We start from the raw sequence: 283,157 nt of genomic DNA, 5'->3' as shown, positions 1-283,157 counted from the left end.
TGCACACATATAGTTTGGAGTTATTTGATCATGAGCTGTTCCAAATGCAACACATTTTGTCATTTCAATATGTCATTTCAATATGTCCTTACGGGAATAGTCAATTTACTTTTTGATTCTTTGAATTCGAAAAACCTTAAAATTTACTCATTCCTCTCATGCTTGTCCACGTTTGCATTAGTGATGTTATAGAGGTAAAAATGACATGTGTTGTCTTATCTTAATGATGTGTAGGTGTCTTATTCATTTCAGCCCTAAACAAAATTGAAATCATTATTCATTGCAGCTGTTCTTATACTCGGATTAAAGACTGCACACGTGATTGTTTGTTGTGTATAGTTTACACTTGAGTTGCTGTTAATGTGTAGCTTATTTCATATACGTGACAGAGATACGGATAAGAAAAACAAAAGAAACTTGACGTCCTGGACAAAGAAAACGTCGATCTGCATGATCGACACGACGTTGCTCTTTACATGTGGAGATTTTAATTAGTGCTGGAAAAGTACTTATTCATGCAATTATTTGTTCAGTCACATTGATATTGTTGAGAATGCGTTGGAATGTTTTTGATGCTGTATGTCACAAAAAATGATCGACAGAGGAAAGTGATTGGCTTCCAGTTTGTCAGAAACCTGTTGGTATTTTGATGATATGGGTTTCCTGATTGTATTTAGTGATGGAAGCTTCCATATGGCATCCATGTCTCAGTTACACCAGAAACCAATTAAACACTATGTATCCCTAAACCTACACAATACTACTGGTCTGGTTACAAGCATGGAAAACATGGTGTGTAGGTGTCTTATTCATTTCAACCTTAAACAAAACTGAAAACATAATTCACTGTAGCTTTTCTTAATCTTTGATTAGAGACTAAACACGTCGCTGTTTGTTGAACACAGTTATCTACCGTAGATCGGGCAGCATATTATACGTTGTGTGTTGGGTGAATCTGTTCACAATGCTTGTTTGTTGATTTACGCCACACTCAACAATATTCCAGTTATTTGACGACGGTCTGTAAACAATCGAGTATTGACCACACAATCTGTGATTGAAATCATAAACATCGGTCTACGCAATTGAGAGACAATGATGTGTATATAACCAAGTCTGACAACCCGATCCCATGCGTCGCGTCTTACGACAAGCACCGGGTAACGACATTCTCTTAATCATGTTTATCATCCAAGACTGGCTCCCACAGGAGAAATCGCTTGAGTGTGATCAAGCGATATCTACATTTTATTACTTTCCCGTGAAGAGATCACCCGTTTAATAAACATACAGCTTTATTACACATTGTGTAATACCAAAACGCGTGCTTATGTACTCTCGGAACACGTTTCACGAACAAATATTGAAAGCTCTCAACATCCCTTGGCTTATTCAACGACATTGCGTGTGGAGTTGATAGATCACTGAGAGGAGCTTATGCACACTCGATGTCCCCAGCAACCTTGTTGCTAGGCTGACGTCACATGGCATTGTTTCGCCGATGGATCTTGCATCAAAATTTCTAAAATTACGTCATCGGGTATTGTGACGTTATTGAAAACTTTGAGGTGCAAGGCCCGTTCCACAAGGCGATCGTATATGTAGCGCAACGACAGTCGTTGGTCTAAGTTAAAGTATGTGAGATGCGAAAGTCTTAGCGCTAGCCCTACGATAATTTTGTGAATTCTAAAGGTAGACCCGTTTCAACTTTTGACGTGTTTGAAGTATTATTCTGTTAAACTCAATTGGACTATGTCGTGCATCATGTAGGTGTCAGCCTATTCATACTCAACAGTATAATTTAAAAAACGTTATAAATTGCAAGTAATAAATAAAATACTAAACTCGCTCCCGTGTTAAACCAGTTTTATGAAACTCGTGAATAGTTGTGGTATCTGACTCGCTTTCGCTCGTCAGATACCACAACTATTCACTCGTTTCATAAAATTGGTATTACACGGGAGCTCGTTTAGTATTCTATATGTAGATATCGCTGCAATAAAATTGCACCACAATGCTATGACGACCATTGTGACGTCATTGGTAACCATGACGTCACAATCAAATGACATCACTAATGGCTCTGCTACTGAAGCTGTTAGCAGTACCTTTTACACTTAATACACTGCTTATTACTGTCTACAAACTGAAAAGGTTGGTCGAATGAGGTTGGATGAGAAATAAAATCTCACCCTCGTGTCTCAAATATACTGAGCCGCAAAGCTATCGTCACCCAAAGTAACATTGCTTGAAAAGTTGTCATTGAAATATCCGGGCAGTTTTTGTCTTTCTAAAATTCCTTGTCCGGAAAAATGAAAAATGAAAAGATGACAATGAAACCGCTTCACGGCAACGGCCATGGTTACCCGATGCACGTGAGTTCCGTGCAAACTGAAATGAAAATGCTTTCCCCATTTCTTGCCCTATAAAAATCCACCCAGATCGGATAACATTCATTCGTTATTGAATTGCTACCACATGCCAAGATTGACAAGAAATCAGCGACGCCAAGTCCTTCGACGATTGCAAGCTTGACAAACCGCCCGGCAAGTAGCCACGTAAGGACCATATACAGGCTCCAGCAACGGTACCAGACCACCAACATTACAGATGACCGACCACATAGTGGAAGACCAAGGGTCACCACCCGACGTCAGGATCGTCAGATTGTGCGACAGCATCTTCAAGATCGCTTTGTGACTGCTGCGGAAACTGCTCGACAAACCATGGGGACACAACAGCGACACATTTGTGTGGGCACCGTGCGTCGATGATTGACGAGCAGACACATCCAGGACCCATTCTGACAGCACGTCATAGCCGGGACCGTCTTCAGTGGGCAATAGAGCACCAGCATTTGCGCCACCAGCAGTGGAGAAGAGTCATCTTCTCAGACGAGAGCCGTTACTTATCTTAACAGCAGATGGCAGAGAGTCTGGAGACGCCGCGGGGGACGTTATTTGGATGCTTATGTTGTTGAGATAGACTCGTTGGGTGGTCCGAGTATCATGGTGTGGGGTGGAATTGGTCTTGCACAGAGGGTCGGCCCTGTGGTCTTCCAGAACATCAGTCCAGGGAGAGGAAATGGTGTCACAGCAGCTCGGTACATTGATCAAGTCTTGAAATCACACGCCATACCTCATTTGGCACGTCGCCGCAACCACGAGTTTCAGCATGATAACGCCCATGCCCACACTGCGAGAGCAACAAGAGACTTCCTCCAGCAGAATGGCATCAGAACCATGCAGTGGCCTGCCCTCAGTCCCGATTTAAGTCCCACTGAGTACCTGTGGGGCGAGATTCAAAGACGGCTGAACGACGTCCGACAAAGGCTGACAACTGCGTCAGGCGTTCCTCAGCGTGTGGGCTCAAGTGCCTATGGCCTTCATCAACCGCTTCATCCATTCCATGTATCGACGTTGTACGGCAGTCATCAATGCACATGGCGGACACACGAGATACTGACTTGTGATGCCAGAGACTAGTGATGTGTTTTACTTTAAGAACATTTGACACTTTAATTTCAACCTTGATGATCAGTTTTGCCTCGACAAGCCCCGGAATTTTTCCACTTTTATCAACTCGAGTTTGATATATTTGATATCAAACGACACTAGGCTGAGATTCTCTATATACAAACAAGGCAAATTTAGAAAGAGCCTGATGTTTAAACAAAGGAATTAAAGATGATGTTATTAAAAAATGAACTTGTAGTTGATAATAATTTTTCTCTGTCATAATTGATACCTGATGATAGAAGACACATTGAGATGGAACAATATGGTTATGACAATTTCACTTATTTCTTGACTCAAATTGTTCCATGTCAAAACAAAAATTGGCTTTTTCTGATATTTTATTAGTTATTACAGAAAATTAAACATATTATAAGTTACATTTTACAACCAGACAATAGTTCTTTTTATAATCAATAGCAAAATATAAGTAATAAACTAGATATCGACATGACATTGTTCAAATGGCAATATCTCGAAACTGTGTTTTGAGGTCTTAGGACACTCTGGTTTTCAGGTGACGACCAAGGTTTGACCTGTCAGCGAAACTCACATACGGGCCACACCTTAATAAATGAAAGCACCATGAACATTCTGGAATTTCTGTGACTTTGTAGCTCAAATTTTTTTTCAACACGTGACAGTGACACGTGTATGAATATCTTTAATCTACTGCTAAAGAAAACACAAGAAACATGACGACATAACCAAAATAGATCTGCATAACCCAGTTACGAATACACTTAGAGCCCTAAACTTGTCCCACTCCACCGTTGTCCCCTGTTCACGGGAATGGATTCTTCTGATGTACTGCTGTCATACAACGCTGTGTTCAACCTTTCTTATGTTCCACGGTATCTACATAGTGCATGTAATCCGGGAGCCTGTACACTTCAGCCACATGTTCATAGTATTACAACTGTACGGTATGTATCAAATCATAGACAGACTGACCCACCCACCCACTCATTTTGTTCATGGACATGATATATAAATTGAAAAGCGTCCAAAAAGAAATCCCAAATGGTGTCGGAACTAGTAACACAAGTTAGGACAGTTAAGCAGCACATAACTAAGGGTTTTTTTCAAACATAAATCATTGCATGCACAAAAAGATCTGTTACTGATCTCTAATCTAATATTTACAAATGCCACTCAAAATGGTTGACATAAAGTCACCTAACAAGTTGATTAAATATTAACATACTCACAAGTATCTGAAAACAACATTCAGTTTACGACGTCAAATAAAACTGTTGATATGCATGTTATGTCATCAACGTGTACATAATTGCGTTTGAAAGCCAAACATGTTAAGGATTTAAACATTTGTAGAATCTAAACGTGATTGGAATCAAATATTTGTAGGGATGCCTCCAAATCCCTGCCCCTCTTATGTTCATATCATACACGTGATTTTTAAAAAGGCAGGAAAAATATGTGTTCCTTTAGAACGTGGGGGAAAAAAGTTCATTAATGAGATACAGTCTGACCCAACATCTGAATAATGTCGATGTAATAATACCAATCATTCCAACCAAGCACTTCCAGTCTGCAGCCATCGGGGAAATAGTTACCAGTCGTCAGCGTCTGTGGTTACATAACATTGTGTTGTTAATATATGACATTGTATTTATAACCATTTAGCTCTATAAATAAATTCTATGCATCAAAATAGAGATTAAGATATTGCTTCCTGAGTTCATATGTAGGCGATGTTGTCGTATATATTTCCACATATAACTTTCTCAGCTGATACTGTTTGGAGATCTAGACCTCCCACTTGAACAATTGATATCGAACAATAAATAACACAAGCTTTAAATAAATGAAAGGTACATGGCATTTAATTAAACGACACCAAGTTTCCATCACATATATATTTTTGCATGCCAACTGCAATTCCTTGTGCGTATATCATCACTCAGACACACAAAGTCATATAAATGCTGACTATATTTATCTTCATGACTATGCGTGCTAATCCCACCGTGGTTAAACATAAAGTATTTCGTTGCAATCAGTATACACAGAAACATTGTAGTATTGAGCCTAACATCGACAATGTATGCTATTGACATCACTGGGACACGTGTTACTGCGATCAAAGTATACGTATAAACACCAACGTGTGTTATTGTAATCAAAGGATGAAAGTATACTTGTCCAGTTGTAAATCAGATATACAGACAGAACATGCTATTGTCATCAAAGAATGCACGTAGGCCAGTGTTATTGTGATAAAGGCTGAGTATTCACATGGTGTCGTGTTCTTTTGTTTTAAAGTGTACACGTATATGCTTGGTTTATGCATCAATTTACCTATATCAGCTGTATAACAGATCCATGTAAAAGTGCATATGTGTGTGAGTATGGTTAAATAAACGTATTATCCTTGTGAGTGCCATATATACATGAATACGGGGTTAACAGTGTATGTGTGGTCTGGCGTATTTGTGTACTCTGAGGGGGATGGCGATATTAACCGAACGAAAACACACACACACACACACACACACACACACACACACACACACACACACACACACGCACGCACGCACGCACGCACGCACGCACGCACGCACGCACGCACGCACGCACACACACACACACTAACACTAACACGCACGCACGCACGCACGCACGCACGCACGCACACACACACGCACACACGCACGCACGCATACGCACACTAACACACCACAGGCCATCATGGTCAATTTACAAGATCATAACTGAAGGTTTCAAGCCTTTGTCTCCTCATTTAAAATTTGCGTCACTTAGTTTGGAAGATATTCAAGCACGAATACTTCTAAGGCTTGGACATAATGTTCTACAACTGATTTCTAATCAGCTGTTCGGGCAGGGTTTGAATTATTCAAGATGATTTGTCTCCGCCTCAAGTTCAAACAATATTGTATCTACAATCACGGCACCATTCCAAATACCCCGTGAAGATCCGAATGAGAATTAGTTTTCACCATCCAATGTTTGTCGTAAGAGGCGACGAGCAGGATCAGGTGGATCGCCTCCTTGGGCACGCCAGAAAGCTATGACTGTGGGCTTGAATACTGGTTCGCCCCGAATATGTTTCGAGGTTTATCTGCACCATACCCGTCCTCGTGACTTTCACCAAAGTGGTAAATGTCTGGGTCCCGCATCACTTCGCACTTTTTTCCCACATTAACCTGCCACGCTGTCATATAACTGGAATACTGTTTAAAGAGGCGTAAAAATCCAACGTACATTCATACATGAAACTATTAATCTTCAATGAATTCTAACGTTTTGTCCATTTGAATGTTCCGATTTGAGTAAACACCGCAAGCATAATAACTATGTGCTACCTTTGACAGTTGCATGTGCACTTGGCTGAAAAAGCATTCGCAGTCTGGATATAACACGTGAGGCTCAAGAATTTTTAAACAAAGTCGCCTTTAGAGAGTAACAAGTACAGTTTACATTACAAATGCGTAGATACTTGTATCTTAAGGTTCTAACAGGTCTGTTAATAGAACGTATTATAATATCTGGAAAATGCCTCAACTGATGACAAGACGAAACGAATTAAGAAGCGTTAGACCATCACTTAAAAGGGATACCTGTAATATAATCAAGACAGTTTAGTCTACTGTTTTTCACATCTTACATAACGTTGTTCTAATTGGATCTTGTCTTACATTGTGGGGGTTCTACTATTTTATATATGTATACCAACAGTCATTCCTAAACGGAGGGCTTTCTCAAAGTCCCATTGCAAGAACGTATATACTCGTCAAAAACACTGGGTAATCGCAAAATTGGTTAGAATGCCTTGCCCAACCGATAGCGGTAATGCCAATAAATGTAAACTGTAAAGTGCCAATTGCTCAGAACCACCGACTTACTTAGGAACACTTCAGTCATGAATGAGTGCAGGATAGAATTTAATCGTAGATAACCCCACATGTTTCTATAACCACTCCTTTGAAATGTCCCTCAAACGAGACATATTTGAAAGAGAACGCTTCTTCCAGGGATAGACGTAGGTGATGACGCACACCGTCACATTTGTCATAGTTGAATGTGCAGATTGCAGTTGCCGTAAAGTGTTCACCATAAAAGATTTGTAACCTTTTTTATTAGTCCCACGGTGTTGCAGTCTTGATAAAATACTGATCTAACCAGCACCATGCGACGTTTGCTTACGACAACATTAAACGAATTAGTTCTCAAGTACCTCGATAATTTAATGCACAACTAATGCTAGGATATAGGGTATGCTTGACGTGAAGCGAAAAAACGAATTGAAAAAGACAATCATAAATCTTTATTCCTATTGTTCATCCCACTTTCTTCTTTTTCCATGCATAGATCAAGGTCTGACATTGATGAGCTAGGTTCATTTGTGTCTTTATGTTCACTTCTGGTGAATAAATCATTCTTATTTCGCTAATTTATTGTCACCTATTTTGGTATGTGATATTTAGTACTGTGTGCATGAGTGCATATTGTTGCACATCAGTATTATTCAAGCAATATTACTTTTGTAAATAATCGATTCTGGACCAGGAACAGCAGTAACAGTGAGTGAGTGAGTTAAATATGTTCCATACGTCACCATATGATCCCGTGTTGTTGTTTTTTCATGTTACACTTGAATTATTGCCTTTTACGGCAAGCATGGGTTGCTGAAGAGCTATTCTACCCCGGGTCTTCACGGGTCCCAAACCTAATAAAGCCGGTGGGGCAGGATACGCTCACCTTTTCGCGAACACCTGCTGTCATCACTATTTGATAAAGATTCATAAACGCATGCTCGTGATATAGTCGGAATCGAACATTCAACTCTGTTTTTGGCAGATATTTCTTATGAATATGGAAACGGTCATGTCGCTTTTATTTATTGACAACCAATCGAAACAATAATCGAATATGGACTAGGGAAAGCAGAGAGCGTTGTCAACAAATCCTGACAATTGGGCACGATGACATGCAGTCGGAAAGGGCACAGAGCTTGTCCATTCCACCCCTATCAAACTCCTCACCTATTCTAAGATTGATTGCCTTATAGTATAAATAACAGAGTATATGTTCATATGTTGACGGTAACGTGAAGGTATAAGTGGAATTAATACCATGTTGATTCTAAAAAACTCAAAAGATTTTCTTGACTTTTTGCAATCTCAGAAAAGAACCAAGTTCCATTCTGTTAAAACATTTGATTTTTCAACTTTGTACACCACTTTCCCACATGACAAACTTAAGGGAAAACTTCATTCCTTGATCCATGGGGCGTTTGTTACAAAACGTGGTTTACACAGATACAGTTGTGTATCTAAATTTAGACATTCAGGACAATTTCGGAAATTGAAATACCATCTGAAGTTTATTGAGAAAAAATGTGAAATCCTGGACTTCCTCATTGATAACATCTACGTACCATTTGGGCGTAAGACATTTAGGCAAGAAGTAGACATCCCCATGGGCACTCATTGTGTCCCCCTTCTCGCGGATCTGTTGCTTTATTCACATGAATAGGAATTTCTGCTCGGATTGGCAAAGTCGAAACACGAAGTTTGGCCAAGAAGTTTAACTTATGCTTCAGGTATATCGATCACCATATGTCGTTCAATAACAATCAAATAGCCATTTCCCTTCCACTGAACCGGTGGGGCAGGATACGCTCATCCTTTTGCGAACACCTGGTATCATTACTATTTGATAAACCCATGCTAATGATATGGTCGGAATTGCACAATGGACTCTATTGGCTATGGAAAGGGTGTTGTCGCTTTATTTTCATATTTATTATTATTCCTTCAGTATTCACGGGTTAATACGTGTATGAGGTGTATGCATGGCAGTATTTATTTTCAATTCGAAAGTTATGGTTAAGTGTCTCCCTGCTCATAACGAGATGCCGCTGTTCAACTACGTGAAGGGTGGGGGGGTAATCCATGTTCCCGACAGAGCAACAAATATATCAAGACGTTTTTATCCTTTCTGCCTGTCAACATGGATACGTTTTCTGTTTCTATCATTACTAAATGTATTTTTATGTTTTATGTGTATGTGCGTTAACTATTGATTTACCTACCTGTAGACATACCATAACAAAATAGCTCTTGTTGTGTAAGTGGAGTTTAGAGCAGTGCATAGAATTGAGAGGAAGAAATACATTCATGTGAACATTGAACGTTAGAACTTCTTAATTACATAATTTATGGATTTTCTTCCACAACGTAACTATTGATTTACCTACCTGTCGACATGCCATAACAAAATTAACTTAAGTGTTGTCTCTTGATGTGAAAGTGGAGTTTTGAGCAGCGTGCGGGATTTAGAGGATGAGATATTCTCCCTTGAACTCGGAGCGTTTGAACGTTTTAATTATATACTTTATTGGGCTTTCTTCCAAAACGTTACTGTTCAATTCAAAAGGAAATTAAAGAAACACTAATAAACTCTCTTCTCCTTCAACACTTCATCACTTTCTACATGTAATTACAACACGTGAAGGTATTGTTTGTTTGTGTTGGTTTGTTTGTTTGTTGTTTAACGTCTCACTTCGCAATAGTTTAGCTATATGACGACGGTCTGGAAATAATCGAATCTGGACCGAACAATGCAGTGATTAATATCGTTAGCATCGATCAACGGGATATGATGGCATGCATCAACCAAGTCAGCTAAGCTGACCACCCAATCCCGATAGTCACCGCATATGACAAGCATACTGATACCCTTGATACCGCAGTGGTTGCATGCCTGCACTGTTTACTCATACACTACCATTGTATCTCAAAGCAATGTCGGGGTGATGGGGAGGCCGTGCCATCGGTACATAAACACATTCCAGACAATGTCAATGCTAACCTACTAAAATGTATTCTTGGGTACGTTGGAGATGATGTAATTGACAGTAGTGAACATGTAACTGGAATAAAAGAACTTGTTTAATGAAACTGCGGGAACACTGTTGGTTATAAATTCGCGTGTTGCTTTCTGTTCTTGATACGCACGATATTCTTACATGTCACAAGCGGGGTTTCTGTAAAGGTTATAGCACCACTGACTGTCTATTTGTCCAAACTGTCCTTATTCCTACACTTAAATCACGCAAGATAAAACTGTACTGTTTTTTATATTGATCTTTGGAAAGTAGATGTTGTCTTGGTCTGCGGCAAGCAACGGACTTGGTGCCTTGGTTATGTTCATTGTAGAACAGCAGAGGCCTGGCAACGAAAACAATTTGCATTACCATGGAGGTGTTCCTCCCAGAGTTAGTGTCGCATACATTGTTCTTCGCGTTTTGAAGACGGCGCTGTTCTTTTCACGGGCTGTCTTTCTGAAAACACTGGCTACTTGAAATGTTTTAATAGTGTGTTTATTCATGTATGGGAGGCCATAGGCCCATGTACATTTCAGTTATATATAGTAATATACAATTATACAATTGAGACAATTTACATTGCAAACAATCTTAAGGGTATAATATTAGGACTTGGTACGTAATAATAGGGCTTCCTTCACATACTTAGCTACATTTCTGAGTATACAGTCATTTTTGCTATTTAAGAGATTACTAAAAGTCTTAATACATGGATTATTATAGAATCTTACAGGAATATACTTTTGTCTTATTGTTGCGTAAAACGGGCAGACAAACACAAAATGGACTTCGTCCTCAATACAACCATTGTTACATAGCCTACAAAAGCGTTGTGAAGAATCAATATCCTCTCTTCTGCCCAGATTACTCCGTATAGGCAATTCACTTAATCGCAACAGGCACATCATACGTCTATGGTCTCTATTTCTGAAAGCTGTAACATAATATTCCATATCCAAAATATCTTGACGTGTGAATAATACCTTAATTTACGAGACTCATAAATTTTCATCTGTATACTCTGTTTGTTGCAATCCAACAAACGTTGTCTAAATAGCTGCAAGAAACACTTAACATCACCAATATTCTGTTCGTACCACACATTACCAAATCCATATATGTCGAGTAAATATTTAACATGAGTTGCCCAAGTAATTCTACCACATTCATCCAGCTTCTTCATTAACAAATAACACTGTCGGGGATATCTTTCATCATTCATTCTAATCAGTTTACACCAGTAATTAACACACTTCATATGATAATCCACATGCAAACAATTTCTTCCACATTCAGCTAATATTGCCGTAATTGATACATATTTACCAACTCCTAAAACAAATTTACAAAACTTAGTATGAAAAGTTTCGACAATTTGACTACCTTTGCAGCCCCAGATCTCAGCACCATAAAGAAGAATGGGCTTTATCTTAATATCAAACAATTTAAATAAAATGTTAACTGGCATATTTACAAAGTGAAATTGCAATTGTTTAATGGCAAACAAAGCCTTATTGGCTTTTATCTTGAGAGTATCAATGCATTTAGTCCAAGACAATCTATTTTAAAACAGAACACCCAGATAACTATAGTAAGTACTTACATTTATACGTTTATCATTCAAAAACCATCGTTCATCATACCTTAAAGTACCACCTCTTCTGAAAACCAAAATTTTGGTTTTAGACATGTTAATTTCAAGTCCCCACTTTTTACAAAAATTGGATAAAATATCAATTTTTCTTTGCAGACCTATTACTGTGTCATCAAAAATACACAAATCATCTGCATATAGTAAAAGTAATATGTCCATAAACTCCTCTCCAATAAAAATCCCTCGCATATCACTACTTTTTATCATTGACTGTAAATCATGGATAAACATCGTGAACAGAAAAGGACTCAACACGCAGCCCTGTCTTACACCACTCAGTGATTCGAAATAATCTAAAAGAGAGTTATTTGATGACCTGACAGCACACTTGATCTTAGAGTATAGATCCTTCAAAACCACCAATAAACGACCATGTATTCCATTTTTCATTAATGAATACCACAAGAGATTTCGGTTAATCGAATCGAATGCTTTACGGAAATCAACAAACAAACAATAAAATCTACCCCGACGTTTAGAGAGATATTTTTGTGCTAAACATTGTAATGTAAATATATTATCAATTGTACTGTATCCGCTTCGGAATCCTGCCTGAGATTCACGGATTGTATCATAAACGTCGGCAAAGGTCTTGAGTCTATTATTTAATACTGTTGTCATCAACTTTCCAAATACATCCATCAGCGTTATTCCTCTATAATAATTGACATCATTTATATTATCTTTCTTATGCAGGGGAAACTTGAAATTATTACCTTAAATGTGCACAAATATAGTTTGGAGTTATTTGATCGTGCTCTCTTCCAAATGTAACACATTTTGTTAATTCAAAATGTCATTACGGGAAGAGTCAATTTACGTTTTGTTTCTTTGAATTCGCAAAACCTTAAAATTTGCTTCATGCTTCTCATGCTTGTCCAAGTCTGCATTAGTTATGTGATAGAGTTTAAAATGTGATGTGTTTTATTTAAATGATATGTAGGTGTCTTATTCATTTCAACCTTAAACAAAATTGAAAACATAATTCATTGTAGCTTTTCTTATACTCTGATTAAAGACTGAACACGTGGTTGTTTGTTGAACATAGTGTTATACAGTAATCTACCGTATTTCGGGTAGTATATCATACGTTTCGTATTGCGAATGGCGATGAGAATCTGTTCATAATGCTTGTTCGTTGTTTAACGCCGCACCCAGCAATCGTCTAGCTATTTGACGGCGATCTGTAAGCAATCGAGTATTGACCATACAGTGCTGTGATTGACATCTTGAGCTTCGATCTACGCAATACGATGACATGCATCAACCGCTTCGGGTAACTAATTTCGCTAAATCTTGTATACAAACCAGGCATATCGAGAAAGTGCCTGATGTTTAAATCAAGGAATGAAAGATGAGGTTATTAAAAATGAACTTGCAGTATCTACATAGTGCATATAATCCGGTAGCCTATATATTTCAGCCACATGTTCAAAGTATGACAAGTGGCGGTCGGGTAGCCTAGTGGTAAAAGCGTTCACTCGTCACGTCGAAGAACCGGATTCGATTCCCGACATGGGTACAATGTGTGAAGCCCATTTCTGGTTGGTTGGTTGGTTTGTTGTTTAACGCCGCACTCAGCAATATTCCATCTATACGACGGCGGTCTGTAAATAATCGAGTCTGGACCAGACAATCCAGGGATTATAAGCATCGATCCACGCAATTGAATTCGCAAAGCCTTAAAATTTGCTTTATGCTTCTCGTGATTGTCCAAGTTTACATTAGTGACGTTATAGAAGTAAAATGTCATGCGTTGTCTTTTTTAAATCATGCATAGGTGTCGTATTCATTTCAACCTTAAACAAAATTGAAATTATTATTCATTGCAGCTGTTCTTATCCTCTGATTAAAGACTGCACACGTGATTCTTTGTTGAAAATAGTTCATACTTGAGTTGCTGTTAATGTGTAGCTTATTTCATATACGTGACAGAGATACGATTATGAATAAGAAAAACAAAAGAAACTTGACGACCTGGACAAGAAAACGTGGATCTGCATGATCGACCTGACGTTGCTCTTTACATATGGAGATTTTAATTGGTGCTGGAAAAGTACTTATTCATGCAATTATTTGTTCAGAGTCACATTGATATTGTTGAGAATGCGTTGGAATGTTTTTGATGCTGTATGTCACAAAAACGGTCGACAAAGGAAAATGATTGGTTTCCGGTTTGGCAGAAACCTGTTAGTAATTTGATGATATGGGTTTCCTGATTGTATTTAATGAAGGAAGCTTCCATATGGCATCCATGACTCAGTTACACCAGAAACCAATTAAACACTTTGTATCCCTAAACCTACACAAAACTACTGGTCTGGTTTCAAGCATGGAAAACAAATGAAACATTGTGCCGGGAACCAAATAAACTGATTAAGACTCGATGTAGTTCTAATGTTGTTATTTTACATTTTATCATTTTTTCAACATTTAACAGTTTCATGTTATTCTTTACCTCGTTGTATTGTAACACTTATTTCACTTTTCAAAAATAATTGTTTGAATTTAATCAATATTAAGATATTGCAGTGTGCGTTAAGGTTCTAACAGTTCTGTTAATAGAACGTATTGGCTGTTAATAGAACGTATCATAACATCAGGAAAATACCTCAACTGATGACAAGATAATAAGAAATAAGAAGCGTTAGACCATCACTTCAAAGGGATACCTGTAATATAATTAAGACCGTTTAGTCTACCGCTTTTCACATCTTACATAACATTGTTCTAATTGGATCTCGTCTTAAATTTAGCAGGTCCTACTATTGTATATATGTATACTACAGGCATACCTAAGCGGAGGGCTTTCCTAAGGTCTCATTGCAAGACCGTAGGCTCGGAAAGTGTTGTCAAAAACACTGGGTAACAACTGGTTAGAATGCCTTGCCCAACCGATAGCGACAATGTCAATAAAATGTTAACTGTAGAGTGTTATTTGCTCAGAACCACCAACTTACTTAGGAACACTTCAGGCTCGAATAAGTGCAAGGTAGGATTTAAAAGTAGATAACCCCACATGTTTCTATAACATGCCTTTGAAATGTCCCTCAAACGAGACATGTTTGAAAGAGAACGCTTCTTAGGGGTAGACGTAGGTGACAGCACCAAACGTGAGTGAATGTAAAGGTCACGATACACTTCACCCACGGATTGTAGTGTGTCAAATACTATCACGAAGGCGGCAATGGCAATAATTGTATACTGTCAAGTGTCAGTGTTCAGAACCACCAACATACGTAAGAATACTTTGGTACGAATGAGTGCAGCATGGGATTTAGTAGTAGATAACCCCACGTTTAAATCACAATTCCTTTGAAACGTCCCTCAGACTAATATATTTGGAAGAGAACGAGTCTTCCCGAAGTCAAAGTAGGTTATGACGCACACCATCACATTTTTCATAGTTGAAATTGCCTTAGAGTGTTCGCCATAAATATTTTTGGTGCCTTTTTTATTAGTCCCAGAATGTTGCAATTTTAATCAAATATTTTTCTAATACACACCATGTGACGTTTGCATACGTCAGCATAAAACGAATTTGTTCTCAAGTAGCTCGATAATTCAATGCTAGGGTATGCTTGACGTGAATATGAAAATAACTAATTGAAAGAGACAGTCATCTCGTATTGGCATAACTCTTTATCCCTATTGTTCACTTTCATCATTTTCCATGCATAGATCAAGATCTGACATTGACCAGCTGGGTTCATTTGTCTTTATGTTCCATATGTGATGGAGCGGTCGGGTAGCCTAGTGGTTAAAACGTTCGCTCGTCGACCCGGGTTCGATTCCCGACATGGGTACAATGTGTGATGCCCATTTCAGGTGTCCACCGCCGAGATATTGCTGGAATATTGCTGAAAGCGGCGTAAAACCATACTCACTCACTCCATATGTGACCATATGTTCCTGTGTTTTTATTTTCAGGTGAATACTTGAACTTGCATGTGTTTGTGACGGGTAGGCCCGGTGCGGCAGGATACGCTCACCTTTTCGCTGTTCACTACTTGATAAAGATTCATAAAGAAATGCTCATGATATAGTCGGAATCGTACACTCCTCTTTGTTTTGGGCAGATATTTCTTATGACTATGGAGAGGGTATTGTCGCTTTAATTGAAACCATTCCGCGATCACCAGGGGTTTTGTCACTTTTATGTATTGGCAACCAATCCAAAAATAATCAAATCTGGACTTGTCAAATCAGAGAAAGGGCATTGCCAACAATTTCTGACAAAGGGGCACGATGACATTCAATCGGAAAGGGCACAGAGCTCGTCTTTTCGATACCATTTAGCATCTTCGCCTGACAATGCTACTTTGGGGATCTATTCTAGGATTGACTGCCTTAAAGTATAAATAATAGAGTGTTACTATATGTTGACTGTAACGTGAAAGTATAATATTTTGATGTAAATATAATAACACTTATTATCTATACAATAAAAGGTCAATTTTTACTTTGGAAGTCCTGGTCTTCCTGTTCTTGAAGAGGAAATAATCCATGTTCCCGACAGAGCAACAGATGTATCCAAAACAAATTATCCTGTCTGAAGAAGAGTGTTCTGCCTGGTAACATGGAGGCGTTTTCTGTTTCTGTCATTAGTAAATGTATTTTTATGATTTATGTTTATGTGCGTTAACTATTGATTTACCTACCTGTCAACATACAATAACAAAATGTCTCTTGTTATGTAAGTGGAGTTTAGAGCAGTGCACAGAATTGAGTGGAAGAAATACATTCATGTGAACATTGAACGTTAGAACTTCTTAATTACATAGTTTATGGATTTTCTTCTAAAACGTAACTGTACAAAATCAAAAGGACATATAAGAAACACCTTTAAACCCCCTTCCCCTATTAATCTAATTACAACGGAATTTAGTTGTTACATTCGACACAAGCAAAATTAAAAGACAAAACAAGTTATTCAAAAGGACGAAGTATGATCAGAACTATTTTGATCTGCAAAACATACGAAATCATTATGAAAGTATTCATACGTGTCAATATGCATAACAATAAGAATATGTTTTTTTCAACACTTCAACACTTTACTAACTACAACACTAAAATGAAGATATTGTTTGCGTTGGTTTGTCTGTTTGACGTTTCACTCAGGAACAGTCTAGCTATATCTCAACGGTATGTAAATCTGGAGAAAATAATCCAGTGATTGACATCATTAGCATCGATAAACGGGATACGAAGACATGCATCAACCAAGAGACCGAGGCTGACCACCCAATCCCGTGAGTCACCTCATATGACAAGCATTGGCTGCAGATCAATTCTAACCGGGATGTCCACGGGTCCAAAAAGAAGATGTACAGTTACAGGTTGTCCAAAAGGATGATATAAGAGTAAAGAGACCTTTAAACCAATCTGATTTTCTCAGCAGTAGAAGACAATGAAAACATATGTACCACTTACCCGCTGGTGACATCGGACATCATTTTGTCACTTGTCGATCAAATTTTGAAATATCCGCCACATATCTTCCATAAAAGCTTAACTAAGGCCTTGAATGATGTAACTCTGATCAAACAAATGTTGCAATTCATTCATTAGTTTATTCCTAATAGAATAGGGTTTGACGTTGACCCATTGACGTTGGGTTTTATTCGGTACTCCATGATACCCCCGTGGTTGCATGCCTACACTGTTTACTCACCACACTGTCATTGTATCTCAAAGCAAAGTCATGGCGATGAGGAGGCCGTGCGATCGGTACCTAAACACTTTCCAGACAATGTTAATGCTGGCCTACTTAAATTCAGGGACATTTGAGATAATTTGTTTTATGAAGCTGCGGGAAAACCGATGGTTATAAATTCGCGTGTAGCTTTCTGTTATTCACACGCACGATATTCTTACGTGTTTTGTTTGTTGTTTAACGCCACACTCAGCAATATCACAAGCGTCTAATTATCCCATCTTATTCCTTATTCCACTACTTAAATAACGCAAGAAGAAACTATACTGTTTTGTTATTTGGTGTGTAGGTGTCTTGTTTATATAAACCTTAAACAGAGCTCAAAACATAATTCATCGTCATATATTCTTATCCTTTGATTAGAGACTAAATACTTCATTGTTGGTTGAACATAGTGTTATGCAGTAATCTACCGTAGTTTTGGTAGCATATTATACGTGAGATGGTGGGTAAATCTGTTCATAATGCTTGTTAGTTGTTTAACACCGCACCAGCAATATTCCAGCCTTTTTACGACGGTCAGTAAACAATCCAGTATTGACCACACATTCCTGTGATTGACATTTGGAACATCGATCTACGCAACTAAGATACGCTGACATGCATCAATCACGTCTCAAAGCCAGACCACCCGATCCCATGCGTCGCCTCTTACGACAAGAATCGGGTAACTGCTTTCTCTAAATCATGTATACAGACCAAGTATATTACGAATGTGATCGATGTTTAAACCAAGGAATTAAAGATAAGGTTATACAAAACTTGTAGTTGATAATGCTGGTGCTTTTGTCTCTTTCAGAACTGATACCAAGGTTGTCCTGTTAATTAAGCTTAAATACGGGCCACAACATCAACGACATTCGTGAGATTCTATGACTTTGTAGCTCCAGTTTTGTTTCAACGCGAGACAGAGACTCGTGTACGAATATCCATAATCTACTGATAAAGAAAACACAAGAAACATGACGATACAACCAATATATCCCGTAGATCTGCATAGCCCATGTGTCGTGTCGTGTAACGAATACACCTAGAGCACTAATGAGTCACACTCCACCATTGTCCCCTGTTCAAGGGAATGGTTTCTTCTGTTGCACTACTGTCATAAAACGCTGTGTTCACGCCCGATCTGTCTTATGTTCCGCAGTATCTAAACAATGCATATAATCCGGGAGCCTATACACTTCAGCCACATGTTCACCGTGTTATAACTACATGGTATACATCAAATCCTTGACAAACTGCCACACCCTTCATGTTGTTCATGGATATGATATGTAAATTTAAAAGCGTCCAAAATGAAATCCCAAATGTATCACAAGTAAGAACAGCACTGAACTAAGTTGTATTTTTTCAAACATTAAAACATTACATGTACACAAACATATCTGTTACTGATCTCTCATCTGATATTTATCCAATCATACGGTGGGTGACAAGGAGTCAAACCTAAACTGAACATCTTACTTTAATTATCAAGTTAGTTGATTATATACGAGCATGATACTGTTGAAAAAGCATGTCATGTGACAATCATGTACATAATTGTTTTTGAAAGCCAATCATGTTTAGGATTTACCCATTTATGAATGATATCATTTTGGGGATAGTTCGGATTTTTTGTCAAATTCATTACATTATATCCATTTAGCTCGATGATATAAATCCATGATAGACTGCGGCATGGTATCTCAGTGAGCTAGCACTATAAATCGGCATCAGTCCGGACTAGTACAAGCAGCCACACAAACACACACACGTACATGCACGTAGCTATATAAGTGCAATAATCTTGGACGCGAAGTTAAACCCCATCACCTCACCATGATATAAATCCGATACTCCAAAATAAGCATTAAGACATTGCTTCGTGAACCCATTTGTAGGGGATGTTGTCATATATATCTCCACATTAACGTTTCTGAGCTGATACTGTTTGGAACTCTGGATCTCCCACAATAGTGAACAATAAATATAAAAATAAAATCACCATAGTAATGAAAGGTTACATGGCATTTATTTAAACGACACCTTAAGTCTCAATCAGAGATCCATTTCTCCATTGCACCTGCAAATGATCATGTTGTGTATCTATATCATCACTCAGCCATGACTCAGCTGCATTCAAAGAACATTGTATTAAGATTGAACATTGTATTAACGTCTGCCTTTTGTAATCTTAATTGCATAGTCGTATGATGACAAACTCATATCACTGCTGGCTATTTTTATCGTCATGACTATCCGTACTGATACCAGTATGGTTAAAAACTGTATTTTGTTGCAACAGTACACACAGATACATTGTATTATTAGCTTAACATAGACATGTATGTTACTGTCATCACTGGGACACCTGTCAAAGCAATCAAAGTATAAACACCAACACGTGTTGATAGAATCAAAGGTCGAAAGTAAACTTGTCCAGTTCTTAATCAGATATACAGACAGAGCAGGCTATTGTCATCAAAGATTGCACGTTGGCCAGTGTTGTTGTTATAAAGGCTTAGTGTATTTGTGTTTTTGTGTACTGTGCTTGGTTCATGCATCAATTTACCTTTATAAGCTTTATAACAGACGCATGTAAAAGTGCATATGTGTGTGAATATGGTTCAATAAACGTATTATCCATGTGAGTGCCATATATACATGCCATATGAACACGGAGTCAATACAGTGTACGTGTGGTCCTGCGTATTTGTGCACTCTACATGGCTATATTTACCCACCGAATACAAACACAAACACACTTACAAACACAACACAAACACACATACAAACACACTCACAAGACACACTCACAAGACACACACACATACAAACACAAACACACTCACAAACACACATACATACACACGTCTATATCGTGCTCACCGTGTACCAAAATGGTAAATTTAAATGATCATGATTGAAGGTTTCAAAGCGTTTGTTGCTTCAATTAAATTTCGTCTCATTTAGTTTGGAAGAAACTCATGCACGAATACTTCTAAGGCATGGACTGAATGTTTTTACAACTGAATTCTAATCAGCTGTTCGAGCAGGGTTTTAATTATTCAAGATGATTTGTCTCCGCCTCAAGTTCAGACAATATTGTATCTACAATCACGACAGGATCGAGTGGTCAGGTTCGCTGAGTTGGTTGCGTAGATCGATGCTCATGATGTCACTGACTTGTCTGGGCCTGATTCGAGTATTTGCAGACCGCCTTCAGTTGGCTGGAGTAATGAGTGACGTGAAGCATATTTTGCCCAACAGGAGGCACTCGTCACAAATACATGCAATCAAAACACATCTTACAAAACGTGATCGTACATTTGTCTCTATTTTGGAAGAGATTTCTTATCAATATGGAAAGGGCTTCGTCGAAATGTTACAGGTTTAGGAATGAAAAATTATTAGATGTTATGTTCATAAATGACATGAGATCCTCCCCCCACGCTAAACATTTGTTCCGTTCAGATTCACCCATATTTCTACGTTTGAATAAGCACACCTTCTCTGAAATGTTAATGACATGAACAGTGTGGCAACAATGAACACCATTCTATGTCAAATTATCACTGTGTAACATATCAAAGCACCTTATTCCATGATAAATGACTGCCGCGAGCTTACACACGCCCACACAAGCCTCGTTTTGCATTCTCCCACGCAGAATGTGTTGTTTTTTAATAACAAACCAGTCATCACTTTTTGCTTGTGATTACTGGGGATAAGTGATCTCCATTTCAAGATTTGGCTATGTTACTTTTCGAATACGCAAAGACAAACTGGCAAATGCTATTAGGTACAAAATACAGAATGCGTACTGTGGCTGTTAACCTTGTTGCTTGAAATTATAGCATTATTTACGTTGGTGTTCATATTATTTGGAAAGCAAATAAATGTATTTTGCAAGGGAATTGGAAAGTTATTTTTAGCTGAAACTCATCATGCGATGTACATGTCAGCAGTCGTTCCTGTAATTCTATATAGTCAGAATTTGTAAATACAGTATATCTCAACGGTTAATGGGGATGAAAACTATTGTGATTGGGGTCAATTTGAGACTGAAATTCAGTGTTATTTGTGACAGGTACTCCCCGCAAAGACAATTACACATAATTCAATTGCACAATTGGCATATGTATCAAACAATTTTCCAGTTAATAACTAAATGTACTATTTTCGACATTATCGTGAAAGAGTAATGATGATGAAAATATATGATACGAAACTATTGTGTTTGGTGTCAATGTGAGACTGATATTCATTTATTCTTTGTGACAGGTTCTCCACGGAAAGAAAATCACACATAATTGAGTTACATAGTTGGCATACGTTAATAACAAAATGCACAAATTTCGACATTATCGTTTTTGTATAATACCCAATGCCTTCTCTTGTAGAGATAAACGTTGAAGGCATATGTCCATATTTGCTGAATAAACGGTCTACCAAAAGTAGCCCAAGTATGATTACAATGACTGGCAACAATAACTTTTGATTAATATATTATTTGTGTGCTTACATACTTAATTACGCAGATTTCCGAGTACGAAATGGTTTGGATTACGACATTCATAAAGGCGACTGAGCCCCCTACCATGATATTAAATGAATGTCATTACAGCGATACAAAACCTTACAGTTTTAACTGGGCATTGATAAACGCTATGTTTATCATGACACACACACACACACACACACACACACACACACACACACACAGATGTGTGTGAGTGTTTGTACGTTTGTAAAGTGGCAATCTTAAAATCATTGTAGGTATACCAGCGTGCATTCAACCACGCAAAGGACAAATTATACTGGTTTTATAAACATTGAACATGCAATAATTACTTGAAAAGCTCGTATTCATGCAATTATTTGTTCAGATCCCATTGATAATGTTGAACATGTGTTGGGATGTTGGTATTCTTGTATCTCACAGCAAGGTGCGTGATCCACAGAGGAAAAAGATTGGTTGGTTCCCACTTTGTTTCCGAAACTTAATTGTAATTTGATGATAAAGGTTTCCACCTTATATTCAGTGATGGAAGCTTCCATGTGGCATTCATGTCTCAGTAACACCAGACACCAATTAGACAGTATGTATCCTTAAACCTACACGAAACAAGTTGTCTGGTTTCAAGCATTGAAACCAGCTGAAACCAAAGTTATTTTTGTCTATCGTGAAATCTCGCAGGAGCCTGATTAAGGCTCGATGTAGTTGTAACGTTGTTGTGTTTGTTGTGATCACTTTTTGAACATTTTACGGTCATATTTTATTTTTTCCCACGTCGTTTTTTTAACACTGACTTTACTCATCTGAAAGTACTGTATGAATAAAGAAATACGCCGATTTAGTCCCGATCGATAAGCCCTGCCCACAAGCTGTAGTCCTCGTTTTAGGCGTTAGGGGGGACAACCACTGGCTATTCCCTATGGCGTCACAGCCTGCGAAACTTGATTGCACGGGCGATGAATTTGGATCATAATATTTTGATACCAGTCGTGTCAAAAATATCTAAGAGGAGGGTTATATATAATCTGTTTGGGGTTATATCTTTGTTGTAAAATTTTATATTGGGAGTGAAAATGAATCATATGTCCGATATACTGATATATCAGTCAATGAGGAAGTCACCATGGCTCAAAGTTAGAACCGTGCACTACTTCGGAAGCACTCCTATCAGGCAGAGTATATTATATTGTCAATACATAGCATGCCAAGAATCTATTATCCATCTAAGGGCAGGGTAGCTAAATTTTGTTTTTACTCTCCATTGTAATTGTATGGAAGGTATTGGAAACCGTAAACATATGCACAAGTTGCAAATCATGTGGACATCTATAAATAGATTGTCAACAGTTACATTGCCCACGTTTCATATCTGTGCTCTAAGTAAAACAAATATAACTTGAAAGGCATACAGTTAGTGGGTCATTTTAATGAATAAAAATAAAAGAATAGTTGATAAAATCAAAGCAGTACGTTATTTCCCCTCAGAGCTACATTGTTTTTTTATTATATAATAAATGAATCATAACATATATTTTATTTGGGCGTCTGGAACCTTGTTGGGCATGTCACCAGGGAGAATTTAGACCTGCTCAGAGGCTGATATTCAGCCCCAAATCTGCATCAGATGTCAGTAAACTTTCCCTCTTCAATAGTTTTAACATAGCTATGCCTAAAATAACGCAGAATTTATGGAAATTACAAGTTATATTCTTTTCCCCAATCTGTTTGCCAAGGTCATTTAGTTTGGAATTCTAAATTTAGATACATATCTCTTGTCACATTTCCAGAATATTGGACTTAATGAACTGCCAGTATTCAGGTACATGTATGGGACAACAGTGGAAAACATTGAGAGGATCCAAGATGAAATGAGCACCTGTAATTGCCATGGTTATAGCTAATCAATCGGATCCATATTCCATAACCTGTAGTGGCAGAACTATCTGAGAGAGGGTCTGCAGTACTTCCCATCAATTAACTTGCATTGATAAAATATACAACAAAAATTAAAATTAATATATGGTCTTTTATTCAAAACAATTGTCTTGAATCCAAGAATTATTACTGTTAACAACTAAACATGTAAATTAAGTAAAACAACTATCTGATAAGGAAGAGAATTTATGGATGTTAACTAATTGTGTTCCTCATAATAAAGACGTTGACATCAATCTATTCTCTTCCTTATGCGTATCACTCCATTCATGTACCATTCAAAGACTTAAAATTTAATATCTCATGTAATCTTGAATCAACAAAATTACCTGTTGACATCATGACTGTCACTGATAAAAAAGAAAAAACATTCATTGCACCAGAAACCACATGCCTATAGGACATAACACTAAATAATATACATTTCACTTTACAAATCACATGTGAAGTGATAGGTATTACATATGCATGACACAACCTCCATTTAAATGCAAGTATCAGGTAGCTGGACACTGGAATACATTAGATATTTAAACAAACATCCCAATTATGCTTCACAATTACTAGTGACTTTTCTTTAAATCATAAAAATACACACAACCAGGGATTCAGACCAGTTCTAAAATTGGGAAAGTCCTATCTAAATTTTAAAAACCCAGATGAAAATGTCCTGAAGCCAACAAAATCACTGTAAAGGAAATATGCAGCTCATTTTCAACATAATTATTACCAAATCTTGAACAATATGTAAATGACCAATAAACACAAACTCTTGATCAATTATCAAATATTGACAATCTCCTCAAATCATGGTGAAGAATTACTTTATGGGTTAAATACATTGTAATATTCATCACAGTTATATATAAAATGTATCAAGAATTATATAATTCATTCTGTATCTGATTTGATCAGGCATTCAGGATAATGCCTTATCAGGGTGTGACAAAGAGATACTGCCGTTGTTTTTACAAATTCCTTGTATCTTGAAATAGGTTTTATGCATTATGATATTGGCAATCACCTTAAACACTTTCTTTTTAAAATATATATCATTTAGGAATAAATAATATGATGTCATTTTGAAAGAGCCAACAAGCTAAGTTTTATACCAGGTGGATGTTGTACCACGAATCATTTATTGTTTGTTAGTTGCGCAATTAAATCATATTTATCTGACTTTGATAAGGCATCAATTAAATAATTGGTTGGAATAGTTATGAATTACTTGATTAGATTGTAATTTGTATCGTTACTTGACCATGTTACTCTGAGTTCATAAAAATCTTGCTATCATTTCCAGTAAATAAATTTAAATGACTTATAATCGTTGTAATATTTCACTAAAATGTATGCCAGTAAGCTTCCACTATCAGTGAATAACTTATGTTGTAAACAATTCTAAACCAATAAGTTTCTTTTATTAACTGAGATTTTTTTCAATCAATTAATTCAAAATACTTCAGTAATTCACTTCCTTCTCAAGAAATTTTCCCCTTCTTTCTAACCTTGAAGGGATGATTCCATTTCACAAGAATAGGATCAGGTAATTCATTACTGCATAGAAGTGCTGAAATATTCAAAGCATGATTTAATGGGAATTGAATTGAAAGATTTTGCGGGAACGAAAACCATTGACAACGATGATAGTTCTATGTTTAAAGAATTGTTACTACAAGAGAAATTATTATACTCGAGTATTTTGCAATATTAATAGATATAGACTTATTTCGATTTTTGTGATTTAACTAAAATCTTTTCTAAAAATCTGTAACAAAATAATTAATATCTAAGAGAGAGGACAAGAATTTCGACCAGATTCTACTTCAATGTAAATAATGGTAGATTTCGGTCTGCAATAACCGAAATCAGACCACTGTCATATTTGTTTACAGTGTGTCACGGCCGTTTCGCGTGTCTCATTTCAGCAATACGACCTGCTGACTCAATACCCGATGTTGCCAAAATACATAATTCAAAAATGATTTTGTAGTTACAAGCATTATCCTTGTTTCTAACATGCGTAAAATATTAACTTGCTACGTGTTGCTGAGTATGCATATGTGCAAAAGTGCGGAAATTCGAGGAAATTCTCACCTTCGAACAGACATAGGCCCTGTGGAAAATGGTGGCGACATTTAACTGATGGTAAGGCCAACCGCACACGTTGATCAGCCTCAAACATTGTTCTACCGATGCTGTGGGTTTTGGTAAGGTATGCATCTAATCCCAGCGATACGTTATGGATATCGCGAGTGAAAATAGCACAAACCGGAGGCACGTCCCTTCTCGGGCATCGTTTGACCCCGGAAGTAAGCCTGACAAATCCGCAAAGCGCGCCCGGCCTTCTGATTGGATCAAACTCACGCATGCGCTAGTTTTGATTGACAGACTGGATCGGTCCATTGCAGTGTACGTCTCAAACTGATTTTACGAAACGGGTGTCGAGTATTTCTCGAGCGGCCGATAGTTCAAGGGAGAAACAGTCTCTTCAGAAAAACACTAGCACAGTAATGAGGGACTCTTAGTATCCTCATGTCGTCAACAACAATGAGGCCGACCGTTTGTAATTCCGGGTGACGGGATTGAGGGATACCGGGAAATGTTTTGAGAAAATTGATTTTCCTCTAAATGTAGTATAAACTGGAAACGGTGGGTTCTCGTTGGTCTCACCAAAGTGGTAAACGCCCGAGTCCTGCACAACTTCGGGCTTTCTTCCCACATTAGGCCGACAGGCCGTCATATAACTTGAATACTGTTCAGAGCGGTGTTGAACCTAACTCTACTTATTCTACGGTGTTTCATCCTACATAACCTTCTTTTAATTGGATCGTGTCTTAAATTGTGCAGTTCATATTATTTTTTACATGTATACTAACAATCATCCTAAACGGAGGACATTCCTAAAGTCCCATTGTTTGTGATGCGTGTTGTCAAAAACACTAGGTGATCGCGAAACTGGTTAGAATGCCTTGCCCAACTGATAGCACCTAACGTGAGTGAAGGTAAAGGCCACGATACACTTCACCCATGGATTCGATAAGAGAATATTATCGCAACTGAAAGAGAACGCTTCTTAGGGGTAGACGTAGGTGACAGCACCAAACGTGAGTGAATGTAAAGATCACGATACACTTCACCCATGGATTGTAGTGTGTCAATTACTATCACGATGGCGGCAATGTCAATAAGTGTAAACTGCAAACGAGTCAGTGCTCAAAACCACCAAATTTCTTAGGAATACTTTAGGTACGAATGAGTTCAGCATGGGATTTAATTGTAGAGAAACCCATACGTTTCCATTAGTATTCATTTGAAATGTCCCTCAAAACAATATATTTGAAAAGAAGTCTTCTTCGAAAGGTAGAAGTAGATTATGACGCACACTATCACGTTTCCATAGTTGCAATTGTCTTAAAGTGTTCACCATAACAGAGTTTGAAGTTATTTATTAGTTCCACAATGTTTCTTGTTTAACGCCGCACTCAGCAATAGTCCAGCTATATGACGGTGGTCAGTAAATAATCGACTCTTGACAAGACGATCCAGCGATTGACGTCCACGCAATTGGGACATGCATCAACAAAGTCAGCGAGCCTGACCACCCGATCCCGTTGGTCGCCTCTTACGACAAGCAAAGTCGCTTTTTACAGCAACCATGGGTTGCTGAAGACCTATTCTACCCCGGATCTTCACGGGTCAGTCCCACATGTGCAGATTGCAATTGTCTTAAAGTGTTCACCGTAAAAGATTTGGAACCTTTTTATTTGTCCCACAATGTTGCAGTCTTGATCAAATACTGATCTAACCAGCCGAATTTGTTCTCAAGTACCTCGATAATTTAATGCACAACTAATGCAAAGACACAGGGTATGCTTGACGTAAAGATGAAAATAACTAATTGAAAGAGACTGTCATCTCGTATTCTACCATGAATTTGGAATTTACTCGATTCTGATTGGTCAATCAGAGGCTATTTAATCACAATAAACCCGCTCTGATTGAAACAGCTGGTTTGACGGCCGCATCACCGCGGAAGCTAATATTCATAGAATAGTACTATTTTCAGTCATTGTCGGTAGGCATATTTAAATAACTATATCTACAATTACAGGTTACAAAATGTACAGATGCGGTTACTACAATATTCAAAGGATGTGTGGCAATACATTTCGTGCAGACAAACACGACAGAAATCAACAAAGGGAATGTATTTACGTTTTGGAGACAACAGAGAGCTTGAAATTTTGGCGCTTTTCTATATACGACTGTGACGTCATATCTTTTGCGTCACAATGAGCGTTATGACGTCATAATGGTGACGTACGAGGTAGAGCGAAAGCCTTGCAAAGCTTGCTCTGTTTACTTTAGGGATGCCCAACTCATGTTAGCTTACCAAGTTGCCGTTACTTGATTAGATTGCAATTTGTATCGTTACTTGACCATGTTACTCTGAGTTCATAAAAATCTTGCTATCATTTCCAGTAAATAAATTTAAATGACTTATAATCGTTTTTAACAGTTGTAATATTTCACTAAAATGTATGCCAGTAAGCTTCCACTATCAGTGAATAACTTACGTTGTAAACAATTCTAAACCAATAAGTTTCTTATATTAACTGAGATTTTTTCAATCAATTAATTCAAAATATTTCAGTAATTCACTTCCTTCTCACGAAATTTTCCTCTTCTTTCTAACCTTGAAGGGATGATTCCATTTCACAAGAATAGGATCAGGTAATTCATTACTGCATAGAAGTGCTGAAATATTCAAAGTATGATTTAATGGGAATTGAATTGAAAGATTTTGCGGGAACGAAAACCATTGACAATGATGATAGTTCTATGTTTAAAGAATTATTACTACAAGAGAAATTATTATACTGTATTTTGCAATATTAATAGATATTGACTTATTGCGATGTTTGTGATTTAACTAAAATCATATCTAAAAATCTGTAACAAAATAAATAATATCTAAGAGAGAGGACAAGAATTTCGACCAGATTCTACTTCAATGTAAAAATAGATTTCGGTCTGCACTAACCGAAATCAGACCACTGTCATATTTGTTTACAGTGTGTCACGGCCGTTTCGCGTGTCTCATTTCAGCATTACGACCTGCTGACTCAATGCCCGATGTTGCCAAAATACATCATTCAAAAATGATTTTGTAGTTACAAGCATTATACTTGTTTATAACATGCGTAAAATCTTAACTTGCTACGTGTTGCTGAGTATGCATATGTGCAAAAGTGCGTAAATTCGTGCAAATTCTCACCTTCGAACAGACGTAGGTCCCGTGGAAAATGGTAGCGACATTTAACTAATGGTGAGGCCAACCGCACACGTTGATCGGCCTCAAACATTGTTCTACCGATGCTGTGGGTTTGGGTAAGGTATGCATCTAATCCCAGCGATACGTTATGGATATCGCGAGTGAAAATAGCACAAACCGGAGGCACGTCCCTTCTCGGGCATCGTTTGACCCCGGAAGTAAGCCTGACAAATCCGCAAAGCGCGCCCGGCCTTCTGATTGGATCAAACTCACGCATGCGCTAGTTTTGATTGACAGACTGGATCGGTCCATTGCAGTGTACGTCTCAAACTGATTTTACGAAACGGGTGTCGAGTAATTCTCGAGCGGCCGATAGTTCGAGGGAGAAACAGTCTCTTCAGAAAAACACTAGCACAGTAATCAGAGACTCTGAGTATCCTCATGTCGTCAACAACAATGAGGCCGACCGTTTGGAATTCAGGGTGACGGGATTGAGGGATGCCGGGAAAAGTTTTGAGAAAATTGATTTTCCTCAAAATGTAGTATAAACTGGAAACGGTGGGTTCTCGTTGGTCTCACCAAAGTGGTAAACGCCCGAGTCCTGCACAACTTCGGGCTTTCTTCCCACATTAGGCCGACAGGCCGTCATATAACTCGAATACTGTTCAGAGCGGTGTTGAACCTACCTCTACCTATTCTACGGTTTTTCATCCTACATAACCTTCTTTTAATTGGATCGTGTCTTAAATTGTGCAGTTCATATTATTTTTTACATGTATACTAACAATCATTCCTAAACGGAGGACATTCCTAAAGTCCCATTGTTTGTGATGCGTGTTGTCAAAAACACTAGGTGATCGCGAAACTGGTTAGAATGCCTTGCCCAACTGATAGCACCTAACGTGAGTGAAGGTAAAGGCCACGATACACTTCACCCATGGATTCGATAAGAGAATATTATCGCAACTGAAAGAGAACGCTTCTTAGGGGTAGACGTAGGTGACAGCACCAAACGTGAGTGAATGTAAAGATCACGATACATTTCACCCATGGATTGTAGTGTGTCAATTACTATCACGATGGCGGCAATGTCAATAAGTGTAAACTGCAAACGAGTCAGTGCTCAAAACCACCAAATTTCTTAGGAATACTTTAGGTACGAATGAGTTCAGCATGGGATTTAATTGTAGATAAACCCATATGTTTCCATTAATATTCATTTGAAATGTCCCTCAAACTAATATATTTGAAAAGAAGTCTTCTTCGAAAGGTAGAAGTAGATTATGACGCACACTATCACGTTTTCCATAGTTGCAATTGTCTTAAAGTGTTCACCATAAAAGATTTGGAAGTTATTTATTAGTCCCACAATGTTTGTTTCTTGTTTAACGTTGCACTCAGCAATAGTCCAGCTATATGACGGTGGTCGGTAAATAATCGACTCTTGACAAGACGATCCAGCGATTGACGTCATGAGCATCGGTCCACGCAATTGGGACATGCATCAACAAAGTCAGCGAGCCTGACCACCCGATCCCGTAGGTCGCCTCTTACGACAAGCAAAGTCGCTTTTTACAGCAACCATGGGTTGCTGAAGACCTATTCTACCCCGGATCTTCACGGGTCAGTCCCACATGTGCAGATTGCAATTGTCTTAAAGTGTTCACCGTAAAAGATTTGGAACCTTTTTATTAGTCCCACAATGTTGCAGTCTTGATCAAATACTGATCTAACCAGCCGAATTTGTTCTCAAGTACCTCGATAATTTAATGCACAACTAATGCAAAGACACAGGGTATGCTTGACGTAAAGATGAAAATAACTAATTGAAAGAGACTGTCATCTCGTATTCTACCATGAATTTGGAATTTACTCGATTCTGATTGGTCAATCAGAGGCTATTAAATCACAATAAACCCGCTCTGATTGAAACAGCTGGTTTGACGGCCGCATCACCGCGGAAGATAATATTCATAGAATAGTACTATTTTCAGTCATTGTCGGTAGGCATATTTAAATAACTATATCTACAATTACAGGTTACAAAATGTACAGATGCGGTTACTACAATATTCAAAGGATGTGTGGCAATACATTTCGTGCAGAAAAACACGACAGAAATCAACAAAGGGAATGTATTTACGTTTTGGAGACAACAGAGAGCTTGAAATTTTGGCGCTTTTCTATATACGACTGTGACGTCATATCTTTTGCGTCACAATGAGCGTTATGACGTCATAATGGTGACGCGCGAGGTAGAGCGAAAGCCTTGCAAAGCTTGCTCTGTTTACTTTAGGGATGCCCACCTCATGTTAGCTTACCAAGTTGCCGTGCTTATATGCTTTCAATGCCTGTCATATGTTCGAGTGAAGTATTACGGTGTAAACAAACTGCTTGAGTATATACAGCACCATATTTTGTTCGGTGATTCCGTAATTCAGATCGATAACCCACTCAAAACACTGCACTCAACCCATGCCGCTTCACTCAGTATATTTGCTAACACCAAAGAGTTCGCGTTTTATATAGTCATGGTAGAATGGAGATAAACATACTGTGTTTTCAATGTAGAGCTAGGTTACCCGCGCTAAATTTAACATTTGAAAACCTCACGCTGCGCGTTCGGTTCAAAATTCAATTTAGCGGGGTTAAATCTTCAGGTAACCTAGCTCTACATTGAAAACACAGTATGTTTATCTCCTAATTGTCCTGAATCTTTGTCCCTACTTTCTTCTTTTTCCATGAATAGATCAAGGTCTGAATTTGATGAGCAAGAATCATTGGCTTCTTTGTGTTCTGGTGAATGTATCATTGATATTTCTCTGCTTTACTGTTAACTATGACAATATGTGACATTTAGTAATGCGTTCCATATGTTCCATACGTGACATATATTCCCGTGTTGTTAATTTTCAGATTAACACTTGACTGCATGTGTTTGTGATGCGTACCACAGGTGTGGCAGGATACGCTCACCTTTTCGCGAACATCTGTTATGACCACTATTTGATCAAGATTCATAAGCGCATGCTCATTGTATACTCGGAATCGTACACTCCACTCTGTTATTGGCAAATATTTCTCATGAATATGGAAATGGTTATGTCGCTCGTATTTATTGAAAACCAATCCAAACAATAATCGAATCTGGACCAGGTAAACCAGTGACAGAGCCTTGCCAACAACTCCTGACAATGACAGGCAGTGGGAAAGGGCACAGAGCTTGTCCATTCCACCCTATCAGCCTCCTAATTGTGCGCTATTCTAAGATTGGACCTCTTCTAAGATTGATTGCCTTATAGTATTAATAATAGAGTATATGTTTATATGTTGACGATACCGTTAAAGAATAATATTATGATTTATCATATAATAGGTAGGTTTCTCTGCAGGATAAAGCCAACGGATGAAAACGATATCCGTTGGGGTCATATGCGGATAGAGATGCAAATATCAAAGGTCAAGTAGGGACCTCTTTCACTGTTTACAAACAAACATGGCGTCGCCCTTGTCATTCGGCGATCGAGTCAGAATTAACCATCGGGAGTCTGGAGAAACTACTGGGATAATTGATATCTTTATTAACAGAATAGTCTGAAAGAATATAATACTGAAAACCAGTGTCTGACTGTGATGTAACTAAGGCATTTTACAAGTTTGGGCAACTTTGGAGACATAAATTGCGAAACAGTTTTGAGGGGGCACTAGTCCTAGCCAAGCGGGATCAGTAGCCACATCTGTGCTTGTGGGCCTCTGCGGCTTGGAACCTTTTCCACAAATTAAAATAGTTGTATTTGGCCGAAATATGTTTGAATTGTTACCTTGTTTCGTGTTGTCGCTGTGTGAACATATGACTGCACTTCGTAACGTTATGACAGGACAGGCCGACTGTCAACATCGTCTCATAGACTCGGGTTAGAGTTGCTTCTCTTTGACAAAGGACAGACCGATGGATTGCCGCGGGTGGCAAGTAAAAGCAATTGTTGTTTTGCGTATATGTTGCTTCGCCACTGTATAAGAAACAGATTTCAGTTGGAACTATATTGGCCACTGTCCGACTGACACTTCACTTACTCTGTGACTTCATTAATAAATATTAATGTGCGTAATCCAGAAAAACTTGCAATGTTTCGGTAATGCTTGTGAGAGATGGAAAGCGATTTTGTGGGTGAGAAACCCATTTGATATAACTGGTATCAAACATATGTGTGAGATCGAATTCTAGGCCAGTGATTGGCTACTCCATGGTGATGACCTGAGGTCAGATGATGACGGACTACCTTTCTGATTGATAAGTTGCTTGTTCTTCAGTCGAATGTTCACCTACGTCTGTGTTGAACCACAGGACCGTGTAATTATTATTAATAATAATAAACAAACTCCTCCTCTTCTGTGAGTTTGTTCGTTATTATTATTCAGTTACGCAATCTGTTAATATGTCAACTTTAACGGGGTTTTTATAGTATGAACCCCCTGAATGCCACAACGACACATATGTCCCTCCACTTTAACCCTCACTTCGAAATCGAATAAAATTCAACATACATCACACAAACTAATACACATCACAGTTTTAAATCCCCCCTTCTGTCTATCATTTACTGGCATTTTAGGCAACGCAAAATTAATGAAAATGACTTCTGAGAATTAGGTACATCGTAAATCTCGCCAAATCACAATTCACGGCGTTATTAACTGTGTGTTTTGAAATCTAAATACCGGATATTTACTTGAATAATTAAAGTATTAAAAAAATGCATATTAGTGATCACGGGTATCAAATCACTAATGATAATTCTGAAACGTCGCTGATAAGCCTAGAATCCTTTTGGAATGTTTTGGAAAATACGCATACATACGCCGAAGTGTACGTTCCGCCATATTGGATTATGTTTAAAAAATGCCGGTTATGAGACGCCTATTCGATCAGGTATATTTCAAACTCAGCTGCTATACATGCTATACATGTCTTTGTCATTAATGCAAATTATCTAGATGAAATCATGCGAAATAATTTGGGTGAGGAAACGAACACTTTGCTCGGAAAACTGTACTTGCTGAAATGTAAACAAAGCAAAATTCAGATTTTACACTGTGTAACATTTTAGAGGTACTTTCGTCTAATTGTTGCATACACTGGATCGATCACGCGTTTGAAAATATTCCTGAGAAGAGTATCGTTGCACTAATTATGGAATTTCAAATATACACATTACAATGATGTGGTTAATTCAACAGAAACCGTAAAAGTTTCCGTCCTGTGTGACGCCATGACTGACGCTAAATCACGCACAACGACGACGGTAGTTATCTGTATTTCTGACTAATTCTCTTTGTTACATTGGAAAACATGGTAAACAAAATTTAATAACAGTACGCAGATTGTCAGAATGTTTCTGATTACTTACGTGACACATTTATGTATATACGATCCCTCAAGTAACGAAAATCCTCATCTGGAAATCCCGCGTACTGTTGTCATTGAACACGACATTTCGTAAACGTCGGTCACCGGTAGTGATGTCATACGGAAGCAAACATTGTTGTACATATATGGTTATTTCTTTGAGGTGTAAACTTTTAACTCGGCATTCAGCGTGTTCTTTCTTTTCGTCTAGTTTCCATTATCATCATCGCCGTGATAATCCTCAGATATGGCGGAAACCTTTTTGTGTAGGGTCATATTATTTATAAGTAGTAAGCAGTACATAGGATGACGTCACTTATGAGAGTGGTGTTATGTATTAATGCGCTACTGCGATCATCAGAATAGACAAAACGCATTGATTCGATGCTAAAAAGGTGCGATTTTAGGGTGTGTAAGAAACAGATTACTGCACTCGTGCCTGTCAGATACCATTGATCTTACAACGAGTTGTTTCAAAACGTATCTAACGAGACTCGTGTAGTATTCTCTATTTATCATCCAAAACTGGCTCCAACCGGAGATATCGCTTGGATTAGATCAAGCGATATCTACACTGTAGATATCGCTGCAATGAAATTACATCACAATGCTTTGCAGACCATTGTGACGTCACTGGTTACCATGACGTCACAATGAAATGACATCACTAATGGCTCTGCTACTGAAGCTGTTAGCAGTACTTTTTACACTGAAGACACTGCTAATTACTGTCTACAACTTGAAAAAGTTGGAAAAATGATGTTGGATGATAAATAAAATCTCACCCGAGTGTCTTTTGATATCAAATATATCAACACTCGTTGATAAAAGTGGCAAAAATCCTCGGCAAGCCTCGGAATGTTTCCACTTTTATCAACTCGTGTTGATATATTTGATATCAAAAGACATGACGTCACAATGAAATGACATCACTAATGGCTCTGCTACTGAAGCTGTTAGCTGTACGTTTTACACTTCAGACACTGCTTATTTCTGTCTACAAACTGAAAAGTTTGGAAGAATGATACATAAAATCTCACCCGAGTGTCTTTTGATATCAAATATATGAACACGAGTTGTGGAAACCAGTGGAAAAACTCCGAGGCTTGCCGAGTGTTTCTGTCAAATATATCAACGAGTGAGTTTCTTGTGATTTTCTATATAAATATAGTGATACCTATTATCAACACATTCTTTCTATCATCTCAGTTATCAACTATATGTGTATGTGAAACACCGCAACATAACGATCTGTGTGTCATTCAGGAGTAATTGTAGTTTCCTACTTTGAACGACTTGAAGGTATGTTCGTAACTTTATGTCATGTTCCCAGTGTCTTGTCAGGTATCACGTTCCTGGTTCCATTGTGGAGTATATATTCAGTTACGTAGTCTGCTACTATATATAACATTTACAAGGCTGGATGCATTTCCTCTCATATTTCTCATTATTTGTTCAGTAAACACGGGTAAAAAAGCTTCATAATAAATAATTGACCGACATGACATGAATTCATGCCAGTATTTATTTTCACTTTCGAAGTTATGGTTAAGTGTCTCCCTGCTTGTACCTTAAGGGTGATACAATCTTATTCAATTATCATAACAAGATGCCGCTGTTCAACTACTTGTAGAGGAGGTAATCCATGTTCCCGACAGAGCAACAAATTTATCCAGATGTTTTTTATCCTTTCTGAAGAAGAGTGTTCTACGTGGTAACATTGATGCGTTTTCCGTTTCTGTCATTAGCAAATGTATTTTACGTTTTATGTGTATGTGCGTTAACCATTGATTTACCTACATGTCGACATACCACACAAAATGAACTCAAGTGTTGTCTCTAGTGTAAGTGGAGTTTAGAGCAGTGCGCAGAATTGAGAGAAAGAAATACACTCATGTGATCATTGAAAGTTAGAACTTCTTAATTACATAGTTTATGGATTTTCTTCTAAAAAGAAACTGTAAAAATCAAAAGGACATATTAGAAACACCATTAAACTCCCTTCCCCTATTAATCTATTTACAACGGAATTAAGTTACATTCGACACAAGCAAAATTAAAAGACAAAACAAGTTATTCCAAAGGACGAAGTATGATCAAGACCGATTTTGATCTGCAAAGTATAGACTCAAAATATTTAACGTTAGAACTTTTTAAATACATACTTTATGGATTTTTCTTCCAAAAAATTACTGTAATAAGCCAAAAGGAAATTTTAGAAACACCAATAACTCCCTTCCCCTGTTACTCTAGATCATAAATGTTTTACAACGGAATTAAGTTACATACGACACAAGTAAACAAAAGATAAAAAATGTTGTAAGTATGATCATGAATCATTTTATTGTGCACAATATAAGAAATCATTACGTAAGTATTCATACATGTCCATATGCATAAGGATTAGAATGTGTTCTTTTCAACACTGTCAACTTACAACAACACCAACATGAAGATATTGTTTGTTTGTGTTGGTTTGTTTGTTGTTAAACATCACACTCAGCAATAGTCTGGCTATTTGGCGACGGTCTGTAAATAATCGAAGCTAGGCCAAACAAGCAGGTGATTGACATCATTGAAAACATTCATTGTAGCTTTTCTTATTCTTTGATTAAAGACTGAACATGTTATTGTTTGTTGAAAATAGTTTATAATTGAGTTGCTGTGAATGTATAGCTAATTCCATATACGTAACAGAGATACGGGTATGAATATCCCTAATCTACTGCTAAAAAAACAAAAGAAACTTGACGACCAGAACAAATACAACCGTGGATCTTCATCGGTGGATCCACGTTGTTCAATACACGTGGAGCAGCAATGATGTAACACTCCACCGTTGTCCCCTTTTCAAGGGAATGGATTCTTCTGTTATACTACTGTCATACAACGGTTTGTCCAATCTTATGTTCTGAGGCATCTGCATAGTGCATGAAATCCGGGAGCCTATACACTGCAGCCATATGTTCATAGCATTATAGGGGCGGTCGGGTAGCCTAGTGGTTAAAGCGTTCGCTCGTCACGCCGAAGACCCGGGTTCGAATCCCGACATGGGTACAATGTGTGAAGCCAATTTCTGGTGTCCCCCGTGATATTGCTGGAATATTGCTAAAAGCGGCGTAAAACCAAACTCACTCACTCACTCACTCATAGTATTATAACTACACGGTATACATCAAATCCTAGACACTAGACATTGTATGCACACAAACATATTTTCCACTAATCTCTGATCCAAACACGCATATATTGACAATATAAAGACCATATAAAAGAGGGCCAATTGAAGTTAAAGAACTAAACGTGTTTAGAGTTAGATCATTTTGGTGGTATTGCGGGTATGACGAGAGACTCGACTCTCATATGTTTTTATGCCTCACTTATGATGACAAAGTCATATCATTGCTGATGATGTGTGTCTTTATGGGTATGCAGACTAATTCTGGTGTGGTTAAATATAACGTATTTTGTTGCAATCAGTATAAACAAAATTGAATTATTAAAAAATATTTTGTCTCCGCCTCAAGTTCACACAATATTGTTTCTGCAATCACGGCACCATTCCAAGTACCACGTGAAGATCAGGATTAACATTTGTCTTCAGCAACCAATGTTTGTCGTAAGAGGCGACAAGCGGGATCAAGTGGTGAGACTAACTGACTTGATTGCGTAGGTCGATGCTCATGATGTCACTGAATTGTCTTATTCAGATTCGATTATTAACAAACCGTCGTCATATTGCTGAATTTTCGCTGAGTGCAGCGTTAAACAACAAACAAAATCATTCCAGATTGAAAACGAGAATGTCAAGTCTATATTTCAAACCTTTCACAAAACACAATAATTAACTTCTCGCACCAGCAAATTTATACGACAACATATCATTCTGTCTACTGACAGGATTAAACGTGTCAAGATACAATTACAAAGTAATAGCATACTGTACAAAACACAAACCTAAACACCTTCTATTCTAAAGGTATTCATAATCGAAACATGTTAAGAATCAACACATTTTGGAGATGGTTATGAAGTGATGTCATAGCCCCACGCTAAAGTTTTGTTCCGTTTAGTATTTAGGCAAGGCCAAACATGTCTTGAATATCTTTTATACCATTACATACTTCTTCAAATCAGACTAATATTTCTATAGTTGACTTCATATCCTCTCTGATATGTTCTTGACAAGACGAGTGTGTCCATTCTACAAGGAACACCAATCTAGGTCGTATTGTCACTATTTAAATCTTATTGGAAGACTGGCAAATATCATCTCGTACATTACAGAATACAGAATGTGTACATTGGCTGCTGACCGAAGTGCTTGGAATTATAATGTTATTTACGTAGGTGTTTATATTCTTTGGAAAGCAATAAATGTATTTTGCAAGGGCATTGGAAAGTCATTCTTGGTGGAAATTGATAAAACGATATTTATATCAGCGAAGACGGGCTGTCCTGATCAGTAGCTCACAACAAAATTCCGGTAATTCTAAGTAGTCAGTATACAACAACAATATGTAAATATAGTATATCTCTGCATCATTTGAAAGAGTAATGATGATGAAAATATATGATACGAAACTATTGTGCTTGGTGTCAATGTGAGACTGATATTCATTTATTCTTTGTGACAGGTACTCAACGGAAAGAAAATCACACATAATTGAGTTACATAGTTGGCATACGTTAATAACAAAATGCACAAATTTCGACATTATCGTTTTTGTATAATACCCAATGCCTTCTCTTGTAGAGATAAACATTGAAGGCATACGTCCAAATTTACTGATTGAATCGGTCTACTAAAAGTAGCCCAAGTATGATTACAATAATTGGCAACGATAACGTTTGATTAATGTATTATTTGTGTGCGTACGTAAATTAGGTGCTAAATGCGGCACTAATTTGCACGAAAATTACGCAGATTTCCGAGTACGAAATGGTTTGGATTACGACATTACGACTGAGACTCCTACCATGTTATAAAATTAATGTCTTAACAGCGATGCCAAACCTTACAGTTTTAACTGGGTATTGATAAACGCTATATTTATCATGCTACACACACACACACACACACACACACACACACACACACACACACACACACACACACACACACACGCACAATAAAATAATGGAACATCTCTGTGGCGTTATTTTAACCCTACACCGTGGATGACGATCATGCATTATCAGGGTTTTTGCAGACATCAACGGTTTGCATACGAATACAGCTACCAAAGTCAACAAAACTTTTTGATAAAACGTGCGATTAAGTTATTGCCTGTCAAGATAGCTAACTTAAAATGAAGCCTTTCCAACTGCTGTGCAAACACATTGTGGATAACATTTGCAAGATGTGTGCGAGTGTTTGTACGATTGAAAAGTGGGAATCTTGAAGTCAATGTGGGTATACCAGCGTGTATTCAAGAAAATGACAAATTGTATTGGTTTTATAAACAATTAATTATTACTTGAAAAGCTCGTGTTTATGCAATTATTTGTTTAGATCCAATTGATAATGTTGAATGTGTCGGGATGTTGGTATTCTTGTATCTCACAGCAAGGTGCATGATCCACAGAGGAAAAGGATTGGTTCCCACTTTGTCTGAAACCTAAAGGCAATTTGATGGTAAAGATTATACAGTATGTATCCCTAAACTTACACGAAACTACTAGTCTTGTGTCAAGCATGGAAACCAACTGAAACCAACATTTTGTCTTTCGTGAAATCTTGCAGGGAACCAAAGAAGCTGATTAAGATTTGATGTAGTTCTAACGTTGTTATGTTTTATTTTGATCACTTTTTGAACATTTTATAGTTTCATTTTATCCTTCCCGACGTTGTATTTTTAACACTGACTTCACCCATCAGAAAGAACCTCATGAAGAAATCAAAACTAACCTATTGCAGTGTGCGTCTCAAACTGATTTTACGAAACGGGTGCCGAGCGGGCGATAGTTCGAGAGAAGAAACAGTCTCTTCAGCAGAAAAACCTAGCACAGTAATGAGAGACTCTTAGTATCCTCATGTCATCAACAACAATATATACTGTGGTGTTACTTTCAAGAGGCTGAAGGTTTGAAAATTCTGTGTGACGGGATTGAGAGATGCCGGAAAATGATTCGAAAAAATTGATTTGCTCTGCAGGCCTACTATTTTACATATGTATACTAACAATCATTCTTAAGTGGGGGCATTCCTAAAGTCCCATTGCAAGAACGTACGCTCACAAAGTGTTGTCAAAAACACTGGGTGATCGCGAAACTGGTTAGAGTGCCTTCCCCTACTGATAGCACCTGACGTGAGCGAAGGTAAAGGCCACGATACACTTCACCCAAAGATTATATTATCTCAATTGATATCACGATGGCGGCAATGTCAGTAAGTGTAAACTGTAAGGTGTCTGTGCTCAGAACCACCAACTTACTTAGGAATGCTTTAGGTAGAATGAGCATAGGACTTAATTGTAGATAAACCCACATGTTTCTATAAATATTCCTTTAATGTCACTCTATTTGAAAGAGCTGCTTCTTCGAAAGGTAGAAGCAGGTTATGACGCACACCATCACATTTTTCATAGTTGAATGTGCAGATTGCAATTGTCTTAAAGTGTTCACCATAAAAGATTTGGAACCTTTAGTCCAACAATGTTGAAGTATTGATAAACTACTGATCTAACCAGCACCATGCGACGTTTCCTTTCGTCAGCATTAACCGAATTTGTTCTCAAGTACCTCGATAATTTAATGCACAATAAATGCTAGGACACAGAGTATGCTTGACGTCAAGATGAAAAAAACTAATTGAAAGAGACAGTCATCTTGTATTCTCATAAATCTTTATCCCCATTGTTCACTTTCTTCTTTTTCCATGCATAGATCAAGGTCTGACATTGACGGCGTTCATTTGTGTCTTTATGTCCACTTCTGGTAAATGTATCATTGATATTTCGCTGCTTTACTGTTAACGTCATCTATGTCGATATGTGATATTTAGCAGCGTGTGCATGAGTAATGTTGTTTAACGTCAGTAATATTCAAGCAATATCACCTTTGTAAATAATCGAATCACGACCAGGAAAACCAGTGAGAGAGTACTGTGTTAATTATGTTCCAAAGTGACAATATGTTCCCGTGTGTTTTTTCCCGAGTTGATATTCAATAACGAAGTCTGTAGGTGCTAATATATATAATATTTACACAGCTAGATGCATTTCCTTCCATATTTGTTATTATTTGTTCAATAAACACGGATTAATAAGCATCAAAATTAATATTTGACCGACATGACATGTATTCATGGCAGTATTTATTTTCACTTTCGAAGTTATGGTTAAGTGTCTCCCTGCCTGTACCTCAAGGGTGATACGATCTTATTCAATTATCATAACAAGATGCCGCTGTTCAACTACGTGAAGGGGAGGTAATCCATGTTCCCGACAGAGCAACAAATGTATCCAGAAGTTTTTATCCTTTCTGAAGAAGAGTTATCAGACTGGTAACATGGAGACGTATTCCGTTTCTGTCATTAGGAAAATATATTTTATGTTTTATGTGTGTGCGTTAACCAACCATTCACCTACCTGTCGACATACCATAGCAAAATGAACTTAAGTGTTATCTTAAGTGGAGTTTAGAGCAGTGCACAGAATTTAGAGGAAGAGATACACTCGCTTAAATATTGAACGTTAGAACTTTTTAAATACATGGTTTAAGGGTTTTTCGTCCAAAACGTTACTATACAAAATCAAAAGGAAATTTTAGAAACACTAATAAACTCTTCCCCTATTAATCTAATTGACGATTTTTTATAAGTTAATTCGACACAAGCAAAATTAAAAGACAAAAAAATGTTGTTCTCAAGGACTAAGTATGATTATGACTCATGTTATATTTGGAAAACACTTTCTTAGTAGAGCACAAATGTTCGTGCTTTTGGGGGTTGTGTCCCGTCCGGGGAGGGTAGATGTTGTGTTGGTCTGCGGCAAGCAAAGGACTTGGTGCCTTGGTTATGTTCATTGTAGAACAGCAGAGGCCTGGCAACGAAAACAATTTGCATTACCACGGAGGTGTTCCTCCCAGGGTTAGTGTCGCATACATTGTTCTTCGCGTTTTGAAGACGCCATTTTTCTTTCGAGAGGTATTTTTTTAAACGAAAAAACACCGAGAACCTAAAATTATCACATTCAATGGTGCACACATATAGTTTTGAGTTTATTGATCGTGATCTCTTCTAAATGTAACACATTTTGTTAATTCAAAATGTCATTACGGGAAGAGTCAATTTACGTTTTGTTTCTTTGAATTCGCAAAACCTTAAAATTTGCTTCATGCTTCTCATGCTTGTCCAAGTTTGCATTAGTTATGTGATAGAGTTTAAAATGTGATGTGTTGTTTTATTTAAATGAAATGTAGGTGTCTTATTCATTTCAACCTCAAACAAAATTGAGAATTCATTGTAGTTTTTCTTATCCTCTGATTAAAGACTTAAACACGTGATTGTTTGTTGAACATAGTGTTAAACAGTTATCAACCGCAGTTCGGATAGCATATCATACGTTTTGTTTTTGAATTGCGAATGACGATGAGAATCTGTTCATTATGCTTGTTTGTTGTTTAACGCCGCACCCAGCAAGAGTCTAGCTATTTGACGGCACAATCGAGTATTGACCACACAATTCTGTGATTGACATCATGAACTTCGATGCATCAACCGCGTCGGAAAGCCTGACCACCCGATCCCATGCGTCGCCTCTTACAACAAGCATTGGGTAACTAATTTCGCTAAATCTTGTACATAAACCAGGCGTATCTAGAAGGTTTAGATCAAGGAATTAGAGATGAGGTTATTAAATAATGAATTTGCAGTATCTACACTCCACCATTGTCCCTTGTTCAATGGAATGGATTCTTCCCAATCTTTCTTATGTTCCGCAGAATCTATACAATGCATATAATCCGGGAGCCTATACATTTCAGCCACATGTTCATGGTATGACAAGGGGCGGTCGGGTAGCCTGGTGGTTATAGTAATGAAAGGTTACATAACATTTAATTAAACGACACCTGTAAGTTTCCAACACAGATCCATTTCTCCATGGCACCTGCAAGTCATTGTGTAGTATATGTATGATATGGCTTAGGTGCATTCAAATAATGAGGGGGGCACGGGTGGCCCAGTCGTCTAAGGCGCCGCAATTCGCTGTGCAGAGTTGCGTCCCTTGGGCACGCCACAAACCTATGATTGTGGGTTCGAATCCCGGTTCGCCCCGATTATGTTTCTAGGTTTGTCAGCACCATACCCGTGCTCGTGGGTTTCACCGAAGTGGTAAACGTCTGAGACCTGCATCACTTCGGGCTTTCCTCCCACATTAAGCTGACACTCCGCGATATAACTGGAATACTGTTAAAAGCGGCGTTAAACCCAACTCACTCACTCACTCAAATAATGAACGTTGTATTAACGTCTTCCTTTTGTAATATTAATTGCATAGTCGTATGATAACAAAGTCATATCAATGCCGGCTATTTTCATCTTCTTGGATATCCATACTAATCCCATTATGGTTAAGCATAAAGTATTTTGTTGCAATCAGTCTACACAGATGCATTGTGTTATTTAGCCCAACATAGACATCACTGCGACACCTGTTACAGGAATCAAAGAATGCGTAAAAACACCAAAACCTGTTATTCTAATCAAAGGATGAAAGTAAACTTGTCCAGTCGAAATCAGATATACAGACAGAACATGCTATTGTCATCAAAGAATACACGTAGGCCAGTGTTTTGTGACAAAGGCTGAGACATTGGTTTTCACCAACCCATGCTTGTAAGAGGCGACCAACAGGATCGGGTGGTCAGGTTCGCTGACTTGGTTGCGTAGCTTGATGCTCATAATGTCACTGAATTGTCTGGTCCACATTCGATTATTTGCAGATCGACGCCATATGTCTGGAGTAGGGCGAGGTCATTCCAGATTGAAAACGAGAATGTCGTTTGTTACAAAACTTTCAAAGATCACAACAATCAACTTCTCGCACTTTCAAACCTATACGCCAACATATTATCTGTTTCCCAACGCGACCAAATATGTCAAGATACAATTACAGTAGCACATTGTAAATAACACAAACCTAAACACCTTCTTTTCCCAAAATGTTAACGTCTTCAGATCATGCTATATTCTAATGAAAAAAGGGCGATAAAACCCTGTCTTTATTCATAAGAGCAGAGTCGATTGTACGATTCCGACTATGTCATGAGCATGTGTTTTGGAATAACTATCAAACTGTGATTACACCAGGTCTTCGCAAAACGTTGAACATATCCTGTCCCACAGGTGGCATCTGTCACAAATGCATGCAATCTTACAATCATACAATCTTACAAAAGACAATCGTACAATATTCTGTTTTTGGCAGAGATTTCTTATCAATAATGGAAAGGGTTTTGCCGCTTTGATTTATTACATATGTATCTCAAAGTTTTACAGGTTTAGGAATTAAACATTTTTAGATGTTATGTTCAATCTACACGTGTATGCCTATGACGTGAAATCCTCCCCCTTTCGTTCCGTTCAGATTTCTATTTTTGAATAAGCACACCCCCCTCTGATATGTTCATGACATGAACAGTGTGGCTACAATGAACACCAATCTGGGTCAGATTGTCACTGTGTAACATATCAAAGCACCTCTCTCTTCCTCTTCTAAACCATGTTTATTCTATGATATATGGCTTCGCGGGCTTACTCGCGCCCACACAAGTCACGTTGTACATTAACCCACACAGAATGTGTTGGTTCTTTTAAAAACAAAGAAGCCATCACTTTTTGGTTGTAATTACTGAGGAAAAGATATCTCACTTTCAAGTTTTTCAACACGACATTTTGATTAGAGGTGTATTATTCAATCTAAAATAAGATAAATAAAGATACATACGTTTCGAATACACAAAAACAAACTGACAAATGCTTTTCAGTACATTACACACAGAGATTGCGTAATGTGGCTGTTAATCTTGGTGCTTGAAATTATAATATTATTTACGTAGGTGTTCATATTCCTAGGAAAGCAAATAAATGTTTTAGAAATGGAATTGTCATTCTTGGCTGAAACTCGTTATCCGAAGTGCATGTCAGAGAGGACCAGCTGTCGTGATCAGTAACTCATAACAAAAAGCAGTCATTCCTGTAATTCTAAATAGTCAGTACACAAGAGCAATATGTAAACATACTATATCACAATGGTTAATGGTGATGAAAACTATTGTGATTTTTCATTGTTATTTGTGACAGGTACTCCCCGCAAAGACAATTACACATAATTCAATTGCATTGTTGGCATATGTATCAAACATATCTTCAAATTAATACCTAAATGTACTATTTTCGACATTATCGTTTTTGTCTAATGCCCAATGCCTTCTCTTGCAGAGATAAAGGTTGAAGGCATACGTCCATAACTGATTGAATCGGCTACTAAAAGTGGCCAAAATATTACTATAACGATTGGCAACGATAACGTTGGAGTAATGTATTTTTTGTGTGCGTACGTAAATTAGGTGCGGAATGCGGCACTAACTTGCACGAACATTACGCGTATTTCCGAGTAGAAATGGTTTAAATTACGACGTTCATAAAGGCGAATGAGCCTCCTACCATGCTATTAAATGAATGTCTTAACAGTGATGCCAAACCTTTCAGTTTTAACTGGACATTGATGAAGCGCTATCTTATTCATGCTGCAAACATGCACACACAAAATACGTTATGAAACATCTTTGACTAAAATGATAGAGCATCTCTGTGGCGTTATTACATTATTTTAACCCTACACGGTGGATGACGTGTATCCATGATGATGGTTTTTAAAGGCATTAACAGTCTGCATACGATTACAGTTATCCATGTCAACACAACTTTTGGATAAAACGTGCGGATAAAAAGTTATTGGCTGTCAAGATAGCTAGATTAACATGAAGCTTCTTCGGCGGCTGTACAAACACATCATAGATAACGTGTGTGAGTGTTTGTTCGTTTGTAAAGTGGGAAATCTCTAAATCATTGTAGGTATATCAGTGTGTCTTCAACTAAGCATTATTTCAGATATTTTAAACAAATGACAAATGATATTGGTTTTATACACATTGAAAATAGTGCTGGAAAAGTACTTATTCTTGAAATTATTTGTTCAGAGTCGCATTCATGATGATGGGAATGCGTTGGAATGTTTTCAATGCTGTATATAAAGCGACAAAACCCTTTCCATATCCAATAGTAATCTCCGCATAAAAGCAAAGTCGATTGTGCGATTCCGACTGTATCATGAGCATGTGTTATATGAATCCCTATCAAATAGTGATGATACCAGGTGTTCGCGAAAAGGTGCGCGTATCCTTCCCTACCGATGGCAACCGTTACAACCACATGCAAAGGCAAGTCAATTGTTCTAAAATCAATTGTTCACGTAAACATATGGTACAAGTCAAAATAGGGAATTGCATCGGACATCATGTTTGTCACTGATGCGTCAAATTGTGAAATGCCCTCCACATATCTGCCATAAAACCTTTTGAAAGCTTTTCTGAGACCTTGAATGTTGTAACCTTGATCAAACAACTTCTCGTATAGCGCTCTTTGAAATCTTGGTAGAAAGAGCATGCTCAATGTATCTCAAAAGTTGTGAAATGTAAACACCAAAGGCTGTCACAAAAATGTTCCACAGATGATAAGAATTGGTTCCTAGCTTGTCAGAAACCTATTGGTAATTTTATTATATAGACTTCCTGTCTGTATTCAGTGATGGAAGCTTCCATATGTCATTCATGTCTCAGTTACACCAGAAACCAATTAGACCATATGTATCCCTAAACCTACACGAAACAAGTTGTCTGGTTTCACGCATGGAAACCAACTGACACCAAAGTTATTTTTGTCTTGAAATCTCGCAGGAAACCAAAGATGCTGATGAAGGCCCGATGTAGTTCTAACGTTGTTATGTTTGATTTTGATTTTTTTTTTTAACATTTTATAGAAATGTTTTATTCTTTTCGATCATGAGTTCAACAACAATAATATAGTGTGGTGTCAATAAGGGGTCGAAAGTTTGGAATTATGGGTGGAGGGTAGGGAGACGCCAGGAAATGTTTCGAGAAAAATTATTTACTCTAAAATATACAGAAACCGATGACCAAAATTACCCCGTGTCTAAATTATGTAAAAAATGCTGTCATGTATAAGACGTGATTTGTATGTGCATTGTATGAATGTTATTAACCCACTTTCAGCCATGTTGAGAATAACTTTATTGCACACATACGCCCACATGCACATACACACACACACACACGCACGCACGCACGCACGCACGCACGCACGCACACACACACACACACAAATACACACAGCTGCAGAGTTGCGTCACCTTGGACACGCCTGAACGCTATGATTGTGGATTCGAATCCCGGTTCGCCCAGATTATGTTTCTACGTTTATGTGCATCATACACGTCCTTAAGGGGTTCACCAAAGTGGTAGATGTCTGACACATGCACCACTTCGGGCTTTACTCCCAATTAACCTGACACGCCGTCATAAAACTAGAATAATGTTCAAAGCGGCGTCAAACCCAACTCAGTCACACTAACATATATACATAAAACTTATAATGTTCAATAAATGTTCATTCTTACGTTTTGTCCATTTAAATGTGACAATTCGAGAAAACACTGGAAGCATAATAACTGTGTGCCATCTCTGGCGGTTTCATGTGCACTTGGCTGAAAAAGCATTCGCAGTCTGGATATTACACGTGAGGCTCAAGAATCTAAAAAAAAAGTCGCCTTCGGAGAGGAAAAGTACACTTTACTTTACAAATGGGGAGATACCTCTATCTAATAGGTCTGTTAACTAAACACATTATGATATAAGAGAAAAACCTCAGCTGATTAAGACAGTTTATTCTACCGTTTTTCACATCTTACATAACGTTCTTCGAATTGGATCTTGTCTTAAATTGTGCATTAAATTATACATGTGTACCAACACTCATTACTTAACGAAGGACATTCCTAAGGCCCCATTGCAAGAACCTATACTCGCGAAGCATCGTCCAAACACTGGGTGATCGCAAAACAGGTTAGAACGCCTTGCCCTACCGATAGAACCTAACGTGAGTGAAGGTAAAGGCCACGATCCATTTCACCCATGGATTAGAAAAGATTATATTATCTCAACTGATATCACGATGGCGGCAATTTCAATACGTGTAAACTGTCAGGTGGCAGTGCTGAGAACGACCAACTTCCTTTGGAATCATTCAGGTACGAATGAGTGCAACCTGAGCTTGAAAAGTAGATAACCCCACATGTTCCTATAATATTCCTTAGAATGTCCCCAAGACGAGCAATGCTAATATATTTCAAAAGAGAATGCTTCTTCCAGTGGTCGAAGTAGGTTATGACGCACACCATCACATTTTTCATAATACAGATTGCAATTGCCTTAAAGTGTTCACCATATAAAAATGGAACCTTTTTATTAGTCTCATAATGCTGCAGTCTTGATCACATACTTTCTTACCAGTACCAAGTGACGTTTGCTTACGTCAGCACAAGACGAACTTGTTCTCAAGTACCTCGATAATGTAATGCACAATCATCTTGGACGTTATGATGAAAACAAAGAGTTGAAAGAAACGGTCATCTCGTATTGCCATAAATCCTTATCCCTTTGGTCCACTTGCTTGGTTTTCCATGCATAGATCAAGGCCTGACATTGATGTTTAGATTCATTTGCTTCTCTATGTTCACTTCTGGTGAATGTATCATTGATATTTCACTACTTTACTGGGGGCACGGGTGGCCCAGTCGTCTAAGGCGCCGCGATTCGCTGTGCAGAGTTGCGTCCCTTAGGCACGCCAGAAACCTATGATTGTGTGTTCGAATCCCGGTTCGCCCCGATTATGTTTCTAGGTCTGTCAGCACCATACCCGTGCTCGTGGGTTTCACCGAAATGGTAAACGTCTGAGACCTCACACATTAAGCTGACACGCCGTGATGTAACTGGAATACTGTTAAAAGCGGCGTTAAACCCAACTCACTCACTCACTCACTCACTACTTTACTGTTAAGGTCATATGATGTGTAGTGGAGTGTGCATGAGGGCATGTTGTGTAACGTCAGTACTATTCCAGCAATATCCCGTTCACGAATTATCGGATTTGGCCTATTCAAACAAGTGACAGAGCATCATGACAATGGGGCATGAGGACAGGCAGTCGGAAGAGGCACAGAGCTCGTCCATTCGATCCCATTCAGCCTCCTCTTCGCATGACGATGGTGTGCTGGGTACCTATTCTAAGACTGATTGCCTTATAGTATAAATAATAGAGTTTATTATTTTATGTTGATAGTTACGTGAAAGTATAATACTATGATATAGATACAGTTATACCTATTGTCTACACTAGAATCTTATCGTCTTAGGTTATGAAATATAGATGAGCATGAAATATCGCAACATGTATATCATTCAGGAGTAATTGTAGTTACCTACTTTGAACGACTTTGGAGTTTTCATGTACTGTTCCCACTGTCTTGTCAGGTATCACGTTCCGGGTTCAGAGGATGAGTTGACGTTCAGTTACGTAGGCTGCAGGTGCTGCTATATATAATATTGACACAGCTGGATGCATTTCCTTTCGTCAGGTTTCATGTTTGTTTTTATAATTTGTTCAGTATTCACGGTTATTATTACTTTTAATATCTGACCATTCTGAAGTGTATGCATGGCAGTACCTATTTACACACTGGAAGTGTCTCTCATTAAGCGTTTCCCTTCTTGAGGGTGATGCACTCTTACTCAATGAGATGCCCCTGTTCAACTACTTCAACAGGAGGTAATCCATGTTCCCGACAGACCAACAAATGTATCCAGAAGTGCTTTATGCTTTCTGAAGAAGAGTGTTCTGCCTGTTAACACGGGGGCGTTTTCTGTTTCTGACATTAGCAAATGTATTTTGATGATTTATGTGTATGTGCGTTAACTATTGATTTACCTACCTGTCGACATATCATAACAAAATGAACTTAATCTGCTGCTCTTCTTATGTAATTGGAGTTTAGAGCAATGCGCAGAATTTAATGGAAGAGATAGACTTACTTGAATATTGATCATCAGAAGTTTTAATTACATAGTTTATGGATTTTTTTCCAGCACTTTACTGTACATGTACAAAATCAAAAGGAAGAAACACAATTACTCCCTTCCCCTTACTCTAATTCTAATTGATGAGTATTTGTATTATAGTGATTCATAAACACATGCTCAGTAGTAGTAGTAGTAGTAGTAGTAGTGAGTGAGTATGGTTTTACGCCGCTTTTAGCAATATTCCAGCAATATCACGGCGGGGGACACCAGAAATGGGCTTCACACATTGTACCCATGTCGGGACTCGAACCCGGGTCTTCGGCGTGACGACCGAACGCTTTAACAACTAGGCTACCCGACCGCCCCAGTAGTAGTAGTAGTAGTAGTAGTATATACAGATTTAAATTTATAAAAATGCAGCACAGAGTGATCCTGATGCAAAATCACACATTGACGGTTTCGAGTGTAAAGGGACTGGTCCTGAGCAGCACACAGAACGCCTTCTGTTTCACTCTTCAGACCAGACGACTTAATACAAGCAAAGGACCATCAGATGTATTAACACTACAAGTGTCACCATACAGCATAAAAGAACGACTATGACACAGGTAGTGACCACACATCTTGTAGCTGTTAATAAGTGCGTTACAAGCCCCTATGTTCTGTCGGGCATATGAAAGTATACACTTGAAACTTTGAATCAAACCAAAGTATCACAAACGTTATCAAAACGTTTCCTGGCTGAACTAACTTCAAACTCGAGGTCCAAAACACATACTATAGCTGGAATATTGCTGAGTGCGGCCTTAAACAACAAACAAACAACATCACCATCCAATAACCATTTCTTGTCGGGTTGTTTTCAGTCTATACTTTACTTTGCCGGGCTCCTTAGGTTATTTAGTTCAAGGAATTCCGGAAGTGGAACATTGCTACATGATTTCCATGCAACGAAACGAATAATGAACATGCTGACAAAAGTCATGCGTTCTTTAACACTAAAATCGCATTATTTACTGGAGTAAAGAGCGAATAGTGATGTTGATTCAAGCTTAATATTTTAGAACTCTATACTTGATTCACAGGTATTTAAGTCAGTCGAGAACATTTTTTTACACGAAAGAGGAGGTATTTTCAGGCACTTCATTTAGTCTTTTCCGTCAATCAATGACTTTCTTCATTGCAGAATTATCATTTTAAGACATTATGATTAATCTTAGACAGTGTTCTGTGAATATCGTTCTTAAAAACAATTACGATATTTATTCAATAAATTTTAATAACGTATTTCATGGTGATTTCTATATTTGCCATTGCGATCGCTGTATCTAATAAAATATCCATTCACAATATCACAGCTTGTTATAGCCATCTGAACCCAGTAGCCAACAAAGCGGCCACAGATGCTGTAAATGTGGGAACTTTATCATTATATTCAGTTTATGTGCAGTGCGTTGAGAAGATCAGCAATCCTGCAGAGTCCTTCGCTTGGATGAAGTCGTCTGGCCTGAAAAGTGAAACTGAAGGCTTTCTGTTTGCTGCTCAGGACCAGTCACTTCCCACTCGAAACCGTCAGTGTGTGATTTTGCATAAAATGTAAATATGAAATATAGATTATGTAATGATTGAATAAGACTGTCCAACACATTGTCAGTGGATGCCCAGCTTTGGCACAAACACAGTATCTTAAACGATATGATGGTGTAGCTCGATCATTTTATTACCGTCTTCGTCATGCTTGTGGTTTTGACACAGAGGTCCACCCATAGTTCGACCCGGAATATGTAGAGGGCGTCATGGAAAATGATAAATACAAAATCCTTTGGAATAGGCCCGTATACAGCCTCAGACATATCCAGGCCAACGAATCTGATCTTGTCCTTTTTGATAAATCCAATGAAATCATTTATATCATTGAATTTTCTGTCAATTTTGGGAGTTGTGTGATTGACAAGATTGAGGAAAAACATGGCAAATATGCAGACCTCGCTTTCAGAATGTCACGCTTGCATCCCAGGTACCAAGCTGTCCGACTCCCCATTGTTCTCGGTGCCTTAGGTTTGGTACCTCCAAATCTGTTGACTGACATCGGGGGAGTACCCGGGTTTGCTGCCGGGAATACTGCCCTTCTGACAATCTGGGTAATACAGAAGGCTGCAGTGTTGAGGAGTCTTCACTTTCTCCGAAAAGTTCTGGGTGGGTTTGACTAGGCAGCTCTTCCTGGGAGAAGTCCCATTCGCTGTATGGGCTGCGTGTAGAGGGGTGAAGGGCCCTGAGCTGAGGATGAGCCTTACCAGCCTGACTGTCCCAGGAACACTCGTGATTCCCGACTAATGGTTTGCATGATCCGGACAATGTGTCACTGACACTACAACACATTAAACCTCTTCATTTTGCACCTCTTGGTCCGCTAATTTTGTTTTTATAGTCAAATATATGCGTTTCTTTTATTTGAAGAGTATAGATCAGTTGTTACAAAATGTTACAAACAAAAACAACAGGATCAATTGAAATGGAAGCAACTAACTGCTTCCCTCCTGCTTTCCTTGCTTCCTTCCCCGTTCTGTCCACAATCATGATAACAAGTGAAGCATTCATAAAATATATTATCTATGTACGTTTCAGCCAGATTGTGAAGCTTTCAGTCGTTTCATGAAATGACTGAAAATTAAAGGCAGACATTTGACGAAATAACTAAACTGTTATCTAGATCTTATATGTGAAAAAATACGAAGATAAGTAAGTTCCACATCTTTTATTGGAGCAATTCAAGCAATGAGTTATCAATGAGTTATGGTGACAGCGGCTGTTGCATTTAAGGTTTGCTTTCTAACACTTGCATTGGCTTGTTCGACACTTCTCGGGCCAACTGCAGTCACACACTCGACAAAGCCTTCTCCACCACAAATGGATGTATATGTCGCACTGCTTCTCCGAGTGAGACAAGTGTTGTTCTGTTGATGTCAGTGTCAGTGAGGAGCTTCTGAGGACAAATGTCAAATTGATTTCTTGAGTAGGTGCCATTCAGGATACCGCTTTTTGTTGCAACAGTGTACTGATCATTTACTTTCCTAACACCAAGGGTATTTCTAGGTTACCCTCTGCCACGATCGACATCTTGTATATGTACAGCAACACTGTCCCCTGTTTCACCTGCAATTATATAATGCGACTTCTCATCACTATGCGTTCTGCTTGCAACACCTTAGAAGCTCTGGCACCGGAGCACACACTTTTTGTCTCTGGTCAAGCTCAGTTGTCACAGAAACAAATGAATCAGTTGTTTCAGATGAAGGTGCTTGCTCTGGTGTTTCCTTATGGGCCGACCGCCTCCGTGGTCTAGTGGTAGAGCGTCCGCCCGGAGAGCGGAAGGTCCGGGGTTCGATCCCCGGCTGCGTCATACCAAAAGACGTTAAACGATGGTACTTGTTGTTACCCTGTCTGGCGCTCGGCATTAAGGGGCTAAAACAAGGACTGGTCGGCTCGGAGTCAGTATACTGTGTATGAGTGGGGTATTCATGTTAAACTGCGGCATGGTATCTCAGTGAGCTAGCACTATAAATCGGCATCAGTCCGGACTAGTACAAGCAGCCAAACACACACACACACACACACACGCGCGCGCATGCACGTCGCTATATAAGTGCAATAATCTTGGACGCGACGTTAAACCCCATTTCACCTCACCTCATTATGGGCCAAAACTCACTGGAGGTCTGTTCTGTCTGAAGATGGACTGCATGGACATGAGATTGACTTGTCCCCGAGAAATGAACTCACTAGTCAAGATAGGCTTCACTACGTCATGGGTCGTTTTCGCATGCTTTGGAGCTGTTCAATAAAGATTTGAACAGTTCTACAGTGTCTCAAGATGTTGGCATATTTGCTTTGCAGATCATGTATCATTCTGTTGCGACCACCATGTGCAGTGTCAATGTTCACGATTTTAATAATGTCGAAGGTATCTTCTATTGTGACGAAGTAGAGTTTAGGTTCATTTGGTGATTGGTGCTTCTTGATTAACTTCTCAACATTAGCACACTGGAGTACTTCTTACTTGGACAGAAGATAGTACTCATGTTGACGCTTCGTGAGTGTAGACTGAAAGTCTTAAACGTTTCACAAAATGACTGGTTTCACAATCTGGCTGTAACGTACATAAATCTGGTTCACTGTCTACTTCAAACGTATACAAGACTTCCAAGCCCAAAACATGAACTTTGAACATGGAATAAAATCAATTCTGAAAACATATTTTGTGCTTTCAGACTTGCGGGTGTTATTGTGTATTCAATGCGCAGATATTTCATTAGAATCCGTCGGGTTTACTCAATAACATCCGAAAATCTGAAAACACTTATTGTGTATCCACACAGTAACATGCAAACTTTACCAATTGGAACTCGAGTGGTAGTCGAACCCTCTTGGTTGGCAGAATGAGAAAAAATACAATGAAATCGAAGTTGTTCTGATACATGAATTAAAGTGATAACCATTTCGCACGAAATGGCACGTTTTAAATTTTGGAATTGAGAAAAATTACATACTTATCAAGAAAATTGTTCATTTCGGGATACAAACCAATCGAATAACGTTTTTCAACCAGCATAGATTGCAGGACACGGACAAGCAAAACTCTGTTGAGTTTTTTAGTATTCATATGTTATTGACCCGTGAAGATTCCGGGGTAGAACAGGTCTTCAGCAACCCATGCTTGTCGTAAAAGGTGACTATGCTTGTCGTAAAAGGCGACTTACGGTATCGGGTGGTCAGGCTCGCGGACTTGGTTGATGCATGTCATCGATCCCAATTGCGTGGATCGATGCTCATGATATTAATCACTGGATTGTCTAGTCCAGACTCGATTATTTACAGACCGCCGTCATAAAGCTGGAATATTGCTGAGTGCGGCGTAAAACAACAAATCAACCAACCAAATCATATGGTATTAATTCGACCTGTCTCAAATACTTTCTGTGACTATTAAGAAAGTCCTTCCTTGAAGGTATTAAGGATAATGGTTAATCGTTGAGACAGGGATTTGGTGGTACAGTTGCTTGGAGTTGCTTTGGAGTCAAGCCAAAAGTTGATGGCACTGATGTTTGGGCAGATTTCTTCCTCAGTTAACATACTAACTTTATATGTGGCATTATTTGATCTATCACTTATACCAAGTTTTTTTTATCAAACAATTAATGAAGTGATAGTATAAGAGGTCTTGTCAGTAGGAACAACTACAAACTTTTCATGTTGAACAGCCAGAAGGTTTCCCCTTTTTCAGTTTGTGCATTCTACCAATGACAACACCACGCACTGACTTAAACCCACTCTGAAAGAAAATCAACAGGTTCCTCTTCTCTTTTGGGCCATTTGTTTGGCATATGCTTCGACAGCTTCCATAATAATAAAACAATTGTTGTCCCATTTGGTTGGAGGCTGCACGCAATATTTTGGTCCCTATTTGAATAATTGACGAAGGTTGGGTTGTCAACAATAGAGAAGCCACCTGTGATTATTTTATCTTCAAGTTGGTAGCAAAATGATGAGCCTTGGCAGCCATAAGTAGAGGAACTTACATTGTCAGCTGCCAAGTCAACGTTCTGCAGTACGTTCTAATAATTGAACAACCTGGATGAAACGTTTTCGTATAGGAAAATGAAATCGTTGGTTCCTGAAATTTGAAATATTGTGGGACATTTGGGGAAACTGATTTTTGTATGAGAATGTTACATTAATTTGAAAGTGATGAATTTCACTTTCTGGTTGTATGTATCAGATTGTTTTCTATCAGAAGTACTTTCCTTTCAAATATTGGCCATATCCTAATCTACAAAACTTGAGCCTGTTGATGGCTTCTGAAAATAATTATTTCATGTATAAACTTGCCGTGTATGTCCACATTGCATTCAACTATAGAATGTCTTTTTTATTGTAAATGTGTGATGAGACTGTAAAATACTTGAAGTGTGCAGCGTGTATGAAGCACACCTTAAAGAGTAACCTGCTGTTACCTGCTGCCAGCAGCACGTGTTTCGTGGACATATATTTTTTATTTTATTTTTTTGGTTATAAGCCAGACGTCTACATCAATAAACTTGATTGCTTGATGTGCAGATTATGCAGCGTCAACATTAAAAGGAAGATTAGTGACAAACACGTTGATCAAGACATTAAACCAAACTTGGCTAATAACACTTCCTTGTAGACTACCACCAACATGTAAACATTACAAAGAGTATAAGTCCTTATTTACCCCTGAATTATATCTCTCTTATGACTTACCGATCCACTTAATAAAACTATTTACAAATTTCAGATGCAATCATTTTAGAATCATTACAGTTGAAACAGGTAGACATATCAATGTTCTGTATCTTCTTCAATTCCCTTCATAAATCCTTAATTGAAAATGAATATCATGTTCTCATTATATGCCCAAGATATGCTCAAATTATCTAACATTCTTATCATTAATGTCATCAACAGATAAAAATATTATAATATCTATTGGAAAATGTTTGCTGAAAATTAGGTGTATAAGAGAAGAACCTTTGGTTGTTTAAGCATAAGTATTTGACTATTTATTTATACACATTACATGTGTCATAATCATGGCTACATACATAGCATACCTGCATGCATGCAGGTTCTATAACATGTATATATTTTTGTATTATGGGCTTGAGGCCTAATTACTGAATAAATCTTGTCTTGTCTTGTGGACTTCCATTATCTATGATGTGCAAGCCAGTAAGTTCTGTCTCAATACCCACATGAATCACCCTGTTATCTGTTATACCAATTGTTTGCAATTTGAAAGGCCTACCCTTTTTCTATTTCAATGAATACTTACAGCATGTAATTCTGATTGCAAACTATTTTCTGAGATTCTGCTGTCTGAAGTCTTATATGCTTATCGGTGCACGAGCGACCTTTTCAAAACCCAGAATGAGTACTGGATAAGAGCTGATAGTTTCAAAGGGTTGGTGATTATTCTTTGCATAATTTTACATCCACAACACTTAAGGGAAACCGCTGTGTACTGTGCTGGAAGTGGGGAGGGGTGGGGGGGGGGGGGGTGTTGGGGGGTCCTGGGTTTGGTAGGTATAATTTTGACATATCTCTTAGCCTTACGAATAAAACGAGAATCCCAGTACATATTCAAAAGATCGCGAATAACGCGAATAATTTTTAAACATCTCACAACACAAGTTATCTGCTCCTGGATATGTTAGCTGTAGAACTTGCCCCTTTAACCTCATCATGTGTAAACGGTGTATTTATATCTGAATTAACATCAGCCAAAGCCCATGAATCAGTAACATCTAGAAATCATAAGGTTTTCAGAACTGCTTACATTCTCAATTGCCATAACAACCACTTAGTGTTCATCAGTTATGCCCACATAAGAAATAGAAAATCTGTTATGAGTGCCACAGTAATTACAAGTGACAAAATCTTCAAAAGTCGATTATTTTGTTCGTTCAATTTTTGCTTTAGTTGGTAGCATTTAACCCCCCAAAACGATGAAAGAACAAATTAATCGACAAATTAACCGTTTTTCGCGGGGATTTCTTGAAGGGATTTGATGCTTTTATTTTAATCTGATTCAGATTGACAGTTGTCACCGAATGTATATTTGCATCAGTTGTTTTTTAAGATATGTGAACATAATTCATTAACTATTAGGGATATTGTAACGAGTCAAGGGTGAACATATATCACTACTTAACGATACTTTCTAGATTGAGTAGTATAAAATGAAGGCTCACAAATGATCACACCTTTGCAAAAATGTCAAATGCACAGATTAACCATCGTTAGATTGGGTCGTCAGAATCTGGTATATTCTGGGTGTACGTTTAGGGTTTAGAGCAGGAACAATTGCACAACTCATCAGCGATGCAGCAACACTGGATGTCCAGCGAACATCAACACCACCGACAACACCATCTCCGGCTACAGGGACAATGATAACCATCGTATGGATGGGAATCAGATAAAAGCTGACGAGTTCTTAGCCAACATGAAGATGAAATTCTAAGATTCAAGACCAGTTTGTGCTATTTACAAGGAAGAGTTATCAGGTGTGTTATGAAAATATATATGCTCGTCAAAATAATTAGGGAACACGGATATTTTGTAGCACTGTTCATTCGATTCCTTTTAAATTTGGTAAAGGGCCTCCTGATCGGCGGCTAACGTACTGATATTGAAGACTACCCTTACTCAAGTGACTTCATGACCAGAACAAAGAATTTGAGTCATAATGGACTCGTCAACGTTCATTTTGACCAGCACTGATTTTCATGGAAATTTTTGTTGTAATCTCCTCCTCACAGCTGCCGTAAAAATGGAGATCGTGCATTTGCTCACTTATTCTCAGTTATGCCCACATAAGAAATAGAAAATCTGTTATGAGAGCCACAGCACGAGCCACAAGGAATTTTTGTGCGAATTTTGGGTTGATAAAGGCAGGTCGCTATGAAACTGCATCACTGTGTTCAACATGCCACAACGTCGACACCTCACGATTGAAGAACGAGCCAGAGCTATTGGGTGGCTAAATGAGAATGTTTCACAGCGGGAAGCTGCTCGAAGGTTAAATGTTAGTCCATTCGTCATTTGCAGAATACGTCAGCGATTCCAACAAACACAGACAGTACGTGATAGACCAAGGTCAGGACGCCCTCGTGTGACAACAGGAAGAGAAGACCGGTGCGTCGTTGTTGAAGCATTGAGGAGGAGAACAGTCACAGCAAACCATCTTCGAAGGCAACTGAGGGCTGTTACAGGAACAAATGTCAGTGACCAAACCATAAGAAACCATATGAGGGAAAGAAACATCAGGCCCCGACGTCAAGTCGTTAGACCGCTTCTTCTTCCGCGTCACAGAGCAGCCAGAGACGCATGGGCACGGCAACACCGACAGTGGAAAAGACAACAGTGGTCAGCAGTTCTTTTTTCTGACGAATCTCGGTTCTCACTGCAGCATAATGACGGTCGTGTTCTTGTCTACATACGGCGTGGGGAACGTTTTGCTGACGTCAACGTCCGTGAGCACAACCGCTTTGGTGGTGGTAGTGTCATGGTGTGGGCCGCCTTCTCATTTCATCACAGAACCAATCTGTACGTCATCAACGGGAATTTGAATGCTGTTCGCTACAAGGATGTGATTCTGAGACCAATGGTGATTCCTTGTCTTCATCGAATAGGCCCACAGGCGGTTTTCCCAGGATGACAAGGCTAGACCTCATCGTGCACGCATAGTCACTGACTTTCTGGGACAAAACAATGTTACTCGCATGGAATGGCCAGCATATTCTCCTCATATGGCACCCATTGAACACGTATGGGATCTGTTAACGAGACGTGTTAGGGAGAACCACCGTCCACCTCAAGATATGCGCCAGCTTGCTCAATGGCTGAGTTTGGAGTGGCATGCTTTCCCACAGAACACACTACAGACATTAGTGACATCCATGAGGCGTCGTTGTGTTGCACGTGTGGCTGCTAGGGGCGGACACACTCGTTTCTGACTTTTCTCTCATGGCCTGGATTTCCAATTTTGACCCCAGTGACATTATTGACATCAACACTTGATCACGTTATGAAATGTAGTGGATTGTTCATGATTCTTTCTTACTGTATACTCGGTCATTATTGAATTTACTACACATGTCTTCATCTTCTGTTCGTTTTTTATTTTAAGTGCAAACATATCAGTGTTCCATATCTTCTTTTGAGTAGTATACAAGAAAATATATATTGTATTGTATGAGGTTAAATGTCATAAACGTGGAGATACAAATTCTTCCATTCCACACGAAATAAGTTTATTCATATAGAACATTTCTATGTAATACTCAGATCTGAGTCAGCTTCAGTATACCGACTGCATCTCTCAGATTATTGGTCTAATTACATTGCTGCAGAAAAATGTATATTGATGTGTATATGAAAGGAATTGGTGTTTTTGGTTAAGGACTTAAAAGAATATAACAAACCCATAAGGTTATGTTTTAGAGATTATAACAATCCACTGCTTCCATATCTTAAGCAATAGAAGCCGGCATTCGGAGAACCCCCTCCGAGGCGCACTACACACAGAGAAACATCAGGGGACAAGTAGATTCAAAGTACAGAGGTCAGCATCAAGTTAAATACAGATTGGAAAACAGCTCTCCGAAACTGTCAGTGGGTTCTTAAGGGTTACATGTAATTATGAATAACAGCGAGTGAGTGAGTAAGTTAACACTAGTTTGTGGATAATAAATCACATTATGTTGGTGTACACCAAAAATGTAATCGATTTTAATTACTGCATATAGTTATCCCCAAGTTTCATCTTTTCATTCTCTGCGTAATCCAGGTCTCTGTTTCCATCTTGTCGTTCCTTCATCATCAGACTTTCTCCTCGCTCTTCGGCCCTCTTGGCGTCCTCTTCTCTCTTCATCACATTAAACACATCCCATCTGGTTGACAACCACCCTCGCCGGAACACAAGCCTTGTGAACGCTGACACAGATATGATGGCCACAAAGTTGACTATCATCGCCAGGGTCTTGAAAGGAAACAATTGGCCATCAGCTTCTGTGTAAAAGGGGAAATGAATAAAAGCTGGGATTCCAAGCAGGGCGTCCCCAGCGGCCACTCTCAGAAAGAGGCTGAGGGCGTAGCCGGTGAGCGCGCCGTAGGTGTTGGTGAACCCGATCCAGAGAACGCAGGTGAATGGGGGGAAGAGGATGACGTACACTAGGTCAGAACACAAGTAGAACAGTCCATAAACTGACTTCACCAGGATGGCAAGGACGCACGACAACGTACCAGTCACCACTATGCCAACTCTCAAGACCCACATCACTTCTCGGTCGCTGGCCTAAGAATGATATCCATATTGACTATTAGAAAGCAATAATAAATATATAGATATTTTTCAAATGCATTAATGACATTCTCAGGATGTTTCATTGACCTGATTCAGTAATAACAACCTCTCCACCGTTTCTTGTTTCTTACAATACGTGCGATTTTATTTTTGTAGAGACGCATTTTCTAACCCACCTGTGGACGTAGGACATCTTTGTAGATATTCTTAGCAAAGACGGTTCCACTTGCAAGGACAGAGGAGTCGGCAGATGACATGACAGCAGCAGCCACCACACCAAGTCCCAACACTGCCACCGGAAGTGGACACAAGTAATTGAGCACCATGGGAAGGATAAAACTGTGGTATTCAGTAGGTATTGGTACATCGCCTGTGTAGGATGTGGCATTCCAGTCTGGGGGAAATCATAAAACATAAACGTATCTGATAAAACTGATAACAATTAACAACATTTATTCAATTTGATGTGAGTCATATATATATAATTCATAGATAGATTTGTGGTAACTGTCAAATTATTATTGACATCCTAACCTGCTGCTGCCCCGACTACTCCGATAGCTGCTGGCGGTATGGCGAAAAGTAGGCTACAAAACGATGATACAATGGAACTTGTACGAGCAACACTGGCCGTCTTGCAAGCCAACACCCTCTGGTAAAAAACCTGCATAAAGGATTAAAAGTCCACATTAACACAAGCAGATACAAAATATAGATATGCCCTTGGTATCCTCATCATAATGATTATCCCATATCATATCATGTTATGTATAGCCTTTTATCAAAGTGAAAAGGTCAGATATACAGATCGTATTCATATAGGTGGATGCAACAGTCTTAGAACAAAGCAAGCAAGATAAATACCTGCCAAGCTAGACCTCCAAAGATGAGCTGACAACAGAGGTCTGCATATATACCAATCATGTTTGTGGGCAGCTCTCCCAGCCACGTGTCCTGGACTCGTGAGAGGTCGACAGATGGGTGGAAGAAGGAAAAGGGACATGCCACGATCTGAAATATATACAACACCCTCAAATAAGCGAGTTGAGAATCTATCGTTTTCTACGGTTAACGTGAGGATCAGATCCAAGTGACAGAAAGTGAGTGAAACTATGTAAAAATGTATGTTGTTGGCAGCTGGTTATTGTTTTAGCTTGATACATCATATGCTACTCACAAAACTCCACCCTTGGACAATAAATTTACATTAAATGAATGACAGTAATACTTTAAAATGAATTTATAACCAAGTTACCGACAAAGTGTGTTTACAGATTGAAGTGAAAGCTCTCTTGTGCCACATTGTAATTACTTACAACAGTGTATCGACATTGTAAACTCTGAGGGGATATGAAGGTAATGAGGCAAGTGGGGTGGATTTGGGGGGTTTGTTGAGCTTATTGATGAAATATATTAACTGTCAACACCTGCTTGATTTTCTTATGACGTCCATCACAAACCATCATTCTCTACCAGTCCCAAAAACAAAGCGTATACAACCCACGTAGCCTGTAATTATTCGTAACGTTGAACCACTGTGCCCTACACTATGCTGTTGACTGAACAGCCCTACATCTCATCATGAGGCAAAGTCAAATGTTTCTTGGCGATATCAGATTGATGATGTAATGTCTTCATGTAATATCCTTACCAGTCCCACGCAAAGACAAATGAGCTGGATGACATCAGTGTAGGCCACAGAGTATAGTCCCCCGATGAAGGTGTAGCACACGGCCACACAAGTGGACACGATGATGGACAAGACGGGGTCCAGATCCAGGATAAGGGACATGGTGGACCCTGTGATGAAGCACACAGGTTAAGGTCAGTAAGGTCTCGAGCTCGAGAGTTTAACCAAAGTAGTAAAATAAAACGTTCACGTCAGAGAATAAACAGTCACAATTATCCATCGGAACAGAATCCATGGCAAAATAACATTGACAATTATGTGGATGGATCACTGAAAATAAGTCATGACACCCGGCAATGTTCAATATATCCTTACAAAATGCGTCTAAACAGCTGTGGTAGACAACCAAACCACTCACTAAGCTGGTGGGATTTTTTTTTTAATTAAATTGTCATAGATATACCTAAGGCTGACAAGATGGCGGCTGACCAGAAGACATCTCCCATCAGCTGCGGGAAGAAGAGAAGACTTCCGGCACGATCTCCCAACTTGGCCTGGATGGGGTCGAACATGGTTACATATCCTCCTCTTCTCATCTTAGGCGCGTAAAACACTCCAGCTGAAAAATAATATGTATGTATACAGTTGTGAGACAGTTTAAATAAACTCTCCTGAACAATTTAAATGTTGAAATTTAATCAACATGCATGTTTAAAAATCTATTCTTTTTTCTAAAAAAAACCCTTTATGTTTGCTCCGTTCATTAAACATGTTTGTCACATTCAATAATTACACATAATAAATGATATTAGTCCAGGGCCAAAATGAAAGTACAAGATCCACGACAAATGCAACTGTTAACATTCATTCGTTCATCAAATAATTACATTTCGGTATATTTTCACTGTGTTTTGTTAATTGAAATCCCCTTACCAACGCCAATGGAAATGGAATACAGAATGGGAGCATTGGTCCAGATGAGGCCGCTAAATGCCATGGCTTCCGCTGTACCATTAATGTAGCCTCCCCCAATGTTGGTGGCTGTAGAAGTGTGAACATTCATCACCATGATTCATGTATAATCATGTAATATAGTAAAATAATCGTATTTAGCGTAACTTAATGTTGACCGTCCAGTAATGCAGATGAGCGAACTACTTTGTTTTCAAGAGCAATCTGAGAAAAGTAAGGTTGCATGTGAAAACATTTGCACAAAACCTACAATCTTTTTCTGAAATGATGACCCCTACGATTTCTTTCTGCACAACATAGATTTTTGCCAGGACATCCAAAATGCACAGCGCACAACTGGTTGCTTATGTACAACCTGAGACAATAAGAAGAGTTATGTCCGGGAAAAGTAACTTCTTTTTTTAATCAAACCCCAGCTACCAGAATCTCATATCACAATTTATGTTTATGTTTGAACTTTGTGCTAGCTGGTGTATGCATGTACCCTTTTAGATAACGATCAATTAGTACTTTGCACGTGACTGTCAGGGTAAAAGAAAGTAGTTCCTGCACGTGACTGTCAGGGTAATAGTAGTTCCTGCAGGTGACTGTCAGGGTAAAAGTAGTTCCTGCACGTGACTGTCAGGGTAATGGTAGTTCCTGCAGGTGAATGTCAGGGTAACAGTTGTGCCTGCAGGTGACTGTCTGGGTAATAGTAGTTCCTGCAGTTGACAGTCAGGGTAACAGTAGTTCCTGCACGTGTCTGTCAGAGTAATAGTAGTTCCTGCACGTGACTGTTGAGGTAATAGTAGTTCCTGCACGTGACTGTCAGGGTAATGGTAGCTCCTGCGGGTGAATTTCAGGGTAATAGTAGCTCCTGCACGTAACTGTCAGGGTAATGGGAGCTCCTGCACGTAACTGTCAAGGTAATAGTGGTTCCTGCACGTGACTGTCAGGATAATGGTAGTCCCTGCAGGTGACTGTCTGCGTAATAGTAGTTCCTACAGTTGACAGTCAGGGTAATGGTAGTTCCTGCACGTTACTGTCAGAGTTATAGTAGTTCCTGCACGTAACTGTCAGGGTAATGGTAGCTCCTGCACGTAACTGTCAAGGTAATAGTGGTTCCTGCAAATGACTGTCAGGGTAATGGTAGTCCCTGCAGGTGACTGTCTGCGTAATAGTAGTTCCTGCAGTTGACAGTCAGGGTAATAGTAGTTCCTGCACGTTACTGTCAGGGTTATAGTAGTTCCTGCACGTGACTGTTAAGGTAATAGTAGTTCCTGCACGTGACTGTCAGGGTAATGGTAGCTCCTGCAGGTGAATGTCAGGGTAATAGTAGCTCCTGCACGTAACTGTCAGGGTAATGGTAGCTCCTGCACGTGACTGTCAGGGTAATGGTAGCTCCTGCACGTAACTGTCAAGGTAATAGTGGTTTCTGCACGTAACTGTCAGAGTAATGGTAGTTTCTGCACGTGACTGTCAAGGTAATAGTAGTCCCTGCACGTGACTGTCAAGGTAATAGTAGTTTCTGCACGTGACTGTCAAGGTAATAGTAGTTTCTGCGCGTGACTGTCAGGGTAATGATAGCTCCTGCAGGTGAATGTCAGGGTAATAGTAGCTCCTGCACGAATGAATGAATGAATGAATGAATTTCTTTATTTCCTCCAGAGTTGAAGCCGAAGATTTTACATGGGCAAGTACATTATTTACAATACATCAATGAAATTACTTGACTATATACAAAGAAATCATGTTATACACTGCTATGAATAAACAATTTACAATGTACATTTTGAGAGCAGTAAGGTATCTAGTAGATATACATAAGGTATTTCTTTAAATTCCATATGAAGTGGCAGAAAGACAGTATGATGCTTTGCCAAGTATCGTAATCAAGTTCGTTTGTCAATTCATGGACATCTGCACCGAGAAAGAAAGAAAGCATATCATCATCGTCAAGCATATCTGTCAGGGTAATAGTAGTTCCTGCACGTGACTGTCAGGGTAATGGTAGCTCCTGCAGGTGAATGTCAGGGTAATAGTAGCTCCTGCACGTAACTGTCAGGGTAATGGTAGCTCCTGCACGTAACTGTCAAGGTAATAGTGGTTCCTGCACGTAACTGTCAGGGTAATGGTAGTTTCTGCAGGTGACTGTCAAGGTAATAGTAGTCCCTGCACGTGACTGTTAAGGTAATAGTAGTTCCTGCACGTGACTGTCAGGGTAATGGTAGCTCCTGCAGGTGAATGTCAGGGTAATAGTAGCTCCTGCACGTAACTGTCAGGGTAATGGTAGCTCCTGCACGGAACTGTCAAGGTAATAGTGGTTCCTGCACGTAACTGTCAGGGTAATGGTAGTTTCTGCACTTGACTGTCAAGGTAATAGTAGTTTCTGCGCGTGACTGTCAAGGTACTCGTAATAGTAGTCCCTGCACGTGACTGTCAGGATAACAGTAATACCTACAAGAGGCTGTCCTGTCCATTGCAGAACCTACTTGTAACTGTAAGGTTAATGGTTGTACTTGGAAGGGATCATCATGGACACCTTTGTACCGACTCTCAATTCGTACATGCCTAACTATAGATAGCTTTGGTCCTTACCCGTAATGGTAAAGAACGACAGCCATAATCCTATGCTTCTATTGGCCACGAACGAGTTTTCGGCACTGGTACTTCTGCTTTTCCTGGCTGCGATAATGCCGATGACGAGGATGAGGATGTAGAACACGATGACGGAGATGAGTCCGGGAATGTTCACGGCCATGATGACGTACACGATGTCTTGGCGTAGTACACGTGCACACTTCTGGTTGAAGCTGGAAATGTTTCCATCTGAGATTGCATCTCATTTGGTCAACATTGCCATGCCAGCTACAAGATCATCCTAGCAATACCTCGTGCTCAATACAGAATACGGAGTTGTGCAAGCTCCGCACTCTAATACCACTAAACCTGAAAACGTACACGTGGATTCTCCTCACACTAATATACTGCTCCCTACACATGGTACATAGTATATAGATACTTTTCACGTGGAAGTCCATAAATCGCAGAAACAATCATTATAAAAGAGGTAGTATAATTGAAACAATATTACCACAAAATACAAATATGTGATGGTTTTTTATGTTTAGTTTATCAACATGTCATGATCATATTTACTTCCTCCTGGGTGATCGAATCAGTAGCTACTGACCTCTACGAGGTTCTACAAAGAATAGCATATAAAAAACGTCAACGCCATCAGTGTCGATTATCTGCCGAAATAGATTTCAAAACACTCACAATTAACACAAACCAACTACTGTGTCACGGCCACACAAGTCTCCTTCGTGTCGTACAGTGCCACTCTTCTTCAGCTGAAAACGACAGTATTCAGATGTAGACAACAGATTAGGTATCTATGGAGGGTTATTCTATCAATTCGTTCTTGAATTTGAATAATATCTGTAATGTTTGTCTCAAATCTGGCCCCTTTACGATTAACATATCTGGCCTATTCGCCAGTACGAATGAACACCGTCTCCAAAGCGCTCAGGGAATTGAGATACACCGACTGTCTTTTGAAATGTGGGATAGTCTCACTGTAGATTATCAAATGTCTAAGACGTGCTCCACATTTCCCCCAAATTAAACTTACAAATCGTGAGATTACTGAAGTTTTGTTCCAAGCTGCATTTAATCCAACTAACTCACTGTCGCTGTCAACTCCTTAGCTATGCACACAGCTTACTTCTTATGTGGAGGCCATATATGAAGCATTTCAATCACTCGTTACAAATAGTATTAAATACCTGGTATATAACTGCTATTGTTGTGCTGTAGCTGCCTGGGGCTTATGTTCCGACCTCACAACTAACGTTGTTATAGTGTACCTATACCTATACCTTGTGTACCTATACAAAGACTTATATTCAAGCCAAACTGTTCTTGTTATTCTTGTACTTCTACGTAAGTCTTATATTCATATTGTTCTTACGGGGGAGTCCTCTAATGCCTACTGTGACAAATGCCTACAGTCTAAAACAAACATTATATGCTTCAGTGGTTTTACATGTGATACCCTGCTACCTCCCTGCAGAGTTGAACTGGCCCATTTTAATGTACTATTGCCTACAGTGACAAATGACAAACACTAGCAAATGATATTTTGTGTTCTTTCTTTATTCATACATTTCTTCTGATTTGTCATACATCATACATCATCCATAGTTTTATTTATCATATTTCATGTACATTATGATTCAAACATCACATTCACACTCCCATTTTATCACACATCTTTTATTATCTATATATACATTTCATTCAGTTTCATTTATCATACTGCATGTACATTATATAAATATCAGACTAACATTCATCATATATCATCTCATACATCATCCATATGTATCATTCATTTTCATTTATCCTATTTCATGTGTCACAGAGTTGAACAAACTAGTTGCTTTGTTAGCCCAGTTTTACAACACATCCAGCTGCATCAAGGAACTGGGGGAGACTTGATACCCAGTCGAAGCTGCTCCTGTAGCCTTTCTAGTCTCTGGTTGATCTCTAGGTAGATTCTCTTGCGGGGTGGTGGACGGAGATACTGAGCAAGCTTGTTTCTGTCCGTCTTCTCTAGTCTCTGGATCACTTTGATGAAGGCAAAAATGTTCGGATGGGCTCTCAAATATTTTCACAATCCAAGTAACATTTCTAAGGCATTAATTAGTCTGTGTTTACAGTGTAGGCATAAGTGAACACTAAGTAGAGTAGACCATTTGAGTGCAGGGGTGCGTGAAACAGTGTGTACACTAAAACAACAACTTTTGTAGGCATTAGTCACTGTAGGCATTTGTCACTGTAGGCATTAGTAGACCTCACCGTTCTTACCTGACTACTATTGTTTTTCTTGTACTTCTACCTAAGCAATATATCCATCCATATTGTTCCTTCCGGTCTACTATGTTATTCTTGTACTTCTACGTAAGCCTAAAATTCAAATTGTACTCAAAAAACTACAATTGTTATTCTTGTTGTTCCTACCTGACCACTATTTTTATTCTTGTGTATCTTCCTAAGCCTTATGTTCATGTTGTTCCTACCTGACCACTATTTTTATTCTTGTACATCTACCAAAGCCTTATGTTCATGTTGTTCCTACCTGACCACTATTTTTATTCTTGTACATCTTCATAAGCCTTATGTTCATGTTGTTCCTACCTGACCACTATTTTTATTCTTGTACATCTACCTAAGCCTTATGTTCATGTTGTTCCTACCTGATCACTACTTTTATTCGTGTACATCTACCTAAAGTACTGTCGGGAATGCTAGAAAACTGCTTTTGTGGCTTCATTTAATAAATACGAGTCATAGGACTATAAAAAGAACATATATAAAAATAACACGAATTGCCTGGATCTAGCCTGTCCTAACTGATACCGTGATTACCCTTAAAATGTACTTTTACAGGTAAAATGATGATAAACTTAGAAAATATTCGTGTGTTGTCATGCATGTATAACCACTGGCTGTTCGCTATGGCGTCACAGCCGGTGAAACTTGAATGCGCGGGCGATGAATTTGGCTCAGGATGCTTTCTTACCAGTCGTGTGTCAAAAATATCTAAAGAGAATTATACATGATCTGTTTTGGGGTTCTATTTAAGTTGTCAAGTTACATATCGGGAGTGAGAATGAGTCATAAGTCCGATGTAATGGTGTATCGGTCAATGAGGAAGTCACCATGGCTGAAAGTTAGAAGCGTGCACTACTTCGAAGCACTCATGTCAGGCAGAGCATACTATATTGTCAATTTACAGCATGTCAATAATATATTATTCATCCAAGAGTGGATTAACTAAATTTTGTTTTTACTTTCCATCGTAATTTAAGTGTATGGAAAGTACTGGAAACAAGCAAAAGTTACAAATCATGTGGATATCTATAAATAGATTGTCACCAGTTGCATTGCCCACGTTTTGTGTCTGGTGCTCTAAGCAAAACCAATATAACCTGAAAGGCATAGAGTTAGTGGGCCCTTTTAATGAATAAACATAAAAGAATAGTTGATAAAATTAAAGCAGTACATTATTTCCCCCCACTGCTACATTGGTTTTATTATGTAATAAATGAATATATTTTATTTGGGCATCTGGAACATAGGGTTGGGCATGTCACCAGGGATAAATCTAGACCTGCTCAGAGGCTGATATTCAGCCCCAAATCTGCAGCAGATGTCAGTAAACTGTCCCTCATTAAACGTTTTAACATATCTATGCCATCCTAAAATAATGCAGAATGTAAGGAATTATAACTATTAGTTATCCCAATCTGTTTGCATATGGCAATCAGTTTGGAATTCTAAAGTTAGATAAAAATGCCTGGTCAAACTTCCAGAATATTGGACTTAACGAACAGCGAGTAATTAGGTACATGTACACTACTGCCTAGAAGTTCATTCCCCTTACAAGCATGGGCAACGCGTTACGCAATCCGTGTGCACCCCGTTGGTCACTCGTGTGGAACCCGTCCGACTCGCGTGTGATACCCGTGTGCACCCCGTTGGTCAATCGTGTGGAACCCGTCCGCCACGCGTGTGATACCCGTGTGCAACGCGCTGAACACGGGTGTGCACCCTGTTCGTCACTCGTGTGGAACCCGTCCGACTCGCGTGTGATACCCGTGTGCACCCCGTTGGTCACTCGTGTGGAACCCGTCCGCCACGCGTGTGATACCTGTGTGCAACGCGCTGAACACGGGTGTGCACCCCGTTCGCCACTCGTGTGCAACGCGTGACACACTCATTACAGGGGGAACAAACTTTTGACCAAAGGAGGACCTGAGTTTAGCTGAACTTGGAGGTGGTAACAAGGAGATATTTTTTTTTATTTCCTGACGAAAAATGTTAATACACATTTTATTATATGTACTTGCTGATGTCTCATTTTAAGATGTGATATGATTACTGTTGTTGCTTCTACATGATGTTTTGCGATGGTGTTAAGATTACTTTATGATGGTTTGGTCTCTTTGTCTCAGCTCCATAGCCATGACGCTGGGAAAGGGCAGCATTTAATTAATGAGAGTAGGTTATATCATGGAGGATACACTTTGGGGAGAGGGTTCTACTAATTACCGTACCACAGGAAGAGACCTGTAGACGTGAGCGTGGGGTTGTGTATAAGATGGCCGTTGCATAATGGCCGCCAGGAGAGGTGAACATTGAGTGTTGTTTTGACGGGCTTGTTGAATAAAATCCCAGCGCTACTGTCAATATATCTTCTACTTACGATTTACAATATATATTTTTTCAACGTACATTAATGGTTTACTAGTCATATCTTTTAGAGTATTTGTCAATTATGTTGAGCTAAGAAGCAATAATTGTAATTTGTGGTGACATGTCAAATTAAAACATGAAGTCTCATTTAAAACATGAAGTAAGTACGATAGTAAAGAATAATATTCAAATCGCATTAAAATACAATGATACATATGTAACCCTAAAGCCTGTGTTCCACCTTCAGAGCCAGGAGGAAAAACGAATAAACAAAGGGAAGAAACTTGCCCTTACTTATATGTAGAGACATCATCTGAATGTGACTATATATGTAAATGTTACGATACTGTACTTATCTTCACGAATTATTAAAAAATCTTAATCATCTACAAAATCTAATATGGTATTGTATCTATAGCCTTCGTCTCCGTGAACCTTATTTAAATCAAATTTGTGATATAAATTCATTCTTTGGCATCCATAAATGAATTGTTGATATCCAATAATAAATAAATAGTAATTATTTGATAATAAATTCAGTTATTGATATCTAAAAACCGATTTGCTATATTAATAAACATTTCATGATAAAAATCAAATCAAATTTGTGATATTAATTCATTCTTTGGTATCCATAAATGAATTCTCCCTATTGGGCAACAATGCAGTTTACCGGGCGCAGCCCGAGCTCTTCCATTCAGTCAATTACCGCGCTATAGTGCTACCGCTGTCTCGCTATACCGTTACCGTGCCTCACGCTCCGGTGATTCTCGCTTCACGATCCAACACCCGTTTTCGGTCTTAGGGAAACTTACACGTCTTTACGATCCAACACCCGTTTTCGGTCTTAGGGAAACTTACACATCTTTACGATCCAACACCCGTTTACGGTCTAGGGAAACTGACACGTCTTTACAATCCAACACCCGTTTTCGGTCTTAGGGAAACTTACACGTCTTTACGATCCAACACCCGTTTTCGGTCTTAGGGAAACTTACACGTCTTTACGATCCAACACCCGTTTTCGGTCTCGGGGAAACTTACACATCTTTACGATCCAACACCCGTTTTCGGTCTAGGGAAACTTACACGTCTTTACAATCCAACACCCGTTTTCGGTCTTAGGGAAACTTACACGTCTTTACGATCCAACACCCCTTTTCGGTCTTAGGGTTAGCTTGCTTTGGGCAAGGGTTAGCCATAAATTCTTACCTTTTCAAGCGTTAATCCATTTATCCGATTGGTCGGTCATGTTGACATAAACAATGGCGGGTGTGGTTTCAAGAAAAGATTAATGGGAGAGCGGACGGTGACGTCACACGCATGCGCAATTCTTTGTTTTCTGAATTACGTTAATGGGGTGTTAATGACCCGTTAAACGAGCACTGAATACATGTGATAGCGCCTGTGGTCCAAGCCGGTGAGCCGGCGAAGCGCGTTCGGGCCCCCCTAGCGCTAATTGGATCTGAAAAAGTGCGCCCGGTAAAGCGCACTACTCCCAAAATTCTGTACAAACTTTCACAATATCACATTCATCTTTAAAACCACACCACACTTCAATACATTTATCTAATAAAACCTGTCGAACGTCATTATAAGTTGGGCAGTGCAATAGAACATGGACTTCGTCTTCCACACACGTATCACAATAAAAGCACACTCTCTCGTTGATAAGTAGGTTTGTATATCGCCCAGTCTCGACTCGTAGTGGGGCTACACCACATCTGAATACAGCTAGAGAGCGTCTGTTAGGCTTTGACATAGGAATGTATTTTAAATAAGCAACATTAAATTCGTTTTTCAGCTGATTATATAGTCGTAGCTTGTTGCCTCCGTTACCGCTTTGACTGTTCACTTGACTCACTGAAACTTTCCATTCCTCCTTGAAGCGTTGAAATACAGTATCTCTCACTTTACCTCCAATTTGACGATAGTGATACGTGTTATTTGTGGAGGTAAAAACAGATAGACCTAATTGTTTATACTTCGTGTGTACTCTGAAGTTCCAGTTCCTCTTGTTGTTTAGTGCGTGTTTATTGGCCCACACAAATACTTTTCTTGTTAATCTTTGTTGTAGAAGGGAACTGCAACGTTTGTAGAACTTTGAGATAGTTTCCCATTGTCTTACTATTGGGGGAATCCACCCCATGTCTCCAGATACAGCATTATTCGGAGCAAACTTTCTCAATCCCATGAAAAATCGCATAGCCTTGTTCTGGACTGCGTTGATACAGCTGAAATTGTATGTTCCCCAGATAGCTGATCCATACTGCATTGTCGCCCACATCATGGAGTCATAGAGTTTAGTGTATGTATTGTACTGCATCCCTCCGAGAACCTTGAATTTTGATATCAGCAGCCCTAACGCTCTGTTAGCCGAACTTGCTATATCTTGTCCCATTCTCCTAAAGTCCAAGTGTTCAGAGAGGAGTAAGCCCAGATAATTATAACTGTCGACAATTTCAATAACATTCGTCCCACACTCGAAACGCTGTGTAGTTTGACATACCGATGGATTCCTGAAGTGGATTACTTTGGACTTTCCTGCATTTATGTTCATTTTATTTTCAACGCACCACTTATGGAAAACGTCCAACAACAGATTCATATTCTCCTCATTTTTTGTAATGAGTATGATGTCATTTGCATAGGCGAGGATACTGATGTTTTCGCCGTCGACTTCAACGCCTAGAGACAAAGCATTTACCTTGTCAATCAGATCGTTCACATAGAGGTTAAATAAAAGCGGTGATAAAAGACAACCTTGTTTGAGGCCACATTTCACTTCGAACCATGGAGGGTATTGTCCATTTAGTCGTACACAGCATTTAACGTCTCTATACAGCGACACGAAAGCATTTAAAAATCGTCCCTGAATGCCCATATAACGTAATTTATTCCAGAGAATACTTCTGTCTATGCAATCATAAGCCTTCGTAAAGTCAATAAAACTGACAAAAGTTGATTTCTTGAGACTTTTCCTCGTTTCAATTATAGATGTTAATGTTGACACATGTTCCACCGTTGATCGACCTTTTCTAAATCCATTTTGATTATCAGACAATAAATCTTTAAGTTCAGCATGCTTAGAAAGTCGATTATTCAGGAGTCCACAATAAATCTTGTATGTTGAATTTGCTAGAGTGATACCTCTGTAGGCGAGTGGATCTCTTGGGTCTGCTGTAGAACTCTTCCGAATAGGATTGATTATCCCCTTTGCCCATAGTGAGGGTACTTGACCAGCACGGAAACATAAGTTAAACAGATTAAATAAGAAATTTTTTAAAAATTCATTTTTTAAAACTTCAGCTGGTATATCGTCACTTCCCGGTGATTTTCCATTTTTCGCCTGCATAATAGCCTGTTGTACCTCATGTCTTGATATCACAGTGTCCAGAGCAGTCTCACTAAGTCCGTCTTCATCTGTGTCACAGGGTTCTGTTGTACTATTGTTACAGTTTAACAGGCTGGAATATGCATTCTTCCAAGCTTCTAAAACTGTTCTTCGGTCACTGGATATTGTTCAATCTTCTAACTGGACTTCAAAAGGAATTCTCCTATTCTTGTTGTTACCGACACCGATCTTCCCTATCTTCTTCCAAAACTCCCCTTGTTCTGTATCACATAGTCTTTCAATGATATCTAAAAGCCGATTTTCTAAATTTGTGATATAAATTCATTCTTTGGTATCCATAAATGAATTATTGATATCACATAATGAATAAATAGTAATTATTTGATAATAAATTCAGTTATTGATATAGAAAAACCGATTTTCTAAATTTGTGATATAAATTCATTCTTCGGTATCCATAAATGAATTATTGATATCACATAATGAATAAATAGTAATTTTTGGATAATAAATTCAGTTATTGATATCTAAGAACCGATTTGTTATATTAATAAACATTTCATGATTAAAATCAAATCAAATTTGTGATATAAATTCATTCTTTGGTATCCATAAATGAATGAATAAATAGTAAAAGGGCAAATAGAGATAGTTAGTAACAGAAATATACGATATACAACGAATATTTGCACAACTATCACAAAACCATTCGACACTGACACTGCATCAACACCCGCGGTAAACTGGACACAGTTATGTGCGCACCGATTACATAATCCCTACCGACAGGGTGGGGATGGTGGTTCAAAGCGAAACTTACAGCCCTGTTTGTTGTCTAATAAAGTCCATCTATGGTCACGTAATTATCGTTAATCATGGACTAATAAGAATTTTACACTTATCAAGTCGTGGCAACTACCTATTTTGGATATATTTAATTTAACACCTCCTGACATGGACTACATAAAGACTTGGCTTATATCAAATGATTACTATGACTGGCTACGTCAGCTGTGGAACGATCGAGGGCTTATAAACGGTAACAAACTTAGAACATATAGACTCTTTAAGGGCTCGCTTAACACTGAACCATATGCTTAACTTATAATGGACCGATCTTATCGAAATACACTCGCCAAAATACGTACAGGAACTTTACCTCTTGAAATAGAGACCGGGAGACTTTCACGACCGACTGTCCCCTTGGAAGAAAGGATATGTAAAATGTGTGACCCTAAAGCAATCGAAGATGAAATCCACTTTCTAACTGAATGTAACTTTTATTCTGATTTAAGATATGATTTATGGAATTATATTACCTCCTTGGAGCCCTCCTTCCCGACCTGTTCTCTACTGTAACAGACCTGCTATTTAATGAATACTCCATGTATAAGTAAATCCCTAGCCACCCTTGTCTACAGAATGTACAGGCGCCGTAAACTTTATATAAACTGTTAGCTTTTATTTTAATTACTTTTTATCCCATCCATAATGTTATACATTGTCTAATATATGCACATAGGTGTGTAGGCGGGTGTGTTTATGTACGTTAGTATACAGTGCCTCTCATTTATATTATCTGTTGTATTTAATGTATGTTCATATTGTATTCAGTACGACTCTTGTATGGTTGTATGTGTGTATGTATATATGGATTGATGTGTGTATGGATGGATATAGGTATGGTTGTATGTGTATATGTATATATGGATTGATGTGTGTATGGATGGATATAGGTATGGTTGTATGTGTGTATGTATATATGGATTGATGTGTGAATGGATGGATATAGGTATGGTTGTATGTGTGTTAGTATATTTGGATTGAGGTGTGTTTGAATGACTATAGATATGTATGGATGTATGGTTGTATGTGTGTTAGTATATTTGGATTGACGTGTGTTTGAACGGACATAGGTATGGATGGACCTGTGTATGTATAATACGGATTGATTTATGTTTGATGGATATAGGTATGTACATGTATGTAGGTTGGTATGTTAGTATGTATGCTGGTTATACATGTAGGTTAGTATACACGATTGATGAATTAAGTTGTGTATATATGGACGCATATGTGTATAGATGTATGACATGTATGAGATTGCCGTGAGTGTTTTGTATGAGATTGCTGCGAGTGTTCTGTATGAGATTGTTGTGAGTGTTCTGTATGATACTGCTGTGAGTGTTCGGTATGAGACTGCTGTGAGTGTTCTGTATGAGATTGCTGTGTGTGTTTTATATGAGACTGCTGTGAATGTTCTGCATGCGATTGCTGTGAGTAATTTGTATGAGATTGCTGTGAGCGTCCTGTATGCTTACCTGTTTGTATGCTTTGAGCGGGATTTTAATGCGGTTGTGGGTGTGGGTGTATGGGTGTATGGATGCGGGTGTGGGTGTGGGTGTGGGTGTGGGTGTGGGTGTGGGTGTGGGTGTGGTAATATACAAAGTTACAACTTAAAAGACATTTTCGCTTATTGTAATAACATCAAGGTAAAACATCACATCTATCTCTGAAATCCACGAGCATAGTTGCTGTCAAACATAAGAAGGGCGGCCAGTTTTGACTTGTCGTGTGCCTTAAAATGAGTTTCAACATGTCCAAAGCGATTGACCCTACAATTTTTGGTCATTTTTTACTCCAACGTTCTAACTGTCAACCGTCTTAACAGGACCATAACTTCTGTTATATATCGACTCCCTGTCTCTATGTCTTAAGTTGTTATGCGGTAACTGCGGTCCAAATTTATCAACTTATTCATCTATTGTTGCAAACTTGACTGATTTGTTTACACAATAAAAAATCTAATTGATCATGAACTACTGAGGCAGTCAAGCACTTGTATAAGAAATGTAAAAGCAGCCATGTAACATGTAGTCTAAAAAGCTGGCAATTATTTCGCCGCAATAAAACTGAAGAAATGCTGATGTGACATGACATTTAAACTTACCCACAGACAAAACATTTTTCGAGAAAGTGTAGCACAATTTTCTTAAAGTTTTATTTACAATTTGACTAACTATAATAATATGAATATCAAAATTTATTCATGCCCAGTTAACAAGTAATCAGTGAGATAGTATATAAATACTGCGAAAGCTGAACAACTTCATTGTAAATAGACAAATGCACCTGTGAATGGCGTGGTGGCCGTATCCTTGTATATCAAGGTTTTTAATACCGAGTGAAACAAAGACGAGGTGCAAGTCTACACTGGAAATGCTGTATGCTGCATGTCCAGCCACCATCAACACCTCTGGTGATCTTTTCGCGATCCCAAGCCTTGCGCATATCCATGGTTGAGTGACCTCCTTCCATCAACGTGAAAGGATTACCCACAGAGAGAGAACGGATTAAAATCCTAAAGATATCCTATCCACATGGTATAAGCCCTCACAACCAATTTCATCTAATAGTAAACCTTTGGTATCCCCAACAATACTCACCATGGTCATTGGGCAAATGTAAAAATCACAAATCTTAACGAGATTCTGTCTACATGGTCACACCCGGTGATTGTGAAGATCTCAAATTCTATCAACAGTGAGACAACATGTTCATATTCATTTCCAATATCCTCTTAGAGTAAGGGATAAATGTTAGAGTCCCACACACAACTTTCTCTTAATAATTCTTACAAAATACCAAACAGAAAGTGGGTTGTCGGCAAATGGGACATATATTCCTACGTGACAAAATAAGACATAAGTAGTGGTGACTGTTCTATCATAAGTGTACTATCTAAAGCATAAATTTGGCGAACGAAAAACGTTATATTTGCAGTCACCTGGAATGACTCACGTGGGCAAAACTTAAAACGAATATGTCCGCAATCCACAAACAATCACTTCATTAATGGCGAACATTTACCAACCCGCGACAATCGTGTCAACTCGAGGTTCCCCTAGCAATAAACTCGCTTCTAAATTCACTACTGTTCTACTGTCGTGTAGCCACCATGGCTAGACCATTCCGTGGAATGGTTCCTGCCATAAAAGTCCAGCAACCAAACACTAATTAAGACGGGCCGACCTTGTGTTTATGGTCTGGTGAACACAGGTCAATGTCCGCTCATTAACTCAAGATTCACATCTCACTGTTTTGATTTATCTTGATTAACTTCAACTGACCCACGCGTGCTCAACGGGTTGCACACGCGCTACACACCCGTTGCACACGCGTGTTTAACGGGTGTTCAACCCGTGTGCAACCCGTTGAGCACCCATGTCACATGCGTGTTACACGCGTTCTCAACGTGTGTTAAGGGAATGAACTTTTAGGCAGTAGTGTATGTGAGAACAGTGGAAAACATTGAGAGGATCCCAGATAAAATGAGCACCTGTAACTGCCATGGTTATGGCAAATCAATCATCCATGTTCAAGAAAAGGGAAACCTGCGATGGCAAAAGTATCTGAAGACACGCTCTGCAGTTCTTCCAGTCAATTAACTTTCATTGATAAAATATACAACATTTTGTTTGTTTTGTTTGTTGTTTAACACCGCACTCAGCAATATTCCAACTATATGACGGCGGTCTGTAAAATTATCGAGTCTGGACCAGACAATCCAGTGATTGACATCATGAACATCGACCTACGCAATTGGGATCGATGACATGTATTAACCAAGTCAGCGAGCCTGACCACCCGATCCAGTTAGTCGCCTTTTACGATAAGCATTGTCGCCTTTTACGGCAAGCATGGGTTGCTGAAGACCTATTCTACCCCGGAATCTTCACGGGTCAAATATACAACAAAGATCATATATGAATTTTAATTTAATTTGTTAAATATACAACAAATTAAAATTCATATATGATCTTTTATTCTGAAGACTTGTCAGGAATCCAAGAATTATTACTGTTAACAACAACTAACATGTCAATTAAGTACAACAAATATATCATAAGGAAGAGAATTTATGGATGTCAACTGTAATTATGAGCAACACCACCATCTTTAATTTCTCTCCCTTATGTGTATCTCTTCTAAATGCCATCCAAAGGCTTAAATATGTCATGGGTTCAAAGCTTTAATCAACAAAATTACCTGTTGACATCATGATTGTAAGTTAGTAAGAAGGAATAATTAGGAAATAACAGTAAATAATATATATTTTATTTAACAAATCACATGTGAATTGAGAAGTATTACTTATGCATGAAGCATCATACATTTAAATGCAAATATCAGGTAGTTGGACACCTGGAGTTCATTAGATATTTAAACATATATCCCAAGTATGCCTCACAAATATTGGTGTGATTATGACTTTTCCTTAAATAATAAAAATACACACAAACAGGGATTCAGACCAGTTCCTTTTCTAGGATACTGACTGATTGTCACCCATAATGTACTAAAGTTATTAAAAGAAATTGTAAATTCATATCAAAAGATAAAAACCCAAATATCCTGAGGCCAGCAAAACCACTGTGAAGTAAATATGAAGCTCATTCTCAACATAATCATAACCCAAACTTGAACAATATGTAAATAAACATCATCCCTAATAAACACTAGTTCTTGCTCAATTTTCAAATATTGACAATCTCCTCAAATCATGGTAAAGAATTACATTTTGGGTTAATTACATTTCAATATTCATCACAGTTATATATGAAATGTATTAAGAATTATATAATATATTCTGTATCAGAATTGATCAGGCACTCTGGATCAGGGTGTGACAAAGAGATAGTGTCTTTGTTTTTACAAATTCTGTGTATCTTGAAATAAGTATCATGTATTATGATACTGGTAATCACTTTCAACACTATCTTTTTTTTAAACATAGTATTTAAAAAGAAATTATTATGTCCTATACAAAGAGCCAACAAGCTAAGTTTTATACCAGGTGGATGTTGTACCATCAAACATTTAGTGTTTGTTAGTCAGAGCAATTACATCATATTAATCTGACTTTTATACGTCATCAATTAAATAACTGGATGGAATAATTATTAATTACTTGATTAGATTATAATTTATATCATTACTTGACCATGTTACTCTGAGTTCATAAACAATCTTGGTATTATTTCCAGTAAATAAATTAAAATGACTTGACACTTATAATCGTTTTTAACAGTTATATTGATTCACTGAAACGTATATCAGTAAGCTTCCACAACCAGTGAATAACTTGTGCTGCAAACAATTCTAAACCAATAATTTTCTTATATTAACTGAGATGGATTTTTTATTTCAAAATATTTATGTCAAAATATTTCAGTAATTCACTTCCTTCTCATGAAATTTTCCTCTCCTTTCTAACCTTGAAGGGATGATTCCATTTCACATTACTGCATGGGTTCTGTCTCTTTATAGAAATGTTGAAATAGTGAAAGCATGATTTAATGGGAACTTATATGAAATAAATTGAAAGATTTTATGGAACGAAAACCATTGACAATGATTATTTTTCTATGTTTAAAGAATTATTACTGCTGGAGTAATTTGTAATATTATGGTCGAGTAATTTGCAATATTAACAGATAGGCTAATAGTGGGTTTTTTTGTGATTTTGAAACTAAATCATATCTTAAAATCTGCAACAAAATAAATCATATCTAAGAGAGAGGAATACAAGTTCCACCAGATCGTACTTCAATGTAAATAATTGTAGAATTCGTTCTGCACTAACCGAAATCAGATCACTTTCATATTTTTTTACTGTGTGTCACGGCCGTCTCGCGTGTCACATTTCAGCAATATGACCTGCTAACTCAATGCCGGATGTTGCCAAAATACATAATTCGAAAATGATTTTGTAGTTACAAGCATCATCCTTGTTTATAACATGCGTAAAATCATAACTTGCTACGTGTTGTCATTTACCCGATTTGAGTATGCATATGTGCAAAAGTGCGGAAATTCGTGCAAATACTCACCTTCGAGCAGACGTGGGTCCCATGGAGGATGCTGACGACGTTTAACTGATGATGAGGCCTACCGCACATTTTGATCAACTTCAAACATTTTTCTCCCGACCCTGTGGGTTTGGGTAAAGGTAAACATCTAATCCCAGCGATACGTAATGGATATCGCGAGTGAAAATAGCACAAACCGTACCCATGTCGCTTCTCTGGTGTCGTTTGACCCCGGAAGTAATCCGATTGGCTCAAAATGACGCATGCGCCAATTTGGATTGACAGACTGGATCGGTCTATTGTTCACCTGAAAACACCCTGGAGAACAAATGGTACAAGTCAAAATAGGGAAATTTCATCAGACATCATTTTTTTCACCGATACGTAAATTATTTTGGAAATGTCCTCTACAGAGATTTCTGATGAATATGAAAGGGTTTTGTCGCTTTTATTTATATGCAGAAAGACTGTCAGTTGACTTCATGTGGTGGATGATGTCAGTTGTTGGATAGTCTGTATAGTATGACTGTATATTTAGGTAGAAGTACAAGAATAACAATAGTAGTTTGGTGAGTACAACATGAATATAAGGCTTAGGTAGAAGTACAAGAATAACAATAGTAGTTTGATTAGTACAATATGAATATAAGGCTTAGGTAGAAGTACAAGAATAACAATAGTAGTTTGGTGAGTACAACATGAATATAAGGCTTAGGTAGAAGTACAAGAATAACAATAGTAGTTTGGTGAGTACAATATGAATATAAGGCTTAGGTAGAAGTACAAGAATAACAACAGTAGTTTGGTGAGTACAACATGAATATAAGGCTTAGGTAGAAGTACAAGAATAACAACAGTAGTTTGGTGAGTACAATATGAATATAAGGCTTAGGTAGAAGTACAAGAATAACAATAGTAGTTTGGTGAGTACAACATGAATATAAGGCTTAGGTAGAAGTACAAGAATAACAATAGTAGTTTGGTGAGTACAAATGAATATAAGGCTTAGGTAGAAGTACAAGAATAACAATAGTAGTTTGGTGAGTACAACATGAATATAAGGCTTAGGTAGAAGTACAAGAATAACAATAGTAGTTTGGTGAGTACAACATGAATATAAGGCTTAGGTAGAAGTACAAGAATAACAATAGTAGTTTGGTGAGTACAACATGAATATAAGGCTTAGGTAGAAGTACAAGAATAACAATAGTAGTTTGGTGAGTACAACATGAATATAAGGCTTAGGTAGAAGTACAAGAATAACAACAGTAGTTTGGTGAGTACAATATGAATATAAGGCTTAGGTAGAAGTACAAGAATAACAACAGTAGTTTGGTGAGTACAACATGAATATAAGGCTTAGGTAGAAGTACAAGAATAACAATAGTAGTTTGGTGAGTACAAATGAATATAAGGCTTAGGTAGAAGTACAAGAATAACAATAGTAGTTTGGTGAGTACAACATGAATATAAGGCTTAGGTAGAAGTACAAGAATAACAATAGTAGTTTGGTGAGTACAACATGAATATAAGGCTTAGGTAGAAGTACAAGAATAACAATAGTAGTTTTGTGAGTACAACATGAATATAAGGCTTAGGTAGAAGTACAAGAATAACAACAGTAGTTTGGTGAGTACAATATGAATATAAGGCTTAGGTAGAAGTACAAGAATAACAATAGTAGTTTGGTGAGTAAAACATGAATATAAGGCTTAGGTAGAAGTACAAGAATAACAATAGTAGTTTGGTGAGTACAATATGAATATAAGGCTAAAAGTACTGTCGGAAATGCTAGAAAACTGCTTTTTGCCTGTTTAAAAAGGATATAACTTTTCATAGACTGTTGTTATTGAAATATCGAATAACTACCGATCGCCCTACCTGTGGTTTGAAGTATTTCAGTCACAAGGAGTCATATCGACAAGTTTACAGGAGACAAATTCGAACGAAAACAGGAAGTTCACATTTAGTCCAATGATGGCAGTCTGAAACGGAGTATAGAAATATGCGCACGTGACTACGTTACAATGATAATAATGTAGTCTTCATAAAACATCTACTCCCCAAGAAAATTCTAGATGTGCATCCCCTAAAATGACAAAGTGGCGCTGCGGTTTTTTTTGTTAACACTGCTCCCATGATGCATGTTACATTACACTTGCATAGCCATAACCAAGGTACACGATATGGAATCTGTACTTTATTAATTACGATAGGGTGAATTACCGAACTGCCCAAGCTATGGTGTTTTCAATTCATACCATCACGGCTACGGTCTGATAAGAAAACAATACAGGTATAGGGGTGGTCTCAAAAACAAAACTGGGGCGTAAAAGGATATTAGACAGCTTTGATGCAGGGTGATTAGGCTTATAGTGTACAACCTTTATGAGCAGAAGGTAACCCTGACTTGTAGTAGAATTTAGGAGGAATTAAAGATACAATTAATGTTTCCCAACTGCAATATTGCTCTCCAAGAGATGGGATTTCGATACACTGCGCATGGCGACGACCGAGCACTTTTCAGGGGAAATATTCCATCCAGTCTATGAGGTCACATTATCTCCGAACCATTCATAACTATCACAGTCAGGGCGTCCAGATAATTTACCTTGGTGAATCATTCCACTGACTACATGTGGCTATTGGCAGGTGGACAAAAAGCACCCATGGTACCATCAGGTAAAGGTAATCGTGTCATTGTTTTGCACGCTGCAACCCATGATATGGGGCTTATTCATGGATGTTTTCGAGGCGAAAAAGAAAACTGGGGATTTTCATAAGGAGATTTTCATAGACTGGTTGAACTTCAGCCATTGCCCATTTTAAACAACGTCAGTGTGAGTGTCATGGATATAACGCCATTTAATATAACGGGAATCAGATACTGTCGCCCAAACCATGAGTAGTCTGAAGGCGACCATACAGGAATATATGACATTGGTCGATTTCAGATCATATGAAACGAGAGTTCAACTCATGGAGAACATTCGGATGAATAAGAAACCAGTAAAGTACAAGACAAATGTGCTGGCGGCTCAACACTGTTACGTCGACTTACGTACGGCAGTCAGACATTGTGAGATCAACCCTGTTGTATATATCTTGGCTAAATGTACAGGGTTCGTGGCAAGACATACAGATTCATTTACGTCATCAACGGAGATAAATGCTACCTCAAGAAACCATCTGTAGAACAACAAATACTTCTGGATTCCAAAACCGCAACCTTCCAATACTCATCCCGTTTCATAGCTCTTAAATAGTCCATCATGTTTCCAAGCAAATATAATGCAGAACATATCCTAAATTACTACCTCATCAACTCATGTCAATTAAGTACAATAACAGCAATATTTTGAGACCCCCCAACTCGGTGGCATTTGCACCTGGGAGAATGCACAGGACTGTGTGAGGTCATCACCTCGGGACAGATGTTAGGTAATTACCTCAGGCCATTTCATACATGCATGACAACACACGAATATTTTCTAAGTTGATCATCCTTTTACTTGTAAAAGTACATTTTCAGGGTAATCACGGTGTCAGTTAGGACAGGCTAGATTAGGGCAATTCGCGTTATTTTGATATATGCTCTTTTTACAGTCCTATGACTCGTATTTATTTAATGAAGCCAGAAAAGCAGTTTTCTAGCATTTCCAACAGTACTTTAGTAGACTTGCCAACATATTGACAACCAAAACTTCCTCTCAATGAATGATGGAATAAGTAAAATGATGTTTTGCTTTACTACTACCAATATCCTGGATACACGAATCAACAACCTGTGGGCATCTGTTTTAGAGGCGGTGCTAGCAACGACCAGCCTCACTCTAGATTCTGAGGTCATCCACAATTATATTAAGGATGCAGCCTTGAATTCCGCTGGAAATGCATTTCCTGATACCTGATCGTGGATGTCTCTTCGACACGACACATGTCATATGGCAAAAAAAGTCCAAAGGCTTGAGATGACCAAACAGCGCCATGGACTTAACACAGCGGTCAGACTTGCTTGCCTCTCCCACTACCTATGCAACAGGTTCATGACACATGGGCCGACGTCCTGCACCTCGTCCACTAGATGTGCAACTGGTTTAGGACACATGGGTCCGGCGTGCTGCGTCTCTTCCACTACCTGTGCAACTGGTTTTGGACACATGGGTCCGGCGTGCTGCGTCTCTTCCCTCCCTACTTGGGGCGATGTCCTGCATCCTGTCCACTACCTTAGCAACAGGTTCAGGACACATGGGTCCAACGTATTGCGTCTCTTCCACTACCTGTGCACTTGGTTCATGACACACAGGTCTGATGTCCTGCTATCTGTCCACTACCTGTGTAGCAGGTTCAGGACACATGGGTCCGATGTGCTGCTATCTGTCCACTACCTGTGTAGCAGGTTCATGACACATGGGTCCGATGTGCTACGTCTCTTCCCTTTCCTGTGAAACTGGTTCAGAACACATGAGTCATAAGTGCTGCATCTCGTCCACCACAAGTGCAGGAGGTTCAGGACACATGGGTCCTACGTGTTGCGTCTCTTCCACTACCTGTGCAACTGGTTCAGGACACATGGGTCCGATGTGCTGCGTGTCGTCCACTACCTGTGCAACTGGTTCAGGACACATAGGTTCGACGTGCTGCTGTTTCAAGACTCCACGGAGCCCAACGACAACGCCACAACAAATCTGCTGGAGATGGGCGCTGTGACGCTCATCCAGTTTCTAGATGCCACATTACACTTAATTAAATCAGATTCAGGACTGTAGATGTTAAAATTAATAATTAGTGAACAATGTACCAGTATGCAATCTTGAACAGTCATGTGACATAGCACAATATTGGAATGGAGAACAATATATGTTTATTATTTGGGGATTTGTTTTAATTCAATAAATTTCAAAAGAACGTTGTAAACATTTACAGATGTAATTTGTTGATGTTGTCTTGGAATATTTTATGAGAAATAACAAGTTTACGTTAAAGTGAACTTCGTATGAAACATTGATATTTGTGTCGTCATGCTATATGCTATTAGTCAGTTCATTACGGTAATCACTGAACTTTGCTTTTTTGTGACAATAGGTAATATGAGACGTTTGGGAAATCTCGCATTTCTGAAAGGAAACGAACAACTATATTTTCGTTTGAAGGTGTACAAACCACAACATGTCGTTTGGCCAAGACATTTAGCTTGATGTCTTTGATGTCTACATTTAACAAATGTTTAGGTATAATCGAGCATGCTCTTTCTACCAGGATTTCAAATAGCGCCATGCGGCTCTTGCCCAGAAGCTATTTGATTAAGGTTACAACATTCAGGGCCTCAGAAAAGCTTTTAGAACGTTTCATGGTGGACATGTGGAGGACATTTCAAAATTTGACGCATCAGTGACCAAAATGATGTCCGATACAATTCCCTATTTTTGTCTTTTCACGTGAACAACCGACTTGCCTTCAGAGGTGTTTGAGGCGGGTGCCACCTGTGGGGAAGGCTCGCGAATACCCGGTTTCATCACATTTTGACATAAACACATCAGACAGCATGGTATTTCTCAAACTATAAAGATGAAACAATGCTGGTATTCAAACACAACAATCGCAGTTACGTAAGGTGACTGTACAACATTATATACTCAGTATACACAAAACAGCTGTATTTCATAATGTGTACATTATGTGTATCAATATATAGCTGTATTTACAAGCAGATGGATGCAGCTGAACGGGGAGCGAAACTAGAACATGCGGGTATGCCACAGGCCGGGATTGGTTACACGATACTTGAAAAATGAAGGGCACCCGAACGTGTCCACGAGTTCACAGTAGTTCACAGTAGACTACTTAATGCTGTGATGCGTCTCTCGGGTGGAGGGCATTCACAACATTTGTTGTCTCAACAGACGCGGTGGACTGACATCTAGTGAACCAGAAAACGCATGTGTTTTGCACTTAAAAGTAAGTAAATCCTTCTAAAATATGTTTCACTGTCCGATGTATACAACTACAATATATGTGGATGCCTGCCCTTTGTGAGTGCATTCGTCCTTATAATTAAAGGTCACATCAACCCGTTTCCCACTCGAGACCGATGATCAACATATATTGCAACTGTGTACATCAGACAGGGAACTATGTACATTGTAGGTGTATATATCAGACAAAGAATTATGTACATTGTAACTGTATATATCAGACAGGGAACTATGTACATTGTAGCTGTATATATCAGACAGAGGGAACTATGAACATTGTAGCTGTATATATCAGACAGAGGGACTGTGTACAACGTAGCTGTATACATCAGACAGAGGGAACTACGTACATTGTAGCTGTATACATCAGACAGGGAACTATGTACAATGTAGCTGTCTATATCAGACAGGGAACTAAGTACAATGTAGCTGTAAACATCAGACAGAGGGAACTATGTACATTGTAGCTGTATATATCAGACAGGGAACTATGTACAATGTAGCTGTATATATCAGACAGGGAATTATGTACAATGTAGCTGTATACATCAGATAGGGAACTATGTACATAGTAGCTGTATATATCAGACAGAGGGAACTATGTACAATGTAGCTGTATACATCAGACAGGGAACTATGTACAATGTAGCTGTATACATCAGACAGAGGGACTATGTACATTGTAGCTGTATACATCAGACAGTGAACTCTGTACAATGTAGCTGTGTACATCAGACAGTGAACTATGTACAATGTAGCTGTGTACATCAGACAGAGGGAACTATGTACATTGTAGCTGTGTACATCAGACAGAGGGAACTATGTAGCTGTGTACATCAGACAGAGGGAACTACGTATATTGTAGTTGTGTACATCAGACAGAGGGAACTATGTAGTTGTGTACATCAGACAGAGGGAACTATGTACATTGTAGCTGTGTACATCAGACAGAAGGAACTATGTAGTTGTGTACATCAGACAGACGGAACTACGTACATTGTAGCTGTGTACATCAGGCAGAGGGAAATATGTAGATGTGTACATCAGACAGAGGGAACTACGTACATTGTAGCTGTGTACATCAGACAGAGGGAACTATGTACATTGTAGCTGCATATATCAGACAGAGGGAACTATGTAGCTGTGTACATCAGACAGAGGGAACTATGTAGCTGTGTACATCAGACAGAGGGAACTATGAACATTGTAGCTGTGTACATCAGACAGAGGGAACTATGTAGCTGTGTACATCAGACAGAGGGAACTACGTACATTGTAGCTGTATACATCAGACAGTGAACTCTGTACAATGTAGCTGTGTACATCAAACAGGGAACTATGTACAATGTAGCTGTGTACATCAGACCGAGGGAACTATGTACATTGTAGCTGTGTACATCAGACAGAGGGAACTATGTAGCTGTGTACATCAGACAGAGGGAACTATGTAGTTGTGTACATCAGACAGAGGGAACTACGTACATTGTAGCTGTGTACATCAGACAGAGGGAACTATGTAGATGTGTACATCAGACAGAGGGAACTACGTACATTGTACTTGTGTACATCAGACAGAGGGAACTATGTAGTTGTGTACATCAGACAGAGGGAACTACGTACATTGTAGCTGTATACATCAGACAGAGGGAACTATGTAGCTGTGTACATCAGACAGAAGGAACTGTGTACATTGTAGCTGTGTACATCAGACAGAGGGAACTATGTACAATGAAGCTGTGTACATCAGACAGAGGGAACTATGTACAATGAAGCTGTGTACATCAGACAGAGGGAACTATGTAGCTGTATACACCAGACAGAGGGAACTATGTACAATGTAGCTTCGTACATCAGATAGAGAACTATGTACAATGTAGCTGTGTACATCAGCCACAGGGAACTATGTACAATGAAGCTGTGTACATCAGACAGAGGGAACTATGTACATTGTAGCTGTATATATCAGACAGAGGGAACTATGTAGTTGTGTACATCAGACAGAGGTAACTATGTAGCTGTGTACATCAGACAGAGGGAACTATGTACAATGTAGCTGTATACATCAGACAGAGGGAACTATGTAGCTGTGTACATCAGACAGAGGGAACTACGTACATTGTAGCTGTATACATCAGACAGTGAACTCTGTACAATGTAGCTGTGTACATCAGACAGGGAACTATGTACAATGTAGCTGTGTACATCAGACAGAGGGAACTATGTAGCTGTGTACATCAGACAGAGGGAACTACGTATATTGTAGCTGTGTACATCAGACAGAGGGAACTATGTAGCTGTGTACATCAGACAGAGGGAACTACGTATATTGTAGCTGTGTACATCAGACAGAGGGAACTATGTAGCTGTGTACATCAGACAGAGGGAACTATGAATGAATGAATGAATGAATGAATGAATGATCTTTATTTCCTCCATTAATTTCGGATAGTGATATACATTTGGAATCATGTTAACACAGCATATTTACACGAACATTATATTATGCAGAGAAATTGGCAATACTGAATATTTACATGTCCTGGTCCTGGTATGAGATATACTGTCTATAGATAGAGCAGTGATCGCAGGTTCCAGGAGCTTATGTCTCGTGATACAGAAGATATGAATTCAGCCCATCTGTCAAGGCTCATATCCTCTACAATAGGGGTTATACCACCTAGCAATGTCACAAGTTTGACTTCGTCATCTGCACAGTCCTCAATACGCATGTATTGTTCGAGGTTTAAAGAGTCAAATAGATGTTCATAGAGGGTGTTCCTTGCATCAGCTAAAGCTGTACAACATAGCAGTTGGTGCTTTATTATGTCATCGCACTCCTCATCACACATTAAACACTGTCCAGGTGTTATTGGTAGTGTTCCTAGTTTCACAAGTGCATACATAGGTCTAGTTGGTATATTGTACAGAATACACATATTCCACAGTCTATGAGGTACAAGCTTACTGTGAATTTTAATAAATCTGTTTAATTCAGGGTGATCTTGCAGACTGGTGTGCCAATGAGCAGTTTCATGTTCTGTTATTTTAGTCTGTACGGTTTTGTTCCACACATCCTTGGATGGAAACTGGTTAGTTTTCATAAAGTGAACTATTATGGTCCATAATTCATATTTCTTTGCCACATTGAGTAGATCATGTGTTACAGACTTACTTTTGTCACTGCCTGTTATATATTGAGCACACTTGAAATAGAACACCTTTTTCGGGGCATATCTGTGGCTGCTTCTACACATCCTCCCAAGGAACATCAGCTTCATTTTGTCAATCACGGATGTCATTGTCCACAATCCCAGCGTCTGAATAGTTGCAACGGTCGAAGATCTTACATGAAAATTTTGTACATTACGTGCAAAGTAGCGCTGGAGTTTTTCAATTTCATTGTGTTCTGTCTTGGACATATTTGACCACAGTTCACACGCGTAGAAGGCACCTGGAATTATTACTCTACGCCATATGTTCATACAGCAGACTGGGTTCAGACCACCTGCTCTTAGACCAATATCTCTCAGGGAATTCAAATTCTTCCTCGCCTTAGCGCAAGCTCTCCTGGTCCTTTCGGATTCTAAATGAGTACTGATAATAGAACCTGCATATATTGTGTTCGATTTCATTTCCAGTATATGGTTACCTAGTCTAAAAGAACCTGGTTGGTTGATTTTGTTTCCACCTTTAAACACCAGAACACAGCTTTTTCTTGCATTATATGTCAATCTCCATTGGCAAGCATATTGATGTACAGTCTGTAAGGACATGCATATGCCACTACTTGTTGAGCTTATGAGAGTTGTGTCGTCCGCGAGTAGGACAACTGGGAAGTGATCACGTCCAAGCATAACACCTTGTTTCAAATGGTCAAGGCGGATTATAAGCTCGTTAATATACACAAGGAACATCCAGGCGGATAAGACACGTCCTTGTCCTACACCTTGTCCGATTGGGAACGTTCGACTTGTCTCACCGGCATATTTGACACATGCAGTAGATTCGTGATACGACTGACGTATGATATGCCAGGCTTTCCCTTGCACACCAAAGATGAATAATTTTAGGAGTAGTCCATTGTGCCAGATGCGATCAAACGCTTTCTCATTATCAAGAAACACAGTGTATACGTTAGAAGACCTTTCCGTATAGAAAAATATGACTTCTTTGAGTATGTAGGTAGCTATGTTTACACCGTGTTCTCGCCTGAAGCCACATTGACGGACGGAACTACGTACATTGTAGCTGTGTACATCAGACAGAGGGAACTATGTAGATGTGTACATCAGACAGAGGGAACTACGTACATTGTAGCTGTGTACATCAGACAGAGAGAACTATGTACATTGTAGCTGTATATATCAGACAGAGGGAACTATGTAGCTGTGTACATCAGACAGAGGGAACTATGTAGCTGTGTACATCAGACAGAGGGAACTATGTACATTGTAGCTGTGTACATCAGACAGAGGGAACTATGTAGCTGTGTACATCAGACAGAGGGAACTACGTACATTGTAGCTGTATACAACAGACAGTGAACTCTGTACAATGTAGCTGTGTACATCAAACAGGGAACTATGTACAATGTAGCTGTGTACATCAGACAGAGGGAACTATGTACATTGTAGCTGTGTACATCAGACAGAGGGAACTATGTACATTGTAGCTGTGTACATCAGACAGAGGGAACTATGTACAATGAAGCTGTGTACATCAGACAGAGGGAACTATGTACAATGAAGCTGTGTACATCAGACAGAGGGAACTATGTAGCTGTATACACCAGACAGAGGGAACTATGTACAATGTTGCTTCGTACATCAGATAGAGAACTATGTACAATGTAGCTGTGTACATCAGCCACAGGGAACTATGTACAATGAAGCTGTGTACATCAGACAGAGGGAACTATGTACATTGTAACTGTATATATCAGACAGGGAATTATGTACATTGTAACTGTATACACCAGACAGAGAAACTATGTACATTTTAACTGTAGACATCAGATAGGGAACTATGTGCAATGTAGCTGTGTACATCAGACAGAGGGAACTACGTACATTGTAGCTGTAAACATCAGACAGAGGGAACTATGTACAATGTAGCTGTGTACATCAGATAGGGAACTATGTACAATGTATCTGTGTACATCAGACAGGGGGAACTATGTAGCTGTGTACATCAGACAGAGGGATCTATGTACATTGTAGCTGTGTTTATCAGACAGAGGGAATTATGTAGCTGTGTACATCAGACAGAGGGAACTACGTACATTGTAGCTGTATACATCAGACAGTGAACTCTGTACAATGTAGCTGTGTTCATCAGACAGGGAACTATGTTCAATGTAGCTGTGTACATCAGGCAGAGGGAACTATGTACATTGTAGCTGTATATATCAGACAGGGAATTATGTACATTGTAACTGTATATATCAGACAGGGAACTATGTACATTGTAGCTGTATATATCAGACAGGGAATTATGAACATTGTAGCTGTATATATCAGACAGGGAACTATGTACATTGTCACTGTATACACCAGACAGACGAACTATGTACATTTTAACTGAATACATCAGACAGAAAAACCTCGAATATTGTATGATGACAGTATATACAGTGAGGATTAAAAATAGACGGTCTTCTGTTAACTAGAGCACGGAGGTTACATCCCTTTCATGATAGATAGATAGATAGATAGATAGATAGATAGATAGATAGATAGATAGATAGATAGATAGATAGATAGATAGATAGATAGATAGATAGATAGATAGATCATACAACCATCTCCCTTGTAAGAACTGCTTTACCTATACATAGGCAATTGACACAGCATGAAAGACGCCTGTTTCTTATTACCCGAGTGTAAGAGCAACTTTCGAATCTCCGATTAGGAATAAAGCGACAAAACAATTTCCATAATAATAAGAAATATCTGCTACGGGCAGAGTCCAATGTGCGATTCCGACTATATTAATATGAAGTAGTGATGACACCAGGTGCTCAGGATAAGGTGGGCATTGTATGTAAAGAATCTCTATAAAAATACCCAAAGTTGTGTATATGAACATGTACATGTATGTACATTGAATATTACTGCATATACAATGGGAAGTATTATTATATTTATCAGTTTACTGCTATTGTGAAGATTTGGCTTATTCCTGTTTGTGATCAAGGGTAATAAAAACCAATGCACTTATAACTAGCAGCTATTCACACACATTGTATATGTTTACATCTGACAGGGAAACTACAAAAAATAAAAGGAGGTACGAACATTTAAGTACAAAACAAGAGTTTCATGTTCATGAGATGATAGTGCACCGCGCCTGTTTACACGGCTAATGCTGTGAATACCCCAAACCCAACATGAGGTGACCCTGTTCCAAACCGTATGATTCTCACGGTGTGTTTGAGCGGGTGACCTCATTTTTCACCGTCAAACAGCGGGTCAACAGTCCCGGCCTATTATTGTGGTGAATCTGCATTCTCCAGCTAATTCCCCTGTTCAAGTACATCCACCTGCGTGTAAGTACTGCTATTTATTGATAAATATAACATACACATTATGAAATACAATGGCCCGATTCGCCGAAGTCATTTATCAGTTTAATAGTATTGGTTAAAGTCGTCAACTACTGCCGTAGGTTCTGTTTATCCAAACATTCTATCCAGGTTATCCAATGAATGGGCCTTAACCTTGTCCTACTTATTCAACTTAAATCGTGTTCTTTGAAGCTGTACATAACAACATGTAATGTGATCGTTGAGACTCGGTCGGATCAAAAGTATCTAGTTGTTCAGAAATGTGGGGATCGCCTCAAGGGTGTCTTCTCCTCTTCACCTTTAGGCAAACACAGTGATCCGAGTCGGAACTTGTAATCCCTGCAGCGCAATGAACTGACCCATAGCATATGGCGTGTATGTATGTATGTGCGTGCGTGCGTGCGTGCGTGCGTGCGTGCGTGCATGCATGTACACTACTGCCTAGAAGTCCATCCCCCTTACACGCATGGGCAACGCGTTACGCAACCCGTGTGCGACCTGTTGGGCACTCGTGTGGAACCTGTTCGCCACGCTTGTAACACCCGTGTGCAAGTACCTTCATAGTGGGAGCTACCATTGAGTTGTGTGATAGCTCTTTTAATAACTAGTTTATATGCACACCTAAAGCTATGATTCTTGGACTCAACAAAGAAGGTATTATAACGTTTGCATGGGATTTAAAACGTTCCAGGACAGTTTATTTCCTTCTTATCGTCCAACAATTGCTCCAAAGAAATATTTCGTGAGAGATCCGATCAAGATAACATGGACGTTTATGCAATGTAACAGCACTTGCCCATTGGCGAACAGTAGGCTGCATCCAGCCCATGTCACCACTAACAACATTACTTGGCACACATTTCGTTAAACCTAAAAAGTAACGCATTGCTGTATTCTGTAGGTCATTAATACAGGACGTATCAGAGAAAAACCCGAAACGATGTACCATACTTAATAACAGAAAATGCCAAGGTGTCATATTTTTTGGTAAAAGTTCAGTATTCCATATAACCTAATAATTTACATTTTGCAAAGAATAGACAAAGTGCTCTCCTGGCCGAACTTGCTGCAGACTTTGCCATACTGTTATGATGTAGGTGTAAAATCAGATGTAAGCCTAAATAATTATAGTTAGAATACCACTTCTAAGAGTTAACCACCACAAATAAATACAACGTTGACATCAGTCGTTTATTTGAAGGCGATCTAACATGAATTATTATTTATGTTGTTTTATTTACAGTCATTTTGTTTACCACATACCAGGTGTGGAGGTAATCAAGCATAACAATAAGACTTGCCTCCATCTCAGCTAAATTAATATCATCCGCATAGGGTAATATACTAACTGAAGTATCATCAATTGGAACTGCTAATGACATACAATCTATTTTAGTTATTTAATCATTGATATATATATATATATATACGGGTGTTGAATTATATATATATAATAAAATACAGCGGCGATAAGTCATCATTGTTTTAGCCAATAATTAACATCAAACCATGGCGTATAATCCATTCAATCGGACAGAGCACTGAACATATCTATAAAAATACCCATTCGCGTTTCACATCTTTCCTGTTAAACCATATGGACATAGCTTTTCCCACAACAGACTCATATTTATACAATCAAACGCTTTTCTATGTCAATAAAAACAACAAACGTAGATTCTTCAAACTAAGTATGAAGAGTGTAGGAATATATGCCTTTGGGAGAAGTACAATGGGACAACGGCATTAGGTAGGTAGGAACAGTATGAATATCAGACTTAGGTAGATGCACAGTATGACAACGAAGGAAGGCCGCCGGGAACAGTATGAAAATATAGCTCAGGAAGAGCTGCAAGAACAACTAAAGTAGTAAGCAGGGAACAGTAAAGTAATATCAGACTCAGGTAGAAATGCAATCTGGCAACAATAGTAGTTAGGTAGGAACAACATAAATAAAAGGCTTACGTTGAAGTACAAGAATAACAATAGTAGTCAGGTAAGAACAATATGAATAGGTAGGAGAACAAGAATAACAATAGTAGTTTGGCAAGCATATAAGCCTAGGCATAGGTACACTATAACAACATTAGTTGTAAGGTAGGAACATAAGCCTCATGCAGTTTACAATAGTAGTTATTTACTGGGTATTAACTAGGTATTTATTACTATTTGTAACGAGTGATTGAAATTCTTCATATATGGCCTCCACATAAGAAGTAAGCTGTGTGCATAGCTAAGGAGATGATAGCGACAGTGAGTTAGTTGGGTTAAATGCAGCTTGGAACAATACTTCAGCAATATCACGATATGTGAGTTTAATATGGGAGAAATGTGAAGCACGTCTTAGACATTTGATAATCTACAGTGAGACTACCCCACATTTCAAAATACAGTCGGTTTATCTCAATTCCCTGAGCGCTTTGGAGACGGTGCTCATTCGTTCTTACACCTCGGCAAAAAGAATTCATATCTACCCACCGGGGAATAGGTCAGCTATCTTAGTCGAAATGGGGTCACAGTATAGATAAACATAACAGATATTATTCAAATTCAAGATTAATTACTTACATTTATGAGTAGTTTAAACTAATGGTTACAAAATGCATAGTTTTCTAAACGAATTGATGGAATAACCCTCCATAGATACCTTATCTGTTGCATATTTTCAGGTGAAGACGAGTGGCATTGTATGACACGAAAGACACTGAGGGACCTGATTGGCCGTGACAAAGTGATTGGTGTGTGAAGATTGTGTTAATTGTGAGTGTTTTGAGATAGATTTCATAATGTTTGATAATGTGCTGTTCTGATTGCTGATCGCAAAATAAATTTATACTCATCGACGCGTAGGTTATCGATAGATGTTTTCACACGGAAGGTTTCGGGGTATCAAAGTCCATTTGATACCTGTTTTTAATCTTATTTTGACTAATCAGAATCAAGCGATCTTCAGTGTCATGGTAGAATTAGGAGCGGATTGAGAATACAGATACACAATAATAACCAAAAATCAAACAATATAGATCCTATAAATAAACCGTTCCATAACAATACAGTATGGTTGTTCTGGTGATTAATGTTCTGTTCTGGTTGTTCTGGAAATATTTCGGCAGATAATCGACACTGATTATTCTCTGGCGTTAACGTTTTGTATAATTTATGCTATTCTTTGTAGAACCCAGTAGAGGTCAGTAGATACTGATTCGTTCACTGCTTCGTAAAATACAGTTTTCAGGACTGACAAAGACGAAGCCGAACTATTTTTAATCAAATTCTTTTTTGTGTGTGGAAAATCCAGGTTTGCCAGCATGCTCCACTCAGTAGGGAGTACATTTTTGTTAGGATCCATTAAAAGAAATATGATCATCAAGACATGTTTATAAACTAAACATAAAAAACCCATATTCACATATTTACATTATGACAACTGAGTGTAAACGTTTTTAAAGGAATAAAGATAAAAATATTGTTTCAATAATGCTACCTCTTTTATAATGATTGTTTCTGCGATTTATGGACTTTTATGGACGTGAAAAGTATCTATGTACTATGTACTATGTACTATGTGCAGGGATCAGTGTATTAGTGTGAGGAGAAGCCACGTGTACGTTTACAGGTTCGTGGTATTGGAGTGCGGAGCTTGCACGACTCCGTATTCTGTATTGAGCACGAGGTATTGCTAGGATGATCTTGTAGAAGGCATGGCAATGTTGACCAAATGAGATGCAATCTCAGAGTGAAACATTTCCAGCTTCAACTAGAAGTGTGCACGTGTACTACGCCAAGACATCGGGGACGTCATCATGGCCGTGAACATTCCCGGACTCATCTCCGTCATCGTCTTCTACATTCTCATCCTCGTCATCGGCATCATCGCCGCCAGGAAAAGCAGAAACAGCAGTGCCGAAAACTCGTTCGTGGCCAATAGAAGCATAGGATTATGGCTGTCGTTCTTTACAATTACGGGTAAGGACTATATCTATAGTTAGGGAGGTGCGAATTGCAAGTAGGTACAAAGGTGTCCATGACAATCGCTCCCAAGTACAACCATTGCCCTTACATTTGCAAGTAAGTACTGCAATGGAAAGGACAGCCTCTTGTCGGTATTACTATTATCATGACAGTCACATGCAGGAACTACTATTACCTTGACAGTCACGTGCAGGAGCTACTATTACTTTGACAGTCACGTGCAGGAACCACTATTATCCTGACAGTCACGTGTAGGTACTACTATTACCTTGAGAGCCACATGTAGATACCCCTTTTACATGACTGACATGTGCAGGGGCTACTTTACCAGGACTATTACCATATCAGTAACATGAAGGAACTAATTGATCGTCACACCCAGATGAAAGTTCACATTTATCTAAAAGGTTACATGCCGCACTAGCTAGCTCAAAGTTCAAACATAAACTAAACTTAGCGACCGCTGATGTGATATTTTCTGGGGGCTGGGGTTTGATTATTTGGAAAAAATATCTTTTCCCGAACATAACTTTTCTATTGTCTGAGGATTTTCAACAGCAACCAGTTGTTCGCTGTGCATTTTGGATGTCCTGGCAAAAGTCTATGTTGTGCAGAAAGAAAGAGGTCCTAATTTTCAGAAAATAAATTGCATGTTTTGTGCAAATGTTTTCACATGCAACCTTACCTTTCTCAGATTTCTCTTGAAAACGAAGTTGTTCACTCATCTGCATTACTGGTCGGTGAACATTCATATATGATATATGATTGTTTTAGTATATTACATGATTATACATGGTTAATGGTGATGAATGTTCACACTTTTACAGCCACCAACATCGGGGGAGGCTACATCAATGGTACAGCGGAAGCCATGGCATTCAGCGGCCTCATCTGGACCAATGCTCCTCTTTTGTATTGCATTTCCATTGTCATTGGTAAGGGGATTTCAATTAACAATACACAGTAAAAATATATAAAAATGTAATTATTTGATGAACTAATGTATGTTGTTTAACAGTCGCATTTTTAAATGGCCCCTAAGTAATTCCATTCATTATTTGTAAGTATGGAATGTTACAAACATATTTAACGGGCAGAACAAACATTAAGGTTTTTTTTAGAAAAATGAATAGATTTTGGAACTTGCATAGTTATTTTTTAAAAACATTTTGATTGTTCAGGAGAGTATATTTAAACTGTCTCACAACTGTATACATACATATAATTTCTCAGCTGGAGTGTTTTACGCGCCTAAGATGAGAAGAGGAGGATATGTCACCATGTTCGATCCCATCCAGGCAAAGTTGGGAGATCGTGCCGGAAGTCTTCTCTTCTTCCCGCAGCTGATGGGAGATGTCTTCTGGACAGCCGCCATCTTGTCAGCCCTAGGTAAAACTATGACAATTTAAAAAAGTCCTACCAGGTTAGTGAGTGGTTTGGGTGTCTACCACCGCTTTTTAACACCGTTTATGAATGCGCCATATATGTCATTTTGTAAGGATATTTTGAACATTGCTGTGTGTCATGACTGATATTCAGTGATCCGTCCATATAATTGTTACTGTTATTTTGCTATGGATTCTGTTTCGATGGATAATTGAGACTGGTTATTCTCTAAAGTTAACGTTTTGATATTTACTACTTTGGTTAAACTCTCGAGCACGAGGGTGATGCTGACAAAGCAAAGATCATTATCTGAGACATGAATACTATCGCTTTTGTCATATTTGTAAATATAACGAAGGTTGTATGGTTATAAGTTTCTTTAACTGAACCAGCCATACAGCGATGAAACCATGTCTAACTGACCTTAACCTATGTGCTACATCACAGGGTCCACCATGTCCCTTATACTAGATCTGGATCCCGTCTTGTCGATCATCGTGTCCACCTGTGTGGCCGTGTTCTACACCTTCATCGGAGGACTGTACTCTGTGGCCTACACTGATGTCATCCAGCTCATTTGTCTTTGCGTGGGACTGGTAAGGATATTACATGAAGTCCATCATGAAACTGATATCGCCAAGATAATTTGTGGCGCACAGATTTGACTTTGCCTCATGCTGAGATGTAGGGCTGTTCAGTCAACAGCATAGTGTAGGACACAGTGGTTCAACGTTACGAATACTTACAGGCTACGTGGGTTGTGTACGCCTTGTTCTGGGGACTGGTAGAGAATGTTGGTTTGTGATGGACGTCATAACAAAATCAAGCAGGCATTGGCAGTTAATATACTTTATCAATAAGCTCAACAACACCAACTTCCACCCCACAATGTTTACAATGTCGATACATTGTTGTAAGTCATTACAATGTGGCACAATGCATCTGTATTCGGTACATGCTGAAGAGAGCTTTCACTACAATCTGAAAACGCACTTAGTTGCCTACTTGGATATTCATTCATCTTAAAGTATTATTGTCATTCATTTAATGTAAATGTATTGTCCAAAGGTGGAGTTTTGTGAGTAGCATATGATGTATCAAGCTAAAACAATAACCAGCTGCCAACAACATACATTTTTACATAGTTTTACTCACTTTCTGTCACTTGGATCTGATCCTCACGTTAACCGTTCACAACGATAGATTCTCAACTCGCTTATTTAAAGGGAGTTGTATATATTTCAGATCGTGGCATGTCCCTTTTCCTTCTTCCACCCATCTGTCGACCTCTCACGAGTCCAGGACACGTGGCTGGGAGAGCTGCCCACAAACATGATTGGTATATATGCAGACCTCTGTTGTCAGCTCATCTTTGGAGGTCTATCTTGGCAGGTATTTATCTTACTTGCTTTGTTCTAAGACAAACTTATCATCCTGTTGATAAAAGGCTATACATAACATGATATGATATGGGATAATCATTATGATGAGGATACCAAGGGCATATCTCTATTTTGTGTTTGCTTGTGTTTATGAGGAATTTTAATTCTTTTATGCAGGTTTTTTACCAGAGAGTGTTGGCTTGCAAGACGCCCAGTGTTGCTCGTACAAGTTCCGTTGTGGCAGCGTTTTGTAGCCTTCTTCTCGCCATACCGCCAACAGCTATCGGAGTAGTCGGGGCAGCAGCAGGTTAGGATGTCAATAATAATCTTACAGTTACCACCTATCTATTTATGAATTATAAATATATGACTCAGATCAAATTGAATAAAAATAGTTATTAAGGTCAATATTGTTGTTAATTTTTATCAGTTTTATCAGATACGTTTATGTTTTATGATTTTCCCCAGACTGGAATGCCACATCCTACACAGGCGATATCCCAATACCTACTGAATACCACAGTTTTATCCTTCCCATGGTGCTCAACTACCTGTGTCCACTTCCGGTGGCAGTGTTGGGACTTGGTGTGGTGGCTGCTGCTGTTATGTCATCTGCAGACTCCTCTGTCCTTTCAAGTGGAACCATCTTTGCTAAGAATATCTACAAAGATGTCATACGTCCACAGGTGGGTTAGAAAATGCGTCTCTACAAAAATAAAATCGCAAGGTCATCTATTCTAAGAAATTAATGATATAACAAGACACGGATGAGAGGTTGTAATTACTGAATCAGGTTACTGAAACTTCCTGAGAATGTTATAAGAGCACTTTCAAAAATATCGTTAAAATAAATATTGATTTGTTATAGTCAGTATGGATATCATTCTTAGGCCAGCGACCGAGAAGTGATGTGGGTCCTGAGAGGCGGGATAGTGGTGACTGGTGCGTTGTCGTGCGTTATTGCCATCCTGGTGAAGACAGTTTATGGACTGTTCTACTTGTGTTCGGACCTCATGTACGTCATCCTCTTCCCCCAACTCACCTGCATTCTCTGGATCGGGTTCACCAACACCTACGGCGCTCTCACCGGCTACGCTCTCAGCCTCTTTCTGAGAGTGGCAGCTGGGGACGCCCTTCTTGGAATCCCAGCTCTTATTCATTTCCCCTTTTACACAGAAGCTGATGGCCAATTGTTCCCTTTCAAGACACTGGCGATGATAGTCAACTTTGTGGCCATCATATCTGTGTCAGCGTTCACAAGGCTTGTGTTCCGGCGAGGGTGGCTGTCAACCAGATGGGATGTGTTTAATGTGATGGAGAGAGAAGAGGACGCCAAGAGAGGTGAAAAGCGAGGAGAAAGTCTGATGATGAAGGAACGACATGATGGAAACAGAGACCCGGATTACGCACAGAATGAAAAGATGAAACTTAGGGATAACTATATGCAGTAATTAAAATCGATTACATTTTTGGTGTACTGCAACATAATATGACTTATTATGCACAAACTAGTGTTAACTTACTCACTCGCTGTTATTCATTTTTAGATGTAACCCATAAGCACCCACTGACAGTTTCAGAGAGCTGTTTTTTTAATATCTGTATTTAACTTGATGCTGACCTCTGTACTTGGAATCTACTTGTCCCCTGATGTTTCTCTGTGTGTCGTGCGCCTGGCAGGGGGCTCTCCGAATGCCGGCTCCTCTTAAGACATGGAAGCCGTGTAAGAATTTGTATCTCCGCGTTTATGACATTTAACCTCATATAATACAATACATATTTTCGTGTATATATTTTCATTACACACCTGATACTTCTTCCTGAAAAATAACACAAACTGGTCTGGAGTCTTCTCAGAATTTCATCTTCATGTTGGCTGAGAACTCATCGACTTTTATCTGAATCTCATCCATACGATGGTTATCACTGCAGCTGGAAATGGTGTTGTCGGTGGTGTTGATGTTGTCCGCTGGACACCCAGTATCGCTGCATTGCTAATGACAGAACTTCCGGGCTTGCACATACTAGATAATGGTAGTCTAGAAGGCAAGGCAAGGCAAGGCAAGGCAAGTCAAGTCAAGATTTATTAAGTAATTAGGCCCCCAGTCCATATCCAATATATAATACAATAATATATACATGTCATATAACCTGCATGCATGAAATGTATGCTATGTATGTAGCCATGATTTTGACACATGTAATGTGTATAAATAAATACAGTCAAATACTTATGCTTAAACAACCAAAGGTTCTTCTCTTATACTTCTAACTTCCAGCAAACATTTTCTAATAGGTAATGTTTTTATCTGTTGATGACATTACTGATAAAAATGAAAACAAATTTTGAGCAATGTGTTAAATATTGTGCTAGGTATTGATTTCTGACAGTCTGATATCTTGGGCATATAATGAGAACATGATTTTCATTTTCAATAAAGGGTTTAAGGGTTTCATTTTCCTATACGAACACATTTCATCCAGGTTGTTCAATTATAAGAAGGTACTGCAGAACGTTGTCTGGGCAGCTCACGATGTAGACTTATCATTTTGCTACTAACCTGTAGATAATATAATCACAGGTGGCTTATCCATTGTTGACAACCCAGCCTTCGTCAATTATTCAAAAATGGACAAAAATATCGCGTGCAGCCTCCAACCAATTGGGATAACCATTTTGAAATCATTATGGATGCTGTAGAAAGCATATGCCAATAAATGGGCCCAAATGTCACATTTAAGGCCAGTATGCTAACTGAGGAAGAAAACCATACATCAGCACCATCAACTTTTGGCTTGACTGGGTTCCAAAGCTCCATTAAAATCCTGCACAAAGAGAGATGTATTTCTGGGTCAAGCAAATGTACCACCAAATCCCTGTCTCAACGATTAACCATAATCCTTAATACAATCAAGGAAGGACTTTCTTAATAGTCAGAGAAACTATTTGAGACAAGTGCCGTTAAAACGTGCCATTTCGTGCGAAATGGATATCACGTTAATTATATGCTAACTGCGTTAATTGCATGTATCAGAACAGCTTCGATTTAATTGTTTTTTCCCCAGTTCTGTCAACCAGGAGGGTTCGATTAAAAGCTAGATTGTGAAACCAGTCATTTCATGAAACGTTTAAGACTTTCAGTCTACACTCACGAAGAGTCAACATGAGTACTATCTTCTGTCCAAGTAAGAAGTACTTCAGTGTGCTAATGTTGAGAAGTTAATCAAGAAGCGCCAATCACCAGATGAACCTAAACTCTACTTCGTCACAATAGAAGATACCTTCCACATTATTAAAATCGTGAACATTTGCACTGTACATGGTGGTCGCAACAGAATGATAAATGATCTGCAAACCAAATATGCCACCATCTTGAGAGATACTGTAGAACTGTTTAAGTCCTTTTTTGGAAGAGTGCCAAAGTATGCAAAAACGACCTATGGCGTAGTCTCAGGGATCGATCTCATTGACATGCAGTCCATGTGTCAGGGTATGTTCCGAATTCACTGCATATGTCATCAAAGAAATGCCGCGACATCTGGCCTGAACTGAGGTTAGTACATGGTAAACGAAGGCATCCACAGATCCAACATTCTGTGGAAAGAGCACATGGTGACATGCTAGTGGCTTGGATGAGTGACAATAAGTCTCAAGAGTGGCCGACGAGCACTACATTCGTGCATTTGGCTAAGAACTAAGCTCATCATTCTGGTATGAAGCGCAGTCCGTATTCCGCTGTTCGGTACAAAAGCCAAAGTTGGTCTGAGGTCTACATCCCTTCCAGATGAGATCATTAAGACCTTCAGTGAGTTTTGCTCATACTAAAACACTAGAGCAAGCACCTTCATCTGAGACCACTGAACCATTTGATCCTGAGGCAACTGAACCGCCTGATCCTGAGACAACTGATTCACCTGATCATGTGACAACTGAACCATATGATCCTGAGACCACTGAGCTTGACCAGAGACCAGAACTATCCTTGGTGTTATCTTGGACGGGAAAGAAAATGATCAATACACTGTGGCAACAGAAAGCGGTATCCTGAATTGCATCTACTCAAAAAATCAGTTTGAAACTGAAACTGACATCAGCAGAACAACACTTGTCTCACTCAGAGAAGCAGTGCGACATATTCATCCATTTGTGATGGAGAAGGCTTTGTCAAGTGTGTGACTGCAGATGACCCGAGTAGTGTCGAACAAGTGTTAGAAAGCAAGCCTGAAATGCAACAGCCGCTGTCACCATAACTCATTGATAACTCTGTGATCACCATTGCTTGAATTGCTCCAATAAAAGATGTGAAACGAACTTATCTTCGTATGTTTTCACATATTAGTTCCAGTCACATATTAGTGTCAGTTTAGTCATTTCGTCAAATGTCTGCCTTTAAGTTTCAGTAATTTCATGAAACGACCGAAAATTACATAATCTGGCTGTAACATCTACATAGATAATATATTTTATGAATGCTTCACTTGTTATCATGATTGTGGACAGGAAGGGGAAGGAAGCAAGGGAAGCAGGAGGGAAGCAGTCAGTTACTTCCATTTCTTGCGAAAACAATTGATCCTGTTGTTATTGTTTGTAACATTGTTTTCAAGTTAACTATTATCTCTCATCATTTCAATGAATATGAAAAATGACAGTTTTTTTCTTTTTTAATACTTGAGTAATAAATGATATTTTTGCTAGGAGCAAAATATGGGCAACAACATAGTCATATGTACGCAGTCAAAACATGACACTTCCATATTAATCTGGCATGTGCTAAAGAGTTAAGCATACCCGGTAAAAGTAACAGTATTTAAAACACGAGCGAAGCTTAAGCCATCTCTGAAACTCTTGATCAGATATGTCTATATATAGTGGGTAGAATAGATGTATTATTTCTTTACAAATGTACATTTGTCATATAGTTGGAATATTGCTGAGTGCGGCGTTAAACAACAAAACAAAACAAACAAATGTACATTTGTCATATATAGAGGTTAAGGTTTAGAAAGGGTTATTCTCGTACTTTTTGGAGTATAAGACATTTGTATTCGTCTTTATAATTAAGAGAAATATTTACAAAAATCCTCCTCATTTCAAAAACAATGAATGGGAGTAGTGCACTTTACCGGGCGCACTTTTTCAGATCCAATTAGCGCTGTGAGGGTTCGAAAGCGCTTCGCTGGCTCACCGGCTTGGCTAATTAATGCGTTCATAAGCCGACGCTCTACCACTGGACCACGCGCGCTATCACATGTAATCAGTGCTCGTTAAACGGGTCATTAGCAACCCATTAACAAGCATGCGTAATTCAGTAAACAATGAATTGCGCATGCGTGTGACGTCACTGTCCGCTCTTCCATTAATCTTTTCTTGAAACCACACCCGCCATTGTTTATGTCAACATGACCGACCAATCGGATGAAGCGGATTAACGCTTGGAAAGGTAAGAAATTATGGCTAACCCTTGCCCAAAGCAAGCGAACCCTAAGGACCAAAAAGGGGTAGTGGATCGTAAAGACGTGTAAGTTTCCCTTAGACCGAAAACGGGTGTTGGATTGTAAAGACGTGTGATTTTCCCTAAGACCGAAAAGGGGTGTTGGATCGTAAAGACGTGTAAGTTTCCCTGAGACCGAAACGGGTGTTGGATCATGAACTTAGAGTCACCGGAGCGTGAGGCACGGTAACGGTATAGCGAGTGTGGTAGCACTGTGGCACGGTAATTGAGTGGATGGTAGAGAATGGCCCATGGGCTGCGCCCGGTAAACTGCATTGTTGCCAAAAAGTATTGCAGAGCTGTGAATGCTCTCCACGGAGTTGACACTGCACTTATAACGGCTAGCATGGGACTTGGCATAGCTTGTGTTGGTTTATTATCAACTATAATCGCGGCTCCTATCGTACTTGGCATGGGAATAGCGGCCGGAGTATCTGGACTGGCGAGAATAGTGATAAAATATATTCAAAATAAATAAATGTTCAAAATAATGGTTTGCATATGAGTAAAAATAATAGAGAATATTTTCAATATAATTTAGTATAGAGTCATGATGATCGTTGGAATGGCTACAGGTGGTGGTGAGCTAGAACCCTTTTCATTACAATTTAGCTTAGTCTCATGACGATCGTTGAGTCGCATCGCGGTTTTTGCATAGAAAATTACCTCCGTAGTATAAGTATTGGGGTATAAATCTGACTCCAGTGGAAGTGAGCTAGAACCCCCATTGCCTATACTACAAAAGGGTTTTGCCGTTTTTATTTATATATAGAAACAACATGAATATAAGGTTTAGGGAGAAGTACAAGAACAACATGAATATAATACTTTGGTAGAAGTACAAGAACAACATGAATATAAGGCTTAGGTAGAAGTACAAGAACAACAGTAGTCTCGGATGCGTTCTCCGGATTCTGGTTTGACTGAGGTAACCGATTCCATGAATAAGAAGATAAACCGCCTGATTTCTCTCATTTGACTTAGTCTAACTGTAGATTAGATACCTCTTATTTTAATTTGGATCCGAGCGCCTTAGCACGAGTCTTTAAATGTATAAGTAATCCAGCATAACCAGCATGGACCACTCAATAGGAAATCAACATTTCATTTGTGTTAGGGTACAAATCGTTAAGACGTGTTGATGAACTAAACGCATATTCGCTGCAGTCGGTGTGAGGAGCGAGGAACTTGCAAAGTTATCTCAAAGTAAACAGGTAACAGAAAACTCCGTATTCAAAGTTAGGAACTAGGCATAGCTTGTTGAAGGTACTGCAACGTTGACTAAAGAAGATCCAAGCTCAGAAGGAAACTCCACCAAGACATCGTGTACGTCATCATGGCCGTGAACATCTCCGTCATCGTGTTCTACATCCTCATCCTCGTCATCGGAATCATCGCCGCCAGGAAAAGCAGAAACAGCAGTGCTGAAAACTCGTTCGTGGCCAATAGAAGCATCGGACTATGGCTGTCTTTTTTTACAATTACTGGTAAGTACAAAAGCTAATTACTATCTTCCTGCATGTAGATAGAACTGTTTCCATGTCGATCGACTTTTGTTTGTTTATTGTTTAACGCCGCACTCAGCAATATTCCAGCTATATGACGGCGGTCTGTTAATAATCGAGTCTGAACCAGACAATCCAGTGGTCGACATCATGAACATTGATCCAAGCACTTTGGATACGATGACACGCATCAACCAAGTCAGCGAGCCTGACCATCCGATCCCGTTAGTCGCCTCTTACGACTAGCAAAGTCGCCTTTTATAGCAAGCCTGGGTTGCTGAAGGCCTATTCATCCCAGGATCTTCACGGGTCCGATGGTCCCAAGTACGACTGTTACCCTGAGAGTTACATTACGTACTACTGTCATGAGGACAATAGCTACTGATTGATGTTGATCTCCTTAACGAAAACAACTTGCACTCATTCCTTTTCATATAGGATAGTTTAGGTTGTTATGTTTGTTTGTTGTTTAACACCACACTCTGCAATATTCCAGCTATATGTCGGTGATCTGGTGTCAGGACCAGGCAATGCAGTTATTGGCATCATGAGCATCAATCAACGCAACTAGGATGCGATAACATTCTTCAACCAAGTCAGCGAGAACATTTCCGAACTACTATTACCTTAAAGGTTATGCTAAAACGTTTTACACGACTGACACGTGTGTGAACTATTATTACTTTGACAGCCACATGTAGGTACTACCATTATCTTGTCAGCCACATGTAGGTGCTACTTTTTCATGACTGATAGTATAGGTACTACTATTGTCATGACTGATACTGGTATTACCATGTAAAATAACATGGAAATACTATTTCCATCGTGACAATTGTAATTGTTCAGAAAGGTTCAATGTAAGCACTAGCTGTAGAAAGCTCAGACATAAATATGTCTGAGCAACCATCAATGTGATATTCTGGGAGTGGAGGTGTGATTGTTGGGAAATAATAACTTTTTTCACGAAAGTACTGGGACACACTTTATTGCCTCAGGTTTTACAAGAACGGCCAATTGTTCGCTGTGCAGTTTGAATGTTGTGAAAAAAGAAATAGTTCGGCTCCTTATTTCAGTACATAAATCACTTGTTTTGTGTTGATGTCAAGATTCAGAATGAAGCTATTCAAACATAATGACACTCAACCTGACGTTTCTCAGACTGATGTTAGAAACGAAGTTGTTCGCATGTCTGCATAAAACTGTTTGGTAAACATGTGCTATACGATTATAACGGATATTTATCTCTAATATAAAAGAATTAATGTTGATGAATGTTCACACTTCTACAGCCACCAATATCGGGGGAGGCTACATCAATGGTACAGCGGAAGCCATGGCATTCAGTGGCCTCATCTGGACCAATGCTCCTGCTTTTCCATCGTCATTGATAAGGGGATTTTAATTTACAATACACAGTGATAATGTACGGCTATGTAATTATTTGATGAACTAATGAATGTTGTTTAACAGTCAGCATTATTATAGTTTTGTCGTGGCTCTTTGTAATAAATGACCTCCATGTTTGACAAACCGGTGATTGATATTATACACACCATTTGAGGTAAATCAGTTACGACTCGAGCCTGATCAACCGATTTTGTGTTGTCGGTTCATATGCCACCTCCCCTGGACACCGAATAGGATGTAATTATGCATCAATTAACATCACTACCTTAACATCGTTGATCCAGTGTAATGTCTGGCTAAGACATATCTTGTTCACAACCACTCATTATGTATAGATGCGAATGTTACAAATATATTTAACGGGCAGTTCAATCATTAGGCTGTTTTAGAAAGAAATGAAAAGCTTTTGTTTCATGCACAGTTGATGAAGTTGCAACATGTACGTTGTTCAAGATTGTTATTTAAACTGTTTCACAAAACTCAACTGTATACAAATAAATCCTCAGCTGGAGTGTTTTACGCGCCTAAGATGAGATGAGGAGGATATATCACCATGTTCGACCCCATCCAGGCAAAGTTGGGAGATCGTGCCGGAAGTCTGCTCTTCTTCCCGCAGCTGATGGGAGATGTCTTCTGGACAGCCGCCATCTTGTCAGCCCTGGGTAAAACTGTGACAATTTCAGCATTTGTCGATGCGCCATATTATTGGTGTCATTTTGTAAGGGTATTTTGAACATTGTTGTTCAGCTTTGGTTAAACTCTCGATCACTAGGGTGTTGCTGACAAAGCAAAAATCATTACCTGAGATATGAATACTATCAATGCTCAACAAAAAGAAATCGCATGTGTTTATATAAATACAACGATTTTATGTGATAACATTCTTTCATTGACCCATCCATACAACGATGAAACCATGTCTAACTGACCTTAACCTATGTGTTACATCAAAGGGTCCACCATGTCCCTTATCCTGGATCTGGATCCCGTCTTGTCCATCATCGTGTCTACCTGTGTGGCCGTGTTCTACACCTTCATCGGAGGACTGTACTCTGTGGCCTACACTGATGTCATCCAGCTCATGTGTCTTTGCGTGGGACTGGTAAGAAGATCACAATGCAATAGACACAAATGGTTGCTGACCAACATGAAACTGATATTGTTGAGCAACATTTATTATGTATGAGCTGTGGTGAGACAGCTTTGGTTTGTGGGGGTTCAAAGAGATGTCTCATAGGGAAATGTAGGACTACTCAGTGAACAGCACTATCTCTTAGGAGATATCGAAACAATGAAAAAGCACCGCAGAGTTTGCCAAAACGTCACAGTCAAACAGGTTAGTTACTCTTAACACTCAAGACCCTCAAGTAAGCAAGATCCGTGATGATATATCTGATATCAATAAACACTCGGGTGAGATTCGCTATGTTTGCTTACAGGCAACAGGGGTTTATCGTTTTGTTTGTGAGAGTAGCATTGTGGTGGATTTCAAAACAATTTCAATCAGAAATTGACAGTTAATATTCGTTATCAATAAGTTGTAATTGAAATACACCCACCTCCTCTACCTCATTACTTTCATTTCCCATGTGTGTACAATGTATAAAGTAATTTCGATGTAGCACGATACAGCTGTGTTCAGTACATGATGTACTTTAAATTGATATTTTGTAGATCGTGGCATGTCCGTTGGCCTTCTTCCACCCATCTGTTGACCTCTCGCGAATCAAGGACACGTGGCTGGGTGAGCTGCCCACAAACATGATTGGTTTATATGCAGACCTCTGTTGTCAGCTTGTCTTTGGAGGAATGTCATGGCAGGTATGCATCTCAAGTACAATAAAAACGACAGAACCCTTACAATATTTACAAGAACTCTTTGCTGAAACAATACTCGATTGAACGATTCCGAATATGTAATAAGCATGTGTTTATGAATCGCCAACAAGTTCATTGTACAGTGGTAGCAGCCAATGCCATCTGTAAATATAACCTTTACAATGTGATAAGACGCTATATTATATGATATGGTAATAATCATTATATTGGGCATACCAAAGGTCTATCGAGATCTGTATATTGTATCTCTTTATCCAGCAAATGTGGACTTTGATTTATGCAGGTCTTTTACCAGAGAGTGTTGGCTTGCAAGACGCCCAGTATTGCCCGGACAAGTTCCATTGTCGCAGCGTTTTGTAGCTTTCTTCTCGCCATACCCCCAGCAGCTATCGGAGTAGTCGGGGCAGCAGCAGGTCAGGATAACAATGATATTTTGAAAATTCCGTCCAAGTGTCATCTCTTCACTTGGCCAAGAAGTACCAACGTATGAGTCATTAATATCAAACTGAATAAACATGACAATAATGTGGACCACTTTTTAGTTTCAGCAACTGTTTCAGGTACTTTTCGTCCTCGAACACCGACCTCAACTGCGTTCATATTGTTTTCCCCAGACTGGAATGCCACATCCTACACAGGCGATATCCCAATACCTACTGAATACCACAGTTTTATCCTTCCCATGGTGCTCAACTACCTGTGTCCACTTCCGGTGGCAGTGTTGGGACTTGGTGTGGTGCGTCTCTACCAAATTGAAATATCATGGTCACGTATTGTCAGAAATTAATGATATAACAAGAAACGGATGAGGTTGTTATTGCTGAAGCAGGTTACTGGAGATTCCTGAGAATGCATTTTCACAAATATCACTATATTTATTATTGCTTTCTAATAGCTGATATGGGTATCATTTTTAGGCCAGTGACCGAGAAGTGATGTGGGTCTTGAGAGATGGCATTGTGGTGACTGGTACGTTGTCGTGCGTTATTGCCATCCTGGTGAAGTCAGTTTATGGACTGTTCTACATGTGTACAGACCTCATGTACGTCATCCTCTTCCCCCAACTCACCTGTGTTCTCTGGATCGGGTTCACCAACACCTACGGCGCGCTCACCGGCTACGCTCTCAGCCTCTTTCTGAGAGTGGCAGCTGGGGACACCCTGCTAGGAATACCAGTTCTTATTCAATTCCCCTTTTACACAGAAGCTGATGGCCAATTGTTCCCTTTCAAGACCCTAACGATGATAGTCAACTTTGTGGCCATCATATCTGTGTCAGCGTTCACAAGGCTTGTGTTCCGGCGAGGGTGGCTGTCAACCAGATGGGATGTGTTTAATGTGATGACGAGAGAAGAGGACGCCAAGAGGGCCGAAGAGCGAGGAGAAAGTCTGATGATGAAGGAGCGAGAGGGTAGTAACAGAGACCCTGGTTACGAACAGAATGAAAAGATGAAACTTAGGGATAGCCATTTTCAATAGCTCAAAATAATTACGTTATTGGTGTACTCCAACATTATTATGTGATAATTATAGTCGGAATCGTATACTCGAATCTGCAGAGATTTCTTGTGGCCGTGGAAAGGGTTTTGTTGCTTTTATTTAATGTACAATATCGTTAAGCTGTCAGCAGGCCGAGAACCAACCAAGTGTTCATTGTGGTAAAATACGCTTTTTGCCAGGCATTAGTTCTCGAAATACCGGCAGCTTAATGGTACAACCGACACAGTGTACTCTCTGTGTTAATTGGTGAAAGAAATGTTACTTTGCTACTTTCTACAAGGTGGTCGATCATTAATGTCCAACAGAAGCTCTTCACCGAAAGACATGAGCGTCTTTACAATTATCAAATCTAATCTGGTGGAGGTGATGTAGTCGTGGTGATGGTGGTGATGGTAAGAGTGGTAGTGGTGGTGGTGGTGGTGGTGGTGGTGGTGGTGATGGAGGATGTGGTGGTGGTGGTGGTGGTGGTGATGGTAGATATGGTGATGGTGGATGTGGTGATGGTGGTGGTGATGGTGGATGTGGTGATGGTGGTGGTGATGGTGATGGTGATGGTGATGGTTGTACTTGAACCAGAAAGAAGGTATATGTGCGCCTAACACATCATATTCACTGCGAAACGGAATGTAACAAGAATACAAATCATGACATTGTACACAATTACTCTGACATTATATTTCACATCAATGTTTATATCTACCAGACGACATATTATTGGTCTTATGCAGCTACATACGAGGGGCGTTCAATAAATATTGAAACTTGGGCATTTGTGTTTACACAAATAATGTCAACTTGTGGCAAGTGTGACACTAGTCATAACATCAGGTTCCCAGACACAACAATAAGTTAGAAGTGATGGCTTCATTCACCTGAGGGTGGTATCAATCATGGAGTCTCTCAAACATGAACAACGCGCTGTAATAAAGTTCCTTACCAAGGAGGAATTCAAAGCAAAAGAAATCCATGATCGCATGTGTAGAGTGATGGGTAATGATGCTCCTGACTATTCCACAGTTTTCCGTTGGTCTCTACAGTTTAAAAGGGGTAGGGAGTCTATAGACGATGACCCAAGGTCAGACAGGCCTTCAGATGCCACCCAACCGGAAACCATTGCTGCTATAGAAAGAAGAATTTTGTCTGACCGACGATTGAAAGTATCTGAACTTTCTAGGGAATTCCAAATATCAGTTGGAACTGTTGTCACCATTATTCGTGAGCATCTTGGTATGTCCAAGGTATCTGCAAGATGGGTACCTTGAAACCTCAGAGCTCAAGATTGCAATCAGAGTCTGAAAGTTGTCGAGAACTCCTGGATCTCTATACTGCTGATGAAGTCGGATTTCTTTTTTGTGGTAGGTGATGATCCACCACTGGGACCCAGAAACTAAATTGGAATCCATGCAATGGAAGCACCCCAATTCTCAGCCTCCGAGGACGTTTCGCACACAACCATCGGCTAACAAGGTTATGGCCACCATATTTTGGGATGCAAGAAGCATATTATTGATTGATTACATGCCACCAAAAACTACAATCAGTTGACAGTATTATGCTAATGTAATGAAAGAATTGCTAAAATCTATTCGCCAGAAACGCCGTGGGATGTTAACACGTTGTATTCTACTTTTGCATGACAACACTCCGGTTCACAAGTCGAAAATTGCACAGACCGCCATATGTGAATGTGGATTCGAACAGTTACATCACCCACCCTACAGCCCAGACTTAGCCCCCAGTGAATATTTCCTGTTCCGGCAAATGAAATATGCCCTAAGTGGAAGACGCTTCAAGGATGACGAGGACATAAAGGCTGCCACAGAGGCGTGGTTAGAAGGCCAATCTGCGGGTTTCAATGAAAGTGGTATTAAAAGCTTGAAGGACAAATGGAATAAGTGTATTGAGGGGAATGGGGATTATTTTAAAATATTAAAGTGGAAAAGATATTCTACGACTTGGTTTTATATTGAAGTTGCAAATTTTATTGAACGCCCCTCGTACTATAGTATTGCAATTGTATTTAACCGTATATGGCATGTTGGGGCCCTGTATTGCAGCCAGAGAAAATATTTCACTTTTCTCCATCACTGCACTTCTAAGATGTAGTCTTATGTTATCTCAACGACGGTATTCCGGCAAATAATGTTGAGTTGTTTCCGGCGTATTGTGACTACATTGGTCACACCGAGGGGATACCTCCTTATCAACAACACCTGTGTCGGTGTTCAGTGGACAGTGACCAAGACGAAATCTAGTTAAAACGACTTCCTCTCTTAAGACGTAAAATTTTTACTATTTTGTCTTCCTGCATATGTCTTCCAATAGAACCATCATCCTACAAATATTGCCTTTGTAGAACGGACTTCACAGTGGCATATTTGAAATCTCTTTGGCCTCATCCTTTAGCAAACCTTGCTTACCAAGACAAGATAATCTGTTGTGTTAGATCCCTGCATACCAACATGAGCTGGACCACATTATCATATGAGATATGCTTAGTGTTTAAAAATGTGTCCAGTTTCAAAATTACGTATAATATATCATTTCTGGACCCATTAACTCCAGGATCAATAGACATAACGACTAACAATGAAACAGTGGAAATGAGGTCTTCATTGTCATATTTATCCATCCATGTCAATACTTGTAGAATAGTAAAATAAATATTAGGGGTAACACTATCTTGGTAAAGTACAAATTCTTGTACTTTGTTTGGTTGAGTCCCGTCCGGGATTCGAATCCACACCGCCAGAGTGATGCACCTAATTACCAGCACACAAAGTCCGACAAATGGTAGTCTAGATCACGTACTTTGTGTACCCCTCTGACAAGTGTAAATATATATACGGTATTACACAAAAACACATATACCTACACACACACACACACACACACACACACATACATAGTAATAAATGCTGGGCGGCGTCTTTGATCTTGCCGCCAACCATGCATATAGTAGAAGTAAACGATGTTTGGGATGGAAATAAACATATTTCTTTTTGCATTTCATTATTAAGGCACCGCTTCATCTGTCATGGGATGTATGTGTAGCCTAGTATATCCACAATTAACCAGAATGTTTCATATCTACAAAAGTATATACAATCTAGATATCTGCCCGCACCAAATATTTATTTGCTTAATTGTCAATGTTGTTTATCAACACATGTTCGATTCCCGACATGGGTACAATGTGTGAAGCCCATTTCTGGTGTCCCCCGCCGTGATATTGCTGGAATATTGCTAAAAGCGGCGTAAAACCATACTCACTCACTCACTCACTATCAACACATGTATAACGCAATATATCGCAATACACTTTTTGGTCCAATTCCCAACCCTAATATAAACTAGTTATTAGGTTGGTTGTATTGAATACTGTTACCAAGAAATATGACACCATGGCATGGTCTGTTATTGAGTATGGTACATCGTTGTGAGGTACCTATGATATGACCTGTATTAATGACCTTCAAAACAGATTCATACATTTCTTTTTAGGTTAAAAGAAATCTATGCCGAATACTGCTGTTAGTAGTGACATGGGCTTGGTACAGCCGACAAGTAGATAGACCAACCATACTGAACAATGTAGACAGTAACTACTAATGGAACACGGAGTTAGACAAAAGATACTGAGCACTGTAGACAATAACGACTACTAATCGAACAAGGAGATAGACAGAACATACTGAACAATGTAGACAGTAACGACTACTAATAGAACAAGGACGTCTACTAATAGACGTTGTGTCGTTGTGTCGGTACATTTACCATACCTCAGGAACATTCCTGGGCGAGCCCTACTTCATGATGATAACGCCAGACCACACCGTGCAAACATTGTTACCGACTGTTTACGACATAATCGAGTCAATCGGATAGACAGCCCTGATGATTTACAGAAGCGTGTATCAAGCTGGCAACCACCCCCTGCTACACTTCAACAACTCGAAACAGCTCTTCTCCAAGAGTTGCAGAATATCCCTCAACGTCAGATTGGGAAGTTGATTGAGTGAGTATGGTTTTACGCCGCTTTTTGCAATATTCCAGCAATATCACGACGGGGGGACACCACAAATGGGCTTCACACATTGTACCCATCGAACCCGGGTCTTCGGCGTGACGAGCGAACGCTTTAACCACTAGACTACCCACCGCCCCTGGGGAAGTTGATTGGGAGTATGCACCGACGCTATAGAGGTTAACAGACTGTTAAATAAAAACACCTAACTGTAAAACGCAATACTTCCATATCCAATTTTCATGCTTACACTTTCCGTCGCCAAAGTGTAACCTGATGTTCCCTTTCAACATGACATTGGCATTCTTTACGTGCATAAATGGGTCTAAAGTTTTGCAGGGCCTACATGTACACATGGTAATATATGTTGTTTTGCGTTATTTTATTTTTCAAAATAAAAAGACCAATTGTGTGTTTCAGTTTTGTTGGGCCATGAGTGATAGGTTCCCGCTTGTTTTCGTTGTAATTCATTCTTCTTGAAATGAGGAGGATTTTTGTAAATATTTCTCTTAATTATAAAGACGAATACAAATGTCCTATACTCCAGAAAGTACGAGAATAACCCTTTCTAAACCTTAACCTCTATATATGACAAATGTACATTTGTTTGTTTTGTTTTGTTGTTTAACGCTGCACTCAGCAATATTCCAACTATATGACAAATGTACATTTGTAAAGAAATAATACATCTATTCTACCCACTATATATAGACATATCTGATCAAGAGTTTCAGAGATCGCTCAAGCTTCGCTCGTGTTTTAAATACTATTACTTTTACCGGGTATGCTTAACTCTTTAGCACATGCCAGATTAATATTGAAGTGTCATGTTTTGACTGTGTACATATGACTATGTTGTTGCCCATATTTTGCTCCTAGCAAAAATATCATTTATTACTCAAGTATTAAAAAAGAAAAAAACTGTCATTTTTCATATTCATTGAAATGATGACAGATAATAGTTAACTTGAAAACAATGTTACAAACAATAACAACAGGATCAATTGTTTTCGCAAGAAATGGAAGTAACTGACTGCTTCCCTCCTGCTTCCCTTGCTTCCTTCCCCTTCCTGTCCACAATCATGATAACAAGTGAAGCATTCATAAAGTATATTATCTATGTAGATGTTACAGCCAGATTATGTAATTTTCGGTCGTTTCGTGAAATTACTGAAACTTAAAGGCAGACATTTGACGAAATGACTAACCTGTCACTAATATGTGACTGGAACTAATATGTGAAAACATACGAAGATAAGTACGTTTCACATCTTTTATTGGAGCAATTCAAGCAATGGTGATCACAGAGTTATCAATGAGCTATGGTGACAGCGGCTGTTGCATTTCAGGCTTGCTTTCTAACACTTGTTCGACACTACTCGGGTCATCTGCAGTCACACACTTGACAAAGCCTTCTCCATCACAAATGGATGAATATGTCGCACTGCTTCTCTGAGTGAGACAAGTGTTGTTCTGCTGATGTCAGTTTCAGTTTCAAACTGATTTCAAACTGATACCGCTTTCTGTTGCCACAGTGTATTGATCATTTTCTTTCCCGTCCAAGATAACACCAAGGATAGTTCTGGTCTCTGGTCAAGCTCATTGGTCTCAGGATCATATGGTTCAGTTGTCACATGATCAGGTGAATCAGTTGTCTCAGGATCAGGCGGTTCAGTTGCCTCAGGATCAAATGGTTCAGTGGTCTCAGATGAAGGTACTTGCTCTAGTGTTTTAGTATGAGCAAAACTCACTGAATGTCTTAGTGATCTCATCTGGAAGGGATGTAGACCTCAGACCAACTTTGGCTTTTGTACCGAACAGCTGAATACGGACTGCACTTGATACCGGAATGATGAGCTGAGTTCTTAGCCAAATGCACGAACGTAGTGCTCGTCGGCCACTCTTGAGACTTATTGTCACTCATCCAAGCCACTAGCATGTCACCATGTGCTCTTTCCACAGAATGTTGGATCTGTGGATGCCTTCGTTTACCATGTACTAACCTCAGTTCAGGCCAGATGTCGCGGCATTTCTTTGATGACATATGCAGTGAATTCGGAACATACCCTGACACATGGACTGCATGTCAATGAGATCGATCCCTGAGACTACGCCATGGGTCGTTTTCGCATGCTTTGGCACTCTTCCAAAAAAGGACTTAAACAGTTCTACAGTATCTCTCAAGATGGTGGCATGTTTGGTTTGCAGATCATTTATCATTCTGTTGCGACCACCATGTGCAGTGCAAATGTTCACGATTTTAATAATGTGGAAGGTATCTTCTATTGTGACGAAGTAGAGTTTAGGTTCATTTGGTGATTGGTGCTTCTTGATTAACTTCTCAACATTAGCACACTGAGGTACTTCTTACTTCGACAGAAGATAGTACTCATGTTGACTCTTCGTGAGTGTAGACTGAAAGTCTTAAACGTTTCATGAAATGACTGGTTTCACAACCTAGCTTTTAATCGAACCCTCCTGGTTGACAGAACTGGGGGAAAACAATTAAATCGAAGCTGTTCTGGTACATGCAACTAGCGCAGTTAGTATATAATTAACGTGATATCCATTTCGCACGAAATGGCACGTTTTAACGGCACTTGTCTCAAATAGTTTCTCTGACTATTAAGAAAGTCCTTCCTTGATTGTATTAAGGATTATGGTTAATCGTTGAGACAGGGATTTGGTGGTACATTTGCTTGACCCAGAAATACATCTCTCTTTGTGCAGGATTTTACATTAATTTGAAAGTGATGAATTTCATTTTCTGCTTGTATCAGAAGTACATTCCTTTTAAATATTGGCCATATCCTAATCTACAAAACTTGATCCTGTTGATGGCTTCTGAAAATAATGATTTCATGTATAACTTTGCCGTGTATGTCCACATTGCATTCAACTATAGAATGTCACTTTAATAGTAAATGTGCGATGAGACTGTAAAATACTTGAAGTGTGCGGCGTGTATGAAGCGCACTTTAAAGAGTAACCTGCAGTCACCTTCTGCCAGGAGCACGCGCCTCGCGGACATATATTTTGTTTGTATTTTGTTATGGGCCGGTACCTATATCCATAAACTTGATTGCTTGATCTGCAGACTATGCAGCGTAAACATTGAAAGGAAGATTAGTGACAAACTCGTTGATCAAGACATTAAACAAAACTTGGCTAGTTACACTTCCTTGTAGACTACCACTATCACCAAAATGTAAACATTACAAAGAGTATAAATCCTTATTAACCCCTGAATTATATCTCTCTTATGACTTACCGATCAACTAAATAAAACTTAAAAATTCAGATGCAGTCATTTTAGACTTACAGTTGAAACAGGTAGACATATTCCCTATATAATATTCCCTATGGAAACAGACCCTGTATCTTCTTTATTTCCCTTCATAAACCCTTTATTGAAAATGAAAATCATGTTCTCATTATATGCCCAAGATATCAGACTGTCAGAAATCAATACATGGCACAATATTTAATACATTGCTCAAAATTTGTTTCCATTTTTATCAGTAATGTCATCAACAGATAAAAACATTACCTATTAGAAAATGTTTGCTGGAAGTTAGAAGTATAAGAGAAGAACCTTTGGTTGTTTAAGCATAAGTATTTGACTGTATTTATTTATACACATTACATGTGTCAAAATCATGGCTACATACATAGCATACTTACATGCATGCAGGTTATATGACATGTATATATTATTGTATTATATATTGGATATGGACTGGGGGCCTAATTACTTAATAAATCTTGACTTGACTTGACTTGCCTTGCCTTGCCTTGCCTTGCCTTGTAGACTACCATTATCTATTATGTGCAAGCCCGGAAGTTCTGTCATTAGCAATGCAGCGATACTGGGTGTCCAGCGAACAACATCAACACCACCGACAACACCATTTCCAGCTGCAGTGATAACCATCGTATGGATGAGATTCAGATAAAAGTCGATGAGTTCTCAGCCAACATGAAGATGAAATTCTGAGAAGACTCCAGACCAGTTTGTGTTATTTTTCAGGAAGAAGTATCAGGTGTGTAATGAAAATATATACACGAAAATATGTATTGTATTATATGAGGTTAAATGTCATAAACGCGGAGATACAAATTCTTACACGGCTTCCATGTCTTAAGAGGAGCCGGCATTCGGAGAGCCCCCTGCCAGGCGCACGACACACAGAGAAACATCAGGGGACAAGTAGATTCCAAGTACAGAGGTCAGCATCAAGTTAAATACAGATAGTAAAAAAACAGCTCTCTGAAACTGTCAGTGGGTGCTTATGGGTTACATCTAAAAATGAATAACAGCGAGTGAGTAAGTTAACACTAGTTTGTGCATAATAAGTCATATTATGTTGCAGTACACCAAAAATGTAATCGATTTTAATTACTGCATATAGTTATCCCTAAGTTTCAACTTTTCATTCTGTGCGTAATCCGGGTCTCTGTTTCCATCATGTCGTTCCTTCATCATCAGACTTTCTCCTCGCTTTTCACCTCTCTTGGCGTCCTCTTCTCTCTTCATCACATTAAACACATCCCATCTGGTTGACAGCCACCTTCGCCGGAACACAAGCCTTGTGAACGCTGACACAGATATGATGGCCACAAAGTTGACTATCATCGCCAGGGTCTTGAAAGGAAACAATTGGCCATCAGCTTCTGTGTAAAAGGGGAATTGAATGAGAGCTGGGATTCCAAGAAGGGCGTCCCCAGCTGCCACTCTCAGAAAGAGGCTGAGAGCGTAGCCGGTGAGCGCGCCGTAGGTGTTGGTGAACCCGATCCAGAGAATGCAGGTGAGTTGGGGGAAGAGGATGACGTACACTAGGTCAGAACACAAGTAGAACAGTCCATAAACTGACTTCACCAGGATGGCAAGGACGCACGACAACGTACCAGTCACCACTATGCCAACTCTCAAGACCCACATCACTTCTCGGTCGCTGGCCTAAGAATGATATCCATATTGACTATTAGAAAGCAATAATAAATATAGTGATATTTTTCAAATGTATTAATGACATTCTCAGGATGTTTCAGTGACCTGATTCAGTAATAACAACCTCTCCACCGTTTCTTGTTATATCAACAATTTCTTACAATACGTGCGATTTTATTTTTGTAGAGACGCATTTTCTAACCCACCTGTGGACGTAGGACATCTTTGTAGATATTCTTAGCAAAGACGGTTCCACTTGCAAGGACAGAGGAGTCGGCAGATGACATGACAGCAGCAGCCACCACACCAAGTCCCAACACCGCCACGGGAAGTGGACACAGGTAGTTGAGCACCATGGGAAGGATAAAACTGTGGTATTCAGTAGGTATTGGTACATCGCCTGTGTAGGATGTGGCATTCCAATCTGGGGAGAATCATAAAACATAAACGTATCTTATAAAACTGATTATAAGAAAAGCAATTAACAACATTTATTCAATCTGATGTGAGTCATATATAGATAATTCATAGATAGATTTGTGGTAACTGTCAAATTATTATTGACATCCTAACCTGCTGCTGCCCCGACTACTCCGATAGCTGCTGGCGGTATGGCGAAAAGTAGGCTACAAAACGATGATACAATGGAACTTGTACGAGCAACACTGGCCGTCTTGCAAGCCAACACCCTCTGGTAAAAAACCTGCATAAAAGATTAAAAGTCCACATTAACACAAGCAGATACAAAATATAGATATGCCCTTGGTATCCTCATCATAATGATTATCCCATATCATACCATGTTATGTATAGCCTTTTATCAAAGTGAAAAGGTCAGATATACAGATCGTATTCATATAGGTGGATGCAACAGGATGATAAGTTTGTCTTAGAACAAAGCAAGCAAGATAAATACCTGCCAAGCTAGACCTCCAAAGATGAGCTGACAACAGAGGTCTGCATATATACCAATCATGTTTGTGGGCAGCTCTCCCAGCCACGTGTCCTGGACTCGTGAGAGGTCGACAGATGGGTGGAAGAAGGAAAAGGGACATGCCACGATCTGAAATATATACAACGACCTCAAATAAGCGAGTTGAGAATCTATCGTTGTGAACGGTTAACGTGAGGATCAGATCCAAGTGACAGAAAGTGAGTGAAACTATGTAAAAATGTATGTTGTTGGCAGCTGGTTATTGTTATAGCTTGGTACATCATATGCTACTCACAAAACTCCACCCTTGGACAATACATTTACATTAAATGAATGACAGTAATACTAAAAGATGAATTGATAACCAAGTTACCGACGAAGTGTGTTTTCAGATTGAAGTGAAAGCTCTCTTGTGCCACATTGTAATTACTTACAACAATGTATCGACATTGTAAACTCTGGGGGGATATGAAGGTAATGAGGCAAGTGGGGTGGATTTGGGGGGTTTGTTGAGCTTATTGATGAAATATATTAACTGTCAACGCCTGCTTGATTTCCTTATGACGTCCATCACAAACCATCATTCTCTACCAGTCCCAAAAACAAAGCGTATACAACCCACGTAGCCTGTAATTATTCGTAACGTTGAACCACTGTGCCCTACACTATGCTGTTGACTGAACAGCCCTACATCTGATTATGAGGCAAAGTCAAATGTTTCTTGGCGATATCAGATTGATGATGTAATGTCTTCATGTAATATCCTTACCAGTCCCACGCAAAGACAAATGAGCTGGATGACATCAGTGTAGGCCACAGAGTACAGTCCTCCGATGAAGGTGTAGAACACGGCCACACAAGTGGACACGATGATGGACAAGACGGGGTCCAGATCCAGGATAAGGGACATGGTGGACCCTTTGATGCAGCACACAGGTTAAGGTCAGTAAGGTCTCGAGCTCGAGAGTTTAACCAAAGTAGCAAAATAAAACGTTCACGTCAGAGAATAAACAGTCTCAATTATCCATCGGAACAGAATCCATGGCAAAATAACATTGACAATTATGTGGATGGATCACTGAAAATAAGTCATGACACCCGGCAATGTTCAATATATCCTTACGACACCCAAACCACTCACTAACCTGATGGGATTTTTTTTAAATTAAATTGTCATAGATATACCTAAGGCTGACAAGATGGCGGCTGACCAGAAGACATCTCCCATCAGCTGCGGGAAGAAGAGAAGACTTCCGGCACGATCTCCCAACTTTGCCTGGATGGGGTCGAACATGGTTACATATCCTCCTCTTCTCATCTTAGGCGCGTAAAACACTCCAGCTGAAAAATAATATGTATGTATACAGTTGTGAGACAGTTTAAATAAACTCTCCTGAACAATTTAAATGTTGAATTTTAATCAACATGCATGTTTAAAAATCTATTCTTTTTTCTAAAAAAAACCCTTTATGTTTGCTCTGCTCATTAAACATGTTTGTCACATTCAATAATTACACATAATAAATGATATTAGTCCAGGGCCAAAATGAAAGTACAAGATCCACAACAAATGCAACTGTTAACATTCATTCGTTCATCAAATAATTACATTTCGGTATATTTTCACTGTGATTTGTAAATTGAAATCCCCTTACCAACGCCAATGGAAATGGAATACAGAATGGGAGCATTGGTCCAGATGAGGCCGCTGAATGCCATGGCTTCCGCTGTACCATTGATGTAGCCTCCCCCAATGTTGGTGGCTGTAGAAGTGTAAACATTCATCACCATGATTCATGTATAATCATGTAATATAGTAAAATAATCGTATTTAGCGTAACTTAATGTTGACCGTCCAGTAATGCAGATGAGCGAACTACTTTGTTTTCAAGAGCAATCTGAGAAAAGTAAGGTTGCATGTGAAAACATTTGCACAAAACCTACAATTTTTTTCTGAAATGATGACCCCTACGATTTCTTTCTGCACAACATAGATTTTTGCCAGGACGTCCAAAATGCACAGCGCACAACTGGTTGCTGATGTACAACCTGGGACAATAAGAAGAGTTATATCCGGGAAAAGTAACTTCTTTTTTTAATCAAACCCCAGCTACCAGAATCTCATACCACAATTTATGTTTATGTTTGAACTTTGTGCTAGCTGGTGTATGCATGTACCCTTTTAGATAACGATCAATTAGTACTTTGCACGTGACTGTCAGGGTAAAAGTAGTTCCTGCACGTGACTGTCAGGGTAATAGTAGTTCCTGCAGGTGACTGTCAGGGTAATGGTAGTCCCTGCAGGTGACTGTCAGGGTAATGGTAGTTCCTGCAGGTGACTGTCAGGGTAACAGTTGTTCCTGCAGGTGACTGTCTGGGTAATAGTAGCTCCTGCACGTGTCTGTCAGAGTAATAGTAGTTCCTGCACGTGACTGTTAAGGTAATAGTAGTTCCTGCACGTGACTGTTAAGGTAATAGTAGTTCCTGCACGTGACTGTCAGGGTAATGGTAGCTCCTGCAGGTGAATGTCAGGGTAATAGTAGCTCCTGCACGTAAATGTCAGGGTAATGGTAGCTCCTGCACGTAACGGTCAAGGTAATAGTAGTCCCCGCACGTGACTGTCAGGGTAATGGTAGCTCCTGCACGTAACTGTCAAGGTAATAGTAGCTTCTGCACGTAACTGTCAGGGTAATGGTAGCTCCTGCACGTAACTGTCAAGGTAATAGTAGCTCCTGCACGTAACTGTCAAGGTAATAGTGGTTCCTGCACGTGTCTGTCAGAGTAAAAGTAGTTCCTGCACGTGACTGTCAGGGTAATGGTAGTCCCTGCAGGTGACTGTCAGGGTAATGGTAGTTCCTGCAGGTGACTGTCTGCGTAATAGTAGTTCCTGCAGTTGACAGTCAGGGTAATAGAAGTTCCTGCACGTGTCTGTCAGAGTAATAGTAGTTCCTGCACGTGACTGTCAGAGTAATAGTAGTTTCTGCACGTGACTGTTAAGGTAATAGTAGTTCCTGCACGTGACTGTCAGGGTAATGGTAGCTCCTGCAGGTGAATGTCAGGGTAATAGTAGCTCCTGCACGTAACTGTCAGGGTAATGGTAGCTCCTGCACGTGACTGTCAAGGTAATAGTGGTTCCTGCACGTAACTGTCAAGGTAATGGTAGTTTCTGCAGGTGACTGTCAAGGTAATAGTAGTCCCCGCACGTGACTGTCAAGGTAATAGTAGTTTCTGCACGGGACTGTCAAGGTACTCGTAATAGTAGTCCCAACTGTAAGGGCAATTGTTGTACTTGGGAGGGATCGTCATGGACACCTTTGTGCGCACCTTCCTAACTATAGATATCTTTTGTCCTTACCTGTAATTGTAAAGAACGACAGCCATAATCCTATGCTTCTATTTGCCACGAACGAGTTTTCGGCACTGGTACTTCTGCTTTTCCTGGCTGCGATAATGCCGATGACGAGGATGAGGATGTAGAACACGATGACGGAGATGAGTCCGGGAATGTTCACGGCCATGATGACGTCCCCGATGTCTTGGCGTAGTACACGTGCACACTTCTAGTTGAAGCTGGAAATGTTTCACTCTGAGATTGCATCTCATTTGGTCAACATTACCATGCCTTCCACAAGATCATCCTAGCTATACCTCGTGCTCAATACAGAATACGGAGTCGTGCAAGCTCCGCACTCCAATACCACGAACCTGTAAATGTACACGTGGCTTCTCCTCACACTAATACACTGATCCCTGCACATAGTACATAGATACTTTTCACGTCCATAAAAGTACATAAATCGCAGAAACAATCATTATAAAGAGGTAGCATTATCGAAACAATATTTTTATCTTTCTTATTCCTTTAAAAACGTTTACACTCAGTTGTCATAATGTAAATATGTGAATATGTTTTGTTTATGTTTAGTTTATAAACATGTCTTGATGATCATATTTCTTTTAATGGATCCTAACAAAAATGTACTCCCTACTGAGTGGAGCATGCTGGCAAACTTGGGATTTTCCACACACAAAAAAAAATTTGATTTAAAATAGTTCGGCTTCGTCTTTGACAGTCCTGAAAACTGTATTTTACGAAGCAGTGATCGAATCAGTATCTACTGACCCCTACTAGGTTCTAAAAGAATAGCATAAATTATACAAAACGTTAACGCCAGAGAATAATCAGTGTCGATTATCTGCCGAAATAGATCCAGAACAACCAGAACAGAACATTAATCACCAGAACAACCATACTGTATTGTTATGGAACAGTTTATTTATAGGATCTATATTGTTTGGTTTTTGGTTATTGTTGTGTATCTGTATTCTCAACCCGCTCATAATTCTACCATGACACTGAAGATCGCTTGATTCTGATGAGTCAAAATAAGATTAAAAACAGGTATCAAATGGACTTTGATACCCCGAAACCTTCCGTGTGAAAACATCTATCGATAACCTACGCGTCGATGAGTATAACAAAAATTTGCGATCAGCAATCAGAACAGCACATTATCAAACATTATGAAATCTATCTCAAAACACTCACAATTAACACAATCTTCACACACCAATCACTGTGTCACGGCCAATCAGGTCCCTCAGTGTCTTTCGTGTCATACAATGCCACTCGTCTTCACCTGAAAATATGCAACAGATTAGGTATCTATGGAGGGTTATTCCATCAATTCGTTTAGAAAACTATGCATTTTTCAAACTACTCATAAATGTAAGTAATTAATCTTGAATTTGAATAATATCTGTTATGTTTATCTATACTGTGACCCCATTTCGACTAAGATAGCTGACCTATTCCCCGGTGGGTAGATATGAATTCTTTTTGCCGAGGTGTAAGAACGAATGAGCACCGTCTCCAAAGCGCTCAGGGAATTGAGATAAACCGACTGTCTTTTGAAATGTGGGGTAGTCTCACTGTAGATTATCAAATGTCTAAGACGTGCTCCACATTTCTCCCTTATTAAACTTACATATCGTGATATTGCTGAAGTATTGTTCCAAGCTGCATTTAACCCAACTAACTCACTGTCGCTATCATCTCCTTAGCTATGCACACAGCTTACTTCTTATATTTTTATGTGGAGGCCATATGTGAAGCTTTTTAGTCACTCGTTACAAATAGTAATAAATACCTAGTAAATACCCAGTAAATAACTACTATTGTAAACTGCCTGAGGCTTATGTTCCTACCTTACAACTAATGTTGTTATAGTGTACCTATGCCTAGGCTTATATGCTTGCCAAACTACTATTGTCATTCTTGTTCTCCTACCTATGCCTTATATTCATATTGTTCTTACCTGACTACTATTGTTATTCTTGTACTTCAACGTAAGCCTTTTATTCATGTTGTTCCTACCTAACTACTTTTGTTGCCAGATTGCATTTCTACCTGAGTCTGATATTACTTTACTGTTCCCTGCTTACTACTTTAGTTGTTCTTGCAGCTCTTCCTGAGCTATATTTTCATACTGTTCCCGACGGCCATCTTTCGTTGTCATACTGTGCATCTACCTAAGTCTGATATTCATACTGTTCCTACCTACCTAATGCCGTTGTCCCATTGTACTTCTCCCCAAGGCATATATTCCTATACTCTTCATACCTAGTTTGAAAAATCTACGTTTATTGCTTTTATTGACATAGAAAAGCGTATAATAGTATAGATATGCGTCTGTTGTGGGAAAAGCTATGCTCATATGGTGTAACAGGAAAGATGTGAAACGCGAATGGGTATTTTTATAGAAATGTTCAGTGTTGTGTCCGATTGAATGGATTATACGCCATGGTTTGATGCTAATTGTGGGCTAAAACAATGATGACTGTTATCGCCGCTGTATTTTAATACATTATTTTAATATATATAGCAATGATTAAATAACTGAAATATATTGTATGTCATTAGTAGTGAGTAAGTATGGTTTTACGCCGCTTTTAGCAATATTCCAGCAATATCACGGCGGGGGACACCAGAAATGGTCTTCACACATTGTACCAATGTCGGGAATCGAACCCGGGTCTTCGGCGTGACGAGCGAACGCTTTAACCACTAGGCTACCCGACCGCCCGTATGTCATTAGTAGTTCCAATTGATGGTACATGTACTTCAGTTAGTATATTACCCTATGCGGATGATATTAATTTAGCTGAGATTGAGGCAAGTCTTATTGTTATGCTTGGTTACCTCCACACCTGGTGTGTGGTAAACAAAATGACTGTAAATAAAACAACATAAATAATAATTCATGTTAGATCGCCTTCAAATAAACGACTGATGTCAACGTTGTATTTATTTGTGGTGGTTAACTCTTAGAAGTGGTATTCTAACTATAATTATTCAGGCTTACATCTGATTTTACACCTACATCATAACAGTATGGCAAAGTCTGCAGCAAGCTCGGCCAGGAGAGCACTTTGTCTATTATTTGTAAAATGTAAATTATTAGGTTATATGGAATACTGAACTTTTACCCAAAAATATGACACCTTGGCATTGTCTGTTATTGAGTATGGTACATCGTTTCGGGGTACCTCTGATACGTCCTGTACTAATTACCTCCAGAATACAGCAATGCGTTACTTTTTAGGTTTAACGAAATGTGTGCCAAGTAATGCTGTTAGTGGTGACATGGGCTGGATACAGCCTACTGTTCGCCAATGGGCAAGTGCTGTTACATTGCATAAACGTCCATGTAATCTTGATCGGATCTCTTACAAACTATTTCTTTGGAGTAATTGTTGGGCGATAAGAAGGAAATCACCTGTCCTGGAACGTTTTATTCCCATGCAAACGTTATAATACCTTCTTTGTTGAGTCCAAGAATCATAGCTTTAGGTGTGCATATAAACTAGTTATTAAAACGAGCTATCACACAACTCAATGGTAGCTCCCACTATGAAGGTAAACTAGTGTCCAAAAGAAACGATACCAACTTATTTTCAAAATTGTTATTTACTAAGTGAATTGTCAAGTATGAAAACATGCCAATTCGTATTGCACATCCCAAACGCAGCATAGTCGATAAAAAATACCGGGAACACGTGATCACTTCCGGGAAAAAACGTAAATTTCGTGAAAGTGACATTTCCCTCTCTAGCATGTTCTGCACGTGCAGAAAAAACTGTATAAAACGGCTGATCAGACACGTTGATATCACAGCAACAAAAAGAACACAAGATATGCCACGTTTGACAGCCATCGAGAGAGAGAGAGCCGTTGGAATGGTCCAACAAGGAGCGTCACACGTCGACGTCGCCAGAAGGTTGGGCTGCGCACGCATCACTATCACCAGGTTGATGCAGCGGTTACGTCAGACAGGTCAGACGTCAGACAGGCCCAGGAGTGGAAGACCACGAGTAACCACGCCCCGTGAAGATCGTTACATCCGGGTATTACACCTGAGGAACCGCACCGTAACAGCGACGTCCACGGCGGCTACAGCACTGGGACACAGGATCAGTCGACAGACCGTCTACAGGAGACTACGGCAGTATGGTATCCGGCCACGTCATCCCTACCGCGGACCGCTCCTGACGCCTCGACACCGGAACAACAGACTGATCTGGGCCAGGCGAGTTCGACGTTGGCAACGGCGGGACTGGGCACGTGTTATGTTCTCTGATGAGAGCAGATTCCTCATCTTCAGAAACGATGGACGGCAGCTTGTACACCGACGATTTGGTGAACGTTTGGCGCCTAACTGTATCCAACAGGTCCGGCCGTTTGGAGGTGGAGGGTTAATGGTTTGGGGTGGCATATGTGGTGACGTCAAAACGATGCTTGTCGTAATTCGTGGAAACCTGAATGCACAGCGTTATCTTGATGACATCCTACGGCCTGTTGTGGTGCCCTTTATTCAGCAACAGCCTCGTGGACTCCTTTTCCAACATGACAATGCAAGGCCACACACAGCAAGATTGACACATAACTTCCTTGCCAACGCCAACGTACAGGTTTTGCCATGGCCCGCATGTTCACCGGACATGAATTCCATCGAGCACTTATGGGACCACCTCGATCGGCAAATCCATACGTCGCCGTGTGCCTCCAGTCAACGTCCAGGACTTGGAACGATGTCTCCTCGAGGAATGGCAACGCATCACTCCCAACGTCATCAGACGTTTGAAGTCATCAGTCCGTAGGCGTGTTCTGGCATGTATTGATGCTCACGGTGGACAAACCCGCTACTGACTTGACTTTGAGACGTGTGGTGTGACATTTCCCGTTGTTTCTGTGATCAGTGCTCTAACGAAATGTTCATTTTTCGACCCCACCCATCTTTAAAGGCTTGTCATATTGGTTGTACAGATTTTATTGACATGAAATTTTTGTACAGATGTTGTGAAAGGATTTCTCAAAAGCATAACACCAATCCTAAACTTCTGCATTGTTTAGTTTTTCTTTTATGTCGTTGCAAACAGGTGGTATCGTTTCTTTTGGACACTAGTTTACTTGCACACGGGTGTCACACGCGTGGCGAACAGGTTCCACACGAGTGCCCAACGGGTCGCACACGGGTTGCGTAACGCGATTCCCATGCGTGTAAGGGGGATGGACTTCTAGGCAGTAGTGTACATGCATGCATTCATGCATGCATACATACATGCATGCACGCACGCACGCACGCACATACAAACATACGTGCCATATGCTATGGGTCAGATCATTGCGCCGCAGGGATAACAAGTTCCGACTCGGATCACTGTGTTTGACAATAGGTGAAGAGGAGAAGACACCCTTAAGGCGATCCCCACATTTCTGAACAACTAGATACTTTTGATCCGACCGAGTCTCAACGATCACATTACATGTTGATATGTACAGCTTCAAAGAACACGATTTAAGTTGAATAAGTAGGACAAGGTTAAGGCCCATTCATTGGATAACCTGGATAGAATGTTTGGATAAACAGAACCTACGGCAGTAGTTGACGACTTTAACCAATACTATTAAACTGATAAATGACTTCGCCGAATCGGGCCATTGTATTTCATAATGTGTATGTTATATGTATCAATAAATAGCAGTACTTACACGCAGGTGGATGTACTTGAACTGGGGAATTAGCTGGAGAATGCGGATTCACCACAATAATAGGCCGGGACTGGTGACCCGCTGTGTGACGGTGGAAAATGAGGGCACCCGCTCAAACACCCCGTGAGAATCATACGGTTTGGAAGAGGGTCACATCATGTTGGGTTTGGGGTATTCACAGCATTAGCCGTGTAAACAGGCGCGGTGCACTATCATCTCGTGAACATGAAACTCTTTCTTGTTTTGTACTTAAATGTTCGTACCTCCTTTTATTTTTTGTAGTTTCGCTGTCAGATCTATCTATCTATCTATCTATCTATCTATTTATCTATCTATCTATCTATCTATCTATCTATCTATCTATCTATCTATCTATCTATCTATCTCTCCTATCTATCCTATCTATCCTATCTATCTAATCATGAAAGGGATGTAACCTCCGTGCTCTAGTTAACAGAAGACCGTCTATTTGTAATCCTCACTGTATGTACTGTCATCATACAATATTCGAGGATTTTCTGTCTGATGTATTCAGTTAAAATGTACAAAGTTCCTCTGTCTGGTGTATACAGTGACAATGTACATAGTTCCCTGTCTGATATATACAGCTATAATGTACGTAGTCCCTTTGTCTGATATATACAGCTACATTGTAAATAGTTCCCTATCTGATATATACAGCTACATTGTAAATAGTTCCCTATCTGATATATACAGCTACATTGTAAATAGTTCCCTATCTGATGTACACAGCTATCATGTGCATAGTTCCCTATCTGATGTATACAGCTACATTGTACATAGTCCCTCTGTCTGATGTACACAGCTACATTGTACATAGTTCCCTATCTGATGTATACAGCTACATTGTACATAGTTCCCTGTCTGATATATACAGCTACAATGTGGATAGTTCCCTGTCTGATATATACAGCTACAATGTGCATAGTTCCCTATCTGATGTATACAGCTACATTGTACATAGTTCCCTGTCTGATATATACAGCTACAATGTGCATAGTTCCCTATCTGATGTATACAGCTACATTGTACATAGTTCCCTGTCTGATATATACAGCTACAATGTACATAGTTCCCTGTCTGATTTATACAGCTACATTGTACATAGTCCCTCTGTCTGATTTATACAGCTACAATGTGGATAGTTCCCTGTCTGATATATACAGCTACAATGTGCATAGTTCCCTATCTGATGTATACAGCTACATTGTACATAGTTCCCTGTCTGATATATACAGCTACAATGTACATAGTTCCCTGTCTGATTTACACAGCTACATTGTACATAGTCCCTCTGTCTGATATACACAGCTACAATGTGCATAGTTCCCTGTCTGATATATACAGCTACAATGTGCATAGTTCCCTATCTGATGTATACAGCTACATTGTACATAGTTCCCTATCTTATTTATACAGCTATAATGTACATACTTCCCAGTCTGATGTATACAGCTACATTGTTCATAGTCCCTCTGTCTGGTATATACAGTTACATTGTAAATAGTTCCCTATCTGATATATACAACTACATTGTACATAGTTCCCTGTCTGATATATACAGCTACAATGTGGATAGTTCCCTGTCTGATATATACAGCTACAATGTGCATAGTTCCCTATCTGATGTATACAGCTACATTGTACATAGTTCCCTGTCTGATATATACAGCTACAATGTACATAGTTCCCTGTCTGATTTATACAGCTACAATGTACATAGTTCCCTGTCTGATTTATACAGCTACAATGTACATAGTTCCCTATCTTATTTATACAGCTATAATGTACATAGTTCCCAGTCTGATGTATACAGCTACATTGTTCATAGTCCCTCTGTCTGATGTATACAGTTACAATGTACATAATTCTTTGTCTGATATATACACCTACAATGTACATAGTTCCCTGTCTGATGTACACAGTTGCAATATATGTTGATCATCGGTCTCGAGTGGGAAACGGGTTGATGTACCCTTTAATTATAAGGACGAATGCACTCACAAAGGGCAGGCATCCACATATATTGTAGTTGTATACATCGGACAGTGAAACATATTTTAGAAGGATTTACTTACTTTTAGGTGCAAAACACATGCGTTTTCTGGTTCACTAGATGTCAGTCCACCGCGTCTGTTGAGACAACAAATGTTGTGAATGCCTTCCACCCGAGACACGCATTACAGCATAATGTAGTCTATTGTGAACTCTTGTGGTTCACGTTCGGGTGCCCTTCATTTTTCAAGTATCGTGTAACCAATCCCGGCCTGTGGCATACGCGCATGTTCTAGTTTCGCTCCCCGCTCAGCTGCATCCATATGCGTGTAAGTACAGCTATATATTGATACACATAATGTACACAATATTAAATACAGCTGTTTTGTGTATACTGAGTATATAATGTTGCACAGTCACCTTACGTAACTGCGATTGTTGTGTTTGAATACCAGCATTGTTGCATCTTTAAAGTTTGAGAAATACCATGCTGTCTGATGTTGACTATTGCTTGTGAAACTGTAGAAGGAGATTCGTGTAACGCAGTAGGAAACATGATTACGCACCCATATGACAAACTGCTGTGCCCGATTTGCCGAAAGTAGACATTTATCTCTTTAATCTAATATTTTGATCGTCACTTGATTCTTGATTCGTCAGTTTATTCATTGATGGTTTATTCATACAATCTACCCGTCTATTTAATGAACCGATCTTCCAAGTATTCAACTTCTATCGAGTTCGTTTGAAGTTTACAGAAAAAAGTAAAAACACTTTCCCCTATTCATAAAAAATCTCTGCTAAAAGCTGAGTCGATTGTACGATTCCGACTAAATCATGAGCATGTGTTTATGTCAAAATGTGATGAAACCAGGTATTCGCGAGCCTTCCCCACAGGTGGCACCCGCCTCAAACACCTCTAAAGGCAAGTCGGTTGTTCACGTGAAAAGACAAAAAATAGGGAATTGTATCGGACATCATTTTGGTCACTGATGCGTCAAATTTGGAAATGTCCACCACATGTGCACCATGAAACGTTCTAAAACCCATGTGTCCTGAACCAGTTGCACAGGTAGTGGACGACACGCAGCACGTCAGGCCCATGTGTCCTGAACTAGTTGCAAAGGTAGTGGACGACACGCAGCACGTCGGACCCATGTGTCCTGAACCAGTTGCACAGGAAGTGGACGACACGCAGCACATCGGACCCATGACTTTGTCCTGAACTAGTTGCACAGGTAGTGGACGACACGCAGCACGTCGGACCTATGTGTCCTGAACTAGTTGCACAGGTAGTGGACGACACGCAGCACATCGGACTCATGTGTCCTGAACTAGTTGCAAAGGTAGTGGACACGCAGCACATCGGACCCATGACTGTGTCCTGAACCAGTTGCACAGGTAGTGGACGACACGCTGCACATCGGACCCATGTGTCCTGAACTAATTGCACAGGTAGTGGACGACACGCAGCACATCGGACCCATGTGTCCTGAACCAGTTGCACAGGTAGTGGACGACACGCAGCACGTCGGACCCATGTGTCCTGAACCAGCTGCACAGGTAGTGGACGACACGCAGCACGTCGGACTCATGTGTCCTGAACTAGTTGCACAGGTAGTGTACGACACGCAGCACATCGGACCCATGACTGTGTCCTAAACCAGTTGCACAGGTAGTGGACGACACGCAGAACATCGGACCCATGTGTCCTGAACTAGTTGCACAGGTAGTGGACGACACGCAGCACATCGGACCCATGTGTCCTGAACCAGTTGCACAGGTAGTGGACGACACGCAGCACGTCGGACCCATGACTGTGTCCTGAACCAGTTGCACAGGTAGTGGACGACACGCAACACATCGGACCCATGTGTCCTGAACCAGTTGCACAGGTAGTGGACGACACGCAGCACGTCGGACCCATGTGTACTGAACCATCACTCTCACGAAGAAGCCTCTTGCTGTCGCCCCAGCTCGGTTACAGCGTATGATGTTGCAGCTACAAAAGTATGACCTTACAGTTGAACACAGACCTGGGAAGGAAATTGTAGTAGCTGATACAATTTCACGCAAGTAAGTGCCTGATACGTACCCGCACCTTTCAGAAGGTATGGACGCACATGTCCATATGATAGTATCAAATGTTCCTGTCAGTGACAAGAGCATGGAGGATATTAGACGAGCCACAGAATCTGACCCTCAGTTCTCCTTAATCGAACAAACTATCATAGGTGGTTGGCCTGAACATAGGAAGCTATGTCCAGGGACGATACTTGAATTCTGGCACTTCAGGGACCAACTTGCCTTCATGGATGGTATCATATTCAAGGGTCAGAAAATTGTCATACCCAAGTCCCTGAGGACAAGCATGCTTGACAAAATTCACACTGGACACATTGGAGTTGAAAAGCTCGTGACATTTTGTTTTGGCACAAGATGTCAAATGATATCACAAGTCTTGTACTCAACTGTTCTGTGTGCCTAGAGAGAAGAAACTCTAACCCCAAGGGACCCCTCATATCACATGACATTCCCAGTCGTCCTTGGCAGACCTTGGCCACAGACCTCTTCTTATGGGACAACCCCGATTTTGTGGTCGTCGTCGACTATTATAGCAGGTACTCTGAAGTTTGCAAATTACCCAGCACCAAAAGCACCACTGTTATCAATGCTCTCAAACATGTATTTGCAAGACACGGGATACCGGATAAGGTGATATCCGACTATGGCCCCCAGTACTCCTCACAAGACTTTGCTCAGTTTGCAGAAAAGGGACTTTGTGCATGAGACATCAAACCCTCATTTCACACAGTCAAATGGCCTTGCCGAGAAAACTGTCCAAACCATCAAACGCATTTTTTCAAAGGCAAATACAGATGGCAGAGATCCACACATTGGTATTCTAGAGTGCCCCAAATGGAGGCAAATCTATTACCCTCACAGCTACTCATGGGTTGACGATTACGGTCCACCTTACCTTGTACCCAACATCAACTACTGCCTAGATCTGTTGATCATTCTCAGTACCAGAAGGTACTACAAGAAAGTCAGAGGAAACAAAAGCACTACTACGATACTTAAAACGACAACACAATAACTTGTGGACACCTGCAGTTGTCACAAAGCAGCACAATTCCAGGTCTTACATCGTTCGCACCGGCGATGGAGCAGAATATCGTCGCAACCGACGTCACCTACTAAAGGCTCGTGAAAAGCATGATATACCTGAAATGAACATTGATGTCACAAGTAGTGAGTTACCACGTGTTCCACAGACTGACAGAGTCGTTACCTGTACTCGTGATACACCTGAGGTCAAACCCTCTGATGACCCTGTAAAATCACCGATCTCATCACGAACACACAGTCCCCAGAAAGGTATTGACAATGCCAATAATCAATATATCACTCGTTCGGGTCGGGTTGTCAAACCCAAGGTTATTGCCTCAGTGTAGTTTTTACCAGTTTTAGCCCATGATAATTATAAGCCTATACAACAGTCGAACACAGTAAGTTTGTGTCAGTGTCATTCTGATAGGCCACTTCACAATATTTGTTACAATACAGGAAATGACAACTTTTGAGTTATTAGTTGTAATTCAAGTTCGCAGTGTTTGGCATCATTGAAGTAATTGAATATGATCAATAAACACGTCCCATTTTAATTCTGGAAACCCAAAAGTCCAGAAACTCTACGCTCTTTGCCCAGTCTCGGTTAAAGGTATTTACAAAATTAAAAATGCCGTTTTCATGGGAACATACCAAGGAAGAAAAAATGAAAAAAAAATTGTTTAAAAACTCAATATTTAGACTATGTCGCCCATGGGCCTGCCCATGGGCCTGCCCATGGGCGAAGTCTGGCCCATGGGTAGGCCCATGGGCAGGCCCATGGGCGAGAATATGTTCCTTTACTTAAAACTCATGTTTTTGTTTCGCAAATACATTTAATGTATTCATTCAAGTATCATGACTCAATAATTAACTCATTTTAACTTAATTCAACGATTTTATAGCGATATTGAAATATTTCGCCCATGGGCGAGAAAAAGGTTTGGCCCATGGGCGAGAATATGTTCCTGTACTTAAAACTCATGATTTGTTTCGCAAATACATTAAAAGTATTTATTGAAGTATCATGACACAAAATTTAACTCATTTTAACTTAATTCAACGATTTTATAGCGATATTGAAATATTTCGCCCATGGGCGAGAAAAAGGTTTGGCCCATGGGTAGGCCCATGGGCAGGCCCATGGGCGAGAATATGTTCCTTTACTTAAAACTCATGATTTTGTTTCGCAAATACATTAAATGTATTTATTGAAGTATCATGACACAAAATTTAACTCATTTTAACTTAATTCAACGATTTATAGCGATATTGAAATATTTCGCCCATGGGCGAGAAAAAGGTTTGGCCCATGGGTAGGCCCATGGGCAGGCCCATGGGCGAGAATATGTTCCTTTACTTAAAACTCATGTTTTTGTTTCGCGAATACATTAAATGTATTTATTTAAGTATCATGACACAAAATTTAACTCATTTTAACTTAATTCAACGATTTTATAGCGATATTGAAATATTTCGCCCATGGGCGAGAAAAGGGTTTTGCCCATGGGCGAGAATATTTTCCTTTACTTAAAACTTATGTTTTTGTTTCGCAAATACATGCAGGTGTTCTTACTATTTTCATGGCACATAATGTAACTCAATTTTACTCAATTCAGCTATTTTACAGATTTATTGAAATATTTCGCCCATGGGCGAGAAAAGGTTTTGCCTTCGAAATCCTTGATTATTATATCATGCCAGAGTTCTGAAATTCAGTGACAATGCTGTTGAACAGTAGAATCTGATTGACGTATTGTGCAGAACCTGTTTGACACTATGGGTTCCAGGACCACTAACACTCTGAGCTGAAAAAGTTTGGTCCTAACCGCACCCAACATCTTTATTGAACCCGGCCTTATTTCTCAAAACGTTTTGGCAGTTTATCATACGAATTCATGTGCGTGTACAACATTAAATTTTAGTTAGTTTCTATTTCATTTCCCATTTTATGACCCGTCGATACATCCCACTGTGCAATTACGTGACAGGTACGCGTGCGCGTATTTTAATGGAAAGAAACTATTCGTCTTTTATTGCATAACGTTTGGCTGAATATCTTACATTCTAACGAAATCTGGAAATAATTATTTAATTACAAGCAGTGTCGAACTGACCAGTAGGAATTATGTTTCAATGCGATTGAGGAAAACGTGAGTGAATATTGTGACACTAAAGCAACTTTTAACTGCATTGTCACTTTTGGTATGAAAATGGTAATAGTTAAGAAAAACGTAACAGCCTTCTTATGATTATTCTCATATTCTCATTAGTACGTTGTGTCTAATTACAGTGTCGGCCTTATTTACAGGTGATTCTACAATACTTGTTGTCGGTCAATTACAATCTGCCACACCACGCGTGAATAAACAGTTATGCAGGTGTTGCTGTGGGCAAATACCTAACCTGTACATGTATATTTTTGTGGATACATGTATTACATATTTTCGTTGATATGTGGATATATTAAGCACCAAGACACAAAAAGTTTATGAAAGATGAATTTGTGCCTTGATATATATATTCAACGCGAACGAAGCTTGTATTTTCTCCGCGATCCTGATGTGTATCATCGTTTAATTGGTCATTCATTAAAAGAATGTTGTGAGGCGATATCAAAGGAGCCGCTCAATATTCACAGTGTCGTCCGTTTCGCGTGAACTACCACCCTACCCTGTCAGTAAGAGTTATGTAATCGGTACACAAATATATTTGGTGCGATGTCAGTGTGGAAGGAGTTTGAATTACGTCCGCCAGTGGCCACAGAAAGTATAGTACCAATCAACAAGGCCAATGCCGTACTATTAACCTAGTGACTCGCGTAACAACGGCTGTCAATATCTCTGCTACATCTACCATACAATCATCCCTGTCACAACTGGCGTATTAACGGCTTATTCAAAATATTAATTGTAGAAATGTCGTTACCAGACTAACGTACGTCGTATTCAGTCCTCAACTGGATGTTACATTCCTTATATCAGTTAACAGCCCTGTTTGTGAAAATATTTACTAGACATAAGATTTAAAGACTAATAAAATCAATTGTAAGACCGCATAGACCATAAAACCCAAATAAAATATGTCTTGGTATCATCTCTTGTGTATTAGATGATGGCAATGACCGGAAATGTTATAACGTTAGATTAAGAAGGAGAAACATTAAAGTGTTTTACAATACTTGGAAACATGAGCAATAAGATGTAGCAACATAAACATGCATGGAATAGGGAAAAAGGATGAAAACAAATTGAAAAGGATTTTAATACAAAATTATCGAACTAAATAACTTGCCTGAACAGAAGGGGTACCCAAACATGTTTGACAGTTATTCGTGTGTTGTAGACTGTCGAATGGGACTCATGTGTGTACGTAGGGTACGCATATCTATTGCAAGTTTTAGTACTCATACACTTTCTCTTTTTGTGTTTTGTTTGTTTGTTAGTTGTATAACGCCACACTTAGCAATATTTCAGCTGTATGACGGCGGTCTGTAAATAATCGAGTCTGGACCAGACAATCCAGTGATTGACATCATGTGCATCGATCCACGCAATTGGGATACGATGACATGCATCAACCAAGTCAGCGAGCCTGACCACCCGATCCCGGTAGTCGCTTCTTACGACAAGCGCTGTCGCCCTTTTACGCCAAGAATGGTTTGTTGAAGATCTTCACGGGTCTATTGAATGCAGGGATTTGTGTAAAGTCATTCAGACAGCATACAATGCCAAGTAAAAAATTATACTCAGTGTCTCCGCAAAGTAATATAGTACGGTACTTAGAGTACATGTGAGATTATACTCAGATTAGGGAGATGTTTTATCCATATAACGTGTTATTATTCTACCTAACAATGTATTTAATGAAATGAATGCAAAACAAACTCAACGGCTAAAAGGTTTCATTGAAAAAACTACCCCTAGTCTTGACTAATAAAACAACTGCAACCCGACACAGATTAAACGCAACTTACAAACACAATCATAATCTGGTTAGTCTGTATCACTCAACGAGGCCGCTTACTTTGCCCACAGTATGAAAGTATTGGGCAGTTCAGTAATTAGGAGCCAAAACCAGGCAGGTACGCTGGTCACACTTGACTGGTCTGACTGATGATTAGGTCGTCTGACAATTGTGAGTGAACCATAGCAAGAAGTATCTGCGAAACTATTTGCTCCTTTTATGGGACCGATTAGTTTTATGACCATGGGCCTCGGCACAAGCGTGGTGTTGGAAGACAAGTTATACATGTACATCCGATATGGTGACTGTTTTTCGCTATTCATATTCTAAATACATTCATAATACCACAACATTTTAGTACTCCTTGAAACTTTACAATCACTTCAATATGTACAATAGATTGAACGAGAACACTTGATATATTGCAGATTATTAAATCATTGTCTCTATTATCAGCCGCTACGTTTGTATCGTTTGCATTGTACAAAGAAATATTTTATCTGTCCTTTTGCAGATTTAGCCTCAGAATGTGCTCATTCGAATTAGGAACGAAAATAATTGCTTATCATGAGTATATATGATACAGTTAAAAGTTACTTGTACACTGTAGACGTATTCACTTTAAAGTCGCATACGACCTTCGCGAGCGAGTTGAATGATCCAGGTTAATTGGAACGAAGTCTAGAGAGGGTTATAAAGTTTTGTATTTGGTAATGTGTAGGTTTGTTAAATATATTTTTTTAAATTCCTTTTATTTCAATATGTAAAAACATAACTATGCGCTTAAAAACAGAGCTGACTTGATGGGAGATAGCCACCTCAGATTGTCTGTTGGACACGGTTTAACCTTACTGTGTCCTCACCCTGGTTGTTGTTACCGTTGTTATAAGGGATTAAGAGCTACGGCTCATTGCAGTTTTGGTTACAGTCTGTATCACTAAAGTGGACATGTGCAGGTGAACTCTGTTCAATTAGTATATGAAATGCCCCAAAATGTGAACTCCAGACAATAATAACCTGAGGGTAAATCCACGTGCGTCTGCCTTTCCCCTCGTTCACCTTCGAAATCCTTGATTATTATATCATGCCAGAGTTCTGAAATTCAGTGACAATGTTGCTGAACAGTAGAATCTGATGGACGTTTTGTGCAGAACCTGTTTGACACTATGGGTTCCAGGACCACTAACACTCTGAGCTGAAAAAGTTTGGTCCTAACCGCACCCAACATCTACAAGTTTGTAAGCTTGTAGACATCATTAAGAAGTAATTAACAGTCCCATGCTGAGACCTTTCTCAAAATTCAGACCGGTGGCAGGCTGCCAACAAAGAGAAGAAAATATCGCAACCCCGACACGAGTGTGCTCAGTCAAACAATGAACTTACGACCGGCAGAAAACAACTCCAGTTGAGTATGCCGATGCTGTATCTAAGCCGTGTTGGCCTGAAAATTTAAACATGCTAATTAAATCCAAAATCGTATAATTATTTTTAATAGAAACCGTATCTTAATTTGTTCTTGCACTGCATCATATCGTGTATTTCATCTGTATATGTGTATATGTATCAATGACTACACTTATACCGCATATTCTGCAACAGACTATAATTAATCACCTTATTATTGTCTCTCCATTTACAATGGCTGACTGCACTAATACCCTTTTAACAGTGGACACCGATATCAGTATACATGTAGGCTTTTTGTTCAAAAAGGAATATGCAGGAAATTATATGTAACAATTAACTGTGTACTAATTACATGTTTGAATGTTATCAGTTTTACGTTCTGAGATACAGTGATGTAAGCATCTTCTAAAATCTTCTAAAAATATAATAAAATACAAAACTCTCTGCCGTAATTTTTTGTGGAAATCATTCGATCAAGTAAAAAATGACTGCGTGACAAGACGAATCAACTATTTATACCCGATAAAAGAAACTGCCGTATTTTAGGAACAGTGCTATAACAAGACATTTGAAATTTCTAACAAGCAGATACATTAGAGACAGTGACTAGACTACAGGTACGTAATCCGTATCAATCAAAGGTGTAAAAAAACTGAAAATCATATCTGTCGGAGACCTACCAAATTACCAAGTTTTATCATTACTATATTTATTACAATGCAAAAACTTTAGTGATACATTTTTTAGAGGAGAGGGCATACACACAAGTATATTGCTTCCGTGTGTGAATGCAGGTTATACTTGGTATCTCAGTTCTCAGTTTCATACCGGTTGTATAACTGAATTTGTATATGGAACCATGCGTACAGCATGACAATTACTTGCTATTCGTCGGTTTACAACACACATAACACGGTCCAACAATTTTAGGCACCACTTTTGCGAGTTATGTAGTACAATAATGTTTTATTAAAATCTATTTCAATTTGTTTTCACCATTTTCCCTATTGACAGTCGTTGTTACGTGCGTCACTAGGTAATTAGTACGGATTGACCTTGTTTATTGTTTCTATACTTTGAGGATTTCTGTGACAACTGGCGGACGTAATTCAAACTCCTTCCGCACTGACACCGCATCAAATATATTTGTGTACCGATTACATAACTCTAATGGACAGGGTGGGGTGATAGTTCACCGGACGACACTGTGTATATTGGGCGGCTCCTTTGATATCTCCTCCAAACATACGTTTAAAGAATGACCCCATTAAACGATGATACACATCTCGATGAATATATCAAGGCACTAATTCATCTTTCATAAACATTTTTTTGTCTTTGTGCTTAATATATCCACATATCAACGAACATTTGTAAAACATGTATCCTAAAAAAAATAAACATTTTCAGGCTAGGTATTTGCCCACAGCAACACCTGCATAACTGTTTATTCACGCGTGGTGTGGTAGATCGTAATTGACCGAGAGCAGGTATTGTAGAATCACCTGTAAATAAGGCCGACACTGTAATTAGATACAACGTACTAATGAGAATTGTCATAAGAAGGCTGTTGTTTTTTCTGAACTGTTACCATTTTCATACCAAAAGTGACAATGCAGTTAAAAGTTGCTTTAGTGTCACAATATTCACTCACGTTTTCCTCAATCGCATTGAAACATAATTCCCACTGGTCAGTTCGAAACAGCATGTAATTAAATAATTATTTCGAGATTTCGTTAGAATGTAAGATATTCAGCCAAACGTTATGCAATAAAAGACGAATAGTTTTTTTCATTAAAATACGCGCACGCGTACCTGTATATTGCATACCTGGTGTCACGTAATTGCCCAGTGTGATGTATCAACGGGACATTAAATGGGAAATGAAATAGAAACTAACTAAAATTTAATGTTGTGGAAAATAACTCCAATGAATTGGAGTACACGCACATGAATTCGTATGATAAACTGTCAAAACGTTTTGAGAGGCAAGGCCGGGTTCATTAAAGATCGCTACAATATGTAAAACAGGTGAAATTTGTAGAACTAAAGGAAACATCCAACCAAATGCCCTTTTTAAATAGTAATGTAATGATATAATATAAAGCATATTTCACATGATACAATATACTTTGCAAACAGTTAGTTGATGCTTGAAAGGGACTGACGAAAACATGGGCGAAATATTTTAATAACGCCGTAAAATAGTTGAATTAAGTAAAAATTAGTTAAATTTTGTGTCATGATACTTGAATAAATACATTTAATGTATTTGCGAAACAAAAACATGAGTTTTGAGTAAAGGAACATATACTCGCCCATGGGCCAAACCTTTTTCTCGCCCATGGGCGAAATATTTCAATATCGCTATAAAATCGTTGAATTAAGTTAAAATGAGTTAAATTTTGTGTCATGATACTTGAATGAATACATTAAATGTATTTGCGAAACAAAAACATGAGTTTTAAGTAAAGGAACATATTCTCGCCCATGGGCCTGCCCATGGGCCTACCCATGGGCCAGACTTCGCCCATGGGCAGGCCCATGGGCCACACTTCGCCCATGGGCAGGCCCATGGGCGACATAGTCTAAATATTGAGTTTTTAAACAATTTTTTTTTCATTTTTTCTTCCTTGGTATGTTCCCATGAAAACGGCATGTTTAATTTTGTAAATACCTTTAACCGAGACTGGGCAAAGAGCGTAGAGTTTCTGGACTTTTGGGTTTCCAGAATTCAAATGGGACGTGTTAATATCATGTGTCTACTCTTTATAGTCGTTTTCTGTGCTCTGTAGTTCACAGACCGTCACTATGTCCAACTCTTTTTTTATAAAAAAAGGGATGTACTGTTATCGTACTGCATTATGCCATCAACGGCTGTCATGATGTTAACGTATTAGAGTAATCTCCCTTGGCGACCTAGCCGTCGGGACCCCCTGTCTTACCGGATGTACCACCCGTGTATGTATGACAATAAATACAGGAGGCAGCAACAGCCTAGGGCTAATTCAAGTGCTACAAATCATTCTTAAAGCGTAAGAATATTACAGTGTCCTGAACCATTTGTACCGGTAGTGGACGAGACGCAGCACGTCGGACCCATGTGTCCTGAACCAGTTGCACAGGTAGTGTGTCCTGATCCAGTTGCACAGGTAGTGGACGAGACGCAGCACGACGGACCGCTGTGTCCATGGCCCTGGTTGGTCATCTCAAGCCTTTAGACTGTCTTCCATATGACATGTGTCGAGTGGAAGAAACATCCATTGGGAACAGTATCAGGATTTATTACTTGCCCGTGAAGAGATCACCCTTTTGATAAACATACAGCTGTATTACACATTGTGTAATACCAAAGCGCGTGTTAATGTACTGCGGGAACAGGTAACACATATTGAAAACTCTCAACATCCCTTTGTTTATTCAACGACATTGCGCATTGAGAGATGATAGATCACTGAAAGGAGCTTATGCACACTCTATGACCCAGCAACCCTGTTGTAGACTGACGTCACATGGCATTGTTTCGCCGGCGGATGTTGTAACAAAATTTCACAAATTACGTCATTGGGTATTGTGACGTGATTGTAAATTTTGTGGTGCAGGACTCCGTTCCACTAGGTGATCGTAGCGCCACGACACATGTACGTCTAGGTATATGGGAGTTGATAACCTAAGCGCTACGATAACTTTCTGGAAAGGAACCCTGAATTCTTAAGGTGAGCCGTTGCATGGTATTAAATTAATACGTGTCAACTTTTGACGTGTTTGAAGTATTGTTTTGTTAAACTCAATTGGATTATGCTGTGGCTCGCGTAGATGTCTGCCTATTTTCACACACGACATTGAAATTCTAAAAACAAAGTTTTATACGGCAAGTAATGAATAAAATACTAAACTCGCCCCCGTGTAGTACCAATTTAATGCAACTCGTGAATAGTTCTGGTATTATTCACTCGTTTTATAAAATTGGTATTACACGGGAGCTCGTTTAGTATTCTATATATCTCCAACGGCATTCATGGCGGCATCCTTAATATATCTGTGGATGACCTCAGAATCTAGAGTGAGGCCAGTCGTTGCTAGCACAGCCTCTGAAACAGACGCCCATTGGTTGTTTACTGAGTCTTGTATCCAGGATGTCGGCAGTAGTATAATTGTTGGGAGTAGTGCACTTTACCGGGCGCACTTTTTCAGATCCAATTAGCGCTGTGGGGGCTCGAAAGCGCTTCGCTGGCTCACCGGCTTGGCTAAATAAAGCGTTAATAAGCCGACGCTCTACCACTGGACCACGCGCGCTATCACATGTAATCAGTGCTCGTTTAACGGGTCATTAGCACCCCATTAACAAGCATGCGTAATTCAGTAAACAATGAATTGCGCATGCGTGTGACGTCACTGTCCGCTCTTCCATTAATCTTTTCTTGAAACCACACCCGCCATTGTTTATGTCAACATGACCGACCAATCGGATGAAGCGGATTAACGCTTGGAAAGGTAAGAAAGTATGGCTAACCCTTGCCCAAAGCAAGCGAACCCTAAGGACCAAAAAGGGGTAGTGGATCGTAAAGACGTGTAAGTTCCCCTAAGACCGAAAACGGGCGTCGGATCATAAAGACGTGTAAGTTTCCCTGAGACCGAAAACGGGTGTTGGATCATGAACTTAGAGTCACCGGAGCGTGAGGCACGGTAACGGTATAGCGAGTGTGGTAGCACTGTGGCACGGTAATTGAGTGGATGGTAGAGAATGGGCTGCGCCCGGTAAACTGCATTGTTGCCAAAAAGTATTGCAGAGCTGTGAATGCTCTCCACGGAGTTGACACTGCACTTATAACGGCTAGCATGGGACTTGGCATAGCTTGTGTTGGTTTATTATCAACTATAATCGCGGCTCCTGTCGTACTTGGCATGGGAATAGCGGCCGGAGTATCTGGACTGGCGGGAATAGCGATAACATATATTCAAAATAAATAAATGTTCAAAATAATGGTTTGCATATGAGTAAAAATAATAGAGAATATTTTCAATATAATTTAGTATAGAGTCATGATGATCGTTGGAATGGCTACAGGTGGTGGTGAGCTAGAACCCTTTTAATTAGAATTTAGCTTAGTCTCATGACGATCGTTGAATCGCATCGCGGTTTTTGCATAGAAAATTACCTCCGTAGTATAAGTATTGGGGTATAAATCTGACTCCAGTGGAAGTGAGCTAGAACTCCCATTGCCTATACTACTAAAGGGTTTTGCCGTTTTTATTTATATATAGACAATCTGTCAATTGACTTCATACGGTGGATAATGCTATCAGTTGTTGGATAGTCTGTATAGTATGAATGTATACTTAGGTAGAAGTACAAGAACAACAATAGTAGTCAGGTAAGAACAACATGAATATAATACTTTGGTAGAAGTACAAGAACAACATGAATATAAGGCTTAGGTAGAAGTACAAGAACAACAACAGTCTCGGATGCGTTCTCCGGATTCTGGTTTTACTGAGGTAACCGATTCCATGAATAAGAAGATAAACCGCCTGTTTTCTCTCATTTGACTTAGTCTAACTGTAGATTAGATACCTCTTATTTTAATTTGGATCCGAGCGCCTTAGCACGAGTCTTTAAATGTATAAGTAATCCAGCATAACCAACAAGGACCATTCAATAGGAAATCAACATTTCATTTGTGTTAGGGTACAAATCGTTAAGACGTGTTGATGAACTAAACGCATATTCGCTGCAGTCGGTGTGAGGAGCGAGGAACTTGCAAAGTTATCTCAAAGTAAACAGGTAACAGAAAACTCCGTATTCAAAGTTAGGAACTAGGCATAGCTTGTTGAAGGTACTGCAACGTTGACTAAAGAAGATCCAAGCTCAGAAGGAAACTCCACCAAGACATCGTGTACGTCATCATGGCCGTGAACATTCCCGGACTCATCTCCGTCATCGTGTTCTACATCCTCATCCTCGTCATCGGAATCATCGCCGCCAGGAAAAGCAGAAACAGCAGTGCTGAAAACTCGTTCGTGGCCAATAGAAGCATCGGACTATGGCTGTCTTTTTTTACAATTACTGGTAAGTACAAAAGCTAATTACTATCTTCCTGCATGTAGATAGAACTGTTTCCATGTCGATCGATTTTTGTTTGTTTATTGTTTAACGCCGCACTCAGCAATATTCCAGCTATATGACGGCGGTCTGTTAATAATCGAGTCTGAACCAGACAATCCAGTGGTCGACATCATGAACATTGATCCAAGCACTTTGGATACGATGACACGCATCAACCAAGTCAGCGAGCCTGACCATCCGATCCCGTTAGTCGCCTCTTACGACTAGCAAAGTCGACTTTTATAGCAAGCCTGGGTTGCTGAAGGCCTATTCATCCCAGGATCTTCACGGGTCCGATGGTCCCAAGTACGACTGTTACCCTGAGAGTTACATTACGTACTACTGTCATGAGGACAATAGCTTCTGATTGATGTTGATCTTCCTAACGACAACCTGCACTCATTCCTTTTCATATAGGATTGTTTAGGTTGTTATGTTTGTTTGTTGTTTAACACCACACTCTGCAATATTCCAGCTATATGTCGGTGATCTGGTGTCTGGACCAGGCAATCCAGTTATTGGCATCATGAGCATCAATCAACGCAACTAGGATGCGATAACATTCATCAACCAAGTCAGCGAGAACATTTCCGAACTACTATTACCTTAAAAGTTATGCTAAAACATTTTACACGACTGAAACGTGTGTGACCTATTATTACTTTGACAGCCACATGTAGGTTCTACTGTTTCATGACTGATAGTATAGGTACTACTATTGTCATGACTGATACTGGTATTACCATGTAAAATAACATGAAAATACTATTTCCATCGTGACAATTGTAATTGTTCAGAAAGGTTCAATGTAAGCACTAGCTCGCAGAAAGCTCAGACATAAATATGTCTGAGCAACCACTAATGTGATATTGTGGGAGTGGAGGTGTGATTGTTTGGGAAATAATAACTTTTTTCACGAAAGTACTGGGACACACTTTATTGCCTCAGGTTTTACAAGAACGGCCAATTGTTCGCTGTGCAGTTTGAATGTTGTGAAAAAAGAAATAGTTCGGCTCCTTATTTCAGTACATAAATCACTTGTTTTGTGTTGATGTCAAGACTCAGAATGAAGCTATTCAAACATAATGACACTCAACCTGACGTTTCTCAGACTGATGTTAGAAACGAAGTTGTTCGCATGTCTGCATAAAACTGTTTGGTAAACATGTGCTATATGATTATAACGGATATTTATCTCTAATATAAAAGAATCAATGGTGATGAATGTTCACACTTCTACAGCCACCAATATCGGGGGAGGCTACATCAATGGTACAGCGGAAGCCATGGCATTCAGTGGCCTCATCTGGACCAATGCTCCCATTTTGTACTGCTTTTCCATCGTCATTGGTAAGGGGATTTTAATTTACAATACACAGTGATAATGTACGGCTATGTAATTTGATGAACTAATGAATGTTGTTTAACAGTCAGCATTATTATAGTTTTGTCGTGGCGCTTTGTAATAAATGACCTCCCTGTTTGACAAACCGGTGATTGATATTATATACACCATTTGAGGTAAATCAGTTACGACTCGAGCCTGACCACCGGATTTTGTGTTGTCGGTTCATATGCCACCTCCCCTGGACACCGAATAGGATGTAATTGTGCATCACTTAACATCACTACCTTAACATCGTTGATCCAGTGTAATGTCTGGCTCAGACATATCTTGTTTACAACCACACATTATGACGTATATAGATGCGAATGTTACAAATATATTTTACGGGCAGTACAATCATTAGGCTGTTTTAGAAAAAAATGAATAGCTTTTGTTTCATGCACAGTTGATGAGGTTGCAACATGTACGTTGTTCAAGATTGGTTATTTAAACTGTTTCACAAAACTCAACTGTGTACAAATAAATCCTCAGCTGGAGTTTTCTACGCGCCTAAAATGAGGAGAGGAGGATATATCACCATGTTCGACCCCATCCAGGCAAAGTTGGGAGATCGTGCCGGAAGTCTGCTCTTCTTCCCACACCTAATGGGAGATGTCTTCTGGACAGCCGCCATCTTGTCAGCCCTGGGTAAAACTGTGACAATTACAAGAGTGTATAATCATACCAGATTAATGGGTGGTTTTGGTGTTTACCGCAGGTTTTCAACAGCATTTGTCGATGCGCCATATTATTTGTGTCATTTTGTAAGGGTATTTTGAACATTGTTGTTCAGCTTTGGTTAAACTCTCGATCACTAGGGTGTTGATATCTGAGATATGAATACTATCAATGCTCAACAAAAAGAATTCGTATGTGTTTAAATAAATACAACGAGTTTATGTGATAACTTTCTTGCATTGACCCATCCATACAACGATGAAACCATGTCTAACTGAACTTAACCTATGTGTTACATCACAGGGTCCACCATGTCCCTTATCCTGGATCTGGACCCCGTCTTGTCCATCATCGTGTCCACTTGTGTGGCCGTGTTCTACACCTTCATTGGAGGACTGTACTCTGTGGCCTACACTGATGTCATCCAGCTCATTTGTCTTTGCGTGGGACTGGTAAGAAGATCACAATGCAATAGACACAAATGGTTGCTGACCAACATGAAACTGATATTGTTGAGCAACATTTCTTATGTATCATCATTGGTGAGACACCTTGGGTTTGTGGGGGTTCAAAGAGATGTCCCATAGGGAAATGTAGGACTACTCAGTGAACAGCACTATCTCTTCGGAGATATCGAAACAATGAAAAAGCACCGCAGTGTTTGCCAAAACGTCACAGTCAAACAGGTTAGTTACTCTTAACACTCAAGACCCTTAAGAAAGCAAGATCCGTGATGATATATCTGATATCAATAAACACTCGGGTGAGATTCGCTATGTTTGCTTACAGGCAACAGGGGTTTATCGTTCTGTTTGTGAGAGTAGCATTGTGGTGGGTTTCAAAACAATTTTAATCAGAAATTGACAGTTAATATTCGTTATCAATAAGTTGTAATTGAAATACACCCACCTCTACCTCATTTCTTTCATTTCCCATGTGTGTACAATGTATAAAGTAATTTCGATGTAGCACGATACAGCTGTGTTCAGTACATGATGTACTTTAAATTGATATTTTGTAGATCGTGGCATGTCCGTTTGCCTTCTTCCACCCATCTGTTGACCTCTCGCGAATCAAGGACACGTGGCTGGGTGAACTGCCCACAAACATGATTGGTTTATATGCAGACCTCTGTTGTCAGCTTGTCTTTGGAGGAATGTCATGGCAGGTATGCATCTCAAGTACAATAAAAACGACAGAACCCTTACAATATTTACAAGAAATCTTTGCTGAAACAATAGTCGATTGAACGATTCCGAATATGTCATAAGCATGTGTTTATGAATCGCCCACAAGTTCATTGTACTGTGGTAGCAGCCAATGCCATCTGTAAATATAACCTTTACAATGTGATAAGACGCTATATTATATGATATGGTAATAATCATTATATTGGGCATACCAAAGGTCTATCGAGATCAGTATATTGTATCTCTTTATCCAGTAAATGTGGACTTTGATTTATGCAGGTCTTTTACCAAAGAGTGTTGGCTTGCAAGACGCCCAGTATTGCCCCGACAAGTTCCATTGTCGCAGCGTTTTGTAGCTTTCTTCTCGCCATACCCCCAGCAGCTATCGGAGTAGTCGGGGCAGCAGCAGGTCAGGATAACAATGATATTTTGAAAATTCCGTCCAAGTGTCATCTCTGCACTGGGCCAAAAAGTACCAACGTATGAGTCATTAATATCAAATTGAATAAACATGACAATAATGTGGACCACTTTTTAGTTTCATCAACTGTTTCAAGTACTTTTCGTCCCCGAACACCGACCTCAACTGCGTTCATATTGTTTTCAGACTGGAATGCCACATCCTACACAGGCGATATCCCAATACCTACTGAATACCACAGTTTTATCCTTCCCATGGTGCTTAACTACCTGTGTCCACTTCCGGTGGCCGTGTTGGGACTTGGTGTGGTGGCTGCTGCTGTCATGTCATCTGCCGACTCTTCTGTCCTTTCAAGTGGAACACTGTTTGCAAAGAATATCTACAAAGATGTCCTACGTCCACAGGTGGGTTCGAAAATGCGTCTCTACCAAATTGAAATATCATGGTCACGTATTGTCAGAAATTAATGATATAACAAGAAACGGATGAGTTTGTTATTGCTGAATCAGGTTACTGAAGATTCCTGAGAATGCATTTTTACAAATATCACTATATTTATTATTGCTTTCTAATAGCTGATATGGGTATCATTTTTAGGCCAGTGACCGAGAAGTGATGTGGGTCTTGAGAGTTGGCATAGTGGTGACTGGTACGTTGTCGTGCATCATTGCCATCCTGGTGAAGTCAGTTTATGGACTGTACTACATGTGTACAGACCTCATGTACGTCATCCTCTTCCCCCAACTCACCTGCATTCTCTGGATCGGGTTCACCAACACCTACGGCGCGCTCACCGGCTACGCTCTCAGCCTCTTTCTGAGAGTGGCAGCTGGGGACACCCTGCTAGGAATACCAGCTCTTATTCAATTCCCCTTTTACACAGAAGCTTATGGCCAATTGTTCCCTTTCAAGACCCTAACGATGATAGTCAACTTTGTGGCCATCATATCTGTGTCAGCGTTCACAAGGCTTGTGTTCCGGCGAGGGTGGCTGTCAACCAGATGGGATGTGTTTAATGTGATGAAGAGAGAAGAGGACGCCAAGAGAGGTGAAGAACGAGGAGAAAGTCTGATGATGAAGGAGCGAGAGGGTAGTAACAGAGACCCTGGTTACGAACAGAATGAAAAGATGAAACTTAGGGATAGCCATTTTCAATAGCTCAAAATAATTACGTTATTGGTGTACTCCAACATTATTATGTGATAATTATAGTCGGAATCGTATACTCGAATCTGCAGAGATTTCTTGTGGCTGTGGAAAGGGTTTTGTTGCTTTTATTTAATGTACAATATCGTTAAGCTGTCGGCATTCCGAGAACCAACCAAGTGTTCATTGGGGTAAAATACGCTTTTTGCCAGGCATAAGTTCTCGAAATACCGGCAGCTTAATGGTACAACCGACACAGTGTACTCTCTGTGTTAATTGGTGAAATAAATGTTACTTTGCTACTTTCTACAAGGTGGTCGATCATTAATGTCCAACAGAAGCTCTTCACCGAAAGACATGAGCGTCTTTACAATTATCTAATCTAATCTGGTGGAGGTGATGTAGTCGTAGTGATGGTGGTGATGGTAAGAGTGGTGTTGGTGGTGGTGGTGGTGGTGGTGATGGAGGTGATGGTGGTGCTGGTGCTGGTGCTGGTGCTGTTGCTGTTGCTGGTGCTGGTGGTGCTGGTGGTGTTGCTGGTGATGGTGACCGTGGTGGTGATGGTGCTTGTGATGTGGTGGTGGTAGTGGTGGTGGTTTTGGCGGTGTTTCATGGTGGTGGTGATGGTGGTGGTGGTGATGGTGTTGTGATGGTGGTGGTTGTGGTGGTGGTGGTGATGGTGGTGGTGGTGATGGTGGTGGTGGTGGTGATAGTGATGGTGATGGTAGTGGTAATGGTAATGGTGATGGTGGTAGTGATGGTGGTGGTGATAGTGATGGTGATGGCGGTGGTTGTGATGGTGATGGTGATAGTGATGGTGATGGTGATAGTGATGGTGATGGTGATAGTGATGGTGGTGATGGTGGTTGTGATAGTGATGGCGGTGGTTGTGATAGTGATGGTGATGGTGATAGTGATGGTGATGGTAGTGGTAATGGTAATGGTGATGGTGATAGTGATGGTGATGGTGGTGGTAATGGTGATGGTGATAGTGATGGTGCTGGTAGTGGTAATGGTAATGGTGATGGTGATAGTGATGGTGGTGATGGCGGTGGTTGTGATAGTGATGGCGGTGGTTGTGATAGTGATGGTGCTGGTGATGGTGGTGGTAATGGTGATGGTGATAGTGATGGTGATGGTGGTGGTAATGGTGATGGTGATAGTGATGGTGCTGGTAGTGGTAATGGTAATGGTGGTTGTGGTAGTGATGGTGGTGGTGATAGTGATGGTGATGGCGGTGGTTGTGATGGTGATGGTGATGGTGATGGTGGTGGTAATGGTGATGGTGATAGTGATGGTGATGGTGGTGGTAATGGTGATGGTGATAGTGATGGTGCTGGTAGTGGTAATGGTAATGGTGATGGTGATAGTGATGGTGGTGGTGATAGTGATGGTGATGGCGGTGGTTGTGATGGTGATGGTGATGGTGATGGTGGTGGTAATGGTGATGGTGATAGTGATGGTGCTGGTAGTGGTAATGGTAATGGTGATGGTGGTAGTGATGGTGCTGGTGATAGTGATGGTGATGGCGGTGGTTGTGATGTTGATGGTGATGGTAATGGTAATGGTGATGGTGATAGTGATGGTGGTGGTGATAGTGATGGTGATGGTGATGGTAGTGGTTGTGATGGTGATGGTGATGGTGATGGTAATGGTAATGGTGGTGGTGATAGTGATGGTGCTGGTGATAGTGATGGTGATGGCGGTGGCTGTGATGGTGATGGTGATGGTGATGGTGATGGTGATGGTGATGGTGATGGTAGTGGTTGTGATGGTGATGGTGATGGTAGTGGTAATGGTGGTGGTGATAGTGATGGTGATGGTGATGGTAGTGGTTGTGATGGTGATGGTGATGGTAGTGGTAATGGTGGTGGTGATAGTGATGGTGATGGCGGTGGTTGTGATGGTGATGGTGATGGTGATGGTAATGGTGATAGTGATGGTGATGGCGGTGGTTGTGATAGTGATGGTGGTGGTGATAGTGATGGTGATGGCGGTGGTTGTGATAGTGATGGCGATGGCGGTGGTAGTGATGGTGGTGGTGGTGGTGATAGTGATGGTGATGGTGATAGTGATGGTGATGGCGGTGGTTGTGATGGTGGTAGTGATGGTGGTTGTGATAGTGATGGTGATGGCGGTGGTTGTGATGGTGGTGGTGATGGTGGTAGTGATGGTGGTGGTGATAGTGATGGTGATGGTGATGGTGATGGCGGTAGTTGTGATGGTGGTAGTGATGGTGGTTGTGATAGTGATGGTGATGGCGGTGGTTGTGATGGTTGTGGTGATGGTGGTAGTGATGGTGGTGGTGATAGTGATGGTGATGGTGATGGTGATGGTAATGGTGGTGGTGATAGTGATGGTGATGGCGGTGGTAGTGATGGTGGTGATAGTGATGGTGATGGTGGTGGTGATAGTGATGGTGGTGATGGTGATGGCGGTGGTAGTGATGGTGGTAGTGATGGTGATGGCGGTGGTAGTGATGGTGGTAGTGATGGTGGTGGTGATAGTGATGGTGGTGGTGATAGTGATGGTGATGGCGGTGGTTGTGATGGTGATGGTGATAGTGATGGTGGTGGTAGTGATGGTGGTGGTGATAGTGATGGTGGTGATGGTGATGGCGGTGGTAGTGATGGTGGTGGTGATGGTGATGGCGGTGGTGATGGTGATGGCGGTGGTGATGGTGATGGTGGTGGTGATGGTGATGGCGGTGGTGATGGTGATGGTGGTGGTGATGGTGGTGGTGATAGTGATGGTGGTGATGGTGATGGCGGTGGTAGTGATGGTGGTGGTGATGGTGATGGTGGTGGTGATGGTGATGGCGGTGGTGATGGTGATGGTGGTGGTGATGGTGGTGGTGATAGTGATGGTGGTGATGGTGATGGCGGTGGTTGTGATGGTGATGGTGATGGTGATGGTGATGGCGGTGGTTGTGATGGTGGTGGTGATGGTGATGGTGATGGTGATGGTAGTGATGGTGGTAGTGATGGTGGTGGTGATGGTGGTGGTGATGGTGATGGTGATGGTGATGGTGGTGGTGATAGTGATGGTGGTGGTGATAGTGATGGTGATGGCGGTGGTTGTGATGGTGATGGTGATGGTGATGGTGATGGCGGTGGTTGTGATGGTGGTGGTGATGGTGATGGTGATGGTGATGGTAGTGATGGTGGTAGTGATGGTGGTGGTGATGGTGATGGTGATGGCGGTGGTTGTGATGGTGATGGTGATAGTGATGGTGGTGATGGTGGTGGTGATGGTGATGGTGATGGTGATAGTGATGGTGGTGGTGATAGTGATGGTGGTGGTGATGGTGATGGTGATGGTGATGGTGATGGTGGTGGTGGTGGTGATAGTGATGGTGGTAGTGATGGTGGTGGTGATGGTGATGGTGATGGCGGTGGTTGTGATGGTGATGGTGATAGTGATGGTGGTGATGGTGGTGGTGATGGTGATGGTGATGGTGATAGTGATGGTGGTGGTGGTGGTGATGGTGGTGGTGATGGTGATGGTGATGGTGATGGTGGTGGTGATAGTGATGGTGGTGGTGATAGTGATGGTGATGGCGGTGGTTGTGATGGTGATGGTGATAGTGATGGTGGTGATGGTGGTGGTGATGGTGATGGTGATGGTGATGGTGATGGTGATGGTGATGGTGGTGGTGGTGGTGATGGTGATGGCGGTGGTTGTGATGGTGATGGTGATGGTGGTGGTGATGGTGGTGGTGATAGTGATGGTGGTGATGGTGATGGTGATGGTGGTGATAGTGATGGTGATGGTGGTGGTGATAGTGATGGTGGTGGTGATAGTGATGGTGATGGCGGTGGTTGTGATGGTGATGGTGGTGGTGATAGTGATGGTGATGGTGATAGTGATGGTGATGGCGGTGGTTGTGGTAGTGATGGTGGTGATGGTGGTGGTGATGGTAGTGATGGTGATAGTGGTGGTGATAGTGATGGTGATGGTAGTGGTAATGGTAATGGTGATGGTGGTAGTGATGCTGGTGGTGATAGTTATGGTGATAGTGATGGTGGTGATGGTGGTTGTGGCAGTGTTTCCTGGTGGTGGTGGTGGTGGTAGTAATGGTGGTGGTGGTGATGGTGATGGCGGTGGTGGTGATGGTAATGGTGGTGGTGATGGTGATGGTAGTGGTAATGGTGATGGTGATAGTGATGGTGATGGTGATGGTAGTGGTAATGGTAATGGTAATGGTGATGGTGATGGTGATGGTGATGGTAGTGGTAATGGTAATGGTGATGGTGATGGTGATGGTGATGGTAGTGGTAATGGTGATGGTGATAGTGATGGTGGTGGTGATAGTGATGGTGATGGCGGTGGTTGTGATGGTAATGGTGATGGTGATGGTGATGGTAGTGGTAATGGTAATGGTGATAGTGATGGTGATGGTAGTGGTAATGGTGATGGTGGTAGTGATGGTGGTGGTGATAGTGATGGTGATGGCGGTGGTGGTGATGGTGATGGTGGTGGTGTGTTGCCGATGGTAATGGTGGTGGTAGTGGTGATGGTGATGGTAAGAGTGGTTGTGGTGATGGTGTCGGTGGTGATGGTCGAGGTGGTGGTGGAAGTGATGTGGTCGTGGTGATGGTGGTGATGGTGATGGTGATGTCGTGGTTGTGATGATGGTGGTGGTGGGGATGGTAATGGTAGTGGTGGTGATGGAGGATGAGGTGACGGTGGTGGTGGTGGTGATGGTGGATATGGTGATGGTGGATGTGGTGATGGTGGTGGTGATGGTGGATGTGGTGGTGGTGATGGTGATGGTGATGGTGATGGTGGTACTTGAACCAGAAAGAAGGTATATGTGCGCCTGACACATCATATTCACTGCGAAACGGAATGTAACAAGAATACAAATCATGACATTGTACACAATTACTCTGACATTATATTTCACATCAATGTTTATATCTAACAGACGACATATTATTGGTCTTATGCAGCTACATACGAGGGGCGTTCAATAAGTTTTGAAACTTGGGCATTTGTGTTTACACAAATAATGTCAACTTGTGGCAAGTGTGACACTAGTCATAACATCAGGTTGACACGTGTCATAACAAGTCCCAGACACAACAATAAGTTAGAAGTGATGGCTTCATTCACCTGAGGGTGGTAACAATCATGGATTCTCTCAAACATGAACAACGCGCTGTAATAAAGTTCCTTACCAAGGAGGAATTCAAAGCAAAAGAAATCCATGATCGCATGTGTAGAGTGATGGGTAAGGATGCTCCTGACTATTCCACAGTTTTCCGTTGATTTCTACAGTTTGAAAGGGGTAGGGAGTCTATAGACGATGACCCAAGGTCAGACAGGCCTTCAGATGCCACCCAACCGGAAACCATTGCTGCTATAGAAAGAAGAATTTTGTCTGACCGACGATTGAAAGTATCTGAACTTTCTAGGGAATTCCAAATATCAGTTGGAACTGTTGTCACCATTATTCGTGAGCATCTTGGTATGTCCAAGGTATCTGCAAGATGGGTACCGTGAAACCTCAGAGCTCAAGATTGCAATCAGAGTCTGAAAGTTGTCGAGAACTCCTGGATCTCTATACTGCTGATGAAGTCGGATTTCTTTTTTGTGGTAGGTGATGATCCACCACTCGGACCCAGAAACTAAATTGGAATCCATGCAATGGAGGCACCCCAATTCTCAGCCTCCGAGGACGTTTCGCACACAACCATCGGCTGGCAAGGTTATGGCCACCTTATTTTGGGATGCAAGAGGCATATTATTGATTGATTACATGCCACCAAAAACTACAATCAATGGACAGTATTATGCTAATTTAATGAAAGAATTGCTAAAATCTATTCGCCAGAAACGCCGTGGGATGTTAACACGTTGTATTCTACTTTTGCATGACAACGCTCCGGTTCACAAGTCGAAAATTGCACAGACCGCCATATGTGAATGTGGATTCGAACAGTTAAATCACCCACCCTACAGCCCAGACTTAGCCCCCAGTGAATATTTCCTGTTCCGGCAAATGAAATATGCCCTAAGTGGAAGACGCTTCAAGGATGACGAGGACATAAAGGCTGCCACAGAGGCGTGGTTAGAGGGCCAATCTGCGGGTTTCAATGAAAGTGGTATTAAAAGCTTGAAGGACAAATGGAATAAGTGTATTGAGGGGAATGGGGATTATTTTGAAATATAAAAGTGGAAAAGATATTCTACGACTTGGTTTCATATTGAAGTTGCCAAATTTATTGAACGCCCCTCGTACTATAGTATTGCAATTGTATTTAACCGTATATGGCATGTTGGGGCCCTGTATTGCAGCCAGAGAAATATTTCACTTTTCTCCATCACTGCACTTCTAAGATGTAGTCTTATGTTATCTCAACGACGGCATTCCGGCAAATAATGTTGAGTTGTTTCCGGCGTATTGTGACTACATTGGTCACACCGAGGGTATTCCTCCTTATCAACAACCCCTGTGTCGGTGTTCAGTGGACAGTGACCAAGACGAAATCTAGTTAAAACGACTTCCTCTCTTAAGACGTAAAATTTTACTATTTTGTCTTCCTGCATATGTCTTCCAGTAGAACCATCATCCTACAAATATTGCCTTTGTAGAACCGACTTCACAATGGCATATTTGAAATCTCTTTGGTCTCATCCTTTAGCAAACCTTGCTTACCAAGACAAGATAATCTGTTGTTTTAGATCCCTGCAAACCGACATGAGCTGGACCACATTATCATATGAGATATGCTTAGTGTTTAAAAATGTGTCCAGTTTCAAAATTACGTATAATATATCATTTCTGGACCCAATAACTCCAGGATCAATAGACGAAACGGTGGAAATGAGGTCTTCATTGTCATATTTATCCACCCATGTCAATGCTTGTAGAATAGTAAAATAAATATTTGGGATAACACTATCTCGTACTTTGTTTGGTTGAGTCCCGTCCGGGATTCGAATCCACACCGCCAGAGTGATGCGCCTAATTACCAGCACACAAAGTCAGCGATCTAACCAACTCAGCCACCGAGGCTTCCATTAAATGAAAGTCCGACAACTGGTAGTCTACATCACGTACTTTGTGTACCACTCTGACAAGTGTAAATATATATACGGTATTACACAAAAACACATATACCTACACACACATACACACACATACATATACACGCGTATACATATATACGAGTGAAACATTTATATTTTATCTGTATACAATGGTAAAAGATATTAAATATATTAATTTAATATCACAGACATTTAAAAAGTGAATTTAAGTGGAGGGCGGTAAATAAAGACTATAACTAGGCTGTGATAACTACGTTGAATGCTATTGTATTACACCAAAATCAAAGTTATAACGCATATCAAAACTAATAGAAAATGAAATAAAGTATAACTAAGACTTTTTGTACTGAAACAACAATGTATTAAATGTACACGTCACACGTAAAACAAGATAATTTAGAAGCAGCTGGTTATAAATATAATTCTTGTTCAATTAAGATAAATCGAAAATCTGTGTGTTCCTACAAAAAATTGATGGACGAATTTAAAAATTGAGTTATTTTGTTCCTCGGATAGATTTTTGTTACCATAAAGATTTGTTTCTCAATTGGCCTGAGTCCCTATATTCCTAATGTTAATAATCAAAGATTGTCTTATTAAAGTATTTTTTTTACATTCAAGAAAATAGTGAAAAGCATTTTCGCATGGGGAACCGCAAGAGCAAGAAATAGTGTCTGACAAATAAACCCTAAATAAATCATCATTTAGATTGCTACATCTATGTCTAAGTCTTGTGTTTATAACAATAGTTACACGTTTTCCATAACTAAAATGATATGGAGATTTAATAATAATTGGACATTATTTTTGTTTTCAATTCAGCTACAGAGAAACTATTTTTAACTTTTTCATTTTAGGAATTCCATTGTTTTAAGGAATCTATAATATATGATTTCTGAAACGTACTTATTTTGGTAAAAGGTACAGTCATGTTCTGTTTGTTACGTAGGTTATTATTTGAAGCAGCTGATCTATTGTGGGGTAACAAATCATTTAGATAAAAGGGACATTCGTTCATTATTATTTTGTGCACTGTCATAAGGTTTTTCATTTTTCGTCACTCTTTTAGTGGTAGCCAGCCGGTTTCGAAATGTAAGCTTCATCTCGGGGAAATTTGGTCAAACCTAAAACAATTCTGGGGGCGTCAGGTTGTATTAATTCAGTAATGTAGAACTATTTAATGTAAGCAGTTTTGAGAAAGTTACTATAGTCATAGCTATAATTATAGCACCTTATAGCTAATGGAACAAAAAGACGCACCCGGAATGATTAAAAGTTCATGTACATATCTTCGGGAAGAGTTCCTAAACAGAAGCGGTAACTTATTTTTCCCTCTCACATACTAAACATGAAGCATCAATGATATATTCACCTTCAATTAATCAACTATTTCCCCATGTTCACATCATTGTCAACATTGTAATAAACTAAGCGGCAAAAGAAAGTATAGGTTGGCAATTTGTAATTTTCCTAAAAACAGCGATAAATAGTGGAAAGTGGGTATTGGGAATATGACTGCCCAGGAACAGGTACCACAAAACACCTCACCCGAACGCGCCGCCTTTGACGGCGCTTGTGCGGTGACAGAAAAATGGTGAAACAAGTTTCCCGCCTATGGCTTAAACTGCACGTGCACGTCAGCTGTATAAATGCGTTCGTCTGCAGGGTATAACCACACGTGATGAAAGCACACAAAATAAAGGCCACGACTGTCACAGGAGCAGAGAGAGGGAGCCATCGATATGGCCGAAATGGGGGCAACACAGGTCCAAATTGCCAGAAGGTTTGGTTGTACACCATTGACAGTAGCCAGGCTGATTCAACGGTACAGGCAGAACGGGAGGACACAGGGCAGGCCTAGAACCGGACGACCCCGAGTGACAACACCACTGGAAGACGGTCATATACGGCCCATTCACCTGCAAAACAGATTCGTAACGGCGACGGCGACGGCGACGGCGACGGCGACGGCAGCAACAGCGTCGGGACATCCCATTAGCCAACGTACAGTACTACGACGACTTCCTGCTGCTGGAATCCGAACGTATTGTCCTTTCCGAGGAATGGTACTGACTGCTCAACATCTGACGCCTGAGACTGCGATGGGCGAGGCAGGTTCGACGCTGGCAAGTGAGAAATTGGCGTCGAGTGCTGTTTACTGATGAAAGTCGGTTTAACTTGTTTCGAAATGACGGCAGAGTTTATCGACGCAGAGGGGAACGTTTGGCCCCGGCGTGCATTCGGTAGGTCCGTCCATTCGGCGGGGGAGGTGTCATGGTGTGGGGCGGTATTTGTGGAGATCAGAAGACTGACGTCATCGATGAGGCGGCGTATCACAGCATGCATTGAGGCAGCTGGAGGTCATACACGCTATTGAAGGCAACTGTGTCGACAATGAACTTATAGTGTGTCTGACAATTGTTTGGTGACATTTCAGACAACTTTTGAAAATGAAATTTCTTACCCCACCATTGTTTACCTTGAGCTTACATTACCTGCGATTGCACAATTTCATTCAAATTGTGGTTGATCAATCAGAAATACATCTCAGCCAGCTCAAAATCGGTCAAAGTAAGCGGTGCGTAACCAAGCGGTGAATTGACATTTCTAAAGCCTGGTTGGCTGTGGTCTGTTTCAGGTAATGTCCATGAGGTGACCGTCTGCCAGAACTATGTTTGCCAAGACATAACTGAGATTAATTGGCATGAAGATGTAATATAATATAATACAAAGGCATATTTTGAAATTATATTATTATTTCATTGTTATGGTAACATGAACACATTGTAAATGTTATGATAGCTTTAATGTCATTTAATGAACAAGCACCCTCAATGATTGTGTTACACGACTGGTGGGGAGTGGTCGTAGCAGCTCCAGTCGTTCACGGTATAATGTCGACTGGGAGAAAATTCAGAGGTGGACTCTTGGACATCAGTTCACTGGAATCATCTGTCCACTCCTCAGTCCGCAAACCTTTACAAGCAAAAGTAAAAGTCAGAATGTTGCAAATTAGTGATGGATTCATAACAGATACACTTGAGAAGTATTTCCATTGTACACATAATTGGATTGCAGAGTACTATTCTTACCTGCAATTTCTTCCCTATAAATTGTTGGAATGGGCTTGGCCCTTTTCCCGATTCCGTTTCTTCAGGCGTCGAAAAGATCCGTAGGTCTGATTGGTGGTTTTGTAGTCTTACAAACTTCACAGGAATGTCATTTTTAGGTATTTAATGTAGATGGACAATCCCGTCTATGCCATGTACAGGGCCAGCCAGTGTGTTTTTTCTTCTTGGTGTACTGATGACCAGCATGAACAGGCATTCGACCTCCAGTGGAAGTTGGTACAAACTCGACACGTACATTAGCATTAACCGTTTTGACTAATGACTTTTATAACCATACTTAATTCCCATTAATTATTGATAAGTACTCAATTTATTGAATAAAAGTGAACTGTACTGACAAAATATCAGAATAAAGTGAACTTTATTTACAAGACGACACTATCAAAATCAAAGATATAGACTCACCTTACAGTTCAAGACTATAGACTGTGAGATATAGGATAACACAGTGTAGGAACAGACTATAATCCCCCAGCCCCAATCCGGGACCTGAATTTCAATTTTGAACTGGATGAGAACACCCCATTGGCAAAGAGGGAACACATGGGAGGATACCGCTAAGACAGCGGCTAAAATTAGTTTTAGCCGTGACAGTCGAGCCACGAGATTGTGTCTAATTGTCCCTTATGCAGATGCTCAAAAAGTAAACTCTACACACTCTTATTAGGGAATCAGAATCATGTTGACAAGATTATTATTATTATTATTATTATTATTATTATTATTATTATTCGGTGAGACTTTATTGTAACGTTGAGTCGTTGACACTGATAAAACAGTTTCTATCCAGCTGTTCAATGTTTTAAATTACTGTAAATGTAGAGTATGTGTATTGCAGCTATATAAATCAGACAGGGAACTATGTATATGGAAGCTGTATGCACCAGACAGGGGAACTATATACCTTATATCTGTATACACACGATAGGGGAACAATGTACATTGTAACTGTATACATCACACAGGGGAACAATGTACATTCTAACTGTATACACCAGACAGGGAACTATGTACATTGTAGCTGTATACATCAGACAGAGGAACTATATACATGTACATTGTAACTGTATAAACCAGACAGGGGAACTATGTATATTGTAGCTGTATACATCAGACAGGGAACTAAATATATCATAGCTGCATGCACAAGACAGGGAACTATGTATATTGTTGCTGTATACACCAGACAGAGGGACTATGTAGATTGCACATGTATACATCAGACAGGGAACTATGTACATTGTATCTGTATACACCAGACAGGAAACTATGTACATTGTAGCTGTTAACATCAAACAGAGGAACAATGTACATGTAGCTGTATACACCAGACAGAGGAACTATATACAGGTACATTGTAGCTATATACACCAGACAGTGAACGATGTATATTGTAGCTGTTAACATCAAACAGAGGAACAATGTTCATGTGGCTGTATACACCAGACAGAGGAACTATATATATGTACATTGTAGCTATATACATCAAATAGAGGAACAATGTACATGTAGCTGTACCTTTATTGATTTAAGTTGCCAGGATGAAGTTGTGATCCGAAGGTGTCGCATTGGACACTATCATTATACTCATTCTTTTTTATTGAAGAGAGATGTATTCCTTCTCATAGTCCTCTGACTGTCAAGAATCTTTTATTGGAATGTGTGGATTCATCAAACTATATATGAATATCTATATCACTACTGTTTCTAACCACTTAATTTAAGCCGATTTGAAGGGAATTAAACTGTATGAGAAGATGTAGGTTTTAAGTTTTGAATGTCAGTTTGTACCGATTACTGCGATAGTGAACTGAAGGTTTAGTGCCCTTTGTCACCACTTTTAGTCGATGCTCTTTTGTATAAATTTCTAGCCGTGAATAGCTGCAATAGCTGATGCGGCTTAGAGCAATATTTACTCACTCACTCTTTTATTTATGTGGTCTCCGACATGTGCATTAAGTGAAAACAATTGAAAATGAAGTACTGAATTAATTGATAGGATGTCTATATCGAATTGTGGAAAACAGAGATCCCAAAGGTTTAAATTTTGTGCATAATTTATATCATAAAACTTAATTATTTAGTGTCATTGCAAAAGGTATTCCTTAGGTCTGATCTTTTCATTATGTTCGTAATCTAGGTCTCTGTTTCCATCATCTTGTTCCTTCATCATCAGACTTTCTCCTAGCCCTTTAGGCCTCTTGGAGTCCTCTTCTCTCTTCATCACATTAAACACATCACATCTGGTTGACAGCCATCCTCGTCGGAACACAAGCCTAGTGAACGCTGACACAAATATGATGGCCACGAAGTTGACTATCATCATCAGGGTCCTGATTGGGAACAATTGGCCATCAGTTTCTGTGTACCAAGGGAAATGAATAAGAGCTGGTATTCCCAGAAGGGTGTCCCCAGCAGCCACTCTCAGGAAGAGGCTGAGGGCGTAACCGGTGAGCGCGCCGTAGGTGTTGGTGAACCCGATCCAGAGAATGCAGGTGAGTTGGGGGAAGAGGATGACGTACATAAGGTCGGAACACAAGTAGAACAGTCCATAAACTGACTTCACCAGGATGGCAAGGACGCACGACAACGTACCAGTCACGAGAATGCCACCTCTCATCACCCACATCACTTCTCGGTCGCTGGCCTGAGAATGATATTCATTTATATTGTCAAGAAAACGAAATTGATATGTTTAAATGATTGAGTAACATTTAAAACGTTTTAACAATATTTCAGTAAACAATCCATAGGAGGTTTGTATTCGGTGACCACATTAAACTACAATCGTTTTCTCATAAGTTGTTTTAACAATCGTTCATAACTTCATTACCATGGTATTTCATATTCGGATTGACACAGTTCTGAAACTACCTGTGGGCGTAAGACATCTTTGTAGATATTCTTAGCAAAGATGGTTCCACTTGAGAGGACAGCAGAATCGGCAGATGACATAACAGCAGCAGCCACCACACCAAGTCCCAACACTCCAACCGGAAGTGGACACAGGTAGTTAAGCACCATGGGAAGGATAAAACTGTGGTATTCAGTAGGTATTGGGATATCGCCTGTGTAGGTTGTGGCATTCCAATCTGGGAAAAATAACATGAAGGCAATCGGTTACCAGTGTCAACATATCTGATATAGCTAATGGAAAGTAGGGTTGGAAAGGTTCAACGTTGAGAAATCATTTTCATTTTCATTTTATTTTTTCCAATTTCAAAAGTAAGACGTTTAATTTAAATATCATTCACATCCTGACCTGCTGCTGCCCCGACTATTCCGATGGCTGCTGGGGGTATGGCAAGAAGTAAGCTTGCAATCGAAGCCAGAATTGAACTTGTTCGGGCAACACTAGGCGTCTTGCAAGCCAACACTCTCTGGTAGAAAGCCTGCATGGAAAATGAAGGTCTGCATTACCAAAGAGATAGATATAAAGTATAAAAAAACTTATATTGTATATCATATATGATGTCAGGTTAAAAAGTAGCGGGAAAGGTATTTTACAGATGCATAGATAATGGAGACACAACAAGATAAGACTCGGTTGTTTGCAGGCCGCCGTCGTGTTAACAGTGGCGGGTGGTACCGGTAGGAGTTACCCTTTTTGCGAACACCTCATATCATTTTTACCACCACAGTAAACTACGGTTATAAAGAACTTAAAGGGACCACGAATTTGAGTTCGTAATAACCGTAGTTCGTTATAAGCATATATACAGCATATATACAACAAATGGCCGGGTCTAAAAAATAGGTTCGTAATATCGGCATGTTCGTTATTAACGTGTTCGATATAAAGGTAGTTTGCTGTATTTTGTCTGTTACTCCGAATGGAATCTGACGAAACTGGTTATTCTCTGGCATTGACGTTATATGTTATAATGTATTAGGAAAGAGCAAGTGGGATAAATACCTGCCAAGATAGACCTCCAAAGATGAGCTGACAACAGAGATCTGCATATAAACCAACCATGTTTGTGGGCAGTCCACCCACCCACGTGTCCTGTACTCGAGTGAGGTCCACAGATGGATGGAAGAAGGCAAACGGGCATGCCACGACCTGAAAAAGAAACAGCATCCTAAAAATACAGTTTGTGAATCGTTTGTAAACACTAAGTCTGACAAAATGCTTATCAGATACAAGTGAAAGCAAGTGGGTGAAACCAAATGAAGAAAGTTGTTGGCGACAGATGTGGTGATAGAACCATCTGATATTTTCAAAAAGTGGATACATCAATGACGTTAATAATACACCCTTGTGTGATAAAGTGGCATTTAATAAAGTATGTTAAAAAATTTAAATCCATTAATATTCAAGTCAGGAAGGAACTGTACGTTCATACTTTAGTGATATGGCTTCCGGCCATATACAGCCCAGACTGACGGTGAGGGTCAAGAATGTTTTGCATCAACTTTACCACCTTATCCTACTGTGAACCCGTTCACTGAACAACTGTACCATTTAGCGTGGGACATAGACTAAATAAAAGTGACAAAAACATTTCCAAAATCATTAACATATGTATTTTCAGAAAAAAGCTCTGCTAAAAGCAAGGTCGATGGTATGATTCCGACTTTTCCATGAGCATGAACATAAACCGTGTTTACGAATCGCTATCAAACAGTGATGATACCAGGTGATCGTGACAAGGTGAGAGTAACATGTCTCATCTATGGCACCCGTCACAAACACACGCAAAAGCAAATCAATAGGCCCCTGAAAAACACGGGTACAAATCAAAATAAGGAAATGCATCAGACAATTTTTGTCATCCATGTACTCCAGTCATTCCAGCACAATATATATTCAACCAACCACAAGTTGCAATGGAACTGATTTACACGCAGAATCCATCACTCCATATCATATAAAAAGTCTACCAAAATCGGAGTGGTGGAATACTGTCAAATGTGACCACAAAGGTCAGGGGGTCACGGTGACTGTGAAGCACTTATGTGAGATTATGATTCTTTCAGTTTTTGTCTAAATTGTGTCATGGTGCAAATCAAATGAAACTTCTCTCCATAAGTTGTTGTTTTTTTAATATATAATTTATCAATGTAAGATATATACATCTTACAAAAACAACATCATGATTAGTCTCAGAAAAGTACTTACTTTTAAGTTTAATTAATAATGAGCGATATTTTTAAATATATTTTATAAAATTGTAAAGTAATGTATTTGCGTTGACTTTAGAAAGTTGACATTTCATCTCATGTTTAAATCTAAACAAGCTGTACCTTTATGAAATACAACATCCAATTTAGTTTCTAGTTATTGTAAGTGCTTTATGATAAGCAAATGATGTATAAGTGGACTGCAGTTATTGAAGTTGCTGACTGCGGCGTTGAACAACAACCAACCAACCCACCACTTTCCTCTCCATTATACCGTCATTACCACGAGTAAGTTCAAGTGTTTCGATCCTGCACAGCAAATCAGGGTAAATCATATTGATAAAGTTCCACTTTAACTTGTACAAAAGCCATTCTGATTTGCATCTGTGTTGGTCTAATGCCGTTCATCACTGAGATCAGGAATCTGGACATTAAAGCCAGCACATCCATGACATCCACCACACAAATGTTTCTTAAAGCTACGTCGCTAGGAGTTACACATGTTTAATTTCCAGTTTAATTTGATGATGTTAATCAATTCCTCTGGTGCTGGTGGCAAATCTGTCTGTAGAGGCCGTTTTCACTTTCCATTCTAGGGCTTGGCGGTTAACCCGCAAACTGTGATTGCAGCTGGAGTCGGGGGTAGCCTCTGGGGATGGATATGGACAAGGCTTAAGGTAACCTTCACACAAAAATGCCAATGTCTCAAAATATTCACCGTTTAACAGACACACGATTGCGTCAAATTTGGAAAAGACCTCCACATGGCTACCATAAAGCATTCTGAAAGCTTTACCAAGACCCTGAATGTTGTAACCCTGATCAAACAACCTCTGAGCAAGAGTCATATGGCGTTCTTTGAAATCATGGTAACAAAAGCATGCTCGGTTGTACCTCAAAAGTTGTGAAATGTTTACTCTAAAGGCTGGTGTTGCTGCAAAATTGTTCTACATGAAGGGAATGAAGCATAAATCATTGGATGGGAATTGGCTAGTTGACCGTTACTGAACGATATCAGATCATCGATATACTTGAAATTTATGTTGACAAAATTCCCTTGTTTTGAGAAATTGCAATTCGTGTGTATAAAGAAATTTAAAAGAAGGGGGCATGACTGTTTTTTATAAGGACGTCTACTCTTGCCTAAATGTATTATCCCCAAATATCACCTTTTGTTTTCTCAATAATCTTCAGATGACATTTGCTTTCATTTTCGAATAATTGCCCTGAACCATTGGAGAGAAAGATGTGACCATATCACAAACCAATCATACTTGGTACAGGTGACCATCACTCTTTCATGAGCCACACATGTTCCCCAGAATTATCCGATTTGGACCATTCGTGGCTCTTTATATATAATATCCTTACCAGTCCCACGCAAAGACAAATGAGCTGGATGACATCAGTGTAGGCCACAGAGTACAGCCCTCCTATGAAGGTGTAGAATACGGCCACACAAGTGGAAACGATGATAGACAGGACAGGATCTAAGTCCAAAATGATAGACGTTGTGGATCCTGTAACGATACTTTGTTGTATTAAACCATTCTTTGGACACATTAAAACACATCCTTTTCTGGTCAGTTATGTTATTTGCGATCATTGTTGATGGTATTATAGTGGCTAGGTGAGTTTATTTTAACGCCGCTTTGAACTGTATTCCAGTTATATCACGGCGGGTCAGCTTTATGTTGGAGGTAAGCTCGAAGCGATGCAGGTGTCTGACGTTTACCACTTTGGTGAAACCCACGAGTATGGGTAGCGTGCCCAAGTGGTGCAACTGTGAATTGTACAGCGAATTGCGGCGCCTTGGGCGATTTGTCAACCCATGCGTGATATAAGAGGTGAGGTGAAATGGGTTTTGACCTCGCGTTCAAGATTATTGCACTTACATGTATATAGCGACGTGCATTCACGTGTGTATAAAGTCCGATTTTATAGTGCTAGCCCACCGCGATACCATGCCGCTGTTTAACATGAATACCCCGCTCAGACACAGTATACTGACTCCGAGCCGACCAGTCCTTGTTTTAGCCCCTTAATGCCGAAGGTCAGGCAGAGTAACAACAAGTTCCATATTTTAACGTCATTTGGCATGACGCGGACGGGGATCGAACCCCTGACCTTCTGCTCTCGGGTAGACGCCCTATCCACCAAACCACGCAGGCAGTTCCATGGTATAAGTAAGTTATTATATGTCAAATAGAAATATAAGGATTTTAGCAACCCAATGTCATATCAAGGTTTCTTTGAATTCACATATCCAACAAGTTACCTAGGGCTGACAAGATTGCGGCTGTCCAGAAGACATCTCCCATCAGCTGCGGGAAGAAGAGAAGACTTCCGGCACGATCTCCCAACTTTGCCTGGATGGGGTCGAACATGGTGACATATCCTGCTCTCCTCATCTTAGGCGCGTAAAACACTCCAGCTGAAGTTAGACACATGTTATTAGCATCAGTTGATATATCTTGTTTACTTACTTGTAAATGTGAAGTTTTATCTGCATGCATCATTTGATGTTATTTTACGAAAGAACTTATAGGCCGGAAATATGATCATTGTCTTTCTTTCATAGTACAAGAGGGAATATAATGGCCTTGTCGCCTAAAGTGTGGCTATTTCCTGTGGTGAGTTACGTCCCCTTGCCATGCCAGGATCGTGTGATCGAGTACTCGATTGATCAGCACGATCCTTGCGCTTTTTGATTTAACCAGTGTGACATGTGCCGAATTATTATTCATTACTCTGATTTAGGATTTTTAAGCTTATCGCATTTATTTGCTTGGCATGACCCTATAAGGAACGTCATGCTTTAAGAGTGAAGGTCGAAAGCAACATAAAGGGATCATGTATGAAACAGTTAAATTTGCATTTCAGTTAAACCCCAATGAATACATCCATCATCCGCTCTCTTACCGATGACAATTGATACGGCGTACAAAATGGGGGCATTGGTCCAGATGAGGCCGCTGTATGCCATGGCTTCCGCTGTACCATTGATGTAGCCTCCCCCGACGTTGGTAGCTGAAGACACATGTTGTCTGACACTCAGACAATTTCTTAGGCATTATCGGTGAATGAGGCAAAATATCCATCAACCCTAAACTTGGTATCGCCCATCCTGATGTAAACACCTCAGTCTGCAATTATTACTAGTGACTGTAGTTATGGAAAGTGTTTTGTTAGATTACCAGGGCATATGATTTTTTTTTATGTCGTATTTTGGAAACTAGTGTTATCGATGCGATAAACCAATACTAGTGTTATCGATGCGATTACCAATCCGATAAACTTGGTATCATGATCTGATAAATATGCAAATGAGATCGCCCAGCAGAAACTACGTTCAAGCTCCATACACCAATGCGATGCCCTCTCTCCAGTGAACTATTGACTAACATTCCCAATATGTCTAGATATGGTTTCCCCACGTCTCGCACAAACATGGCGATAATCTTGGCTGCAAATCATTTGGCACTACATGATAAATTGCGCGGTTCACTCATCATATTCATACACGGTGTCTAAAGCTACTTCATTGACCGAAATTACGTTTTAAACATCCATCGTTTTTAAAATGGCATTTACTATAAAGATATCACCCTCGTGTGTTTCAGTATCATAAGTATCATTAGGAATAAAACAGTTGCATTATGTTCGCATAATCGCATAACACAAATTTTATTTCTATGCTAATCACCTAGTAGCCAATCATATGCTGGCTCCCCTTGTTAGTTTCCACCCATTGTTATTTTCCAACTTTTGTTATCTTATTATTTTTGTTGCCCTTACAGGTACATATATATGCCCTCTGCCTCATGACATTCATTCACATGCTGAAGGAGTAAGCATATACTCCGAACGTTGTGTTCCTCATAGTAAAGAAGTTGACATCCATCAATTCCACCCATTGCTATTTTCCACCTTTTTTTATCTTATTAATTTTGTTGCCCTTACAGGAACATATAAATGACCTCTGCCTCATGACATTCATTCACATGATGAAGGAGTAAGCATGTACTCCGAAACGTTGTGTTCATCATAATAAAGAAGTTGACATCCATCAATTCCACCCATTGCTATTTTCCACCTTTTGTTATCTTATTTATTTTGTTGCCCTTACAGGTACATATATATGCCCTCTGCCTCATGACATTCATTCACATGATGAAGGAGTAAGCATGTACTCCGAAACGTTGTGTTCATCATAATAAAGAAGTTGACATCCATCAATTCTCTTCCTTATGTGTATCACTTCCAAATGCCTGTCAAAAACCTGATTTAACAAAGCTGCTTGTAGCAAAAGAGAAAAGCTATTTTGATATCTTCTTCTACATCAGTTGCCTGCAGACCATGATGGATGTACAATACACACAATAACTGACGGTCATTATCCTTGATTGGCTTTTAGCTGTGTGGCTTGTGCAAATGAATCATTTTGGGAAATCTGAATGCACATTTCAACAAATCTGCCGCAACTAACTCAAACGGGAAATGTTTTACATATGAAGTATCACAACTAAACTGGCAATGATAGAATGTTATCAGTTATTGGGAGTGGTCTTTTAATCCAGAAGTGGCATCAAAGCTGTTAAACTAAACTGGTGTCATCACTATTTGATAGTGGTTCCTTAACATATTTAGTAGGAATCGTACAATGGACTGATGATTATGGAAAGGGTTTGTCGATGGTTTTCATAAATTTGATGTAGCACAACTCAGTCTAGCGTCATTAGTCACCAAGGTCATGTTTAACCTACCTGTCAGGGTAAAACATGAAAGAATGAGTCCCATACTCCTGTTTGCAACAAATGAATCTTCAGCACTTTTATTTCTGCTTTTCCTCGCGGCGATGATGCCGATGATGAGGATGAGGATGTAGAACACGATGACGGATATGAGTCCAGCGACGTTCACAGCCATGATGTCGATGACGATCTCCTTGTGTGGTGAATTCTCTTACACATGATCTGTCCCAATTTCCAGTGGGGTTGTCACGGCTGTTAGGTTAGTCAACAGCACGTTCCTATAACACTGTAATTCTCATGAAAGTCACACACTACATTTTTAAGGATATTGAATGTGTGAGTATGGTTTTAACCATATTCCAGCAATATCACGGCGGGGGATACCAAAAATGGACTTCACACTTTGTACCCATGTGGGGAATCGAACCCGGCGTGACGAGAGATGGCTTTAACCACCCGCCGCCCCTGAATGATTTTGAAGTGAACTAGCAATGCGTTGTTTATCATAATGATAATGAGATATTCCAATTCCTATTCCTTTTAACAAAGTTAAAACTGCCGGACAAAAGAAAATATATACTTGAACACCGGATTTGACCAACAAATTACATCCGCAATCAAAACGTTACTAGGCTGAAAACAGTCGCCGAAACGCTGAAACATAAGCACCAAAACACAATTGTGATACCCGTATCAAATTCATCACCATCAAAGAACCTTTTCTTGTTTATTTCATTTAGAGCCACCGTCAAACGTGGGTGTATACTTTCTTTTTCTCTTAAGTTTATTCCAAAGGGAACAGGTCGGCATAAAGAAGACGAGAGACTTGGCGCAAATCGGAATCCCATCCACTTTTGGTAAAATGAATAAAGTGATAGATAAACATTACACGCTAACGCCTCCGGGTCGAAATGAGAGAGTGGGTTTGATCTAACATCACTTTGGACTGTATGATTTGTTGTATGTTGTTGGTTTGTTGTTTAACGCCGCACTCAGCAATATTCCAGCTATATGACAGCGGTCTGTGTCTGTACATTGAGTTGACCGTGATGACAATTAATGGACGAATGATACACTTAGTTAACAACTGTGAGGAGGAAGGGAGACGATTTCTTTGACTAAATACCTTTGCACAGAGAGAGACTATTGTGAGGTTCCATGTTGAAAGAGGGGGTACGGGGGGCCCAGCCTTCAATAAGGCGCCGCGATTCGCTGTGCAGAGTTGCGTCGCTTGGGCACGCCCGAAACATATGATTGTGGGTTCGAATCCCGGTCGCCCCGATTATGTTTCTAGGTTTGTCAGCACCATGCCCGTGCTCGTGGGTTTCACCGAAGTGGTAAACGTCTTAGACCTGCACCACTTCGTGCTTTCCTCCCACATTAAGCTGACACGCCGTGATATAATTGGAATAATAGAAGCGGCGTTGGACCCAACTCACTCACTCCCTCACTCACTGTTATATGGTGACGAAAGCCCAAATAGGCTTTCAGAAATTTCAGAAATATGATCTTCATATCGATGTGTCAGAAACGTTATAACATAATTTCCATATGGACAGAAGCTCTGATGATTGCAGAACATTCGAATACGCTTTGAAATATGTGGCAACGTCATTAGAAATTCTTGGCACTTGTCTTTACGAATCAAAAAGGTTTTGGAAGATATTAGATTTCACTAAATCTAGGAATAATTTAATACTGAGCCCTTAAATATTTATACATGTCACCTCCAACTGTTTGACAAGGATCTTCTTGATATGCATCCTTCAGCATACTGTTTAAAATATAAGATTTATCATATTCCAAAGAACATATTTTAATTAAAAGTGCTTCTCAGTGATTTCTTTGATACGTTCCTAAAACCGAGCTATTGATACTTCCATTCTTCTATTTTCTACAGTGAATAATCTATTAAAACACACGCTCATATTTATATATTCAACGATACATATGTAAATTTTATCTGACAATGAAACAGTGTTAGATATTGTCATCAGCTTTTAACAAATTTATGAATACACTCTTCAAGTGTTTAAAAATGTTATAAATATCCAAAATGTATAAACAACATATTTAAAATGACGTGATAAGTGTTACATGCAGAAAATATGTCAATAATGCCTTTAAATTGTTGCATCGGTGACGAGAATTGTAGTTTATATGAACGGTCCATTTGGAGGTTGAGTGGATGCTAGAATTGATCAGAAATACCTTTAGATTTTTTAAAGGTACCGACAGAAGGGTTACACGAATTTATTTTTAGGAGGGCACATTAGGCTACACAATAATGAAGTTTGTACCTCGCAAATGAACAGCGGAAAACTACAGATGCCACTGGTATCATGTACATATCTTACTTTGTTGTGAGAAGATACATAAACAAGCACCTGCTCCTTGGCAATGTGTGAAGGAGTGTATTATTGTTGTTGTTTATAAATTAGGTAGTTGGTAGTCAGTGTCGATTAATGTACATTGATATATTCGGCTTCACGTTCTCTAACAGGTATATTCGTGTGTCTGTGTATGTGTCTGTGTGTTCGCATGGGCTTAAATGATACATCAGCTTCCATGAAATACCATCTACTTTATGTTTATTGAAAAATACTAAATGGAATACACTGTTTCTATCAGATAACGTTGCTAGCATTTTAAGGAATTGAATTGAACTAATCACATTGACAAAACAACACTTTTATACAATGTAACAAAATGAATATAATTAGTTATTCAAATCCATTAACTATCACAATTAAACATTGACTGAACCTCCCGAGGCGTAGAGCTCGTAGTATGAAGAAAGCCAAACTTCTCTGTGAACTACCAGTCCGCTTCGGGCTTATAGCTCGTACATCACAGTTTCTTTTATGGATCATTGAAAATAGTCATCCCGAAGTTTCACTTTTTTATTTTGTGCACAATCTCTGTAACCACCCTCTCGTTCCTTCATCATCAGACTTTCTCCTCGCTCTTCGGCCCTCTTGGCGTCCTCTTCTCTCTTCATCACATTAAACACATCCCATCTGGTTGACAACCACCCTCGCCGGAACACAAGCCTTGTGAACGCTGACACAGATATGATGGCCACAAAGTTGACTATCATCGCCAGAGTCTTGAAAGGGAACAGTTGGCCATCAGCTTCTGTATAAAAAGGGAAGTGGATAAGAGACGGTATGCTGAGCAGAGGGTCCCCACCAGATATTCTCAAGAGGAGGCTGAGGACGTAGCCGGCGAGCGCGCCGTAGGTGTTGGTGAACCCGATCCAGAGAACACAGGTGAGTTGGGGGAAGAGGATAACGTACATAAGGTCGGAACACATGTAGAACAGTCCGTAAACTGAATTCACTAGGATGGCAATGATGCACGACAACGTGCCGGTCACCAGTATTCCACCTCTCATCACCCACATCAATTCCCGATCGCTGGCCTAGAGAAGGAAAATGCTTTCATTTAGACATTAGAAGCTGATAATGAGCAAAACCGTAGCCGTGGCGTTTAATATTATAACAAAAACGTTATCAAAGCTGTACTAAAACGTTATTTCTTTAGCATTTCAGTGTAACGTATAACAGACTCAAAAGAAATAAGTAAATAAGTAACTATATTCTCTAAAGCTAAATATACCTGTGGACGTATGACATCTTTGTAGATATTCTTAGCAAAGATGGTTCCACTTGAGAGGACAGCGGAATCGGCAGATGACATAACAGCAGCAGCCACCACACCAAGTCCCAACACTCCAACCGGAAGTGGACACAGGTAGTTGAGCACCATGGGAAGGATAAAACTGTGGTATTCAGGAGGTATTGGGATATCGCCTGTGTAGGATGTGGCATTCCAGTCTGACAAAAACAACATGAACGCAATTAAGGGTTTTGTGGAGTACAAACGTATCTGATAAAGTTGTATAAATGACCATTTTAGTCAATTTGATTTTAAAGGGTAATATGTTGATAATACCTGACCCAGTTCAGAAATGACTTATTAGGGGACTTCCCAATTTTTAGGTAAATAAATATAATTGACATACTGACCTACGGCTGCCCCAACTACTCCAATGGCTGCTGGGGGAATGGAAAGAAGTAAACTACACAATGCTGCTAGAAGCGAACTTGTGCGAGCAACACTGGGTGTCTTGGAAGCCAACACTCTCTGGTAGAAAGCCTGCATGGAAAATGTAGGTCTGCATTACCAACGTGACAGATACAAGGTATAAAGAAAACCGTAAATTGTATATCACATATGGCAGTCTCTTGTAGAACACCTGCAAAGAAACAGAAATATAGAGAATCTTCATAAAAAGGCATGAATGATATCCTATCCTTCATACCTGTATGATTGCAGTCACGATCTGACAGTGTCAGTAAACAACACCTCGAGGTGATCTATGGATTCACATCAGCACTTATTTAACACATATAAAAACCACTTATATATAATCAGCCACTTGTTCGATGACAACACTTGCACACCTATCCCAAGCATCGTGTTAGCACATTTGACGGTATGATATTGACGGCAAGGTATTACAACGTACTATAACTATAAACTCGCACAGAGTGAAAGACAGACATTGAAATGATATTTGAAATTGTCATATTATTATGCAAATCAAGGTTAAGGGTGAGGTGCGATCTGACCTTATTTATCAGTATTTTGCTGACAATCTTTGGACAGATAAAAATTTATAATAATATTTAAATCAATAAAGTTATCTGAAGTGTACAGAGGGACTGTGGTTTCGAGTAAAAGATACCGAAATTGAATTTAATTACACAATTTAATGGATCTGGTCAATTTCTTAAAACTGAAAGAAATTCCTGTTTGACAATATCTTTGTCCAACGTAAGTTAATAGCATAGACAAAAGTTGTTGGTATCGCCCTGGCTACAAACGTGTCCTTTTCTTTGCAGATCTGTTTCATTTTGCATACGAATTCTTAAATAAGAGAAAAATCACGATGTCAAGAAGTTATACATCAGCTTCAGATATAGATATGACCTCATAAGAAAGTATTCAGGGCTGTGCATATTTGCGTCCCCTGGGCACGCCAGAACCGATTATTGTGGGTTCGAATCCCGGTTCGCGCCAATTAAGTTTCTAGGTTTATCAGCACCATACCCGTGCTTGTGGGTTTCACCGAAGTGGTAAACGTCTGAGACCTGCATCACTTCGGGCTTTCTTACATATTAAGCTAACACGCCATGATATAACCGGAATACTGTTCAAGGCGGTGTTAAGCCCAACTCACTCACTACTTACTTCGATAGCTGTTATTGAAATCTAAATGATTGCACTGTCGAAATTGTATGTGTTGGAGGTCACTGTGCATTCGGGCTTTCCTCCCACAGTAAGCTGACACGCCGTGATATAATAGGAATACTGTTAGAAGCGCCGATAAACCAAACTCACCAACTCTTATCTGGATCTGGGCATAGAAATTAAAATGATGCATGGCAACCTCTGCACAAAGCTGTGAGACAAAATGGATTATTTCAATTTCCCAGTGTTTGATTTCACAATTCATGTTGAGCTGTATGATCAACTGTTATGACATAAAATCCTTTTGATTATCAAATAATAAGAAAATAGTAGTTATGCATGAAAAATGCGTGTGCAATATGTTCAAGATCCATGGAAATATAGAACAATAAGTTATAGCAAGCACGTATGTGCACATTATGTCATTAAAGTAAATATTGGCCTTAAGAACAATAAACGATTGCCATTGTCATTTCCATTGACAATATACCATCAGTTCCAGCTGATCGTGTCTATATTTCTCAATTGCTTTGGTCATTAGAGCATGAACCTTTTAGTCAAATGTCACGGGAAGACACGCTTTGCTTACAAATCAAGGTTTTACCATCGAAACCTGATTAAGTAATTCTCGAAATGTTTATACTGATTATTCAGAGGCATTTACTACGACACTTCACTTGTCAACGTGAAGTGCGATGCTGACCCATATATATGAAGGGCAGACACACGATAGAGCAGGGAATGCATATGCTGAACCTCTTCGCGAATTGCTGGTTGTATCACTGATTATAGCACCTCTGAAATTGATCCTGCTTTGCATGGCGATAGGTGAGGTGAGGTGAAATGGGGGTTAACGTCGCGTCCAAGATTATTGCACTTATATAGCGACGTGCATGTTCGTGAGTGTGTTTGTGTGGCTGCTTGTACTAGTCCGGACTGATGCCGATTTATAGTGCTAGCTCACTGAGATACCATGCCGCAGTTTAACATGAATATCCCACTCACTTGTTTTAGCCCCGTAATACCGAGCGCCAGACAGGGCAACAACAAGTACCATCTTTTAACGTCTTTTGGTATGACGCGGCCGGGGATTGAACCCCGAACCTTCCGCTCTCCGGGCGGACCCTCTACCACTAGACCACGGAGGCGGTTGCATGGCGATACATGGAAAAACACGTTGTATATACATGTGCGATAACCAATATAAATATACCAGTAAATGTTCTGTAACTTTTTCTTTGCTATTTTTAGTGGTTCAAAGGGGTTTAATGCCTTATAATTTCGAACTCAATTGAGTTCATGGGTGGCAAATCTTTGGGACATACATCTGTGGATATGAACTACAACGCATGAACCACATACCTGCCACGATAAACCCCCAAAGACCACCTGACAAGACACATCTGCATATACACCAATCTGGTTTGTGGGCAGCTCACCCAACCACGTGTCCTTGATGCGGGAGAGGTCAACAGATGGGTGGAAGAAGGCAAACGGAAATGACACAATCTGAAAGGAAAGAGAGTGAGTGAGTGAGTATGGTTTTACGCCGCTTTTAGCAATATTCCCGCAATATCACTGCGGGGGACACCAGAAATGGGCTTCACACATTTTACCCATGTCGGGAATCGAACCCGGGCCTTCGGCGTGACGAGCGAACGCTTTAACCACGAGGCTACCCGACCGCCCCGAAAGGAAAGAGAATCCTCGGGCATAGCATGTAGAAAGTGGAACATTATAACGCTTTATAAGCCACATGATGAAAGAGAACCGCCATAGTAAAATATGTATACATTCATAATCACTGACTATTGTTGTGTAATTTTATATTCTTACAGTGTGATTATTTTTGTCTTAATCCTCACCTGTGCGCTCTATCATAGAATATTATCCTGACCGGTCCAACAGAGAAATGTATTGTATGACAACAGTGTAGATCCATCAAGTGTTCCTGACACAGGCATCAATCATCCGACACATCTTAAAAACAATGTTTCACGTTAGCCAACTATTCTACCTTATAATGATATCCTTACCAGTCCCACGCAAAGACAAATGAGCTGGATGACATCAGTGTAGGCCACAGAGTACAGTCCTCCGATGAAGGTGTAGAACACGGCCACACAGGTGGAAACGATGACGGACAAGACGGGATCCAGATCCAGGATAAGGGACATGGTGGACCCTGTAATATTGCACAGTCCGGAAGTCAACATAAATAAACTGCCGGGCAAGACAAATTCTACCATGAGTTTGGAATTTACTCGATTCTGATTGGTCAATCAGAGGCTATTTAATCACAATAAACCCCCTCTGATTGAAACAGCTGGTTTGACGACCGCATCACCGCGGAAGCTGATATTCACAGAATAGTACTTTTTTCAGTCATTGTCGGTAGGCATATTTAAATAATTATATCTACAATTACAGGTTACAAAATGCACAGGTGCGGTTACTACAATATTCAAAGGATGTGGCAATGCATTTCGTGCAGAAAACACGATAGAAATCTACAAAGGGAATGTATTTACATTTTGGAGACATCAGGGAGCTTGGAATTTTTGCGCTTTTCTATATACGACTGTGACGTCATAGCTTTTTCGCGTTCGGTTCCAAATTCAATTTAGCGGGGTTAAATCTACAGGTAACCTAGCTCTACATTGAAAACACAGTATGTTTATCTCCTAAGTATACACTTGAAAATTTGAGTTTACCAAAAGATTTCAAACGTTACTAGGCTGATTTATAATGTATGTTATATAGCCTATGACACCCTATCAAATACATCACCATCGAATAACCATTTCTTATTTTTCTTTTTTAGTCACTATCAAACCTAAATGGGTGTATACAGTCTTGCGACGGATGTTTATCATCGATAGGATAACAGAATGTTTATATTTGCTCATTATCTTCGTATGTCATGACCAAGACGGTAAGACTATATGACATGTATGACATGAATTTTGACCTCCAATACGATGACGAATAAATGCAATATCGTTAGGACTGTCATAGTCTCACCCAGAGCAGACAAGATGGCGGCTGTCCAGAAGACATCTCCCATCAGCTGGGGGAAGAAGAGAAGACTTCCGGCACGATCTCCCAACTTTGCCTGGATGGGGTCGAACATGGTGATATATCCTCCTCTCCTCATTTTAGGCGCGTAGAAAACTGCAGCTGAGGATTTATTTGAATAGTTGATTTTTGTAAGTGAAATTGATGGCGCTGTTCTATAATCTCGTCTTAAACGGTAAACTGTGCTGTCAGGATCTAAGTTTCAGTTTTCAGGAAAAAAATTAATATGAGGCGACTATGAACCATTGGTGTCTACAACCATCTCTTTATATATTGATTTAGTTGAATTCATCTTACCAATGACAAATGATACACAATACAGTATAGGAGCGTTGGTCCAGATGAGGCCGCTGAATGCCATGGCTTCCGCTGTACCATTGATGTAGCCTCCCCCGATGTTGGTAGCTGAAGAAGTGTCTCCGTGTTATTACATGTCATATAGCCAAAGAAAATATACATTATCAAATGTTAATAAATGAACGAGGTCTCTTTCAGGCAGTCTGAAAAAAACCTCTTATTGCAATGTCATAATTGGTAATGACATCGATAATAAATATTTTTGAATATTTGGCATTACTCTGACATTCAGCCTTCCGTGGTGAGCTCTGGTTAAATGGCTTCACCAAGGAATTAACAATAGCTGGCTGATTTTGTACCACATATTCCTATTCGTCCGGTGTCTGGTGAAAAGGACTTGGGTTTGGAAATAGTTACATTAGGAAAGCGGAGGAATAACATGTGAATGTGTGAACCTGCACTATAGGATACAGTAGCTGGCTGATTTTGTACCACATATTCCTATTCGTCCGGTGTCTGGTGAAAGGTCTTGGGTTTGGAAACAGTTACATTAGGAAAGCGGAGGAATAACATGTGAATGTGTGAACCTGCACTATAGGATACAGTAAACTACGGTTATAACGAACACGCTTATAACGAACTGACGGATATAACGAACTTAGTTTTTGGTCCCGACTATTTGCTGTAGTTATGCTGTATATAGGCTTATAACGAACTACGGTTATAACGAAATAAAATAAGTAGTCCCTTTGTGTTCGTTATAACCGTAGTTTACTGTACTTCATTTTCGTTTGTTTGTTTGTTGTTTAGCGCCGCGTCCAGCAATAGTCCAGCTATTTGACGGCAGTCTCTGAATGCATCGATCCCGTAAGTCGACTCTTACATCAACCATAGTTGCCTTGGTTTTTGTAAAGGTATGTGTTTTACTCAAAATATATATGTTTTGAATAAATTGTTCTCACCTGACAGGGTAAAGAACGTCAGCCATAGTCCCATGCTTCTATTGGCCACGAATGAGTCTTCAGCACTGTTATTTCTGCTTTTCCTGGCGGCGATGATTCCGATGACGAGGATGAGGATGTAAAACACGATGACGGAGATGAGCCCGGGAATGTTCACGGCCATGATAGCGCACTTAGTTTACCTATTGAAACAAACTGATTTTTTAGCAAAATCATAAAATCAAGATCTCAAACAAGCAAACTATCAAGCTGTTTAATCCCAGCATTATTGATATGCCAATCCAATGTGGGAATAAGATCATTAACCGAATCTTATCAATCAGTCAATGCACCCTTTGAATGCACCTTTGCATAAGCATCAGCACAACACCCTGATACACAGTCCGAACTGGTGCATGCTTATTGGATAAAAGTTTACATTCATAGTCTAACCAATGTTTTCGGATACGATGCTCAGATGTCCGAGTCCGAGACTTTCCAAATATAGCTGCATATATCAGAATGTTCCCCTCGGTAGTTGCTGAACAGGCAACGAAGGCTGAATGACAGATTGGGACATTGCCACAGGAAGTTTCTGCTGTATAGCACAGGATATGTGACCTATTCCATTGACATCTGCTTCTATTTCTCACGATATAATTGCTGTAATTGTAGCTGATTTGGATTGTGTTGGTTGCCGGTGATCTTTTGTCCGTTTTTATAACGTATTGCATTGTGTAGTTATGTCTTTTTATGGTTTACCATACTTGCTTGTTTGAATTACAATTCTGAGATAACCTGTCCTTTGTCGACAGGTTTCATATATTCTAAATGTATTATTTCATTTAAACCCAACTCACTCCCTCATTTATTTTTATTAACTCACTCACACACGTATTCATTCACTATATCATCATATCATGTTGACAGTAGTGGGTGTGAGATATGTTGTCAGCATCCGGTTTGACATAACGACAATATTGGCCTGTGATATTTACGAGACATATTTGGTCTGAGAATTTGACGACGGTGTCGCATATATGTTGACATTCGAGTCTGAGATGACAACAGTAGATGTCATATGTTGACAAGAGTAGACCGCAGACGTTGACCAAAGGGGACCTCAGATGTTGAACATAGTTGGAATAATATGTCAACAGTACCCCTTGGCACTCGATGTGTGAAAGGAATCCTTGTCGGTCATTGTGGTGGAAGGACAAGAGTATTTGTCTATCGGTGTGATAGTGTGACGGGGACCCTTGTCTGTCAGTGTGGTGGTGTGACGGGAGTCCTTGTCTGTCAGTGTGGTAGTGTGGTGGGACCCTTGTCTGTCAGTGTGGTAGTGTGACGGGAGTCCTTGTCTGTCAGTGTGATGGTGTGACGGGAGTCCTTGTCTGTCAGTGTGGTGGTGTGACGGGAGTCCTTGTCTGTCAGTGTGATGGTGTGACGGGAGTCCTTGTCTGCCAGTGCGATGGTGTGACGGGAGTCCTTGTCTGTCAGTGTGGTGGTGTGACGGGAGTCCTTGTCTGTCAGTGTGGTGGTGTGACGGGAGTCCTTGTCTGTCAGTGTGGTGGTGTGACGGGAGTCCTTGTCTGTCAGTGTGGTGGTGTGACGGGAGACCTTGTCTGTCAGTGTGATGGTGTGACGGGAGTCCTTGTCTGTCAGTGTGGTGGTGTGACGGGAGTCCTTGTCTGTCAGTGTGGTGGTGTGACGGGAGACCTTGTCTGTCAGTGTGATGGTGTGACGGGAGTCCTTGTCTGTCAGTGTGGTAGTGTGACGGGGACCCTTGTCTGTCAGTGTGATGGTGTGACGGGAGTCCTTGTCTGTCAGTGTGGTGGTGTGACGGGAGACCTTGTCTGTCAGTGTGATGGTGTGACGGGAGTCCTTGTCTGTCAGTGTGGTGGTGTGACGGGGACCCTTGTCTGTCAGTGTGGTGGTGTGGCGGGAGTCCTTGTCTGTCAGTGTGGTGGTGTGACGGGGACCCTTGTCTGTCAGTGTGGTGGTGTGACGGGAGACCTTGTCTGTCAGTGTGATGGTGTGGCGGGAGTCCTTGTCTGTCAGTGTGATGGTGTGACGGGGACCCTTGTCTGTCAGTGTAGTAGTGTCCCGGGAGACCTTGTCTGCCAGTGTGATAGTGTGACGGGAGTCCTTGTCTGCCAGTTTGTTAGTGTGACGAGAGCCCTTGTCTGTCAGTGCGGTGCTACATGGAGAGTGTTTTTTTGTTAGTATGGCAGTGTGATGGGAGCCCTTGTCTATCCGTGTGTTAGTGTGACGGGGCCCCTGTCTGTAAGTACGGTAGTGTGACGGAAGTCCTTGTCTGTCAGTGTGGTGGTGTGACTGGAGTCTTTGTCTGTCAGTGTGGCAGTGTGACGGGGTACCCTTCTCTGTCAGTGTGGGGGTACGACGCGAGTGTCTCTCGGTGTGCTAGTGTGACGGGGTCCCTTGTCTGTCAGTGTGACATTGTAACGGAAGCCCTTGTCTGTAAATGTGGTGATACGATGAGAGTATTTGTCTGTCGGTGTAGTAGTGTGACGGGAGCCCTTGTCTGTGAGTTTGTTAGTGTGACGGGGGCCCCTGTCTGTAAGTACGGTAGTGTGACGGAAGTCCTTGTCTGTCGGTGTGGTGGTGTGACGGGATCCCTTGTCTATCAGTGTGATGGGAGCCCTTGTCTATCAGTGTGATGGGAGCCCTTGTCTATCAGTGCTACGACGAGAGTCATTTACTGTTGGTGTGGCAGTGTGACGGGGACCCATGTCTATCAGTGTGATGGGAGCCCTTGTCTATCAGTGTGACGGGGGGCCTTGTCTATCAGTGTGATGGGAGCCCTTGTCTATCAGTGCTACGACGAGAGTCATTTACTGTTGGTGTGGCAGTGTGACGGGGACCCATGTCTATCAGTGTGATGGGAGCCCTTGTCTATCAGTGTGACGGGGGGCCTTGTCTATCAGTGTGATGGGAGCCCTTGTCTATCAGTGTGACGGGGGCCCTTGTCTATCAGTGTGATGGGAGCCCTTGTCTATCTGTGCTACGACGAGAGTAATTTACTGTCGATGTGGCAGTGTGACGGGGACCCTTGTCTATCAGTGTGACGGGGGCCCTTGACTATCAGTGTGGTTGGAGCCCCTGTCTATCAGTGTGATGGGAGCCCTTTTCTATCAGTGCTACGACGAGAGTAATTTACTGTTGGTGTGGTAGTGTGATGGGAGTCCTTGTCTGTAAGTATGGTAGTGTGACAGAAGCCCTTGTCAAGTACAGCCAACCACATGTACTTCAGGTTTCCTTATGATGTTTAACATGAAACAGACCTCACAAACACAACTTTGACAGTGTTTCTGGCACTGAAATGTATCTCATGAACACATCAAGCTTGCTTTGCACGAGGTTTTCAAGGGTTCATTTGATTGGTTGGTATAGTGAATATATAGTTTGGTAGTGTGGCCTTCTGATGACTGTGCTGTTCCCTCCCAGTAGATTCATTTCTTCGTCTGCTTTTTTCGAGAATATTTCTGCTGTGGTCACATGAAGTTTATGGTTCATTACAATGAAATAAGATTTAATGTTTATGTATTGCTTTTGTTGGTAATGTGTATAACGTGTGTTTTAAAGTTATGTTATGAAGTAATGTAAATTGTGGCATTGTTTCTGGTTGGAAAGTACATTTAGAAGGTTGTACTTGAAACCCGAAGACAGGTCCATTCCTCTTTTGGGATGGCTCCGTAAACCTCCGAACAAAGAGATATACAGGGCTTGGTCCAGCAAATGTACAACCGAATCCCTGTCTCAAAGATTAACTATAATCTTTAAGACAACCAAGGAAGGATGTTCCTTATATTTCCAGATAGTATTTAAGATAAGTTGAATTAATACCGTGTGGATTCTCAAAATTCAGAGGATTGGCTTGACTTTTTACAATCTCAGAAAAGAACCAGATTCAATTCTGTCACTCCTGTTCTTTTTCAACATTGTACACCTCTTTTCCAAATGATAAACGTAAGGGAAAAGCTTCATTCCTTGATCCATGGGGCTTTGGTTGCAAAACGTAGATACCTCTATCTTCAGAGGTTCAGGGCAATTTCTCAGAAATGAAAGCAAATGCCATCTAAAATTTACTGAGAAAACATTATGTGAAATGCTGAACACCCTCATTGATGACATCTATGTAAAATGTTGGGTAAGACATTAAGAAGTAGGCATCCCCATGGGCACCAATTATGCTCCCCTTCTGCTGATCTGTTTCTTTATGTATATGACTCGGAATTTGTGATCGGATTGGCCAAGTCAAAACAAGGTAATTTTGCCATGAGGTTTTACTTAAGCATCAGGCATATCGATGATTTGATATGATATCGTTCAATAATCATCAAATAGTCAACTGCCTTCCGCCGATTTACCCACTTGAATGAGAAATAAAGGAGAAAAATGGCACCGTCTTATTTGTTTCATATTTGGATCTGTGCATGAAGACACAAGACTGAATGACAAGAGGAATGACTTCAACCTTCCAATAGTCGACTTGCCCTTTATGTCGAGCAATATTCATGCAGCTCCAGCCCTAGGAGTCTACATTTCACAATCTTTGAGGTACAGCCGAACATGTTCTTCCCACGACGACAACAAGGAGTGACATACCATTCTTGCTCAGAAGTTGTTTTATCAAAGGTTACAACAATCAAGGCTTCAATAAAGCTTTCAAAAAGTCAGTGACAAGAATAATGTCCGATGCAATTCACTTCATTGACGGATGCTACCGGTGGGCAGGATACGCTCACCTTAACGCAAACACATGGTATCATAACTATTTGATAGTGATTTATTAACACATGCTCCTGATAGAGTCGGAATCGTATCCACTTTTTATTGTGACTATGGAAAGATTTTTGTCGCTTTTATTTGTGTACCTTTATAGGTGTACATTGTTGAACGGTTCATAGTTAACTTGTTTTTAAACATAGCTTGACTTATTGGTTGGTGGGTTTTTTACGACTCATGTTTATATTTTTCTTGTTTAGGTCATTCTGGTTATCTCGATGGCAACAATGAATGTAATAGTTCATGGGTGTTGTTCTTATTGCCCAAGTTTCTAAGGCTAACATTTGCTATTTCATGTCAATATTATATACAACTAATACTTGCAAAACATATTTAGCTTGAATGTAGTACCCTGGGATAAATGTGATGCGAATTTGTTTCATATTACCATGTACTAGTAATGTTTTTTATCTAATTATCACACACACACACACACACACACACACACACACACACACACACACACACACACACACACACACACACACACACACACACACACACACACACACACACACACATATTTAATGGTCTGTCCCTAAGAAAGGATGAGAAGTGTTCAGTAAAACAAAAAATCGTTCACGCTTATCTATGACTTTATGGACAGAAAGTAAAATGGGGATAACGTTAACCTGCCTCTGTACATGAAGCAGAACACATGCAAGAAAATAATGACAACAGCTCTCGCTGTGTTTGCTTCGTAAGTATCCTAAACATATATTCATGTCTTGTATGGTATGATTAATAATCAGCCTTCGTTTTCCATTAAAAAATGTTCTTCGGCTGTAGAGTATTTGTATGGTTTTTTTTATTTTTTTACTTAAAGTTACCGATCGTTTCCTTATTACAGTAATATTGATTTATCTTTTCAAAACCCCTTGAGATCCGTGAAGATCCGTGGTAGAATAGGTCTTCAGAACCCATGCTTGCCGTAAAAGGCGACTGTGCTTGTCGTAAAAGGCGACTGACGGGATCGGGTGGTCAGGCTCGCATGTCGAACAAGTACTTTTTCTCTCTCATTCTCTATTTTGATCGTCGTGGTTCCTTGGTGAGACTCAATGGCACGGTGATGCTAATCTCCTTGTAGCATCCTCATTTCTCGAATATCCCGTTTAGTTCATTATGAGAAATTGTCCACTGAAAGTGCGTGGTATAATTTCTCTTTTAGTCGCCATTGGACAGCCGGTATATGCCGTACTTCTTCATGGTGTGGTGTTTAGCATGTGGAACTACTAATAACTATTCCTATTTGTCACATGTCAATATAATCCACATAGAACTGAAAACAGATACAACAGCGATAGTGGATCAGATAGGACATGTGTCATGAATAAATGGAGGATTATTGTATAAACTAGTAGTTATCCTGAAGTTTCATCTTTTCATTCTGTGCGTAATCCAGGTCTCTGTTTCCATCATGTCGTTCCTTCATCATCAGACTTTCTCCTCGCTCTTCGGCCCTTTTGGCGTCCTCTTCTCTCTTCATCACATTAAGCACATCCCATCTGGTTGACAGCCACCCTCGCCGGAAGACAAGCCTTGTGAACGCTGACACAGATATGATGGCCACAAAGTTGACTATCATCGCCAGGGTCTTGACTGGGAACAGTTGGCCATCGGCTTCTGTGTAAAAGGGGAAATGAATAAGAGCTGGGATTCCTAGCAGGGTGTCCCCAGAAGCGACTCTCAGAAAGAGACTGAGGATGTATCCCGTGATGGCGCCGTAGGTGTTGGTGAACCCGATCCAGAGAACACAGGTGAGTTGGGGGAAGAGGATGACGTACATGAGGTCGGAACACATGTAGTACAGACCATAAACTGACTTCACCAGGATGGCAATGATGCACGACAATGTACCGGTCACCAGTATTCCACCTCTCAACACCCACATCAATTCCCGATCGCTGGCCTAAAGAGAAGAAAAGAAATATGTGATATAGGTCAACGATAGTATTTTCTGGTCCATTAACCGTTTTTAAAGTGTCATTTTCAAAATTGCAGATCCCACATGTTCTAGTTTTTTAATTCCAGGAAACTGTTCGTATCGATCTATATGTGACGATGACTGAAACGCTTGATATAATCGTAATATGCATTTAACGTCACACTGGGTGCACGAGGAATGACGTTATACATGTATATGCATTGTGCATCTCGGTGTCGTGTTACACATTGCATACATCTATCATATACACAGCGGAACAAGCCAATTAAAATCGGAATGTTGTAAAATTGCAGCGTCATCTGGCGTTCTTTATTGTCAACGTTGTTTCTTTGGTGTCCCTTGTACACGCTGACGCTCTTGAGTAAACTCTTACTGTTAGAACTGGGACAGAACCCGATTTTGTGAAAGGCAACATTTTGGATAATCGTGAAGGTCGTGATACTCGTCTTGGGATTTCCAGATAGATCATTTTGATTTACAGAGATACTCTGCTGATAATATTTTGAATACGTTTGGTAAATGATTTATTAAACCTGTTCTGTCTTAAATATTCACATTAGGAATGGTCGTTGTGGCAGTGACGCTGGTATTTGGGACCATACATTCATTAGTAGTACAGGGGCAAATGTAAATAACTATATTATTTCTACCGTCCATATGTTCTACCTATGTAAAGCATCCAACATCGAGTCGCAACATTTTCCATTAGCAATGTCTTTACATACGCTTCGTCCAGGCATCAATAGTTATGATATCAATAATGCAAGTACATGGAGATTTAAATGAAGAACTGATAAAGAAGAAATAGTTTTTGTAACTTATTTTCAGATAAGTTTTTACCACATTTTGAAATAGTAGTTGATGCCGTATTCTCAAGTATTGAGTTTATGAGAGAGGCACTCTCCCGTGAAATGAAGAAATGACGAAAGTAGTTCACAATGATAAGAAACCCCAACAATGGTTTGATTGGGAATGTCAGTTACACAAAAGAGAGATGCACATGCCTCAACAAATTCAGAAGAGATAAAGATATGTGGTCGTTAAGGGAATATACAAGAATAAGAAATCTGTACCAAAGCACGTGCAGGGAAAAAGAAACTTATATTTCTTTAAAAGGAAAAATAATACTTGGAAGATAATGTTAAGTTATCAAAAGAATTTTGGACAACTCTCAAAACGCTAAATCCACATTATAAGTATAAAAATAATAATAAGATTTATAAATGGTGTGATTATTTAAAAAATATGTTGAGTTGTAATGGTGTTACGCACGATATATACATTGAATTATCAGATCAGGGAAAATGTGACTATGACATAATTCCTGCAATTCTTGATTCGCCAATGTCAAGAGATGAAATTCAAAAAGCTATCTTTAGCCAAATGTAGATGCAGTTCTCATAGACTTAGGATCAAAGTAGGCAGACATAGAAACATAGTTAGAGAATTGAGAATATGCGAGCAATGTGATCTAAATGTGATTGAAGATGAGTTTCATTTTCTGTTAGTCTGTCCACAATACGACCATCTAAGAAGTAAATAAACTGAGGGCCAAAAGAAACGTTACCAACATTAACTGATTTGCCACTTTAAAAAAAAAAGGGGCCAACCTGTTAAAAAACAGTAAAGAACATATCTCACGAATACAGCCTTCATGTTCTCTGTCGTTCTTTGCACGTGCTTTGCGGATTTTGGGAGATATTGGTGTTTTTCAGCATTTTTTTAAAACATTCTTTCCCAAATTATCGTGCAATTTCCGGGTATAAATTACGCACGGACCCTATCATTGGTTGCGATGATTAACACCAACGAACATGTCAAGACTGACCGCTATCCAGAGGGAGAGAGCCATAGGTATGCTGCAGATCGGAGCGACACAGAGAGAGGTTGCCATTAACATGAACTGCTCCAAGATGACCATTACCAGACTGGTCGCACGTCTCCGACAGACTGGTAGAACCGCAAACAGAGCACGCAGTGGCAGACCACAGGTCACGACCCCGCAGGAGGACTGCTTTTTACGGGTACTTCATCTGAGGAACAGATTTCTTACTGTGACGTCATCAGCTGCCAACAGCTTAGGACATCCGGTCAGCAGACAAACAGTGACCAGACGACTACGACATTATGGTCTCCGGGCTTATCGCCCTTTCAAGGGCATGATCTTGACCCGTCAACATCGACGTGCAAGATTGACGTGGTGCAGGCAAACTCAGCGATGGCAACAAAGGGAATGGCGGCGAGTACTGTTTAGTGACGAGAGCAGGTTCCAACTCTTCTAACCTGATGGGCGGACGCGAGTTTATCGACGACGTTGTGAACGTACGGCTCCTTGTTGTGTCCAAGAGGTGGAACCTTACGGGGGCGGAAGTGTGATGGTCTGGGGCGGCATATGCGGGGACGAGAAGACGGAACTTGTCAGCATCGAAGGCAATCTGACAGCACAACGCTACACTGACAATATCTTACGGCCAGTGGTTCTTCCTTTCATCCAGCGTCAACAACGGCCGGTGTTCCAACAAGATAACGCCACACCCCATAAAGCCCGTATTACTAGAGACCTCCTCAACGCCAACAACGTGACTGTCCTGCCGTGGCCAGCTCGATCACCTGATCTGTCACCCATAGAACATCTCTGGGACCAGCTGGGGCGTCGTCTTCGGAAACGTCAACATCCTCCCTTCACGAGACAAGCGTTGATCGTTGCCCTCCGTGAGGATTGGAATCAGATACCTGCAGTCGATGTGAGGACGCTTGTCGCCGCATTCGAAGATGCATTGCCGCTCATGGAGGTCATATCCCGCATTGAACGGTCTGGGCCGTCGTCACCTTAAAGGTGTAACCAATGTTGTTGATCGAATACTGGACTAATGACCCCTTGTCAAGAAATGTCCCTGTTGGAGGTCAAGGACTTTGTTGTTGAATTAGTAAATTCGCATGTTACTGTTCTGAATGATGATTTCTACAATACAATTGTTATTGCTGCTTCAAATTGTGTTGGTCATATTTTATCCTAGAAATATCGTTGGTAACGTTTCTTTTGGCCGTCAGTTTATATAGAACTGCCTTTTTATGTACATCCCATTCTACAAAAGAATGCATCGAACATGTCACCAACTGATAAAGATAGCCATGAAACAACTATCAATGTTAATTGATCATGTTATGTTAATTAGAATATGAATATGTTAAACATATTCTGCAACAACTCCCGAAAACAGAATTGTACTATGGGCCTTTGGCCTTTCAGTATGGAATAAAACATATCCTATCCCACGCATTGTTTTTTCTTTTGACTTTTGTTAGAAACACTTAATACTTTATTCGTAACATTTGACTACTGATGCGTACTTGTATCCTTTATTTCAACTGATGTATTTTCTTTTCGAATGGCTGCCAATATACATGTGGAACTTTTAGAAAGTGTTATTATCACAAATGCATAAAAATATGTGGTAAGTATTCATTCTAGGCACTTTTCAAACCCTTCTCGATGTACCTGTGGACGGATAACATCTTTGTAGATATTCTTTGCAAAGATGGTTCCACTTGAGAGGACAGAGGAGTCGGCAGATGACATAACAGCAGCAGCCACCACGCCAAGTCCCAACACTGCCACCGGAAGTGGACACAGGTAGTTGAGCACCATGGGAAGGATAAAACTGTGGTATTCAGTAGGTATTGGTATATCGCCTGTGTAGGATGTGGCATTCCAGTCTGGGGAAACAACATGCTTGTGCTTTAAGATCAAATTCCAAGGCTACAAGAAAAAGCCGTTTGTATCTTTGAAATATCGAAAAACTTTAAATGACACAAATTATGTCAAATCTGAATCATTGTACTCGTCTTCGTAACTAGAACATTACCCTCGCTTTCAACTGATGTTACACGACGTCTGAACAAAATCATTGTGAAGTTGGCCTTTATAAAGCATGGTCCTGAATACTTAATAAATCTATATCAATGTCCTGAAATATTTCACGAACTTTCCTTGTCATGTGAGATGTTCTCAAGAACATCTGCTGGGCTCTACTTTCTACGTTCGCCTCGATTATGTTTTTAAGTTTGTCGGCACCATACCTGTGCTTTTGGGTTTCACCTAAGTGGTAAAGGTCTGAGATCTGCATCACTTCGGGCTTTCTTACATATTAAGCTAACACGCCATGATATAACCGGAATACTGTTCAAGGCGGTGTTAAGCCCAACTCACTCACTACTTACTTCGATAGCTGTTATTGAAATCTAAATGATTGCACTGTCGAAATTATATGTGTTGGAGGTCACTGTGCATTTTTGTCCTAAGCACTTGTTAACAACCTCCCCGAATTCGCACTTTACTAACTGGACGTATAGACGAATCCCTTTTTAAACGGGTGTGCATACATATATCATCTGTACATAACACGTCTCGCAGTGTCGTCACAGTGCAGTGTCATCACAGTGCAGTGTCGTCACAGTGCAGTGTCATCACAGTGCAGTGTCGTCACAGTGCAGTGTCGTCACAGTGCAGTGTCATCACAGTGACGTCAAAGTGCAGTGTCATCACAGTGCAGTTTCATCACAGTGCAGTGTCGTCACAGTGCAGTGTCGTCACAGTGCAGTGTCATCACAGTGCAGTGTTGTCAAAGTGCAGTGACGTCAAAGTGCAGTGTCATCACAGTGCAGTGTCGTCACAGTGCAGTGACGTCAAAGTGCAGTGTCATCACAGTGCAGTGACGTCAAAGTGCAGTGTCGTCACAGTGCAGTGTCGTCACAGTGCAGTGTCATCACAGTGCAGTGACGTCAAAGTGCAGTGTCGTCACAGTGCAGTGTCGTCACAGTGCAGTGTCGTCACAGTGCAGTGTCATCACAGTGCAGTGACGTCAAAGTGCAGTGTCGTCACAGTGCAGTGTCGTCACAGTGCAGTGTCATCACAGATTTAGAACGTTGTGATGATACTTACATTCGCCTTTGACGTAAGACATACGGTAATCAGCGACCTGCCGTAAAATGGGATCACATTTGACATGAAACGCCGCATGATCGATCATTTCATTATATCTCGACGATATCATATCGATCGACTTTTGTCCTTACATCACCCTATACACGACAGTTCGAGTTGCTCATGCACCACAAAGTCCTCCTTAAAGAGGTTAACTCATTTGGTATATTTATATCCAAACCTGCTGCGGCTCCAACTATTCCAATGGCTGCTGGGGGTATGGCAAGAAGCAAGCTACAAAATGCTGCTAGAATCGAACTTGTGCGGGCAATGCTTGGTGTCTTGCAAGCCAACACTCTCTGGTAGAACACCTGTAAAACAAATTTTCATTACTCGAATTAACAGACAAAATATATAGTCAACTACTGTCCAAACTTATGGACGAGATGAAATATCTTATCACGGGCCCGTTCCACTTCAGTGTCTAGACTGGCAGTGACGGTCAAGGTCATCTTGCAGTAAACTGTGTTCTTTCAGCATAAATAATCGCTCAATAAAAAGCTAATCGAACAGATCACACTGAGAACAGATAACACTTTGGGTAAGTTAGTGAGTGTGAGTAATATCACGGCCCAGAAATGAGCTTCCGATATTGTACCTATGAGGGAATCTGACCCAGGCGTTCGGCGTGACGAGCGAACGCTTTAACCACTGGGCTACTCGACCGCCCTCAACACATTGGAAAAGGATCCCGTCGCGAAGATCGTGTGTACTTGAAGTCGATGGTACTGTTACTCCCCTGTGATACTATTTCCAGAACCTATATACATGCGCTAATATTGTCTCTGAGTTTCGAAATGTATATAAAGGTAGTATTAGTGAACACCTTGAACTCACACGTACCGAAACATCCTATGTCAAATGATGAAATGTTCACTTTGTCGGTCCATGAAGCTTAGATTCTAATGAACTCAAGTTGGACTTTGGACTTACCGTTTGCAGTGAAATAGCACTTAATGTCATGGGAACAATCATTATGTCCCATGCTAAGTCAACGTAGGCATCAACGACTCTCCTAATGTACCTACTCTTGAAGGCATATCACACAAAGGAGTATCATGATAAAGACATGAGGTATAACATGTGTTTAAAGATTTGCACTAGGTTGCAAAGTATACAGAGCTCTTTCAGCCTACAGGTCTCCATATGGGACATAAGTGACTGATAAAATAATTTTAGCATTTAAATCATACTTTCCAAAATTAATACTCGGGTATGATGAACATGTGTAATATCATGCATATACCATACCTGCCATGGTAGGCCTCCAAATATGATTTGGCAACAGAGGTCTGCATATAAACCAATCATGTTTGTGGGCAGCTCTCCCAGCCACGTGTCCTGGACCCGTGAGAGGTCGACAGATGGGTGGAAGAAAGAAAAGGGACATGCCACGATCTGAAAAAGAAATTGTAAATACATAAAGTTTTGAGGACAGCTGCGTTGTGACATCGTAATTGTTTCATTCCAGTATAACGTAAGACATTGAAAACGCTGATTTGATTGGGATGGTACGAAAGCAGGGTAGCATGGGGTTTTAGCATTCAAAAGCTGTTCCACTTGACGGAGAGCTATGATTTCGGTTTGGAAATTTAGTTAGAACCCTATCACAGTGAAATACCCTTACCAGTCCCACGCAAAGACAAATGAGCTGGACGACATCAGTGTAGGCCACAGAGTACAGTCCTCCTATGAAGGTGTAGAACACGGCCACGCAGCTAGACACGATGATGGACAAGACGGGGTCCAGATCCAGGATAAGGGACATGGTGGACCCTGTAGCACATGGGAAGTTGTGATTTCAGTAATAGAAAATGTTACTTAATGCAGCCCTTGTTGTGTTACAAACATGCCAGCTCTACAAGCATGGATCCTTTGTAGTGTTACACTCATACCAGCTCTAAAAAACAAGCATGGATCGTCCTGTGTTGTGTTACTTATATACCAGCTACAACTCAAGCATGGAACCTTTGCTGTGTTACAAACATGCAAGCTCTACAAGCATGGATCCTTTGTAGTGTTACACTCATACAAGCTCTAAAAAACAAGCATGGATCGTCCTGTGTTGTGTTACTTATATACCAGCTACAACTCAAGCATGGAACCTTTGCTGTGTTTCACACATACCATCTCTGCAAGTATGGAGCCTTTGTAGTGTTACACACATACCAGCTCTACAAGTATAGATCCTTTGTAGTGTTACACACATACCAACTCTACATGTATGGAGTCTTTGTAGTGTTACACACATACCAACTCTACAAGCATTGATCCTATTTGTGTTACACACATACCAGCTCTACAAGCATGGATCCTATTCTGTGTTACACACATACCAGCTCTACCAGCATGGATCCTTTTCTGTGTTACACACATACCAGATCTACCAGCACTGATCCTATTTTGTGTTACACACATACCAGCCCTACAAGTATTGATCCTATTCTGTGTTACACACATACCAGCTCTACAAGCATGGATCCTTTTCTGTGTTACACACATACCAGCTCTACAGGTATGGATCCTATTCTGTGTTACACACATACCAGCTCTACAAGCATGGATCCTTTTCTGTGTTACACACATACCAGCTCTACAAGCATGGATCCTTTTCTGTGTTACACACATACCAGCTCTACAAGTATGGATCCTATTCTGTGTTACACACATACCAGTTCTACAAGCATGGATCCTTTTCTGTGTTACACACATACCAGCTCTACCAGCATGGATCCTTTTCTGTGTTACACACATACCAGCTCTACAAGCATGGATCCTTTTCTGTGTTACACACATACCAGCTCTACAAGTATGGATCCTATTCTGTGTTACACACATACCAGCTCTACAAGCGTGGATCCTTTTCTGTGTTACACACATACCAGTTCTACAAGCATGGATCCTTTTCTGTGTTACACAAATACCAGCTCTACAAGCGTGGATCCTTTTCTGTGTTACACAAATACCAGCTCTACTAGCATGGATCCTTTGCTGTATTAAACACATACCAGCTTTACAACCATGGATCCTTTGCTGTGTTTTGAAAATACCGATGCAAACGTACGAGACCCTCACCACTTACACTCTGCTTTTCGGGTTAACCTTCTAATTCTTTTAAATTATAATGTATCATCTTACCCAGAGCTGACAAGATGGCGGCTGTCCAGAAGACATCTCCCATCAGCTGGGGGAAGAAGAGCAGACTTCCGGCACGACCCCCCACCTTTGCCTGGATGGGGTCGAACATGGTGATATATCCTCCTCTCCTCATCTTAGGCGCGTAAAACACTCCAGCTGAGGATTTATAGTATACAGTTGATGTATTGAACTCAAACAGATTGCGGAGCTAAAATAACACTAACCAAAGTTGGAATCGTACATGAACTTTTATTTTCATTATGGAAATGGTTTTGACGCTTTTATTTAAAGATTCATCTTCCTGCATAACATGGTGAACAATATAGCAACTACATATGATCCGTCAATTCTAAATGTACATAAGCTGAAATATTGTTCAAGATAATGAATATCACCAAACTGTTCATTACTGAAAAATACATGACAGTCTAACATTAGAATGACGTCATAGATGTGTTTTAACCGTTGTAATAAAATTATCAAATAGAAATTAGAATATTTCAAGAAGTAGGTATCCATGGGCACCGATTGTGTTAACCTTCTTGATGATCCATTTCTTAATGCATATGAATCGGAATTTCTACTCGCATTGGGAAAGTAAAAACAAGGTATTTTGGACAAGAAGTTTCACTTAAACTTCAGGTATGACGATGATTTGATATCGTTCAATAACCACCAAATAGCCAATTCTCTTCCACTGATTTACACACCTAAACTAGAAATAATGGAGACCAGTGATGCCGCCTCACATGTTTCATAAAGATTCAGAGTGATAAAACACTCTCCTCCACATGTATGTACATGTATAACAAGAGGGATAACTTCAACTTTCCAATAGTCAATTTGAGGATAGGGGACATTTCCGAATTTGACGCACCTGAGACAAAAATTATGTCAGATGCAATTCACTGTTTTGGCTTGTGCCACACGTTCACTTATTTATTTTTCCGGATGGGTAGATAGCCTGTCATTTCGTGTGGTTGTGGTGGGTGCCGCCGGTAGGACGGGGAGCACTCGCCATTTTGCGAGTGCCTGGTGTCGTCACTGTTTTTTTTGCATTTTAAATAATTTTTCAATTGAAGAAATCTACGGTGTTCCAAATCTAAACGTTGATGTTAAATAATATGTCCCGTGTACTTCATGATGATGTAGATGAGGTATTGAGGTAAAAGTTGTCATTAAGAAAACATAAATTATATGTAGTATTTGTAGATTTTTAAAAAAACATTTGACCTGGGTGGGAAAATGTATTCCGTCTTGAAAGCTATGTTCGCAGATGTTAAATCATGTGTTGGTAGTGGATATGATGTCACAGACTATTTGGATTGTCGGAATGGTTTGGGTCAGGGATCTACATGAGTCCTATTCATTTCTCCTTCTTTTTCAATGAATTGTATTTTGAAATTCTTACTTCTGGTATACATGGTGTACATGTTCCCTAATTTATTAGAACTTCCAGTTCTGTTTTAAACTTGGAAATGTTTCCCTAAATGTTGTTTTAAAACTTTTCGATACACAAATACGACCGATTGTACTTCGTGGTTCAGAAGTATGTAGATTCCAAAGATATGAATGTCTGGGAAAAAATCTTTTGGCGCATTAAAAATATTTTATATATGCCGAATTCTACAGTTTACGGTGAATATAGTAGGTATCCTCTACACGTATTATCATAAATTCTAGACACATTTTTTAGATAAACACGAACAACGTCAACCGAAACTAGCATGCACTATGTTTTTACATTTAGATAGTATAGGTAAGATTACATGGGCTTCACACATTAGAAACCTTTTATTTCCATGCGGTTATGGCATTGTCTGGTTGTCCTAGACAGTGAGTAATGTTACTATGCTTTTGAACGATTTCCGGGAATGCTCCATAAATATATTTCTTTAAAAATTTGCATTCAATTTTAAACGGAAATGCACGATATTGAATCCTACAGATCGTTTAAACGTTTCCTTGAACCTGAACAATACCTTTTCGTACTAATGTCTCGAAAATATCGTGGTTTTCTTTTCAGATTTAGATTGTGGTTTGTCAAAATTTATTATCAATGCAGATAGAAAAATAGGTAACAATAAAAATGAGAGAACATGTATGTTAAGTGAAAAAGGTATAGAAATGAAATTCACTTTATCTTTACATATCCAACTTTTAGTGATTTTAGAGTTCAATATATACCAAAAAAGTATTTACGTGAACCTTCTGAATTAACATTCCCTTCTTTTATGACCTCTAGAAATGATACTGATATTCTACACATGTGACTTTATTCAAAGCATGCAATTATCTTAAGAAAAAACATCGTAATACTGCATATCACGTTTATATGTGTAAGTTGCTGTATATTGTGTTTACTCTGTAACTTTTGCATGTGGACCGGAGGCCTAAAATGCAAGAAATGTTCTTCATCTCCTACTTGTTAAAATATAGAGAACAAAATAAGGAGAACAACATCTTGTTGCAGAGACACCAGACTGCCTTTTACGGAATATTCGTAGAGAATGGAAGACATGGAGAAAACGTTCTTCATTTATCAGTAAATATTATTTTGAAGACGTTGAAATATAACATGCCAACGTCAGAGAATCATCAGTCTCGATCATCTGCTGAAACAGATTCCATTGGGCGTAAACCACACAATAGTGATGAAAATTATAGGAATGGATCATTGAAAATCAAGAGTTCGAGAAAAGTCATTGACATCGCACTAAGTGTGTTAAACTGGTAGCAACACAGACGAACCTCGAACAAAGACTGAAGAGGTAAACATTGTCATATATTTACCCACCATTCATAAGACAGACACCCGTATGAGGACCACTACGAATAGTATCAGTACTAGAAGCGGAAAATGAACTCTGCAATCTTTTAAATGTTATTATGCTATCAAATGGGACACACACCTATGTTTGGCTTCACGAAGAGAAATGAGGACGTTTTGGGTAAAATTTTATTTATCTTCAATCCCCTTTGAAGATTTATTGATCGATTAAATATTTACACGCCTGTATAATTTCTCTGTATGTGTTTCATTAAATTCATCTTACCAATGATGATGGAAATGCAATAAAGAATGGGCACATTAGTCCAGATGAGGCCGCTGTATGCCATGGCTTCCGCTGTACCGTTGAGGTAGCCTCCCCCGACGTTAGTTGCTGAAGAAGCGTGTATGTATATCATCAGTCTCGATATAACAAAGGGAAGATCCAGAGGATAAAATTGCAGCATTTTAATGTACAATACCATGTTTGACAGTTACATTTGTAATGTTATCATTTGTAACAATACAAATAATCTGTATACAAATGTATTTCCAGTTCCGACTATGCTATTTGAGGCGGCAGTGGAGCCCATTGGACAAAGTGCTGCCATTCGCTGTGTTGAAGTTGCGTCCCTTATCCGTACCAGGATCCGAATCAGATTATGATCTTTAATTTGTGACACCATTCCCTGATTGTTGAATTCACTTCGGTCTTTCCTCCAGCATGAAACTGACACGCTTAGATATATACTACTCAACTTTTGATAGGGATAATCATATATGTCATTCTATTTATATACTACTGACTTAGGCTGATGAGGTTGAAGTGCACATTTACAATACCGTGGAGATGCATCTGAGCACAACATCTAATCACAATGAAATATCATATCATGCATGAACAGCATATGATGCATGTATACACAGCAGCCACAGTGGGTGCGCCTGTGGGGGAACTCACAATCACAAATGCAGTTGATCTAAGCACTTGATAAAAAATGCCTCCGAAACTGTACTTACTGTCGTGCCCAGGCCGTCACCTACTATCTCCTACGAGAAAGCTACGGACATGGGACTGGCCGGATAGGCCCTTGACATGTCCCCCAATAGACCATCTATGAGTTGTTCTTGGGCGGAGAGTGTTCGCCAGAGACCCAGCACCTGACACCGTGGCCCCGCCTGAGGAAGCTTCTCAAGTGGAATGGCGGGCAGTACCAAGGGCAACCATATTCAAGTTAATCAACTGTATACCAGCAAGGAGTCGTTTATATATCACCCACCATAGTGAACACATCAGATAATGATCTACACGCCCGAGGATCATTTACCGACATTTATCTTCATTACACCTTCTCTTTCCTTTTTTTTCCTATTATGAGAAGGATTTTTCTTTGAATGATAAAAAATATCCCTACCAAAAGTGGAATAGTATAATTTAGATAATGAGAACAGTGACGTTTAAGGTAACTATCAGACTTCGTGATCACACTACTTTACCAAAGGAACCTGGTCCTTGGTGATTTCAGAACATCAGAAGTCTGCACCTTAGGGTAATATATCGGTACCAACCAGTCAGCGTAAAGAAAGACAGCCACATTCCGATGCTCCTGTTGGCCACAAATGAGTCTTCAGCACTCTTATTTCTGCTTTTCCTTGCAGCGATGATTCCGATGACGAGGATGAGGATGTAGAACACGATGACGGAGATGAGCCCGGGGACGTTCACAGCCATGATGAGGCTTAATATAGTTGTGCAGTATTAGCATCAACTGATGAAACTGGAAACAAAGAAGCAGAGAATTTTCACCAACATTAATTGTACACACTCTACGTGTACCAATGTCTAGAGTCTGATTAATTAGTACCAAGACTTGTTTGATAGAGGGGTGCATTTCACTGACACCCCTTGTGTTATACTGCGTTTGCGCTGTTTGTTGGACTAAAACGTTTTGACGTCATGAACAATCACACAACCTTTGATGATTAAATTACAATAACGGCTAAATGTATATAATTATCATAAACAGCCCGGAAGTGTGGACCACTGTAACGTGATAATTCCCTCACTTTGCAATTGCCTCACGACTGGTTATGATTAATCACTCTCTCGAGTCACCTGATGGTATAAAGGTCGATGATGTCCCGCGCATACATTTAGAAGAAAATAGGGTCCATCGTGTAATGATTTTCTAAACAATTGATTCCAAGGCAATTTGTAGAGAATGGTGCATTCCACTGTCAACCTTTCATAACTCTTGCTTTATAATGCCATTGCACTGTTTGTAGATCTAAAGCATCATGACGCCATTAGCGGTCCTAGTAGTTTTTTGCTGATAAAACAACTTGATTTAACACTTTAAGAAACAAGAAGGTTAGATTCTCGATATGTCTTTAAATTTCTATTTACAATAAGGATGAGTCGTTTTAACCGCAAATATAAGCTCCAGGAATATACAAGACTAGTTAACAGGTTTGCGTTTTGTTTCAGTCAAGCTGCCAGTGTAACTGCGGTGCAATTGATATAGTACAACTCACAGCGCTGTGCTCGAGACCCGTCAAACTTTATACTGATCCGATTTGTTTTGTTGGTTTGGTGTTTAATACCGCGATATCGACGGTTTGTTCATAATCGAGTCTGGACCAGACGATCCATCATGAGCGTCGATCCCACGCAAATGAGATACAGGCGACAAAAGGACATTTTTATGGTCAATACGTGTCGTCCTAACTAATTTGTGTAACAATGGCGTTTAAGTGCGTGATAATACCATATATTTTGACCTTTAAAAGTGTCGCGTTCTCGCATTGTCGCCCTTTCATGAAAACAAAACGTATTTCGACGCAGACATTGCGACCAATGGTACGAATATTGCGTTGTAGTGATTTCCCACTTTGGTTAATTTTGACAAAAATCTGGGATTCCATATATAAGATTAAAATAGATTGATTCTGGTGTTTGGCTGCCTACAAGTTGTCCATACGATGGAGTTATACGAATTAGCATCATAGTTTGGGAGGTGATGGCTGGGGCTGAATTAGATTCAGGTGTATGATTGTTTGTTTGTTGTTTAACGCAGCACTCAGCAATATTCCAGCTGTATGACGGCGGTCTGTAAATAATCGAGTCTGGACCAGACAATCCAGTGATTGACATCATGATTGACATCCACGCAAATGGGATACAATGACATGCATCGACCAAGTCAGCGAGCCTGACCACCCTCTTACGACAAGCATCGTCGCCTGTTACGGCAAGCATGGGTTGCTGAAGCTGGACCTATTCTACCTTGGATCTTCACGGTTCTCAGGCGTATGAACCGGAATACATCGGAAAACATTTTGAAAAGCAAAAGATGCTTATTTGCATTATTGAGAAGTGAGTTTGTATGTTCAATATATAGTCTTACTATTCAAGACCCGATTACAGTTGAAAGGGAAAAGTTATGAATATTGTATGCCATCACAATGAACTTACTTGATTCAATCATAAATGGTAGGAATGATATGAAAAGAATCATTGATCGAGCAAAATGTCGAATATTCTTCCGAAAAAGAACATGTATTCAGGTTCTGAAAATCACAGAATGATACAATGTAAATATCCATTGTTCCCTCATGAGCTCGTGACAAAACATAAATAAACACATGTACAAGTGTCCCCACGACGAGCATGATGTAACACTACAAAAACATGATGCGTGTACACTGTAATGCACTGACTGCTCACTTGTTACGTGAAACCGTGAAAATGTCAAGTTGTCACAAAATATGGAGACTATTTAGTTTCTCACACAATGCATAAACCCAAAGCCACTGGTTTTATAATATAAAACTTGCTAAAAACCCCATTACACCGGACGGCGACCTTTCTGCGACCGTTCTGCGTTCTTAAGTTTTGCCAGGTCGGCGTTGAAGGCAGAGGGGTCGCAGAACGGTCGCGTAGAGCGCACAAGGGAGGCAGAGGGAACACTCAGCCATCGCCAAGAGCGCCACTGTCGCTGAAAAGTTTTGAACCTGCTTAAAACAGTCGCAGTGAGATCGCCGTCGATGTAAGTCGCTCAAGGGAGGTAGAACGGTCGTAGGAGCGATTACACCAAAAGAGAGTTTTCTTGAGTATGGCGACCCCACTGCGCTCTAGTCAAGTTTCAGAACGCAGAAGGAGCGCAGAGCGATCGCCGTTTGGTGTAATGGCCCCTTTAATTAGATGTAAACACATTTGAAGATACATCTATGTGTTTAAAGTTGGTTTTGACAGCCCGGACAAAGTCGGACCCAACACAAGCCAAACACATTTGATAGAGACTGTGTTGAGAATGTAGAGGGAAAAGGGCTCTACTTTGAGCACCTTGGTTTCTTTAAATACGATGTACCGTGACATTATAAAAACACTTTTCTTTAATTACCGCAATATGAGACAATAAAGTGGTATATAATTAGATATAATACTAGTCTTTAGATAAAGAATGTTACTAACACGTGTAGTGTCAGCTCTATAACATTCGCTAATATCCACTTCCAGAAAACATCCTGTGTTGGTTTAACATGAATTAGTAAAGGTTAATTAGGGATGCCCAACACGTTAATTAATGAACGAAGAGAAGTCAAAACACTGTCGTTTCCTGCCCAGGACATCACACCCCTACATGCTAAGGTCGGTGAGAAACATTCTCATCAAAGAAAACACACAGTCAAGACACTGACTTTTCTACGAGGACTCACGGTATGTAGTCATAATTATCAGTTTGTTACATTGTTGAAGATGCATTTCGATTCAAACTCAATCAAATGAACAAAACTATACGTTTGTGGACATTTGAGATCTGCCTAGATATGCACCTTTCGTTTTATTATTCTGCAATCCATTTTTAGTATTACCCGCTGGCCCGGCCCGGCCCGACTTTTAGGCAATCCCGTAATGAATTTATGTAGGAGAAGGCCTCGTACGTGTGTCACTTGTGCCTAATCCATTTGATTTTCTTCAAACAAATATGTTTAAATCAAATAAATCAAAAACTGGGATTCAATTAAATTTAGTGACTGAGTATGGCTTTTAACTGCTTTCAGCAATATTCCCGCAATATCACAGCGGGGGAAACACAATTACACACAACTGCCCTTCGGTGTGACGAACGAAAGTTGATGCACATGGACACACACAACCGTCACGCGCTCACTCAGCTGTAAGATATATATGCATAAAAGAAGTGCAGTGTATCGCCATGAGTGTGACAAACACTCCACATCCATATCCACAAACACTGACAAAATTAATTCAATCTGCAATACCTATGTACCTAACGAGGACACTGTCTGCTCCGCCGCAGGAATAAATCTCTCTTGCCACTGTTATATACTTGCACACACCCGAATGTGATTAACACGCCTACATGTTTCATGATGGGTGTGTTGCTATGTTGAACTATGTTATGTAGTATGCATCTACTCCTACAGCTATAGCTAGAAGATCGCAATGCGCGGAATAGTCAACGTCAAATAGCACAGTATTTGGGCAACTACACAACTCAAAACACAGTTTACAATCGCAGAAACAGGCCCATTTTCATGATGTGTACCTTGCAGATACATATTGACGTAGCAGTACTTACAAGGTTGTTGTATCTGAAGACTGGGCCAAACTAGGGCACGTCAGGATGTCACACCGCTCCGCCGGGCCTATATCTTAGTGCGCGAGAGTGAAAAGTAGGCTATCTAAACAAATTGCCCTCATGTTGCATATTGTAATCTGTTCGGAAATCGCCCACGTTGTGTTGCAATGTGATTATTCTACATGGTGCAGTGTTCACCTGTCTGGTGTATACAGTTACAATGTAAATAGTTCACCTGTTTGTGGTGTACACAGTTACAATGTACATACTTCCCTATCTCGTGTATACAGTTACAGTGTATATAGCTCTTTTGTCTGCTGAATACAGTTACAGTGTATATAGTTCCTCTGTCTGGTGTGTACAGTAACAGTGTATATAGTTCTTCTGTCTGGTGTATACAGTTACAGTGTATATAGTTTCTCTGTCTGGTGTGTACAGTTACAGTGTATATAGGTCTTCTGTCTGGTGAATACAGTTACAGTGTATATAGTTTTTCTGTCTGATGTATACAGTTACAGTGTATATAGTTCTTCTGTCTGGTGTATACAGTTACAGTGTATATAGTTTTTCTGTCTGATGTATACAGTTACAGTGTATATAGTTCTTCTGTCTGGCGTATACAGTTACAATGTATATAGTTTTTTTGTCTGGTGTATACAGTTACAATGTACATAGTTCACCTGTTTGGTGTACACAGTTACAATGTACATACTTCCCTATCTCGTGTATACAGTTACAGTGTATATAGTTTCTCTGTCTGGAATGTACAGTTACAGTGTATATAGTTCTTCTGTCTAGTGTATACAGTTACAGTGTATATAGTTCTTCTGTCTGGTGTATACAGTTACAGTGTATATAGTTCTTCTGTCTGGTGAATACAGTTACAGTGTATATAGTTCTTCTGTCTGGTGTATACAGTTACAGTGTATATAGTTTTTCTGTCTGGTGTATACAATTACAATGTAAATACTTCTTCTGTCTCGTGTATACAGTTACAGTGTATATAGTTCTTCTGTCTGGTGTATACAGTTACAGTGTATATAGTTCTTCTGTCTAGTGTATACAGTTACAGTGTATATAGTTCTTCTGTCTGGTGTATACAGTTATAATGTATATCGTTTCTCTGCCTGGTGTATACAGTTACAATTTATATAGTTTTTCTGTCTGGCGTATACAGTTACAGTGTATACAGTTCTTCTGTCTAGTGTATACAGTTACAATGTATATAGTTCTTCTGCATGGTGTATACAGTTACAGTGTATATAGTTCTTCTGTCTGGTGTATACAGTTACAATGTACATACTTCCCTATCTCGTGTACACAGTTACAATGTACATAGTTCACCTGTTTGTGGTGTACACAGTTACAGTGTATATAGTTCTTCTGTCTGGTGTATACAGTTATAATGTATATAGATCTTCTGTCTCGTGTATACAGTTACAATATATATAGATCTTCTGTCTGGCGTATACAGTTACAGTGTAAATAGCTTTTCTGTCTGGCGTATACAGTTACAATGCATATAGTTTTTCTGTCTAGCGTATACAGTTACAGTGTATATAGTCTTCTGTCTGGTGTATACAGTTACAGTGTATATAGTTCTTCTGTCTGGTGTATACAGTTACAATGTATATAGTTCTTCTGTCTCGTGTATACAGTTACAGTGTATATAGTCTTCTGTCTGGTGTATACAGTTACAATGTATAGCGATTCTCTGCCTGGTGTATACAGTTACAATTTATATAGTTTTTCTGTCTGGCGTATACAGTTACAATGTATATACTTCCCTATCTCGTGTGCACAGTTGCAATGTATATAGTTCTTCTATCTGGTGTGTACAGTTACAGTGTATATCGTACTTCTGTCTGGTGTATACAGTTACAATGTATATAGTTCTTCTGTCTAGTGTATACAGTTACAATGTATATCGTTTCTCTGCCTGGGGTAAACAGTTACAATTTATGTAGTTCTTCTGTCTGGTGTATACAGTTACAATGTACATACTTCCCTATCTCGTGTACACAGTTACAATGTACATAGTTCACCTGTTTGTGGTGTACACAGTTACAGTGTATATAGTTCTTCTGTCTGGTGTATACAGTTACAATGTATATAGATCTTCTCTCTGGTGTATACAGTTACAGTGTATATAGTACTTCTGTCTGGTGTATACAGTTACAATGTATATAGTTCTTCTGTCTAGTGTATACAGTTACAATATATATCGTTTCTCTGCCTGGTGTAAACAGTTACAATTTATGTAGTTTTTCTGTCTCGTGTGTACAGTTACAGTGTATATAGTTCTTCTGTCTGGTGTATACAGTTACAGTGTATATAGTACTTCTGTCTGGTGTATACAGTTACAATGTATATAGTTTTTCTGTCTAGTGTATACAGTTACAATGTATATCGTTTCTCTGCCTGGTGTAAACAGTTACAATTTATGTAGTTCTTCTGTCTGGTGTATACAGTTACAATGTACATACTCCCCTATCTCGTGTACACAGTAACAGTGTACATAGTTCACCTGTTTGTGGTGTACACAGTTACAGTGTATATAGTTCTTCTGTCTGGTGTATACAGTTACAATGTATATAGATCTTCTCTCTGGTGTATACAGTTATAATGTATATAGTTCTTCTGTCTGGCGTATACAGTTACAGTGTAAATAGCTTTTCTGTCTGGCGTATACAGTTACAATGTATATAGTTTCTCTGTCTGGTGTGTACAGTTACAGTGTATATAGTTCTTCTGTCTGGTGTATACAGTTACAGTGTATATAGTACTTCTGTCTGGTGTATACAGTTACAATGTATATAGTTCTTCTGTCTAGTGTGTACAGTTACAATGTATATCGTTTCTCTGCCTGGTGTAAACAGTTACAATTTATGTAGTTTTTCTGTCTCGTGTATACAGTTACAGTGTATATAGTTCTTCTGTCTGGTGTATACAGTTACAGTGTATATAGTTCTTCTGTCAGGTGTATACAGTTACAATGTATATAGTTCTTCTGTCTGGTGTATACAGTTACAGTGTATATAGTTCTTCTGTCTGGTGTATACAGTTACAGTGAATATAGTTCTTCTGTCTGGTGTTTACAGTTACAGTGTATATACTTCTTCTGTCTGGTGTATACAGTTACAGTGTATATACTTCTTCTGTCTCGTGTATACAGTTACAGTGTATATATTTCTTCTGTCTGGTGTATACAGTTACAATGTACATAGTTCCTCTGCCTTGTGTTTTTCATGAAGAACAAAGTTCTTTAGTATGCTGCAATTATGAACACACAACACCCTCTTTAATATGTGTTTACAGTTTTTATTCGAAATTTGTCCTTGTATTACGTACCTACGCCATAAGCAGAAAATAGAGTCTAGTTCAATAACGAACCTGCAGCAGGTTACTGTTGATTACTTCTCTGAACCAATAAACACGTGATTATACAAAGATGTAACAACATTTATCAATACAGTGAATATGGTAAATTTCATAACAAATATAATCGTTTGTTAACAATACTGACATATGAGCTCTTTCGACATAAACCGAATTAAGGTATTAGCTAGGTGGACATTAACAGTATTTAGGTATGAGCTCTTTCGACATTAACAGTATTTAGGTAGTAGCCACTTTGACATTAACAGAATTTAGGTATGAGCTCATTTGGATATCAACAGTATTCAGGCAAGAGCTCTTTGGACATTGACAGTATTTAAGTAGGAGTTCTTTGGACATTAACATAATTTAAATACGATCTCTTTGAACATTAACAGTATTTAAGTATGAGCTCCATGGACAGTAATAGTATGTAAGTATGAGCTCTTTGAACATAACAGCATTTAGGTATGAGCTCTTTGAACATTACAGCATTTAGGTACGATCTCCTTTGACATTAACAGTATTTAGGTGTGAGCTCTTTGGACATAAACAATATAAACGTAAAGGGTCTTTGGATGTTAGCAATACTTACGTTTTAGTCAATGGACAAAAACAAAATAAGCTTTAATGACATTGACAGTTGGCTTGCGTTTGAGCGCTTTTGACATTAACAGCTGTTACGTATGATATGTGTATGGACATGTATATCATTTACATTTAGAGTATACACCTATAAGTTCTGAGGACACTCACAACATTTGCATAAGTATTCTTTTGGTCATTAATAGTATTGGCGTACGGGTTCCCTACAAACTGTATGCTTATTAATGTATAAGCTGTATTTGGATATTTGCATTATTTACGTATGATTTCTTTTGACATTTATATTAACAAAGTGCGAGAGTTCTAAGAACATAAGCATCATTTATGGATGACAATCATTGGCATCGGTGGTATCTAGGTATAAGGGTTCAGAAGTTGTTTGATCTAGGTTACATTCAAGGGCTCAGTAAAGATTTCAAAATGTTTTTTTGTAGAGATGCATTAGTGACCAAAATTATGTCCAATGCAATTCCATATTTTGACTTGTACTATATGATCCCGTGTTTCAGTTGAACAATTGCCTTGTCCTTGCATGTGTTTGTGACGGATGCCACCCTAGGGCCAGGATACGCTTACCTTTTCGCGAACACCTGGTATCATAACTATTTGATAGTGATTCATAAACACATGCTCATGATATAGTCGGAATCGTACAATCGGATTGGATATTGGAAAGGGTTTTGTCGCTTTATTTGACGTTACTGGTAATTGCGTAAATGACCTATGAATGTACAGAGTCACTTGGAATTCATAGATATGTGGAGTACATGTCCACTAGTACACTAGACTTTTCTCGACTACTCACTATTCAGACAACTTTCTCCCCAATAACCTTGTGATATTTGTGAGAAATCACAATATCGGTAAATTCATAAAGTACAAAAAAACAATCTCTTCATATGCATACCAATTCATCGCACATATAAACATTCAAAAACAAATTTATGTCATTATATTCTGATATTTGTAGAAACAAACGTGCATTCATTAGTAGTTGTTGATATATGTCAGTGTTCAGGTGCACGAAGCTGCTGCAGTAGACTGACCGTTTGGAAATAATGATACGGATATGAACCATTTATCACATAATTCATAATGTCATCGATGCGATAAACCCATTCGATAAAATTAAAATCACGATTCGATAAATATCCAAATAAGCTCATCTCTCTAAGATTACTTTTAGCTCCATACAGCGATGCAATGTCAACTTACTATTTGCTACGGTTCCCAAAATGTTTAGGGTTTCCTGATGTAGACAAACCCGGTTGCAAATCATTTGGCACTATATGAAAGATTGGACGGTTCACTCAAACATTCATGTATTCATACACAGTTTCTATAGTTACTTGAATGTAACGTCTATCAACAATGACATCTTATGAAAAGGCATGTTTACCCTCATGTTATTCCGTATGGTAAGTATCTTACATTAAGAATAACAAATATATGAAGTCTTTGATGGCATTTAGAAGTGATACACATAAGGAAGAGAAGTTATAGATGTCAACTTCTTTAATTTGAGGAACACAACATTTCGGAGTATATGCTTACTCCTTCATCACCTTTATTCACCCGATGAAGGAGTAAGCATATACTCTGAAACGTCGTATTCCTCATGATAAAGAAGTTGACATTCATCACCTGATGAAAGAGTAATCATATACTCCGAAACATTGTGTTCCTCATAATAATGAAGTTCACATCCATAAATTCTCTTCTTTAACGAATATATGTTGACATATGAAAGACTAGCACAATACAATTCCTTATCTATGACACACTCGACTCATAAACTCAATGTATAACATGGAATTGTCACAAGGAAAGAAACACGCACAACTGCCACATAAGCAATGATAATCAGCCTGACAAATTACAAGTGTCTTTGAATGCGTCGGTTGTATGTCAATGCCAGACGTGAAATGGCAGGGGATCCACAAATGCATGCTCCTCCATGAGGTAAAATATAAAACCCTGGTAACCCCAGCAGAGAGAGGTGATTCGGGTTTGGGGGAATTATACTCATTGACAGAACTGAGCATCTATTAAGTTAAACATGTATTTGATATATGATATTTCATGTATGTTCCGGAGATTTTGGTGGAATAGAAGTGAACGAGGATGTAGCAGTTATTAATATTTCACAAAATGACTAATCCATTTACATTTAACTTAACACCGCAGTAAAACCAAATCCCCAATTACTCAATTTCCATCATTGTATTTGTGCTTACATATTGATAGCTTTATCTCCATGTCTGGCTATCTCGATGTTGTTTCGAATCCTACGCGTCGAGACAACATTTAACTTTCAATCCTTGTTAATGCGACGGGGAATGTTAAGGTGGAATATTTCTTTACGATCAGTTGAACATTTTTCTATACACTGTTCTTTTTCTCAACGTGAGGAAACAAAAGGCATCATGTTCACTTCCTGAAATCTGATAATCTTACAGGTTCTCGTTGCAGATAGTTAATCTAATAGCGATAACACAAAGTATACGCCCCCTTCTGTTGAGACGTTTCAGGTTTAATGTGGAGGGAAATAGGGGGATTCTGGGGAGTCATTATCATTTTGACCTGAGATAAATAGTTTTGATTTGCGGGAATGTTAGAATTATATAAATATATCATTACAAAAAAATATGCTTTGAATGAAACCTTGTATTCACAAATAAGCACTGGTTTCACAAGACTCTAAATGAACAAAGCATGTGAGGTATACAGAAACATGACGATCCGTTGACATGTATCTACAGATAGTCAGAAAAGAAAATGCGGCAAACGTGTTTCTCTATCATACAATTTACGTATCACAGCGGTGTCGTTGTAAGTAATACTGCTGGTTTGTGAGGGCACAGCAAGCACACCCTTATGTCAACGGAGTGTCCTGGAGCAGGAACATATATAAAAAACACGGAACTCTGCCCTGAGACAGGCACCCGTACATGTCATCAGAACATAGTGTCCACTTGGAGCTATGCCCTGAGATAGACAACCAAATGAAGCATTACAGTACATTGTAATCTCGAAACCACACCTTGAGATAGGCAACTAAATGCAGCATCGTAACATTGCCCTGCCCTGCCCTGCCCTGCCCTGCCCTGCCCTGCCCTGCCCTGCCCTGCCCTGCGCTGCCCTGCCCTGCCCTGCCCTGAGATAGGGGCATTTATACGTAGCATGAAAGTACATAAGAACATTTTGGATAAAGTCTTCCTGCTCCACAAGTATCACCGGAAGCTGGTGTCACTGACCCTGCGGGGCAGAGCCCGGGGATGAGCACTCCTCCAGTCCAGACCGTCCCCAAGCCGATTTGTGGGCTCAATTCTGTCACTAACTCTGAGGGACGGGGATCTTGGTAGTTCGCCCCCACCCTCAAGATCCTCCATCAACCGACCGTTTGCCTCTGGTCTGTCACTGATCCTGCGTGACAGAGCTCTGGAGTGGTCACCCCCGCTCTCCATAGCACTGTCAGTGGACGCTCGACCCCGTGACCCGCTCGGCTCGGCGATCTCAAGCTGTTCCTTGGACACAACAGACAGAGACTCTTCGGAGTACTCTTCCTGCGACAACACGCTGGATATTTCAACAGAGTTCTGACTCTCTCCCCTCCATACATTATTAAACCTATCGACCTCCACAGTATCATCCCGGTCTAGATCAGCTATCTCCGGCACAGTGCTGCAGTTTCGTGACGCTTCAGTGAGCGTTGCGTCGTCATCGTCATCGTCATCAGCATCACGGTCGTCGGTAACCTCTGATGATTCCGAGTGGGAGAGAGTTTCAGATGAAATCTTCGAAGCCACCATCAACCTAGAAAGACAATGTGGTGATTAAAAACTATTTGTTTGTTGTTTGTTTGCTTGTTCGTTCGTTGTTTAACGCCGCACTCAGCAATATTTCAGTTATATGACGGCGGTCCAGTGACTGACATCATGATCATCGATCAACGAAATTGTGATAAGGGGTATGCATGAATCAGGCAGCCTGATCACCCGATCCCAATAGTCGCCTCTTACAGCAAGCATGGGTTGCTGAGAAAAATATTGGGGAGGCATGTTCAATAATCTTAGCCGATATTTGATAACCTTGATTTAGGAGTATATATACAATGGGAGTCCACCACATTCACCTTATGTCATAATACCACCTAGGAATTTCATACAAGCATGTAAAGGAACTTCCTCTATCGAAAATTTTAAACCCCACTGATCCATATAGCAGTATTGGGCTTACGTTATCATCAAATATTTGGTACCAGGAGTTGTAGGTGATGAGTGAGTGAGTCTGGTTTTACGCCGCTTATAGCAATATTCCAGCAATATCACGACGGGTGACACCAGCAATGGGCTTCACACATTGTACCTATGTCGGGAATAGAACCCGGGGCTTCGGCGTGACAAGCGAACGCTTTAACCACTAGGCTACCCGAACGCCCCTGTAGGTTATGTATTCCAAGACATTGATATGTTTGTGTATACTAATTAACACTTTTTACATTGTAATGATGTTTGTTTTGCATGTTTATACCATGGACGATAGTAAATAAAGAATACACCCAGGTATTCATTAAAATGTTATGTCTAAAGATTTCCCTTTGTAAAACCATTTTTCTTTTCCATTTCTTTTCCCTGCCCTCCGCTTGTGAAGACAATGTCTTCAGTTTGATCTCTGTTGACTCCTAGTTTCCATTCATAACAATAACGTTCAAGCTCTGATTCTGTAAACCATTAATAATACTGGAAAATAATATAAAATTATATGCAGATAAGAACAAGAACAGCTGAGTAATAGCAGGATGTAACTGAATGCCTTGTGCCTAATTATCTTGAATTTGCAGAGCTAAATGGACAATCGGTCAAAGTGCCAGGCTAGCAAGCGCCAGGTGCTGAGATCGTATCTCGCTAGTGACCGGGTTGTTATTCAGCCTTGGGACCAACAGGTCTTTACAGTGTTGTCTCTACCCCTAGCGTACAGTACATACACCCTTTACATTCAAAAGAAACCACTCGTCCGATGGTAGATGACCAGATTGTGGAAAAACGAATGCTTTCATACACCCGAAACACAAAAACGTCAAAACGTGTGGTGTCACCTTGGGCAAGTAAATTTATCGGCTGTTGTATTTATTTTTTTTAATTGTATCTGCCAAATGTACTAATCTTTTGTTTATTATGTTGGTAAATATTTTGCATCATATACTCAGAAGAGTAATACCTATAATTATCCATATTGTTCAGGTCACCGTGTCACCTTGTTTAAGCATGCCAACTGACAAGGATTCTGGAATATTTCCGTTTTCTCACAAGTGTTTCGGATAATGAAGGGAGTAATAGATCTACTGAATGGTGTCTATTCCAGGTGATTTGGCACATTTAAAATATTGTATACTTTTGAGAATCTCATCTCTGCTTTTCAGATTTCAGAAATTCTTAAATATACATTTCACATTTCTGTCACAATTCACATCAGTGTGACTCGCTGTGTCAGAGGAATCATCCTGGTGCGTCGTATAATCACTGTCTTCCACTTGCCCTGGCCACATCACCAATATGACTGTCCCCTGCCAGATGCCTGGTTTCAGCTCCTGGTCTGTATCAACACCCGGTGTCCCCTGCCAGATGCCTGGTGTCGGCTCCTGGTCTGTATCAGCACCCGGTGTCCCCTGCCAGATACCTGGTGTCGGCTCCTGGTCTGTATCAGCACCCGGTGTCCCCTGCCAGATGCCTGGTTTCAGCTCCTGGTCTGTATCAGCACCCGGTGTCCCCTGCCAGATGCCTGGTGTCGGCTTCTGGTCTGTATCAGCACCCGGTGTCCCTTGCCAGATGCCTGATCTCGGCTCCTGGTCTGTATCAGCACCCGGTGTCCCCTGCCAGATGCCTGGTTTCAGCTCCTGGTCTGTATCAGCACCCGGTGTCCCCTGCCAGATGCCTGATGTCGGCTCCTGGTCTGTATCAGCACCCGGTGTCCCCTGCCAGATGCCTGGTTTCAGCTCCTGGTCTGTATCAGCACCCGGTGTCCCCTGCCAGATGCCTGATGTCGGCTTCTGGTCTGTATCAGCACCCGGTGTCCCCTGCCAGATGCCTGGTGTTGGCTCCTGGTCTGTATCAGCACCCGGTGTCCTGGCGTCTTCCCTCAGGCTGCTGTCGTCCCTTTCCTCTTGTACAAGTTTGTTTCCTTTGTCGTAATATCTGTTACTGGGATTTTAATACAGCTCGTAGTACGTAGTGAATACAGCTCGTCTCATTTGCTATCTCTACTCCGTGCTGTTTCAATATGTCTCTCAGTTTCACCGATAACCATTGGTCTTCCAAGTGACACATTCGAACGATAGTTATTTTTGTTTTGTTAGGGGTTTTTTTTGGAGATCCTGTGCGCTCTTTCAAAAGCTCGTGTCACTGGCGTTGGCAATTCCTAGTTTTTTCACTCTTCGTTTAGGTTTCATCCGGTCTATCCGGTATACCATAAAGCACCACGTTGTTGCGCTGATTTCTCCTTTCTTGATCTTCTATATGTGCTTCTAAATCTTCCAGAAAGCCACCCTTTCTCTCCGTTCTTTCGTTAAGTTCGTCAATATTAAGTCTCATTATCTCCTATTTTTCTGTGCTTGATTTCCCTTCTTTCGCCGATTTCAGGGATTTTATGTCCTCTTTCATGCCTTTTGCCATTCCTTCTTCCTAACCCATTACCTGTTTGATCATTGTCGCTTTTAATTCATCTAATTCCATCTCTAATGGCCCAGAATGTATGCAGTTTATGCACATAAATCGCATTTCTGTTCGGATTGGCAAAGTCCAAACAAGGTATTTTTGTCAAAAAGTTTAACGTTAGCTTCAGGTATGTCAATGATTTGATATATTCAATTTCCATCAAATGGCCAGTTACCTTCCAGGACTGTATGACAAGCCCGTATGACAAGGGGGATGACTTCAACTTTGTTTGATCAAGGTTACAACATCCATTGCAGAGGTGTGGAGGATATTTCCAAATTTGACGCATAGTGACAAAGGTGATGTCCGATGCAATCCCTGTTTTGACTTGTGCCGTGTGTTCACGTGTTTTGTTTGGGGTTTTTCTGGTTAGATGTTGACTTGCTTTTGCATGCTTGTGACGGCTGCCACGGGTGGTGCAGGATATTACGCTCACCTTTTCGCGAACACTAGGTATCATCACGCTCATGATAGTGTCGGAATCGAACAATTTACTCTGCTTTTGGAGACAGTTATTTCAAGTGTTACCAGTTTTATCTTGTAAATAAGGACGCCATTGTCGACATAATGGGGCAGAAGTATAAATTATGTATTTCACCCATGATCCTGGAATTGTTCCTGCATAAATCTGATTTATCAGCTCAACATAATCTTATATTAAGTGTCCATACCCGGCGTCCATTCAGACATGGGGTTGTAGATTTACACCTTTTCTGCCTAGCGCCTTATATATAATACAGTCTGTTAATAGATAGCGACACAATATCAGTCAGCATGAATATGGTAAACGGTAACTAAATAGGCTTTGTGAGGATAAGAGTACAAGTAAAATGAGTATTGTGTGAATATTTAATTAGAGATGTACAGACAGATGTAGAGTTGCCTGTTAATCGGACCTACATATCAAATATTGTTTATTTTATGAGTTTCAAACCATTAAATATTAGAATTAATTCATTTTAGTTGTAACGAAAAATTCAGACAAAGACTTCAATTACATGATCATAAAGCTACCTGGGACATTAAGAGAACTCGTATACTCGTAAGGCAGAGAGGGTGGTGGCGTAGGCTTTTTGTTATATGGGCTTCACACATTGTACCCATGTGGGGAATCGAACCCGGGTCTTCGGCGTGACAAGCGCACGCTTTAACCACTAGGCTACCTCACCGCCCACCCTACTGATAACAAGAAACTTTGTTTTTCAAAAGAACAGCTCATTATATGTCCATATTTTCAATAGGAACATACCATGTATGTGCTTGGTGCAACCTGAAACGTGCTCTCACATATGTTTACAGTATTTACTATTTTAGTAACTAGAAAGTCCATTTGAAGTTCTCACACAGACTGATAGCTGTGAATACGTTGATGAAAGAATATTGAAGATTTTGTCATTTATACCCACATTTTTAAGGCGTGGCAGTAATACATCATGTTTAACAGTATCAAAAGCTTTTGAAAAATCAATAAACAAACAGTAGAAACTCCCGTTCTGTGTACAGGGATATTTCTGGATCATTGCATGGAGGGAAAATATATGATCAGCAGTGGAATAATTTGATCTATATCCTGCTTGTGTCTCATGAATAATATCACTTTCATCACACCACTGTCGTAACCGATTGTTTAAAATAGAAGTGACATGAATATCTTATACATGGAGTCTATCAGTGATATGCCTCTGTAATTGTTGGGGTGTATTTGATGCCTAGGAAATATTAGTAGCAAATTGTTGTCACTGAACCAAATAAACTAAAGAATCCCGGTATGAGATAGAAACTGCCGGTGACCACTGGCTCGCTAGTACTGGAAATGATTGACAGTTAAACTGAAGTATTTTTTAGGTTACAGCCCGGCAAAGCCACATTTCGAAAATAGATAGCCCAAATTGATGTGGCTCTCGCGGCAATGGTTATGGTTGCGTGATTGTATAATGTGGCTCTCGCGGCTATGCTGTCAAAACATGCTTTGTGATTCTAACAGGTTACCGTATATAACAAAACAAGTCTTGTTTTCTCATTTTTTATTCAACAAGGATAACAGTAACATATTCATCAAAACTTTACATTGATGAATATGAATAGCATAATGGATTTATTGTCTTTACTGCAGAAGAAAGGGGGTCGCCCACGTGGTCAGCATATTCCATCTAACTCAAGTGTTGGTTCAGGAGCTGGATCTTGAGGGACGCAATACGTGCATCGATTACCTTGTACTTCTTTCTTCGTGAAGGTTCTGACCACTGGTGAGAGAGGCTCAGGACTGTAACCTCTTTGAGTGACTGCTCTCGCTGAAATAGCTTCACTACCTCGTAGATGGTCGGGTGGCACTTCTTGGCAAGTTTCTTTATCTTGTTGTGCCACCCTTCCAGGTGATTGTTGGTATGGTGGCCTTGGTTTTCGAAATGGTTCCAAATCTCTGGCATGAAGGCCCCTCCTTGAACCCAACTGGTTGTCACGTAGTCCATGAAGGCAGTCACTTTAGGGCCAGCAGGAGAGTCAGCAATGGCATCAAGCCACACGAGGTACTAAAGGGAGGGCAGGAGCTCTTCTCACCAGCTTCTTCACCTCCTCATCGTCGTCACTAACACGGTGTAGGAACTGGTCGCCTCCTTCAGTCTGGGAGGGACGTCACTTAAATATGAACTCAATGTCAAGTAAGACCAACTTTGATCTCTAAAGAACACCACGCTTAGTAATTTAAATGTGGGACACTCATTTAAAGGTATCGGTAATCGGATTAATTAATTACCCGCTAGAATAGGTGAAATGCACTCAGCTGAAAATGTGGCTCTACCGGCAATAGCCATTTCTGAAATGTGGCTCTCCCGGCTAGACACCATTTTTTACCACGAGACTCTATGGAATTTTTAACTTGTTTTGGAATGTTTCAATAATATAAATATTAACACGAACATAATAATGCCACTTGAAATAAAATGGGTGACGCACTACGTTTGACTCAATCACTCACTAAAATTATTTGGAAGTAAATCTATTGCAGACATTGCAATACCCGCTTTGTCCTTGCGAAATGCAAAGCCATTGCCGAAATTGATCATAAGTGTCAAAGAAGGTTATACCAAGTGACAATCTTCATTGTAACAATTACAAGGAAACTCAGATTTAATACGACGAAGCGTCGTCAAACGAAACAAAAACCAGAAAATGACAGTCAACCATCCGTTTATACCTCATCAATAATATAATCTGCACACACACAAAAAAAAGTAGCAAAATCGTAAATATCTGAGAGAGTATTGCCGACATCCATGTGAAATTAATACCAGCAATGAATTGTTCATTTCTGTATGGATTGGCTAAATTGAGGCTAGTCTTAGACGTTAACCAATTTGCATAAGCTCACGAGCACGCTCGCGGTGCTGACACAAACAAAAAACACAATCAGGGCGAATTTGTAGCATGGGATTCTGGCACGCCTGAAGGACGCATCTCTTTACAGCCAATTGAATCGACATAGATGACAGTACTAACCGAAAGTTCATTAAGATAATATGTACATGTTTCATTGCATGGAATCACCACATTTAGTGTTCAGACAAAGAACTTGGTCTTTCACGTGACATTATAGTGCATCATGTAAGGCCAATATGTTAAAGTAGGGAATATGTTATCTGCCCAAACCACGCATCAGTACTATCATCAACTTTTGACTTGACTCTAAAACCTGAACACAATTTCTTTTTGGCACTGGATTCCAAAGCTCCATAAAACTCAATAGATATTGCTGGGTCCAGCAAATGTACCACCAAATCCCTGTCTCAAAGATTAGCCATACTCCTTAATACAATTGCGAAAATATTTTCTATATATTCACAGAAAGTACTTGTGGCAAGGGGAATGACTAGCAGGTGGATTCTCAAAAACTCAAAGGATTTTTTGAATTTTTGCAACCTCAGGGAAGAGTTTAATTATGTCAAAACATTTGATTTTTCAACTTTGTACACCACTATCCCACACGACAAACTTCAAGACAAATTCATCTCTTGATGCATGGGGCACGTGTTACTCAACAAGGGGACCACAGATACAGTTTCATATCTTCAGAGGTTCGGGATAATTTGTGAGAGATGAAAGACAAACAATACAATGTGAGAAATTCTTGACTTCCTCATCTTTGTGAAATTTCGGAATAAACACTCAGGCCACAAGTAGGGTACCACTTGTTTCTGAATCGGAATTACTGCTCGGAATGGCAAAATATAAACAAAGAAATATGGCCAAGAAGTTTGTAGTTCAGGCACATCGATTATCTTCATATCGATCAATAATGGTAAAAAAGCCACTCCCCACCACCACTGTTTGATTAACAAACCTGAACTAGAAACCGCCTCATCTGTCTGTTTCATATTTATATTTCGTTCTATGCATAAAGATTCAGAGTGACAAAAACATACCAACGAGACTAAGAGGAATGACTTTATGTTTCCTTTCATGTGGAGCAATATTCCAGCAGCTCCCGCCCTTGGTGACCTCATGTCACAACTTTGGAGGTCCAATCGATCATTCTCTTTCTACCAAGATTTCAAAGACCGTCATACGATTTTTGCTCAACGGTTGTTTGATACGGGATACAACATTCAAAGCATCAGTGAAGCTTTCAAACATAATTATGGTAGATACGTGGAGGACAACTCCAAATTTGACGCATCAGTGACAAATATTATGTCCGATGCAGCTCCTCATATTGACTTTACCATATGTTTCCGTTTTTTATCGGGTGATTTGCCTTGCATGTCTTGTTTATCGGGTGATTTGCCTTGCATGTCTTGTTTATCGGGTGATTTGCCTTGCATGTCTTGTTTATCGGGTGATTTGCCTTGCATGTCTTGTTTATCGGGTGATTTGCCTTGCATGTCTTGTTTATCGGGTGATTTGCCTTGCATGTCTTGTTTATCGGGTGATTTGCCTTGCATGTCTTGTTTATCGGGTGCAACCGGTAGGGCGGGAAACGCTCAACTTTTCGCATGGTGTCATCACTATTTCATAGTTATTCATAAACACAACGCTTTCGATAAAGTCAGAATCATACAATGAGCTCTGCTTTACATAGAGATGTCTTACGATAGTAGAATGACTTTTGTCGTTTATATATTCTGATTATGATAATGTGAAGAAAATAAGAACTGTATACATACCTGTCGTCGGACTGCCTCGAAAGCCAGCCACTCGCTGGTTTCCGCAATCGCGTCTCCATCTCTGGAGATACCTGACGGCCTTGCTCCGATGGGGTGTCCCTGGCATCTGATGTCCTGTGTTCTCGGCCATTATGCCGTAAGTCTGTGTAGGAAGGACATGCAAGGTTCGCCTTGGTTGATTGTCTCTCATCTTCCATTAGAAACGCTGCATTTTGAACTTGCAGAGCACTTGTAGTGTTCGTTACACCATAAGACTTACTGGAGTCCGTATTTTCTATCAATATAGCTGTTTCTTTTCGCCCAGATTTTGTTTTATCAATGTTGTTATTGGACGGTTCCAACATGAAATTGTTAGCTGGAAGCCCATCGAAATTAGTCGGCTCCAAATGAGGAGAGTCTTGATCGTCCTCCGAGGCAGAAACTGTCATGTCTCCAGAATCACTCCCTGAATCGGTTGTAGGTAAGCTCCTTGCTGGGACTCTGGATACATGGTCACGTGGTATGGAAGACCCTCCTGGAAGTGGACCATGATTCAAGGGAGGTAATCGATCTCTGGTTAAGGTCACGCCTATCATTTGTTTTGGTTTTTCATGAGTCGTTACTTTATGAGAAGCAACTTGCATCATAGGAAACACTTTAGACTTACACGTGCACTTGATAACACACCCTACCACCAATAAAACACACGCTGCTGATAATATAAGGATGCCTACGACATGTAAAGTTCCATATTTCGAAAATCCAGTCTCATCACTAAAGGCCACGAGGGTAATGGTCAATCCAGGTATAAACAGGGGGATGGCGAAGCTTATCATACAGGGACCCAACAGAGATTTAATCTCTTCATTACGTTTCTTTTTCAAGCTCAAATGGTCTCTATTGGACGCCATGTTGAAACAAGGAAGAAGTATCTCTAAAGTGTCCCTTCTTCACATCTTGAGAAATGTAGGCTGATTAGGTTCTGAACATGGTCGAGGAATGGCATCTCCGGTTTCGCGTTGCATGACCTCCCTGAAAATAAAGGCATCAATCATTAATAGGATGGTTTCATTAAGCATCGCCTTCACACCACAGTTACCCGCTGCGCTTGGTATTGCAAGCCTGGTAGCTGCGTTGGCTGTGTCTAACCACATCTTATTACACAATGTGTGAACGATGAACGCAAATGTCGAACAGATATATATTATATATTCATACGAGACATCATTAACTATGTACGTATGCTTCAGCCCAGCATTGACAAAATTGTATTTTATTGTTCATTAATTATTAATAAATAGTATTGTAACGCTATTAAGTCATCGTGAAATATCAAGTTATGTAAGATAACGATGACAAACAGGGAATTTTCGGACAAATGATTGGTCGGAAGTTTACTAAATGTTACCAACTCTTTCAAATATTTTACGACAAAAAATTGTTTCTATCGACCTTATTCAAATTCAACATTTTACGACCACTGAGACATAGATCGATAAACACATTAATGCAAATAATAATCATTGTTCACCAGGTAGCTAGTCTTCAAGCTGTGGCAATGATGGTGGGTGGTTGATAGGTAGCAGCAGCGAATGAGGAAGTGAGGGGTTGGGCACTGATGCGGTGCGGGGGAGGGAGTCGCAGGAATATGTTTATAATATTTCTTACTGCTTTGTACATCGGAGCCATGGACATAAATTATTTTTAACTACCGTTCCCATGGCTACTGAATATATGTAGACTGTTGGTATGTTCATGTATATGCCAAGCACTTCACTATATACACATATGTTAATTCTAGTATTTCTTCATACAAATAGTTTCTCCAGCATTTCCATGTGCACATAGAGTAATTCTAGCATTTCACTATACACATATATTAACTCTACCATTTCACTATACACATATATTAATTCTAGCATTTCACTGTACACACAAAGTGGAAGCAATAAGTTACAAGGGCGAATCAAGCATTTTTAAAAGGGAAGGGTCCAAAATATGAAAATCCTCTCTCAGATATTTTTATTGCCTACAACAAAATACTATATCTGCTTTTCAAAATGGGAAGTGGCGAAGCCGCTGGAGCCACCACACCACCCCATCCCACTCCACCCCGCCCCACCCCGCCCCGCCCCGCCCCGCCACGCCCCGCACCGCACCGCACCGCACCGCACCGCACCGCACCGCACCGCACCGCACCAACCCCCATACACACCACCACCTCTGGGTCGGCCTTTGGTGTAATACTTTCAAGAAACTACACTCACGGTCATGTTACCAGGTGTTCGCGAAATGGATGTTATTAGTAGTCTCTGTCGTGAGAGAGTAGACATTGAAATAACTCGATTCCTATTTCTGCCAGAGATATAAGGAATTTCGTCAGTCCTATAATACGATCGGGTGTGTATTGAAAAACAACCATGTGTATTTGCACGACTATTATTGTGCGGATCCGTGGGACAGGTATTACATCATCTCCATGGTAGCACCTACAAAAAAGGTTACTTCAATCCATTGTCGAACTGTTTTGCTCATCATACAATGGCTACGTGTGATGTTGCCTGCCAACCCAGGCTTCATTACTGTATGTGTTGCCCAGGGTCGCCCCAACACAGCACAATAAATATTGATAAAAACACATTTACATAACGGCAGGGCGGGAGATAACTCACCTAGCCAGTTTACAGTGTTGTAGACATTACCAGGGAGACTATACTCCTGATATCGCAGAGAAAACACGTTGGCAATCGAAATAGATATAATAATATATATTTTACATGTCTAATATGGACGAAGGCATCCGCATAAGGTAAGGTGAAATGGGGTTTAACGTCGCGTGCAAGATTATTGCACTTATATAGCGACGTGCATGCACGTGTATGTGTATGTGTGTGTGTGTGCTTGTACTAGTCCGGACTGATGCCGATTTATAGTGCTAGCACACTGAGATATCATGCCGCAGTTTAACATGAATACCCCACTCAGACACAGTATACTGACTCTGAGCCGACCTGTCCTTGTTTTAGCCCCTTAATGCCGAGCGCCAGACAGGGTAACAACAAGTACCACTTTTAACGTCTTGGTATGACGCGGCTGGGGATCGAACCCCGGACCTTCCGCTCTTTGGGCGGACGCTCTGCCATTAGACCACGGAGGCGGTCACATCCGCATAGCGTTGTTTGAGCATCATTAGTGTCATATGTACCCCGAGGGCCCGCAGCAACCTCTGCTGGTCGTAAGGGGTGACAAAATGGATCGTTTGGACAAGCTCGTCATGGTACAGTAAACTACGGTTATAACGAACTCAAAGGGACTACAAATTTTAGTTCGTTATAACCGTAATTCGTTATAAGCATATATACAGCATAACTACAGCAAATAGTCGGGACTAAAAAGTTAGTTCGTTATATCCGTTAGTTCGTTATAAGCGTGTTCGGTATAACCGTAGTTAACTGTATTACGAAGTAACGAAGGCATGGTTCGTTGCACATAACAGCAATCACTGGATCGTCTGTTCTAGAACTGTCATGGTGTCATGTGCCCAACATCTGAATGTCACCGTGTATGAAAACAACATTAATAACTTTACCACTGTCGATGTATCAACGTCAACAGTATCATGTATACCGCTATGATTGAGTCAACTTTATACCCCATGTTCCAGGAAGTCAAATGTATTTTTAAACAGATTATAAATTATGTTTTCATAATACGTTTCTTTTCTACTTTTATATGACATTAATATTTAAACTAAAATGTGCCATATTCTTATTCCTGATTCTGAGGGTACCACATGCAAATTACAATTTGTTTTACCTTGTGGGTAACACATGCGCGCTTTATGGCAGTATCGGTAGTTGCATTAATAAGTAGGTATGCTACATGTCTTTGTGCCGTGTTGATCCACTGGATCAAAGTTATTTTATAGTTGTGATAAATTTGGCCACCACCCTCTATCGCTGTGTCAATTATTCATGACACCCACCACGAGATGCTCGATACGGTTTCAAGTACAGAATATTTTTCTTAGCTTCATTTCATAAAGTGTCTACAATAAAGAGGTTGCTACATCCACGGGTTTGTCACAATACTCGGATGTCCTGAACCACACACCATGTGATAATCTCCATATACATCTCCATTACCGGTGGCTATCAGTTTCCTGGCAGAGCTTTGCCGTCAGAACGTGTACATTCCAGGTGGAGAACGAATCATGTTCTGTTCCCGACGGGGATTTATTGAAACGTAGTAAAGGAAGTTATGAATCATTCATACAAAAGAGGTTTCACAGCGATTGTCTTTTCGCAGTAATTCTGAAGGAAATTCAGGCCTCTATCTTGATCATTCTTAGAATGCCACATGCGGGAGGAGTTTGAGATAGCCGAGAATCAACTACGCGTCTGATAGAAGCGGACAAGTGCACCTTTACCAATCTGACCCCGACTAACACAGGGGCACTGACAGCTATGTCACGACTAATTTCAGGACTACGTATTTACTTTTATTATTAAATTTTGAATGGGTATCGGTACGGCGAGGGAACCGAAAATGTACTTCACACATTGCACTCATGTGGGAACAGAACCCGAGCGTTCGGGGTGACGAGCGAACGCTATAACTACTCGGCTACCCAACAAGCTCTTTTTTAATGTGACACTGTAATTACATCAATCTGGTCATGAAGGGAAAACCCAACACTGGCCAGGCATGTTTAAAAAGTACCTCTTTTATTTCCCGTTAAATGGACCAGTGTACAGTGTATTCTCAGCTCCTTGAGGTGGATGCAATCCTAACTGGTTGTTGGTACCAAGTCACCGGTGATAGAAAGATGCATTTTACTTTCGATCACGGAGATGTTAAATCTGGGTTTCAAAGTGAGACAACGTCAGGCTGGGAAACCCTTCAGTGTCAGGTATGTGGACAGTGGACTGACTGGCTTAACATTGCGTGATTTGTTTACTACCTTTCAAACATGCCCTCAATATCATCTCTAGGTCATTTATCTAGACTTTATATATTTATACCTTGTCTTTGTTTAATTGGTGTAACCTGTCTACTAGATTGATGCAAATTAAAGAATTGTTTGTTTGTTCTTTAACGCTTCACTCAACTACATTCCAGCTATATGACAGCGGTATGTATATAATATATTCTGAACGAGACAACCCAGTGATTGACATCATGAGCATAGGTCCACGCAATATTTACTACAAGCAATAGCTTCCTGTCGCAATAAGTTTCCGGAAGCTTCTTCTCTTACTCGGAGTCCCCGCGGGTTTTGCAGGATTGAGCTAGCGGACAGATAGATATACGGAAGTGTTTTGATCGACTAGAATCGAACTTCCCAGGATGTCCAATATGCCCGAGAAGGTCTTCCTTTAAGATTCGAAGCATACCCCCAATGTGGCACACAAGACGTGCACGATTACACAAACATTGACGTAAGGGTATGACGTGTTACTTGACGTCCGTGCTAGCTGCACAACACGGGACCTTGGTAGCGCATGCCCAGGAATCCACAAGTAGGTAAAACCTTAGGGCAGCCATCGATTCTGTGTCAATGTATGGCATATCCAATTCCGTTGTATGTTCATGCTGATATGAGGATTTTCGGATGGTCACACTGCGCTATGTCCTAACGTCAAACCATATATTTTCTGTTCTGTATTAATCCAAGGGTGTGTTGTTTTAAACAGGCTTACTCGACTGTGTACTCGGCGCCGTCGTATGGCAGGAGTACTTCTGTGCGGCGTAAGACAACATACACTTACTTTTCATGCAGAATGTGTGAGTGGCGGGTGCTACCAGTAGAGGGGGCACGGGTGGTCCAGTCGTCTAAGGCGCCGCGATTCGCTGTGCAGAGTTGGGTCCCTTGGGCACGCCAGAAACTTATTATTGTGGGCTCGAATCCCGGTTCGCCCTGATTAGGTTTCTAGGTTTGTCAGCACCATACCAGTGCCTGTGGGTTTCACCGAAGTTGTAAACGTCTGAGACCTGCATCACTTCGGGCTTTCCTCCCACATTAAGCTGACACGCTGCGATATAACTGGAATACTGTTAAAAGCGGCGTTAAACCCAACTCACTCACTCACTACCAGTAGAGCAGGTAGGACATGTTTACTCTTTTCGCGAACACCTGATGACATCACTGATTTTCAGTGATCCATTCATGTAATTTTCACCACTATTTTGCCTTTTAAGCCAAATGGAATCAGTTTCGGCAGATAATCGAGGCCGATTACTCTCTGGCGTTAACGTTTTATATTTACTCTTTTGTTTTTCTTCTTCTAATATAGAATTTAAACGAAAAATTGTTTCTATTAAATAATTGTATTTATAAGTGAAATACTATTTGTATAAATGTTAGTATCAGTGATCTATATAATTTGTCTATGTCTTCTTTTCTTTTTTAAAAAGAGAAGAAAGATAAACACGAATGTCTGTCTTGACAGTTGTAAAACCAAAATTCGTCTGATGAAGAGAGCGAGTTTCCACCTGCAGGCGCGGCTGCAGTGCAACCTATCAACTTGTGTCTCGACGGAAAAGGCCACATTCGTACGTGTATTGAGTTTTATGGATGCCATAACTGTATGATGACGTCACGTCATATTTGATATTCGGTTTTTCCTTACGTAGATCTCATGTTTGTTACATTACATAGTTTTATTCTGACCTGATGTGTGCATGATGTTATATGTTCTGTCATTGTGGTGCTCTTGAGTGTGCAATATGTTACGTCAGCTATATGTATAATAACCTTATATCGTCTGTCCTCATACTCACCTTTTACATGCATTATATTGTTTTCATCTATCTTGATACTGACCTTGGTTGCATTCGGCTATACCATCTATCCTTACTGACGTTATGTGTGAATTGTGTTATATAGCATCTATCCTTCAACTGGCTTTATGTTTGTATTGTGTTATATAATCTCTCCTTATACTCACCTTATGTATGCATTATGTTCTATCATCTGTCCTTATATTCACCTTATGTGTGCATTGTATCATCATATATCCTTATACTCACCGTGTGCATTGTGTTTTACATCTGTCCTTATATTGACCTCATACGTGCCTTATGTCACACCATCTATCCTTATAATGAACGTACGTGTGCATTATGTTACACAATCTATCCTTATATTGACCTCATGTGTGCATTATGTAACACCATCTATCCTTATATTGACTTCATTTGTGCATTATGTCACACACCTATCCAAATATTGACTTCATGTGTGCAGTATGTCACACCATCTATCCTTATATTGACGTCATGTGTGCATTATGTCACACCATCTATCCATATATTGACTTCATGTGTGCATTATGTTACACAATCTATCCTTATATTGACGTCATGTGTGCATTATGTCACACCATCTATCCTTATATTGACTTCATGTGTGCATTATGTCACACCATCTATCCATATATTGACCTCATGAGTACATTATGTCACACCATCTATCCTTATATTGACGTCATGTGTGCTTTATTTCACACAATCTATCCTTATATTGACGTCATGAGGGCATTATGTCACACCATCTATTCTTATAATGATCGCATGTTTGCATTGTGTAATATCATCTTTCATTATACTCGCCTTATGTATGCATTATATGTATACCATCTGTCCCCTCTTCCGTCACACCCACAGCGGTAAAAACGCTCATAGGAATAACGAAATACTGTCTATGGCGATACCCGTCGCCCCAACAGCAATGTCCTCAACTCAAATACCCACAACAAATGCCAGTCAGCACAACATTTAATAACCAGTCACATACCCTCCATTCCTGAAGAATCACAGCGTGGCAGTCAACGTACAAGACTAGTCCTTTTGGTGGCGTTCCAACCTACAGCCGCGTCTAGCGTCCACTCAGACCATGACAGGGTAATCATAAATCCCAACATGTCTTTGTACAATGTCTACCCGACCTCTGCGTGAGTGCAATCGGGCATTGGGGTCACCAACACAACTCAACCGGCTCCGTGTACGCGTGAAAGACTTAAATGATCCTCGATTCTGGTTGATGAAGATAATTAGGAGAGGAGGATGAGGCACAGCCCCAGTGCCCGAGGAAGTACCACACGTCGCGTCTTGCTAACAGTGTTGGCATTTGCTGTCGTCACTGACTGAAGCGGCGAAACCGATACCACAGCAAATATAACCAGAACTCCTGAATATTTGATAAGTAGTGGCATGAAATGAGAGTAGTTTGCCAGGGATGCCGGTTACCAAAGTCGGCTTCTATGGAACCTTTATCGAGTGATCCCAACCCTCTACTAAACCCTTCTGCGTCAGTCGGTTGTATCTGTTCATTATAGGCATACGTCAAGTAAGATGTTAGAAAAGTGAAAATCAATGTCTGATTTTAGTGTGATTGACAGTTTGAGGAAAATATCAATTTATATGAATAATAAATATTTACGGTTCTTATTCAACTTACGCTTTCTGTGTCTCAGATCAAGGTATTTCCTCGTGGTCTCCCGGCACAGCTCTCACCACCACAAGCGTTGTTATTCCCCATGATGTTCTGTGTGAGTTGTTGTTCAATCACCTGGTGATTGTTTACCTTTGTATTGATCGGCCGTGCCTTTACCGACCAGCATAGTGGGGCACGGTGCACTGGGAACGGCCTGTGATGGCATGGGTGGACTCCCACCAAACAGTGTCGTCATGGAGGCATATCAACATACAGCGCAAGGATCTCTTCTTGTGTCATTGCACAGTCTCATTTCTACAACTCTTTGTGACTGGTTGCTCTCTTCTTACCGACCTTCCTTTCACAGAACCCAGTTATCTATAGCTGCGATTAAATACAAGCTCGGGGTGTAGCTTTCTATTGGATAGATAGCGTTAGGGGTGAATCATTACGCTTTGTGCGTGAAATCTGAACTGCCGTTATGTTTGTTAGGCTCTGAAATGGGTGTACTAGACGGACTTAACACCAAAATATTATTTTAAGCTCGTTACAGACTTTCAATTTCAGCTGAGCACTTTGTGGAGAGAGAAGTCATTTGAAGTCGATATTGCTTCAATGGTTACAAACAGCTCAAACGAATACTACGGACGCCTAAGAATTATTTTTTTTATTGCTTTTTTTTCTAATTTTCAGTATTTCCTTTGACAAAAAAAACCATAAAAAACTGTTTTAGTTGTACTCGTGATCAGAATTATCCCCGTCACGCTCATGCCTACTGAAGATGAATTGAGGTTTTAATTTTTCTTCTTAGAAAGTTATACGTCCCATAAGTGTTCAATCATCTTTATTTGTTACCACAGCACATGCTTTCTCCCTTTTGAAATTTCGAATGTATGGTTGTAGCGTGACGTGCTTGGTACAGCCCTGAAGAGCGGAGAACTATGTTAATATAACCAGATTATTCAATTCGTTTTCACCCGCAACGCTAACCCTTAACTCACATCACAATTCACACATACCCCAGAGGGACGTTGCTGGATAGGAATATTGATGACACATTCTTAAGTTTGTATTCCAGGCACTTGTGTAGATAGATCGATTGGCTGAGTTTATGGTATATTTACAATCACGCGACGCCCGCGGGGATTCGGGGTAGGACAAACCTGTGTATGTCGTAAGAGGCGACTGATTGGTTCGTTGCTTGTCGTGGTATCACAATCGCTGGATCGAAACACATGTTAACGACTTGATTGTCTGGTACGGACGCGACTATGCACAGGCCGTTGTTATATAGCTGGAATATTGCTGGGTGAAGCAATATGGGTATGCATAACGGCCGGGTATTCGACTCGAGAGGACGGATCCATCTACTCCCACATCCTAGTGTTTCTATTGAAAGGACTTCATTGTATTCGTATATAAATGCCATCGTCTGGGCTCACTCTAAATGAGACCACTTGTTGGTTGATTTGTTGACATTTGGGCTGAAGATAAAAGTATGCATAAAATGTCAAGCAAACGTCAAACTAATGCAAAAGATATAAATTACGTATGCATTTTTAATGCATTGCCATCATACGATATCGCATTAAATCAGATATCAGAGCATATTGTTTTGGCAATACGTATTTTGATAATGAATGACATTTATTAAAAGTTTATGCATTCGTACAATTACAAGGCGTAGAAAACTCGTTACAGCAAGAAACGTTCGGTTCGGATTGAGTTAATGGTTTTGTACGACGCTGTCAGAAACATTCTAGCTACATCACGTGGTCTGTGAATAGTCGATGCCAAACCAGACAGACACCTGGTGTAGCGGACAGAGCATCTGCCGGGAGAGCGGAAGGTTGGGGGTTCGATCTCAATATACGAGGGCCTCACATTGAAAGACTTGACCTAAAGACATTAACATGATTTATCTTTCAACTTAATTTTGTCTGTTTGTTTGTTTGTTGTTTAATGCCGCACTCAGCAATATTCCAGCTGTATGGTCTGTAAATAATCGAGTATGGACCAGACAATCCAGTGACTGACATCATGATCATCGATCAATGGGACCGACGATATGCATCAACCAAGTCAGCGGGCCTGACCACCCGATCCCGTTAGTCGCCTCCTACGACGAGCATAGTCGCATTTTCAACATAATCCCCTTCTACATTGATACACATTAGCCAACGATGTTGGATCGATTAAATATCAGTTTCATAGAAGTTCTTCTTTTGTCAACAGCGTTCTCCACAGCTGCAATGACGACATCGTTGGAGTCAAAATCGGTTCCTGATAGAGCTCCCTTCATCTTTGGGACCAGATGGAAGTCCGACAGAGCAAGATCAGAAGAATGAGGTGGGTGCTGAAGCAGTTCCAAGCCTCTCTCGTAGAGTGTAGCCAATGCAAATGATCTGTCGACTGGCGCATTGTCCTAATGGAAGTAGCTTACATTTTCTCAGCTTCACATTTATTTTTAATTCCATCACGTTGTTGACTCAAAAGTGTGGCATAATGTGCTCCGTTTATTGCCTGGCCCTTTGGACATCCTAGGTATCCCAGAACACGGAGGCCATTAACGATCCAGCTGATGGGACAGCTTTTGGCTTCTTTGGTGGAGGGGATGTCAAATGCTTCCTCTGTTTGGATGGTTGTTTGGACACGGGTTGGAATTGATGAACCCAGGACAGGTTAAAATCAAACAATGCGCTATTGAAAAAGCATAAACAAATATAGATCTACCTTATGCCAGACGGCTCCTTCGCATTATCAAGGGAGGTAACTCTTAATACGTTTTGCTGCCCACTATCAATGTTCTCTTTGCGACACATGAATGGTTTCATAGCTGGGTAATACTTTAGAATGTTGGAACATCATTGGCCCAACATTGTTGTATGTTTGTAAGAGTCTGATATCGCAAATAAAATTTATTCTACAATATTAACACGTAATTTCCATTTTTTTTTCTTTGTTCGTCGAAAAACTTCTCACAGTTTTGTATCAACTGGTAAAGTGGCCCGCAGAAAGTGGGTTGAAATAAAATTGTGGATCGGTTAGTCAAAATGGGCCTAGTCAAAACGGGCCGTTACATACGACCAGAACTGGGATAAACAGTCCACAATTTCGCAAAACCCCATTTACTGCGGTAATGCTTTCGGTTAGCTCTAAAACACATGGCGATATATATGCGGAATATGATTTAGGTTCATGCTAGTAGAGTGCCCCATATATATTTTTTCAACTCACCTCCGACTCAAAACTTATTTATAATCTTGTTTGAAATGTGTTATTTGATTGTTTTATGGACATTTTCAACATTTCTTAGGTAAATTTTACTCGTATAAAAGAATCAGACGTGGACCAAAGTCACTATTTAAGAAGTTCTAAATTTAATTTGGATTGTTAAGTCAACAAAGTGAGTACTCTTATTGTATTTATCTCTTTCACTGAATAACTTGTAAAATAAATAGCATCAGAATGATTTCGTCTATTTTACAAAAAAAAAAAGAAATAAAAGTCAAGTTGTTTAAGCATGAAATCATCTCAATAATCAATACTTGAAATCTAATGCTGTAAGGGTTTAATAAATATAGAATACTAAACGAGCTCCCGTGTAATACCAATTTTATGAAACGAGTGAATAGTTCTGGTATCTGACGAGCGAAAGTGAGTCAGACACCACATCTATTCACGAGTTTCATAAAATTGGTTTTACACGGGAGCGAGTTTAGTATTTTATTTATTACTTGCCTCTTATAACTTTTTTGGAATTATACTGTTGAGTATGAATAGGCTGACACTTACACGATCCACGGCATAGTCCAATTGAGTTTAACAGAATAATACTTCAAATACGTCAAAAGTTGAAACGTATGAATTTAATACCATTCAACGGCCCACCTTTAGAATTCACAAAATTATCGTAGGGCTAAGACTATCGCAACTCACATACTTTAACAGACTAACGACTGTCGTTGCGATCGCCTTGTGGAACGGGCCTTGCACCTCAAAGTTTACAATAACGTCACAATACCCGATGACGTAATTTGTGGATTTTTGTTGCAAGATCCATCGGCGAAACAATGCCATGTGACGTCAGCCTAGCAACACGGTTGCTGGGGTCATCGAGTGTGCATAAGCTCCTCTCAGTGATCTATCAACTCCACAAGCAATGTCGTTGAATAAGCCGAGGGATGTTGAGAGCTTTCAATATTTGTTCGTGAAACGTGTTTCGAGAGTACATAAGCACGCGTTTTGGTATTACACAATGTGTAATACAGCTGTATGTTTACTAAACGGATGATCTCTTCACGGGCAAGTAATAATAGTTATTAGTGTTTTTGTTTGCTATTTTCAGTGTATTGTGCAAAATAAATAAATTCTGACCTGAAAACGAGATCATATCTTTCATGTCAAGAGTGGAATACGTAATAAAACCGGTTTGCTTGAACTTTCGTCTCGCCAAATTTAACATTTGAATCATCATGCTCCGCATTCTGTTTAAAATTTAAAATGTAGCAACTTCAAATCTACAAATAACATATCTCTACCTTGAAAACACAGTATCTGTATCTCCTAATTAATTCTCTCTATAGTCCTGGGTTTGAAGAGTGCGTGTCCCTGATGTTGAAGAATTACTGATTATTTCCCGATCTCTGTAAGTATTTGTTATTATTTCCCATGTTTTATCACTTGGGTTGCATGACGTTTCATACTTGCCAACGAAAGCACTCGATCAAATGGTGTTATATCATGATAGTTTCTCCAATGTACCGCCTTTGTTATTGTATAATGACTTACCTCTCGCCCTGTTCCAGTCAAAGATGTTGTATAATGATTTACCCCTCGCCCTTGTCCAGTCAAAGATGTTGTATAATGATTTACCTCTCGCCCTAGTCCAGTCAAAGATGTTGTATAATGATTAACCTCTAACCCTAGTCCAGTCAAAAGTGTTGTATAAAGATTTACGTCTCGTCCTTGTCCAAAGATGTTAAACGATTTGCATCTCGCCCTAGTCCAGTCAAAGATGTTGTATAATGATTTTCCTCTAGCCCTAGTCCAGTCAAAGATGTTGTATAATGATTTACCTCATGCCCTAGTCCAGGCAAAGATGTTGTATAAAGATTTACCTCTAGCCCTAGTCCAGTCAAAGATGTTATATAAAGATTTACCTCTAGCCCTAGTCCAGTCAAAAGTGTTGTATAATGATTTACCTTTCGTCCTTGTCCAAAGATGTTAAACGATTTGCATCTCGCCCTAGTCCAGTCAAAGATGTTGTATAATGATTTACCTCTAGCCCTAGTCCAGTCAAAGATGCTGTATAAAGATTTACCTCTAGCCCTAGTCCAGTCAAAAGTGTTGTATAATGATTTACCTTTCGTCCTTGTCCAAAGATGTTAAACGATTTGCATCTCGCCCTAGTCCAGTCAAAGATGTTGTATAAAGATTTACCTCTAGCCCTAGTCCAGTCAAAGATGTTGTATAATGATTAACCTCTAGTCCTAGTCTAGTTAAATATGTTGTATAAAGATTTACCTCTAGCCCTAGTCCAGTCAAAGATGTTGTATAATGATTAACCTCTAGCCCTAGTCCAGTCAAAGATGTTGTATAATGATTTATCTCCAGCCCTAGTCCAGTCAAAGATGTTGTATAATGATTTACCTCTAGCCCTAGTCCAGTCAAAGATGTTATATAATGATTTACCTCCAGCCCTAGTCCAGTCAAAGATGTTGTATAATGATTTACCTCTAGCCCTAGTCCAGTCAAAGATGTTGTATAATGATTTACCTCTCGTCCTTGTCAAGTCAAAGATGTTAAATGATTTGCATCTCGACCTTGTCTGATCAAAAATATTGAATAATGATTAACGCCTCGTCCCTGTCCAAATGTGTTGTTAATATTCTGTCCCATGTCGTGTCAATATTGTTAAACATGAACGTGTTATATATTGGTACTGTCATTTGTGTTTTTGTTCCTCTGAACAACGCCGACTTACGGACACCAAGGAGATTTCTGTTTCATCATATAGTGAATGAAACTTTCATAAAATATATATATAACAAAGCACCCGTAAAATATTACTTAGACGTCTACACAGTTCGCATGATGACTAAAAAATCAGAGACCACTCTCCTGGTTTCAAATATGATGTGTACTTTCTGGTTGATCTTGGATATCGTATAACCTGGGTTTACACAGTGAACCAGACTTGCATGTTTTCACTCGCTGTTGTTAACATGAGAGCCGACTCTACACTTTCTAAGTGTTCAGCTTTTGGATATAAACTCGTGAGTCATCCGTGTTCTCACGTTGGCAGTGGTGACAGTGATCACTTTAAACCGTGTAGGGTTTATTTGTGGGTTTTCTTATTGTCTGTTTGTTCTTGTTTTGATATTACAGTGTTTGTATCTGGCCTTGCATGGGGTACATTTCATACCAGAGCGTGGTGTTTGAGTGTCTGTAAATGTAGGTGCATGGAGTGCCTTGTATTACCGAGTGTAGTTTTGGAGTGTCTATAACTGTAGAAGAAAATGGGATGAATTATATAACTGGGCGTAGTGTCGGAGCGTCTGTAAATGTAGGTGCATGGAGTGCCTTGTATTACCGAGTGTAGTTTTGGAGCGTCTATAACTGTAGAAGAAAATGGGATGAATTATATAACTGGGCGTAGTGTCGGAGCGTCTGTAAATGTAGGTGCATGAATGCCCAGTTCATTTCTCAGAATATTCTTAGTTCTCTCATCTAATCCGTCAAGATCCGGGTTAGAATTGGTCTTCGGCAACCCAAGCTTGTCGTAAGAGATAACTAACAGGATCTGGTGGTCAGGCTAGCTGACGTGGTTGATGTATCTCATCGTATCCCAATTGTGATGATCGATGCTCATGATGTTAGTTAATCACTGGACCGCCTGGTCCAGATTTGATTATTTACAGACCGCCGCCAAACAGCTTGAGTATTGCTGATGCTCCGTTATACAAAGCGGCGCTGTATTCGATATCACACGTCCTTCTTGCCGTCTTGGTTTGATCACCTGCATAGATTGAGTCTGCATTGGTATCCATGGTTGATAATTATTCGCATGTGTAATGGGAACGTATGTCGGTCAGGCCGGTGGGAATATCGACCAGACTTGGGCCATGTAGTTAACAATGTCCATTAAGCTAGCTAATCCTGTTGTAAAGAGATGCTCAATCTTTATGCCATCTCCATTCTAAAACAACAGCACTGTCCAAGTTGTTATGGAAACACATTCCATAAATGGCAATTAACTTCATACTAAAACATTGTTTAATACACAATTTACACTTACGTGCAAACAACACGAAAAATATGACTGATTGTACATCACATCAATACAACATGGACATATCTCAATCTCCATAATATTAGAAATAAAACTGTCAGTAAACTAGGGTATAAATATTCATAATCCATTTATCACATGGAACATATCAGATCAGATATCTGCAATACTACTGACATAGTATGGGCAAGTTTATCACTTGTTTATCGGGGTTGATCCCGTTCCTGGTAGTAGTGAATAGCAAGCATGCCTTTTGACACCGACATAACTCAAACTGGCTTTGTAAGACATGGAGTGTAGAAGCCGCCATGGATATTATGGTCTAAAATACATACTTCCTTATTGCTAAGCACTGTCGACAACTCTGGAACAGTACATACATTAAAACCAAGTACATGTTCAATATACATAGTCCTTCTAAATAGATACACCTGGACGACTGCAATCTACGGGACTTCAATGAAACTGAATCGCTGACAGCATTGAACAAGCGAATATTGAGACAAATGAGTACAACAAAATTGTTTAGAATCACCCGTCTTTCGATATGATCACCTCTACGGTTAATAACTGAGGTATATAATTAATGTAGAGACGACATTCACGATATCACCTGATAGAGGACGACAATTTGATAATCTGGAGGTGGAGGATTCTTTTAACAAACATAATTTGTTCATTATGCCGGAAAAAAAGTACCCGGGTTCTACACACCAAAAAATCCTTCACCTGACATACTGGATGTTTTAAAATATTGTGTTGTGGATGCAGAAAGATTGGTTGGTCCCTCCTTTCAGAGAACACGTGATATGTCTTTAAATAAAGACTGAAAATGGTTGTTCCTTAATTAAACCCATGTCTTAAAACACATTTGGCTATGTTCCCCTGTTCCCCAAAGAAGCTGTTCTTGGGGGACGTTGGTCGATACTGTAGACATTGGAATGTTGTTCAATGAACGCATACGCGGCAAAATATTACATTCCATTCCATTTCCGACTATAGAGAAATAAACTCGAAATAGGTTTGAGTAAACGAGATTATATCTCGGAATTAAACAGAAAATAGCATTTCTTTCAAACGAACGAACGAACCCACAGTTATTAATTGCTCAAGTAAACGTCGAATATCAACAATTCATTCAGCATGAATACACTTAACTGCTATATTACTCTTACCGTGAGTTAATTGCTCCAGAAAACAGGATATTATATAACAGTGCTCGTTCAGTTACACAACGTAAGATGAGACCGTTTGAAAGAATTGTCATTTCGCGTTCAATCTCCAGAGTGTGTTCCTGTAAGTCATATCAAATTCGAGCAGACATGCCCATAGTATATCATGATCCTGATACATGAAGGTATCGTTGGTTAAATTCCTACAAAATGTCTTTGGATTCAAGCAAGCAGTCTAACAGAATACACTCTTAAAAACTTGTCAGCTTTAAAAAATATAAATCTATGGCTGCTTCCTTCATCTCTTTCCTAATGTTCACATTCTATAACCAACACTTCATGTTCCCCATCCTGGTTGTGCTGGTTCTGGGTGACCAGAATATCCGTTGGCACGTCACACGAGTTGTCAATATCTGTGGTATGTACGGTAGGAGACACAAACACGCTGTCACTGTCCACAGCCTTGCTTCCTGACAGAGTAAAGACTTCATCGTTATTCTCCACCACCTCCTCATTAACTCCAGGCTCTGATGTCATACTCCCCCACTTCTCGCTCTCCTTGGGGTAGATCTTGCAGTGGCGCAGAGACAGAAGAGACGTATTTTCAACTTTGCCGGTATCCGAGACGTCTGAAGATGTCGACATCCTCACTGGTCCCGCATCCCCATCTGTGTCGGAAAACCTAACACCTCTTCGGACAGGTGGAACATTGGGCACCTCTGTGTGTTTTTTGAGGACTGGTTTGGAAGGCTCTGTTTGGAGGGCGTGAAGGCCCGCCTCCCGCCTGTGTATCAGTGTCACTTCGTTGGGTCTTAGGACTGAAAATAACATAGGACATCTTTTCCAGCAGAATGCCTTTGGGTCATCTGGGAAGCAGATTTGAACACATGGTTTGATACTTATCATGTCCGTGAGGAAGCTGCCTGCAGCAAAGAAGATGATAGATACTGTGAGAAGAACAGGCCCAAGGACAGGAAAGGAGGCCGGGACGTCTTGAGCGTTTTCTTTGATATTGGCAACTATGAGAATGATGGATCCAGCAATAGCTAGTGGGATTCCCAATGTAAAGATGCAGGCACCCACACCCTTCCGGATCTGGGCACGCTGGCCCCTTTCGGTATTCCTCTGCCGTCGTCGTCGGTGCAACTCTGAACGCTGGTGTTTCTCCTTTCCCATCTCATGGCAAACTACTGACGTCACTTCCGCTCAGAAGACGCGGCTTCAGGGGAGTCAATGGCCGTCACCTGGAACAAGAGTACATAATAATATTAATGACTCTCGTCAATGTGTTCTCACTGAGAACAGAAATCAGCCCTAATGTGAGCCTACATACATGATGTAAACTGTTTACATATATGACCCAATATTTCTTCATATGAACAAAATCTATTCACTGAAAATTACAATACTAGCGTCATAAAGTACTATTCCTTGAGACAGTTGTTAAGAGATTATCAAGGCACGTATATTATTGTGTATGTTATCACATCGCATTACATACCGTCTCATTAGGGGCTGCTTGTGTGTGGTATCCTCAAATATGCAGTATTAAAACAGAGAGAGGTTTCACACAAAGGATGACCTATTTATGCCACACACACGATACAAATGTAAGTCCCTGCGACTGTTTACCACTAGAACGTCCTTGCATTGAGACTCGTGAGTTTCTAACCGCGTCACCAGTTTCTTTCACCTCACCACACCTCCAGCGAGCTACAGTATAACACTTGACCTGGCTTTACATGCGCTATGTATATATAGCACGCAAGACGCAATACAATATAATGCACACAAAACAGTACCTGTGTACATACATCGCGGCGTCGCGACAACACTTCAGACTTTCACATTATCAATTCAGATCAGTTTCGGCTTCATCATTAAATACACAATGATAAAAGCAAACTTACAGGTACCATCACGGCATTGTTATAAAAAAAGGGTCAATATTTACGTCGTGGTCGATTATTACAATAACATTTGCTCGTATGAATGTAAACTGCCATGTTCAGTCCTGCCGTCGGGGAAAGGCCATACACTAGATCAGCCGGGTCAGTTATCGGTTTTCGGTGATCAATTGTGGACGTTGTATTTGTTGTTAAAATCCAGTCAGCAGAATTCCAGCTGTATGTAATCGAACCTGGGCAAGACAAACCAGGGATTGATATTGTGAACACCGTCGACGCCTTCGGGGTACGATGACACGCAATCAACCAAGGAACCTAACCATCCGATCCATTTCGTCGTCACGTACGACAAACATAGGACGTTGGGGGCCTAGTCTAGCCCGGAATCATCATGGGGTATCAGAGTCGTAGAGGTACTCAGCAGTAACAACGACAAGCCACCCATTTTAAGTCGTTTACAAGTTTATGTTTAAGAGTTATAAGAACAGTCCTACCAGCAGGATCAGGGCCGTGAGAGAAGGGTTCAGAAGGATGTAGAGTAATAGAGGTCGCACACTATCCAGGTCACAAAGTGAACAGAATATGATCGCGGTCCTTTACACAACGCGCATGTCACAAATCAGGCTAATTTGGGAAACCATGGTCGCAGAGAGCGGGGGTGGAGGGGGGCCGTGTTCCGAAAGTTTACCTCCTGAGAGTTTCTAGGGCTTAATTAGGCCCTGCTCGTAAATAAGCACAGGTTGTATGTGGTGTCTGGAAATACGTTGTTTCAAATACGCCTCTGGTAAACGATAGGACGAGATGGTAATGACTGTAACCTTCTAGTGCCTCACATGCACCGGGAGCTGAGAATAACATGTTAGTGCACACTGATCCAGTTATCGTAATAACGTCGCGCCATGGGCAATCACTTGGTAAATGGAAGGACGTATTATCGTATGTCTGTCTGTGCGTGCGTGTGTACCCTGAAACCCCATATAAACATTAAAAAAAACATGGACATATTGATGTCAGAGCATAATCACCCCTTTGGTCCCTTCTTGCTAATGACATGGCGTCGTGCTGAGGCACGCAGACGTCACAAAGCACACATAAATAGCTGTCATTATCCGATGATTATTGCATAGGCATTATCAAATTCCATAGGGAGTTCTATTCAAATGTTTACAGTGCATTCACAAACACAATGAAAGAATTTGATTGTGTATTTGTTAGATGTCACAGATTTATCAGCAAATTCAGTAAATACTGTTTCTGCTAACTGGATAATACGATAGATAATTTGAGATAGTACCTTCAGTGTGCTGAATGATCCAGAGAAACAGCTGTATATGGAGCATACAGTATACATTATTAATAAGCAGTATCATAGACCGTTAATCTGATATTCATAGTCCTTGTTGACATAGATGCATACAGATGCTATTACAACTGATATACTGTTTGCAAAACAAAACGATTGCATGCGACAAACTCCCCGTTTATAAGGTTTTGTTTGTTTGTTGTATAACGCTGCACTCCGCAATATTCCAGCTATATGATGGCGGTCAGTAAATAATCGAGTCTGGACCAAATAATCCAGTGATTGATATCACGAGCATCGGTCCACGCAATTTGGATACATGTATCAAGTCAGCGAGCCTGACAACCCGATCCCGTTAGTCGCCTCTTACGACAAGCATAGTCGCCTGTTATGACAAGCATGTGTTGCTGAAGACCTATTCTAACCCGGTTCTTCACAGGTCCCGTCCATAAGGTAACCATGTAACTGAACTCTAAACAATGCATTTTGTTCATTATTAAACAGCAGATATTGCACACGAAATAAATACGAAGACAAAACATATAGGATATTTGACACATTTTGTCAAACTAAATATATAGCTCAGTGCGTGATATTGACAGTTATTAGGTCACCCAGTGAGATAATCATGTTATTTGACAAGATAATCAAATTATAATGGGAGTTATTTTTTGTTTGTTTTTGTTTTGTTTTTGTTGTTGTTTGTTTTGCTTTGTGTATTTCAGGATTTATTACCACTTATACAAGCCACGAATCGATAATTTGCCCTTACATGTCTACGTGGCCAGTGGTTAATTGGGCTTCGTCTGTTCTGTTTGTTAAAACCTGGCTTTCATTTACGTGGAAGGGGAAAGAAGAGTAGGAGAAATATAAGACTGGTGGAAGAGTAAGAAAATGATAATGGTAGATCAGGGAGTGATATCTTGTGTCACACACGTTATTGATTTCCTCAAAGATAGGCTTGTCGCCAAACAATGTATCCCTTTTGGACATACAGAACTGAACTTCACCATATACGGTAAATCTGGAACGTTTTACGAGAAGAAGGCACTGCGAAAACTGCGAGAGTTTTTCATGACACAGGTATTTTTTTGCAAACCAACAAGAAACAAAAGACGTGTATATTTTTTAAATCACTTCCACGCGTTGTCATGCTGCATGAATAAAAAACCATCCCTTATACCCTGTGTTTTCCCTAATTACACACTGCCACTTAGTGCCAGTAGTCTAATTAGTCTAACTTCACTTACCTGTCACAACTCGTCAAGGTGTTGACATAGCACAGGGTAACCCAGACATACACCTGTCTATTCTGTTAGATAAACACGCTTCTCCAACCTCCCTTGTCAACAAGACATGCATCTATAGTTTAAAAATCACTGACTGACACTGAGTTACAATTTAGTCGTACGGCTTCCTAATAAATATGTCACTTGTAAAAGTAGTTTGGTAATCTCAACAGGATGTTGTAAAACTTTCCAGATGTAGTAAAGGCTATTGTTAGCCATTCGCAGTAATATTGTGGCGCAAAGTTTTTTCAGATTAATATACCTTTCTAATTATTTTCTTTTACCTCATGATACTTAACAGAAGTTCAAAACTTAAATCAGATTCTATACACTAACATCTATATGGGTATTGTTTTGTGACTGCATATAAGTGATTTAATGGCACACTATATCAAGAACGGTCGATCTACAATCTAAATCAGTTACTACGTTTGTCATGGATTTGAACCATTTCACAATTAATTCCTGTACTTTTAATGCAAGTGAAGAAAATGTGTTCTAATGTTTCAGGTTTATTTTCACAGAAAGTACATGAACTGTCATCACGACTGCCTATTTTGTGTAGAAACGAATTTGTACTAATACTTTCTTAAATAGAAAGGTGAACGTTTTATTGTTAACTGTTGCTTCTTGATTCAATTCAAAGTATCTGGGTAAGTGTTCAGTAGTTGCTGAGTTTTCTAATTTTATTTCCCAATTTGAACTTTAGTAGTTTAGATTTGAATTGTTCTTTTTCTGAACAGTTTATAGACACATATACAGTCGTCTGTGTCGCAAACGGTCGCATTGGTTATATAAACAATTATGTTTCTATGGGGAAAATTAACAGATTTGGCAAGTCACGCCATTCAACAATCTCTTTTCATGTGTTTACAAAAATTAAATATATCTATCATTTTGAGTCCTCCTTCGCTGTAATCATTCGATAACATTACATATTTTTCACGCCCTCCAGACCCAATAAACTGAAAAAATAGTGTTCGGCTGTTCAAAGTAGTTATTATTTGGGTCAGGTAGGGCTGTAAATAGATGCGTGAACGATCTCAATTACCTTGAGAAAGGACCTTTGATATCAGGCTTTAAAAATTAATATCATACATTTTCCTGAACGTTTGATGTTATTGATCAGATAAGTATGTTATTTGGAAAATAAAAACGTCAGAAGTCAATTGTTGTAGCTATTATAATCTAAGTGAAATATAATTGCTCACATTAATACCATATGCAGGTTGCATACCAATCTCATGAAAATCAGATCTAAGTTCTCTGAATTTATTGAGATTGGTTTCAAACGATTTCTTTAATCCCACACACTAACTGGTCACATCAACAAATAAACAATAACATCCCGACTAAGATGATCGTTCCCTGTCTGAATATTGATGGACATATATGAAGTATCCAAGATACTTATAGTCGTTTGCCAATCGCCATGGGTGGCAGAAACACGCATATGACGTAACGGAGCTTATATTCAGTGGCGATTTGCGTTAATCAAAATAATACCTATCACCAGTCGTCGTCGCTATAGCAATGCTGACAAACAATAACAACGGCCCTGATTTAACCTGTTTTAAATATCGCTGACATCACGGCTTAAAAGGATACGGTTGAGTAGTCATGTTGTGAAAAGAGAGTTGATAGGAAAACAATCCTGATCGTGACATTCTGTTGATACACGGACAGTGAAATAGCAGCCCTGTGAAGACAGCACTATATACACATCATGACTCGGCATAAAAGCCATATTTGTGACTTGGGCTATATTTTATATTATGTTACAATACATATATATCGCAGGTATTCAGGTACTAGTATCAGCTGAAATGCGGTTTTTATTTGTCCCCCGACCAGTGGGTCCGTTTGCATTCCAGGTATATTCTCAACTCCCTGGGGAGTACACAACCCAAGCTGCCTACGGGCGCTAGAGGATTTTTACATCCTCCTCACATATCGGGTACCCGTTCCCTGCTGGGCGAACAGAGGCACATTTGAACTAAGTCACTTGCCCAGGGTGACACCACATATTTTGACACTTTTGTTTCGGGTATATGGCCATCTACCATCGGACGAGTGGTTTCTTTTGAATGCAAAGGGTGTATGTACTGTACACTAGGGGTAGTGACAACACTTAAAGACCTGTAAACATTGTTGGTCCCAAGGCTGAATAACAACCCGGTCACTAGCGAGATACGATCTCACGCCGTATCTTAAGAACACACTGTCAGGTTCACACTCAGTTAACAAATCAACACATCCTAATATATACAAGCAGACATACGTGTAAGTAACACACTTTCCCGAATCTTACCTTACATGTTTAGTGTGTGTCGTGACTATCCGTAGCACCTACCACATTGACTGCCTGTGCGTGTCCCCAACATGGCGTATTGCAGGCCAGAATCCTCGACTGATTACTATTGATTATTAGTTGTGCTGGTTGTGAGGTACTCTATACGAATATTATCCAGGGTATATGTGGGTCAGGTTCGCGTGTGGTCATGGGTACGACCGACCACCGACCTCTACTGTAAGAACGCAGGTCAACAATACCCGAAGATAAACACGTCTGCATTACGCGCTCCGTCTTATCACGTGACGCGAATGAACGACGGCACGCCTGACTCGTCACGCGCTGAATGGGGTGAGTTGGGTGGGGTATAAGTGCTCGCGTGTAACCGACACACAATACCAACCGTAGTCATACAAAAATATCGTATGCCATATGATACTAAGACATTTAAGACGTCGAGGCCAGAAGCTGTTCTACATATGCATGCACCGTTAGAAATTGGCACTAGTCCTAAAGTCCTTGCCAAACTGCCCAATGGTAAAGATATCATAAGGACTAGTAGAAATTTGCCCTTTTAAAGGATTTTGTTATATGTTATCATCATAAGGACTCGTGAACGAAAACTGTTAGTTTCTAAAGCTGGCATGTGTGTAATATCACATATGAAGTTTCAGATATCATATTTTGTGATAAATGACTAGATCTAGCTTTTCGTGTAAACGATTTAGAAAATACATATGGTTAAGAGAGCATGAGTACGTGATTGTTGTTTTAAACGCTAAATTCAGAAATAGTTTAGTTATACCTCACTGCCTGTAAACAATCGAGTCTGGGAGAGGCCATATAGTAATTTAAGTCTATACTAGATCTATAATAGACCGCCCCGTTGTGGCTTTTGTTTTCATTAATATAAAATGGGTATGTAACACCCCAACAGGTGCACGTCTTGGTAATACGTGATCTACAAGACAACGTTCTGTTTTTGTCTTCTGGTTATTCCCCAACAATCAATATGTGAAAAATGTACTGTACGTATCCGCACATTAAAAACATATTAAGATTTTAACAAACTCAATGCCACAATGATTAAACAAAAGATATTCGAACCTGCCAGGCTTTATCCATACAAAAAAACCGATTCGCTCATATTACTACAGTAAATCAGTCATTCCATGACAGATTAACTGTAGAGTCTATAGAAATATGAACGAATTGGATGTTCCTTAACGTCTTTTGAGCAGTATATCTTATACTGATTCCTTAAACGGCATTACATAATCATGGTTTGGTTCTTTTAAAATAGCGATATCGTCGAAAATTATAGTTCTTTTTCACATTTCGAAATTTGAAATGAATAATCGGAAAACAAATGTTTCAATGTATGAAATAAATTCCTGAAATGAAATCCCTTTCCAGAGAAATATTTAGTAGGGTATGTAATGCTGTTTGCTTTTCCGTATTTGTGTCTGAGACTGAGTACATTACATAATATTTCCAATATTGAGCAAAACCTCTCTGTTTCACTATAAAACTTGTTCCACAAGTAGGAAAAAGCAAGTGAATTTCCTGAATTAGAAAACTGAAGACATCAAGTTTTAAAATTATCAATTTGTTTGTTTGTTTGTTTGTTGTTAACGTCGCAATCAGCAATATTCCAGCTATATGACGGCGGTCTGTAAATAATCGAGTCTGGACCAGACAATCCAGTGATTGACATCATGAGCATCGATCCACGCAATTGGGATCGATGACATGCATCAACCAAGTCAGCGAGCCTGACCATCCGATCCCGTTAGTCGCCTCTTACGACAAGCATGATCGCATTTTACGACAAGCATGGGTTGCTGAAGACCTATTCTACCCCGGATCTTCACGGGTCTATTATCATTAACCACGTGAATTGACCTGAAATCGCCACAGGTGTCCAGCCTTACCTTTACTTGTGTCGCTGCCACATCATCATGGGGACTACCCGACTCCGTGACAAGTATATCACTTATTTGTAGTTCCAACGAGCTCGAACCAAATGTGCTTCTTTTCTTTATGATGAAAACGGCGAAACCAATCTGCAGCGCCGCCATTACAATAAAAACAGACGAAACACCGACTGTATCAGATTCCATCTTTGAGTCGGAAAAATCGGCAACTAACAAGCCAATGGAAAACCCAACGAGGGTAAAAATAGAAAATGCTAATACTGCAATCATGAAACGTAAGCTGGCCATCTTCCCTTCTTAGCCTAAAAGCATGAACAAGAATGACGTCATACATCGTGATGTGATGACGTCATTGTGAGGTATGAATAATCCAATATGACGTCACGTAAAAAGAATGCGCTATTTCGCGTCGTTTTGCATAACTAATTTTGTGTTTGTTTGTTTCTCAAGACACACGTGGGTAAACTGAATTGTTGAATCTTATCTGGTGCAAATGGATTTTCGCAGGGGACTAATCAGATGCGGTTTTCACAGTTTAATGATTGTGTCTGAGCTCAGTTGAGCACGACCTCTACTTGAGTACAAATCTCGATATTGAAAAGAGCAGATACTGATTCCGTTACGGTGAGGTGATGTGAAATGGGGTTAACGTCGCGTTCAAGAAAGATTATTGCACTTATATAGCGACGTGCATGCACGCCTTTGTGCGTGCGTGCTTGTGTGTGTATGTGCGTATGTGCTTGCTTGTGTGCCTACTTATGTGTACAATAACAATTTTCATAACCATACTGACCGCCTCTGTGGTCTAGAGGTAGAGCGTCCGCCCGGAGGGCGGAAGGTCCGGGGTTCGATCCCCGGCCGCGTCACACCAAAAGACGTTAAAAGATGGTACTTGTTGTTACCCTGTCTGCATTAAGGGGCTAAAACAAGGACTGGTCGGCTCGGAGTCAGTATACTGTGTCTGAGTGAGATATTCATGTTAAACTGCGGCATGGTATCTCAGTGTGCTAGCACTATAAATCGGCATCAGTCCGGACTAGTACAAGCAGAATCGTAGGAAGAATTAGGGAATTTAAAATAGATACATTGCAATGATTTGATATTTTCAACAGAAATTGTTTTTTCACACAATTAATTTAACTTTGGATATCTGTTAATCTTCAAAATGATATCATACGTAAATATAGGCCGGAACATGTATGAACGAACCTTTGATAATCTCCTGTTTGTTTGAACATTGTTTACATAACAATTGATAGGTTTTCAGTGTCGAATACGATATTTCTTTCCTTTGGACAAGTGTTACAAGATGAAGTGTAAATGTAACTGCTGCATGTACGTATTTCTTGGGATGTGTAGTTGTCAATATTATAAGTTCATATAACCAATGTCCTTGAATAGCTGTTTCATTTTATTTTATAACTAAAACTGAATATATTACTTTAACAAAATGGTTAATATTTTTCGTTAAAATATATGCACACATTTCTGAAAATATTGTCTTGGTCTTGGAATTGATTTTTTATGTCGTTTCATACACAGAACAGTGATATCTAACAATTCGCCAGGTGCGCGTTAGTCACAAACAATTTACGAATTATTCCTCTCGTTTTGCATTATATAATCAATGGGTTCATTCTTTTTTTCAATGTTGTGATCACAGGATATTAAATTGTTTACTTTATTTCTCCAGGAATTGTAAAATGTATAAAAATAAAAGCCATGCCAGGTACCCCGTTGGTTCAACCTTAAACGATTATCCTGATAATTCTATACCAATAGAGCTTTCTTCGCATCTTTTATTGTGTATTTCTGAGACGAGATGAAGAGAAATAATAACATAGTAATGAACAAATATGTGTCCAATATTGAATATAATTTTGGTTTTTTTTAAATATACTTTGGGGTATTTCATTACGTAAATTGATGCCAAACAGGTGCGTGTCTTGTCCAATTAAGATACACGATAAACTATCTCATTGTTTACCTATCCAAGACATTATTTACATGGTGAAAGCAGTCATTTTATGTTGTGTCGAAAAAGCGTCAAATTCCGTTTTACACATCGAGATTTTCCATACCATGAACGAAAATTAGGGGAGATATATATTAATCAAAATACTAGTGTCGTCTTTCTCCGACGTTATCAAAGCCATAAAACCAGCCATGACGTCAAATAGAATGGTGTTATGTTTTGGGTATTTCATTACATTTGATGATAAGGCTAGTGCTCCATTAATAATGGTGCAACATTAGTCAAATTACACTTACACATTCAGGAGAATGTTGGAATCTAAGGACTAAGTTATAGGTTAGATTGGGCCATCCATTTCTCTATTACCTCTTTTTTATAAAGTACGATTTCATCATTTCTTATGGGTTTTTTTTATAATTAAACGTATACAGTTTCAATATCGATATTTGTGTTGGAATAGTTTGGTTCCTCGTGAACAAAACACCACGAAAATATATTATCCTTACCCCAAGCTAATTCTCACCAAGTGACTTGAGTTACAATAAACTAGTGCTAAGCATAGCGGAGTTATGCCCCCTTTTCTTTGTACGTGTGTAACCTCTCTGTCGCCTTTTGACGTCATAGAGAAAAATCAGTTTTCATCATTTACGGCATGCTATTTTTGGCATTGAATGTATGTCGTTATACATACGCATATAACTCCATTTGATATATAGTTATGTCGTTCAGATATTTGGCAGAATTTTGTTAGCTCACAGTTTCCGTAAAGCCTCTAAATAAAAAAAAACGTCGCACAGTACTTTTATCGGTGTACGATAAAAAGCGGAGACATTTAATGTTTTTCAACGCAGACATCGGACATCACTTAGAAGTGTATTTTTTTTAAACCGATTTAATATTTGCAGTTACCTTTACATCATCAAATAGGAAATTTAATATTCTCCACCTCTGCGTAATGTTATAGCCAGAGGTACATGTAGATCCAGTGCCGCGTGAGCGCAATTCTCGCACAATCTTCACTTTTCCGATCTAAGGAAAATGTGCGTCAGAAAAAAACCTCGGCATCCAGAGGGTTAAACCCAATTCACCTCACCTCCTTACCATACTAAATATGTATACGTCTGGAAGTTTGTTTGTTGTTTAACGCCGCAATATTCCAGCTATATGACAGCAGTCTGTAAATAATCGAGTGTGGACCAGACAATTCAGTGATTGACATCATGAGCATCGATCCATGTTATTGGGATACGATGACATGCATCAACCAAGTTAGCGAAGCTGACAACCCGATCCCGATAGCCGCCTCTTATGACGAGCATAGTCGCCTTTTATGACTAAAACATGGGTTGCTGAAGACCTATTCTACCCCTTCACGGTTCATGGATGTGATGTGGATGATAGGGTGTACAAGAATAAGCCTAAACGTATTACAACACTTTAACTATAAGTCATTTGATGATATTCATAACATGACAATTATATTCGTCTATTATAGCACTTGAATGTCAACTTATGATCACTAAATGCAACCCTCCTATTTAACAAAGCTATATCCGTGTACACTACACACGTCTATAGACAGTAGGGCTGGGACGAGTCCAAATTTACTACCCGGGAATCCGACCCCCTATAACCCGACCCTACCCGGGTACCCACTGTAGGTCTCAAGAGTTGGGAACAAAATGTCTGATTGGGAATTGTTTTACCGCAGCCCTGACTAAAAGACTTACATACATGTATCAAACGATCAGACCATGCGTACACGTAAGTTGAAGCGTTATCTTTACTCAAACATATGCAAGTCATGCAGAAGGAATGGATCCGTGAAGATCCGGGGTAGAATAGGTCTTCAGCAACCCATGCTTGCCATAAAAGGCGACTATGCTTGTCGTAAAAGGCGACTAACGGGATCGGGTGGTCAGGCTCGCTGACTTGGTTGATGCATGTCATCGATCCCAATTGCGTGGATCGATGCTCATGATGTCAATCACTGGATTGTCTGGTCAAGACTCGATTATTTACAGACCGCCGTCATTTAGCTGGAATATTGCTGAGTGCGGCGTTAAACAACAAACAAACCAACCAACCAGAAGGAATGTGTGCATCGTCAGAAAGAAATGCGAACATTGGCAACATGTAGAGTAACCACTGAGCTAAAGTGAGTTTTTTGTCATGAAACAATATATCACATGACTAACCACGGGTCCGGGTAGTCCTGTGGGTACCCGGGTCCTACCCGACCCGAGTTACCCGTCCCAGACACAGCCCTTTTGTATAAACACTACGAGATGACACCATCATGAAGCTGTATAGCGGGGTATACACGCCCAAACCCCACCAATATAAGCAGGACGCAATCAATTCTGGGCTGATCAAAACGTTTACAAGCGACTACATTCAACATGTTCACAAAAGAATGCATTAATATCAGTTAGCCTTCATACAGATCTATTCATATGTGTTGGGGTGATAACGGTTGTGACATGTATAACTCAATGAACACAACAGCGAATGAAATGAGTAAGCGTATAAACATGACCTGAGCTGTGATCACGAACATCATAGCTTGATGTGCCAATACTGGCGCCAACGGTCATGCGAGAACGTAAATTAAAGGGAGACAACTCTCTTTTTCGCGTGAAGCTTTTGACACGCCCCCTCTCATCTTCACAACCATGTGAGTTGTGTCACCGACAGATATCTGTTATCACATCCCAGCTCATCACTAACAGGTCCAAACGGACCATTGTCTGACTTTCAACAGTGCAAAGATCGGAATAACCACTAGCCGAGGAAACTGTTGACATAAAAAGTTCGTCATTAAATCTTCCACAAGCCAACATCGTCCAAGGCCGACAATAATTATACAGGCCCACGAAGATCCATGTTGTTACTGAAGCGAGGAAGGGAGGATATGTTGTGTTTGATACAAGAGACAATCGGATTGATCTAAGTAAGTGTGGGTGTTACTGTCACGCCATGGCCCTGCTGGGATGTCGCATCAAGCTAGAAGGGCAGGATGTCTACCCAGCCCGAGTAGACGGGCCAGCGGATGTCTACCAATCACCAAGGTTCATTCTGACAAAAGCAAGGTAGGAGAGTCCTAATTAGACCATTTTTTTTCTCTTTTTTTTAAGGTGTGTGGGTAAAGTAATCAGTCGTTCGAAATATGAATAAAAATGAAATCGTATAGTTAATTATTTAATTATATTTTTTGTAGTTGTTTGTGTCCGTTGGTTTTGTGAAACAAAAATAAAGATAAATGCAAATACTCTGTACACTCTGTACATTAACCTTAACACGTATTTACTTCTGATAACGATTTATTTACATTGAAAGATGGACTTTTACACTTCATTTACAGTTATTATTCAAATAATAATTAGTTACTTTAAGTTTGTATTAGTTTGTAGCTGTTGGTTGATTGTATCCAAAAACGAAAAAATATAACATTATTGAGCTTTGAGTTCCAAGTGGTTACAGGTAACATGTGAACCATCAGTTGAGAAATGGGTGGACAAGTAATAACACACACAAACAAGTTATGCATGCAAAGTACAGGTATTTACATGTTATTGAGTGAAGCTTATTCAGATTATTATTATAAGTAATAGATGTATAGAAAATATGATTCCTCACAAATATATTCTGTATTTATGTTAGCTAGTAACATCTACTTGTATGTATGAATTTAAATACTGAAGGTGAAATTGATATTATATTTATTCTTATTTTAGGTCTGTAGAAACAAATAAATTCCCAAGTTAAAAACTGGTCACTGAATATTTAGGGTATGTGTGAGATTGGGTCTTAGGACTGTATCATATTTCTATACAAAATAGAACTGTCATTTTTTCATGGCCTCTCTCTCTCTCTCTCTCTCTCACTGACACTTGTCTCAAAACACTGACAAGATCATTTTGGTATTTTAGGTATCCAACATGCAGTAACTACGTAATGTTTTTTGTAAATGTTAACAGGTGGGTTGAAGACAAACAGGTGTCTACCTGCATCCTCTGTAACAACAAATTCAACCAAATACGCCGCAAACATCACTGCCGACAGTGTGGACTTGTGCTTTGTAATAAATGTTGCAAGGAGAGGGTAGGTAAATTATTTCCCGCTAACACCCGTCTCCCACTAACACCCGTCTCCCACTAACACCCGTCTCCCACTAACACCCGTCTCCCACTAACACCCTTCTCCCACTAACACCCGTCTCCCACTAACACCCGTCTCCCACTAACACCTGACTCCCACTAACACCTGACTCCCACTAACACCCGTCTCCCACTAACACCCGTCTCCCACTAACACCCGTCTCCCCACTAACACCCGTCTCCCACTAACACCCGTCTCCCACTAACACCCGTCTCCCACTAACACCCGTCTCCCACTAACACCCATCTCCCACTAACACCCGTCTCCCACTAACACCCGTCTCCCACTATCACCCGTCTCCCACTAACACCCGTCTCCCACTAACACCCGTCTCCCACTAACACCCGTCTCCCACTAACACCCATCTCCCACTAACACCCATCTCCCACTAACACCCGTCTCCCACTAACACCCATCTCCCACTAACACCCATCTCCCACTAACACCCGTCTCCCACTAACACCCGTCTCCCACTAACACCTGTCTCCCACTAACACCTGTCTCCCACTAGGTTTTGTTTAATATATATTTCCCATCTTGCATTTTACTTAGTGCACATAACATGGTATACAAACAGTCAGTATGTATAAACATCAGCATGTTCCTGCTGTGTGGAAGGAAAATTGAAATTGCTATCTCATGCCTCAGACTTGGTCACAAAAAGCACTATGACAAGGTTTGTTCATCTTGCAATCAGGCTGAAACCATTGATCACGTGATACTAGAATGTCAAGACCACGCCCCAGCCCAGGCTAGGTTAAAACAAGAATTGCAGTTAGATCCGCTATCTGTCATAGATCTCCTAAAGCCAAGAGATGCAATAGCCAAGGCCAAACTAACTCTATTTCTGAGAGATGGACAGCTACTCGAACGTATATAAACAGAGCAGCCAAGGATAAAAATGAAATCATATCAATATAAGAAAATAGAAATCATATCAATACAAAAACAGAAATTATGTGAACACCAAACTCACAATAGATATGTGTAGCCTACTCACACACAGGAGTAAGTAAGTAAGTATTTAATTATTTCTGTTTGTACAGTACTACTTGTTATACATGCAGTATAGTGGATTATAATTTTCCTTCAAATCAAAATAAAATATTTAATTTAGTGAATTGAACTTTGCCATTTGCGTTACATCGAAGCCAGTGGGAATACAATTGTTTGTTGTGTACAGATGCCGCTGCCGCAGCTTGGTATCGAGGATGCTGAGCGCGTGTGTGACGCGTGTGCTCCTGTCACACAGCTCATCACCAAGGCCAGGTCCCAAATGCATGTGAGTCATCTGCAGTGGACATGGTTTACTTTCAAACTTCTCTGTTAAATTCACTAGTGATTCATGTGTTTTTCGTATGCAAACTGTTGTTTTAAGGATTATTATTGTTTCAGCAATTTCAAGTGGAATCTGCTGATGGTCTCACTGAAAGATGCAAGAATCATAATTCCATTAAAAGGGTAATTCAATTATACATAATCTCCACAAAATGTCCTCAGTTGAACCCTCAAATGAAATGTATTCTCAGTTAGGAGACAAACATTATGTGTTCTCAGATTATTACTGAGAATTTACTAAGTATCTGAATGTTAATTGCTAAACTGAAGACACATAATATTTATCAATATTCTAAATACAAAACATTGTCGGTACTTTTCTGCAGCACTCTCTCTCTATGTGTACTTAGGCAGAGGAGAGGTGTACATGGTGTCATTGCTGAATACTATGACACATGTTTCCATGGCAACAAACCAACACCACACACACACACACACACACACACACACACACACACACACACACACACACACACACACACACACACACACACACCATATGTCACACCCACACCCACCACCACCTCCACTTCCCCCCACCCCCACCCCACATACACATACATACCGTACACTATAACCACATCACACCACACTATACCAACACTTACACCAAAACCCTCACACACCCTCACCCACACCCACACACAAACATACCATACACTACAAACACACTACACCACTACTCCCCCCCCCCCCCCATACACACACACATACCCCCTCCACCACACACACTGCACACACACTGCATACACCCCACACACTCACACACACACGCATGCATGCACGCATGCACGCACGCACGCACATAAGCTCCGCACGCACCGCACGCACGCATCTTCCCCAGGCAAGGAAGTTAACTGAGATTAAAAGTCTGGTTTCCTAGGCTGGAATTCAGGAGTTATATTTTGGCTGACCAACGAGTCTCTGCATAGTCCAATCAAAATTGGATCGATTTTGGTGGACTGCAAGAATTGCAAAGCATGTGTACTGTCAACTGGGCGTCGACAGATATTTTCCAAATATGTTCTTCCCACTGCTACATACTCCCTCTTTTTGCAGGTGGTGGAGCTGGGCGGCATCCAGACTCTCATTGTGTTGGCACAGACCGAAAATGTCCAGATCCTGGTGAGTATCTGATGTCAGGGGGTACCAGCTTACAGAGTACTTCATATCGTTCAATGGTATGTAGCTGAAGGAAGGAAGTTTTATAACTTGATAAATATTCTCAATGTTACCTTCCTTAACAAAGCAAACATTTGAGATAACACCTTTTCAAACATTTGTTATCAACATTTCTATCGATTTTATGAAGGTTTTGTGACTTGAAGTGAAAAATGTTTATGTTGCCACGGGTAAAATAACAGACTGTTTGTTGAAAATGTTTTGCGTAATTTGGAAGGGTTGTTTTCACCAGCACCTGGTATGCAGTGGCCGATGTTTGTTGGAGTGTTTCGTTGATCGTGTCTATATGGCTTTGGTCTGATCACAATGTGTCTTTACATCATAACTGGTAATCTAACTGTTCACAGATCTCAAAGTAGAAATGAATACATAATATCAGTGTCTCACATACATCACATTTGATTTTCAAAGGTGGGACCGAGGGTCCCCTCTGTATGCATTAGGGCTGGGACGAGTCCAAATTTACTACCCGGGTACCCGACCCCCTACCCGAGCCTACCCGGGTACCCACTGCAAGTTTCAAGAGTTGGGAACAAAATGTCTGATTGGTAATTGTTTTACCGCAGCCCTGACTAAAACTGTTTACATACATGTATCAAACGATCAGACCATGCGTTCACTGAAGATGACTGAAGCTTTATCTTTACTCAAACATATACAAGTCAAAAGGAATGTGTGCATCGTCAGAAAGAAATGTGAACATTAGCAACTTGAAGAGTAACCACTGAGCTATATTGAGTTTTTGTCATTAAACAATGTATCACGTGATTAACCACGGGTCCAAGTAGTCCTGTGGTAACCCGGGTCCTACTCAGTACCCACCCGACACGAGTACCCGAGTTACCCGTCATAGCCCTAGTATCGATCTATACGTACCATGGGTGTTATACACCCCTCACAAAATATTACTTTGTGGATAAATTATCTGTCATTTAACATAAGCTACAATAAACTGTAATGGATGCACCCAAATACCCCAAGTGGCAAGTTCACTGAACAATACAATGGTGAGAAGTAGGTTTCCAGAGCTGGTGTCAGTCTGTGTGTTTCAGAGAAGTGTGATGTCAGTCTGTGTGTTTCAGAGATGTGTGATGTCAGTCTGTGTGTTTCAGAGAAGTGTGATGTCAGTCTGTGTGTTTCAGAGATGTGTGATGTCAGTCTGTGTTTTTCAGAGATGTGTGATGTCAGTCTGTGTGTTTCAGAGATTGGTGATGTCAGTCTGTGTGTTTCAGAGATGTGTGATGTCAGTCTGTGTGTTTCAGGGATGTGTGATGACAGTCTGTGTGTTTCAGAGATGTGTGATGTCAGTCTGTGTGTTTCAGAGATGTGTGATGACAGTCTGTGTGTTTCAGAGATGTATGATATCAGTCTGTGTGTTTCAGAGATGTGTGATGTCGGTCTGTGTGTTTCAGAGATCGGTGATGTCGGGTCTCCAGGCACTGGCCACCCACCAACCACTTCATCAGGAACTGGCCACTGCTGGTGCAATCAAGGTCATCTGCAGGTATCTAGTACAAGGTCGCTGTCATCCTGGCATATAGCAATGACTACTTACTTGTTCTGTGCATCATAACAAATCTAGGGGCACAAGAAACTGATACACGTATATCAATATTGCCAACTTGGAGAAAACCCTACAAGCTACAAGTAATTATCTGTCCCTCGTGAAACAGTTTTATAAGTCCCGTGCCATGGTAATCCCAAATTGCTAGTAGGTTATTCTATGTACACATATTACTATGTCTTTTTATAAGTGTAGAGGAAGTGTAGAAACAAGTGGGTTTCCAGATATCGAGTTCACACATTAGCTCAGTTAACCAATAGTTGAAAAGATGTCACTTAACACTGTCTGTGATGTGATGAACAATGGACGAGGCCATCTTTAGTATTTGAGACAATGTGTCATCATGACAACATTCTGCTTTGGGCTGCTTTGCAAATACCGTATTCGACGTAATAAGCGCCCACGGCAATATTTGGTAATATATTGCCAAGTGAACAATCCCAATTAGCACCCCTTCCGATTGATCAATGTGCACAAGACATATTTATTCGTGTATTATACGCATTCGTGTGTTATATGGACCCTTAATTATGGGCAATAAAATTCTGGAATATTTATCTGTCGTGTATAATACGCACCAACTTTTCTTTTGTATCATTTCAGGCTGTCAGCATAAACAACCAAATTTAAAATCTTTCAACTCTTTTTTTTCTCACCAAAATAATATTCAATTAGGAGCCCACTATTTCTAATTTTAAGAGCGCCCAGGGCGCATATTACGTTGAATACGGTAATGAACATTGTTGAACATTTGACTCGAACTATCCAATCAGCTTCAACAAGTGATAATTCGTGAAAATAATTACACCCATATCCTTGTGGCTAATATAAAGCTGTATAACATATCATCACTAATATCAAGTCCTTGATAGTCATTTAGAAGTTGAGAGGACATGAATACATGACAAGGTGCTATTCATAAAAGGTGTCACGTATTCATCATCAATATTTATCATAAATAACATCCCTGGTCAAGATCCCGGCTGACAGTGTTGCATGTGACTGTCACTTTAATTGACATCTAGTTGTCTTGACAGCATCCTGTCCCGACTCCGTGAAGCAGAGGAACAGATTCTGACTGATGGAATAAGCTCCCTCATGATCTTCTGTAAATCACCAGAACTCAAGAAAAAGGGTAAGTATTTCCTTTGGGACATTTATGGTACATATTCGATGACCAGACGCTTTAACCTGATGATCACATGAATGCTATGACTAGATGAATGCAGTGACTAGATGAACACTATGACCACATGAACGCTGACTAGATGAATGCATGGACTAGATGAACACTATGACTAGATGAACAGACTAGATGAACGCTATGACTAGATGAACAGACTAGATGAACACTATCACTAGATGATTTCATGGACTAGATGAACGCTGACAAGATGAACTCTACGACTAGATGAATGCTATGACTAGATGAACAGACGAGATGAACGCTATGACTAGATGATTTCATGGACTAGATGAACACTGACAAGATGAACTCTACGACTAGATGAATGCTATGACTAGTTGAACAAACTAGATGAACGCTATGACTAGATGAATGCATGGACTAGATGCACAGACTAGATGAACGCTATGACTAGATGAACAGAGGAGATGAACGCTATGACTAGATGAATGCATTGACTAGATGCACAGACTAGATGAACACTATGACTAGATGAATGCTTTGACTAGATGCACAGACTAGATGAACGCTATGACTAGATGAACAGACGAGATGAACGCTATGACTAGATGATTTCATGGACTAGATGAACACTATGACGAGATGAATGCTTTGACTAGATGCACAGACTAGATGAACGCTATGACTAGATGAACAGACGATATGAACGCTATGACTAGATGATTTCACAGACTAGATGAACACTATGACTAGATGAATGCTTTGACTAGATGCACAGACTAGATGAACGCTATGACTAGATGAACAGACGAGATGACCGCCTAGACTAGATGAACAGACTAGATGAACGCTATAACTAAATGAAGACTATGACCACATGAATGCTGACTAGATGAATGCTATTACTAGTTGAACAAACTAGATGAAGGCTATGACTAGATGAACAGACTAGATGAACGCTATGACTAGATGAATGCTTTGACTAGATGCACAGACTAGATGAACACTATGACTAGATGAATGCTTTGACTAGATGCACAGACTAGATGAACGCTATGACTAGATGAACAGACGAGATGACCGCCTAGACTAGATGAACAGACTAGATGAACGCTATAACTAAATGAAGACTATGACCACATGAATGCTGACTAGATGAATGCATGGACTAGATGAACGCTGACTAGATGAACACAATGACTCTTATGGCTAGACAAGTGTCAGGTGACCACATGAATACTATATGACAAGATGACTAGATAGATCAAAGACAAGATTCAAGACTAGATAAATCCTATGAAGGCTTTGACCAAATGAACATTATGACTAGATAAAGATGATTCCAGGAGCACGTGACTAATTGAGCACTTTACTAGATGAACGTAAGACTCCATGACTAGATGAACCCATGACTAGATGAGTGACCTGTATCTATGCTGCCGACAGCCCTGGATGATGGCGCCCTGAACCCAGTGCTGACACTGTGTATGTACCAATCCCCCACCCTGGCACTCCTGGCGCTCTGCACGCTCAGCCTCATTGTGGAGAACCCAGATACCCATGATGCAATAGTAGAATCCTCACGAAATGCGTTGCCACGGATACTGGCCCTGACGGCATCATCAGATGAGCAGGTAAGTAACAAGTGAAACAGATTTCTATTGTACTTTACAACCATACCGCTCATCAAACTAGACATATTTTCAACTATGTGGGCTGAGTTTGGAAAGGCAACTTATTCCATGTTGATATGAATCACATGGCGGAGTCTCCATTTAAAATGAAGCTGCTTTCTGTTACATGACAACATGAAGCTTAGCCTTGCTCCAAGACTGTCAAAGAAAAGTCCATGGATATGTAGTAATTCTATACTCCTCTAGATATGTGGACAGTACAACCTCTAAGGAATCCAGTCTCTAATAAAGACAACTTATTCTTATTCTTTACATAATTTAGTAATTATGATTTAAACTAATAATTATTGCCTTAGAGACTTATACAAGTCTACATGAACCTTGAGCTATCCTATTCCTATGCTACATCAAGCAATCAAGCAATCAAGCAATCAAGCAATCAAGCAAGCAATCAAGCAAGCAATCAAGATCCGGGGTAGAATAGGTCTTCAGGAACCCAAACTTGCCGTAAAAGGTGACTATGCTTGTCGTAAGAGGCGACTAATGGGATCAGGTGGTCAGGCTCGCAGACTTTATTGATGCATGTCATTGTTCTCAATTACGTGGATCGATGCTCATGATGTTAATCACTGGATTGTCTGGTCTAGACTCAATTATTTACAGAGCGCCGTGATATAGCTGGAATATTGCTGAGTGCGGCATTAAACAACAAACCAAACCAAACCTAACATTATGTGAAATGGAAACATGTCAAAATGGAGTATCATGTCAAAACATCTAACAACAATGATACATTTTGTTATGACTGACATTCACCTACATCGGACAGCTGCAAAGAGTGACTGACTACCAATCAGAACCCTCACAACCAGCTCTACTTATGTTATCATACTCTTCATATCAGCATGTTGTCAGACTTGATATAAGATAAAATATTTTAACTATGCCTATCTTAAGGGAGTCCAGATATGTATCTCCCAACAGTGATGTTATGTGGCCATGTACAAGCGCCAATACCACTGCACCTCCTCTTCATCCATATAGGATATTGGTGTTTTTAGCAACATTCAGAATAAGGATACGTGCAGACATGTTCCTGGTGTGCCACCATCTGAGTGAGTGAGGGAGCTCACTGACAATAACAATAACAATTCAGATACATTAAAGAATACAAATCCCACATGAATTATTCTGTGAGTAAATAATCAGCAAACCATAAAAAGAAAAACTTGGCCAGGCTTGTAGATCTTTTTGTCCTTTGAAGCTGTCATGAAATAAAATATAAAAAAACGGAAGGAGTGACGGGCTATATATTTCTTGGTGTTACAGACTCAGGAGGTCGCCCTGAAAATACTGGCACATCTCTCCAACGGCACCGACTGGCACCGACATCGCATTGTACAGGTAGGTCATGGTCTCATTGTACTGGTAGGTCATGGTCTCATTGTACTGGTAGGTCATGGTCTCATTGTACTGGTAGGTCATGGTCTCATTGTACTGGTAGGTCATGGTCACATTGTACAGGTGGGTCATGGTCACATTGTACAGGTAGGTCATGGTCTCATTGTACTGGTAGGTCATGGTCATTTTGTACAGGTGGGCCATGGTCACATTGTACAGGTAGGTCATGGTCATGTTGTACAGGTGGGCCATGGTCACATTGTACAGGTGGGCCATGGTCACATTGTACAGGTAGGTCATGGTAATACTGTACAGGTAGGTCATGGTCACATTGTACAGGTGGGCCATAGTCACATTGTACAGGTAGGTCATGGTCACATTGTACAGGTGGGCCATAGTCACATTGTACATGAAGGTCATGTTCACATTGTACAGGTAGGCCATGGTCACATTGTACTGGTAGGTCATGGTCACATTGTACAGGTGGGCCATAGTCACATTGTACAGGTAGGTCATGGTCTCATTGTACTGGTAGGTCATGGTCACATTGTACAGGTGGGCCATAGTCACATTGTACAGGTAGGTCATGGTCACATTGTACAGGTGGGCCATAGTCACATTGTACATGAAGGTCATGATCACATTGTACAGGTAGGCCATGGTCACATTGTACAGGTAGGTCATGGTCACATTGTACAGGTCGGCCATGGTCACATTGTGCATGTAGGTCATGGTCACATTGTGCATGTAGGTCATGGTCACATTGTACAGGTAGGTCATGGTCACATTGTACAGGTAGGTCATGGTCACATTGTACAGGTCGGCCATGGTCACATTGTGCAGGTAGGTCATGGTCACATTGTACAGGTAAGTCATGGTCACATTGTACAGGTAGGCCATGGTCACATTGTACAGGTACGTCGTTGTCATATTGTGCAGTTAGGTCATCATGACACTCTAAAGGTGGGTCAGCATGCCATTGTATAGGTAGGTCATAATGACTTTCTACAAGTGAGTGGGTTATCATGACACTGTACATGTGGGTTATCATGACACTGTACATGTGGATTATCATGACACTGTACATGTGGATTATCAGGACACTGTACATGTGGATTATCAGGACACTGTACATGTGGATTATCAGGACACTGTACATGTGGGTTATCATGACACTGTGCACGTAGGTCATGGTCACATTGTATAGGTAGGTCATGGTCACATTGTACAGGTAGGTCATGGTCACATTGTACAGGTAGGTCATGGTCACATTGTACAGGTAGGTCATGGTCCGGATCTTCATGGGTCGCTTCCATGGCAACCATGTTTGAAGGGCCAGTACGTCAACCTTTCTGGGTGTTTCTGAAGCATGCTTGAAATAATTTTCGAGTGTGACTTAAACCTTTAGTTATAATTCAATTCTCAAACCAAAACAATGGAGCTCCGAACAGCGAAGCAGACAAGCCAAACGCTGTGCAGAATAACTGTTTCGGTCATGGTTTTATTAGAGGCAAATTGAAGAGAAAGTGTGAGTTTTTTCTTACAGATGAGTCACACATCAGTAATTGCAACTTGGCACACAGTGAACTTGGCACACAGTGAACTGGGCACACAGTGAACTCGGCTCTTTTATACAATGCCTCCCATGAAATATGACTGATCTGCAGGATTTAAAGTGATGTGCCAACACCCAAGAAGCATTTCCATATTTTGTAGACTCATCGATGATGACAAACTTTATTTCCAGGAGGATTTCAGTTCAGGATGCAGTCTCCATAAGGCCCTGAGCAGTCACCCACAGAATGAGCAGATTCTCTGTAACGCTGTGTGTCTCATAGGAAACCTGGCCACAAGCGCTGAGGACCAGGTGTGTAGCCATTGGTTATCATTGTAGAGGATATTCTGTTGTGAATCACGTTTTCGAATAAGTAGTATGTTGGCAAGATTTTAAATCTCATCACAAAATCAAGACATTCAAGAAATGTTGGTTCTATCCCCCTGGCTGAAGTACTCCAGTATATCCAACAAGGATATCAACCATGCCCGGCACCCTTCAGATCTATAGTCATGTGTCAGTATGTCAGGGAGAATGAGTGGAGTTTGTTTCTCCCTACAGAGCACCCTTCAGATCTATAGTCATGTGTCAGTATGTCAGGGAGAATGAGGAGTTTGTTTCTCCCTACAGAGCACCCTTCAGATCTATAGTCATGTGTCAGTGTGTTAGGGAGAATGAGTGGAGTTTGTTTCTCCCTACAGAGCACCCTTCAGATCTATAGTCATGTGTCAGTATGTCAGGGAGAATGAGTGGAGTTTGTTTCTCCCTACAGAGCACCCTTCAGATCTATAGTCATGTGTCAGTGTGTTAGGGAGAATGAGTGGAGTTTGTTTCTCCCTACAGAGCACCCTTCAGATCTATAGTCATGTGTCAGTATGTCAGGGAGAATGAGTGGAGTTTGTTTCTCCCTACAGAGCACCCTTCAGATCTATAGTCATGTGTCAGTATGTCAGGGAGAATGAGTGGAGTTTGTTTCTCCCTACAGAGCACCCTTCAGATCTATAGTCATGTGTCAGTATGTTAGGGAGAATGAGGAGTTTCTTTCTCCCTACAGAGCAGCCTGCAGATCTATAGTCATGTGTCAGTATGTCAGGGAGAATGAGTGGAGTTTGTTTCTCCCTACAGAGCATCCTTCAGATCTATAGTCATGTGTCAGTGTGTTAGGGAGAATGAGTGGAGTTTGTTTCCCCCTACAGAGCACCCTTCAGATCTATAGTCATGTGTCAGTATGTTAGGGAGAATGAGTGGAGTTTGTTTCTCCCTACAGAGCACCCTTCAGATCTATAGCCATGTGTCAGTATGTTAGGGAGAATGATGAGTTTCTTTCTCATTACAGAGCAGCCTGCAGATCTATAGTCATGTGTCAGTATGTCAGGGAGAATGAGTGGAGTTTGTTTCTCCCTACAGAGCACCCTTCAGATCTATAGTCATGTGTCAGTGTGTTAGGAAGAATGAGTGGAGTTTGTTTCTCCCTACAGAGCAGCCTGCAGAGCGTGATGGTGCGAGTGTGCCAACTCCTACAGAACTCCCCCAGCAATTGTGATCTCAAGATACAACTCAGCCGTGCCATCGCCAACTTCTCCAAGTTCAAGCAAAACTCAGATAGACTGGTACAGTATGACAATAGCTTCTTCAGACCTCATTATCATACTACCTCATGTCCATGACAACACTGTGATAAACAGATTCTTACTTTTTTGTCTTTACATATCATTGCTATAATATATTAGGAACAAAATTTGTATTGTTCTAGATTACTTTGTATTGTGTTGCTGACAGCATGGTTGCCCTGATTGCAGGTGCCGTACGTGTCGGACATTGTACAGACTTGCATTAAGTCTACCACTCCCAGCATCAGGGTTCATGGGATGAGAGCCATACTGTCATTGCTGTCATACAGTCCCTGTCAAACAACGGCCGAGCTCATGAGGTGAGTCACAGGTCCCAGCAGCTCACGATGTAAGTGTCACAGGTGTCAGCAGCTCATGAGGTGAGTGTCACAGGCCTCAGCAGCTCATGAGGTGAGTGGCACGGGTCTCAGCAGCTCATGAGGTGAGTGGCACAGGTCTCAGCAGCTCATGAGGTGAGTGGCACAGGTCTCAGCAGCTCATGAGGTGAGTGTCACAGGTCTCAGCAGCTCATGAGGTGAGCATCACAGGTCTCAGCAGCTCATGAGGTGAGTGTCACGGGTCTCAGCAGCTCATGAGGTGAGTGTCACAGGTCTCAGCAGCTCATGAGGTGAGTGGCACGGTTCTCAGCAGCTCATGAGGTGAGTGTCACGGGTCTCAGCAGCTCATGAGGTGAGTGTCACAGGTCTCAGCAGCTCATGAGGTGAGTGGCACCGGTCTCAGCAGAGGTACAATGTTCATGATATGTATGTCTAAATGTTGCAGTAATAGCAGGGGCGATCGGGTAGCCTAGTGATTAAAGCGTTCTCTTTGTCACGACGAAGACCCGGGTTTGATTCCCGACGTGGGTACAATGTGTGAAGGCCATTTCTCGTGTCCCCTGCCGTGATATTGCTGGAATATTGCTAAAAGCGGTGCAAAACCATACTCACTCACTCCAGTAATAGCATAAATTATCATATTACTCCTATATCACATCCCGACTTCCAAATCAGGGACAAACTGATGACCGTAAACTGATTTTTTAAAGTTTATTTTCATTTGATTTCAGTGGTATTTTAGCATTGTATTTCAATGCAATAATGTGAAGTAAAGCATTTAAGCCTCTTCCTCTTTAATGGTCCTGTTACCAATGAAAACCAAGTCCAAGCCATCATGTTTTATTGCCCACTTGGGAATTTTTACCAACATTTGATGCAGACTTGGTGCTGAATATCGACCTCTGAGCAGGTCTAGACACATCCCTGTTTCATGACATGAGACTACTGACCGTGACACATCCCTGTGTTTCATGACACAAGACCCCTGACAGTGACACATCCCTGTGTTTCATGACATGAGACTACTGACCGTGACACATCCCTGTGTTTCATGACACAAGACTCCTGACAGTGACACATCCCTGTTTCATGACATGAGACTACTGACCGTGACACATCCCTGTGTTTCATGACACAAGACCCCTGACAGTGACACATCCCTGTGTTTCATGACATGAGACTACTGACCGTGACACATCCCTGTGTTTCATGACACAAGACTCCTGACAGTGACACATCCCTGTTTCATGACATGAGACTACTGACCGTGACACATCCCTGTGTTTCATGACATGAGACTACTGACAGTGACACATCCCTGTGTTTCATGACACAAGACCCCTGACAGTGACACATCCCTGTGTTTCATGACATGAGACTACTGACAGTGACACATCCCTTTGTTTCATGACACAAGACCCCTGACAGTGACACATCCCTGTGTTTCATGACATGAGACCCCTGACAGTGACACATCCCTGTGTTTCATGAAATGAGACCCCTGACAGTGACACATCCCTGTGTTTCATGACATGAGACTACTGACAGTGACACATCCCTTTGTTTCATGACACAAGACCCCTGACAGTGACACATCCCTGTGTTTCATGACATGAGACCCCTGACAGTGACACATCCCTGTGTTTCATGACATGAGACCCCTGACAGTGACACATCCCTGTGTTTTATGAAATGAGACTACTGACAGTGACACATCCCTGTGTTTTATGAAATGAGACCCCTGACAGTGACACATCCCTGTGTTTCATGACACAAGATCCCTGACAGTGACACATCCCTGTGTTTCATGACATGAGACCCCTGACAGTGACACATCCCTGTGTTTCATGACATGAGACCACTGACAGTGACACATCCCTGTGTTTGATGACACAAGACTATTGACAGTGACACATTCCTGTTTCATGACACAAGACCCCTGACAGTGACACATCCCTGTGTTTCATGACATGAGACTACTGACAGTGACACATCCCTGTTTCATGACACAAGACCCCTGACAGTGACACATCCCTGTGTTTCATGACACAAGACCCCTGACAGTGACACATCCCTGTGTTTCATGACATGAGACCCCTGACAGTGACACATCCCTGTGTTTCATGACACAAGACCCCTGACAGTGACACATCCCTGTGTTTCATGACACAAGACCCCTGACAGTGACACATCCCTGTGTTTCATGACATGACACCCCTGACAGTGACACATCCCTGTGTTTCATGACATGAGACTACTGACAGTGACACATCCCTGTGTTTCATGACACAAGACCCCTGACAGTGACACATCCCTGTGTTTCATGACATGAGACCCCTGACAGTGACACATCCCTGTGTTTCATAACACAAGACCCCTGACAGTGACACATCCCTGTGTTTCATGACACAAGACCCCTGACAGTGACACATCCCTGTGTTTCATGACATGAGACCCCTGACAGTGACACATTCCTGTGTTTCATGACATGAGACTCCTGACAGTGACACATCCCTGTGTTTCATGACACAAGACCCCTGACAGTGACACATCCCTGTGTTTCATGACATGAGACCCCTGACAGTGACACATTCCTGTGTTTCATGACATGAGACCCCTGACAGTGACACATCCCTGTGTTTCATGACATGAGACTCCTCACAGTGACACATCCCTGTGTTTCATGACATGAGACCCCTGACAGTGACACATCCCTGTGTTTCATGACATGAGACTACTGACAGTGACACATCCCTGTGTTTCATGACACAAGACCCCTGACAGTGACACATCCCTGTGTTTCATGACACAAGGCCCCTGACAGTGACACATCCCTGTGTTTCATGACACAAGACCCCTGACAGTGACACATCCCTGTGTTTCATGACATGAGACTACTGACAGTGACACATCCCTGTGTTTTATGACACAAGACCCCTGACAGTGACACATCCCTGTGTTTCATGACACAAGACCCCTGACAGTGACACATCCCTGTGTTTCATGACACAAGACTCCTGACAGTGACACATCCCTGTGTTTCATGACACAAGACCCCTGACAGTGACACATCCCTGTGTTTCATGACATGAGACTCCTGACAGTGACACATCCCTGTGTTTCATGACACAAGACCCCTGACAGTGACACATCCCTGTGTTTCATGACATGAGACTCCTGACAGTGACACATCCCTGTGTTTCATGACACAAGACCCCTGACAGTGACACATCCCTGTGTTTCATGACATGAGACTACTGACAGTGACATATCCCTTTGTTTTATGACACAAGACCCCTGACTGTGACACATCCCTGTGTTTCATGACACAAGACCCCTGACAGTGACACATCCCTGTAATTTATGACATGAGACCCCTGACAGTGACACATCCCTGTGTTTCATGACACAAGACCCCTGACAGTGACACATCCCTGTGTTTCATGACATGAGACTCCTGACAGTGACACATCCCTGTGTTTCATGACACAAGACCCCTGACAGTGACACATCCCTGTGTTTCATGACATAAGACCCCTGACAGTGACACATCCCTGTGTTTCATAACACAAGACTCCTGACAGTGACACATCCCTTTGTTTCATGACATGAGACTCCTGACAGTGACACATCCCTGTGTTTCATGACACAAGACCCCTGACAGTGACACATCCCTGTGTTTCATGACACAAGACCCCTGACAGTGACACATCCCTTTGTTTCATAACACAAGACTCCTGACAGTGACACATCCCTGTGTTTCATGACACAAGACCCCTGACAGTGACACATCCCTGTGTTTCATGACACAAGACCCCTGACAGTGACACATCCCTTTGTTTCATAACACAAGACTCCTGACAGTGACACATCCCTGTGTTTCATGACACAAGACCCCTGACAGTGACACATCCCTGTGTTTCATGACATGAGACCCCTGACAGTGACACATCCCTGTGTTTTATGACACAAGACCCCTGACAGTGACACATCCCTGTTTCATGACACAAGACCCCTGACAGTGACACATCCCTGTGTTTCATGACACAAGACCCCTGACAGTGACACATCCCTGTGTTTCATGACATGAGACCCCTGACAGTGACACATTCCTGTGATTCATGACATGAGACCCCTGACAGTGACACATCCCTCTTTCATGACACAAGACCCCTGACAGTGACACATCCCTGTGTTTCATGACACAAGACCCCTGACAGTGACACATCCCTGTGTTTCATGACATGAGACCCCTGACAGTGACACATCCCAGTGTTTCATGACATGAGACTACTGACAGTGACACATCCCTGTGTTTCATGACACAAGACCCCTGACAGTGACACATCCCTGTGTTTTATGACACAAGACCCCTGACAGTGACACATCCCTGTGTTTCATGACATGAGACCCCTGACAGTGACACATTCCTGTGTTTCATGACATGAGACCCCTGACAGTGACACATCCCTGTGTTTCATGACATGAGACTCCTCACAGTGACACATCCCTGTGTTTCATGACATGAGACCCCTGACAGTGACACATCCCTGTGTTTCATGACACGAGACTACTGACAGTGACACATCCCTGTGTTTCATGACACAAGACCCCTGACAGTGACACATCCCTGTGTTTCATGACACAAGGCCCCTGAGAGTGACACATCCCTGTGTTTCATGACACAAGACCCCTGACAGTGACACATCCCTGTGTTTCATGACATGAGACTACTGACAGTGACACATCCCTGTGTTTTATGACACAAGACCCCTGACACTGACACATCCCTGTGTTTCATGACACAAGACCCCTGACAGTGACACATCCCTGTGTTTCATGACATGAGACTACTGACAGTGACATATCCCTTTGTTTTATGACACAAGACCCCTGACTGTGACACATCCCTGTGTTTCATGACACAAGACCCCTGACAGTGACACATCCCTGTAATTTATGACATGAGACCCCTGACAGTGACACATCCCTATGTTTCATGACACAAGACCCCTGACAGTGACACATCCCTGTGTTTCATGACATGAGACTCCTGACAGTGACACATCCCTGTGTTTCATGACACAAGACCCCTGACAGTGACACATCCCTGTGTTTCATGACACAAGACTCCTGACAGTGACACATCCCTGTGTTTCATAACACAAGACTCCTGACAGTGACACATCCCTGTGTTTCATGACACAAGACCCCTGACAGTGACACATCCCTGTGTTTCATGACACAAGACCCCTGACAGTGACACATCCCTGTGTTTCATGACATGAGACTACTGACAGTGACACATCCCTGTGTTTCATGACACAAGACCCCTGACAGTGACACATCCCTATGTTTCATGACACAAGACCCCTGACAGTGACACATCCCTGTGTTTCATGACATGAGACTCCTGACAGTGACACATCCCTGTGTTTCATGACACAAGACCCCTGACAGTGACACATCCCTGTGTTTCATGACACAAGACCCCTGACAGTGACACATCCCTGTGTTTCATGACATGAGACCCCTGACAGTGACACATCCCTGTTTCATGACACAAGACCCCTGACAGTGACACATCCCTGTGTTTCATGACACAAGACCCCTGACAGTGACACATCCCTGTGTTTCATGACATGAGACTCCTGACAGTAACACATCCCTGTGTTTCATGACACAAGACCCCTGACAGTGACACATCCCTGTGTTTTATGACACAAGACCCCTGACAGTGACACATCCCTGTGTTTCATGACACAAGACTCCTGACAGTGACACATCCCTGTGTTTCATGACACAAGACCCCTGACAGTGACACATCCCTGTGTTTCATGACACAAGGCTCCTGACAGTGACACATCCATGTGTTTCATGACACAAGACCCCTGACAGTGACACATCCCTGTGTTTTATGACACAAGACCCCTGACAGTGACACATCCCTGTGTTTTATGACACAAGACTCCTGACAGTGACACATCCCTGTGTTTCATGACACAAGACTCCTGACAGTGACACATCCCTGTGTTTTATGACACAAGACTCCTGACAGTGACACATCCCTGTGTTTTATGACACAAGACTCCTGACAGTGACACATCCCTGTGTTTTATGACACAAGACTCCTGACAGTGACACATCCCTGTGTTTTATGACACAAGACTCCTGACAGTGACACATCCCTGTGTTTCATGACACAAGACCCCTGACAGTGACACATCCATGTGTTTTATGACACAAGACCCCTGACAGTGACACATCCCTGTGTTTTATGACACAAGGCCCCTGACAGTGACACATCCCTGTGTTTCATGACACAAGACCCCTGACAGTGACACATCCCTGTGTTTCATGACACAAGACCCCTGACAGTCACACATCCCTGTGTTTTATGACACAAGACTCCTGACAGTGACACATCCCTGTGTTTTATGACACAAGACTCCTGACAGTGACACATCCCTGTGTTTTATGACACAAGACCCCTGACAGTGACACATCCCTATGTTTCATGACACAAGACCCCTGACAGTCACACATCCCTGTGTTTTATGACACAAGACTTCTGACAGTGACACATCCCTGTGTTTTATGACACAAGACCCCTGACTGTGACACATCCCTGTGTTTCATGACACAAGACCCCTGACAGTGACACATCCCTGTGTTTCATGACATGAGACTACTGACAGTGACACATCCCTGTGTTTCATGACATGAGACCCCTGACAGTGACACATCCCTGTGTTTCATGACAGAAGACCCCTGACAGTGACACATCCCTATGTTTCATGACACAAGACCCCTGACAGTGACACATCCCTGTGTTTCATGACACAAGACCCCTGACAGTTACACATCCCTGTGTTTCATGACACAAGACCCCTGACAGTGACACATCCATGTGTTTCATGACACAAGACCCCTGACAGTCACACATCCCTGTGTTTCATGACACAAGACCCCTGACAGTGACACATCCCTGTGTTTCATGACATGAGACTACTGACAGTGACACATCCCTGTGTTTCATGACACAAGACCCCTGACAGTGACACATCCCTGTGTTTCATGACATGAGACTACTGACAGTGACACATCCCTGTGTTTCATGACATGAGACCCCTGACAGTGACACATCCCTGTGTTTCATGACACAAGACCCCTGACAGTGACACATCCCTGTGTTTCATGACATGAGACCCCTGACAGTGACACATCCCTGTGTTTCATGACACAAGACCCCTGACAGTGACACATCCCTGTGTTTCATGACATGAGACCCCTGACAGTCACACATCCCTGTGTTTCATGACACAAGACCCCTGACAGTGACACATCCCTGTGTTTCAAGACATGAGACCCCTGACAGTGACACATACCTGTGTTTCATGACATGAGACCCCTGACAGTGACACATCTATCTGATGCTCTTGTTCCAAGAGACGGAGCCGTGGACCTCCTGGAGTCGCTGGGGAAGGTGCACGGTCTCCTGGACTCCGTCCAGGCGACGCTGACCATCCAGGCTGCGGCGCTGACAAGACCATTATAGCAGACCTCACAACCTGGGATTCATGGAGCTGTGAGGAAGCCTTGTGATATTACAGTGATGGTCACCTGAACATTTAGTGTTATAAGTGCAATTTGAATGTGCCTGTATCATCAACAACATAGCTTTGAAAGTGAAGACTGCATTTTGTCTTCCAAAATTCCATATAAAAAATGATAATTTATATTTTTAAAAATACAGTTAGTGTATATTTTTATATAAAACATTACCCCTGTAACAGTTCATATATATAACAGTTCAGCTGGGTGCACTTTTGTGTGTCCATAAGTACCCCTGGCCCCATCCCCTGGACACTGCAGCACCCCCCCCCCCCCCCCCCCCCAAACCATCCCTACAACCGCCTACCCCTGGCCCTGGCCCCAACCCATCCCCCAACCCTGTTCCATTTCCATGCCCCATCCCATCCAACCCCTGACCTCCCATTCCCCTACCCCTGGCTCCATCCCCACTGCCATCCACCCCCTCTCCCACACACCCACCCACCCACACCCACCCACACACACACACACCAACACACACACACACACACACACACACACACACACACACACACACACACACACACACACACACACACACACCAACACACACACACACACACACACACACACACACACACACACACACCCACCCAAACACACACACACACACACACACCATCCCTCTTAAACTCACATGAGGATTATTTATTTTTTATTTAACGTTCACGATCAGTTATTTTTTTATCTCACACACAAAAAACAAATATACAGAACTTTTCGATGGTGTGGCGCTGCAAGGAAGACATCTTCAGCTTTATAACTCTACATTTCAAGGTACTGATGTAGAGTATCATCCCCTCTGTACACAGTGACGCCATCTGTCATGATTAGTCTCATGTGACATATGCTTCCTAATCCCAGGATTGATACCATGCAAAACATGTTATTCACTTCTTCATGTTTAATATGAATGATATATTGTTAATACCACACCAGTACTATTACAACTTTGCCGTGTATCTGAGGATCATTGTACGTCCGACACGTAGCATCAAGTCATTGTGTAGCTGTGAATAGGTGATGAAGCAGCATGAAGCATAGACTTGCACAAGTCTCTATGGCAATAATTATTAGTTTAAGTCATAAGTTCTAGATTATGTAAATAATAAGAACAAGTTGTCCGTATAAGAGACTTGAGTCCTTAGTACTGTCCACATATCTAGACTTGCCTATTAGGACAATAGAATTACTACACATCCATATGGACTTTCTTTCAGTACAGGCTACATAAAGCAGTATTTACATGGTTCATGATCCTGTTTGATCTGCACATAGGAAATATTCTACCATGGGAAAACAGGCAGACCAGTACTTCTAGGAGTTTCTTATCATTAATACTTCAGTAAAAAGTAAAAACTTCAAATTTAAAAATACATCATTTGACTGACTCACAGGTGCAAGATATCAGTTATGAGTTTTATCTTGAATCCAGTCTTTCTTAAACATGTAGATGTATGATATAGATTATAATAGCACAGTCAGGATTAAAGAATTGGTTCAAGATGTGGGTTCTTTTGATTTTACCAATCATTTGATATTCTTGTATGGAGATGAGATATTTTTTCAGCTACATGTGCAGAACCTTTCTCTTAAATTAAACCTTTGAGCCTAAATATATTTTTTTTAAAAGCATCTTGCAATAATGCATTTGTTGTGGCAGACAAAAAAAATGCAATAGTCTGAAGCATAAATATTTTTTTCAAGCATTTTCTGGTACAATTTGTTTTTCGTCAGTCCCCAATGATCATGCTATAAAGTACATAGTACATGGAAACAGTGTATGCAATATAACATGATGGCATGTAGGGGATATGGAGTACTTATGCCCCATGATCTTCATGCAGTATTCACAATACATCACATACAGTTTCACCGTGAAATTCTTCTCATGTATTGCAAGTCATGTCAATCTACCTACTTATTATTATATTTTTAAAATATGAGTCAAATAGCATATTCTGCAATAACTTGAATGTATAGAGTTCAATTCTAATGTGGTGGTTCATTGCAAATAAGCTTTTTGTTTTATAGCTTTTATATTCCATATATATTTTGATCATGATAAGATTGTCAAAGCACATCAGCATACCATCATGTGTTACTCTATTGTATTAAGTCATGTATTGAAGTTTCTGTTTGTATATGATTTTGATGCAGAGTTTAGTGTATTTATGAAGCAAATCTGCATGAAATACAAAAGTGTAAATAAAGGTCTCTATCTTCAAATTATACCTACTTCAAATCATCGAATGTCAATCAAAACTTTGTGAAGAAATGTTGACTAATAGAAATATGTGCAATAAAACATTATATTTACATCACAGAGTGTCACGTTGTTCTTGACATTGATGATGAGTTCTGTAGAGTGACATACAGTGCATATAATCTGTTATCGCACATGCCAAGTGTATGTTTACTGATGAAGAGAAAACGTGAACCGTTCCCCATGTTACACAATCACAGCTTTGTGTGAATGGTTGTAAAAGGTCTTTAAGAAGATGAACCAATAACCAACTTGTAATATCATCATGAAACTTCTAACAACATCGATATAGCGTTGAGGTCACTGGTGCTTCCTCAGTTCTCGAAGACAAGACCTGCAACAAACTCCCCTTGAAAACAAACACTTGGGCTAACTGGCCTACGTCTGTCACCACAGCTATCTTATCTCACCTTTCAGTACAAACATGCCACACTAAAGGTTCTTGAGTTACTCACCTTTGAGTCGTGCTTCATCCAAGACAACATAACTGTACACCAAGTACCGAAGCATGTCGGTCTGGATTAGCGGCAGGAAGCGTGAAGATGATGCTAGCTTCTGAAGACGTTATCTTCATGGTATATAAAACACCTCGTTATAAAATGCAACCGGGGAGAAGCTCATTGCGACTTAAATAAATAGTTATCAGCATCCTATGTGTTGAAACAAGGCGATTGGATGGAACTCTGAAAGAAGTATATCCCAGCTCAGGGTATAAGAGTGGTATATTGTATATGCAGTATAGTGGAGTAGAGATCAATATAGAGGGCTCGGCCCTGTGCTGGGCATATTTCTGTTCCTGGTCTGGATTTAACTCATCAAGTTTCAGACCAGATGGTAAAAACGGAACCAGGACGCCGGCTATTTTTAAACACAAACACACCAATATACAACTTCAACTCGAGAAAACACGCTCTATTTCCTCCAAACCCACGATCTATGTTATGTACACACGCAGTGACATATATGCTGTGGAACTATCAACAACAGCACTAAGCTGTGTAACGTATATCTTGGGTGTATAGGAACTCGATGTAAGCGTGTACATCATAATATATTCGTATAGAAAAATTACACCCCTATATACATGTATCTATATTTTCTATATTATGCTGAACACACTCACATCGAGTTCCTGTGCTTGAGTGGTGTATATGAACGTGTATCTCACAGTGTACACAGATACCAGCAATGTGTGAATCTGGAGCAACTGGTATGGGGTCAGTTCTTATCAGAAGCAGATATGTGACCCACTTTTATGGGCCCTGTATACTTGTAAACTTGGAATTAGTCTCTGAAATGTCAAGAAAAGAGACCTCAGTGATTCAGTGATATTAGAAAATCAAAATAGCCTTGCTCCTCGTCTCTACTGAGGGTTACTCCATGGATGTATAATAATCTCAAACTACAAACTAGCTTAATTTGTGAGTACATACAGTAAACTACGGTTATTACGAACACGTTTATAACGAACTGACGGATATAACGAACCTACTTTTTGGACCCGACTACTTGCTGTAGTCATGCTGTAAATGTACTTATAACGAACTAAAATGAGTAGCCCCCTTGAGTTCGTTATAACCGTAGTTTACTGTATAATTGCAAACATAAAAGGTAATATACATATAATAAACATAATGCATGAAGATATTACAAATGATCATAGAAGTGCAACATCTAGATTCATTACTAGACGTGGTCCATAAAATGATCTCATAGTTACTATTGGATTACAGAATGTTTTTGAAAGACAAGAACGCCGTGTTAAGCCCCAATCGCTTCCTGGCTCTGTTCTGTTTTATATTTACATGTCTGTTTCGGGGTTTTGCTTTTGTTTTCTCCTTGTGTTTTATGTTTGGACTGAGTATTAGATCTGTTCTAAGAACGCTATCCATTACTAAGATATGTCTGTGGGACACATGCTGACAATATGTAGCTAAATATCTTCAAAAGAAATATTATCTCAAGATAACAGATATCTTAATTGCCTTCATCTGCCACAAGGGGTCGCTGACATTTAGTTGTAGGTCAGGGTGTGCTACTGTAGTCTACCATGGAGACTAATACCGAGTGTTCATTCAATCTGAAATAGTGTCATTCATCATTTATCTAGAGATATCTAATAAACGGATTTTATAAATACTTAATTTTTAATATTTTAATTTCGGAGTCAGTATACGTGGTACAAGTATCGGAAGTTTTAAACCTGTTTGATCTCTTAAAATTAACGAAACTAGATGATTTATCCATCTTGGACTGGACTGTAGACCCAGCTAGATGATTTGTCCATGTGGAACGAGACTGTAGACCCAGCTAGATGATTTATCCATGAGGAACGAGACTGTAGACCCAGCTAGATGATTTATCCATGAGGAACGAGACTGTAGACGCAGCTAGATGATTTATCCATGAGGAACGAGACTGTAGACGCAGCTAGATGATTTATCCATGAGGAACGAGACTGTAGACGCAGCTAGATGATTTATCCATGAGGAACGAGACTGTAGACGCAGCTAGATGATTTATCCATGAGGAACGAGACTGTAGACCCAGCTAGATGATTTATCCATGAGGAGCGAGACTGTAGACCCAGCTAGATGATTTATCCATGAGGAACGAGACTGTAGACGCAGCTAGATGATTTATCCATGAGGAACGAGACTGTAGACCCAGCTAGATGATTTATCCATGAGGAACGAGACTGTAGACGCAGCTAGATGATTTATCCATGGGGAACTAGACTGTAGACCCAGCTAGATGATTTTAGAAGAAAACAATAGGAAACTATTTATCAGAAAAATCTGCCTTCCACAGGATATGTCGCTTGGGTGAAATCAAGCGATATCTCCTTTGAAATATCGCTGCAATGAAAATTGCATTACAATGCTTTGACTAACGCGATCGGGTGGTCAGTCTCGGTGCCCATTGGCTGTATTATCGTATCCCAGTTACGTAGATTTATGCTCATGATGTCAATCACAGAATTTTCTGGTACAGACTCAACTATTTACAAACGGCTGTCATATATCTGTAACCTTGATGTGTGCGGCGTTGAACATAAAATAATAAACCAAACCTCTTCTTTGCGAACGATTTCATTATTATACTGCGAAAAGCGTCCGTAAAATCTGCAAAGCGCTTTGACTTCACTCATCCATTGAGGAGCAGGACGGGGTGAATGGGCTTTAACGTCGCGTCCAAGTTAAATTGGCCTTATATAGCGACGTCCATGCACGTGTGTGTGGCTTGTACAAGTCCGGACTAATGCCGATTTATAGTACTGGCCCAGTGAGATACCACTCCGCAGTGTTACATGAATACCCCCCTCAGATACAATATACATATTCCGAGCCGATCAGTAGCCCCTTAATGCAGGCAGGTAACAACAAGTAGCATCTCTTAACGTCTTTTGGTATGACGCGGCCGGGAATGGAACCAACGACCTTACGTTCTCCGGAGCAGACACTCCACCACTAGACCACGGAGTCGGTTCTGAGGAGTTTGGGGTTCCCAAGTAACATATGCATGCTGTAAGAAAATGGACCCGGTAAGTTGATTGCGATGCTCATAACATCCACTGATGTGGTCCAGGATCAAATATTTACAGGTCGTCGCGATTTGACGAGAATATTGCTGACTGTGGAATTACACAACATTCACTCATTCAGGCATTTCAATCGACTTACTTCCTTGGAGCGATATAGCGTCGTTATTTCTGCACATGATATAGCTACTGCCAATGTGACAGTTCCTCGCAGATATTCATAACCGTTAGTAATGGAACGACATCCGTTTCAAGAAACCATACTAAAAAACAAACTTGACAGGCGGTTTTCCTCGTAAGTTGATGGAATTAGATGAAGCTCCAAACCGTTTTTTGTTACTTTAACGGGGTTGCCATTTTATTTGAGAAACTAAATGACATGTACATAATTAGTTGTACGAAGTCGTGAGAATCAGTCGACCACAGTTGACAGGCTTCATTGCAGAGTTCACGTCTCCGTCATCCGTCACAGAGCCGCGTTTCAAAATTGTCGGTTAGAAAACGAAGAAGAGTGAGAAGAAGAGGAAAAAGAAATGTAATGTACGAAATGCCCACTCGGAACAGAGTACAGTTATTACAATAATAATTTGGCACATATAATAACAACATTATATATGCATATAGTGTCATTCTACAATGTACATAACAAGTAGTTACATGGCTAAGACTCCGTGCTCACGATCTTCAAATTGAGACAGGAAGATACGCGAACACTCCAGGAGATGAAAGAACGTGTACCTTAACATTAACGAAATAGAAAATGAGGGACACTTCCTGTTGCAATGCCCTCTCTACAAATATCTGAGAGTGGAACTAATATCATCACCCGCCGTAGCTATGCACCCAATATCACTTAAAATACTACTTGATCCATCAGCGCCTTCTGCAGAAGTTATCTCATATTTCACTTACAAAATGTTCATGCAAAGAAAATCTGCATCTCCTATCTTGACCTTAATCATAGCAATATTTGTATTCCATTGAGTGTGTTTATCAGAGTTTTTAACTTTTCATTATAACTAGCCATGTTCATGTTTTGTACCCTGCCCCCTGTGGGTGTTAATGTACAATAAATCTTCTTCTTCTTCGGGGCTCTACTTCCATTTTGACCGCACTGAACACACAGTCTGTATTTCTGCGTGTGTGTTGGTATATCAGCCCCTTTCGAAGGTGAGATCAGCCGTAGCTCAGTTGGGCCCCCATGTGGCTTGTGTTTTTGACAACTGCAAGGTTTTGAATCCGTAGGTATTCTTTTATGGTCCCTAGATGGCGCAGTTTATGGTTGACAGTACTTGGTACTTGGTTAGTTTCAATTAGATAGTTCACTTCAAATTTGGAAAGGAGGCTTTTTGAGAATAGCTATATAGATATGTTAAGAGTTGCCTTGACCAGTTCCAGCGTCAGAACTTCGTCGGTTTTGTATACGTTGCCCTACCATGCTGGAACGGAGGTACACTCATACAAACCCGTGTGTTGACGATGAACGTGTTTAAAATGTACAGATTCCATTGTTCTGATTGTCTGGTCCTGGTTCGGAAGACCAATGTCCTTGTGTGGTATTCGAGCATTTCTGAATTCTTCTGCAATTCCAAACATAATGACAGCACTGACTTTATTTCATTTTCTCAGTTAAGGCATCGCCTAGAACCCACCAGGAATAGTTCAAAATATCACTTCCAGAACATCTTGTGAATAAATTCAATCGGTAAATCTTACCAAAGCTAAGTAAATGTTACTCCTATAACAAGTCCCGTGAAGATTCCAGGTTAGAATTGGTCTTCAGCATCCCATGCGTGTCGTAAGAGGCGACGAACGGGATTTGTTGATGCATGTCATCGTATCCCAATTGCTAGATCGATGCTCATGATGTTAATCATTGGATTGTCTTGTCCAGATTCGATTATCAACAGACCGCCGTCATATAGCTGGAATATTGTGGAGTGCGGCGTTTAATAACAAACAAACAAACAAACCCACCAACCGAATCTAGTCTTGCATCATGACTGTGGAATATACATGTGTTTTATGAAAACATAACCATCTAGGTCATAAAGAAGCAAGCCTAACCAAAAAACACTTTTAGAGAGAAATGTATTGGATAATAAAGATATGTCACAGACTTTATGTTAGACGCAACTGAATCCAGCCCTGGCTCCTGAAACACAAGCTGCGAGGGGAACCTTTAGAATTATAGTGTAATAAAGACGATTACGTGCCCAATAGCAAGTGATTACACAACACATCACTTGCGCCTCAGACACCTCCACTGCAGGAATCAAGCACCGTGCATGGTGTTCGCACAGTTAAGAGGTTGCCTGTCTGTATAGAGCCTATCGTCTGCTCATTAGCCACTCGTGTTACAACTGGCCCATCACAGTTTGTTCACAGAGTAGGCGGAAGATGGCTCCAAGTTGTCAGTGTGAGTTTTACGTCTGCAGCGACCAGAACTGGGATAAACAGTCCACAATTTCGTAAAACCGCATTTACTGCGGTAATTCTTTCGGTTTACTCTAAAACATTTGGCGATATATATGCGGAATATGATTTAGTTTATATTATTGTGGTTTCACAATTTGTTACCAACCAGAGATTCGAACCTGCGTGACGGACTCGGAAGTCACCTTTCCGAATTATGTCACCTTGTTTTGAAGGCGTGGTTCGCGTTTTGTAAGTTGAACAGTATTTTAGTTATATCACTGGGTGTGAAGGAAAGTCTTTTCCACATAAATGAAACCCTTGTGGATATATAGCTGACAAAATTAGAAATATAATTCGTATCAACGATCATAAGTTTCATGCACGCCTGAAAGACGCGACTCTGCACAGCGAATTTCGGCGACTTACAACCCAAAACGTTTTAAGAGAGACAAGTGACTGTTTGTGGTGCAGAACTATAGACACTGTAACTGTAATAAGGACGTTTATCAACTGCTGGATGGAAACGCATCTTAAACTATGTGTAAGCAGATAAGCCAAGTGGGTTTGAATGATCTGAGTCAACCTTGAACTACTCACTGTCCCGAACCAAGTAAAACCTACCCGTGTCCAATTTATTCATCGTGAGGCACAATCCAAGCATTATTCATAGACCCTTAGGGATTCCGATCCCCAGCGACCTATGCTTGTCGTAAGGGGCGACTAAATGCATCGGGTGGTCAGACTAAGTGACTTGGTTGATTTGCATGTCATCGTATCCCAATTGCCTGGATCGATGCTCATGATGTCAATCATTGGATTGTCTGGTCCAGACTCGATTATATACTGATCGTCGTCATAGAGTGAGTGAGTGAGTGAATAAACAGCCTTGGCCAAGACTAGAGCTATCGGTTAGCTGTAACTGTTATTGTCAGTATTAAGAGTCCTGGTGATACAAAACAGGAGGGTTCAAAGAGGACAAAAATATCGTTACTTTCATTTGAATACCCTTGCGATAACATGCAGCGCGTATTATTTTTGAAAAACGGGAAATTTGTTTATAATTTTCCAGGGCGGAAGGGTAAATAATCAAGCTGGCAAATGAGTGAATATATAAAAATACAAATGACGTTACAATGAGTATCCGCTCTCCAGTAGATCGTATCACATTGCAGGCTAACGCTGTCTGTTTCACACGATTAAGCGTTTAGTGCAAAGGGGATCAATAATTCGGAGTATGTGTTTCTGGTGCCCTACATGCAGTCATTGTACGAGAATACTCCTGGGTTAAGAATAAGTGGGTATCGCATGTCTGAGCATGATGAACACATGCAAACATGGCGTCAATATAGCTACACGGCATTGTGTACTTGTTTCTCACCCAAACGAAACACAAACACAAGCGAGCGTGCATGCCGTGAAGTTGACTGTCTGCGTTACTTCAATTCATTCTATGGCTGACTTGCACCGTCTAACAACAGTGCTCCCAATGGTTTCCATGTGTCGTTTCCTGGTTGTGAACTCTGCATAATAAGAATATTGACTGGGATCTGAAACATTCTGTTGAAGCTGAGCGAACCTATGCATGTGCGCCTAAGACCATCTAAGCGTTCGTGCGTACGCGTGTG

General features: G+C 40.2%; 11 protein-coding genes across 23 annotated transcripts; 5 read left to right on the top strand and 6 right to left on the bottom strand.

The window, feature by feature from the left end:
* Nucleotides 1-60,928: 60,928 nt before the first annotated feature.
* Nucleotides 60,929-82,213, bottom strand: LOC124142713 (high-affinity choline transporter 1-like). Its single transcript, XM_046511306.2, has 10 exons — nt 82,031-82,213; nt 67,799-67,872; nt 67,115-67,329; nt 64,499-64,606; nt 64,029-64,184; nt 63,587-63,735; nt 62,800-62,946; nt 62,470-62,599; nt 62,112-62,329; nt 60,929-61,926 (listed from the first exon to the last, which is right to left on the bottom strand). Exons 3-10 carry the CDS (start codon nt 67,275-67,277, stop codon nt 61,366-61,368), a joined length of 1,632 nt encoding a protein of 543 aa, XP_046367262.2. The 5' UTR covers nt 67,278-67,329; nt 67,799-67,872; nt 82,031-82,213; the 3' UTR covers nt 60,929-61,365.
* A 5,520-nt stretch (nt 82,214-87,733) lies between these two features.
* On the top strand, nt 87,734-103,534 carry LOC124142717 (high-affinity choline transporter 1-like). Of its 2 annotated transcripts, none has more exons than XM_046511313.2 (10): nt 87,734-87,967; nt 97,219-97,309; nt 98,301-98,515; nt 99,349-99,456; nt 99,755-99,910; nt 100,355-100,503; nt 101,153-101,299; nt 101,467-101,596; nt 101,758-101,975; nt 102,180-103,534. In XM_046511313.2, the coding sequence occupies exons 3-10, from the start codon at nt 98,353-98,355 to the stop codon at nt 102,738-102,740; spliced, it is 1,632 nt and encodes a 543-aa protein (XP_046367269.2). In that variant the 5' UTR covers nt 87,734-87,967; nt 97,219-97,309; nt 98,301-98,352; the 3' UTR covers nt 102,741-103,534. The 2 variants fall into 2 exon arrangements, with proteins under 2 accessions (XP_046367269.2, XP_048256708.1); XM_048400751.1 differs by lacking the exon at nt 87,734-87,967 and adding an exon at nt 94,418-94,531.
* A 6,715-nt stretch (nt 103,535-110,249) lies between these two features.
* LOC125382696 (high-affinity choline transporter 1-like) lies at nt 110,250-112,322 on the top strand. The gene is made up of 5 exons (XM_048400979.1): nt 110,250-110,358; nt 110,650-110,798; nt 111,371-111,517; nt 111,819-111,948; nt 112,150-112,322. The coding sequence occupies exons 1-5, from the start codon at nt 110,250-110,252 to the stop codon at nt 112,320-112,322; spliced, it is 708 nt and encodes a 235-aa protein (XP_048256936.1).
* Nucleotides 112,323-112,470: 148 nt separating this feature from the next.
* On the top strand, nt 112,471-113,013 carry LOC124142751 (high affinity choline transporter 1-like). Its single transcript, XM_046511388.2, has one exon. The coding sequence runs from the start codon at nt 112,471-112,473 to the stop codon at nt 113,011-113,013; it is 543 nt and encodes a 180-aa protein (XP_046367344.2).
* Nucleotides 113,014-120,662: 7,649 nt separating this feature from the next.
* On the bottom strand, nt 120,663-134,225 carry LOC124142718 (high-affinity choline transporter 1-like). 2 transcript variants are annotated; one of them, XM_048400749.1, is made up of 10 exons: nt 134,098-134,225; nt 127,496-127,586; nt 126,302-126,516; nt 124,602-124,709; nt 124,132-124,287; nt 123,716-123,864; nt 122,929-123,075; nt 122,586-122,715; nt 122,219-122,436; nt 120,663-122,021 (listed from the first exon to the last, which is right to left on the bottom strand). In XM_048400749.1, exons 3-10 carry the CDS (start codon nt 126,462-126,464, stop codon nt 121,461-121,463), a joined length of 1,632 nt encoding a protein of 543 aa, XP_048256706.1. In that variant the 5' UTR covers nt 126,465-126,516; nt 127,496-127,586; nt 134,098-134,225; the 3' UTR covers nt 120,663-121,460. The 2 variants fall into 2 exon arrangements, with proteins under 2 accessions (XP_048256706.1, XP_048256707.1); XM_048400750.1 differs by lacking the exon at nt 134,098-134,225 and adding an exon at nt 131,999-132,144.
* Nucleotides 134,224-153,735, top strand: LOC124142711 (high-affinity choline transporter 1-like). The gene is made up of 9 exons (XM_048400752.1): nt 134,224-134,343; nt 148,336-148,568; nt 149,847-149,954; nt 150,484-150,639; nt 150,973-151,121; nt 151,691-151,837; nt 152,139-152,268; nt 152,467-152,684; nt 152,878-153,735. The coding sequence occupies exons 2-9, from the start codon at nt 148,406-148,408 to the stop codon at nt 153,436-153,438; spliced, it is 1,632 nt and encodes a 543-aa protein (XP_048256709.1). The 5' UTR covers nt 134,224-134,343; nt 148,336-148,405; the 3' UTR covers nt 153,439-153,735.
* Nucleotides 153,736-162,913: 9,178 nt separating this feature from the next.
* Nucleotides 162,914-183,623, bottom strand: LOC124142715 (high-affinity choline transporter 1-like). Of its 3 annotated transcripts, none has more exons than XM_048400753.1 (9): nt 183,523-183,623; nt 183,091-183,272; nt 182,129-182,236; nt 181,778-181,933; nt 180,790-180,938; nt 180,116-180,262; nt 177,526-177,655; nt 177,116-177,333; nt 162,914-166,263 (listed from the first exon to the last, which is right to left on the bottom strand). In XM_048400753.1, exons 2-9 carry the CDS (start codon nt 183,251-183,253, stop codon nt 165,703-165,705), a joined length of 1,632 nt encoding a protein of 543 aa, XP_048256710.1. In that variant the 5' UTR covers nt 183,254-183,272; nt 183,523-183,623; the 3' UTR covers nt 162,914-165,702. The 3 variants fall into 3 exon arrangements, with proteins under 3 accessions (XP_048256710.1, XP_046367260.2, XP_046367266.2); XM_046511310.2 differs by lacking the exon at nt 162,914-166,263 and adding an exon at nt 175,966-176,918; XM_046511304.2 differs by lacking the exons at nt 177,116-177,333; nt 177,526-177,655; nt 180,116-180,262; ... (3 more) ...; nt 183,091-183,272; nt 183,523-183,623 and adding exons at nt 166,491-166,708; nt 166,879-167,008; nt 167,533-167,679; ... (2 more) ...; nt 171,663-171,770; nt 173,507-173,700 and having other exon boundaries at nt 162,915-166,263.
* Nucleotides 183,624-188,456: 4,833 nt separating this feature from the next.
* On the bottom strand, nt 188,457-206,422 carry LOC124142714 (high-affinity choline transporter 1-like). Of its 2 annotated transcripts, XM_046511307.2 has the most exons (9): nt 206,322-206,422; nt 202,285-202,493; nt 201,002-201,109; nt 197,946-198,101; nt 196,435-196,583; nt 196,059-196,205; nt 194,989-195,118; nt 193,323-193,540; nt 188,457-189,787 (listed from the first exon to the last, which is right to left on the bottom strand). In XM_046511307.2, the coding sequence occupies exons 2-9, from the start codon at nt 202,445-202,447 to the stop codon at nt 189,233-189,235; spliced, it is 1,626 nt and encodes a 541-aa protein (XP_046367263.2). In that variant the 5' UTR covers nt 202,448-202,493; nt 206,322-206,422; the 3' UTR covers nt 188,457-189,232. The 2 variants fall into 2 exon arrangements, with proteins under 2 accessions (XP_046367263.2, XP_046367264.2); XM_046511308.2 differs by lacking the exons at nt 202,285-202,493; nt 206,322-206,422 and adding an exon at nt 201,736-202,264.
* Nucleotides 206,423-213,465: 7,043 nt separating this feature from the next.
* LOC124142743 lies at nt 213,466-230,839 on the bottom strand. The gene is made up of 3 exons (XM_046511380.2): nt 230,618-230,839; nt 222,178-223,188; nt 213,466-214,121 (listed from the first exon to the last, which is right to left on the bottom strand). Exons 2-3 carry the CDS (start codon nt 223,065-223,067, stop codon nt 213,539-213,541), a joined length of 1,473 nt encoding a protein of 490 aa, XP_046367336.1. The 5' UTR covers nt 223,068-223,188; nt 230,618-230,839; the 3' UTR covers nt 213,466-213,538.
* A 7,014-nt stretch (nt 230,840-237,853) lies between these two features.
* Nucleotides 237,854-276,560, bottom strand: LOC124142721. 7 transcript variants are annotated; one of them, XM_046511321.2, is made up of 2 exons: nt 276,029-276,560; nt 237,854-240,303 (listed from the first exon to the last, which is right to left on the bottom strand). In XM_046511321.2, exon 2 carries the CDS (start codon nt 240,233-240,235, stop codon nt 239,369-239,371), a length of 867 nt encoding a protein of 288 aa, XP_046367277.1. In that variant the 5' UTR covers nt 240,236-240,303; nt 276,029-276,560; the 3' UTR covers nt 237,854-239,368. The 7 variants fall into 7 exon arrangements, with proteins under 7 accessions (XP_046367277.1, XP_046367280.1, XP_046367276.1 ...); XM_046511324.2 differs by lacking the exon at nt 276,029-276,560 and adding an exon at nt 247,786-248,097; XM_046511320.2 differs by lacking the exon at nt 276,029-276,560 and adding an exon at nt 245,875-246,168.
* On the top strand, nt 252,257-273,588 carry LOC124142719 (vacuolar protein 8-like). Of its 2 annotated transcripts, none has more exons than XM_048400748.1 (13): nt 252,257-252,855; nt 253,744-253,867; nt 255,108-255,206; nt 255,320-255,385; nt 256,322-256,387; nt 257,857-257,948; nt 259,046-259,143; nt 260,602-260,789; nt 262,119-262,193; nt 263,938-264,057; nt 265,224-265,355; nt 265,545-265,675; nt 273,143-273,588. In XM_048400748.1, the coding sequence occupies exons 1-13, from the start codon at nt 252,743-252,745 to the stop codon at nt 273,249-273,251; spliced, it is 1,413 nt and encodes a 470-aa protein (XP_048256705.1). In that variant the 5' UTR covers nt 252,257-252,742; the 3' UTR covers nt 273,252-273,588. The 2 variants fall into 2 exon arrangements, with proteins under 2 accessions (XP_048256705.1, XP_048256704.1); XM_048400747.1 differs by having other exon boundaries at nt 252,258-252,855; nt 259,034-259,143.
* Nucleotides 276,561-283,157: the final 6,597 nt, after the last annotated feature.

Source organism: Haliotis rufescens, unplaced genomic scaffold, assembly GCF_023055435.1.
Source record: "Haliotis rufescens isolate VD_foot unplaced genomic scaffold, xgHalRufe1.0.p SCAF_20, whole genome shotgun sequence".
Lineage (NCBI taxonomy): Eukaryota > Metazoa > Mollusca > Gastropoda > Lepetellida > Haliotidae > Haliotis > Haliotis rufescens.
Note: the sequence above shows the minus strand (reverse complement) of the source record. Positions and strands in the feature narration are given on the sequence as shown.

What these genes read in the sequence shown, in the direction of transcription:
- LOC124142713 (XM_046511306.2), bottom strand. Translation starts at nt 67,277, where the DNA reads ATGGCCGTGAACATTCCCGGACTCATCTCCGTCATCGTGTTCTACATC. An exon ending in GTCGTTCTTTACCATTACGG is followed by an intron (nt 64,607 to 67,114) that starts GTAAGGACCAAA and finishes ACACTTCTACAG; the next exon opens with CCACCAACATTGGGGGAGGC. An exon ending in TTTGTCTTTGCGTGGGACTG is followed by an intron (nt 62,947 to 63,586) that starts GTAAGGATATTA and finishes TATATATTTCAG; the next exon opens with ATCGTGGCATGTCCCTTTTC.
- LOC124142717 (XM_046511313.2), top strand. Translation starts at nt 98,353, where the DNA reads ATGGCCGTGAACATTCCCGGACTCATCTCCGTCATCGTCTTCTACATT. An exon ending in TTTGTCTTTGCGTGGGACTG is followed by an intron (nt 100,504 to 101,152) that starts GTAAGGATATTA and finishes TATATATTTCAG; the next exon opens with ATCGTGGCATGTCCCTTTTC. An exon ending in AGTAGTCGGGGCAGCAGCAG is followed by an intron (nt 101,597 to 101,757) that starts GTTAGGATGTCA and finishes GATTTTCCCCAG; the next exon opens with ACTGGAATGCCACATCCTAC.
- LOC125382696 (XM_048400979.1), top strand. Translation starts at nt 110,250, where the DNA reads ATGTTCGACCCCATCCAGGCAAAGTTGGGAGATCGTGCCGGAAGTCTG. An exon ending in CGCCATCTTGTCAGCCCTGG is followed by an intron (nt 110,359 to 110,649) that starts GTAAAACTGTGA and finishes GTTACATCAAAG; the next exon opens with GGTCCACCATGTCCCTTATC. An exon ending in AGTAGTCGGGGCAGCAGCAG is followed by an intron (nt 111,949 to 112,149) that starts GTCAGGATAACA and finishes TGTTTTCCCCAG; the next exon opens with ACTGGAATGCCACATCCTAC.
- LOC124142751 (XM_046511388.2), top strand. Translation starts at nt 112,471, where the DNA reads ATGTGGGTCTTGAGAGATGGCATTGTGGTGACTGGTACGTTGTCGTGC.
- LOC124142718 (XM_048400749.1), bottom strand. Translation starts at nt 126,464, where the DNA reads ATGGCCGTGAACATTCCCGGACTCATCTCCGTCATCGTGTTCTACATC. An exon ending in TTCCATTTCCATTGGCGTTG is followed by an intron (nt 124,288 to 124,601) that starts GTAAGGGGATTT and finishes ATTATTTTTCAG; the next exon opens with CTGGAGTGTTTTACGCGCCT. An exon ending in TTTGTCTTTGCGTGGGACTG is followed by an intron (nt 123,076 to 123,715) that starts GTAAGGATATTA and finishes TATATATTTCAG; the next exon opens with ATCGTGGCATGTCCCTTTTC.
- LOC124142711 (XM_048400752.1), top strand. Translation starts at nt 148,406, where the DNA reads ATGGCCGTGAACATTCCCGGACTCATCTCCGTCATCGTGTTCTACATC. An exon ending in TTTGTCTTTGCGTGGGACTG is followed by an intron (nt 151,122 to 151,690) that starts GTAAGAAGATCA and finishes GATATTTTGTAG; the next exon opens with ATCGTGGCATGTCCGTTTGC. An exon ending in AAGATGTCCTACGTCCACAG is followed by an intron (nt 152,685 to 152,877) that starts GTGGGTTCGAAA and finishes TATCATTTTTAG; the next exon opens with GCCAGTGACCGAGAAGTGAT.
- LOC124142715 (XM_048400753.1), bottom strand. Translation starts at nt 183,253, where the DNA reads ATGGCCGTGAACATTCCCGGGCTCATCTCCGTCATCGTGTTTTACATC. An exon ending in CGCCATCTTGTCTGCTCTGG is followed by an intron (nt 180,939 to 181,777) that starts GTGAGACTATGA and finishes GCAATATTACAG; the next exon opens with GGTCCACCATGTCCCTTATC. An exon ending in AGTAGTTGGGGCAGCCGTAG is followed by an intron (nt 177,334 to 177,525) that starts GTCAGTATGTCA and finishes TGTTTTTGTCAG; the next exon opens with ACTGGAATGCCACATCCTAC.
- LOC124142714 (XM_046511307.2), bottom strand. Translation starts at nt 202,447, where the DNA reads ATGGCTGTGAACGTCCCCGGGCTCATCTCCGTCATCGTGTTCTACATC. An exon ending in TTTGTCTTTGCGTGGGACTG is followed by an intron (nt 196,206 to 196,434) that starts GTAAGGGTATTT and finishes TTTCTTTTTCAG; the next exon opens with ATCGTGGCATGTCCCTTTTC. An exon ending in AAGATGTTATCCGTCCACAG is followed by an intron (nt 189,788 to 193,322) that starts GTACATCGAGAA and finishes TCTTCTCTTTAG; the next exon opens with GCCAGCGATCGGGAATTGAT.
- LOC124142743 (XM_046511380.2), bottom strand. Translation starts at nt 223,067, where the DNA reads ATGGCGTCCAATAGAGACCATTTGAGCTTGAAAAAGAAACGTAATGAA. An exon ending in TCGAGGCAGTCCGACGACAG is followed by an intron (nt 214,122 to 222,177) that starts GTATGTATACAG and finishes TTGTCTTTCTAG; the next exon opens with GTTGATGGTGGCTTCGAAGA.
- LOC124142721 (XM_046511321.2), bottom strand. Translation starts at nt 240,235, where the DNA reads ATGGGAAAGGAGAAACACCAGCGTTCAGAGTTGCACCGACGACGACGG.
- LOC124142719 (XM_048400747.1), top strand. Translation starts at nt 252,743, where the DNA reads ATGGCCCTGCTGGGATGTCGCATCAAGCTAGAAGGGCAGGATGTCTAC. An exon ending in ATCATAATTCCATTAAAAGG is followed by an intron (nt 255,386 to 256,321) that starts GTAATTCAATTA and finishes CTCTTTTTGCAG; the next exon opens with GTGGTGGAGCTGGGCGGCAT. An exon ending in GCAATCAAGGTCATCTGCAG is followed by an intron (nt 257,949 to 259,033) that starts GTATCTAGTACA and finishes ATTGACATCTAG; the next exon opens with TTGTCTTGACAGCATCCTGT.